Source organism: Solenopsis invicta, chromosome 3, assembly GCF_016802725.1.
Source record: "Solenopsis invicta isolate M01_SB chromosome 3, UNIL_Sinv_3.0, whole genome shotgun sequence".
Classification (NCBI taxonomy): Eukaryota; Metazoa; Arthropoda; class Insecta; order Hymenoptera; family Formicidae; genus Solenopsis; species Solenopsis invicta.
The window spans coordinates 23,614,482-23,902,839 of record NC_052666.1 but is presented as its reverse complement, the minus strand read 5'-3'; the positions used below and the strand labels follow the sequence as shown (position 1 = coordinate 23,902,839).

Sequence of the window (288,358 nt, the reverse complement as noted above, 5' to 3'; positions counted from 1 at the left end):
AAAAATATGAATTTTATTTTAAACATTTTTGAAACAAAAAACTGTATCTATGTAATATTACAGATGATATATTACAAGTCTATTAATCGCTTTTGTTTATTATTCTTTATTATGTTTTACTAATTTTTATTATTTTAAATGTTTTTTATTTGTAACTTTTGTAACAAAATATGTTATTTATTCTACAGAGTACTAAATTTGAATGTCAAACCTTTGGAAACAAAGTAGGGGGGAGGAGAAGGATAAATAAATTGATATGAAAAAAAAGATTCTTTTGTGGTTTATACGTTTTTGCTTTGTTTTAGTAAGTCACATAAAGAAACAGAACAGAATATTTTCATTTTTTAATAAGTAATAAATAAAAGTAAAACAGTGAAAATTTTTGTTTCCTATTTATGCGATTGTTCCAAAACGTAGTGAAAACGACTAGATCTCTAAAAAATTTTTTTCCTTAGTTTAGCAATCCCTTACGCACTTCCAAAATTTTGACATGAAGCACTCTGTGATATTGTTTTACAAAATAATATAATTTAATAAGTTTTACACAATGATATAATTTAAGATTTTTGGCATTAGCTTGTGTCACAAAAATATCTAGTACGATTTTTTCTTAAGTTAAGTCGAATTAAGCATAGGCGAATGTGGTGAGATTAGTCGAAAATCTAAACTTATCACAGCTCGGTTTTGAATTTTATCTAGTTTATGATATTTATGATATTTACGATATATAAACTTTCAGCCATAGTTTTACTGGTTTTGGTCACATTTTGGTTACCACCTCAAAGCGAAATGAAGATCTGCGTTATAGCCTGTACTATATTAATCATTGCCGTATTTTTAGGCTTTCTTGGCTTTAAAGTACCATTAACTACGACTCTTCCGCTCATAGGTAGACTAATGCAAAAGTTTATTTACTTTGAGAAATCTTTAATTATTCTTCAATAGGAAGATATTGTTTTTAAAGTCTAATTTTGAAATTTATTGATGATGAAATAATTTGTGTTTCAAATTTGATATTTAAATGTAATAATACTTAACATTTTAATAAATATGATTATACTATGTATATATACATACATTTATGTATATGTATATAAGGTACTTGAGCCGAATAAGTCCCAGTACTAAATAAGGCCCACTTTTAAATTTACCATTTAAAAACGCGCTTTATGTTTGAAATAAGTATATGTTTAAAAGATGTGTCATAGAAAGTAGATAAAGAGGGATTAGGAAATTAATACCGGTAACAACACGTTTTTTCAGTGCAACAAAAGCTTGTAACAAAGTGGTTAAATCAGTTGTTTTTATAAAAATTTGTTTTAAATTTAATAAGTATACATTATTTTATGTTTTATTACAACATATTATAATATTATTCAACTTTCTACTATTCAACTATAGAAAAAAACAAATATATATATATTGATTTTTTGGAATAAGTATATTTTTTTATAAATAATGCATTATTAAATAAGGTCTACTTATACATTTATTGTTATAGCCATTGCCATGTGTTTATTAGGTACGTGACTTGGAGCAGAGAATAATGATTTTCAATGACTCTAACTTTGCATAAGCTAAAATTGCACTAAAATAGTTAGAATTTCTTAAAGTTAAAATATTAATTATAGAAAAAATTAAAAATAATTGTTATGTTTTATAGTAAAATAGATCTTAAAAGATTTAATATTTGTGATTAATAAACATTTTAACAGTGATATAGAAAATAATGTTTATATCCTTTGTTGTTTTTAATTTATTTTTAATTCGGGTTTTATTAAAAGCATACAAAATTAATAAAGCCCAATGTCAGAGTTTAAAAAAATTTTTTGTGTTTATTTAAAAATGTTTTATATAAAAGATAATTTTATTTTGACGAATGGTTGAAATAAATATTTTATTCTCACTTAGAGAGTTTATTTCAATATCTGTGTAAATAGAATTTATAAAAAATGAAATAAGTTAGGTGGGCCTTATTTGGCTCAACTACCTTACATATATAGTTTCTTTTCATGGATTACGTGCAGTCATATAAAATATTTTTGTACTATTTTTTTTAGCAAATTAAGTAAATTTTATTCTAGTGTGTAAAAATGGCAAAATATATTATCATCAAATTACTTAATATTTATCTTTACAGTTTCCTTTTATAGCGGCTGCCTCTGTTTAGAAACTATATCGTTGGTAATTTCGATAGTGGTAATCAATATGTCGAAAAGAATTTATTGCACACCACTTCCGAGAAATATTAGGCTATGTTTATTGAGTTGGCCCGGAAAACTATTAGGACTCTCAGATCTCATAAGAGTGGTAATTAACGTTTTAAAATTAAAAGTTATATTATTATAAATAATGCATATATGATTTACATACAAGTGTTTATTTTTCAACTATTTATTTAAAATTATCTTTCTTATATATGTATATTAGAATCCCGATTTTTTATTGTATTGCTGCAGTTTATTTTTGATACAAAAATTAAATAATATAAAATTTAATTCTATATTGCACTCATACACACACATACACACGCACGCAGGCACGTATTATCTTATTAGCATTAATAATTATTTCAGATCGAATTGCAACGGCCTATTCCAAGTCAGGAAATATGTGGCAAACTTACAGAGGAGTCCATTACTATTTCGACTTCTAATATTTCGGATGACGGAGATCGGCAGAATATAATTTTGCCAACGAAAGACATCACGCAATTGGAGTGGATTCTTGCGGGCACAGCCATCGATCGCATAGCTTTTGTATTGTTTTGTTTGATTTTAGCGATAATGGCAATAGTGTGCATATAAGGCTAATTTATTATATGAAAGTGTTTCTAAGTCGTTTGAAGAAATATATTGATAATATATCTAATATATACACGATATATAAATAAATCTGAATTGTTATTCAATACATTTATTTATTCACGTAAATAAATATCTCTTGTAATATGTACAAATGCAAACATGTACCAAATATATTATTGAGATGTGTGCAAGAACGTCTCAGCATGGGAATAGTTTCAGAAAAGTCCATCCTGTGTCTGTTATAAAAAAATTTTGTGAAACTGTTCTAGAAATAAAACTGTTTTTAAACAAACTTAAACGCGAAAATAGAAGGCCTATGTCAGTCACAACGCTTTTTGGAGCCGATTAATATTTTCACCAAACTTCACAAGATTTAATGAGTGAATCTTCTAGAATAACAATCTAACACACTATATTGACAATATTATAATACAACTTGGCATTATGCATGTTTAAACAAACGAATTAGTAAAATCTTACCGATTTTCGCATTTTAACATTCGTATTCTTTTTATCTTTTTAATTATTATGTAGGTTATAATTTGTTAATTTTTTAACCAAAACTAATACAAATAAGGAAAAGTACTGAAGTCGTTTTCCAATATTGACAAAGCTTTAATATATTACAGCACGGATCAAAATAAGTGATACGTATTTTTTTTATATGTGCCCATTTTTACTTTTATGGGATCATTTAATCGTTTGAAGAAAATCTCTATTTTTCTTTTGAAGCAAATATCATCAAAATTACAAGAGATTAAGAAAATGTTCCGAATGAAAGTTGAATGTCTTAAAGAGTATTTTATAACGGTGATAATTTTTTTTTTTTTCATTTTTTTTGTATGTATATATATTTTTTTAAACATATTCTTTAATGTACATATTTACATTTTTTGTATTTTACTTGATTTGGAATAGGAAAATTTTCAATGAGAATACAAAGATAGTACCACTTAGGCTTTGTAAAAAAAAAAAGAAACTACCACTCGAATTAACATACGAAAATTTTTCACTGAAGATACAAAGATACTATCACTTGAATTTTATTTAATAAAAGTAGTACAATTTATTAATTACTTAAGGTCTGAATTTATAATCGTTTTTTAGATCTCAAGATTAGTCTGTCTTTGTTTTGCGTACTACGTTTTGTCATACGCTAGACAAAGACAAACTTGAAATATAAGATTTGAGAAATGTCTACACGAATTCGAGCCTAAATTTATGATAGCCCCTTCTTGCCGCTCTTGACTGTGATGACACCGACGTATCGTGATTCTTACGTAGTCAGTGTCAATTCGACGACGGTTCGCACTTCAACTCACGATGCGGCTTTCTTGTACCGTCTACACGACGATCACCCTTGTTTTATTCAGCAGTATAGTGTTACATGCAAACAGCATAGAAAGTAAGTAAGATTGTACAAAACGCTTATAAATTTCCTCTAAAATTCCTCTAATATTGCACAAAGTATATACCCGTAGAGCCGTAGATTATTTTCGCGAAATGTGGCCAAATGTGAAAATATAAATTCAAAGATGTTTACTAATCTTTACTAACTTATGTGATATACTCTTCGCTTGCAGTATTGTTATTTGAAAGTAATTCACACGTTAGCTACACTAAGAAAGAAGTTAACTTAATTGTTTATCTTGATAAAATTTCTTTAGTTCAAATATTTATATATTTGACTTAAATACATATATTTGGACTGAAGAAAATTACATTAAAAAATTTATTTAAGTTAATGACTATTTCTTTTTACTGTATGTCATTGTTTGTTCGTAAATTAAGCTCCTTGCGAACTTAAATGAAGATCTCATAGAGCTCTCAAAAGCCGACATAGAAACTCCCAAAGAGATCCATGTGAGTTCTTTTAAAATTCAAATAAAATTACAAAAAGTTTGATAAGCTCCCCGGATGCTTCCCACGAATTCTCTGTGTTGTATGAGGATATATCAGAATGTTAATAAATACAAAATTTTTATACGTACTATTTTACTAATATAAGATTAGTTTTTTTACATTATTATGTTTTAATATTAAAAACAACATAATGTAAACAAAATGTTATAATTGCGCAATATATTGTATTTTAATATTCATATATGTACATTGAGGAAAAAAGTTATCAACTTGACTAAATATTTTAATACACACACACATACACACACACATACACACATATATGTGAATGAAATCGTAGATTAATTTCATAATATAACATATGGATAATTGGGATATATTAACGTTGTTCACTAATATGATTAATTCTCCGTTTCATATTTTTTAATAAACAAGACATCGTTAAATATTGTTCGCACATAGTATATTGTTATTATAATATTATAATTCATCAGTATAATTTATACGGTTTATATAATATTTGTTTTTTTAGAGAGTTTTAGTTTCTAATATCTTGGACACATCTGTACAATGTTGCATCTAGTCTTGTTGAAATTACTTCGACAAAGTACTCGTATATCTATGGAAACAGACATATTCTCTGTCGACATGCAGACGTTTACGCTTCTTTATTTACCATTCAGTTGCTACAGATTGTCGTCATTTATCCACTTGTACTCTCATTCAAAGCGAATTAAGCGGATGAATGAGTCGTAGTATTTTAAAATACGTAGCTCTTACAGCACACTTTAGTCAAAGGATATCCTAAAGACTTTTTTAGGACATATACACGTCCTTTGAACGTTTCATGACATTCTAGAAGATCTATGTCATATGAGACGAGTCATTTGTATAATATTTGTTTAATAATGTTGCACATTTGTCAAATATTAATAATAATGTCATCGAAATAAATATAAAGTTTGATACAATGTGAAAATTAAATAATGAGGTCACAAAATTAACGTTTCTTTTTACAATGTTTGATTTAGAAAAGTTTTATAATAAGGTGTATAAATATATATGAAGATAATGAATGTATAGAGAAAAACTGATAAAAAAGTAAATACACAGTGAAGCTAAAAATGGTTGCTATTACTATAATTTAACTATAATTTAACTATAATTTATCATTTTCACACACACAGAGTGACAACTACATATTTATACTGCTTATTTTAACCACATAAATTATAGATATTAATTATTATTACTAAATATAGTAAGCAATTATTTAAAAAATAGTTATCTCATCAAATTGAGCGGTAAACATGAGCGAGACGCGAGTTATCGTATTTTACGTAATTAACGAGATTGCAGCTTTCGACAACGTCTCTCGGTAATTAACAGGTTTTCCCGTATGGAATCAGACCTGGACCGATCGGTTAAAACAGGATCTATTTGTAAAATATGACAAATTCGCCCGACCGACGGAATACTTTAATACTACGGGGACCAAATTCGGCATTACTCCGCTTTTTATCAATGTGGCAAGTATGCGCGATATTAAAACGTATAATGGATGCAGTTTTTGTCTTTCTGACTTTACAACTAGCTTTTCTTTTGATTTTCAGGATGATTTCAAGTATACTGTCACAGTTACCGGAATGGTTCGTCTTGTAGGTGCAGTTTAACATTTTTATTATGATACATTTAATGCAGGCGTAATAATTAAGATCACAAATGCGAGCTTTTCCATAAAAATTTTCAATTATTATTATTTTCTATTTGATATCTAGTCATGGATAGATGAAAAACTTAAGTGGGATCCCGCAAAATATGGCAATATTACTCACATTAACATAGGAAATCACGAAGTATGGCAACCAGACATTTTGTTGTACAACAGGTACATAATCTTCTATCATTGTTCTTTAAAAAAAAGTATGTGATCTAAAATAGTGCTCGAAATTTTTATGTAATGATTTGGAAAAGAACGCACGTATAACGAATTTTGAATCGAATATTATTCAAACTGTTTGAATCTGAAGATGTATTCTATTAACAAATTAAATAGATCTGTGATTTCTTTCGTTTAGTTCTTCCATTATTTCTTCTTTTAAAAATGCATAAAGTTAAACAATATATTGTACTATATAAATTTGAACAGTCAGAATCTTATAACTCTTTATTTTCTGTTTGCAAAAAATATTTATTTTACTTAAACTTTTTTAATATCGTGTGATCTATTCAATCAAACTCATCGAACAGAATCGATTATCAGCTCCTTTTAAACTATTCAAAGAATTCATTTCAACTCATTTCTATGTTAACTTATCTGAATAATTTGTTTGTAATTTTGTATCCATTCCTTAATTCAAAATTGTATTGAGTTATTCGATGTATTTATTTTAATTAGTGGAACTTCGAGTACAGTCAAGTATTATGGTGACGCGCCATGCTTGGTCTACAGTAATGGTAATGTATTATGTGTGCCACCCGCGAAATTAATCGCATATTGCGAGTTAGATTTTCGTCTTTGGCCCTTTGATACTCAAATTTGCGATTTGAAGTTCGGCTCCTGGACGTATCACAGCGAGCAAATTGATTTACAATTCTTCAAGGAGTACGAAGCGGAAGTATGAAAATATTATATTTATCCTTGGAATCTTTTTATTCTGTTTTGTACAAGATGAACATTAACATATTCTGATTTTCTCAGAAAAAAAAGTACTACATTGCACAATTTAGATGTACGAATTCTTATTTATTTCTTTATTTATACGCGTTCTCTATTCATCAAGTGAAAGCTTTAACAGATATCTAATAAACAATATACAATACATAACAGGGGAGGAGGGGGAATTATAAAACACCATTTTGTTGTTTAATTTTGATTAGTGACTTGGATCAGTGTAATACGAGAGAACATAACATCGTAGTATCTCTATAGTCTCTCTCCTCCTTTGCTCCTATGTATAAAATATAAAATCTTTTATAATTTATTAGACGCATTATATTATATTTAACGATATTAAGATATTAAGATTAATGATATTAACTAGCAATTCACAACAGGAACTAATGTACGTCAAAAGCGCAGAATGGACTTTAATAAACATGAGCAGGATTCATGAAGTAAAAATGTACCCTTGTTGCGCGGAACCATACACCAGTCTAATTTACAGGATGACTTTAAAAAGAAACTCGTCACTATTTTGCAGTATATTGCTGATGCCTGTTGCCGGTGTGTACTATTAATTACTGATTGAATAACACTAATCCATTAGTTTGGTTCTGTTCTATACAAAGCAAATAATTTTAGTTGTTTATATGCTTTTAAATGCTTTTTATTTTTATAAATAACGTTATAAACAAAAATTTTATAGTCTGTAAGTAGAAATATGATACATGCAACAATGTCTTATAATATGCTTATCATTATATTATCATCTTATTATCATGAAATCTCTATATCGATATTTTATAAAATAAATTATAATTTTTTTCTACTAATTGTAAGTCAATTTTCCTAATTATTTTACGCATAAAAATGTTTTGATAAAATCAGAAGAATTAATAATTTATGACGTATTTTATTTTTTATTTAGAAATAATTCAACATAAAATATTATAATAAGTAACATTTTAATTGTTACCTTAAAATGTTTTGCATTTTATGTTTATATGTGCCAGAACAAGATATGAAATATTTTTCAAATTAACGATTTTTTACTTAATTCTTACTAATTTTACTTAAATACTTTTATATGTAAAATAATTATGGAAATCTAATTGCATGCGTCATATTTCTTTTTTTCTAATCTCTCCCTTAAAAATACGAACCTTATTTTAAACATTTTTTAAATGATAAATTATGTCTGTGAATCTGAAATATTAGAAATAATATATTATAAGTATATTATCTCTATAAATCCTTTTTGTTTATTGGTTTTTATTGTCTCACAAATTTTTACTATATAAATTATTTTTGTTACTTTTATAACCAAATATATTAGTAGGGGTGTGCGGGTACTTGAAATTACGGGTACCTGAGCTTCGGGTCGAATCAGGACCCGAAAGTTTGTAAAGTTCGGATACCCGAAACTTACGAGTACCCGAAATTGAATCGGGATCTGAAATCGAGTCGGGTCCCGAAATCCTGTCGGAACCCGAAATCGAGACGAAATCCCAAAATTTTGTAAATTTTGAGTATTCGGATCTAAAATCGAGTCAAGAATTGGTCATAGATCTAAATACCTTATACACTTATGTGAGAAAATAATTATTAAATTTTAATAATTATTTGTTTGAATATTGCCCTAATAAAATTTTTTCCGAACGTAATGTATATTTATTTAGTTCAAGGAGTGACCATTAATTTAATTATTATTTTTTATTGAGTACATACTACTGTAAGTAAATATTTCATTGGCAGCATTTAAATTTAGTAATTCAATATAAATGAAATGCTTTACGTAAATTTAGTAATTTTTTTCTCACATTACTCGATTTTTACGACCCGATTTCGGGTCCCGACTTGATTTCGAACATTACAAACTTTCGGGTCCCGACCCGATCCCGAAAAAAATTCCCGACCCGACCCGAACCTGAAATCTCGAATACCCGCACACCTCTATTATTTAATCTACAAAATGCCACTAATTTGAATATCAAACTTTCGGAAGTGATGGGAATAAATAAGCTGATATAAGAAAAAAGATCCTTTTGTGTTTTATTCGTTTTCATTTTGTTCTGGAAAGTCATAAAAAAACAAGAAAAGAAGAGTTTTTATTTTTTTATAATAACAAATAAATAAAACAATGAAAACTTTTGTTTCTTTTTTCTGCGATTTTTTTCAAAACGAATAAAAAACGAATAGATTTTTAAAGAACTTTTTTTCTTACAATTAGTTTATCGATCATGTGCTCCAGAAATTTTGACATTTAAATTTGGGATGCCCTGTAATATTGTTTTACAAAGTAATATATTTTATTAAATTTTACACAAGATATAATTCAAAAAATTTGCAATAGTTTGAGTTACAGAGATTTCTAGCCCTACGACCCTTCCTAAGTTAAACGAATGTGGTAATATTAGTTGAACATCTAAACTTATCACAACTTGTGTCTTCACAACTTGTGTCTGAATTTAATCCAGTTTATGATATTTACGATATATGAATTTTCAGCCATAATCTTCCTGGTTTTGGTCCCGTTTTGGTTACCACCTCAAAGCGAAATGAAGATCAGTATTGCGGCCATTACTATATTAATCATCAGTGTACTTTTAGGCGTTTTTGCTTTTAAAGTACCATTCTCTGTGACTCCTCCGCTTATAGGTGCAAAAGTCTAATTCCTTTGAAACGTTCAATTATTATCATATTTTTTTAAGAAAATGCTAAACAAAAAAAATAAGCTATTTTGCAATGGAAAAATATAGTTTTTAAAGTTCAGTTTTGAAATTTAAGTATTAGTAATTAAATAATTTGTATTTCAAATTTAATATTTAAATATAATAATACTTAAAATTTTAATAAACATGATTTTATTACATATATGTACATATATTTTTTCATTACATGCAATCAGATAAAATATTTTTATATTTCTTGCTATTTCTTTTAGCAAATTTTACTACCCTGTAAAAATGGCGAAATAAAGTAATTAATTTATTTAATGTTTATCTTTACAGTTTACTTTTATAGTGGCTGCCTCTGTCTAGAAACAATATCGCTGATATTATCGATAGTGGTAATCAATGTGTCGAAAAGAGTTTACTGCAAACCATTTTCAAGAAATATTAGGCTATGCTTATTAAGTTGGCCCGGAAAACTATTAGGACTCTCCGATCTTATAAGTGTGGTAATTAACGTTTTAAAAATAAAAATTATATTTATTAATAATAAAGAATGCATATATGATTTACATATAACTGTTTATTTTTCAATTATTTATTTCAAACCATTTTTCTTATCACAATCTCCATTTTTTAATGTTTTTCTGCAATTTATTTTTGATATAGAAATTTATACACACTATAAAATTTAATTGTATGTCACACGCACATTATCTTATTATCATCGATAATTATTTCAGATCGAATCGCGACGGTCTGTGCCAAGTCAGGAATTACGGGGCAAACTTACAGATGAGTCCACTACTAATGCGACTTCTACCGTTTCGGATAACGGAGATCGGCAGAATGTAACCACGTCAACGAAAGACACCACGCAATTGGAGTGGATTCTCGTTGGCACAGCCATCGATCGCATAACTTTCGTGTTGTTCTGTTTGATTTTAGCGACAATGGCAATAGTATGCATACGCTAATTCATTATATGAAAGTATTTCTAAGTCATTTGAAGAAATCTATCGATAATCTAATATATACACGATATATAAATAAGTCTGAATTGTTATTCAGTACATTGATTTATTCTCGTAAATAAATATCTCTCGTAACATGTATAAATGCAAACATGTACTAAATATATTATTAAGATGTATGCAAGAACGTTTCAGCATGGGAATAGTTCCAAAAAAGTCCATTCTGTGTCTGTTATAAAAAATTTTGTGAAACTGTTCTAGAAATAAAACTTTTTTTAAACAAACTTAAACGCGAGAATAGAGGGCCTATGTCAGTCATAGCGGTTCTTGGTGCCGATTAATATTTTCACCACATTTTATAAGACTTAAAGAGCGGATCTTCTAGAATAACAATCTGACACACTATATTGACGAAATTATAATCTAAATTGGCATTATACATGTAGAAACAACTTAGTAAAATCTTACCAATTTTCGCATTTAACATACGTATTTTTTTTATTTTTTTTATTTTATGTTGGTTATAATTTGTCAATTCTTCAACCGAAACTCGTACTAACAAGGAAAAGTACATTAGTCTTTCTCTAATTTACTATGTTGTGTAGCACGGATCAAAATAAGGAATACGTATTTTTTTATACGTGTCTATCTTCACTTTTAAGGGGTGAAACTCTTCTTTAAAGAATCGGTCTTTTTTTTCAAAGCGAATATCATCGAAATTATAAATATAAAAAAAGTGTTCTGAATGAAAATTGAATAGCTCGAAGAGTACTTTATAACGGTGGTATTAAATTTTTTTTTAATTTTCTTGTAAGTACATATTTTTTTAAATATATATTTTTCAATGTATTTAAATTAGAATAGGAAAATTTTCAACGAGAATGGTACTTTGAAGATAGTACCACTTGGATTTTATAGAAAAATTAAAGATACTATCACTTGAGTTAGCATAAGAAAAGCTTTCAATGAAAATACAAAGACAGTACTTGGGAGAAAAAATAAAGATATGAGATGCACATACATGAGTACTCACAAGTAATTTTATTTTATTTTTATCGATTTAAAGCAGATTGGTGGCGCCATCCATGCTGCAGACAGAAAGATCAACAGGAATGCACCGCTTGATAACTCAAAATTGTATTACACAATTTTATCATGATAATTCTACTGTGTTTTAATGAGGCCTATTTGCGACAAAGAACTTATTGAATTAATATTGAAAAGCCATATCTCGAAATCACTGATTATCTATTAAAAATCTTTTAAGATTCTTAATCTTAGATTGCATATCTTTTTGTTGTTAAAAGAAAGATTTATGAAATTAGATTTAAACTCTTATATGATCTACTTGGCTAAATTAATTGATTAAATTTAATTGGATATAAATGAATGAGATAAATGGTCAAGTTGAACTGTGCATCTTGAAACTATGTAACTTGTTATAAAGTTATATAGCTATATTTTTTTTTAAATCTCAATGGTTTAATTTATGTTCATATTAGTTTTCTGGATCTGTAATCTTCGTTCATAAGTAAGGGATTCGGTTATAGAGGGTTAACAAGGAAATCGCGGGGGCTAAAACAGTCCGCTTATCCCTAGCACGCATCTCCGGGTGTCTTTCGAGTTGATCCCGTACTCGATCAACGACAGTTTCTCCCTGCGGGTACAGGCGTCGATAAAGCTTTTACGTGCGGATCATGTAGACACGATTTTTCACACGTACGCATCACTTTCCGACACGACTCGCTCCCAAACACGAAATTTTTGACATGTTCATATTTTTCGCATAATTCCCTCATATCCCGGTCGCGTGTACAATTAAAGGCGCGTACGACCAAGTATCTTGGACAAGTGCCAGAAGCTGATGCCGTTATAGAATCAAACGGCATGAAAATTGCTTTACCGTTTTTAGCACTCGACAGATTACACTCTCGAGATCTTTGTGGACGCTTTGTATTTCGATTGCCGGACGATAAGCGCGTATGCGTGCCGCGAATTTCCTGCGAAGGAGATTCCAGCAGCGTTTTCTCTTCCACATTCGCGGAGTCGGGTTCCCACGAGCGAAGTCGAGCACACGGTCTAGAAAGGCAATAACCAAAGATGATTAAGATATAGTCATTTTGCTCCTCGCTTCCCTGCTCTCCGCGGCGGCGGTTCGGCTTGTCGTGCCGACACGAATGCAAACGCGGCACGGTCGCTAAACGTACAATTATTGCTTATTGGTAGCCTCGATTCGGAAGATAATTCCTTCCCTCTTTCTCGCGTTAGAGTTACGGTGCGATCCAGCTGCTCGAAACGCCACGTCGGTGAAAGGTTTACGCTCTGTCCCTTTATACGCGACATTCATCATTTTGCACAACAAAGATCTTGGGAAAACGACTGTAAAGTATAATAGAGCATTTCTCTGAACTTCAAAACGATTAATCGAGTCGCGCGCATTAAAATATTTTTTTCGCTATTTTCAGTTAAATGATGCTATACCATAATTATGATAGCGTTGCAAATTTCACAATAATATTTTCTCGATATTAAATATTTATTGATCAAATACTCAAGTATATCAAGATCAGTATTCTAAGATCTTTCTAAGATTATTGAAATATTATGGAATACCTAGTTAGCTTGCAACCTCGCACGGTTTGTATGCAAAATAACGGCGTGTATATCGATCCCTTCCGTTCTAAGTTTGCCTTTCAGCCACGTGATGCGAGCCGAGTATAGGAACTGCTTCGATCCTAAGCACGGTTAATACCAGGATGACCATTATCGCGAGTTTAAAGGGTTGAGAAACGGTGTTCAGCGATACTCGGTAAACCATCGCGCGGTCCGTATACCGGCGAGCAATTTATTCGCGACTTTAATGATACGGGTAGCGACATCGCAGAACATCCTGATACGCTCGACTGACTCGACAAGAAAATTAATGCGCGACGTAATCCAGCCATAACACCGCCAGTGTTAAGCGATGTATCGAAACTGCTTCACGTTCAAGAGTTTTCATGGCCCGTCGCAACGTGACGGCTGTCAATAACAGAATTAGCCACTTTTTTTTACCTTCCTGCATAGAATAATCGAAAATATTAAACAATTAATCACTGCGATTATTACCTTGCAATATTTTGTACAGTTAGAATTATATGTACAACTGAATGTAAGAAAGTAATGTACGTTACGTTTGGCGATTATTGAACAGCATCTGGTGTCAATATCAATCATCTTGGTAAGATATTTTTAAATACACGTGGAGAAAATTTTTTGTTATGGGTTATCATAAAATTTGCAAATTTTATCATGTATGGTAAGAGCTTGGTACAACTTATTAAATATTATGAGAAACCACAGGTATTTTTTAGAGGTGTGGAAATAATTGGAATTTGAATTGAATCGAATCACCGTGGATTCGAATTTGAAAGGATCGAATTCAAATAGTTCGAGAATTTCGAGTCATCGATGATTCGATCTTGAATGCGTGCGTACGTACATGAGATCTTGATGTAGCAGTATGTAAGGGTCTGTCGATGTTTCGCAAATCGTACGTAAATCGAGTTTATCAGTAAAGCTGCCTGATCTTAATATATCAAGAAAATCACGCAAAATTCTTTAAAACACAATATCGTCCTACGATACGACTACCATATAATATTTTCAGGATAAATTTTATGAGAAAATTCTCTTCATGCACAGATTTGCAAGTGTTTGTTCATAAAATGTCCTTTATGACAGACGATGAGGAATCGCAAAAGAGAAATACTTTGCCAAAATAGAAAATGGCTATCGCGAATCGATTTTTCGCATTGGGAAATGCCGCGGAGTCGCGTGTGCTCGCACACGCGTGCACACGAGGGTCGGCTGTATGGAGTTACGGATGGACGGACAGGTGAGGCAAGGGGGCGGGCAGGTAGGATCGATTTAAAAAGTAAATGACTGACGGACTAAGGTCGCCTACCAGGCAATTCCAGTAGCGGGCAATTGCGTGCAAGAAATTACTTGCCAATGTTGAGTGGCACGCAAAGCTCGGAGCGAACGCGAACGCTGAAGGATGGCATGGCGGCGAGGTAACGTTGGCCACCGCCGCCGCCACCGCCTTCTCTTCTTCTTCTTCTTCTTCTTCTTCTTCTTCTTCTTCTTCTTCTTCCTCCTTCGAACCTCGACGATCCCGTCACCGTGCATGCGAACCTGTCGACCGCGAACGAGCCATACGATTCCTCTCGAATTCGTGCTTGCTTCTTGGACACCGGTCGAATCCTCCGGAGATCGACGTCACGCGGTCTAAATCCCGTGCTTCTTTTTAGTGTTTCCTTCAGAACTCGTTGATATAATCGTTCGGTTGCACAGTGGTGCGACTAAAAGAGATTTTGCGGTCAAAACGTCGTATTTTTGATAATCTACAGAAAATTGACCTACTACGAAAAATTTACAAGAGAAATCGCTCATGATTTCTGGTAGGACGTAAACTTCTACGTTCTACCATCCTATAACCGCTATAATATTATTTAATATTAAATAATATTTCTAAAATATTAATTAATACTAATAAAAAGGTTATATGTCCACTCCTGATAATTTCATACGAATTTTATATGAATTTATATAATTATATGAGAAGTAAATAAAAACACTTATTTCAATATTTTAAATTATCGGGAATATTATAATTTTTTAAATGAAATAATTATAAGGTTTATGAATATTGTATGCATAATACTTTACATTAATTTTTTACCAAAATAATTTCCGTAGAATATTTTCATAATATTTCACAAATATTGAAATAATATATTACGAATATTTTATAAAAACGGACATGCAATATTAATACAATATTCTCATGATATTAAAATAATATTAAAAATATTGAATAATATTTTCGGGGAATATTATTTTAATATTATTTTAATTTTTAATAATATTCTAGGAATATTAGACAGATGCATCCATCTGGTGCATCGCAGATGCATTCTATTTATGCTTTTCTTTCTATCTTCTGTTATTTTTAACATTTGGATGGTACAAAAAAAAACATGATACGCGAAAGAATATGATACGCTTTAATTCATAATTATTATACGTATGTACAGTACATATCTAGACAAAATAATTTAAACTGAAAATTTCTCAATCTCGATATATAAAGATGATTTAAAAATTTCAGGTTTTGGCCGCCTTGACACCACTGTGAGTCATTCCGAAATCTCGCAGCTTCCCAGAAGGCATCCAGTCTGTGAGTAGATATTATGTTAATTCGCTAAGTGGGTTCAAACGTATGTTTTCAAAACCATTGTCCTTTTTTTCGTGTTTTAATTCCGTATTCTTACTGAGTCGCGTTTGGGTCATTCGATTAGAAGCTAGCGAATATTGTGCATCGGTGATTCGTTCGCGCAATGGCGGCGTTCGGACGGCGCGGCGGCAAGTACCTTCGCTACCGTTCCACGGGGATCTGCCTTCTACGCGTATGCTTCTTCACGGTTCAATGAATCTCTTCACACTCTTCTTGGAACTTTAAAATATTAGTTGCCTTTGGTATTATGACGTCAAGTTTCTTGGTCCACCTTGGAATTTGAACGTTCGGTCAAGGTGTCAGAAATACGGAACACACAACGAGGCTGTGTCGTAACGAACGGATCGTGTGTCGCACGTTTTTGTTTTATATTGTGCGATGAACAATTAATGAATTTGTCTTGTTTTACCCCGGGATTGGGTAAACGTAGAGCGCGCGAATGCGTGGCTGTGATCTCCTTCGGACACGATGAAGAAAGTTGTCGGGTGGGACGACGTCGTAAAATTAGGCGAACGGACGACAGGCGTGCCAAACGCAACATTATACGCAGCGCCATAAAATTAGCACGATATCGGCCGACAGATAATTCCTCGGTTACGACAAATTTTATGTGGGGGGCAATCAGCAACCGCGGGTAGTTTCGCGCCATAACGCCCCGCCTTGGGAAACAAGATGTTCGCGCACGAGAAGACAGCTAGCGCAGCGCGCGGTACCGAAAAGAAAAGTTTATAACTGTTCTTATCAGACTTTGGCCCGGCCTCTCGCGCGTATATACAAGGAGATAATTTAGGGGGCTCACGGTGTCAAAGTAAAGAAATACTTCCGGAACGCTTGATTCTCGTTTTCCAAACTGGTTATCTCGTCACTAAAATAATTAAATTTCGAAGGAAAGCAAGTGTGTTATTAATACATGTGCTAATAGCAAAAAAGAGCTTGGGATACTCTCTTGGGCTTTATCTAAATATTAAAATCGACGCCGCATGATTGATTGTATCGCGCGATATATCGAAGGGAACCGGTCGATCATTAATGGAGTAAGAGCGAATCCCTCCGATTTGTCCCGGATTCCGATGGGCCATAAACGAAGCGAGCCGTTCGTTCGCCGTACAATGTGAAACGTGTGCGCGCCTCCGACCGATCTTCGGAACTGATTCGCGGCGGCACGGCGCGGCGCGGCGCGGCGGGGCGAGAGAGAAAATGAGAAGGAGAAAGAAATGGAGAAAGGTAGAGAGAAAGGACAGCTGCTCGTAACAATTACATCCACATAACACACACGGGCCGGTTATTTCTCCCCGCGCTTAAAACCAGTCGCGAAGTTCGCAGCCCGGAGTATCCCGAAGAATTATGCCGTTGCACCGACGCCGACTGATTTTACGACGCGCCGTTGCGCTCGTATCTAGCACGTCGCCGCCTTATTTTACGATGCTGCCCGTCTTAACGCCTCCTTAGCTCGAAACATCGCCGAGCGTGTCCGAGCGTTTTACGCGCGTTTACACGCGTGCGAGAGATCCTCTCGTATACGGGCTGTGTGCCGGAGAGCACGCGTGGAGAACGAATGCATCTCGATTACCATTACGCCGTGATTGCCGTGAACGGTTCGGAATTGAGCGAAAAAAGTTGCGTGATAATAACAATAATATCAGACCACAATTTTCGCGTGCGAGAGGTAAAACCGTAAACGGTATAAGCTGATTGACGAACACGTTAGCTTAAATAGACGTGATAAATTGCTTTTGATTTTATCGCGGCAATTAATTCACTCGCGACTGATGTTAGAGTGCGTTAGAGTGCGTTAGAGTAAGTAGCTATGAAGAACGTTTTCTTCTCTCGGCTCGGGAACTCCATTCAGAGATGAATATGTCGATTAATCGAAACCACAGGCGACTTGAACTCATTACGCGTATAAGGAAACCAGGCGATCCTGTACGCCCTTCGGATTAATTCGCCGGTATTAGCTGCCGTAATACGCGTTTGTAGAACGAGTTAAATTCTCAGCTTGATTGGACAGCAAATTGCGTGCAAAATCCGTTACCACAAACCGCACTTTCCCGTTAAGGGTAATTAGTGCGGATGAATTCCAACTTCATGAATTATTTTCTGCTTACCGACTGTCTGCCTGACACAAAAATTTGAATATAATGAGATAATTAATTCTACTTGCGCACGTTGCGTACGAACGGTGCGATTGTAAAAGTAAGTTGTCTCAGTTAAGCTAATAATCAACGAGTTGGAGTGCCAACGACTAATGTCATTAAAAGGGATTTTTAATTATAAGAAATGATAAATTAATGATCTTTCGTAAATTTTACATCTCACTAATAAGTGCCACAAAACATGGTTTTACGAACATTTTGTAAAATATATTTCATTTTAAAAAATTCTTTAAAATAATAATAACAAGGTCGTTTTTAAAATTATTAAAAAAAATCTTTTAATAATTTCTTTGGCTTAAAAAATAACTTTTTAAAATAATTTCTTTGCTGCTAATAAGCATTATCCGTTCTATGAGGTTGTAAAATTATAAGTGATTTTACGCTCATAATGCACGGCTCACCATTATCTTACGACCCTTCTTACTATATGATAATAAATTCGTGCACATATTGCGGTACATCTTAATACTTTTCTTAATAAAATGTATCAAACTTCTTCATTTAAGCAAGTTATGTATATTTATCAAATTCTTTAAAAGATTTTACATTCTTTCTTATGTATGAAACAATGATTGTTGACTTTATACTAATTTTTCTTCTATGTAGTCTGCGATACTATAAAATTGGCGATAGTTGGACACACATTCTTCTTTACTTGACTCCAGTTTTTGTCATAGTTGTAGATTCGACCCTATTTCTCGCGAATTAACCAGGCAAGCGCGATCAAATTAATATCGCAGACGAAAAAACGAGCCCGTAAATCTATAATCGAATAACTTGAAAAAAAAGACCAGTATTCAGGAGTAACATCGTCTTCTCGTGAAGGATCGCCCTCGTCACCGTTCTGGCTACCGTACGGCGTATCCTATATCCGTATCAGAGAGATCTGAAATCAAGCGTCCGGCATAGAATCGAGAGAGTCTCTCATCCCGGGAGAATCCGGAGATGAGCACGTCTCGGGAGGGGAATGTAATTAAAGAATTAATTAAACGGAGGCTTACTCAGCTAAGTTCAGCCATCGATCAAGGCTAACCATGGCGGGCTCTTGTTTGGCGCTGACAAAAAACACCGCTACCGAAATCATAGGGAGCCCATTGTGCCCGGCGATCCGCGCCGGACTCCCGAGAGTGCCCGGGCCGCTCTCGGAACGACGGGCCTCGCGATCGGCATCGTGGCGAGATCGCGGGGCGGTCAGTACATGGACTCAAGGTGGACGTAGAGATGGCAGGAATGCAGCTCGCGTGCTCCATCCCTGTCGGTACAAATTAGAGTAAAAATCATGAAGCAGGATCGTGGCAAATAACTCGCGCAGCGGGAGATCTCTCTGAGCGCGGGCCAAAGGAGCGAACAATGCCTTCAGCTCTCATCTCCCTTAGCTCGTACTCCACCGTCCTCTTTCTTCGGGGCCCATTTCGCTCTCCTCGTCTGGCTTTCCCCGTGTTCACTCTCGATTCAAGTTAGATGCTGTGAGGAGTGACCGGGAGCAGATATCCATATTGAAGCAAAAGAAAGAGTACAAGCCATGCCTCATACGAGAGTACATCCCGTGCACACAGAAGCGACGTTTCGCTTCCCGTATATATAAACCGACTTTCTATACCCTCGTCTTTTCTCTCCTCTTCGCCCGTTCGTCGTCACTTCTCATTTTCTTCAGCTCGATTCCTCGTGTCAGAAGAATGGAATTTAATCAATTATTAGCTTATAAAGAATAAAAAATTAAATTTGAAAAAGAAAATAAGGATGCGTAGGGTGGTGTTATTTTAAGCAGGATCTATATTACTTATATTAAAGAAACAAGAAAACATATCATTTTGATATGTATCATGGTGTATTAACAAGTCCATATGTTGCGACACAAAATTTACTTTTTTACTAGTTGTCGAGAAAAAATTGAAAAAATTTCAATTTTCTTCGCTAAATGAATTATGAAATATGAAGGTAAATATTTGAAGGGTTGAGTAGTAACTACTTAAAAAACTAAAATTAATGGAACTTAGACCGTGATTTGTATATGATATAATTAAAGATGAGATGGGCTGAAATATTTCCTGTGATTTTATACACATGTGTGTTGATACTTTCGATTTCAAACACAGCTCTTAAATTGAATCGGAAATAAAAAAAAAAATTAAATTGATGAGTCAATTTAATATTTCTTTGTTATTTCATATAAATTTGATTTACGAATAAAATATTAAATCTGTTTGATGATTTATTATGATTGTTTCAACCAAAAAAATTTCAAGTTTCTAATTTAATATAAACGCTTTCCAAAATTAATTTTTAATTTAACTTAAATTAATTTAATCCTAACGTAATTTTTTGTTTATGTAACTTTTAAAGTAACTAAATTAATTTTATAAGCCATTAACTGTAATTTAATTTAGTTAAAAGAATATATTAACTTACCAAACCCTGAATATTTGCTTAACATGTTATTTTGTATTAACAATATTGTTACAATAAAAACTACAAAAAGAATTTTGGTTTTGAAAAAATTAACAGATTTTTAAAGAAAATGTTCCATTATACAAATTATTCGATGTAAGTCAATGTATAAAAATCTCACTTTACTATAAATTCACAATCGACACACACAAATGTAGAATACCTCAAAATTACCGAATTAATTCGAACATCTGTTGGTTTTGAGACATCTCGTGTAAAGAACTGAATTAATGAAAATATTCGCAGGAATCGACGATAACAGGTTATTGCATCTTTACCCGCAGCTTTTATTTTTAACTCATGCGAAGAAACGAAGGCCGCGTGATACGCGTATTTTATTACACCGCACTCACACACGGTTGCATTAATGTTCCGTTGTCATTCATGTTTTATTCCGTCAGTTATAAACAGTTAAAACTTACTTGGGCCTTGGCGAACAAATTGGCCGGGATAACATCACTCGGCCCTGTACTCATTTAAAGCCTGTTTCCAGTTGACAACTCACCCATTTTTATCCCGCGTTATTGACAGTTTCGTACCTGCAATGAGTCTTTGACTCACATGATCACGATAATTACGCTTCTTCATTGGTAATCTTCGGGTAACAGTATCGAGCGTGTGGAGAATCAGGTTAACCGACAAAAAATATGCCTCTTTTGCTCACCATTACGCCTAACCATTTTCTTTTCTCTTTTTTACAAGAATTACATACAAAGCGAACATCGAAATGTCGTGATTGGCGATAACAGTATTATATATAACTTTGAATTAAGCAAAAGCCGCGACATAAGGATTCAATTTAGTGCAACGTTTGTGACTGGTACTTTAGGTACCTTAAGCACTTGGTGCTTTAATTCCTGCCATCTTAACGTTAACGAGGATCGTATTTTTTCAGCGGTTTAATGTACTTTTTTTTATCCCCTGTGCAGCACAGAATAGCAAAAACATTGCAAAATATCGCTACAATGTTTCAACAATACTGCAGCAACGACAAAATGTCCGCTTCAGAAATATCAATACGTAATGTTACAGCAACATTGATAATTTATAATTATTATATTTGATGCTGCGACGTTGCTGCATTACGTTTCAATATTTCTAAAGCGGACATTGTTGTCGAAATATTTGCAGCAACATTTTGCGATGCTTTTTCTGCTGTGTGGGTCGCTACTGTTGCCGCACATCGTCGGATGTAATACCCGACTGATAATAGTAATCGCTTACTCTCGTTTCATTCGCGCCGAGAAATCGCCGCGCGCCGCACCGGCGTAAATCGTGCCGCTGCGTCTCACACAATATCGCGCGTTGCGCGTTTGCGCATCTCTCCCCGGATAATTTCTTCCTCCATTCCAAATTATCGTGTCGATGCTCCCGAGAGCCGTCACGCAACGGCATGTAAATACGCTCATACCCAATCGGGGGAAGAGGGATAGAGAGAGAGAGAGAGAGAGAGAGAGAGAGAGAGGGGGGGGGAGGGTTGCCCTCCCGCTTGTCGAGAGTACAAAAGCCGCCAGCGCCTCGGAGAACAAACGGAGCTGGCGAATAAATTGGTCGAGGCGTCCGGGCTGACCGGTAGCACCCGACAGCTTCTCACTTTGGGGCTCGTCCATTTTCGACGGTCTGACGAGCCGAAGCGAAAGCCTGTCGGCCATTAATAATTGTTCGTAATAATGGGGCAGTGGGGAAGGGGCGGGGGGAGGGAGGTCTACACCACCGCGACGCGCGGAAAGGGACGCTGGAGGGAAGGTGGATAGGTGAAAAAAACGACCACGAGACAGGTAACGAGCCTGACCGATTCACGTTGCGTTGTTGTTGTTGTTGCTGCTGCTGTTGCTGCTGCTGCTGCCGTTGCTGTTAGGAGGCGAGAGTGAGAGGCGGTGGTAGCGGTGTCGATCTTACGCAGAGGCCACCCCCGCTGCGTTCCTAATAAACCCACTTGCTAGCGGGATAATGGCTCCACGGTGACTCCACACTTCTGACGAGGGAGCGAGATGAGGCGAGTGACAGAGGGGGAGGAAGAGAAGGAGGGAAAGAGAGAGAAAGAATAAACGGGTGGCGGCGAAATGGAGAACACCTTCGACATCGAGACGTTGGCTACCATATCGAGCGGCAAAAAGGAAAGAGTTGACGATGAGCCGAGCATTAGCAATCGGCTCGGAGTATGCTTTGTAGCGATTGCTTCTTCCGAGAAGCGTTGCTGCGAGACGGATCGCTTGCTTACGAGGCGTTATACTTCTGACGCGTCCGTTTTATTTCGCGAGGGGGAGCGGGCCTTAGTTGCGCGGAATGGGATGTTAAATGTCACGTCAGTCTACTTACGTTTAAATCGCTGCTACGTAACGACGCCGGACGTACAATCGTTAGTTACCCCTGCCGTAGCTACTGCTACCTTTCAGTTAAACATCTCACGCCCTTATACGTATATTCCTTGAAATGATCTTATTTCTATACTAAATAATATCTTAACTGCGCTCGAGACGTACATGACGATTCGTCGTGGAATCGCGGATTTATTTGTTTGAATAATTCGTTTACATTTTGTCGTTTTATCGTCAGGCTGCTTTAACAATAATAAACGAAAATGTAAATTAATCGCCACGCACTAACGAACAGTAATGATCGTAGAGTTACAGCTTCTACGAAGAATCGTTAGATCCTATTCGGATGACTCGGCATCCTTATAAATCGACTCACACGTAGCTCGCTTCTTAATAGCCAATTACTTTGTGCCTTCGTATAATTAGGTCTTTTTCCGATCCTTGACTCTCAAAAGCTTTAATCTTCTTCCTATCTCGGGTGATCCCTCGCGCCTTCATAACTCGCCTGGTAAGCAATCTCAAATCGTTAGAACGTATGCGCGCGCGATAGCAACCTTTAAAAGTAATCTCTAAAATCAGATTTCCAATTTACACAATAGAAATATTATATAAATTTATGTTTAAATATGTTATAGATAATGATTTTATTGAAACAATATATTATAAAATATTTATATTTCTCTCTTATCTATTTGTAGTAAATGATCTACATATATGAAACAATAACTTTTTATTAATTGCGTAATTAAATGCGATCTGAACATATCAAGTTTTTATGTTTTTGATTTTAAATTTGTTTTATACAATTCAATGTTTATGTAAAAATAAAATATTGCTACGCAAATCAGAAAGATAAAAAAATATGTATATTCAAAAATGTTATTTTTTTTAAGGTTTTAGCTAGACTCACAGTAATACTTTGCTAACTAAATTGATTTCAACTCTATTTTTGAGTAGCTAATTTTTTATATAATAATACGCACGCTTTTAAATATTTTGTTTATGTACTTGGAATACAATTTTTCTTTTTTTAAAAAGATGATTTTGTTGAATTTACGCTATTTTAAGTCAATTTATTATATAATTATCAAATGCATTTTATTTTACTATTTAATTTATTATTTAAAAATTATATTGTCATCATTTATAATTATATAGGTTTTTCGTAGACAATCAAAAATGATTGATGTTTTTAATATAAGTTTCCATTTTATAGTATCTTCTTTTACAAAATTTCTTAAATAGCTGATATATCCTGCTTTAACAAAATGTACTAAAGAAGTTTGAAAATTCGAGTCACGAGTATGATTGTGGTAATCCATGATGGCAATCAGTCAGTTTACGCGGCATATGTGATAGATCGGATGATCGTCGTGTGTCCCCCCACCTCCCGTATGAGGAATCGCTCCGATTTGCATCCCTCGTGCGGGGAATAATGTATAAGGCTAACATTTGAATCAGCCCGAGCTGAGGTGACGATACCGTCGCATTGTGATCGATTTTACTATATTTCCGAATAAAAACACATTCTAAAAGAGTCAATATTTTATTTTAGTTTTATGTTTCTAATTATTGTACTATAGTATTTATTTAGAATTTAAGATTTATATTAAAAAATTATTGTTTTAATTAACATTGGTAGTTAATTAATTAACTCTAATAATATATATTTATAACTCGCATGTAAAGATAATTTTGTTTATACATGTACCAGTCATACATGTACTTGTTTATCATCTGATATTGATTTTTATAGCTTTCCTAGATAATTTTTATTGATTAATTAATTTTATCTTTTAATAGAACATTTTTTTTTTGTTACATAAAAATTTTTTCTTTTTATAAAAATTTTATAATAATTTAATTGTGATTTATTTAATTAAAATTAAAAATTATTTTAAATATAAAATTTTTAATTTACTTTTTTATCGACAATAGTATTTATTTTTTGAAACTTTTTGATACCTTACAAAATTATATGACTTTAATAAATAAAAAAAAATTGTGATATTTTATACAATGATTTAATTTTATTTCTGCAATTTATTGAAATTAAACTGAATTTCACGCTTCTTTCGATATATAAAATTTTGCAGAAATAATAATAATTTATTTTTATATTTTTAATTAAAATAAAGACAAATTTTACTTTTTCATTTTTATCGTGATAATTATAGGATAATAAATGTTTTTTTTTACCAACCAAGCACACAGAAAACAATTAGTATCAAATCAACAATTATTGTCTCATATGTGTATATATATATATATATATATATATATATATATATATATATATATATATATATGTATATGTATATATGACTTTAATAAATAAAAAAAAAATTGTGATATTTTATACAATGATTTAATTTTATTTCTGCAATTTATTGAAAAAATTTATATATATATATATAAACAAGAACATGAAATCTTTAAAGAATTTGATGTAATCTTAATTTCAACAAGATCTTAATTTAAATTTTAATATCAATACTATATTTATCTAATATTGTAAAATGAATGTTTATTTTATGAAACATTGTTTTTTTCAAATATTGAATTATCTTACCAAGAATCATTAAAAAATTATTTTATTTTTTGCTCTTAAAAATTTCATTATTTTATTTGTTTATTGTCCCGTATTACTCTTTTTTTTATTTATTTTTATACATTTTGCTCTTCTTCCTTTCTTGTCTTCTATATCAAAATTTCAAAATAATACACCTAATCCATAAATTTTATTAAAAATTTATATCATTCTTTTGTATACTTTTGCTCTCCTATTTTCTTTTTCTTTTATTTGTTATTTAAAATTTTTTTCTTTTTTTTTAATTTTTTTTATAATTTTTTTATATAAATAAATTTTTGGCTTTGATAAAAAGTTAATAAATTAAATTTTACGTGTTTCAAAAATAACTAGCTAAAGTTAAAAATTAAATCATTTAAAATTAACTAAGTGAAGAGTTAAAGTTATTAATTTATTATTTAACTTTTAATTTTTTAATTGTCCAACTCTGCAAATGAGTTACGAGAGTAGTGCAGTGCGATGCAAGTAGGTCTCCCTAAAAGTCGTTGATCAAGAGACGCAGTAGTATCGCGCCAAGTAACAGCGCACATGGACAAAGACTCTGAGGCGAACATACAAGCCGTCACGCGTCGGTTATTGCCCCTACTCGGGTTATTGACCGCCAAGGTCAACGTAAACGCCGCGTTGTCTGGGCCGCCTCCCCACTCCCTCGTAAAACAGGTGCCGCGACGACTCGGCCACTCGGCTATCTCCGCCGCCGCTCGGCAACAGTCGCCGAGCTACCACTAGCGCAGGCACTCCCAACCCCGTTTCCGCCGCCATCATTACTTGTGTTCTGCGGGTAGTCGGACGTACGACGTGTCGGTTTCGCGTACTTCTTGTATGTTTCAAGTTCTGATTGTACGCAAATACGATAGTGCCGATTATATACGGTTACTCCGATACACCGATGTTGTACGTAGAACTCGTAGAAGTGATCGTATTCGTTTGTGAAGCGTAAGCATCATGTGATTGTCGCGTGGCTTCGTCAAGATTTCGTGCGCGCGTGTTTGCTTGAATACTTCATTTGTGCAGTATCGCGAATGCCAAATGAAACGCCTCTAATCGCGCGATCATGTTAGATACAAGATTTTCGATCGGCAGTAGGTGTGTTTCGCTTCTACGCATCATATTTACGTGTACATTCGGGTAACCTCGGCCCGTGGTCGCTCGTTTTTCCTTGTTCTGTCATATTTGCTGTTGTTTGGTTAGGCGTGACGTACTTTCCGCGTTCTTCAAGCGCATGTATGCGCCGTTGAAAGTTATATTCTTCATTTGCGAACGATTGCGGTAACACGCGAATTGTTCAGTATGATGCGTAGAAACAATCGCATTCGTAAGTTCCGTTAGCACCTGTTACGTCGCGACAAGCTAAATTCTCGCCAATTCTCGCGTGTGTTTTGCATCTTATTCGCGTTTGTGTACGTGTTAGGTCGGTATTACATTTATCGTGCGACAAATTTTTTAAGCACGTTGCTTGATTGTAGAATAGAAAAATTCTGGAGTTTCTAGAATCTTCTATAGCCGCGCTTAAAAAACCTGTACGACAAATGTATAATAATCTTTTTTTCGCGTAATGACGCGAGTGCTGAATAAAGTGGTCTTATTAATGTGCGAGGAAAGAAGTAAAACGCAACGTTTAGAAATTCAATGAAAAGGCGATATCCACAGAGCAATTCGAGGAGGTAAATATATTATTTTATTAACGTATCTCTTTATAATACCTGCTTCCCACGATCGCATTTCATTAAAAATAATAAAAAGGATTTGTACATCTACGTTTAGTAAAATTTATAAAATATAATATACAATATTTATATATTGCATATTGTATATAAATATTGTATATTATATTCTATAAATTTGACTAATTTGTGTTATTCTGTAAAAAATTATTACGAAAATTCTGTACATTTATGAATAATTTATTTTTATTATATTTTTAGAATCAACAGGAAAAGAAAAACAGCAGCAGCAACAGCAGCAGTAGCAGCAGCAACAACTGAGTGAGTGAGTTAGTTAAGCATTTTGTTTAAATACAGCAGTTTGCTATTATTATTCGATTATTTCTCTGTTTGAAAATGAATTTGGTTACTGCCAGTAAAAGTAATGTAATTGGCAAAAGTAAAAATTACTAGCGTTTTATTTCTTTCACCAGTAAAATCAATATATGATCAATATGATCCTAAACGGACCAAAATGTACATGCCTGTGATAACGTTAAAATGTCCGCAATTTTAAAACTGAAAATATTTATGACGTTTCGGACTATTTGGGATCGTTTACTGGTTTCACTGGTGGAAGAAACGAACGCGACGCCATTAATTTTCATTTTTGCCAACTGCATTATTTTTACTAGTAATAACCAAACCCATTTTCGATTAATCTATAAATAAAGATAAATATATTTTTCTTGATAAAATTGTTGAAAATTTCAGCGTGTAAGCAAAGCACGTTTGTTTAAGATTATCAAATTTTTGAAAGATTTTTTATAATAAACAGAGGACAAGATCGTTATATGCTATGAAATAAAGAGAAGATAAACAGCAAAATAGCAAACAAAAGTGTTTAATCTTATAAATTCTGTTAAATCTATATAAATTATAATTTGACCGCAAATAAATTGAGTATGAGTGCAGACATGTTTCGGTAAAATGTTTTCGGTAAAACCATCTTGCTTATATATGAGACAATGGTTATTGATTTGACTAACTGTATTTTGTATATTGGTTGGGCCTTGGTGGTCCGTTGATACAGGTACAACGTATTGTGTTCATGCAAGGTCGCCGCGCTATCGCACGTCGAAACTCGAACAGGTACTTAATAGTGGTGCAAGTTGATTATTCGCATATTGCTGCGTTATTATCCTTCGATAAACGATCGGCAATATGTGCGATTAATTATCTTCGCGATGAACGATTCGTTGTATCGAAACGGTGCGATGATAAAGTAGATATTTAGTACAATCTATTCGTCTGAGTTATATGTATAAATTGTGAAGCAATTTAAATAACAGGAAGCTGTATTGTGTATGCAACTGAATTTTAATTGCATTTTATTGATCAACTCGTCGCGTTTTCAGGAATTACTTAATAAATCAATTTGATTTATCGCAGATTGCGTATAAAGTCTTCTGCTGTTAGAAAATTGTCATTTGTTGCGCTAATTTACAAAAAGTCGCGAGCAAATTGCAAGTTGATGCGCAATTGTATCTTTTTTATGTTAGTTTTTCGTCGTAATAATAAGTACGCGCATAATTAATCTTGTCATTTTAAATGTCACGCGATTATTATCGTAATTTATTAAATGCGTGTTTATAATAATTTGTATTATTGCGAGTGAGTATTTAAATGCAATAAAGGAGTTGTGATAGAAGGAGAAGGCCTCGAAGGCATCGAACAACGATGGAAAAATTATTGGGTAATCATATTATAAGTTATTATCATCTACGCAACATAGTAGAAAAAACTTTTAATATTTAAATTATTTCTTTTCCCCTTTTTTATTAAATAAATTTTAAATAAAATTTAAAGCTTTATTTAATTTCTTTATTATTTCAAGATTAAATATTACACATTAATATGATAAAATAAAAATATTTATAAAAAATTCGAAAATTGCATCAAAGTATATATTGAAAAAATTTGAATGACGGAAATCAATTTATTATAATATATTTTAACAAATGTATTTAATAAAAATGTGCTATTTTTTAAATACTTACAACATGTCAATTTTTATCTTAATCTTTTATTGTTCGTACATCCACCTTTATTTGCTGATGAATTTACTACAATGAATTTAATAATCAGTTTGTCAATATTAAATAATTGCTACATAGCGTACGCAATATTTACGTATAAGAAACTATAAAATACACATGCATTAATTGTATAAAATAAATTTTATTGAACTTTAAATTCAATAATAGATGACATATAAATGTAATTGTTAGCTTGAACGTAAGTGTTAATCAATTATGACAATTTATTGTGGCTTATATATTATCTCAATATCTTCGTATTATAATTTTCTACTTTAATTGATCTTCAGAATACGTTAAAATATTGCATGGTTGTTAGATTAAGAGACACTCTGTATAATGACGCAGGCACGAAAATTCGTTTTGTCGCGATGCAAACAAACGATGCATGTGATCGGAGCCGTCCGTTTTCTCGGAACGCGCGAGCAGTTTCCATTTCGAAAACATGGAGCACAGTAGGAGCAAGCATAGATCTCGAGGTTGCATTTACGTTTGAATTCTTGTAGAAGATAATTTGATGCGACGGGGATCGAGTGATCTTGGATGGGCGATAGTAGTACGATTTGTCAATCGGCCAGCAGCAGGTAAAAGGATCTTCTCCCCTTTTCTCCTGCTCGACACGAATCCTTCCAAGCTGACGATGGTATCGTCATTAGGCAGCCATTAGGCAACTGAGCGCTCTATCGGATTGAAAACTTATTGGGAAAATTTATAGACGGGTCTTCCCGTTAATTCCCCCATTCGTATTAATTCTCGAAACATTTTTGTAGCGCCGCTGTTCTCGGTTAGATGATTATTTGTACTTTTTATACGCTCTTTTCTCGGGAAACTGCCGAGTTTCTCTCCACGGCGATCGTTCGACTGTGTTCAAGAAGTTTATGTCCCTCTGTCACCTGCCCACTCATTCGGTTGCTCATCAACGCGCTTCTGAGTCTCGACGCCGATAAAACGATGATTCGTATGCCGATCGACGCGATAACCAAATTAAGAGGTGAGAAGCTAGATTATCTTAGGGATTTGCGTCGGTGGCAGATTTAATTGATTACAAATTGGTGGTGCCGCGATCGCATATTCGCACCCGGTTTTCGTTCCCCTGGGGAATTTCGTATTCAGGACCTTCCGTTATCTCATCTCCCGTGCGCGCCGCGCCGCGTCGCGTCGCGTCCGTCGCCTCGGTGCAGCCTTGTTTTTCTGCAGATAAATTAAATCGTCCTTTTTACCTCGGACCTCGTTACATTTTAACCGCTCCCCGTTCGCGCCGCTTCTCCTGCTTTCTTTTTTCTTTTCTCCTCCTCCTCTTTCTCCTCCTCCTCCTCCTCCTCCTCCTCCTCGGCCACTTCATTCGCGCCGTGACACCATACGAACATCTTATATGAGCCGCCTGTATCCTTACCCTCTTTTTCTCTCTACCTCTGATCACTGCCGAACAAATTCCGCGCAATCAATTCTCAGCGCGCTTATCATTCCCAATTCGATATTTTATCGCTGCCGAAGCCGAGAGTGCACAGCCAAAGTCATCCGGTTCTTCGGTTGCATTCCAGCGAATCGAGCACCAATTCATACGCGCTACGTGATAACGCAATCATTTGTATGCCGAGCGCCGGCACGATGATAATCAGTTCTATCTCACGACGAGGATGAAAAAGAGGAAGAGGACTATCCTCTACTTGCCTCGGCTAGGCGTATCCTCGGGCGCGCATCTAATTGATCACAAATACAAAAGAGTGGCGGAGCACTCGAGTACGCGAGTCTCTCGATTATTTGCATACAAACACGCTAATCTCTTCGATGATAAGCTGGTGGCTCGATAGTCACTTTACGCGCGTTCCTAGGCGTCCTCGTCACACGTGAACGCGATCGCACTATTCTCCCTTAAGTGAGAGAGGACGTAGCGAGAGATATCGGGTAGCAAAGAAAACGAAGAGAAAGAAGGTGCGAGACACGAGGAAAAAGGAAATAGGATGAGATGACGAAATAATGGAAGAGACACCGAGAACGTATTGGGATACGGCGAAGAGGGATAAGGAGCAAAAAGAATCTACCGAGACGCGACGAGCGAGTAAGAGAAGCGAGAGTGCAGGATGGGTATCGAAAGACAACGCGAGAGTAGGTAACGAGAGAAAGAGAGGAACGATGAAAGGAGAACTCGGTCTGACCGCGAGACCGTGCTTTATACGCCCGATGCATTGGGAGATGTCGAGCCCGGTGGTGGTGGTGGTGGTGATGGTGGTGGAGGCCGACGAGCGAAGAGAGCGAGAAGAGTGGAGGGAAGGTTTGGAACGGAGGAAAGGGTTAGTAGCTCTTGTAACACTATCGACCCTGTCGCTGTACATCACGTCGACACCATCCTAGTCCGCTCATTTCAGATCGCGGGAGTAGTAGGAGTCGGCTTCTGCGCCATTACTTCGGTCGCTGTGCCCTACGTGTGCACGCACGCACGCACGCACGCACGCACGCACGCACGCACTCACTCACGCACTCACTCACGCACGCACGCACGCACGCACGCACGCACGCACGCACGCACGCACGCACGCACGCACGCATTCGCGCACACACGTGTGCGAGCGTGAGCTACGTTGGTACATACATACACGCAGGTTGCACGCGAGTAAACCGAGGTGGACGAATGAAGGGCGAGGTGCGCGACGGCGAAGAGCGTGCATTATATCCTGGGAGCGTGCTCCTCCGGAGATGCGATACCGATTGCGCGAAATAAATAGAACGGTTGCACTCACGGGTAATATTGGTGAAATTTATGCGGCCGGGCGATAACGAAAGCTTGCGACGTTTCCGAGGTTGCCAGTTGAATCTCTGGGATCATGTCCGCTGAGAGGTGTGAAATTCAAGTCGTCTGAATGAAATTGGCAGTTTTGGACTCGAGATCTCGAAATATGAGAATCTTTACGAGCGTCAGATAGTGGTCGCGCATATTCGCAAATCTTTACGTGATGCACCGTAACGACATTCTCGCCTGTGTTTATTCTCTGGGAAATATCGATAGATAAACCGCGACGGTACATTATGATAATAGAGATTTTAAGAGGAACATTCTCGTTGAACGTATAAAATCAGCATCGAAGCGGAGTATCTCTACAGACAGAAATTTTCATTATTCTTCAAATTATTAAAGACAATTTTGATTCTCGTTTCAAAGATATACTTCGCGAATTCCCCTTCACGAATTGATTTAAATGGACGCCATTTTACAAGCACGTTTGCTGCGAAACATCGTCGGGAGTAATTTAGATACGTGGATTGAAGTGGTCCCAGCAATGCATCTGCTGTTAGCGCGAATATTTGCGCAGTAATTTATCTCATAGAGAATGGTACTCAATTTCGGAATGCGTAATGGTCAATTCGCATATTCGAGTCGATGGTTACTTTAATCGCTCTTCCATTAAGAAATTCGAGAATAATTTCCCAAGTAAAATTACTTGTATATTAAACCTCTATGTGACGATTACTACGCCATTAATATGTTAATTTAAAGAAAACTTGCTATATACGGAAAAAATTAAACAATCATAGTTGAATTAAAAAATTGAAGCAAATTTTGGTGAAAATAAACACAATTTTTGATTATGACAATATTTGGCATGCAATTACAATATTTAAATATGATAACTATAAAGATTTGGTTAGCATTTTCTGATCAAATCTGCAAAACTTCTAATATATTATAGTAGTACCCGTCATCAGATACAGCGACATTCTATTTCTCAAAAGTTTCACAAAAAGAGAACTATACATCAAAGAACAAAAGACGCAATATTATGAGATTTTTTTCTAATATTTTAAATTGTAAAATAAAACGATTTCTCTCACGAGTTCCCAAAATTGAGTTCGAAGATAAAAACAAATGAGAAGTAATGTATCTTGACAGAACAATCTATAAAATTTTTAAATCTTTTATAATACTTTGAAATGTGTCTCATACATTCTACCTTCTGCAGCTCAATTTTTTTTTTGTTACTTTTTTAGTCTACCGTGTCACTAGTGCCTGATAGAATTTTTGAAAGTTTTTCAACTCTAAAAAATTCCAATACAATATTCCAATATTCCAGAACATAATTTTACAATTGATTGGTCCAAAACGGTTTTACTTATTTTTTCTACGTGTTCGACAGAATAATTTAAAATTGGAAATTCGTTTGGGAGTTACAAAATTATTGCATGGACCACATAGGGTTAATTAAATCATTCTTGTTCAGTGTAGGTATGCTAATATTGGCAATACGCAAACTCTTGCAATCGATGAAAAAGAATTGGTTCCGCATCATTTATTTTTTTCACGGCGTGACTATCACCCGACCGCGGCTATACACCACGAGATTTACTGGATTCTGGTACATGTATACGATATATATTTATAACTTGCCGTGTACTCGCGCGTTAATTTTCCTTATCTCACGGAATTATCATAAGGTATATAGCAGAGCGAAAGAGAGCGTCATCCAACCGTGAATTCCTCTCGGTCGAATTCTTATGCTCACAGCTCGTGATGCACGCGACCACGATCGCCCAATCATTCGTTCTATTTCCCTCTCTTTCGCTACCAAAAATCTCAGGGAGTCGTTTTCGGGCGATGCCGCGCCGTGCCGTGCTGATTCCGACGCCGCGCCGCGCCGGTCGACGCATGGGCTAACCCGACGGAGCGTGAAACGTGCGAGAACGTCTGTTTCTGGTGGGATATCTCCCGACCATTTCCATTTAATTGATCGTCCTGAAACGTTGGCACGTATATGTGCTCCGTGGATCGAAGGCGATACCGGGACGGCGATTTCAATGGGCACTGGACGAGCCAATTAGCTCCGTCCCAATGCTCAGGTACCCTCTTTCCCCCCCGATTCTGTCCCTTTCGCCATAGCTTTATCCCCTTTCTCCACTTCTCTTCATTTCTCTCTCTCTCTCTCTCTTTCTTTTTTTCCTGTTTTACTCTTTCTTTTACACATCTTTCTGTTAATCTTTCTTCCTGTGTCTCTCCTCCATGTTTCGTTTTCTCTCTTCATCGTCCCGCTGGCCTAAGTTCTCGATCTCGTCTCTTCTTTTTCTCTTTCTTTCTCTCTCTTACTTTTTCTTTCTGCTCCCAAGTTAAACTCCCGGTCTATATGCGACCTGGAAGGCTTCCGGGCTGAAGCGGGACATTACGGGCCCCTCTCTCGCCTCGGACACGGGAACACAGAAAACCGGGGTCCTATCTTATCCGCGAAGAAGTTTATAGCCCGGTCGACTCTAATTGGGCGAGAAATCATCGGGCACTCCTTTTCTCCGTCCGCACGCTCAAAAAGACTCTCACTAATTCACGATTTCTCGCGTATTATTGCCGGATCGCGCCACCTCCTGCCCCTTTTCTCTTCTCCTTTCGTCTCTCCGTCAAAACCTTTTTCTCCTTCTTCTCTCTCGATCTTCAGTAACGAGCAAACATCATTCTGAGAGGCTTCGACACTTTCGATAAATTGACGCTTAAATTAAGTTGTATATTTGAATGTTTTTATGTAGTGCCATCGCATTTATATTTTGCGAGGAGATATAGTAAGGATTTAAAAGAAAGCAGATTTTCGTAGATGAACGATCATTGAGCACGCAATTGACTGCCGTGATTATATACAATGGTATACTGCTAATCTAATTATTCCCGTTAAAAAAAATTTCCTTATAAGCACACAATATTTCTAGAATATTATACAAATATTATTAAAAATTAAAATAATGTTAAAATAATATTTCGGGAATATTATTTAATATTTTTAATATTAGTTTAATATTATGGGGATATTGTATTATTATTGTTTTATATATTTGTTTTTACATAATTATAAGTTGTATATTTCTGTAACATCCGTGGAATATTATGAAAATGTTCTATGAATATTATTATGGTCAAAAATTAATGTAAATTATTATGCGTAAAATATTCATTGCATGTCGGATTACTCTCTCGCCTTAAAAAAAAAAAAAAAAAAATCAGTCAGAGCCGTTATATCACGAATAAAAATCTCGAGATAGACATTAACGTGCATAAACTTTTCGTCTTACCGCGCCAAATGTCAACGTGTGATTTCGTCAATTAAGAGAAGACGTTTGCCGTACGTTTACTCTTCATGTCTTTATTACATGAAACATTCGAATATTTTCTCACCACGAATCAGCGCGACGGAAGTGGCTTAACGCAATTTACGGTGAACGAACGACGAGGCACGTCTGTCGGTAAATCCCTTCGTCCTAATTCTCGTTAATGTCCGAATATCTCAGGTTAAAGCACGCGGGCTGCACGCGGTTATGCCCGGGCCCAGATAACATACGATTTGGTGCGAGCGAGCGAGCGAGTGCGCGATTTAGCGCGCGAGAAGGTGCGCTATCTCGGCAGGCAATATCTCATTGAGCAAAGGAGGAGGTGACTTTAACGTCGGCTCCCCCTTCGCTCGCCCCTTCCGTGAGCAATCGCGGCTTGAGACGGGGCCGACGTGACCGCCGAGAGAGTAAGATCGTTAATCTTGCCGCGCGCCGATCGGGCGCAGATAGTAATTGTTACGTTCTGCTTTCCTGTGGCCGACCGTTCGACCGTGTCCGACGAGCCTCCTCTAACACCCGGAGACTCGACACCACGTCCCTCTCTCGCGCGTCTTCGCGTTCTATTTCCCACCTCTCTCTCTCCTTCCACGTGCGTGCACGCGCTGATCGTCTCTTTTCTCTTCGCGTCGGGAGTCGGCGACCGATCCTCACCCACCGGCGGCATTTACGCCTTCGGCGAGCCTGTTGCCACTACAATGCTGCCGATATCCGTTCGCCACTCTTCTGCCGACTGTTTGCGTTGGATCTCTTTAGCTTGTACAGCGTATAGCGACGAAGCAGGTGAATGGAACCGCGCGTGCGGAAGTTGAATCGACTGAAGTTGAAAATTTCACGAAGAATCAAGTGAAGTTGCGACAATCCACGTTTGACTAAATTATATTTTATAATAATTTTTAACTCAATTAAAATTTTTTTTAGTTCAAGCGTTTATATACTTAAGTATATAAATATTTGAGTTAAAGAAATTTAATCAAGTTGAAAAATTTAGTCGAGTTAGTTTTTTTTCTTGTTGCAAGAGGGTAGTCGATAGAGAAGAATTACAGGAGCTAGAGAATAATTAAAAGAAACGAAGAAATTTTCTCCACTCTCTAATTACGTGCTGTTGTTTAAAATTGGCACGAAGAAAAAAATAGTTTAGTTCATCAGAACATTTTTTTACTTCAGAAAATCACTGTGGTCCTTTCTATTCTCAATAAAGGAACTGGCACGATCCTGTATCCAGATTCTGATCTCGTAATTCGGCATCCTTCATCTGTTTCTTTCACCTTCGAACGGCTTGGATTACCTCGAACGCGTGTGATGGTCGCTCCTGTAAGTCCCATATACCACTTGCGAGCCTGATTTCGTGACTTCTCGCGGGACTCGTCTTTCGTAACATTTTATCCACGCCGCCGCCGCCGACGAGACTGTCAAAGTCGTTCCATTCACGCGCTGGTAGAACCTCGCGGAATCCTCCTTCCATGATTCGGGGGGCTACCAAAGAGTCGTGCGCGTGAAAAGATACGTCGATCCTTCGTGTTAACTCCATTAACGAATCCTCTAGTATTACATGCTCGGCGACGTCTCTCGCCTCTTTCCACTCGCCACTCTTCTCCCGGTCCTCCCTCGGTCCCTCACCGAGTCGCTGGGTCTGCTGGGTTTCCTCGTCCTACCTTGCGCGTATCCTTGCCTCGTGAAACCGAGCGTGGCCATAAATTGGCCGTTTGCGCTGACCGTTGACGCGGGCCACGATATCCGAAATGTCGCGCGGATCCAATGTTTTCGTGTGCTCTCAACGGCAACAAGCGATTCCACCCGTGCCCATGGAAGAGAGTGTCGCCCCGACGAAACCAGTTTCACGCGCAGATTCCTTATTTGCGAGCCCGACGAAACCGTAGATTCGAGTTAATCGTCGATGAGCCTCTTCCCTCGTTCGCGCGCTTTTTTCTCCTCCTATCCTCACCTCCCCGTGCATCCTTCGGACCGACGCGACGCAACTCGGATACGCGTCCTCTGGACTGGTCTCGGAGCACGTATTCCGTTGTCGAGGGAATGGATTTGTCCTGTGGCGGCGATTGCGTCGTCAAGTGGAACTGACATTCTTGCACCGCGAAATTTAATACTTAATATACATCTTTGTCTTTGTAACCTATACTTTATGCACGAATAAAAAGGACCAGTTGCAGCAGCAAAAATCTGTTTGTTGTAGCTAAATTGCAGTTGTAACCTAACATGTAGGTATCTAAAAATTAGCCCTTGGCGTTATAGATAAGAGTCAGAAAAATTTAATTACGACAGCCACTTTACTGAATGGTTTTGGTAGCACGCGTTGCAATCATTAGCTATAATTTCATTGTGAGAGACACAAGTTTTGATATTTCTGATAATATTGTAGGTGCCACTGCAGATCTGAATATCAAGTTCTTGAATTTAATTTCCAAGTAGAAATAATAGAAATTGTACTGTCTATGGATTTTATTTTACTTTCATCTCGAAGTCCAATTTTGGGGTCTCGACTTCGTGAGGAATCCTTTTATAGAATAGAATCTGCTTCAGAACATCCGCTTGTTTAAAACAGAAGTGAAAGATCTCATACTGTATCTTTCTCTCTAAATTCTCTGGAATGGAATCTCACTTTTTTGTAATGGAATCTCTAAACAGTGAAAATTTAATTACTCTTTTTCAAGAATGAAGATCTTGAATTGAATCTTTATTCTTTAGGGTAAGATTCATCTCTAAAGAGTTTAGAAAGTTTATTCTTTCTCTGCGATTCTTACCTACGGGAAATATTGCATCTGTTATCGAGGCTGTCATTTGCTTGCGGATGAGCAATTTGTTGCGAACTACGTCTGTTAGTTGGTATAGCAGATTTACTATTTAGATTTGTAATCGATATGGTTGTAGCAACAAGTATGCTAAGAAATTGATGTAGTAATAACAATTGCAAATTCTTTTGCTGCAATAGTAAATACAGTTTTTGCAAATTTGTCGATGAAAATTTTTTATCTGTGTTTGTTGTTACTTTTACATACATATAAAAATTATTAAGAGATTTTTACATACGGACCGATATTTATTATTTTCATAATTTAAAAGTGTGAATTCAAACGTATAATGTTTACGAAAATTATTTTATAAATTAAAAGGTTCAAACTTAATACTTTAAAAATTTATTTACTAGATTTCAACAGGTATCACGTTGTAATATATTAAATCAGAATTTGATTCAAATAAACTATTCCGTAAGAAAAGTTACCTTTTAATTTTAATGTTTTGGTTTGCTAATTAAAAGAAGAGGTTTTATATTTTAAGCATTATTTATTTAAATTATATATAAATAAATCAAATTTTAATACAACAATTTTACTAAATAACATATTTAAAGTAAAATTAAGAAAAATTTGTCTTTAATATAAATTTTGTCTCGATTTTTCTTGCCTCTACCTTGTATAACTTTACATCTCAGAAAGTATTTCTACGATTTAACATAAAATTGTATATAAATATTGTAACTATTTATAGCAGATAGAATATTTTAAAGAGAAAAATTGCTCAGGACACGAGTGTCCTGAGGTGTGTATTAAATATTAACTTCTACCGCGAACAGATTTTTAATGGGAATATCTTCTGAAGCGAGAAGACACGCGATGTACGGATGTATACTTTCGCGGCAAATAACTTACGCATTCGCGAGGCGCAAAAAGAGAGGGATTAGATTTTTACACAGGATTAGATTTTTACACAGGAAATCGAATGTACCTGGCAAATTTGTACTACGAGCAATGGAACATTATAAGCAGGAGTTAACTAGCAACTTCATCTTTCTTGTACGCGCTTATTTCTATTTTTTTTTTACCATTAACAAAACGACAATTTAAGTAGACTAGACAAAACAGACGCGCACTACAAAGCTTTTAGTATTACATAATTAATAGTCTTTTTTTATTCGATTTTGTTTCAAAAAATAAAAAAAGTATTTTAAGAAAAAAAATCATGTACAATTGTATAAAAATTGAATTTTGTGAAGGTATTTTTCGGATATGATTAAATTACTGAATATCTAATTAAAAGTTAAATTTTAAAAGTTTGACGTGTCTGTTAGAATTAACTTTTAAAATATTGATTATTTTAAGCGCAATTTTAATTTTTAAATCTTATATTTGTGTTACAGTATCACCGCAGCTCCGCTGAATAAACTCCGCTCGTTGCGCATCGGGTCGGTGAGTCAAAAAAACAATTCTTATTTTTTTATTTTAATGTTGTGTAAATATTCTGCGCAGAACAAAAAAAAAGACACTGAAAGAAAGTGTTTGATAATAGTTACCAAATGTTAGAAGGAAAAATCGAGTACCCAATCGCGCGCGATCGGTTCTCGGGAGTGCCGTGTAAAGTACACTGAAAATAAAGTCTGGTAATATGTACCAAATGTGTATCAATTAATTACTAGGTCAATGTAATAAAAAATAATTTTACTTTTTTAAATATTTAGTAAAGTTATACCAGATTTGATAATACTTACTAAACATTTAAGAAAATAAAATTATTATTTTTGAACATAATGACAAAATATTTAATTGATATTATTTTACTATACATTTGGTAGTTTTTACCAGAATTTTTTCAGTAAAGTCCTTGGATGTACCATCGCGCTATCATAACCGTATTTTCGCGAGTGAGTGAGTGTAACGAATTCTGCTGATGATCTGAGAGGAAGAAGATGAGACCTGCGATGCAAAGGTGAATTCAAATATATACAACATATATACACTGAAAAAAGTCTGGTTATAATTACCGAGTGTATAGTGAAATAGTATGAATTAAAAATTTTGTTAATATAATTACAAATAATTTCATTTTTTTAAATGTTTACGAAATATTATCAAATTTGGTATAAGTTTATTAAATATTTAGAAAAATAAAATTATTTTTGGTTACATTGATCAATTAGTTAATTAATACGGTTTTACGTATATTTGATAGTTATTATCAGTTTTTTTTCAGTGCAGTTTATAACGTATTTAGCCTATCTAACCAATGGATATTATATGTTACAGATATTCCTCGAGACGTAGAAAGTGACGAAAAGAGGACAACATCTATCGTCGCCGACTTATAATATAATAAAATAAACGAACCGCAGCTGGTTTGTCGCGTCGCGCGTTTTTTTCTGGGAGTGCCGTTTAAGTATTGGACTAATAAATTTTTCATAACTCTCATTCGATAGAATCCTAATTCGAGGGCCGAGAATCGCACCCCCGCTGCTTGGCAGTGAATATTCTTACTGGGGCGTTGCGCATGGTGGGCGTGCGCGCCGCACCGCGACGTTCCATGCCGAGTGTCCGTGCACGAGGTAATGCCGGGCCGTATGTACGACATGTTCGTGTGCATGTTGCGCGGTTGTCTGGTTGTGTGAGTTTACATGCTCCGTCTCTAGCGATCGGTTCGGTCCTAAGCGGTTAGAGTTTGGTTTGGTTGCCTTGGATTCGCACGTTTCTCTTGCTCTCGTCCACTTAAGGCTTTCTTAGATTCCTGATACCCTTTTTGGATTCTTTGGATCTGGGGTTCGAGCCAGTGAATCACGTTTAATCTGACTTGGTCAGAACTTGGCCTTGTAGGTTAAGCTTGTGACGAGAGGCTGGCTCTCATTTCCTGATTCGTCTAAAATGCTAGACGTCGGCAATGAGTACCTTCTTCTCTCGTCCTGCCCGAGTGTCTTGTCGACGCCGCTTGGATATAAGATCCAGTGGGACTGATTAAGATGATCCGTTGGCTGGGCGTATGAACGAGTCAATTTTAGACGTGATTTTTGTGAGACAAGAGGCATCGGATTCAATGCTATTGATTTCGTCTTCTTCCGCGTGGGACTTACCCTTGTTCGAGGGCGGGTACGCGTGCGTTCTACTTGCCGACTCGGGGTGCTGAATCCACGGGAATCCCTCTGAATGGGAACTCATATCATGGGTTTTATAAACCCGAAGTGCCGCAGTATTGCGCGAAAAACTTTATAAATAACAAGTCCACGCGCGCACATTTAGTATTATTCGCGAGTGTTCCGTGTGTGCAACAAGTGGAAAAGGACAATCTTGAGACACTGAGAGGAGGAGGAGGCCTGGGAGAGGCATCGGGCTCCAGCGGAGCAACTTTGGGGTAAATATAATTTCTTATTTATATGAATTTAATAATCTTTTTTCCTTTTTTGCGATGTTATCAAATAAATTATAAAAAGCTACTTAAAGAAAGAAACTTAATATAAAATTTTATACACACCCAGAAAAAAGTTGTGTTTAAATTGATGAAATCGTTTTTTTAACATGGTTTTTTTAAGTTGATGTGAAAATATCTTGGCAGAAAATAAAAATTCATTTGACTTTAGGAATGGTGTTATTAACCTTTTGAAAAGTAAATAAATTATTTGTTTAAATTACTTGTTTAATTTAAACAAATAATTATTTAATTCAAAGTATTGACAGAAATGTAAAAAATAATTTAGTTGTTCTGGTTTTAAAAATATATTTTTTTCATTTAAATAAAATTTGTGTTGCACAATTAAATTGTTTCTTTAATTCTAATAAAAAGAACAAAAAATTTCTTCAAATCAAAGGAACTTTTCTTTAATCGTATAGCAGTGCACGAATTTTTTTGAGTCAAACAAATATTTTTTCACTCTAAGATACTTTTCTCTGGATGTATAAGAATTAACTTTTGAAACATTGATTATTTTGAGCGCAGTTTTAATGTTTAAATCTTATTTTTGTGTGTTACAGTAATCACCGTAGGTTTCGTGGCTGATAAACTCCGCTCGTTGCGCAACGGTTCGGTGAGTCAAATCAATTTTCATATTATATTTTAATGTTTTATAAATGTTCTGCGCAGGATCGAAGAAAAATTACATTATTAACCCTTCAATACACTTAGTAAAACTAAAAATACCGCGGTATCCGCGATGACTGCTGCTCATGAAGTTAGCGCAGTGAGAGAACCAATCGTCATCGTGGAAAAACGAAACCAATAATTTCGATATATATTCTTTACATGCCTTTTTTTAGAAAGGATACACGGCCGCACGATCGGTCGTAGAGAATATCCGCGAGCGGTTCAATAAAAGATAAGCACGGGAAGAGTATTAAACTGCGAGTGTGCCGCTCCATAGCGGAATATCTTGTACCGCGTTAAGAAGTATGCGGAAATATAGTTCAGCAAGGATAATTTTACCAGAGAACATGAATCACGTAGGAAGTACCTATAGCAACTCGAGATATCGATTGCTTTACATATTAATATTTATAGTGATTGCAATGTAAATCAATAAAGATATGTATAGTTCGTAGGACAAACAGTTGTTAAATTTAGATTATTTAATGAAGAACATCTCGCTTTTATTTATATTCCACTCGGTTTTAATGTTTAAGTTTTTTAATTGTAATTTGTAAAACGGTTAAAGTAATTTTCAAAAACAGGAAATAATAAGCAGCTAAAAAAATTATATATTTTATTCTTAAAAAATTAGTTAGTTTCGGACTCTCGAAATTTAAATACAATTAATGATTGGAAAATAGGCTAATGAGAGTCAGCGCGGGTAAAAGTGCGTAATCACAAGTATCGATATTAAATCATTTATTCAATTCAAAATTATTCAATTCAAAACGTTCGTTTTGTAATTATGAATTGAATAAATGATTTAATATCGATACTTGTGATTGTGCACTTTTACCCGCGCTAACTCCCATTAGCCTATTTTCTAATCATTAATTGTATCTCATTCTTGTTGTTGATTAACCTTAGAATTAGAAAAGGGAAGGGAAGGGAATTAATATGATTAACAGAGCGTATGATATTTATGTAAATTTATTTCAATATAACATATTTCATTGTGCGGATATTCGATGGCTCGCCAATAAAACTGTTTTGTCCTTCGGAGGATAATTAAAAAGAAAATTTTGGAAGAGTTTGCAAGAGAAAATGAGTTGTGACGCCATGTGTGGATATTTACAAACGGTTTCATTTAAATAAACATTATTTTAACACAGTTCGTATAGGATTATCTGTGTTTTTCGCTTACTTCTATTTCAAATATCCAGTTAACGCATAACCCTAATTCATAAAGATTCGCTAGGACTAGTTCCGAATGAGCTCGAACAATCTCATTCTTTCTTCACGGTATGTGTTATTTTTATATTCTCTACTCGCGCGAGCGGCTCCCCAGGTAGATTTGAACGATCTAACAGCGTTTGCTTTTGTCACGCGGTACGCCTCGATCACTTATAACCAACAATAATAATTACAATGACGTTGCATTTTAATATTATACAGCTCACAATATTATACACTTATTCGCATCCGCGATCGTAAGAAATTGTCCATGTCGTATAATAAGCACAGTTTCATAGATATTGGAAACTTCAACCAATGGAGAAGAGCCAGCCCGACAATAATGAGAAAAGAAAAAAAAATGCAACACACACGGGGTGCGGTCCACTTGATCGCTACAAATGCTTCGAAGCATTTGATTGACCAATCAGCATAAAGAATTTTACTAATTGACTAATCAAGGAATGTGCTTCGAAGCATTTGTAGCATCAGGTGGATTATAGCCACAGTGCCGCATCTGACGCTACACGCCGGTCAATCGTTGAATCGAGTCCGCTGCTAATGCGGCACGTTATCGATTTATCACTCGGTCATTGGCGTGTCAACTGAACAATTGATTCCGGATCGACGTTTTGCGATTATAGTTAGTATCCGCTATTTTTTCGGCTTACTGTACTTCGTGCACCGTAAAGCAAACGAGAACATTTCACTTATCGATCACCAATAAAGAAAGATAAAGAACTGGGGCGACGTCGCACTTGAACACTGGTAGTCACCGATCCACGAGATTCGTCCAGCCAATATTTTTCAATAAATAAACTGCAAGCCGTTCGATGTTTTCGATGTTTTCGCGAAAATCATCACTCCGGATTCAACGATCATAACGGTCGAAATAAAATGGAGATATCGCATCTCTTGTTCAACGATCGTGCTTTGTCAGTTCCAACGGTTGTTGGTCAGTCCAATGATCTCTCCAAGCAACCGTTGGCGAAGACGGTACATCCTGGTCGGAATCTTGAACGTCAATTTCCTCGTCTTCGTCCTCGTTCTGATCGTAGCGTATCCTATGTGCCGATCCCGGGCGCGGACCAAGACCAGATCCTTGTCGCTGATCGTACACGGGACTGGTCGGTCTCGAGAGCCCGGACGAATCGTCACCCACTAATTGACTGATCATCCGGAAGGCGCTAGGTTTCCTTTCCGGTTGCTTCGGCACCGATTCGTGCCTGTCGATCCTTTCGGGTCTGTCGAGTCCGGCGTCTCTAGTTGCGGAATTGGCGACGACCGCGCGAAACGCGCTACTTTCGCCGCCCATGCCGGCGATGGAACAGCTGGACGTACGCTGGCCGATTTCCATAGCGGACGTAGCGGAGTGCGGTTGCTGCGGCGGCGGCTGCGGCTGCGGCGGTGGTGGTGGTGGTGGTGGAGGCGGTGGTGGCGAACGTTTTAAGAGATTCATGCGCTGATGACGACGCCACTTTGCCCGTCTGTTGGAAAACCAAACCTAAGAGTCACGAGTTAGGTCGTTAGAACGCTCGTGATCAAGTCGGACGGGTACGACGCAGCCGCAGTCCGACGCGCAGGGTCTTCTCCAATTTATAAATATCGAATTAGGCCCTGCGTCGTCGCGTCGGCTCTTTATGTATTGGTAGATTCTCACCTGAACGCGGGCTTCCGAGAGCGACGTTTTCGAGGCGAGACGTTCGCGCGTGGACACACACGGGTAATGCGACCTTTCGAATTCCTTTTCGAGCTCCTCGAGCTGCTCTGGACTGAAAGTCGTGCGGTTGCGTCGGAACTTGGGCTGCTCCGACCCGTCTAAGCTTCCGTCATCTCCATCACCATCTGCACATTAATTCAAATACGTTTTTTTATGGGCTGTGCATTTCTGAATACAACAACCCAATAAAAACCATTTTTCTTGTATCGACAAATTGACGAAAACTAACACGTTTTATAACTTTCAGGTAAATACAAAATTGATATTTACAATATTTTCATAAGATTGCCACAAAATACTCTCGATTTCTCTAGGAAATTCTCTATGATATTTTATATTTAATATTATCAACAATATGTTTTACTGTTGCTTAAACTATGCAATTATGCAAATTTTATTTTCACTTTTTCAAAAATTTGTTTTTAGCAGATTTTATGTAGAAAAAAGCCATGAGTGTATAAACTATGGGATTTTATCTCTTTAATTATCTAAGAAGATCATCTTTTTGTCAGTATTAAAACAGTGCAATGTTTAGTTTTCGAGAAATAAAGGGATGCCGCTTTAGGAGGTGTTTGCCAGTATTGGCGACTTTTCTCTCTATATCTAAAAAAGATATAGGGGGCACATATTAAATACAACACAAGTTTTCACGCGTCGCGACATCGAAGGACGATGCATGTCTCTTTCGTCACCTTGCAAATATCCACGAGCGATCGCGTCGGCGGCATGAAGCGCATGCTCGGAAGTGCCCGCGGCGGACGCGGACGCGGCCGCGGCCGCAGCGGCGGCCGCACCGGGACTCAGGGACGGTGGCAAAAGCAAAGCCGACGCGGCAGCGCCGGATATACCGGTGGCAAGTGGCGGCAGCATCCACGGGTGTCCGGCTGCTCCCGGCGCCGGCCAGCCCGCCGGTAGATGGTGGCTCGTCGTCGGGTGCTGGTGCGAATTGAAGTACGGATGCGGCCCGGCGGCCGCGTACAGGCCGTAGCCGGCGGCACGCGCAAATTCCGCGGCCGCGCGTTCCGCGGCGCGGTTCCGTAATATCCGATTGATGCTGCTGACCGACGGCGCTGTCGCGTTACTGCAGACTCCTGAAACAGGCGAAATGCCGACGTTGCGGTCAACGCGAATCCCGAGGATATCCTCGAGTTAGAACTCGATCTAGAATGGGCGCAGTAAGTCTTCGCACGATTTTTTTTGTAACAAAATTATTTCCAGTACTACATTAAGAGCGCTAATATTCACCCATATAGTTGAGAATTTTTCTACACTTTTAGATTTCTTTTACTTTACAGGTTGCAAGGTGTTAGAATAACTAAATTAACATTATTAAATATTATTTTAAACTATTAACTTTTTAATAAAAAAAAATTATACTAAACTTGAATTAATATCTGAGTGAAAATTCACCCATAGTAGCACTCTAATAGCGAATTCGATTGGACGCACTAGTGCATATGGTACACTAGTACATATTAAAGCCGTGTCGTTCAAAAACAACATGAATATATGTGATATATCATTTTTACACTTAAGTTAGATTAATGTGCAGCGGCTTTAATGCGCACTAGTGCAATCTAATTGAATTTACTATAAGATTAAGCTGTAATCTCTAAGCTTTAAATGAGCCATAGACAGATTTAACATGAATACTTATAGTGCTCGAAGATATCAGGTTGAAATAGAATAGAACAGACATATTGTATTGAACATGTCTGAATCTTAATTTCAACTGTAAAAGTTATAACTTAGAGTAAATTAATATTCTAGCTCAAAGCTTAGAGAAAAACGCTAAAGACTTACTGCACTTATTGCGGATCAGAATTAACATGATTACGGTAAAGATCTCGTTATGAACATACAGAATTTTTCACAATTTTAAAATTATTAATCCTTTTGTGCCTGACTTTTCTTGTAATAATTAGCATTTTATTCGCGGCTCACTCGAACGGCGGCTCACTCTTAAGATTACTGATTGTAAATCTGTCTACTCAAAACTTCAAAATTTAAAATAACAGATCCAAACGAACTTCACTCAGATCTAGTGAAATTTAGCATTTGGTCTATTATTTTAAAATTAAGTAGCAATTTTTTCATATAACTTTTACATTAACTTACAAAAGGAGCAGAGAAAAAACTTATCTTAATTTTTGTAAAAGATATATATATATTTCACTTATATTCTATTTTACGAATATTTAATGAGGTATGTAAATCAAAAGGTGAGACTCACAGGGGCGTGGATTTTTTGTGAAAAGTCAGAAAGCTCAGAAAGAAGTCGCTATCTTTACTTTTGTGGAAGATATGAATATTTGAAGGGGCGGGACATATGTGTCCCACCAGGCACGAAAGGATTAATGATGTAGGCGTGACGCAACTTTTGACGCTGTAACATCGAATTTCTCGAATGACAGCGTTGCATTGCAACAAAAGGCATATCAGAGTTTACTGACGATTGTAATGATATTCGTGTTAGCACGAATGCCTCGAGTATGTGTGTCATGAAGTAAGGTCGCAGAAACGCGCGTTTCTTAATTCTTTCCTTAAATTATATGTTACTCATACGTGCGTCTGTAATCTTGAGTGGTTTGCATTCGCATGGCTCGCAGAGAACGAGCATAATTAAGCGAGGAACACGCTAGTTTGCGCATTACGCCGGCGAAGAAGACTCGGCGTTATGACTAAGAGCGCGCGCGCGCTAAGAGAAATACCGCGAAAAATCTTTGTCAATGTCAATGTTAGTCACAAGTTGATCAATTCTTTCGAACGCTTACGCTTCGCAATTATTATCCTTATTGTATTCGCTCTTTCCGACCAAAGTAAAATAATTGATTTGCAAGTCGTTATCTTCCTTTTCGCAAGTAATATTTAAGTGCGACACGGCTCATAAGTTTACTTCAATTTAATCTAAATACACATATGTTTGGACACGTCTTACGATAAGGGTCCGATCTTAGCGACGTTGTTATCTTACCTTCGGAGATTAGCCTCTCCCGAATTTCCCAGGCGAAGATAGTCGGGTTCTCCCTTTTATATTGCTCGATCTTAGCGACGACAGCCGGCGTTGCTACTTTCGGCTTACTGCCACCGATCAGACCCGGCGGGCGCAACGTACCTGAAACACGATAAAACGGGGCTTCAAGGACGCGATGCATTGGCAAAACTCCTGGGCCCTCGATAAAATCGCTCGTAAATGGCGCCGCGGCATGGCACATTTATATTTTGCGCCCTATTCGGCAGCCTATTCGGCAGCTCGGTCACGCCAAAACTCGCGAAGCTCGCCGTAATTCCTGAAAATCACGCGATGCACGCGCCACGAAATCCGAATGTATCTTTCGCAGGCGTGATTGATGCGAAAAGAGTGATAATTGTAATATTATACGTTACAATTGAATGGTATTAAATGTAATTTGTTTTATTCACGTAAACATTTCAGATCGCCTTGGATATTGTCCCGTGCAAGGTGCATATTAGGATTTTCTCAGTCCTTTTAAGATGATCGATAGAATAACGTTGTAACGTGCATCAAACGTAAGAAAGAATGAAAATACATATGACAACATATAATATTACAAAAGTCACGGCAATACGCACGTATAGTTCGCGACGCCTAACATCGCGTGCTACCGACAAACGGATATCAATCCTATCTTTGTATCTGGGCGGATTCATGATGCAGCAATTAGGACAGCATGAGGATGTTTACGTAATATACATCGTAGTATAAGAAAATTATCTGCACACGCGTAACCACCGTGCGCGTTGGCTTGTGATAATTTTTAGTGTCATTATCGCCATAGGTGTCTGCTTAAGAATTGAATTGCAGGCTTAGATCAATCAGATGTGATGCCATTTGTAAAAATTATCGGATTACAATCCACCCTTTCTTCTCTTTCTCTCTCTCTATCTCCCAAAAATACAGGGACATTTATTTTAAATAAGATGTAAAGATATCGGTAAAAATACATTTTAAGTTTACATTTACCGTTTACATCTACCGCTGTCACATATATCCCGTAGAAACCGAACTTATAATTTATTCGTGGGAAAGACAATGAGCGACGTAGTAGTCAATTAGTCATGAATTAATTAATACCTACAAGAGAATGCTAAGACGCGCACAGCTCGGTCTAAGAATATTGTACGTATGAAAAGACTGTGCACGTGATCGATTGCATGCTGTTGATACCGTAAAAGGCGTACGTACAAATAAAGTGCGTTCTAATCCAATTTTAATGCATTAAGTTACATTATTATGGAACGCTATTTTATATAACAAATTCTTGTTTCAAACACACGATTTTTATATTAAAAGTCATTTATTAATTATAAAAGCCATTTTATACAATGTTTATTGAAATATAAATTTTATTTTTTAGAAATTGCTTGTTTTCTAATAATGCTAGTTGTTGATTTTTGAAAATAAAATTTTTTATTAAGTAATCATAGTTTGTACAAAATACTTTCTATAATATAATATAATATAATAAATGTCTGCTTTGAATTATTATTTATTCAAGTATCATACTCTACTCAATGTAAATTTGATTCAAATAAACTCCTGAACAAGAAACCACTTTTTAACGTTTCGGTTTACTATAATTATATATAAAAGAAGAATTTTATACTTTACATTTTAATTACTTATTTCAATTAAGTAAATCTAATTTTAATAAATATATTTATTAAAATAAAAAAAATTTTCTACCCAGTGTATCGTTGTCATATTATAATATACAGCGACACATGTCAGTTAATTATATGATAACTTCATTAAATTATATATAATGACGACTAATACGAATCTGATAGATTGCAATTGCATTCATGTTAATACATTATATTATAAAATTTTTTTGTTTTGTCAACGTTATTATGCCGTTGCTAATGGTATGTATTCGAAGCTACGTCGCGCTCAAGATATCCGCTGTTTTTGCCCCGTTTCTCGCGAGCGACACGATAGAAGCGAAGAAACGAAAGTCACGCTCGCGTGCTAATATCAACGTCAACCATCGGGCGTAAAGGGTTCGCCTTCCGACCCCAATTACGCGCGGATTCATCGTGGAAGGACGGTGGACGTCATCCGTACATGTGCATGCATCATCCGTCATTCGCGCTCTGTCGCGGATCTTCGATAGCGGGGTGAGGGATGCACGGCCATCAGGTATCCGTCAATCCCCCCCGGTGGACGATGCCGGGAGATCGTGAGGTAATGGAAACCAGAGGCGCAGGCAGACTTGAGCAATTATCGGTCGTTACGTACTATTATTAATAACAATAATGACGGCTAAACCCGGCAGAGGGTATCGCGTGCGCTCCCACGGATGAAGTGCGTGCCGGGTACATAAACGATGTATCCACCTAATAGGTATCCATGCCGCGAGCAAATTCCTTGCCTCGACCTGCTATCCCGGTCCTCCTCTCTTCGTCCTTTAGCTCCTCTCCCTGTCTTTCCGTCCCTGTATCTATCTTTCCCTGCCTTCATCACCGATCTCTTCCCACCCCTCCCTTCTTCCCCCTCCCAGCCTCCGTTTTTCATTGTTGCTCGTTCGACTTACTCCTGTGCACGTGTGTGCGCGCCTACGTGCGTGCGTACATAAAATTTTTGAGCGGAGAGCATCGTTTTTAATAAAAGAAACCGCACGAAGCCAATTTCGTTAGCCGGTTAGGGTTACTCGCGAGCACAGTGGATGTTAGTTCGCCGTCCGCGTCGTTACGAAGCGAGAAGGCCTGCTGCATTCAACGCGCGTCGCATGCGTGCGTTTCGCGGGCGAGTTGATCTCTTTTATGAATTGATAATGAGAAATTAGCGTAATTATACGGCGGACGTGTATGAAGAGCGTCGCGATAGAAACTACGAGCAAACAACCGGAACGCCTTCGGCATTGTCCACTCACGATTGCCATCCAGTTATCCTAACGACCGCAATAGTGACGTGTCAAGCTTATGCAGCACGCTCGCGCGAAATTTTGCCCATTTATCCCGTATAGTCTCTCAATTTATCTTTGAACCGATCGTCTGTAATCGGTATAGCGTAGCCGCAACGTTTGACGACACGAAAATCGATATAATGGAATCGTACTTTTAGTTTATGAATATGAATCACCGAGACGAGCATCCTTCTTGTTACTTACGACTGCTCCGACTTACGACCGACATGCACGGCCGCGGTAGCTTCGCTCTTTTTAATCACTCGTTGAATCTAGTTTGTGTTTAAGCTAAACATTAATTTTATAATATTAAATATTAAGGATTATATTCCAAGGAAAAAAATTTTCGTCATTTTCTCACGTTAAAGTCTATAATTATTTTTAGTAATAAATAATTATTTTTTATGAAAAAAATGTTTTTGCTTTTAACCTGCTGTTATGCATGTAACCCACTTGTTTTGGAAAATATATAAAATGTGAATTTTGGTGTTAAGCGGAAATTTAAAAACGATTATTTACCTTTGCTAAAAATTCGAAAAAATCGAAAAATCATAATATGATTGCATCTCGATTTAATAGCTAGAAAATTGAAAGGATTTCGACCAAAGTTTCGAATGTGACTTTGTCGTAAGTAGAGAAATACCTGTGCCATGATATAATTCGTATTTATTTTCCGCGTCAAAGTGAGCAGATATCGCGTAACAACATTTGTTTCCTTTCCGACAACGCGGAGCGGGTCACTCGCTCGCGCCGAAGGAATTAATTGTTCGCCGTCGTTAAGTAATTGGTCGGCCGATTATGGTACATTATATTCACCTCGAGACGCCTAAGGAGTCCGTATCCAGCGAGATGAAGACATTACCGGCGCGCCGCGAGAGAGCAGGCCACGAACGGTATTTTTACGAGCGGCTCGTAAAGTTAACGAGGACCGCGAGGTAGGTAGGCAGGCAGGTCTCTACGAGAAAGAGAGAAACTCTGGCGTTCCACGGCAATGCTCGGTGGCTCGCCTCCATTTTTTATTATTCGCCTCTCTCGGCGCGCGGATCCTTCTTCCTTCTCCTCCTCCTCCTCCTCCTCCTCCTCCTTGTTTCTTCTTGTTCTTCTTGGCTTCTTCGCCTTTCCTCGAACGCGATCCGAGCTTCCGTCCGCTCGTACCGATACCCAACGATTTCCGATAACGTTCGGGGTCTAATTTTCCGCGAGTTTCACCGTGCTCTCGCGTGCAAGATCGCACTCGCGTGCCCATCATAGTAAAAGCTCCGCGATCTGCGTTAACTCGCGGAATATGGCGGTCGAAGGTACAAGGCACGAAGAGCAGTGCGAGTAATCGCAAAGAGCGCAAATACCGGGAAGTTCAGAATGTGGTCTCGAGAGTGATTAGCCTCAATGTACAATAAGTGTAGTAACCCTTTAGTCTTTGAGTTCTAAGTTCTAAACTTTTTTCTGAAAAAAAGAAACCGTTTTTAACACTGCCTTAAGACATAATCCCTAAGTTTAAGCAAGCTGGTCAAATCTTAACAGTAAGATTTAGAATTTAGAGCAAATTAACGTCATAATTCAGAGCTTAGAGCAAAAGACTAAAGGTTTACTACCTATTGATTTTGATTTTTTTTCAAGTTGTACTATTAGCTTTAATAAAATTTCTTGAATTAATTTATTATAAACATAAATAATCTATTTATACAATATTTTTTGCAAAATAGTTTCTTAAATAGAGATTCTTAAATACACTTTAGTGATATACAATGTCGGTAAAGCTTTTGGAAACATTCCTGAACAACATATCTCAATATCTTTTTCAGCGCGTCATTTGCAATGACTTCTTCGGTGTTCGCGAATCATTTAGGTATGCCACTAAACCTGCGGTTTCTTTCACATTACGAATGCTTGAAGAAGCACATGAAAAATAAAATGAAGAAAACACTGGTTTAGAAGCATAAACAATTCACGAGCGCCGAGAAAGTCATTACAAAAGCGAAAAGAACATTGAAAGAGGTATTGAAATATGGTTTCTGGGAATGCTCCAAAAGCTTTATGGACATTGGCAAAAATATCACTGTCTGCAAGTTGAATATTAAAGAATCAAATCATTCAAATTTTTTTACGTAATAAATATTATAAAAAAAGTAACATTCGCCTCTGAATATTTCGATTCCTTTTTTAGCGTGGAATAATTTTCATTGAAGTTAACTAGAAAGAAAATGTATACAATATGCTATGGCGAATTCATAAACTTTCAAATTCGACACTTTACCAAATTAAAGAAGAGCGAAAGTCGAAACTTTGCGTTAATCCGTAGGAATGTAGACAGGCTAAATGATTGGCGCAATTATCAGCGAATTATTTAAGTTTGTTGCCGAGGTGCTGAAATTTAATGCGTGAAAGAAGTGGTTATTACGTGTTAATTCTCGCGAGCTAACGAGCTTCGAGTGGCCGAAGCTGCGTTCTTCATGACGCTCGTTATGTCTGACCATACTCGCGAGTTTGGCGCTATTCCCTGTTCTTTGCCCTGCTTGGAATCGCTCGAGATATTAACGCGGCATCGTTTGAGGCCGCCAGTAATTGCTGCGCGAATCGCAACGCGAAAAAATACAATCAAGAATTATGTAAATTTGGAATTAAAGAGATACAGGAAGAGAGAGAGAGAGAGAGAGAGAGAGAGAGAGAGAGAGAGAGAGAAGTGCCCAAGATAAAGTATAAAATGGAAAAAAAAACTTAGATCGAAAGAAAGTTTTCGTTTAGATAGGAAAAATGTCAGTATTATTTTTTTCTCATACATAGAAATTACTTTAAAACTTACATTTGACAAATACGATAAGAACCTTCTATATCTCAGAATTTATCTAGTAATTCTTGACTCAGGAAAATCTTCCCCTTGTGCATCTCCAATATCTATTTTTCTCCTATTTCCGGACGATCGATGGTATTCTCGGAACGTGGAATATAAATGGATGATTTCTGCCTTGACTTCATATCGAAATTACGTGCGTAGGTAATGCGTGGCGCTCGATACCGGCGATAGGCGTAGTGGTTGACGAACGTAATAGCGATATGTCAACGGAGTAGTTTCCCTACGTAAGTTCTCGTGTTCAGAATGTCACCCAATAATTTGCATATTCTTATCGTCAACGATAAGAAACAACCGGGGAGCATAATATCGAGCGATACAAATAGTATCGCGAATGTGATTCTCCTCGCGCGAGGCAGCTCTGTGATAAATCGTAAGAATATACTTTACAAACCTAAAAGTTTCGTAACAACTGCGCCCTGTTGGTTTAATGACAGCACGTGGTTAGCGAGATCGTTGTAATGCCTCAACGCTCCTAATCCGTGTGACAATTCGATTAGACGTTGCCGCGATGCGTTGCCGTTATTGCCGCTGGCAAACGGACCGGCCGTGCAATTTTGCAAATTCACACCTGCAATCAGAGAGAAACATTTCGATATAATGTACCTATAATAATGACATTATCGTACCGAATAAATAATAATATTGTCAGGGCGAAATCGCGATTTATCTTTGACCGTCGTAATTTCATCGCACTTTCACATTCTTGACCACAGATTATTTTCGTGAGCTGGTTAACGAGATTCGAAAGGTGACTTTACGGGTTCGAGATAATCGGGAATCTATTTTTCTCACAAAGATCTTTTTCAGGATCCTCGAGGTCCATTGAATGCTTCGTTAAATTAACAATCGCTCGCGTAATCGCTGTGACGAAAGTGGTCACGGTCAAATAACTTCACATTCACGCGCAATAATTTAAGTTGCTGAACGTGATCTGGCGATCCCGTTATTGATACGGTCTTCCAGAATGTTGAAAGCGCAGTTCTGTCAGGAGATCTATCATTCAAATTATAGTTTTAATCGTTAATTCATGTTCATATCGATATTGCCTCGCATATCTACATTTTTATTGCAATATATTGTATCTTGAGGTACCTGAGCTGCATAAGGTTTATTTATTTTAATTTAATTTATTCTTTTCAATTTTATTAGAGTTCTGAAATTCTGTTTTTAAAAATTGTATTAAACAGAAATTTTATAATTACGTGAATAGAATCAAGGTTTGTTTGTTGACGTATTTAAAAATTCAGCTGGATACAAATCTGAAAATAAATTTATTATAGTTTATCAAAATAATTATATGGAATGGTCCAACTGTTTACTAAAACATTTTGCGACATTGCTCATTAAGCTTGAATGGAAGAATTTTAAATCTTTTTGCAGTTTGAATATCATTATAATTCTTTTGACGATTCAACAAAATTATTTTCAGATTTGTATTTAGCTAAATTTTTTGATACTTCAGCAAAACTCCATGTCCTTTGAAAGTTCTATTAAATACACTGTATTAAATACAGCTTATGAAAAATAAAATGAATCAAGTCGATCTTATTTAGTTCAAGTATCCTATTACAAGGATTTTGAACGTAAGTACTTATCAATTTTATCTTCAGTTTCCGAATAATTATCTTTATTTCTAAATAGCCATTAACATGTCAAACAATCTTATAAAGTTAGTAAAAGTTAATTCGTTTCTAAGCAAAAATTCGGATTCAATAGCAAATTATCGTTTATTTAATAAACTTGACGCTATAATATGACAATCAATCGCACATGTACACAATATGTACATGTTTGTCAGTTTTATTACACATCGATCTACTATACCCCGCTCTACCATATTAAAGAAAAGTACAGAGTTTAGGTTGTTATAAGCGCGTACCTGTGTGGCAAATGAATCATCGCCCCAGGTGCCATGAATGTTTTTTTTAAAACGATGAGCGCGAATTTTTATGGATTTATATAACTGAACCATTTTCACAACATTTTGAACAGGGCAGTAACACTATTGTGAATCGCTTGTTTATTTAACCGGCGCAATCCGAAGACAATCATTTATTTAATTTCGAGCAAGCAAACATTTGATGAAATGGATCCATCGAACCTACTATGCTAATTGTAAGTGAAATATTGATTCGTAGAAAATAATCATAAAGGAAAGGGAAAACGTAATTACACTGCGTATTCAATAAAATTGCGATAGGACGAAACGGAGCTTCAAGTGTAAATCGAAGCGAGCTTAAGGATAATATGAATTAAATGTGAGATAGATGTTAATTACTGTGCCGGCCGTGCGATCAAAATTACGATGTGCTTATTACAGGCTCAGCTTCCCCGTAATCGCACCGTCGACTAATCTTAACAACGTTTAGCGCGGATAGCACAGATGTCAATTTACGATCGAACGGTATATGTAAAACGATATTAAGAGCGCGTAGGTACCTACCATTTTGCAAACGATGAGCGCAATTGCTTTTTATCCTTTTCGATTCTACGTAAGGAGCCCGGCGATCGTGCGGGTAGTGACCGTCGTCGTGCAAAATGAAATCCCGAGTGTTGGCAGAAAACAGGTCCGTCGTGCTCATTTGTATCGCGTTGTTTTAATTGGTTTCAACGAGTGAACTCAGCGTGAGTACGCGGCAGTTCGTTTGCATAGTGAGAACATTTAATTAATTAGCCCTTTATGAGCCGAGTGGTTCGCCAATCAGCTCAATAAGTGCATCTTACGAGGATCATTTGCAATTTGTTACCCGCGTAATCGAACGGTCGCTTTTACACAATTTATATTATCACTATAGCTAATTATTAATGGCGCCATCTCGGGAATACTGTTAATCAGAATTTAACCCGTTAACTGTAATTTGGAAAAAGGAAACTGGAGGAACCTTTCTTTGCACGCATTTATTATAACGTTACTGTACATTTTACATAGTCTTCACTTTTGTTATCTCTTTAATCTTTCTCATTCATTGATATTTAAAAATATTATTGCTACATTTTCATTACAAAAAAAAAAAATCATACAATGAGAAAGAAAATTGGTTGAAAAACTAGAATATTTAGTTCAATACGTTTAACTAAATATTGAGTTGGTTTTGTTAATTCTTGATTAAAAAATGTTAATGGTTGATACAAATGAACTGTACCTTTTATATATAATTACATAATTATTGAATCAACGTAATGTTTAGTTGAACGTATCGGATTAAATATTTTAGTTTTTCAACCAATTATTTTCTCAGTGTATACAAAATAACCAGAATTAAATAAAGTTGAATATCTAATGATCTTAAAATCGTATGTCAATGATCGGAAATCGCGCAGATCGCGTTCGAGTCATGGTTATTCAATTAGGAAGAAGAAACGCGTGTCGTGAATTAAACTCGCAAAATTCTCGGGGGATTCGTGGCAAAACTAAAGTGCAGTCGAAGTTATTTCCGAGGAATCTCGTTCGCAACGGTTGCTCGAAACGTCGAATAAAACTTACGCGAATCCCGCGAGTCTCGCGCCTGTCCCGTTCCGTCTCGTCCCAGCCCACATCTGGACGGCACATCGGACGCGCATTCCGCGCTCGTTTCGTGTCAAAGCGATCGGAGGTGTCGTGAAAACGAAAGTAGCCGATGCACAGAAAGAAATGAATGCGTCCCAACGTCGTTGCATCGACACCAGGCGGGAACCGGTTCTGAACGAGTTCTGGCATCAGGTCTCACGGTGTATTCATCCGTATATTCGAAATCGCTGCCGGTAAAGACCGATCGCTTGACAAGGCGGTAATAGATAATAGACAGAAAAACTGGAAGGCCGATTCTCTTTCTGCGGACTCGGCGACTCGTGAGATCGTTCACTCCGCGCTCCCGATGAGTGGTTTTATCTGCGGACCGAGTCCGCAGATGGTTTTGAGTAAAATCGCGTCGTCGCTCGCGAGTGTTCGCTGACGATGCGCGAATCAAGTTGACTCTCGAATGCAGACCGTTCGTTTGCGACACGCACACGCATAAAGATAAAACGCAACGGAATACACTTAAATATTATTCCAGAATGTTAGGAAACAAAAGTGTGCAGATGTGTAGTTCATATATGCGTACAGTGATAAGAAAATGTATCAAATACACAGTTTGAGATGATACAATCGCATAATTTCACTATGTTGTTTTATATATGGTCTGCTTTAAAGATGTTTACTTTTATAATAATTTTAATCGAACGCAGGAATGAAATCTTGTAGGTAGAATTTGCACGCATATTTATGAATTTCTTTACGTGCGCAGTAGAATTCGAATGTTAAACAGACAGATAGCTACGTTTATATGCGAGGGCAGAGTCTCAGAAAAAAAGTAATCTTATATTATCAGACTATAATTTCTACAGAGATCATGTAAAAAATCATGAGCAAATTGTACATGCAGTCGATAATTGATATACATAGCAAGCATTTTACGTAATAACTCGGCGATTAGTGAAGCCCATGACGAGTATCCAAGAGGGAATTGAGAAGAAATTTATTTGCAGATGAAGATATTTCCATATTTCTTGGCATTTGTCGCAAACATATTCTAGGACGCAATCATAAAGTCTCAATGTAGAACTGCGTTATCGTTACGCGTCACCGTAATAGTGCCTAATTGCTCATAAATTTTCACGGCATCATGCGTCGATGATCCATATTTGCATTTTACATTAAGTGATATCATATCCCAAATTGAATGTTATCACTGGTTGACATAATTCGATATCATATTTAGCATTGAATGTGCAATGGGAAGAGTAAGCCATTCTTTTTACTTTCTTATTTATGGACGTTACACAAAGAAAAGTATCAAATCAACAATTATTTTTTTCGTATATAAACAAGAATATAAAATTCTTAAAGAATTAATCTTTTAAATTTCAGCAAAAAATCATATTTTTATTTCAATTTTATAATAGTTTAAAAAGCATAATATGACCGTTTTGATAATAACAGTATTAAAAAATTCTGATTATATTAAAAATATTGTTATTTTCTAATCATTATTTTTTTTTCTCAATACGTTACAATTATAATTGAATAAAAATGGGGTACGTTGTAAGCATGTCGTTTCTGTTTAAGATTATTAAATTCTTTAAAGAAAATTTTATATTTTTACTTATATACATGAAACAATGAGTGTTGATGTAATATTAATTTGTTTCTATTCATTTTCTGGTAAATCTCCTAGAGTGAAACGTCATCATAAAAGAGCGAAAATCTTATTTTCCAGCAATATCAAACCTGAAAATGAGAGATTTGGCGATAATAACAAGCTTTAATAATTTCAAATAATTGTTCCATTGATATAATCAAATATTTAGTAACATTTAATAATTATATTAATAAGAACCATAACATAATAATAATAAATCGGTTACTAAACGGTTACTAAATATTACTAAATATTTAGTTACATTAATTAAACATTTAGATACAATTATTTCACTAAAGCTTTGTAACTATTATTTAGATTTTATTATTACGAAACTCTTTTTTCAGTTTATGATTAAAAAGAACGATAAACATGGATCATTATGATTGCAAACTTAGAAGTGTCAACAAACATAATGTTTAGTATCCAAGAATACTGACAAAAAGAATTGCAGTAGTAAAATTGTGAGCAAAGAGTTAACAAGTATATCCTACGTGTAATTAGTGTATATATCTTCCCGGACACTTTTGACGATTGGTCGTCAAAATTGTAACAAAGTGCGGCGCGAAGACAGCTATTAACCGTGAGGTGTACCTGTTTCAAAACACTCTCTGGGTGCGGTCGTAAAATCCCGCTGCATTTTACGCCGCCAAGTATCGAGCGCGCAACTCAGCATCGGAAACAACGAGGCGAACTCGTATCGGGTTTTAAACTGGATTAGCGCTCTCAACACGCAAACCAAGCAGGGGCTACGCTTTGTCTGCCACGTCAAATTGTCGGATTTGTTCGCAGCTTTTAATTCGCGAACAGTATCATTAGATCGCAGTTTAAGGGAATCAATTTCGATATTTAAAGAAAACGTGATTAATACACGATACATTTTGTGAATGGTATCACGAATTCAAATTTGATAATAAATATTATATTATCGGGAAGGAATGTTAGGTTACATTTTTAATGAAATCGTTCAGAAATGATTCCGTAATTAGTACGTATATATCTTTCACACGATAGTACGTATGGCCAAGTGCCGTAATGTGTGCTATACCAGAGCACTTGAAAAACGTTTCTTCTTGTCCTTTTCTGCTGTGTCTCTCTCTCTCTCTCTCTCTCTCTCTCTCTGTTTTCCTCTTCGCTCGCTCGCGGAGGAAGACGTCCATTGCCTATATGGTATCTGCCTCGAAACTGTCTGGGTGTGGTCGTAAAATCTCGCGGTTCTGGAACGAAGTGCTCCGCGAATGCGAACGCGAGAGAATCGAGAGTACCCGCGGGATAGACGGGTATTGAGCGTTAAACGAGAGTAATACGTCCGCCGATCCGAGGAGTGGTATACTCGCGTTGCCAACGCATTGAAACCGGTTCCGAACGAGTGCGGCGTTTGGTAGCTCCCGTGCACCGTCTGGCAAGTGCGAATCGCGAAAAGATTCGTGAACGCGCGGCAGATGGACATGTTATGAACGAATACCTGTTACTCCCAATTGCGCCTCTTTATTCTCTTATCGACGATTTTGTGGCAGGACTGTTCAAAGCGAGCAGCCAAAGACATTTGTGAATCTCAGAGAAAGAACACATTACATTCGTGTGAAATAACATAGGCCGTGATGGGGAGTCTGTTGTACAATTACGATTTTGTTCCTCGTTTTTTTTTTGACAAATTAATTAAAAGTTGAAAAGAAGCAGCGACGAGCTGTAAGCATTAGCAACAGAAGAGCGTTGCGCTTTTCTGAATATGTTTTGGGAAATAAATTTTGTTTCTCGATTGTATTTCACTTGATAAAAGTGATGTAGCATATATTAATCTGACAATACAGATATTTGGAAACTGCATAGAAAAGATTTTCTCTTAGAAATTATCTTCTCAAAGTTATTGGTAGAATATATTAAAAAAAAATTTGCTTTGTTTTTAGTAAAATTTAATTAAACATTTTAAATTTTATTTTTTATATTTTGCATTTTATCGTGAGTAAATTGTAGTAAATCAAAGAAAAACGTATAAAATTTTTTGCAATGTTGTTTTACGACTACTGAAACAACTTTTTTTTCTCAGTGTAAGAATGCTATTTTCGATTTATTCTTCCGTTACAAATTTTACGATCAAATTAGATTTACCTTTCGAAATTGGAATCAAGATTTTGTAATACGTCTGAGATTTTTTCATGTGTCCAAAGGCGTGAAATGCTTCCGTTAATGTTGATTACGAGACGAGTCCTGTACAGGTGTGTTTGAGCGTACAGGTGTTCATTGTTAATTGCTTTTACCGTCCTGCATCGAAAGGTTCGCGCGGCGAAAGATCGTGAAGCGATTCATAATTCAATTAGAGTTACTTGTTTATCTCTCATCAACGACAGATATAATCGATATACCCATTTGTCGTACATATTGCATGTTTTATATATCGACGTTATCGGGAACGCATAATAATTAAATTATACGTTTGTGAATTGTACAACATAATAATACCTGCGAAATAAATATATAACAATATCGTGTAATAGTATAATTAGTAACGTAAACAAGTTATATAAAACACGCATTATATTATTTTCTAAATCTCGTAGAGCGAATCATCAATTTAAAAGAGAAAAATAATCGAACTTGTGCAATTATTCAAATAATATGCCATTCTGATAAAAAAATTCTATAGAAATTTTATTTAATTTTAAAGTAGTGAATTTTTTTATTATTATAAGACACAAATCACTCGAATAATTATAAAAATTCGATTTTTATTCGATTCTACAAGATTTACAGAGTACAAAACGAAATACGATTAATGATGAGACCGTTTCCTTGTTTCATAGTTTTTTCTAACGTTTTTTGAAATGATGAAAATTTATGTCAAAAATCGATGTGACAATATCATATCAGAGAAATCTAACAAAATCTACGCTGCAAGGAAAATTATCTTATTGTCATATTATAAAATTTCTTCATGTCTTTTATATATTTCTTCGTGTCACATATTCCTTCGTTTTTCGTTTCATTGATTATACATAGTGTTTCTACCTTCGATAGTCTTAAAAGTGTATTCAGGTGTTTCGGATACTTAGTATCTCTCCATTAAACAGTTTTAAATTTCAATAACGCTGTGCATTTTTGTTGTAATAAAGCGCATGGAACACGATTGTAAATAATGGCGCGTGAAGCATTCTGTAATTATCATGGCACAACGCAATTAATTGGCTCTCCATTGCTTGCACACGCTCGTCTTATCTTAGGTATTCAAGAAAGAACGAGGAATGATATAATGATCAGTATCGAGACGTACAAAAAAATCTTCCTACCCAGAACAGAACGCAGAAGCACCGACACGTATCGCTTTTAGCAAGTATTAGAATTTGTTATAACGCATAGCGGATATTTAACAACGGATTTAGGTGCTTGAAAAATTATACGCGATTCAATGAAAATATTTATTTTATCATGATTCATATTGAACATTCAGCGTGAAGTAATTATTAATGAGTTTAGTGCACTCGGAAATCTCGTTTACAGCTTTAAATCGATTATTGCAATAATATTTGCCCGCATGTCAGACTGTGCTTGTTCGAAACGATGATTCATTTGATAGCTACCGTATCGGTCAATCGAGAGTTGCTCCGTCTACAGAACTCGAAAGAAAGAAACAAAAACTGAATTAAATTCGACAAGAATAATCGGGTTCGATTCGATTCCTAAACTTCTTATTATACCACTGACGCATTTCTACTCACCATCGATCAGGGAAGCTGGTACATTCAATTGTTGATGATGATGTGCCGCCGGATGCTGCTGGTGGTGATGCGGCGGATGTACCTGTAGCAGGTGCGATCTCGTCTGGGAGAAGGTCGGCGATGGTGGTTCCCAAGGCCGAGCGACACCGGTGCTGGCGGGAACGTCCTCGTCCTGACAGCAGAACTTGTCGCTCGCACTCGAAGCGGTCGTGCCGGTGCAATTGACGACTCCGTGCCCATCATTACTGTTGTTGATCTCCCCATTATTGTTGTTGTTGTTATTGTTATTGTTACCGCTGTTGTTATTGTTCGTGAGGCGCGTGGTGGTCGCACCCGTCGCCGGGCTACCACTACCACTAGCACTGCCACTGACACTACCACTGCCAATGCCGTCGACCTGTACCATTTCGCTGTCGATCGCAGCCGCCGACTTGGCAGTACCAGGAGGGGTCGCGACGCCGCCACCGATCATCATCACCAGACGATCTCACCTCCGCCCCCTCCACGCTCAGCAACGGCTCCTCCCTCTCCTGCTCTTCCTCCACTTTTGCGGATCCACCACGTCTATCTTTGAATCGTCTATCTTCCGTTTCTCATCCAATGGATTTTTCCTTCGCGCCGATCGCGATTCTCAGAATGATAACGAGTATCTCTTGGTTAACGTATCATTTGATAATACTTTTGATCGGCGTACAGCGCCTCCGAAGAATATCCTCCTATGCGTTGGGCAATATCGTTGAACGAACATTTTTCGACTTACGTGCAAATGATATATTGCAGAAGTTACTAATAGGATTGCTTGCCAGTTTCGCCATCGTTAATATTTCTCTTCTATCGCTGTATCCCTGTCTACATGTGCACATCGACACAATCCGTGCCAAATTCAACGCATTCTCGCCTCATTCACCAATCTGCAATTCTCATTTGTTTTCGAGAAACAACTCGTCTCTATTGAACTGTTTACTGAACCATCACGTGTATACCACTTAAGCATAGCGTCAGCCACTGACAGCACAAACACGTTTTGCCGACTCGCCACGTGACGCGGAATGATAAACGAGTAGCTACGGAGCCGATTAGCGGAGCGGAATGACTTCTCGTACGATCGCGCGATGACGGTCACGACGCATCGCGACGCGAGCTTTTACGTCGTCGCGACACTTGAGCCTAGTCGAAGCCGATGAGCCGAAGGTGCCGAAGGAGTGTTGGAGCGCAGGCGCCTTCAACAAAGCTCGTGACCACGTTCTCCTCCTTCTCCTCCTCCTCCTCCTCCTCCTCCTCCTCCTCCTTTTCCTCCTCCTCCTCCTCCTGCTCTTCTCCTTCACCTGGCCCTCTTCCCTCTCCGTACTCTTCCTCGCGTGTTGATCGCCCTCTCGTTTCTTCCGCCTACGAGGGTTCCCTTCTCCAATGACAGGCAACGAGGACTACTACGGCACCGGGGTAACTTGCTCGCGCTCCGCCGGATTCGAGCGGATTGCCTTCCGCTCGGGGTTTCGAAGCGCGCCCAGACTTTCCCCCTCCCGCGGGGGACTTGAGACTCGAGGTGAGATCAAGATTTAATGTGACGTGACTTGCCTCGTCGCTCCATATACGTGGTCGATTTCCCCCTCGGTACCCCGTTCTCCGTTCACCATCGAGAAATCTTTGACACACAGATCACCAGATTTGTCTGTTTGCACACTCGATCCCTAAATACAAAAGAGAGTATAAAAAGAAGATAAACTTCCAGGATTGCACGAAGACGATTATTCTTCTTTTATTTCTCTCTTTCTCTCTCCCTTTCTCTCGCTTTCGTCTCTTTGACAGTTCTACTGTTCCTCACCGTTTTTCTTGTCACGCGATCAACTTGCCGCAGCTATCTCCCATGTGCTCCAGCATGAGGAACGAAAGGCTCACACGTCGCGGTTTTTCGATTTGTTCGTTTAGAAGGATCCCGTTATGAGCTGTCATAACGTGATATACACGACACGTATCTTCGCTTCCTTTTTTAACAGCGCAACGCCTCTCTTCAAGTCACCCTCCCCTCGCACTATCTTTGAACGACCAGACGCGAGTGCGTTACGTGAGGCAACCTGCTCGCTCTCCGCCGTATTCGAGCAGATTGCCTACCGCCGCGCGCTCCGCTCGAAGCGCGCCCAGACTAGCCTTACCCCCACCTTACACTCTTTCCGCAGAAGACTCCGCTCTTCTGCTTCTACCCGCTGAGAAGAAGAGATCAAGATTTAAGGCGCCGCGCCGTGGTAGCGGTGGCGGCGCAGACGAGGGAGGTGAATACGGGGAAGAGTGGCCGCGGTCGAAGACGCAGAAGCTACCGATTACACCAGGCTTGATCGTAAAGGGTGGACGTAGGATGGAAGATGCCGAACGTGGGGCACGGGAGAACTCTCATATCAGGACCTAGTCGATGCGATATGCAGACCAGGTGGGGAACGAATATTGTGGGGATGCATGGTGTGTGTGTGTGTGTGTTGTGTGTTTATGTGTGTGAAAGAGAGGGAGAGAGAGAGAGAGAGAGAGAGAGAGAGAGAGAGAGAGAGAGAGAGCTGCTGTAAAACCAGCCAAGTGCGCACTGCTCGCTGCGCATCTGAGCTTATCCAACGCCCACCGACCATTACCGAGTCGATCGACCAATTGGGCGATATGGTAGCCGCCCACCGATCTGGTGCTCGCTACCGCGTCGCCCACGCTTTTAAAGAGCGACCCTCTGCTCTTCTCTGTAACTGGAGTATGATACATCGTTGTGATCCTTGTCGTTAATCGTTACCAAGACTGCCCTATGCAATTTCGGCATTGGGCATCAATATCGGACGGAGAGTACCCTCAGGGATAACCGATTGGTACGAGTTAGCTTAACTCGATAAAACTAGGGTTCAAACTAATCCTCTGTAAGATCTACTATAGCCTTCTGTTTCTGTTGTAATTGTGAGCTCCAATCTGTAATAACATCTTTTTCCAGCAAAAAGTGTTCGGTATTGTCTCAAGCCGTAATCCCCAAGTTTTAAGTGAGCTGGACAGGTAATTAAACTGTAAAGTTTAGAACTTAGAGACCAAATTAATATCATAGTTCAGAACTTAAAATAAAAGACTTACTATGTACTGTAGATCAGGATTAAAGACGTAATACAGAGAAGTTTTATAACGACCGTTTATTTAAATTGCCTTTGAAATTATAAATTATCGATTATTGTTAATAGAGTACGATTTTACAAATTATTAGCTGCAGTGATTGACATGGTATACAACTGAACATGTTTATACTGTAGCAAATCTGCTTTTTGAAGAACGGCAAACTTATATGGACAGAAATCGAAGTTGCTTTACCTGTGGTTTAAGGATAAATTATATGTGTATAATTCAAAGAATTATTATATTAGATATATTTTTAGTCATAGTTGTTTTGACTTCTAAAGACAATTTCTCCATCGAAAGCATAGACTAACAGACACGCTATTTTTACTTTCTACATATGTTACATCACAGAAGCTTGCAATAACATTGCTACTAATACGCTGCATATTGTGATGTAATATTGTAGAGATATTGCAAAAATTTTTTGCAATATTACTTCAACAATATCACAGCAACATTTTAGAAATATTGTAAAAAATAATTCTATGCTTCACCTGCGAGTAATATACGCTATACTCTCAAGTTATGTATCGCCAACTTGGAAGTATATACATTTTTAACATGCACCTCCAATTTTGATGATACATGCTAGAAAGTGTACCACAGCAAATGGACGCAGCCAAGATCTATTTCTCATAAATAGAAAAAACTACATATAATAAAAAGTAACATTGTGAGATTTTTTTACTTACATTTTAATAAAATAATATATTTTTTGAAGGATCGAATCTTCAAAATTGAGTTTGATGGCGAAAATAAATAAGATGTATTTTAACAGAAAAATTTTTTGTAAAAATTGATTCAGAGACGTATGATATTTTTAAAAGTTATATGTGCTAAAATGTGTTAATATAATGACACCTGAACTATTATCAAAAATACCAAGACGTTATATCGTAATATTGCTGCAATATTACATTGCAATATTTTTAAAAGCGGACATTTTATCATTGCTGTAATGTTGCACTAATATTGGAGCAATATTTCGCAACGTTTTTGAAATGTTACAATCTCGCAATGAAATATTTCGGTAATGTTGCTGCAATTTTTTGTGTTGTATGAGCATTTATATCTTCGTAATTATATATAACGTTTAAATTAAGAATTTTTCATAAAATATTATACGAATTGATTGAAGAATTCGATTGCTACAAGTTCTTTGAAATTAACATTTCTTCTGAAACTTACATTAACTTAAATATTTATCATTTATCATTTTCAAGTGAATGTTACTATCGAAAAAATTTTATAAATTATGTCTCAATTAACGTATTGACGAAAAATGAATTACAAAATATTTATAGCACCAAAGACACTTCGTGGTTTCAGTATTATTTTGTATTAGATAAAAATTTGAACTAAAAAAAATTTATATAATGCAAATAACGTGTTTGCGCATATACATTTGCATGAAATTGCATTCTATATTTCACGATTTCCTATCTAAAATAAATTATTCTGTTACCTAGTTTACACCGAACACTTTGATATATCTGTAGCAAATCGCTTAATTGATATTCTTGTTTATACCAAGCATACCAAGCGATTTGATACGGATATAATACTTAGTACGCGTATCAAAGTGATCGATATAAATTAGATATGTGATTTCTATCTACCTAATCGAAGTCAAGATACGTGTATATGAAATGAAATAATGGTTTCACTTACTGTCGCCTACTTAAGTATCGGCGTACGAATATGTATCGATACATCAATTCTTTGAAACGTTACTCAGGCGTACTGATCGATTTTAAGAGAAACGCATATAAATAATAGTATATACCTATCATTTATACGCTATAGATGCTTAGCGTAATGAGTATACGAGAATATCTATGCGATATTATGAGTATATTGTACATTGAATCAAAGATAGTATTGCCAATAGTACTTATGCAGATAATTGTTAATGAGGAGAGAAAGATACTGATGTTAGTTATTTGGAACAGCGAGACTCTACATACTCCACTGCTTTCTAAATATAGTTATGTATTTAATAATAGTTTCTAATACAAGGCGTTTCCATGAAACTCGTGTCCTTATTAGATGTTACCGCCCACCTTTACTTAATTCTAATGAATAGACTACGCGAGAAATTTGTTTTAAAAATTTGATTATTACATTCAGAAAAATTTAATCGGTATCAGCAAATATGTCTACATATGTTTTTCTTTCTTTAATTGCTGCTGCAGTAAATCGCACGTTCGATGAATGGATGAATCGAACATTGAAAGAAAAGCATATTTGTAATTATTATACAATTGAATGTTAAAATAATTATGATTACGATAATGAAAAATAACTATGATTTATAGTCACTTTCGATGCTAACTATATTTAAATTAAGCAATCATTTTTTGTTATCAGTAACATTTTGTGTAACATTAAAACAGCACGGAAAAAGGCAGGAAAATTGACTCGCTGCGCAAAAACATTTATAACTATAATACGTTGACATAAAAGTGTTTGGTATTTGTGTCTTTAATTTCATGGTAAAATAATTATGATTAGGAGCTTTATTGTTATAGTTATTAAGGTTATAATGTTAATAATATTTAATAACCCTATGTTTACAGTTTTATTGTGCATGAAAAAAATTTTAACTATAAATTATGACATTTTTAAATATTAATATAATAAAATATCAAGATTTGGATGGTAAAAATAAACATTTTTATGTAGTAAATAAATACAATCATAATTATAATAATGAATATAATTTTTTTTTAAACATTTGCTTACTTTCTACATAAGTAATAATAACTAACGGCTATAATTTGTATGACTAAAACAATTATAAATATATAGTTAGCACCATAAATGATTATGAATTACAATTAAATAATTGCAACCATTTTTTTCTCAGTGTAAATAGAGATATTATTTGAAAACAATTATAATATTATTATTTGAAAACAATTTCTTTGCTATATCATTAGATATATCTATTTATTGTTAGTTATAAATGTTAAACTTGCAAAGCGAGACATAACTTTGCTGTTTTACTTTTTCATGAGTTGTTACTATAAAACTCCTAACCATATAATTATTTTAACATTCAATTATAATCACAAATATTAAATATTTTTCTGTCATTGAACATCTAATATTTATCGGAAATTTAAAAGTTTATTTTTAAGGATATCGTACTGAGTAGAGAAAATTCTATTAGCTCTGTCGTAATCGTTTAAGTAACGTCACGCTACTTGCCGAATAATTACGGCGATTATAGTACCATATAGAAATGAATCATTCGAGTACGAGTTAACAAATTGCTTTCCTAGCCATAACTATATTTAGTGAGATCTTAATTTGCTTAATGCCCCATTTCTTCATCTCTAAATAACTTTATTTATAAGATATTTCTTACAGAATATGATAATTTCTGTATAGTAAAATTCTAGTACATTTTATGTCAAAAGTTAATAGTATGAAGAATAGCCATCCATAGATACATAACCAGAGGTTTCAGTATAAAAAACAAATTTTTAGTTATTTGCCGGATATCTTTTATTTGAAAGATAGCTGTGGAGAGATATAATGAAGAAATCAGTCATAAGTCGGTTAGAACAATATGTCTCGGTAAATACTGTCAAATATTTGCTTTTTGTAAACGAGTTTATATATGTCATACAATTCAGGCGCCGCGCTTGTTCGATACTCGTGTGAACCCTACTAATAACGATTATTGACTGATTAATAAGATTAATTGTCTAAACACAGCTGAATAAATTGATTATCATTTCACCAACTCCAGTTGAATTAGAAGTAATGAAGTTATCTGAACTGCGTTTTTCATCGGTAAACTTTTCGGCATCAGCTAACGAAATATCCAATGTTTTTAATCGCAACGACTATTGCAATTGCATGCTCTTATTTTTGCATTTAAGAGTTTTTGCGGAATTGTTTAATCATTACGTTCGAGCGAGGAACAAAAGAAGCAAAAGTATAAAATCATCGGAGAGCGCGTGTTCCCAACAAATTACAAGTCGCGCGATTACTCACCGCGAATTAACGCAACATGTGCTACATTGCAAAAGTCGCAAAACATTCGTGACTGTTATTATCATTCGTGCGACGGTGAATACGCGCGGTCGTGTGTCGTGTGAAAAAATAACGAGTCAGGCATCTGGTGGAAATAGCTATTAATTACTGCATCAACGCATTAACTTTGCTATTTTCAGACTTGTGCGAAGTGAAGGAATCAAACGATAATGAATTCTCTATCCGAAAAAATTAACCACGACATTTCGCGTTTTATTATAAGCAAAAAAATTGTCTCAACTGAGACACTGAGAGAAAAACTAATTACAATCACCATAATTTAACTATAATCTACAGTCATTTTCAGTGCAAAATATATATTTATAGTTGTTTTGACTATGAAAAATAGTTCTAATTATTATTACTACATAATAAGTGAATGTTGCAAAAATAGTTGTTCACTGTAATTGTTCTTATATACATGTACGACATAGACATGTTATTTGTATTTTTATCATTCATGTCTTGATATTTTACTATGTATATTAAGATGTGAAAAAATTATAATTTATAGTAAAATTTGTAGATAGTTGATAAAACTATAAACGTAAAGTTTTTATTTATTACTAACGTTGTAACAGTTGTAATTACAAAAGTGGAGCTCCTAATTATAATTATTTTAATATACAATTATAGTCACAAATATCAAAAACTTCTCTCAGTACAATAAAGTAAAATATGTAAAAACAATATCATTATATCAATATACAATTCTTTGTAATTGTTAATAAGATATCTACATTGAGAGAAAAAATTGTAGTGATGGCAACATAAGAGGGCAACCATACAAATTTTATTAATAGAATTATAATATATAGTTAAATGAACTATATTATAGTTATTGCAACTAAGTTAATGGTTAAGAGAACTGATAAAAAATAGTTGTAACTATATATTGTAAAAAAATAGTTGTACTATATATTGTGGGTATTATATACTGCATGTAGATATCGCAGACTATTTTAGCATTATCCAGGATTTAAAGTTAGAAAATATCACAGGAGTGACGAACTGTGGGGTCCTGATCTGTGCCAAGGGATATTAGATGGATCATATCTTCACGTGGTGCATCCTAGATAGTGCTAAAGTACGATCTTAACATGCAGAGTATACTCACAATTTTATACCAAAATCATAGTTTTCCAATTATTAACCGTACATCTGGTTAATGTCATTTTTTATTATATTTAAGCTATTCTTGCAATGTTCTTCTACCACTTCTCGGACAAATGACTACTTCTTTTTTTGTTATTTGAAAATCCAAACATTGATTTTTCAAGGTTTATTTAGAAGTGTCTTAGGGATCAAAATTGACACTTGTTTAGCCGATAGGATTTACTTATCAAAATAAAGGTTACTTTCCTTTAGAGAGTAACCTTTATTTTGATAAGTAAATCCTGATGCAGGACGTATCCAAATATTATATTGCATAAGGGGTTATCAAAAAAGAGGATTCGTTCAAGGAGAATAAACTTTTCTACATTTGTACAAGTTTTTGTTGCTTTGTTTTCTGTTTATTTTAGCACTCTGGCATTTAATACATTCTATAATAATTTCTGCAACAAAATGGACTGTCTAGGCCTTTAGAAGAAATTTCTCGTGAAGAGATTCGAAAGGGATGACGAAAGACTTTGCAGTATCGATCAGCGGACATGTAAAAACTCAGTCACCAATGAAAGTAGCGCACGTGTGTACATCGGCGAGAGACGCATCGAGCCTCTCGTAGGCGGCACGTAAAAAGTAAGATTATCGCGATTACCTCCGACGGAGAACACCGCGAAGTCACACACGCATCGAGCCTGGAAGATATATCGCGGGCACTTTACACCGCCACTTATTCGGGTCGCCCCGCGGCCGCCCGGTATAAAGTATCGCCGGTATATATACGAGTGCTACCACACCGTCATGAGCACTATCGCGAGGCTACCATTATCACCGTCGCACGCCTGACGGTGATAAATCATGCGACAGGAATGATTCGGCTAAATTGCTGCTCGCACGTATCCGCGCTCGAAGCCTTGCCGTGCCGGTCGTTGCATGGTTGGAAAAGCGATGCCAGCTCGGGGTATAGGGGTGCAGGGGCGAGGAGGGCTGAAGGGTGAGGAGAAGGAGGAGGAGGAGGAAGACGAAGGAGAGGAGAGGGTGCGCGACCTTTCCCCACCACGTGGACGCTGAGGATCGGCAGCGGCGAGAAAGGCAATGTCCGTCACGAGCCGGTAATTACGCACGTGTTCCAGTAGCCATTGGTCTATTGATTTTGCTGGGGGGTTCGCTGGGTGCGCTCGCTGCTCGCGCCGCGGACTCGCCGGTTCCCGGTCGCGTCGTGGCGTTCGCTCGTGGCTGGTAGCGCGGTTGCGGGTGGGAGTGGACTTTTCGTAGGCGGAGTTGGTTCCAGTGGGGCGATACTACGACCGATTGGTCGACCGTAGACGCGGCTACGCTATCGTCGATTGCTGCGTACGCTGGCCGCATGAGGAACTCTCGCTCTCTTTTTCTCTCTTGGTTTCTCTTGCTGTCTCTTCTAATGTTTGCGTTGATTTCACGCATACACGCGGATAAAAGGATATTCGATGATCGCCACGACACATTGACGTTTCCGCGGGTTTGGCCTTTGTTGAAAGATGAGGGACGAGAAAATTGAGGATCGCCATCGCGTCACCTCGCAGAAATGATGGTTGATGACGGAAAATGTTTTGATAGGTGTGCGATGTAAGCGGAACCTTCGATGCGAGATGAGTACTGAAAAAAGTTTACCTTTTAAATTTTACCATTGCTGCAATGTTGCTGAAACACTGCAGAAATTTTACTGAAAATATTCAGTAAAAACATTGCAAAATATTGCTATAATGTTTCCGTAACATTGCAGCAATGATAAAATGTCCGCTTCAGAAATATTAATACGTAATGTTGCAGCAACATTTATAATATTCTGTTAACGTTGTTAACAATATTACGTATCAAAATATTTCTGAAGCGGACATTTTATCGTTGCTGCAATATTGCTGAAACATTATAGCAACATTTTGCAATGTTTTTTGCTTTTCTCTACGCTGTATTGATATTAATATAATTTTTAAATATTATTAAATACTTGGTTATACTAATGAAACATTTAATTGAAATTATTTCACCAAAGCTTTATTATTATCACTAGTTTTGTTTTTCAGTGAGGGTAGATATTGTTGAAAAATAGGATTAATGAATCGATTTAGAATAATAATGCCTGAAAGATAATAAGGATTATATGTATATAGTGCGTGTAAATAACAAATTTTAGTCTACAGTTATTTATAGCATGCATTTCTAATGTGATTAGATATTTTCTAATTCAAAACTTGACAGCTTTTATGTGAGATCGTAAGTGTATAGAATTTTTGTCAATTTGAATAAACTTAATTTTTGTTATTAGCGCGTACGAAACAATCATCTCTCATGAAAAAAATAATATTTTACTAGGGTACTTAAAAATTTAGTAAAATAAGGTCTGAAAATAATTTTATTGACCATCAGAATAACTATGAACAACATTTAAGTATAATAAGAAATGCTGCAAAAAATTTTGATATTCTATCAACTATCAGTTTCAGTGTTTTACATAATTATTTTGATGAGCTAACAAAATTATTTTCAGATCTGTATCTATCTAAACAGCATATAATATTTCTAAAAAATTCCATTTGGTTCTTTATATGGTCTACATTAAATTTTTATAAGGTTTTAACAAAATAAAAAATTTTATTAAAATATTATTAGTACTTTATTAAATTTTAATAAAACGTATTAAATTTTTATTAAAATTTTATTAAATCTTCTTTCGCGGAAAGCACCTTGTTACACGATACATCTTGCCAAGGTTTCATACATTTCGATGTGTTTACGTAGCCTCGACATTTACGAATTACAGTTCAGGATAAGCTCTCATTAAAACACGTTGTAATGACATTTTACAATGGTTATGAACAATTATCGTATAATGCGAGGTAATTCCAAGAGTGACATGTCGTGCTCATATTGTCGCAAAAAGTCCATTCGGGAATTATAATATTCAAGTCGTTTGTCAGGCGGAAGGTCTCCTCTCTTAACAGCAGACTATTATTAGCCACATCCTCCGCGCAGAAATGAGCTCGCTGCAGGGAAAGGGATTGTTACCGCGTTAAATGGCGGCACTTGATCATCCATCCGATAGTTCTACGCGGTAGCTACATTGTAAGTAATTTCGAGCGAGTAAAGAGAGCGCGGCTAATTACGTGCCTAGCGTAAATGGCGTCGTGGCGGTGTTCTAAGTACATCGGACGCGTATCAGCGACGTCGCTCCTCCTACTAGCGCGAGAATTCGCTACATTCGCATGCAGCCCCATGTGAAAGTCAGCTAATTGGTTGGCAACCAAGTCTCCCCATTCTCAACGTCGGCCTATGAAAATTGCGATTTCTAACGCTCCGCCGAGATATCGCGGTAACGTTATTCTTATCGCATAAACGAAATCTCTGCGTATTTCCGGACGGGATCGAATCCGGGTGCTGTTTGCGATTCTTTCCAGATTGCTTCGGCACGAACGATAATTGAACGACAATCTGATATTCATCACGAACCTGAAAGAAAGTCATTCAATTATAACACAGGATGTTTCTTAAAAACAATGAAATATTTAGTTTTCGAAAGATTAATTGGAAACTCCCGTGAAATTAAATTTTAGGTAGAAAATAAATGTTCATATGCTTTCTGTTAACATTGCTGTATGGATGTATTTCACTCAAAATGTATTTTATTTTTTCCAAATATTTTATTTGAAAACTTATTTTTCTGGTTTTTGATGATTATATCTGTTAACGTAAAATTCATTTTTTGTCTGAAGATTTATTTATTTTTTTACTTTTTGGAGTTTTTAAATCTAATAAACGATACAATCGTTTAATAAATTTGATCAGAATATCAAGATTAAGTGCACTTTAGTTTTATAAAATTTTTGTATACAATTTAATCAACAAGATGTAAACAATATTTAATAAGTGTAAATAAATATTTATTTAGTACAAGAACGATTAATTTAACTGTTATTTTTATTTTCAATAAATATTTATATACCGTAAGTAATTAAATATTTCATTGCAACTATTCAAACAAATGTTAATTAAATTTTTGAACTTTTGCTCTTATTGTCAGTATACACTTGTACGAAAACTGAAACCGTACTCAATCTACAATAGCTCCTTAGTCCTTACACTGAGAAAATAATTGCTAAATATTTGTTTAAATACTTGTAATGAAATATTTACTTACAATACATAAATATTTAATTCATTAAAAAAAATGTTAAATTACATTAAGTGATTCTTGTATTAAATAAATATTTATCTAACATTTAATAAATGTTTTACTGCAAGTATTCAAACAAATTTAATGTTTATTAAAATGGAGTAATTTTTTTCTCAGTGTAACAATATTATTCTTATTAAAATATTTTTAAGATTTAACTAGAAAACTAATAGAGACATCTTGCAATATATTTAAAAAAAAAGAAAACGATTGTTGAAGGATGCATTCCGTGACGGTATGCTCGCTCGCGGACTTGCCCTGACCGCTCTCAAACCGCGATTGGTTCCCATTTCAAGCATGTTAATTTCTGAAAACGAAAACGAGAATCGTCACGTAAAGACTCGCTCCTTTTTCCTTCGTTTCACCCGTCTGTTCATACGTATCGTCCTGCTTCCCAAGAGTGACCCTGAGACGCGGGCGGTGTGCACGCAAGAGTTAAAGACCGCACGGACCACCGGAACGAGAGGAACAAAGGGATGCCAACGGTGCTTTCATTCCGACAAAAAAAAAGAAGGAAAGAAGGGAGAATAAGTCGGGAATAAGTCGGTGAGGGCCTGACAGGTACGTCTCCCATCGACGCCGCCGGCCGTACCGTTCGCGTCGCTTTCCCTCGATACACCTGTGAATGCATCGCGCGTGTAATGCACACGTAAACGAGGCGGGACTCGAAACTCCGAGCGCGCGTAATATCGCGTCGATGCGACCGGATGGGAACGCAACGGCGCGGCGGCCGGAGTCGATTGCTCAACTCGAGAAACGCGGTATGCAGAACGCAGCCGCGCGTATTGATCGCACGTAATCGCACGCTCTTCCGCTCCTTCGCCGCGGCCGCCGTTTCTTCGCCTTTTGTCCGCGTTGTAACGAGACCTGCTATGACGATTACCGTCGCGCGGCGTCGTCGCCCTTACATGACGGCCTGAAACAACTCTAGCGATGAAATTAACGATAGAAACTTGATGTTACATCAATATTTTCGTATATCCTACAAGACACAATAAGAAACGATTAAAAACGATATATTAATAGAAACGATTTTTTTTTATTACATTTTTATCTATTTTAATATGTCATTACAGGGCGCAAGCAAGACATTAAAAAATCCTTAATTGTAACAAATTCTTAGATACATTATTAATTTTAAGGTGTCCTGCAATGACGTTTTAAAATGTAATCGAAAAATATAATTGTAACGGTAACACTAAGAAATTTTCATGTCAGTTTCGCGGATAACGAAATATCTGATACATTTTAGAGATGTGCTTAATGATTATTAATATTTACCAAAAAGTATCGCTAAATAACGATATATTATTGATATATAAATACTATCAATAACGTTATAAGGTAATATTATCGTTAAAGTACAATGTAAAAGTAAGCAACATCGATTTATTGTTAGTCAATAAATGGTTTACGTAAAGGAGTTATAGTAAAAAAAAATAAATTATTAATTAATCAAAATAACAGTTACATGTTAACTAACAATGTTGATATAAATACTGTTCATCAAGTTTCTCGAGTCGCGGAAATATAGCCTTAAAATATCCAGCAAATAAGTAGATCGCAACTTCTATTTATGACATCTGAATAAAAGTATTATGCAAAAGCGGAAGTAATATATAAAAGTAATCACAATAAATCAAAACTTTCAAAATTATATTTGAAAAAGTGTTTAATTTTCAGATATTAAAATAATTTATTTCTGTCTCTATTTCTTAAATACTTAAAAACGTCTTAGTTTTAAACGGTGTTTAGATTTAAAACACTAAAATATTTAAAGTCTGTTAAAGATGTCAGTATTATACTTTACAGTTTTAGTGCTTTAGCATCGTTTAATCTATGCATCGTTGAAAACAAAAATATTTTTAAGTGTTTACAAAACGGAGACACAAATGAGAAACATTTTAATATCATTAACTAATTTCATTTAAATACACTCCAAAAAATATAAGTTTTATTGAATTAAACTTGTTTCTTTTGGATTTGTATTTAAATAAAATTAATTAATATGAAGACAATTATTAAATGAGCTTTCAGATCCTGCGTGATTAATAATATAAAACTATAAATTAAAAGTGTTGCTCGAATGATATGGAATCGGTACAATCCGATGTATCTTTTTTCTTTTAATAGAATCATCAACAAAATGAGATCACATCAAATTTTGTTTAACTCAAGACTATTGAAATCTGACGTGTCTAAACGCGTAGCGTAAACTATGCTAATTTAATACTAAATGCTTATTCAGCCCAGGTATCTCATAATATCACATGCAATTTCTTATTTCAACAATATTTCCATACAGCTTTTTAATTCGTTGTAAATCGAAGAACCGAAGCTAGTCACATTAATCACTTGCTCGCGACGAATTCGAACGTACCATATTGTCGGCTTATGATAACGTGACGCAGTCGCCCGAAGTCATCTACAGTCAGCGTTAGCGGCTTCGCATACTTTAAGGACAGCGTTACACATTAAACGAACGACCGTATCGTATCTAGCCGAGGCAACCACCTGTGCGCATAGCTAATACCATATAATAAGGGTTCATGCATATGAATTTGGTGGGCCAGTCCACTGGCTTATCGTGAGTAATCTATCGGACCTCTCCACCGTACATCGCGAGCGCGCAACCCTTTTTCGATATATAGATATAAACACGCATAATAATGCCTCTCTCTCACCGGTCCTATCGTGTGCCACGCACGTTGCGCTGCTTAGGATAAGAAGGTGCACGTGGGTGCGTAAAGATGCGAAGATCACGCGGCGACACGACCCAATGTTCTTTTGACGTGTGTGCATGTACCGTGAAAGAGGGAAAGAACCGAGAGAAAGAAAGATACGGTGATAAATCTATTCCCTTTCATTTTCTAATAAAAATAAGTCTAATAAAAATAAGACTTTTACTTTAAATTTATAATGTACTAATATCAATTAATTTTGATATATGTGTAGATTTAAAAATTGTGGTATTTTTTTATACAAATTTTTTAACACTAGAAGAAAAGAAATCTCGGTCAAAGATACAACATCGATAATATACTTTTGACTATATATGTAAAAGATATACATAATGAAAAATTAATGAATTAATTTTACATTTTTATTTATATATTTTTAATGTTTTTTATATTATATTTATATTTATTTATATTTATATAAAAAAATTTTTATATAAAGTATATGAATAAGAACTTCAACAAACTAAAATATTATAAGGACAAAGAATAGAACAATTTTATATTATAAATTCAATCTCAACAAAAATAAAATTTTCTTATATCCTTTTCAAAATTTTACCTTGATCTTTACTTTTACTTTATATTTACTTTTACTTTATTTTACCTTTTTCAAGGTACAATATCTGTTACTAATCAAATTAATACTACATTTGCTCATTTCTTATTTGTTGTTAATTTTATAAATTATAAGCTGAGATTGAATTTTAAACATTTTTCTAAATAATTACTTAACAATATCGACAATTCAAACATAAGATAGAATACAATATACGTAACACTTTATAAGATTAAGAAAACTCTCTTAAAACTTCTTATTTCGTATATTCTCAAACAATAAATGATTTTTTATAGTTTTCTTTATTATAAAAAATTGTAGATTATTCAGCACTTTTGCATAAATCAAACTGTAAACTATATATTAAGTTGGCAAAAAAGTCATGTCGTTCTTCTTCTATGTAAATGAAAAGCCTTTTTTCATACAAAGCAAAAACTTTCATTTACATACAGAACAAAACGACATGATTTTTATGCCAACCTAATATTTTTATTTTTACAAATATCCAATAAACAGTCTCACAGAATAACATTGTCAAAGATATAAAGAACAGGATAACATAATCCAAGAATCAAAAGGATATCACTCTCATCTAAATCTTCTCTTCTAATAAATACTTTTATTTCATTTATTGTTTTAATCTAAGATTTCTATTTTGATATATTATATTTATAATTATATGCACAAAACGTGATTTAATTTTCTGATATAAAAAGTATATTATTTAAAATAAATAACCCTTGTCTAATTTCGCAACATTTCTTTGCGTTTTTAAAAATACGCACGGTTGATACTTTTTCGGGTGAATATTTCGATGGACATAAAAGGGCTAGTTAAGCTTTTTGAAACGAAGTTGGGTCGGATCGTTATCGCTCATCAATATATGCACCGTGAAGATCGGATACGTGGAACTAATGCGCGTGGAGAAACTTTTTGTATTCTTAACTTATAATAAAGGCTGACTAAGGAGAAGCAGATGCAGGAACACGGTAGCTGATCAATTCCACCCGCTGTTGATTCTTTTTGTAAAGGTGGCGATCGATGTCTCGCGCCCGTGGTTCCCTTTCTTCGAGGGCCACGCATCGGTATGTCCAAACAAACTGTTCGCGTCGTTAACGGAATAATATCGGTTAAACAGAAGCTTAGAGTCGCTTACAATGTATTGATATTGATGGAAAAAGAATACGATCCATTATAGGTCAGCCTTATTAAAACACACATTTTATAATTATCTTTTCATAGAAAAATGAATTCAATAAGAAATTGAAACGAATAAATTATTTTCGCTTTACTGAAAAGAGGAAAAAAATGTTTTAGTCCTTTATGTCGCCATACCACTTTTAACTTACTGTTTCAAAAGAAGGTTTTGCAGTAGTGTCATGATGTCGGAATGTTTTACATAATAATTTTGATAGCCCGACATAAAATTATTTTCTGATCTGTATCTGTGATTTGTGAAATTGTGACTATACTTGCAAAACTATCGTTTTGAATGTACTTGCCGTTCCGGAGGTCAAAAATCGACCCATTTTACCTATTCTTCTTTCTTGAATAATTGAGCACTCCATATCGTGCACACTTCGCCGATCACTGTCGTGACTCGATGGTGGTGTGCAACGATTTCCGCGAAGGAAATAATATCCTGGAAATCAAAGGCTGCGCCGTCGCGTTTCCTGATCGGCGTCCATCATGCGATTAGCTTATTCAACCGCGTCGGACACCTCCAGATTACACACATTGAAACGAACGGGCAGGCACGCAAAAAGCCACGCGGCCATACTGAATCAGTTCGCGCCACATCCTGTCGTCGGTTGATTGCATTTAATTATCAAACGTCTGTTGCACGCACTTATTCCTTCCTCTTGTAGGGAGACATTTGTTTGGATTGGAATGTATCTCCTCCACACTCTCCGTCATTCTTATTTTACGCACTCGCGTATTCGATCACCTATCTCGTTATAGCTATTTGTTTTCGATACACATCACGAGGTGGAATGTATTGAGTGAGTGCAAAAGTTTTGATGGTTTTTCAGAAAATGTTGTAATCAATGTTTTTTTTTTTTTATTGCACTATAGGCAGACATGTTAATATATTATGTGTCATTAAAATTGTAACACCGCGGCGTCAGCTCGTTTAGAATAAAAATTAATTAAATTCTAGTAAGTTATGGTGATATTAAATAAAAATGAGCGCAGAAAGGTTTCATGTACGTTTCAGACAGCACACGACATTCATGATAAATATTCATAAATATTTATTCCAATTTTTTTCAATATTATAAATATTTTGTACAGAAAATATTTATGCAGAAAAAACATTTAAATAAAATAAATAAATAAAAAAACCTAGCTAAACAATTATATCTTTCATTCAATTTAAAAAAAGTTATAACTCGATTGTTTAACGATGGGTGATATTTTGAAAATTGATTTCGAACTGAGGAGAATCTGTCAAACGGGAAAGTGACAGGTGCCTCATGCAGTTTGATGCAGTTTCGGTGGTTACGTAGTATTTCACTTATGCCTGCACCGTTTGTCCATCTGTCCCATGTCTTTCTTTTAACCATCTATCAATTTCACCCGGGTCCTCTCTTAACCGTCTCTTCTCCGTTGTCTTCTATTTCTCTATCTCTATCTCCATCTCATTCGCGAGCTCACTCTCGGTGGCGCTTCGACTGTAATGAAGAGAGGACGCGCGCTCTGCCGAGAGACAAAAAGAGACGGCTGGAGACGGCGGGAGAGAAACCTGAAGTCGAGTTAAATGAACACCTGTGCCAACTGGGGCGCAACAGGAGCGCAGACGGGCCGGGCGGGTGGACAAAACAGGTGGGCCACATCGTCAGGATTCTCGAGACCGCGAGTTAGCCCCCGGGGCACATGGCGCGCGAGCGAACAAGCGAGCCTTTAATTCATGAATTCTCATTGCGGCGCCTCCGCGCCGCCGCGTATCCGGTGCGTGCCGCCGCGCGCCACCGTATGCGTTCTCGCGCAACGGAAGGCTGTTCCGCACGTAATACGCGCGTCCGACTGACTCGCCAATTCGATCGAATCGCATCCTGTTTGATCTGCGAATTGGTCAAGCCCGTAATTGTCGGTGGCGGCCGGGCGTGTTATTACGCAACAGCGCCGTAAAATCGGCCGCTTGTTTACGCGCGCGTCGTCCATAAACGGTTTTTTTTTCCTTTTTGGACTAACAATAAGATGGTGTGTGCGCGTGACTGCGAAGATTCTTTATAACCGTGATTCCTCGATTTATATAATTAAGCATCAAGCTATCTGTTCGCAACAGAATTCGGGGGAGAAGCGCGTAACATTAATTTTACATTAAATAATATTCCTGAAGTATATTAATATAAAGTGGTTATATGTTCACTCCTGATAATATTATATGAATATTAGCTATACAAAGAGATAAATAATATTATTTAATATTATTTAATATATCAGTATTTTAATATTTTAAATTATCGGGAATATTGTAACATTTAAATGTAATAATTATAAGGTTATTCACATTAATTTTTTAACTGCGATAATATTCGTAGAATATTTTCATAATATTCCACGAATGAAGCAATATACTACGAATATTATAAAAAAAAACGGATATATAACGTTAACATATTTCCATAATATAAAAATAATATTAAATATTGAATATTCTCGAAATATTATTTTAATAGTATTTTAATTTTTAATAATGTTCTAGAAATATTGTGTGTTTATAGAATATATATTTCTTTCTACACTACGTAAAATTATAAATAGGATTTGCTTCAGTTATTTATCGCATTTTGACCAATTTCTCTTATGTGCAATCTCTTATTTACATTTCGTATTTATAATGAATATTGCTCGATCTTTAATATGCATCTAGCATCGCAGTGACTTGTTTAACGAAAGTTCGTCCGCACGCAATATTCCCATATGTCTTGCAAAATGTTAACTTGATTAATATCGTTTGTATCGAAGAAGCGAAATATTTTGGATTGGCCTTTACTCGTAACTTTTTTTTGCACTCTAATCCTAGCTTATCGATGTCGCACACGAGACAAAAACCGCAGCTATAAATAAATATGTCTTAACGGCTGCACTGCATACGTCAATCGTGATTATTTATGCGATTGCGCAGCTTGCGTGCCCCATGACTAATACCGCTGATGGACACGACGGGCGAAAAAGTTACAACAAACATTCGCGACGAGTGTTAATAAAAATTTAATCCGATGAATTGTAATTCGACAGTGTTTGCCGAGTTAACTCGATGAACAGTATGTAACAGCAAGACAAAATTGGCAGATTCGTAACACTGTGTAATTTTAGTTTTTAATCGACAAGTAACGACATCATGGATCAGTAGTAGAAATATAGCAAATAGGACACGCATACTTTTTTTACACAATAAATTTAATATTTAATAATTAGAATATCTATTATGTTATTACTGCTAAATTAAAATTGGCTCCGATGATTATCACAGACCTATCCAAAACCCGATTGAGAATCAAAACGTTTCTACCTTTCCGTCATCTCGATAGAACGAGCCAGAAAGTAAACGAAAAAAATTATACACGTTTCAACTTTACCTGCATTCGAAGCGTTAGTCTATCCTTATTTGTTTACTCTCTGTCTCGTTCTATCGAGGCGACGAAAAAGTGGAAGCGCTTTGGCTCGCGAGTCGGGTATTAGATAAATCCGCTAGATGCCTTTCGACGTCTACTCAAAAATTTCTCGATAGCGCTTTGAACAATCAAATGCCTTTATATAAAAAATTCATTGATAGTCGAACTAGAGATGCTGTGCGCTGTGTGTGGAGAAATGAAACTTAACCTTAGTTCCAGGGTTCGCTCTCTTGCCCATTTAAATGAGAGTTTATTTGCACAGCATCTTTTTTTGATATCTTTCTATTTATATTACATATAATAGCCAGGAGCTTTCGCGTGGGCTGCTAAACAGAATTGTATCCGTGATATCTTTTTTTTTATCTTTTCGCTTTAAATTTTGCTTTGCGAAAGAATCCATCTTAAGAAAACGAAATTGTCGATAAAAAATATCCTAGACAGCAATATTTATAAAAAATTTACAAAATTATTTTATAATTATCAAACTATTTCATAAATATTTTTTTATTTACCATAATTTGGTCAGAATCTTCTACGATCTAAACAGATTATTAACATTTATTAAACACTTATTATAAATGTTTACACGCACAAAAATATTTATAAAATATGTTTAAGATAGCGAGGAATGACGATTCAAAAGGCTGCAGTATAGCTAATTGACAAGTGTCTCATCGAGTCTTTCTTACAGATACAAACTCCCCCAGTTCGGGAGATAATCCCGAGATGTAACACGAAGATAATCCTTCTGATAATGAACGTTACAATTTTCGTACTATCCGCCGTGAATAATGGATCGCTAAGAAATTAAGATTAATCCCCGGATGTTACGGATCATAGACAATGCTGATCTTATTAGGAGAAAGTTGCTAAATGCATCGGTCTTCTAAAGCATATCTTTTTAATATTTTACATTTTTATTTCATATAAGTAATATTTAGTGATAAAAATAGAAAGTAAATAAGAATTAAATAATACAGACAAAAATTTATTAAGTTTTATTTTGTTTTTTTTTTGCTATCAACATTGTAGAAAATCAGATGCATCTGATGTAAATTTTCCAACAACTTATAAGTTTATAATAACGCAGTTATGCAATTTTATTTTAAATTGTAATATTTTTATAAAAATAAGCTTAATGTAGAATATTTAAAATTTGTTGTATTTACATATTTATAATTATTATAAAAATCAAATCGATATTTTTATTTTTATAAAGTTTTTTAAATTTCCTAATTCGTACAATTACAAATTTTATTATAAAGAAATGATACTAATGTAAGTTTGATAATAGTAAAACTACTAATTGCTATGAATAAAAATATGTTAAGTACAAAAATAAATTTAATCCAGTTTTGTTTCTCATCTTTTCATTTGTTATTTATTAATTATTGAATATTTGATCGTTTTTTTGATAAATTATTAATAAAATAAATATTAGTCACTATGTGTGTGGTTTCTTATATTATTAATTACTTTAATTCATAAAATCGATATTTTTGAAGACAATGTGATTTAAGAATTTACAGGATATGCTTTAGGGGAGCGGTTTTCTAAATCACGCTTTTCGCAGCATGTTAGAAAAAAGCTTATAACAAATTAATTTATTATTACTGAAAGGTTTAACATGTAATGATAGATGACTGAAACATCGAGCTACAATTTCGAATTTTGATTTGCATGTAAAAACAACACAAAATACGAAATGGAATAAAAGATATCTTAAGTGATACACACTTGACAAAACTCTTTCCTATTTATCTGTCGTGGTCGAAGAAACAAAGCAGTCGTAAAGCGAAGAGCAGTGGACCAATAACTGTGAGAATTTCCAATTTAACCTTCTCCAGCGTTGTAAAATTACAAAACCACTCCATTGTTCGCACGCTCGCATCCGGTCAATTGGTGATTACGATTACGTTTTACTTGATCGAAGATCGTACACCCTTCACGTTTCTTATCCGCCGGTCATACTTATCACGCCCGGCCATCCATCTGAGGGAATCATAAAAATAAGGCCGAAAGAGACCCGTAATTTGACTCCCCACCGATAAAGGATAGCCCGACGATGACGTATGGCCGAATCTCCCGGCGCGGCGCGGTGCACCGAATCTCTCCACCTCCGCTTCCGGCCCGCGGGCAGACAGGCAGGTCACCACCTGCCGAATGAATGCCTGCCTACCGACAAACACGCATCAACGAAATATCTGTGGTCCACGGGTTGACGCTAAGTGCCGAAACCGCGGCCAGATGTTACCGTTAAAGCGGCGCGGAGCGGCGGCGGTGAGATCGCGATCGTACGAGGCGATTCGCGCGCGTGTAACCAGCTGCGGCGCATCCTCGGCAGCGCCTGGCGCTGACGCTCCGCGAGTTTATCTGCGGGATCTTCGGCGTCGCGAAGATAATCGGACATTGTATCGTGCGCGCAAGGGCTTTTTTTCCTCCTCTCGTTCTCTTCGCGGCCTTTCTAAGCGATGGGCGGTTCCGGACGCGGCCTGAAAATGCGGATCGATGGTGCCGGGTCGATTGTTCCCCCGAGACTTCTAGGAATGCGTACGAAACCCGTTTCGCCCTATTTCTTGATCCTCGCGGACGTATCGCCGATCGATCGAGGTGATAAGTGGATGACTTTATAGCGCACATACACGCACGAGATATTTTCCCATCTAACGAAAATGCAAGCAAGGTGCTATTAATAATTTTGGATCCCTTTCCAATACATATGGCGTCCTGTAGCTATTGTTGAATCAATGCTTGTATTAATACAGGCATTGTTCGGGATTAAACAATCTGGTCAGATTGTCCTTTCTTTGGGAACTTTCACACGCAGCCTTGATTCACCTGGTTTTTGCCACCTGAGAGTATGCACCTGGTCATATCAGAAAAACCTTGGATCGTTAACAACCGTATTGCATATATCTACACCTGTTATTCTTACGATGAATCGGTCTGCCCTCGATAAAAACTTAAGCAATCCGTTAATTATGACTTCGATGCTTCGTAAAATACAAAGGACAAAGAAAATCGCCCCGTGCACAATGGAAAGCATGTATACGTATAACACTACTTTTTATTTTATATTACGTATTGTTTTCAAATCAGAAAGACTCGTGTGGTTTGGTACATATTTAAAATGAATGCTTTATGTCATAATACTAGGAAATTCATTGCGTGGAAAATTTTAATAACATTTTATTAAAAAAAATTAAAAGACAGATTAAATTTTGTTGATTGTTAGATGATTTTAAGGTTTTTGAAATCAATTATGCTGGTTTTAATAAATAATTAAAACGATTGATTTATATTATATTAATTGGAAATTAGTTGCATTGAAAATTACATATTAAATTTTAATATCTATTTTATTTTTGATATAAAAAAGAAGTAATTAAATTTTATTGGTTGTTTAATTTCAAGATATGTTTTTAACGAGACTCAATTATGGTGATTTTAATTAATATTTAAAACGATTGGCATATGTTATAATAATCGGAAATTATTGAATATATCAAAAATTACACTCGCATTTTAAATTTTAATGACATTTTATTTTTGATTTTAAAGAAAAACGATTTTGTTGGTTATCTGATGATTTTAAGAAGTTTTTGAAAGCACCAATAATAAATATTTAAAAACCATCATAATTATGTTATAATGGTCGAAAATTATTGATTGCATGGAACGCACACGGCTTTTAACATCATTCTATTTTTGATTTTAAAGAAAAGGATCGTGCGAACTTTCTTGCAGTTGTCTGATGAAAACGATACCCGAGGGTGCTCTTAACGGAACCGATTATGTTCCCGGAAGCTCATTATTAGTGTCACTTCGTAGCTGGCGATGATACCGCTAGGCTGCAAGAAATAATCGATATCGTTTCATCTCGTCATGGAATATCTGTCGGAAGCGTGTTGGTAGCGTAACGCGGAGCGACTAGCGGAATCGCTCGCAACCGCGTATTTCGAGCGGCCGAAGCGTCGAATTTATCAACGACGATCTTTGCATAATGAGCTAATCGGATGTTACACTGTTACCATCGGATCCCACCTTCCTTCCCCTTCGCCGCCCTTCTGCCTTCTCTGAATACGGCCGGGCGAATTAAAGCGAGCTGAGAAAGCTGCCTTCGCAGCAGCGCAAGGAAAGGAGACGATGTAGAGAACAATGAGAGGAAGTGAAGGTCCAATGAGTGCGCCTTCTTTCCATTCGCGATTGCCACGGAACTTAGAGCGAAGATATCATCCGTCCCTCCGTTCTCTCATCAGCGCGCCCGTTAGATACACGCTCGTGCAAGATACATCCGCGAAGTACGATGCCCCGTCGGCTTTTCCCTCCCCCATTTTGCACAGTCCGTAATTTATCGCGATCGAGCTGACCTAGCCGCATCGCCACCGCGCGATGTGCCACCTCGGAAATTACGGCCTTTTCTTCGGCGCGGCGACTCGTCGCTCCGTCTTCCTCTTTGTCGTCCGTTCGGTCTTCCCCCTCGCGCGACCATTTGCGATTTGCGTAAGAACCTTGCACGCGGCTCGACACGCTTTCCCGGATACGGAAGATTGAGCTCGTACCAAGTCGGGACCGGACCCGACAGGTGCACGCGTTAAGCGTTAGATGTGAATTACGAGATTCTTTTTTTAATGGTATTTAATGTGTACCTCCCTGTGTATTTTCCAAGTGAGAAGAAAACGCATTGAGCTTTATGTGGTAACAGAAAATTTTTATTATTTTTACAAGAAGTTAAACTGAGTGGAGTGATTGGAAAAGAAGAGAAAGAGAAGAGAGGAATATTATAAAAATGTAAAATAAGTTGGAGCAACATAAAATAATTGGCAGCTTGTGTGTTATCAATAAGGATTATCTTAATTTTTCGCATTGTGGAAAGAAGGAATGGAGGGAAAAGGAGTTTGCATTATAGAATATTCGCATTGTGAAAAAAGGAAGGAGAAAAGTGAAAGAGGATAAAGAACCGTAAAAATGTAACCCAGTAAAATAAACCGGCAGTTGTATCGAATAATTAGCAACTTGTACAGTTACCTTCATTTTTTTCGCATTATAAAAAGAAGGTACGAAAGGAAAAAGAATTTGCATTACAGAATTTGCATTACGGAAAGAAGAGACAGAAGGAAGAAAGAGAAGACGGGATTATAACAATCAATCTATAAATAAACTGGCAGTTGCATCAAATAATTGGCAGTTTGTACATAAGTGTTATCATTATTGTCTTTTTTTTTGCATTATAGAATGTATTTAAATGTTTATTATTATATCCAATTAGAGTGTTCATGTTTGCTAATATGTCGCTGCGATAAGACGAGGAAATGCGCGACTTATAGAAAATGAATTATACTTGTATCGACATTTCTCACACGGCAAGACGGATCACGTTAAACCCGCGTGTTCACCTGGCAATCATAGACACGCGCACTTCCTCGACGTGGAAGAAAAATACCGTGCATACCGGTAAATTGCGCAGACTTTTAGATCAATCCGGGACTTCTTATTGCAACAGCCGTCCAGCGTGATGGGTAATGATAGTAATTATTTTAATGTCTCAGAGATGGAAATCGCATATTTTCTCCTCTACCGTTACCGCGTAATTATTTCATCGGAGATGTCAAGTTCCTTGTTTGATTTGCAATTAGCGTTTAAACGACTTGTGGCGGATTAATTGTTGCCTCGTCTAAATCGAAGGACGGAGCGATACACTTGCCCTCACTTGCCTTAACCCCGCCTGTCTCGCGACTTTTTCATGATGACTGGTTGTTTCATAGTTCGTAGTCGTGGTATAGTACGCGATTTTCGAATATATTAGAATTCCCGCGAGCCTGCTTTCGTTACAAGTTGTATGAAACGTAAGTTTCCACTTTGCCTGTGATCAAAATTTCCATAAGTACGGTTGTTCCACACTATTAGATATTAAAGGATCAAATCAATTCTTTGAGCTAAATTATATTTTGTTATTTTTAGCAAGTTAATTATATATTTTTTTAATTAAATGAAGTTAATGTTAAGGTCAAATGAAATTAATTTAATTACATTAAAAATTACGCGAATAAAAAACTGACAGTTGAAGAATTGCGTTAAGATAGCTTAAAAGTTAATTTTGAAAGTATTGTTTATATTAAATTAGAATGTTGTAATTTTTTTGAAGTTATATTATTCTAAAAAAAAAAACATAAAACAATATTACAATATTGATCATGAAATAAATTGAATGTTTTATTTGTAAATTAAGTTTATATGAAATAACGAGAAATATTTTTTATGTGGAATATACATTAAAATAACCTAATTACATTATGTTAAATTAACAATGGGATGTATTAAACATTCAATATTATACACAAAAATTTTCACAAGGACCATTTTTTTACATAAATACAAAGCGTTTTTCATTTACTGTGTGGGAATAAAAATAAAACGTAGAAATAAAATCAAATTGCTTACAGTTGTACAAGTTTAAGAGTGCAGTTCCGGAACCGGTCGGAACCAAACGGTGGCATGTCTGGTGGACATATGGAGGTGATCGCGGGATCACGGCTTCTCGTACTCGCACGCCGTGGGTTCGCGCGTAATAGCCGGGTAAGCATCCATCTCTCGCGCGTTTCGCATCCGTGCGTGAGGCTGGTGCACGATCGTGACGTGCAGTCACGTCGGATGTGCAGCGTGCAGCGCGCAGCGGGCAGCTCGGGCGCGCGGAGCGGTGCGTGCTTTGCGCTGCGCTCCTCGTCAGCTAGTGTGTGCGTAAACGCGTGTAATAGGCGGGGAGGGACACGCCAGCTGGCGTCAGAGTGACAAGATCTAAAATTAGAGCGCCTGTCTTGCGTGTCGATCGTCGCATGCGCATATCGTACGCCCCCTTCCGGCTTCGCCTTATTTTCATAACTTCTTTCAATTCTTCTCCCTCGCCGCGCCTCATCCCTCCTACGTTTCTGTATCCCACTGACGACGAGACCGAGACGGTGGAGCCTCTTCCTCGTCGCTCCTGCCTCCTGGCCGATCGGTTTCCTCTTGTCTATCTGGTGCGGTTTCGCAATCTCCCTTTTTCTTTCTTTCTTTCTTCCTCGGCACCTACCGGCATCTCCCTCGTCTTCCCTAGACCGCAAGAGGAGAAAGCGTGAGAAGATCGATAGTCCGCGAAACTCGCGAGAAACCGCGGATGCACGTAAGAGTGCATTCACGGACTTTTGGCCCTTTAACTTTCTCGTTGCCGGAACAAGAATTTCTCTGTAGGTTTGCCTACTTCCCTTTAACACGGAAATACTCACTTAACTTTTTATTGTGTAAACGATCATCCGAGGTCATTTTTACACTCCAATTAAAGATCATTGTTATACCATCAACTACATATTACACATACATTATCGATTGTATTATAATTTATTAGAACAAAATATCACACATTATCTATTCTTTTACTGATATTTTAGAAACTGTATTAGTAAAATTCTACAAAATGATATATCTTCTATACAATATTTCTATTCATATTTTCTAAAAAAGACAGGAGAAATGAAAAGATAGGAATAGATTTTCAATCAGTAAAGAGAACTACAAATGACTTTTTTTTGTTATCAATAAATTTCTCTCATACAGCATAGCATTGCAAAAACTTTGCAAAATATTGTTACAATGTTTCAACAATATTGTAGCAACGACAAAATGTGACAAAATGACGCTTTAGAAATATTGATATCTATATGTTGCAGTAACGTTAATACAATATTATATTTGTTGCTGCAATGTTGCTGAAATATTGCAGTAATACTTTGCAATGTACCGTATCCTTCTGTTAGAAAATTAAAGTCACTTGTCGATGTGGAAATACGTTTAAAATGTTTAAAAGTCTGCAGTTTGTCCCATGCAGGAAGTAAAAACAAAAGTTAAACAAAGTTAGAGGAATATAAATGTCATAATACTTTCCGCGTGACTCGAACGTCCTGGAAAAACGCTGATTCGTGCCGTTAACGAGCCGTAATCGGACTTTTGCCGGCGAGCGCGCGACTGTCGTACTCGCGATTTTTCGCGCAGGCTATCGCCGCACGCTCGACAACCGCGGCGCTCGTCTGTGCGCCGGCCGTGGCATTTGCATAAACGTATGAGACGCCGATGCCTTGCCCAGTCATGGCGGCGCGTACGCACGAGAGAAAACTAATGGTACTTGCACGCGTGCCTACCCGTAATTTAACGTAAGTACGAGCCTGCGCCGCCACGCTCGTGCGGGGTTGCAGATAAGTGCAGTCCACCTACTTTATGTGCCCACCTACCACCGTCCGCGTCGTTTCGTGCCTCCCGGAAAAAGTCTCGTCGGGATATACGAGCCTGAAAATATTCATAATGTCTCCATATATTGTTACAACAAGTTACAAACGCGTCTATCCGCGTTGAAGTTACTATGCTTCGAATGGGTGAATAAAAAGTGTTTTATTTCGATCGACGCTTCGGTACCGTCTCCGTAGTCTTCCTCCGAGTCGAATTCGACGTATTCATCTGTTCTTACAGACAAACACTTGTAATTGCGACGCGCAGCGCGTTTCCCGCGATAAGAAAGCGCGCGCTGTCGGGAAACGGTGATTACCGCAATTTAGCAGTTCTGCGATTCGTAACTGCCGCAATCCGACTAATAATCAAATTAGCATCCTGTCCGCATTATACCGAACGCGAACGTTCCAGTTTGATGCCCACGGATTACATCCCCCGGCGCCCGTCTATACCGATAAAGCCCGTAATGACGACTATTAAAAAATTGGGATCCGTAGAGACGGGAGCGTGGCAACCGGTCAGCGGAAATAGAGGGAAGATGCGCCTATTATCCTTTTATCGGTCCGAGTCAGAAGGTAATTAAGGATGCACTTATTCCGCCCCTAAGCGGAAGCCCTTTCCCCTTTCAGAAGGAGTGCAAACAACAACCGAGGCTATTATCGCCTTTGACTTACCTGCGACGAAGCTGTGACGTATATGCATGCCGCCGCGCGATCCGTGATCGTGATCGAAATCTCGATTTTTCTAGTCAGTTAATGCTAAAAATTTCAACTAATTTATATGTAAAATATTGATAAGTCGCGATCTCAGTAAATGTCTAACAAGGACCAGAAGTGGAAATGCTCTTTTGAAATAAGGTTTGTTGCAAAAGTATTGTTTCTTCGTGTTCTTAGTTGTCTATACTAAGAATCCCAATCCCAATTTAAACTCTAGCTTCAGACACCCCTTAGTTAAAAAGAAATAACAAGGATATTAAAAGAATGATAGATTTTAGGAAAAAGGAGAACAAATGTTACATTATTACAGAACTAGTCAACTTTTCCCAATGTGACCTGAAGTTGCATTAATCCAAATTGTATTTGGATGTATGCAACAAAAAGTCAGTTGGTCCAAAAATATTGTAACTTGCTTCCTTTATTTCCTAAAATCTACCAAGTAGTTTATAAATCCGATGACTTCAAAATTTTGATATTTGTTGTTTTTTGAAAAAACTAAAGGGTGTCTGGAGTTAGGGTTTTAAATTCTTAATAATTAATGGCACAAAACAAAAAACTTTTGCAAGAAACCAAAGCTAGCTAATATAATCAATTTTTACACACTTATATTAATTTATCTCGAGTATTTGCTCTATCGTTATCAAGAGAAATATATTTGTGATTTGTTTCACGTGTGATTTTTGATATTAAATCTGCATAAAATGATATGAACGAATATTCTGTATTTTTCGTAGAAAATAATTTTTTTATCCTTGAAGGAGAGTCAGCTTGTGCGATCTACTCCGTGCTGGCTGCCGAAGAACGATTCATCGTTTCATTGTTCTTTGGCGATTGTCGGTCTTAAAGACAAGCGGCCGACGCGTTCCGTCCCCGATTTCACATTATGCAAGAAAGTTAGTGCCAGCGCACACGTATGATGTCTCACTTCCTGCCGTGCGAGCAGCTGCCGTGAAATCACGGATCACGGCCGCGGTGTGAAATCGCGGCTGTCCGCTCCAGTCTGCTCGCGTTTCGTGCCGATTTCAGTCCCTTCGAGACTCAGTCCTATGCATTTCTACATCGCGTTCGCATATATTGATTTTCGCGGCACAGCGCCTTAACGAAAATTTTACATCAACCGAGTTTTACATAATAATACTAAACGGTTATTAAACGGTCACTAAATATTGCTAAATATTTAGTTATATTAACTGAATATTTAATTGAAACTATTTTGTCAAGGCTTGATAATTATCATCTAAGCTTGATTATTACTATCAACCTTTTTTTTTCAGTGTACGTCGAACATTGTCATGTTACAGAATTAAAGCCGGTTAGCTCCTTCAAGAAAGGAATTGAAAAATTAATCAATAATTGGATGATCTTCATGGAAAATAATGGCAGTTATTATTGAAAAAGTAATACATCATATTAACAAAATTGGACGCTATTTATATTGGTTATATTAAGAACAACGTTACTTTCCGGTCTCTCTAAACTTGAAATTGTCAGTGAAAGGTGCGTTAGGTAGTTTATTTCGAAGAAGGATTTTCCTTGTTGTTACTAACGTGCGGCAAATCTTAGCGGTCTCTTATCGTGTCGTACAACACACGCGCGTGTGCACACACCATTGAAACGACCGGACATCAGTTAGTAGGGGCGTCGCATTATCGGACAAGGATCGATGTATCCGCGCCGGTATGCAAGCACTGCGCCGCGGCGCATCTGCGCCCGGCCCGGTCGAAAAGGCGAGCGTGTGCACTCAAGCACCGCACAGGTTTCACCCGTAACACCGGGTTAAAAGGAGGGTGCGTATCGGCGAGATAACAATCGCGCCGGCGGTAGCCGGGACCGACCGGCTGGACGAGATAAGGATCAGATCAAACGAGGGCAACCCCTTTCGCTCGCGCTCGTTCGCCTTGCACCTATATAGCCACCTTGCGCCGGATTCGGCTGCCCTCCCGTGTATGCGTGTATGTTCGTACGTGTGCCTGGCGTTTCTTCACGTCTCACCCTCTTCGATTCACCTTACGGCGCACAAGAATATCGCCATCTGTACCTCATTAGCCTAAGCGGTACAAACAGCCTGTGGTCTCTCACCTTCGCACGGCTGCGCTAAGCTGCCCGGGGCGGCTCCGAGACGACTCGGTTCCTCGACTTGAGCCGAATCGGCTCGAATCAACTCAACTCGACTCGACTCGACTCGACTCGCACCCGCCACCCGACCGCCATTATACGGACTATTACGCCTGGCTCTAGAGTAGAAAGCCGCCGGGCATCCGGAAGCACGCCAGAGACTTACGATTTTTGACGTCGCAACCGCGCGTACTGATGAGGAGAAATCTTCCCGCCGTAGAATGTTATCGGTCTTTCAAGCACGAGATTACTTGGGATGAATTCCCAGTAGCCTTGTTATCTCGATGATGGATCGTAGTTAAACAAGCTGAAGACCGAGGCCCCGCACTTTGCAGCCCCGCGAGGAATGCCGCGAATAGCTGCAAAGATTAGATGAGGAAGCTGTAGCGAAACATCCGTGCGCATTAAACTCGCAATACTAAGTAGTTAACGAGCGACGAGGTCTTAAGAATGTTTCGACCCTACAATATCAGCTGAAATATTATAAAAATTTAAAAATTAAACACCTCTGAGATTTATTTATTTTCTTTTTAATCAATGAAAAAAATTTGGTCATGAATATCCAAAAGCAGCTGCAAAGAAAAATTTGATTAGATTCGTGAATTCCCGTACTTCCTCATCACACTTACAAATAAGTACTACAAATCGCGATTAAACACGAGAATCAGAGGCAAATAAAAAAAAATTAAAAATAATTTTTAAACCAGTGAGAGAATTAAATTATATTCAAATTTTACATTGATACTTTAAAGTAATAGTATTATAGGAGAATATAAAATTTACAAAATTTTTGCTGATACTTTGGAATGTGACTACACATTTCTAAGGCAGCATGAGAATTATTTTTACTTCTATTATTTTAATGTAATTGTACACTGAGGAAAAAGTTGTTAACTTGACTAATTTTTCTACTTGATTAAATTTTTTAGCGTTTAGTGTTTATGTATTAAACTTCAGATTCAGTATTTATAATATATTTAATTTAAATACATGAATACATGAACTGGGGAAATTTAATGAAGTTGAAAATTTGGTCCGGTCAAGCTCGAAAGTGTTTGCGCCTCTGTTATTTTGCGGCACTTTTTCGTGTTTTATTTATATATCTCAGTTTATTGGTAGGGTCGTTGCACCCCAGTCGCTGAACAGTCGCTAATAAATGACTGTTTAGAAAAACTATTAAAATAATAAGACTTCAAAATAATAAACTGCAAAATTAATTGATATTATTGAAATCTAATTTTTATGAAGATTTTATATTTATATATTAAAATGTAATTTTTTATTTAAAAATGTAATTGTGTTAAGTTATTTTATGATTGTTCATTTACTGGTCCAATTTTTTATTTGTTCATTGTCTGATGCAGTGACCCTACAATCTTATTTTTTTACGTATACGTTCTTTAATGTTTCTTCATACACGTACAATATAATTTGGAGAAATAAGTAGCGCAGAAACGCTTATTCCTATGTGAAATTTGATTATATTTACAACAGTCTAAACGAACTTATGATAAGTCTTTCATCTTTTCTACTTTAATATTCTCAGTATAAAGTATTGCAATTTTTTTTCTTTGCAAATACGAATTAGGGCCAAATTTTTTCACACTGTTACAGTTTCTTACAATTATTCCGTCCTCGACATCTCATCTTTTCTCTCATCTAACGACCCGTAAACACGGATTTCACCTGACAGTCGTAACGGCGCGATGAACATCGGAGACGAATAATTTCTAGCGATTATCCTGAAAGAAATGCGAGACACGGACAGGCATCTGAGACATGTTTTAGGAATCGGCCTTTTAACGCGGCTGCCGTGCGCGGTCGCGCCACCCACGCCGACACGAATACGGATAGGCACGGGTAATACACCGTGTACGGAGGCACGACAATGGCCGTGTCGTACAATGAGAAGAAGACGAAGGGAAGCAGCGCATTGAAAGGCAAATGAGAGACCCGACGAAGCCGCGGCCCTCGCCACGGGGCCAGTGCTCCTCTTCTTCTTCTCCTCCTCCTTTTTCTGCTTTCCCGCTCTCGGCAAGTCATCTCTTTTCTATTGCGCACCCACATCCGCTGCTGCCTTTTCAAGTAGCACCCCAAAACACACCTTACGCAAATTAATGTCGCATGTTAACCAGGCCCGCTCGAATGACCGGCACGACGACGGCGACGGAGCGCCTGAGGACAGTCGGGCTCGTCATCGTCGTCTTTAATAATGATTCATCGCCATACGGCGCGACTAATTGTTTACCGGTCGTTCACAATGCCAGCCAGCCCAGCCAACGAACACTTCTGGCGACGTCGATACGCGCCTATCATACATATGCATTTGTGTACCTTTCTTTCGGTCCGGCCGTTCTCCACCTCTCATTTGTAATTTCGCCCATTCGCGCGCGTCTTCCGTCTTCCCGTCCGTCGCTCGCATTACGTTATACTCCGTTCAGCCACTCGAGCTGGTAGTCGAATATTTTGTTAATTATGGTTCCTGACTCACGTCCGGCTTATTTGTTTCCGCAATTCTTTATGTAAGTCGACTTTTACGCAGTTACATTAGCTCTTTCTCGGCCCGTTCATTTGTAATCGTGTATTGTTTCTGACATCTGGTCATCGTATTCAGGAAAACACAACTTTGTTTATACATCTGTCAAATTTTTGTGTTAATGTATAGTAAAAAGAACGCTGCTCTCTTTCATTCAGTAAAATCTACCTTTTCACACATTTGCGGGAAATATTCTCTGTCGTTTTCTTGATGTTTAGTATATTTTAATATAAATGTCGCGCTACAAGAAATCGTGCCAGATTTCATTTGAATGATGTCCTTAACACACTTTACACGCGCAGGTGACTTAAGCATGATATACGATCCAAATTCATAATGCAACGATTAATAATTCAACCGACCTAATAACTACAGTCGGCTTGATTATTCACGAGGTGTACGTTAGACCTGAGCACCAGCGTTGCGAAGTGCGTGCAGGTTTAGATAACGACCTGTTACAAATAATAAATGCAAAGTATTACTATATTAATGATATCACAGAAATAAAGCAGGTAGTAGTATCATACATCGCTGTAAAATACAGTCGCGAGACTGGTTAGAAACAACCACCATCTCGTGGTGAACGCGAAACTCCATTACAACGAATATGTATATTTTCCACTAATAATCTTTATAAACTGAATTAACATGTTTCTGTTATCAAAGTCGTTGAATTGGAAATATCTCAAGGTTTTAATTTTACATAATAAGAATTAATTATTGTCCCGATAATGTTCTGATATTCGGAGCAATATATCTACAGTAGATACATGAATCTCTTTCGGGAACCTCGTTATTGACTGTTGATTCGCATTTTACGTATAATTTGTATGTAAAATGTATTATTTTATATAAATATTATTTTATATAAATATAAAAAATTGTGTAGGATATTTGTCTAGATTTCTGAACCATCCATTTGAAAGTGCAAATTTAAAGATGTTTAAATACTTTTCATTATTACAAATCCTACAATAAACATTAAATAATATTTATTTAATAATATGTGCATTCGGATATAAGAAAAAAAAACATTAAAATTTCTTAAATGATCCCTAGACGCTCAATTTATTGTACAACATGCAAATATTATTGATTTGCAGGTTGTATTAAGGTTTTGTACAATATACCATACATTTTGTACAGTTTGTTTGTACTAAATCTTGAATTACTTGGTGAATGTTGATTAATAATTTTAATTAATAATTTTGTCATAAGTATGACAAAATGCAAATTATTTATTGCACAATATTATTAATCGTCTGGAAGCTATATTGTGAATTTGTTTTATTTAGAGTGTTGTACGATATCATTGTACAATATTACGATAAAAATGTCTGGTATGAGACGGTCTTTTAATATGAGAGATAGCTAATTAGCTATCCTCTACCCTATTAAGCGTGTAGAAGACAGAGATCTAGGTGAAAACAATATAATTTAATTATCCTTGCAATTAGATTCATCTCTTAAACGCGATTGTAAGGCTTGAATAGAAAAAGGGAATAAGAAAGCTTAAAATAAAAATCAAATAGGCACGATGATTACGTCTAGATAACTTTTATTAACCAATATAATCGTGTATCGTTACAAATGATGCGGCAACGATGTACCGATGTAACTCGGGTTACAATGAAACTGGTTTTAACGGTATACAATGAAAATAGGAATCGATGAATGAGCGAATTTATGAATTTACAGACGTATTCGTCGCTACTCGACATTCGAAGAACTGCTTACACCACAACATGTAATTTATACTTTTACTGTATTTTATTTTATTTTATTTCTTTGTGTTCCGCCTGTCATTATCGCCTGCTGCGACGAAACGTTAACTCTTCTTCCGTTCTGTGCCTTCCATTGTCCTCGCTTCCTCCTCGATGTGTTTCTGGTAAATCCATAAGTGATGTCACTTGTGCGCGCGCGTGTGTGTTGTGTATACGTGTGTGTGTGTGTGTGTATGTGTATGCGTATTTCTGTTTCTGTTGCTTAAAACTGCGTGTATACGTGTACAAACTGTAATTATACTCGAAGACATCGAAAACTCACTACATTATGTTAAATAATAATGCGTCGCGGATTTGCTTCCGGTACGCACACATATGTAAATTCCCGTCCTTTCATCTGTTTCCCGTGAATTCGCGACTTGGTGAAGATACACAAGTATACGAAGTTGCTGTAAACGGTAGCTATCGTCTTAATAAATAGAGAATGTAAGTGGGATGAATCGCTATATGAAAGAAAATTCGATTTGCTTATACAAAGTCGGGTATCACACGTACGATTTACTTTAACAGGTTTATAATGTTGTTAATTATATACCTCAAATATGTAATTTACAGGTGAATACAAATTTATGGAATAAATAGAACGGCAATGGATTGTGCAATAGATTTGCATAAATGATTCGCGAATAAACAAGATAGTAAACGAACAATCGTACTTTTTAATTAAATCGGGCGAATTTTAATTGCACTCATTTAACTGGTTCCATCGCACTCATTTAACTGGTTCCATCGCAAATCCGCGACTCACTAGTTAGGCTTACGGCTACTATCGAGATATTGATGTACATATACAAGAGAATCGTGGTTTTTTTTGTCCTTACACACGGGTAGAGTATACAAAGACGTTGTTTGCCGAAGAAAAACGTTTCACGTATTCTTCCGTTCTTCTTCCTTCTGTTTCTTTCTCTCAATCGCTCGTTTGCTCGCTCGCTCATGCACTCTCTCTCTCTCTCTCTCTCTCTCTCTTTCTCTCTCTCTTTCTCTCCTTTCTTCTCTCACTCTTCAATCACGCATACGTATATTGGAACTACGCACTCGTTCACATTCGTTTAACATGGAAGGGTCTCAGTTTCATATATATCTTCATTTATAGCTTTTCTCTTTACGGGAAATCGATAAAGGATTATTGGTTCTCTTTCTGCATTTGCGCGTGTCTTTCCTCTTTCCCTCTCAGAATCCCTTCTGTTATTCGTTTCGACTTTGTTGGTCCGGTGTGGCAGTGCCTTGTTAATTAATTTAATGCTCGCAATGAGATCTCTCGCTATGCTCGAGCTGTCAATTTTATCGATTCTGTGACGTGTCATGCAGAATGTCGACAAAACGAAAAGGTTCACAGTTTTTTCTCAAAAAAAAAGAAAGAGAAAAATTAAAATTTGTCACAGAGTTTGTGTCTTCATAATGACAACATAGTACGATTTCAAAATGACATATTAATTAAGCATTAATTAACATTACAGGTTATCGTACGTAAAAGCTGACTTGCCTACACTTTTCTAACCGAATCTATGATGACGAATGTATAGATCGCGCATGTTTTTTTGATTTACAAAAGTCCATACACGTTGTAATCTTTGTACTGATTTATTTCGTTTACGTTAAAATGCACATTACGTACTTTTTGTTACACAGAATTCTGGGAGAATCAGCTTACATACTTTGAGTGACTTTGTAGATAAAATGCAATTGAAAGATTAAAAATTCAATCATTGTGTTGGCAATGTAAACGACATTCGTTTCATAGACATTCTGTCTCGAATAATCATTTACTGACAAGAGTGATTATTATTATTATTTACATATCGCACGCAACACTCCAACTACAGTTGCGCACATCAGAATTAGTACAAGTCTTCATAATATATTATATTCATATTTATATCTATATATATTTATATCGTGTTTACTTTTTAATAATACCGTCCTTGGATTATAATTAATTATGTTTAATCGATCCTTAACGGCTGTTTTAGTAAGCTTGTGGGTGCAACAACATTTCTCTTAGTTCGCGCACGAACGCGTTACCTATTTTATTTATATTATGTCTAATAATTAAAATATTTAGACTCGAAAGCTAAAGACGTCGACTGGTGTATAATTATGATTTCCGTCAGGATTTCGAGTGTGTCTCGTGTATTATTGTTTCCTTCATCTCGCGCGGGAAAGTTTTTCCGAATAAAATTTACGCGTCTCAGCGTAAATTTTATTAAATAAAACTTAATGTGTTTCACTCGTTTTGCTGCTCACGGGAAAAGGGAGTATTTTCACAAGGATTGTGTGAAGAAATTCACAAAGTATAATCGCTATACGGTGAACGTTATTTTCTCAACGATCTACATACGATATCAATAGCGAAGTAAATGCGAAAGATCGATATCTCTTCGAGATAGGCTTAAACACTAATCAATAATGATGAGAATAATTACCTCTTATATTTCGTGAGTGGTGTGCGAGCTCCTCTATTCGCGTGTACCGATTATAGTCTTCTTTTCGTTTTTTCTTTTCTGTACCCCCGAAGTTCTCTCTCCCTTAACTCTTTCAGGGGCCGAGAAAGTCAGCGTATTTTGTATAGGATCTCCGAAAGAGACAAGCGGTACTAGAGCGGAACTTAGGCACTGTAGTTCACAAATTAAACCACATCGCACCAACATAGAAACGCACAAACGTCGCGACACCTAATACAATTATACTGTGAAGTACACAAGCTGCACCGTCGCCCCTCAAAGAATTAAGCCATTCACAATGGAAATCTTTGACGTTCAAACGTGGTACCGTCCGTCAGAATATTCAAGTTGAAAGGACAAACACGTACGAATCGCTCGTCGCCAAAAAGTAAGCCTCTCTGACCTAAAGTCATCATTGACTTCCTTCGCGCTGCTTTTACGTACGTTTTAGTCACACAATCTGCATCATAGAGCGTAACTTCCGTTTACGTTTCGCGATAACTTCTCGAGTATATGCCATTCAGAGTACTCGGCGAGTCTGAAACAAAATGCTCTCTCTACACACAATCGCTAGTGTTGACTTCGAACACGAGGTCTCCTTCCTCACTTGGCTCTTCGTTCAATGTTGATTTTTAAGTGTCCGAAGACTCTCACCAAATGATCGCGATGAGGAAGATACGACGGGGGTACGCGATGCTGGCGCATTCATTCGAGGCGCGCGAATGATCGAAAAGTGTCGATAAAAGGGGATTCGAAAAATTTCAAAAGCAATTTTGTACTCTGCGGCACGCAACGAGAAATAACGACAGAGATCTTGCGGATGCAAGAAAATGTCCCTTTTGAAGGGACAAATCTCTCGATAATTGCGCGCTCTTGAACGCGAGGGAGCGCTCGCGTCTCAGGCGAAGAGTTTCGCGAGAACGAGAGGATCTTCCGCGAGACCGAAACGTTCGCTCAACTTGCATTTTTTTTTTTTTTCTTAAGCGAACAACGCCGCGAAATTACCCTGTTCTACGTCGAGCCTCTTTTAAGATTTCTTCCGTTAGACTTTGACCGCGAAGAGTGCACAACCACAACCATCTCGTTCGTTTCGGTTACGATGACCGTGTCACGCATCGTGGTGCGCATTGATGAATAGTCTAAGAACTCCGTTCGCGCTGTTTCTTTTCACGATTGTGAAATTTTATTTTGATAGAGTGCGGAAACGAAGCCGTTTACTTCGACGGTCAGCTAATCGTTTGATACGTCGAATTCTGATAGCGAATCAATTATTCGTTTCGTAAGATATACGTACATCGGAGAGCGTAAACCAAACACGATAAACTTAGAGGCTAATCTCGTCCACTAAATATCGATGATTTACAAAAATATTCAAGTATTTAGTTAAACGTACGTTAATATGCGAATAGAAGGAAATTCGCCGCCAACGCCGACTCAAGTTTCCACAAAAGTATATCACAGCGACATCCGACATATCCGTAATTAATGAAATAAGAGAAATTTCGGGAAATATCGAACAATCTAAATCCCCGCGAGTGTGAACCGAATTGTCTATAATGCTCTTGATAATGCGCAATGGGGCGAGGGTACATATACGGTACATATAACGTTATACATATAAAAGTAGAAAATTTGGTGGCAGTATATAGAGATCGTGTAAGGTGAGAAACGCGGTGAAGGAAAATGCGTATGCGCTAACATTTTTGTTGTTTTGTGCTTCGTTTACGCCGAAATCACGGTGAAAGCCTGTCTGATTGACAAGACTTGTCGATCGTCCAGGTCACTGATCCGTCATTCTCCCTGTTGTCTCTACCGACCAATGCTAAGAACATAAAAGAGAAAACAGAGGAAGAAATATAACGTACATAAAACAGGAGACAAAGAAACGGTTTGCGGTTCAACACGATCATATCTGGGCTCTACTTAACGCGAGAGCTCTCCTCTTCGAGGATGTCAGATCGACCTTGATCGTATCACTGAAGCGTCTCTTCAGTTGTCGATAAAGGGTTTCTCAACGAGATATATCTTCAACTTCCAACTTGGATTCTTGGAACTGTCAACAATTATCAACGACTTGGATATCATCCGAAGATTTCTTCTTCTTCTTCTTCTTCTTTTTCTTCTTCTTCTTGCAACGGGCGTGTCAGGCACGCTGTATATGTTCGATTATTCCGGCTGATCCGTTAGTTTTGCAATGTTTTTCCGTCCGTCGATCTTCTCAATCGATCTTTCATTCTATCTTTCCGTTTCTCTCCTCTTCAATCTTTTTTTCGAGACCCGAAATCGATGTACGTGATCGAGGTCGTCGAGCATCCTGACCTGCTTGTTCTGCTCGCTCTTTCGTTCCAACCGACGACCACTCCGGACGATTGACTATGACGAGACTCCTCGCTCGTCTACTCCAGACGCGCCTTGTAGCTAGTTTTCCAGATCTCGGCCAGCGTCACGGCGCTGTGGAACCTGTGGAAGATGCACAGCGGCAGGGTGACCCTCTGCACAATGGCCCAAGCGAGGAATCCGTAGAAATCAAGCTGCACCGGATTGTTGACGACCTTCTGAGTCTCGAAAGTGTAAATCACCCACATGGTCACGTTGCAGATCAACAGGAAAGTGACCACCTGCCGACCGGGCTTGCTGCGATCGTGTTCTGGCAGGTGAACTCGCCTACGCGATACATCGGCGATGAAGAGCATTTGAAGGACTACCTGAACGACCGAAAGCAATCCCGTCACCATCACCAGCAGATTCGGCTCGTGCGTAAAGGCCGCTAGGGAACCGGCGATCACGCTGAAGACGGCATAGATGAAGAGACCGAAAGCGGAGACGCGCAGGAGGATGTCATTAAGATCGCTCTGCTCTTCGGCCTTGAACTTGAGGCTTTGCACGCGGATGAAGCCGATGATTATGGCAACGATGGATAACGCCATTAAGACGCAGTGAGACACATCAGCGAGATAAATCGCGAGCAATCCAAGTTCCGGATGATGGATCAGCACGAAGAACAGTATCAGGCATATCAGGGAGCCAACCAGAAGAAGCAGACCGAAGAAGAGACCTTTGCTCGCTCCAACGCAGTCGACTCGGGTGTGACCTGATAATATCTTTTATGATAACTCGATTCTCCAACAAATAGAAGATTATGCATATTTATCACAATCCACGAAAAAAAAAAACATTTGTTCTGATACACTCGAAATTAAAACGATTGCAATACGAAAGAGAAAGAATACTACCTGCGTGAGCAAGAGCGACGGCTCTTCGAGATAACATAGCCTCCAGACGACGTTCAAGATCAGCCTCTGCCAGATGAGGCCAACGCGGATGTCGGCCGATATGCTTCCACATGACGTAAATCACTGCTGCTTCACTGCTGCTCCGATCAAACTGTACTCGATTATAAACGGAAATAGATATGGTGCCGCATCCTGCACGATAGTTCCCATAATATTGACGCGTCCACACGAATTGGACACCGAACCATCCTCCGTCAGAGCTTCCGCGTAGATACCTAAGTTCGGGCTCCAATACTCGCTGTTATTCGTCAAGTTGCTCACATCGAAGATCTGCGGTACCTAAAAGAGAAAGAGAATATAACCTTTAATCTCAGCGCTTATCGCGGTATTTATTCAGTGTTGTAATAGAACATAATTCGTACTTGATTATCTATGTCAGTCTGCGGGGCGTTCATCAGCTCCATAATCTGCGACCAGAACGTAGTAGTGGACGGCGTGGTAGTCGAGGTGGTACTTGTGCTCGTTGTAGTCGGGATAGTGGTGATTCTCTCGGTGGTGGTGGTAGTAGTTGTGGTGCTGGTGGTCGACGGTGTGAACGTGGTCAAGAGAGTCGACAAAGTTGTCGCCGTGGTGGTTGTTAGATTAGGCAACGCGAAGGTGGTAGTTGACGGTGTTGTCGTCGTAGGGGTCGTCCAGGTAGTCGAGGTGGACGGCGTTGTAGACGGTGAGGTGAAAGCGTCCGCGATCGATCTGGCCGTCGTTGTCATCACGCGACCCAGAGCAGTGCCGACTGTCACGACTGTGCTCGTCGGCGGCATGGTCGTTGACCTCGAAGCGGCCGTAAGAGGAGCTTCTCGTAATTGTTGTGCTACGTTGCTGCGTGCCTCGGTACCCAATATGGCCCCTGCGTTTCGCATCGAGTGCTGCTTGACTGCTTGATGCTCTCTGCAAATGTCAGCACATCGATACGTTGGCACGTCGACGCGTAATCCCAGAGCAATTGAACTTAACGCACCATCGCTTCGACGGTACCGGTTAACTCTGTTAATATAGATTGCTTACCGAGAATTCCCGCCTCAACTTGGCCCATTCTTTTGTGATATTGAGTGATCTCCTTGAGACTCTCTAGAATCAGCGTGCGTATCCACACGCAGAGATTCGTCGCGACTACGTGCATCAGACCGAAGCGAGCGATGACTTTGAAGCGATGGATGTTCAACTGTGAAAAGAACATCGGCACTTTTACATTTTTCTGATTCTCCCATTTGTCATTTGTCTCACAATTTCAAGTACGTACTCGAGAGTTCATGAAGATAAAGTACATCTGCATAAAGGTGAAGATCATTTGTAAAACCGGATTAACACCTTGTAATATTTGATAGCAGGGTGATGTGGGTGGCACCTCAAAGAACGCACCAAACTCCAAACCGTTGTATACCATAGTACCCAGTCCAAACGCTAACAAATTAATTGATATTATTTGCATCAGTTTTAAAAACAAGTTTTCAATATTGTCGAAAAAAAAAAAATTATGGACTTACCTATTGCACCAATTCTAAGGAAGAAGCTTCCATGACTGTGATCATTTTGCGAAGTCTTTCGTTTCCGACAGACAGAACGAGAAGGAGCTACGCCAGCTTCAACATCAGTCGTATCCTGTAAAAACGGTGTTTTTCAGAATAATAAAATTAAAATATCTCATAAAAAAAATAAGACTTCAAAAATTCGAGATGTAATTAATTTTACATTAGGAAATGTAAGATAAATTTGCAGGAATATAATATATCGTAAAAATAATCAACAAGTAAAAATAATAAATCTTTGTTAAAATTAATTGCATTAGCAAAAGGTGACTGGATTGTATTTTTGTCGGACCTAAAGAAAATAGGCGGAAAATGTTCAAAATAGAAAGCTACGATTAACTCGATTACGCACGCGTCAAGAGTATTCGCGTAACTTAAACACCATGTGCTATAAAAAAAAAAAAACACATTTCACGGATAACATTGTCGTAACCGTGAAACTTGTTCGAAATTAGTAACCTGTTGCAATGAATCACATTGTGAACCTTTCACATTACATAGATCCCCCTATAAATAGTTCTACTGCTTTTCCTGGTAAATACGATTACTTTACCAGATAAAGGCTAATATGAAATAAAAAAAGACTTTAAAGGGTTATAAAATATTAAAAATACATAAGCAAATAAATGCATAAAATATTAAAACACGTGCCGACACTTTGAACAAATTTAATGAAATATAAAATATCGGTCAATGATTGAAATTAGCTGTGTTAATATTAGAGAGATTCTTCTTTTTTCTTTAATGAAAAGTTAATATATCTTTAGAGAACCTGCTGAGGAGGAGGAGGTTCCTTTTTGGTCTGTTTCGCCTGCTTCTGGTCCTTTTCTTTCTTATCCTTTTTCTTATCCTTGTTCTTATCCTTAGGTTCCTTAGAAGTCCAGCCAGATTTGGGCGGTCTCGGTGGCGGCGGCGGCGTATCAGTTCCTCTCGCACAGCAAGCGCTCTCTTGAAGGAGGAAGCAGAAGACGTACAGCAGAAACAGGATACTCATGCCGTAAAGATACGTGAAGAATCCCTCGTAATAGTACAGTGGCAGTTTGTGCGTCACCACTTCGCTTATTACATAAGCAATGCATACCACTACGAGCAGCTTCGAATAGATGAAGCTCATGATGATGAAAAGCGACGTTCTGAAACAAGAAGCTGTATGAGGTGTTGTCCATCACATAATAATACGAAATATGTCACGAACAAACGATTGTCCGCAGCATAGTATATAGAAAAAAAAAAACGATTTAGTTAATGTATTTAAAAATTGAGCTAGATACTAGGACTTAAAAATAATTGTTAGACTATCAAAATAATTGAAGGATTTCTTATAAAAACCAATCAAGTTTATTAAAAAAAAATCTAGGTTGTGACGCCAAATTATTCTTTATCAGTAGCATCATGTGAATAATTTTGTTTCAGCAAAAATCAGATAAAAAATGAGAAGTATAAATAGATAAAATAATAAATCTAAATTTTTCGTAGGATACAAACAAGTTTAAAGATTTTTTAATGTTTTTTTAAATAAATTCTCACAACATATATAAAATTAATATTAAATACTTTTAAAAATATATATTAAATATTTATTAGTATTTATTAAATATTTATGAAATATTTATGAAATATTTATTAAATACTTTTAAAATTAGTATTAAGTACTAAATACGTCTAAAAATTCTAATTAAGTCTAAAATTTTGTTTTTATACCTGTTTAAGGAAAAATTATTATATGTAATTTTCCAAGAGCAATTGTTAAAATTATATAAATAAAGAATAAAAAAATTATTGCTTCATACTTTAAATAATAACATTTTGAACTTCTTTGGTTTTTATAAGAAACCTTTAATTACATCGTATTACTCAAACTAATTCTTAAAATATCAAAATTTTTTGCAGCATCATTATCATCACTCGAGCGTTTCATAATTATTTTGATGATCCAGCAAGATTATTTTCAAATTTGTATTTAGCTAAATTTTTAAATACTTCAACAAAATAATTTTTTTTTTTTTTCAAGAATCAGTTACATTGGCAACAAAAGTTTTATTGGCTTATTTCATTGTATGGAAAGGATTATGCCCTCACCCTCTTTTTTTCTGAACAATTTGCACTCTGCTACCCCGTCGCGGCAGTATGTCCTTTCTGCCATTATTATCGACGAAAGGTATAACTTCGACCTCCATGATGATTTTTAAAAATTGTGCACTGCGAGATAACTTTTAGAAAATTTTAACTTATATCCTTTTAAAAAAAATTTAACTTTTATCTTTTTTTTTAAGTGAACGCTTGTACGGTTTCTTGCACAGAATTTTTTAATTTTGTATAATGACAGTTTTAGATATATGACGTTTTCTTCGTTATTATTTGATGTTATTACTTTCAATTAACTGATTATTTAATGTAATTGTTATTGTCGTTCTATTTATTATTATTAACTGTTTTATATGTCTCTTGCATCGTGCCCTATTTTGGTTAATAACGAACATCGACTGTTGCGCTTATTTTGATCGCGCTAGTCGATTCACACGAACATGCTATTTCTGTTTTCGCCTTTCAACCATAATAGCATTCAGATTCATCGAATTTTCATTGTTTTCATCAAATATAACTGCCGCGTCCTCGTTCGATATTCCATTTGGTCTGCACAACACGCATATTATAAGCTCATTTTATTGATAAAATAAAAAAAGGGATAATAATGAAATTATCAATGAAGCAATCGAATGGCCGAGCAATCAAATATTATAAAGTATATTTAATTTATTAATAGCAATTAAAATTTCGAAAATTTTAGCGCGTCGCAATCTGTCCGTGATAAAAAAAATACACTGACACACAAGCCCACTTGCGAATGCACCGTTCACCATTTGTTAACCGGAAGTAGTAATTAAATTGACATTTGTAAAGATCATACACAGAATCTGAACACTCGACGGTATTTCACAGATACAATAGTTTCGTTTATGTCAACCGAGCACTGCTTAATCTTGGAGTGGCGGGATTACTCGGAACGCGGCGAAGCGGTCGATCTTCAATAACAGTTGACCTGGTGCATTCGCTTTTAATCGACGAGCATGACTGCCACTCGCACATCTCGGACGTACTTATCCGCACCTCATCCTCGTTACGCTCGTTTTCTCACTCAAAGGTTAGGCGGTGCAATCGATAGTTTATATATAATGCCGGTCGCAAACTCGGTGCGATCTCACCGGGAATCAATCGCGCGGGAAATGAGGCTTTTCCACGGGGAAAACGGGGCCGCGCAGCGCGCACGCAGGAGGGCCGCGCTGCGCCGCGCCGCGCCGCACTGCAACCACTCCACTCGGCGCGATGCAACGACGACGCCCGCGCGCCGCGCGCGCTACGGCACGTATGTAAGCGATGCGTCTACACTGAGAAGGGCTTAACCGCCCTTTGTCACCGTGGCATTTCATGGGTTGGGGTGCAGACTTTATTGTGTCCTACACGAGCGTGTACACTCGCGTCAGAGATTTTTTTTTTCTCCTCCCCGGATGTTAGAGTGGAGGTGATGATATTTTCCGTCTTATGAGAGGCGTGAATCGTAGTTTTTATTTAAAGCAGTCGCACTTTGACCTGCCACAGTTTATTACATAAAAGGTAACACGGAATCAGGAGGGGAAGGCGTTCGTCTGACCATCCCGGCTTCCTCGGCCAATTTAGAGATGACTTTATCTCGAGAAAATGTGACCGTTTGTCTCATCCTACTATTTTTTTTTTTTTAATATTACGTCTTTTTATAATTAAACTCTAACAATAAGTCAAAGTTCTTTTAGCAATTCTACTGAAGGAAAATCAGTTGTTGCGCATCGGTCAAAGAATCTATAGAGAAACGTACTTTGAGAGAAAAAAATATCTTAAAACAAAAAAATATTACTTGACGCGAAAAAATTTATTTACTCGAGTCTTAAGTAGCTTATTTACTTGCAGTCAAGTTAAAAATTTTTCAAATTAAAATATTTATATAAGTAAATGGAATAATTTTTAATTGAGTATTCTTCTCTTTCAGTTCTAGAAAATATTTACTGTCAGATTATTTTTATATTCAAAATATAACCGATTTCTTAATATAAAAAAACAACTTAAATTAATAACATTATTAGCTCGTTTGTATAATCTCATTATTTAAATGTGAAAAATGTGAACATACAAAATTACATATTTAAAGTAATGTGCATATTTGCTTAAAAGTAAATATTTTTACTTAAACAGAACAAACAAATGCTTGCATCAAAATATATGAGGTTTTGAGAAAATATTTTTTTTTGTTTAAAATAATTTTTTCTTCTCTCAGAGTACATTTAATGATTTTGATGTATCTTGTATACGTCGACGTTTTAGCGCGAACAAGCGCGTTAATTACAGTGCGTGAATTTTAGTTCTTCGATATTAATTAGCTGAGGAGTCATGTAACTAATCCGCTCCTAATTGGATTGATCGGGCTGAGACTTCGCGGCTATTGTTCGCCACAATTGGGCCGACATGGGCGGAACGCCTCAATGACAATAGATGAGTTTCTCGTTTTGGATATTGTTCAACATCTCGATATATTCGCTTCATTATGCGTACTCTCAATATCGAGTCATCCAATCGTAGAATACGCGCGATCTCTACAAGTTCGAAAAAATTACTTTGGGATATATATATATATTTTTTTTTTAATGTCGAAAGCAATTGATTATTTTGATCGTATCTTGGGTTTCACGATTACAGATTTTGTACGATTGAGGACAAGTTAGCAAACTGACTCTGCGCTCTCTCTCTCTAAAGCTAAGAATGGCAGCAACACATCGAAGAGAAGTGTCTCGTAATCTTTTTTGCTATGTACGAGAGAGAGGCGGTGTTGCAGTTCAGTCTTTTGCCAGTTGCGAACAAGGAGCGAACGAGAAAATGGAAACAGCGCGGACGTGGAACGGTCCAGACTGGCTGGTCGATATCTCGAAGTACCTACTTTCGGCGCCGCCGGTGCTCCTCCCTGTTTCCTCGCCCTCTTATGGGCTTAACCTCGCCTCAATCCCTTTCAAGGCTCTGTCCTTTCTCAAATCCTTTCAAGCGTTTCGCGACATCTCCATCCGGTGAATCAGACCGTTCGCGTGCATGGAATCGGACGCATTAGAAATCGCGCTCGTTTAAATCAAGTCGCTCATTGCATCGCCTGTACGTTGTACGTAATATTATAAAATTATGCATGGTTATCGAGAGTTACATAAGCGTTGGAAAAATTGTGCAGACGACCGGCATTTACATCTCCAATCGATAAATTCTTATCTCTGTCCCACAAAAGGGCCGAGAGTCTCTTCGGACATTCATTTCCGACCTATTTACTTTGCCTGTCAACGAGAGAAGCCGTCTGTAGTAATTTTATGATTGGCGATAATCGGGTTTGCATCGACTCTCTCTTTGATTGGCTCTCTGGTCGATTGACTTCTTTTCGTTCCGTGAGAGATCAGTAGAATTTTCAACGATTGCAATAGTCAAGTGAATTTCTTAAGCTTTCGCGAATCGATCACGTTTTTTTCTTCTTTATATTTTTTTAATTCTTTATCTTGTTGCGCACGCACACGAGCAGTTCGACACTTTCGCATTACCAGGAATTTCGTAGAACCATTACTGCGGCACAATACACAATTTTGCAAAACTTACAAATCACACGGCATCTCGAAATCGTATAAGTTGCGCGTCCGTGTGTTTCACAACACGAATGGAAATTTCAATTTCCGCGTTAATTAAATTTAGGATGAATTGCGCTCGCGAGAGATTTGTGGCGGCACTGTTTTGTGGCGGGCGCGACGCGTAGACTGCCGGTGCACTCGGCTTGAGACCGTGTTAATGCAATTGCGACTGCGGCTGTGTAATCCGAGATCCACCTATTGCTTCGTCGCGAAATGCATATGGCTACTCACTTGTCGTCAAATCAATATTAGTCAATTGAAAAGTAGCACGCGAACTGTCCGATTTATCTGGAGCTCTATATAGTTTTTGTGTCAACATGCCTGTTGACACAACTTTTTACACCAGCTTTTACATACGTGCACACACGAACATTCGTACGTACGCAGACACGGATTTTCCTTCTTACCCTAACAGCACAAATCTCCCGTGGGACGTCCGAAGGATGTCCCTGAGACGTCCCCTGGATGAACCGTGCTGTTAGCAGACGTTTATAAACATTTAAAACAGTATATGAAAAAACGCAGGAAAGTAGAAAAAACAGTACTGGTATTTTCAGATGAAATGCGAGTCGTTCTATCGTTCGTTTCTACCAATGTAAATTAAATCTCTGTTTGATTTATTTTTCATCTTTCTCTAATCCTAAAAATCGAAAAAAGATGAAGACTAAGTTAAACCGAAACTAAAGTTAATCTACATTGGTAAAAAATAGACATTAGTAATTTTGTAGTTGATAAATTATTTTGTAAAAATAGAAATTAATAAAAATAGGAAGGTTTTTCTTCTATTCTTTCAATTACACGTTTCAATCGACATCTCTTCGAAGGAAGAATGATTAATTTTCATTTATTACGCGATGTGTATATTATGCACGCCGTGCACATATGTGATACGAATCCGACACGTATCCAGCTGCATACGGGTTAACGAACTAACGTCGTAAATAGAAATGCAAACCAAACTAGACTATCTCGTTTCCATTTCGGGCCCTCCGTTACTATTTTCTCGCAAACCGGATGTTCCATGCGAGTTGTACGAGGGTAACATGATCGACGCTTTCTTCTGTGACCAATAAGGCGATTACTCCACAAATGACTTTAACACGGAATATTCGAAAACTAAAAACAATGGAAATTTATTTTTAATGCAATTACCTCGAAAGATTGCTTTTACGAATGTTATAACATGTAAAATGTTTTGCTGCACATAAATATTTTAGTTAATATTTTATCTATTCACGTGGACGATCGATCGCAGCATATTTTCTTTATCGTGCATATTTTTATTTGGTTGGTATTTACGTCCCTCATTTCACTATTTCTATTCTTAGTTCATTTGCGTTCGTTTTACGGTTATTTGACGGTCCGCTGTCTTTCACGCTTCAGAGACCGACGTTTTCGTGTAGACAGATATATCAATGTTCCTCCATTCGTGAAGCTACGAAGCATTTGTGTCTTCGCACGTAACACGAGTACCCGGAAATTAATATTGCGCATTATGAAAACAGCTTGTTTTCGAGAACTGTGAATAACGTGTTTAACGTCTATTAGAAATGATGAAGGAGATATTATTTGCGAACATCTTTGCGAACGTCTCAATAGCAATAAAATATACTTAAAGCAGCAATAAAACGATGACATGTTTATTAATTAGTAATTGTGCAGTGCTGTATTATACAAGTTTTGACATGTCGTTGCAAGAGGCGAAGCAAATTTTAAGTTTACGCTCGAATAAATTGACTTTTATTATGCTTTCTTTTGATTGATTAGAATCGGCGTTATGCGTGCTATAAGTCACGCCAGTCCGTAAACTTATATATTCACAAGTACGTAATTAACGTGTTAAATAATTATGCTTTATTAGCATGCGCACCGCAATCGGACTAGATGACGTTTATACTTGACCCAGATTTCATTTTTGCATGAAAAAAACATTTAGACCCTTTAATAATCAAGATTCGCTAATCTTTCGCTCTTCAGCGAATTTGCCAAGATTAGCGAGCTGTAAAGATAAATGGAAAGAATATGATCCCAGATAACACAACACTCACACGAAGAGAGTCTAAATTTTTAAGACGTCTTATGATCCAATTTTGAACTTTGTGCGGTCTAGGTTTGCACGTCCTATTTTTTTTATCTAGAACAATGTTACTTTCAAAAAAAAAACATATTTAGTATGAGTGAAAAATATTTGTGTATTTGTCGCGGTAAATGCGCTGTGCAATAATATCCGAAGAATCGCGCAAGATCATCCCGGAAGAAACGGGCGGTGCAAGGAAAAAACTGGTTTTATCTACTGTACGTATTAGCGCTACGAAATTAGCACATGTTCGCGACTACGAAATCGAATGGGATAATTGTTAAATTAAAAAAAAATCATTCTTTTTATTTGTTCGTCTCTATAGCGTGCGCCTTACTTTTTCGCCGGGGTAGATCGCACGTTCTTCAGCTCCATTTCTTTGTTCGCGGCGTTGTTCTTCTCGGCGTTGTCCTGTGCATTCGGCGGCGAGTTTTGCGGATTGAGGGGCCTGGTGACCGGAAGTGTCGCCGTGTTGTCGCCGCCGCCGGCGGCCGCCTCTACCTCCACGGTAGCGACCTTACAGTCGCCACCGCCCACCATCGTGGATTTTGTCCTGTCTCACGAGCTCCTGACGATCGTCAAAAGGATATTCAACGATCTCGTAACAAATCGATCTAGTGCCCCCGCGAGCTCAAGTGCCCCCTACGTGGTGGTCGTGTTTCGGAAGCGCTGGTACCTGGTGCGGCCATTTTGGTGCACGCCTCGGATATTAATCGAATTCAATCGGGCCGTCGTATTAACTAATTGACTATCGCGAATTACACGTCCTTGCGACGTAGTCAAGTAATTTAAGTCGATTAAATTCCTAACCGCTCGCTTCCCTTTTCCGCCGGAAGCGCCTGCGCTTTGGTATACTGAGGTATCGTTAAAGCTCCCTTCGCTGGAGCGCAGAAATGGAGCACACCCTTTCTCGTGATGCTGAAGTACTGCGTAATACGACCGGTAATAGATTGCGTGTGATACATGTATAGATGTGTACGTGAAATATAACGTAAAAAATCGATAAAAAAGTATTTTTGATATTTATGTACTCTATATTCATTTACGATGATAAATTTCCCTGTAATATCGTTTGATTTTTTTTCATTAGACGAAAACGAGAAAGGGGACTCTATAATATTCAAGCTTGGTGAAATTGCCCATGCAAAATTGAATTGCAGAGGAATAGGAAGTTGAGGGAAGCTGCGGAAGCTTACGAGCGAATCGGGAGGAATGAGTAAGTGGTACCAAGAAGCATCTCAATGGCGGAAAGAGCTAGATAGAGGAAAACAAGGAAGAGTGCAAGGCATAGAGGGGGAGAGAGAGAGAGAGAGAGAGAGAGAGAGAGAGAGAGAGAGAGAGCGAGCGAGCGAGAAGAGCGAGAGAGAAAGACAAAGAGAAAGAGAGAGAAAGAAACAAAGGTCCCTAAGACCTAATGCGAAGGTCTCTGATCCCGCGTACTTGGTCGAATGAGCTAAATGGAAAATTCCGTGCACACACGAACGCGGCTGGATCTCGCAGGGTCCTGGTGCACTGTACGCTCCGCTGACCGACAACGACCACCACTTTGAGCGTCGCGACGCACCCGCGACGACAGATGACGGGAGAGACTCACCTGCCAGAGGCGGTTGGCTGAAGGCCCTCGCGGTGACTGCGCCCCGGCTTCGGCGGAAAAGGGTGTGAAGCGTGGACGCGGAGAAGGGACGGAGGGCGGATTGGGATCTCCGGAGAGAGAAAGAGGGAGACAGGGAATAGATGGACGGATGCGGCAACGGCGGCGCCGACGGAGGGTGGACCCTCCGTTTCAAGGGAGACAACGAGAGCCCGGGCTCCTCTACTCGCGCGCGCCGAGCCGAGCGAGATGAGCGAGCGCAAGAGACGAGAGCTAATTCGAGTGGCCGCCGAGGAGCGAACGGGACCGCGCTGCAATCAGTCGGGCTGTGTTATCAGAGCGCCACGAGAATGGGGGTAGAATCACGATCGCCGCCCCCAGCATCCCGGAGACTGAGGCTGGCCGGGAGATCTCTTCCCGGGCAACGGCAGCTTCTCGCACAAGCGCAATGCGAACGCGAGAGCTTTTGGTCTATATAGAGTCGCGGGGGTGCACTTTTCTCTCTCTCTCTCCCTTTCCCTCTCTCTCTTTCTCTCTCTCTCTCTCTCTGACTCTCCTCTGCTTCCCTCCTCGGGGGAGATGATGTCCCCCATCCTCTTCGTGTCAGCTTATACGTTCTCCGACGCCCTACGTTCTCCGCCTCGGCGAACTCCCGCGTCTTTACGTCTTTGTGGATTTTTCCTTCGTGTCGTCGACCACTTCGTGAAATCCCTCTCCTTGTAGACGTAAACGCGTCTTGGACGCGGGAAATCGCGATGAAGAATTCGAAGATGTTTAACGGTACACCGTTCTGTTCCCGCAAAGAAAGAAACGGTTTCCTCATCTGGAGAGGGCAAATTTGTCGAGAGCACTTCTCATTCTAGTGTATTTGCCAGCATTGGGATATCAATCGCATTACTATGTATACATGCCTTTGTTATTAGCTAATTGTCGTGAGTAAAATGGAACCACATTCATTTCTCTGATTACTCTAGTGAACTAATTTCATTTGCATAGTTAAGCTGATGCAACATATTTTTGCGTGTTCTTCATTTTAAACCTCATCTCCAATTCTCTTTTATGATTCTTTTCTTCCTTTCGGCATCTCAAAATACCGTCTCTCTTCCGAAAAATTTCATATTAATTCTCCTCTGGTATAATGCTGTTTCTTAATATTTTTTTTCCAGGAAGACACTTTAGAGGCTGCGTTAATATTTTTGGTAAATTACTTATGATTCATGAATTTTACATTACCCGGTTTTTTTCATATTTAAATCTGCATTTATATTTGATATACGTAAGTGTTTCTTCTCTGTTTCTACATTTGCAGTTGCAGTAATATTTGAATTATTTACAACCCTAGTTAAATTTTTAATGCTACCGCCGATTATCGCAGGGATGCGTATCACATCGGATATTTTCTTGTTTCTCGGAGCTTATTGAACACCCCCGTGATTTCTGTCGACAGGAACTACCTAGGGAGGAATTGCTTTTGTCTCGCTGAGAATTCGCTGCTGTCGTCTGCTATGAATTTTTTTCCGCGGACATATCCCGCCATCTCTTTCCCAATTCATTTTCATCGACGAGCCCATCGTTCGAGAGGCACGAGAAATCTCAATGGCATCTCATTATTTCCGTAAAATAGGCGTCAAATTTTTAACGCGCTTTAATTTATAGATGCATCGGAAATTGTCCAACGCAATATTTTCCATTGACAGAAGTACATTTTAATGTACTAATTAAAGCGCGTTCGTGTAAAATCAGAAGTCAGCTGATAAAACGTTCCTGTGCAAAAGAGACGATTTTTTTTAAACTTTAGTGTACGAGATAACGACACTTTTTTTTTTATTTAACGAGAATGTTACGCAAGGACTCAGAATATACGTTTTAGTTCGACTAAAGCATATTCATTTGAAAGAGAAGCTGTTATCCCCGCTGCTAGAGAATTCCAGCCAGGTGAAAGACGAATTTTTGCAAAGTCGAGAAGGTTTGAAGCGCGTATTTCGGTACAGCGGCCGCCGCCGCCGCCGCCACTCTTCCACGAGAAGACGTCGAGAGGCGGAGGGTGGTAGGTGGCCGGCGCGAGATAGTTGAACGCGGGGGTGTGTAGCGGCTGCAGGGGGAAGAGAGGCGAAATGCTCCGTGGTTCTGCGACCCACTGACCCGCTCGATAACGCTTCCACCGGGGTCACTGACCTTTCTCACGCGCGAAATTCGCGCTGGTACGACCCTCTCGGCGCTGTCGTGTCTCTCGGCTCCGAGTCAAAGATCATCCTGTCGCGCGAGGAGCTTCTCGATCGCGCGCGCGTGCTGCCACGGTGCATGCCTCAGTACCGATTGTCGTAAGCCGATCGATCGATGACGACGGTGAACGGAAGTGCGCACGAGCCGGCGAAGACGGAGCTGACCGATTGTCAATCCGGAATGCCGGAATTGCTTTTCGATTGGCCGATCCAGGGCGCTCCGAGGATTCGGCGGAATTTATTGCGCGCCGCGTATACACGCCGTTGCGGTGATTGGAAAAAGCGTTGCCGAGGAACGAAATCGCCCCCCCCCCCTCTCCCTGGCTTTTGACGGTGCAGCGATAAACGAATTACGGCTGAGAATATTCGGGCAACGAACCTCGTAGCCGTAGATACGCGCAACGCGTACGTATTTCGCTTACAACGTCTTTTAAACACGGTCGCTTCGGATTACTGATCTTCATCGACGATCCGAAGATTCGAGAGATTCGAAGTACCTTACGAGATTTTCTCGTGTGATATTCTGTAAGTTGGCAGGAGTCGATTTAGAACAGTATCGCGGCATATTTTCGCAATATTCGGTAGCAAAGTCTTATATTATTTACTTAGTGGCTAAATAACGAAGTTTGGCTACGGTCCATCTCTCAGTCTCGGGCTCCACGACGTCGCAACTTTTTTCATCACAAAGATTCTCGAATATACGTTGAGAGAACGCGAGTGTGCAACGTGATACTTTACAATCAACAAATGCATGATTTAATTTATTTAAAAGTGATTTAAAGGCGTAAAAAATGTAATAGGACTTGCAGCTTTGACTTTTCGCTTGTCAGGTGCAAGAGACATCATGAAGTTGTTCAGTTTTAAACACGTAAACTTCATCTTTGCTATCTTATACTTTTAGTTTGGCCCATTACTTTGATTCTTTTTTTCTTTGCGCATTAATTAAAGTGGCGAGAAAGTATAAAAGAGTTAAGCGGAGAATTAAGAATCGCGTGGTAGCTCGGCTTATGCAATTGAATCAGGCGCAACAGCTCGTTCATAGTATTTTTCTGCGTGCTGTAATATCGCGTTTCAAGGATTGCGACAGGCGAGACACTCACGCACAGCAGTATTGATTTCGAGACCCGCTGGCAGTGCTGCCACGATTCCGCGTCCCTAGAACTAAACTCTGAATGAGAGATGTCGCAAAAACGATGATGAGCCAAAATTTATCTTGGAATGGGGAATGATCTCTTTCCCGGAACGGGAGAGAAAACTCTTGCGCACTATCGGCAGTCATCCCCCTACGAATTTCCTAGTTGATCCTTCAATTTCTTTCGTAGTCAGCTTTTAACGAATTAGCTTGTACGTTCAAAGAAAACTGCGAAATAAGATAAATATCCTAGTAACCATGAATATGTAACAATGCAGAACAAAGAATTTTTGCAAAAATTCATGACATGTATAAAATGATGTGACTATATAATTAACTGAAATATAAAATATTAAAGTGTTATTAACGTACAAAGATATGAAAAGTTTTTTAATTATTCTGAAAATAATGAAAACTTCTCAGCGAGAAATAACCTAACGACACCGAAGTGATATCAGTTTGGTTTCGACGTCAAATCGATGTCCCATTATTATTTCTTACTGAATTATGAATCATTTAAATGAACCAATATCCGGACAATTTAAAGCACTTTACTACTCTTTACTACTACTACTACTACTAAAGGATTCTTTAAAGTCCTAAATGCTTGCCCTAAACATTTGTTTTTATTATATTGTATATGAAATAAGTACAAAAAGACATTATCTTCACAAATACATGTTTCTTAAAAAAAAATTTAGGAACATCATTGAAATATGAATTCTAATCTAATTGCGTAACAAATTTATGCTTCTTTAATATTAATTTTGATTTAAAATAACCTACCTTACAGATATCTTAAAGTATTGAAAGACTATAATTAAGTTTTAAAGGAAAACGCATTTAAGATCATTAATAATAAATTTCCGTGTCAATGTTCGGGAATACAAAACTTGTTCAATCACTAGGACGTTTACCTTATGTACTTTCAAGTTTTTGTTGTTTGATGAAATTGTTACATAATTCATTTTCTCATCTTTGTAGTTTCGAATTTACACTCTACGGATTTTCACTGAATTTTGTTTTGCGCATTTTATTCCGCATTAATTTTTGATCAGTCGTATAAATGACTGTTGATCAAATTTATTAATTCTACATATCGCTGCCTGAAAAACAGAGTTTACAAAATAATATTCCTCTTTAAAAGCGTATATTAATACTGTTATTTAGTCGTTATTAGTTGTAAATTGTTGCGTCACTTTTTCGCGTATTACAACACATTCATACATAATTTATCTTCTCATCATAATTTTAAATTTATACTCTACGAATTTTCAGTGAATTTTATTGGTCGCGTCTTATTCCTCATTAATTTTTAATCTATTGGATAAATGACTGTTGATCAAATTTATTAATTCTACATATAGCTGCCTGAGAGAGAGAGAGAGAGAGAGAGAGAGAGAGAGAGAGAGAGAGAGAGAGAGAGAGAGAGAGAGAGCTCAAAATGATATTCCTCTCTAAAAGCATATATTAATATCGTCATTTAGCCAATTATTTGTAAATTGTTGCGTCAGTTATTTGCGCATTACAACATATTCGATAATCTCTATCGCAAAATGGTCTAACGCGATCTAAACTTATCGCATCTCGTAAATGAATCGCAAGAGCACGCGTTTATGCGGTTAATTAATTTACAGTCCCTGCAAAGTATATATAAAATTACGTTTAACATATCCATCTAGAAATATTTATCTCGCGTTAGTTTGACGTTAGTTCCGTTTTATCAATTTTATTAGAATTTTTTAGATACTCATTAAGCAATTAATGCACATCTCTCTAATTATATATTAGATCGATTTACCTCGGCTAAATATATAAGCTTGAAATACACAAATACACTGACTCTATTATAAGCCACTCGCTTGCTAAAACACCAAGCGAACGGACACGGCGTCTGCAAGTATCGGAGATCGTAAAACATGTAACTGCCTTGAAGTAAGTATCTCGAAGGCTATTTTAAGTAGCCCGAAGGCCTCCAGGGGCTTTTTAATGATAAGCAACGCACTTGAGACTCGATATCGTCCCACATGGTGTGATGATTTTCAGGTTAAATGAATGATCCGGATGTTTTTGCTTACTTCACATTGATAATGTCCAGAACGAATCGTACGTGCACGCCAAATATTTTAAAAGAAAATATTATAATAATTCCCTCAATTATATTATAATCAATGTTGCGTTTAGATAACTTAAAATTATCTAGATAAAGATAAGCTAAGTTACATTTAAATGTTGTTTATCTTATCTCAGATAAGATAAAGATTATAATTTAATCTGACATGAAAATATTCCTGTTTGGATTTGAATCAATACACAAATAAAAATCTAAATTAAGAAATAAATGGAAATAAATCAAGAGATAAGGAATATACAAATCACATTGTATAATGACTAACAAATAATGTTCTCATAAAAGTTTTCGAATTCATAGTTTTAGAGCAATTTTAATATTGCGTTATAATATGTACTATTGATTTGTACAATCTGAGCTGCACGCTTATACAGCGCCAGTTCACATTACATATAGTATAGATTTTCAGTACTAACATCGAATTTTGGAACGCAATTCTATTATCACTTGAAAATTTTTCTTATCAAGATATAAATGATAACTTGAAGATTTAAGCTAAGAACAATACTTTTTCTTGTTATTATTTACATTATTTTTGACAATTTGAAAAAAAAAACACTCCTTTGATCTAGAGTAAAGACGTAAATAATTTACATTATTATAATCTGGATAAAGATAAGATGAAGCTATTTATTTATTTAAATGATTATTTAAATAATTTTATATAGATATGTAATAGCAAACACTGATTATAATATAATTTAGGCTGAGTAATGTCCAGTTAAATTATCTTATTTTTTAAGAATAGTATGGTACTATTGCTATTAAAATAGAATTATATTTAAACTAATTAAACGAAATATATGAGTCAGTGAGAGTCAAACACGATTGTTAATGCGCGTCGGTAAATTTTTTATGTTTATTTAAAAAATTTTCAATATATGGTTAAGAAAGTCCGAACGTTTCGACCTAAGTTTGGGCCATCTTTGAAATAAATATGAAGAATTTATCAGTTTATCATTTTACGTATCAACAACAGCGTTTGATTTTCATTGGCCCCTATTTCGTTTAATATTAATTTAAACTTTGTGAGTCTTTTCTAACAATTAGAATTATATTTTTAAAAACTTTATTCAATATAGAGTTTTTATTAAAAATACAATTCTATTCTAATAATAACAATAGAATTTAAAAACCCTCTTTAATAAAATTTTGAGGTGCCTTATATTCTCATATTATTCACGAAATTAGAATGTTTATTAGTATTATCAACTGTGTTACCTAATATTGTCAAAAAGAGACCGTTGAGGTAAATATTTAAACACGTTTCGTGGAAATATTAAATATCATTTCGCAAAACGGAGACGTTAACATACTTCTCTCAGTTAAGGACCTTATAAACTTGTATTTACCAGAATATATACTTACTTCGCATTCTTTGGCAGCATGCCATTAGCTGGACCGGAATACGTAGGAGTGAAGCAGAGGGGTGGGTTATTCGAATTCTGTGGAACTAGGGGCTGCCTCGCATGCGCAGGCGACGTGTGCGAACCGTAGCCATCCGAGTTCAGCTGAAATCACCATAACAATAATGAATTTAAACATTTCCAATAAAACTTCTGTCGGAATTATTATTACGCAGTGCTTTCGAAATTATGTCGACTACAATTATACCTCGTGCCGTTGCAATCTAATTTTATTTTATGGTTATATGGAATGTTCGAAAATCACAGAATGTTTTCTTTTCACCGGAGATTCTTTGATCAACTTGATCTCTAGCAATACGTATTTTTTATATTTCGATATTTTTGCTAAAAATAGATCGTTGATCAAAGAAACTCTGGTTAGCACTAAAAGTACCAACATTTCTTACTAAAGTAAATAAATTATAAATTATAAAATAAAGAATATAAAAAAAAATATTTCATTAGAAAGGACATAATTATAGAAAAGAATTTCAGAGAGACTCATATCTTTTATCTAAAAAATATAATGTAAAAATAGAAACGCGATTATATAATGATCGCTCGGTACTTCTAGTGTTAAACATATATGCGGATGAAACATTCTTTATTAATATACGTATATTCCCAGCAAGTTAGAGTTATATAAATGTTGTAATTTTCACTGAACAGTTATATAACACGCTCGTTATCAATGAGAGATTACAACTAACATTTATATAACTATAAATTGGTATTTGCTAAGTTCTATTACGGTGTTAATTACCTTGACAACGGTGCCAATCAAAGAATCAGGCGGCATTTCCGGGGGCTCGGGTATCACACCTGGATTCATATGCGCTGGATAATCGTTGTGCAGATTAGCCTCCTTAACAGGAGTACCACCGTCGAGTCGTTCCATGTCTAAACTATCAGTTGGTGTCGGCTGGGAGAGCAAGCGCTCTTTCATCTCATGTAGATATGGACACCGTTGCATCTCTTCAGGCTCTTCGTTTTTGTTTCTTTGACGATCTGGTGAAAAATGAAACTGGAATTAGGAACGTGCGAGAAAACTATTTATCTAATATTTAGTACATTCAAATATTCACGAGATCGTGAAAGCTGACTCATATGTATTTTACAAGTTTTTAAAAATGTGGAAGCCAATTAAATTTTTATAATACATTTCTCTCGTTACGAATGATCGATAACTTTTCATTTCTTACCGCGAATCTTGGAGAAAATATATTAAAATTCCGAATTTTATGCTTGGCCGTATAAATCTTGATTGAAATTTATAGGAGCCATATTACTAACCATAAAAATTTAAGGAAACATGATTTAATAAAAACAGCTTGCATAGCAGCACAGTGCACAGAGTAACAGCTTCATTCATAATAACAGAACTCGAATTTTATTTTGCTGGACATTGTTGGACACTTGTTTAATATTTTATTGAAGCGTACGTGTGATTCTTTAAGTTCTTAGTTTTCAACGATCAGAAGAAGCAAAACTTTCGCAAACTGTTCTGATTTACGAATATGCTTTCAAACTGAAAGAGGATTGAAACGCCGAGTATTACAACTTCTAATTTTCGAAAACAAATGATAATTCGAGCACTCTTTCAAAGTGCTCAAATTTACGTAGAATTCATTTTTGATACAACTGTTATTTTATATAAGTTCAAAAGTGTTCATCAATATTTTTGTTTACATGTTTTTAATTGCTTCATAGTAGACTGTAATCGTATTTACTGGACAGTTATACAGTCGAGTGAAACATGAAACTGACACTTGTGGTATACGTGGACACCAGATGGTCGTTACACATGAGACAAGTAAGCTTTTTAATGGGCAACGAATGACATTTAATTTTTAATCTAGATATTCATCATATTGATTTCCATAATGTTATTACTATCGAGCCTCGTGACGTTCTATTTTTATTAATATAAACTCCACATTTGTTAACGTAAACCACACTACTCGAATTCGCGCTTGGAAAACGTCAGGACTGTGCATCATCTTGATTTATTTTATCGAATCCGTTTCACTAAACTTACTTGAAGCCACGGCACCCATGGTACACACGGTACACACTTTAACACGCGTGTTTAAAACTCTAAGAGGAGAGATGGAACTACGAGGGGAAACTTGCTCTTGCGCGAGAACTCGATGAAAAAGAGTGCGAACTAAGCAAGAGCCCCAGAAGCGATAGTGCAAACGCGATCAGATTGGTACTGTCTCACAAGGAAGCTCCATCGCCGTTAACTCGCTCTTCTTGTCTCTCTCTCCGTAGTAGAGATCGCCAAACATGGAGCTGCGATTGGCGCGCTAGCGTGTTCGATTTGGTCACGTGTATACATCTTTCCACGTGGATGCTTTCCAAAGAATTAAACAAACACAAAATAAAAGATAAATGGATACCTCAAAGAGATATGTTTAAAGAGATGTCACGTCTAACACGATCGTGCATTGTTTTTTAAAAGTTCCGCAGGAATGACTGATCCGCATAGGATCATTTGGATTTAACGAATCTATGGATTCGAACTCAATGCACTGCAAACACTCACATACTTTTATTTACCGTATACATATATTCATATGCACACTTTCTGAGAGCAATATTGCAATAAATAAAAAAAAAGGAAAAGCAAAAATAAGATACTTGATGTAATAGCTTAATTATATAAAGAACAATAAGTTAAATTAAGTTACATAACTGAAAAATAATTGAATTTAAGAATAATAAATAAGAAATGAAAATAGAAATACAAGATCCTAAGTATATGTTTAATGCAGATGAAGCAGAGAAAATAAAAACTATAAAGGCTCATTTTTACTTATATCTTAGATGTATGTGTGTCACATCTCAAAATAATAAAAATTGAAAAATTTCGTAAATTGTTCTATTACGAGTCTTTATAAAATTTAAGCATCATTTTCTTATTCGTTTAAAAGTTATTTAATTTGTTGTTTATTTTTTATTCTTACATAATATTTTGTTTTGCAACACTTATTTGGAAGTTATTTTATGAGAAAGTAGCATTACCAATTGAATAAAATTGTTTACATGTACTAATAAAATTTTAATAAATATTTATATAATAAAAATTTACTTAGATTCACTTATCCATTCAAAAGTTGTTTATCTAAAATTGCAATAAAATAAAATCATTTTTGCTACAAAAAGCCATTACAAATCAAATTTTTCATTGTTTTTTTCTTTGCAGCTGATTTCAAACAGACAGAGCGAGAGAGATAGAGAAAAGGGGAGAGAACAAATTAAAGATAAGAGAAATATAAAAATTTTTATTATCGAATAAACTGCTTGTTTAATTCTAAATACGTTTTTTTTAACATAACATTTTTCAAAATTATGTATTGCCATAATAATTCATCTAGTTTTAATTTGATAGGCTTAAAATTTTTAGGAAATATTTACATTTTTCTTTCTTTACAATTAAATAAAAATGTGGACTTATGAATTTTTCAATAAAAAAAGTCTCGAACAAAGAAGCAAGGAAATTAAATTTTTTACAATTTTAAATTAAATAATTGATTTTTGTGGAAAAATGCCATTATAAAAATTAATTATTTAACTTGAAATTGTAGATTATATGGGAACTGCATTTATATAGATTGAAACTTTTTTTACTTTTATTATTTCAGACAATTTATGCATCTTAAATAATTGTAACAGTGATCAATATTTCATACACCCATACAGATTTGCAAATATTATAATTGCGCAAAAAATCTTTTCTAATGTTTGAAAAAAAATTTGTAAGAAACATTCAAATATTGAAGAAAAAATATACCAAATTTCAAATTTATATTATAGCTTTTTCAAATTAAAAAAAAAATTCTAAAAATAGTCTCGAAAATAAGAATATCCTGTTAATAAAGAAAATTGTAAAAAAATATTGTTAAAATAAAAAAGTTATTGACAAAATCTATTAAAACAAATTAACTAAATTGCTTATTCACGCATTTTTTCTGTGTAATGTTACTTCATTGAGCTATTAAATTAAATATTTATTTTAATGTTATAAAATTATTTTTTTATGTGAAATTTTGTCGATTTGAATATAAAATTTTTAGCGAATTAATCTGCTGTTTTAAATTAGTGTATTACAATTGTACAAGTTCGTACATTTGTTCATATATGGCGAAAACGCATCACTTTATGGCGGTACAGCACTGGAAGGGCGGTGGGAGTTTGGAAACGGTTACTGACCTATCTCCCCTCATGGTTATAGTCTATCTTTGTGAGAACAAGGCAAGCGGCGCGAAATAACGTTGTAGTGATATGAAGCTACGATGTTTTATGATGCGAATCATACGGGAGAGGAAATTTTAGCTTCATCGACTATCTAATAAAAAATTAAATATATCAGCCGTATTTATAGACGGAAGATGATCTTTCTACATTTTTTGAGATAGATTTATACCGTAGAATTATAGAATCAGCATCAATGTTCATAACGTCTATCCAAATTTTACCTCATCTCGCGTTTCAATAATCACGTTGCCCGTCGTCGATAATTAACACCTATCAGTTACAAGCCAGACTTTATGATACGTCTGGTCCAAATGGCAGCAATTTGTGTAATTGACGATGCGTGCAAAACAAGTCCAAGGATTCGAGAATTCGAGTTCCCGCGATAACTGACCTAACCGAACGCACATTCAGGCGACGACGTCGCGATGTCTACTGCGAGCTTAATCCGTCGTGCAAGCTCTTTTCTCCCTCTCTTCCTATTTTCATCTATCGTCGCAACTGTATACACATATATGTATATTTAGAAATCGGGCGTTGCCGAGAGAACGTAAGCTTTAATTACGAATGTTCATTCGTTCTATCCTCGGTCGTCGTCTACGTTCTTCTTTCGTTTCTCCTTTTCTCTCCGAAGCACGGATTCTTCTTTTCTCTTTTCGCACATACACGTGAATGTACGCACGTGCATGTTGACGAGCACAAAATTATTTCTGCCGTCCGTTCGCTCTCTGCTTAGCTACGACGAACTTTCCCGACGACGTTCGCGCCTCAGAGAACTGATTTTGGATCTCGCACTGTCAGCGAGGTGACGAGCTACGCGGTAGAACAATCGATCATAGAAACGTGAGAGATAATGGATTCGAGAATGCCTGGAGAACAATACGCAAATCGCCGCTGAACTTATAATTCAATAGCACGCACAGAAAAAAAGTTAGTATCAAATTAACAATCACTATCTCACACTGTAAGCAAAAAATATAAAATCTTTAAAGAGTTTGATAATCTTTCAGCACAATTTTTTTTATTCTCTCTCTTATTTTAATGTTAAAATAATTACTAAAATAGCATAATACGATTGTTTGGATAATAATAGTATTAAGTAATGTGAATTCTTAGCTTGGAGCTATTGTTATCTCTTATCTAATATTATCTTTCTCGCAACTCATAAAATTATTATTGAATAAAAATGAATATATTTGTCTTAATGAAATTTCGCAAAATTTTTTTTCACATATGTAAGTTAATAGATGCAAAAATTACATGATTGGTCCTGTAAATATAACAAAATCGTGTAATTTTATAGAAATTATGGAATTTTGCATAAAATATGTAGATTTGCTTTTATTATGTAAATATATTTTATTTTATATGGAAAATTACACACATGACGGAATATTTTAAATATTTGATGTAATTATCCAAATTTTAATAATATTACGAAATACAGCAGTAATATTCTAGTAATATCGCTGTGAAAAATAGAACGATCAGCGTTGAACGTATGTACATGCGTGACAATTCTAACATCACTACGTGCGGACATAGTTATTCTATTGTTTACAATACACTAGAGAGACAATATTTGAATGTATAATAATACAATGGCAAAATGTACTGTTATATTATTATCTCTGTAATTTTTCATGCATGTGTAAATTTAATTCTGCAATCTGCTTAATTACAAATTAAGAAATTAATTTTACATTTGTATATTATGAATTTACAACATGTGGACTTTTAGAACTTATAGATCAAAATACCTACAATAATAGATATAATTTTACACACAATTTTTTATTGTATACGATGTGTGTTTATCAAAATTTTCAAAGATTTTATATTTTTGTTTATGCAGCAATTACTAAATAGAATATCTTAGTTTTAATCTTTTAATTTAGTATTAATCTTTTTTTGTGGATATGGTGGAATAATTTCGGCTAAATGTTCATGAATGAAATATGTTCATTTATTAAAATCGACAATCAAAACTATTGCTTTAATTTTCAATAATTTATGTAAATTTTAGATACATTGATGATAAAAAAATTTTGAAAGTAATAAATTGTATAATAAATTGATATATAATTAACATAAAAAATAGAAAAAAGTGCCATATTTTGCTCGAAATGAATCTCAGTGCTTAATAATATTTTAATATCAATTATTAAATATATTTTTCAGTTTTATAAATTGCATACCAATAGAACTGTCGGATTATAAACGTAATGGTAAATCCGAAGTTAGAAATAATAACTCAAATTAATTTGATCATTGAATTTGATGATGTTATAAGCATCTGAAAAAAACTGTGAAAAACTTACTGCGAAAAATATCACCTCAGCAAAGCAAATTAAAAAAAATATATATTACTGGACATGCATATGCGCTTTTTTTTCAAACACGGTCGCTTTTTAATTTGATAAAATTCGTCGCTCGCACTGTCCGCTGCTTCGATTTAATAGAATTATGTTATTTGAAATTTTTGACGTCTAGTTCAACGTAGTTATAATTGACTGAAGTCAGACTAGGTAAAAGCCATCCTATTGACACAGTGCGGAGGAAGGCTATTCGATCGATCGTTCAAAGCGACACGTGAAAATGAAGGGTGTCCTTTCAGAACTTTCTTCAATTCTAGCAATTCTTTTAAAAGGATTTTTATTTTATATATGTTGTAAAACACGACATCTTGTATAAAAATATAAAGCATAAAACTGTTGTATTACTAAACAGGATTTTGCTGCAAATTTTAAGATTACGCGTCTATATGGCTTATTTATTTCTGTTTATGTTATGTTACACGAATCTTTTTCACATCAACACAAACAATGTAAATTATTATAAATTATTATAATACAATATTTAAAAAAGTAATTAAGTTACAAGATTGTTAATATATCTGAATTTATTATTGAAGCCAAATGTACAATAAATATTAAAGTAAACGTACATAATATTAAAAATTAAAAAAATAAAATATAATTTTTGCTATTTCTGATGAAATCTAAATCTATAAATTTTATTTTTTTCTATAGATGAAATGTAAAAATAGTTTACATTGTATAAACATAATGTAGATTATTTATATTTTAAACGTCCAACCCTGTGTTGCAAAACGTCATTACATAACTCGAGACAATAAAATCTCGTTTTATTTCCGTATCAACGTTCGATAAGATCGAACCTACGTAGAAGTTTCCGGAGAAGGCTGTATCTGCGAGGAAAGAGAGAGAGCGACCTGTATTTCATACAAAGGAAGCACCGAAGAATATCGGAGAGTTCGGAAATAAGGTTCCGAGTTTGAAAGCTCCTGATATCAAGACGTCGCGTCGGGTGTTTGAGCTGATATGTAGTACGCCGAATCTGATCTTTCTAACTGAGCTCTGTAACGAAGTAATAAGTTCTAAAGTCTGAGTTCCCGCCGGCTGATTACTTTATCCTTGCGCCACGGCGGTGCAAGAGGACGGTCGGTTAATAGATTCCAATTGACTTTAAGGGACTTTTCGTTTCGTCGAGGGGGGGGGGAGGGTTAAACAAAATCACTCGGTAGTCACAGCTAACTTTCAGCTACTAGTTAATGCACTCTACTCGAACTGAAAGTTGCGCGAATGTACGCGTGCACAAGTCACTTCAGCGGATACGCCACGTATCGAAGGGAGCTCAATGAACAATAAGCTCACGAGAGTAACGTAACAGCGAAATACTGTGCATCGGAAACAGAAAATGAAAATCGACCGACACGAATACCTAGATCCTTTTATCGAATACAAATGCACATTATTAATGTTAATAATCGAGCTATTTCCAACACTGAAATCATAGAAATGTATTGAATTAATATGAATGTATACGAATTATGAATATATTGATTTACGTATTGAATTAATGTATTAATGAAGCATATTGACGAGCCTGGCGTCTGTTTCAGTTCTCAAACAGCCAAATATAATTCTCTGAATTATCCATATATTTCGAATGAAGAAAATAGCTTGAGAGATGTCATGGTCGCTACTTTATTATTAGTTAGCCATCGTCACGCGCCCTAATTCAATAATTCATGTGGAGAAGAAATTCCAAAAATAGTGATTTACGTTATTTAAAAGATTGGCGTGTGTTGCTGCGGCTGTCGATTGAATTATAATTATGGCAGTGGGCAAAAGGCGATGGTAATTAACGGCCATTAATCATTCAACAATGTTGTGACGGTGCATTCATTCCACTGTCATCACAATTACTCCGATCGGCTTCATCACAAATTGGCTCACTGCATCAGCGAAATTCCAGCGGTTCATTGGGGCGACCGACGTCGACCGGCGTCGACCGGCGTCGACCGGCACGCGTGGCGAAAGTCGGCGAGCTTACACGCGGGGATAGCAGCTCGCGATGGCGGAAAGACTCGGCGGTGGCGGCGGCGACGGCGGCTGTGCTCGTCTCCGCGGGGTGAGAGACAATCGAATCGCACACATGTACAAAGGTCGCGGGGGCGAGGTTATTGCTTTCGCCGGGGTGAACCGCGCGCGCGAGCGAGCGAGCGGGCAGGCGGGCGGGCGTCACAACAAACGGAAGCCGGAAGTGGCCGCGGATCGATTCTCGCAGCCCCCGCTCGGTCGTGGACCTCGAAAAAGCCGGTAGCTCGTCGAGGCGCTACCGCGGCACGGCACGGCACCCGACACGAAACACAGCCAGACTGCGTGGCGACCACCTGTGAGCTTTCGTATCGGCGCCGGCGTCGCGACGCCCACGTAGGTACTATTCATCGACCGATCCCCCCCGCTCTGTACCGCTCTCTCCGTGAGAGACCGCGTTCTCAGCGTCGAGTTGGTCAATGACGCTCGTTCTTTGATACCGTCGGTAATTTCCCAATTTGCTACATGCGTTATCCACCTAACGCGATCGGCTTCCGCGTTGCTTCCGATGCAAAAAGTCTTTCTTTTATTTCTTTATTTAGTTTTGTTTTAATCCGTAGCACTCGCGTGAAAAATCTAATTAACTCAGATGCGATTTGTAATTAATTTACTAATTAAATACGTTGTGTAACAAAACATTTTCAAAAATATGGATTTTTTCTTTAAACATTATTTTAATTATATTTAAAAAGTCTCAAATTTATAATTATAAACAAATACAAGTTTTACGTAAAACAATGAGTGCACTGAGAGAAAAAAATTACTAAATTTTAATAAATATTTGTTTTAATACTTGCAATGAAATAATTTATTAAATATTTGTTTAGTACAAGAATTACTAATATAATTTAATTATAATTTGTTAATTAAATTAATTTATGTACCATAAGTAAATATTTCATTGCAAGTATTCAAATAAATTTTTTTTTACTATGCTTATCGATTAAAATTGCTCTGATTTCCATTTGACACACGAAAAAAGAGGTTAACAAACTACCAAATATAATGCCAATAAAATATAAACTTAATATAATCAAAAATAATTTTCTCTTTTAAATATTTAATAAGCATTATTAGATATATTAATATTATTGATCGTTTGATAATGCTAAATATTTAGAAAAGCAAAATTTGTTTGTTATATTAAATTTATATTTAATTGGCTTAAATAATTTTTGACTTTATTAAATTAATATTTAAATTTATTTCACTCAACATTTGATAGCTAATATCAAATTGTTGTTGTGCACGCAGATTGTCTTTCAATCATGTTGAAACGTAATTTTCTTCGATATATTCTGAGCGTCATTAAAATTTTTTGTTGGTATGTCACATTGAAGAGAACCGACTGTTGGAATATTGAAATAAAATAAAGACAATCCCCCTTTTATGCACAGAGATATATACGGAGAGACAAAGCGTTTCCGTGCAGCGCGATTCTATGAAGATCGACATTACCTCGATTACAGTTGCGCTACATAGTAATCGCTGTAATTAAGGTAATTACAACATTGGCCTTCCGCCTCCAACTTTGCTATCTCGAAAATATTTGTACCTGCCTTGCTTTCAACGCAGGGCACGTTTTACAGTATTTTTTAATTAAATACTCTTCTTTATAAGTTTTTTTATAAGTTTATTTAAAAACTAAACTTTTTTATTATTTTTAAAGAGCGACAAAACAAAATAAAGATTTAAAAAACATCAAAATATAATAAATAAATATAAAAATGTCAAATTTATTAAAAAATTATAATATTATAAAGTTAGAGAACATTTTATATCTTATTAATGACATTAATATTGGATAAAAAAATTTATGTTATTAGGCAGATGACAAAATTTTTTAAACTGTCGAGATATCTATAGAACAATAAAAAGGGAAGCTAATAAATTTATTTATTATTTTCTTACCTCCATTGTGAACCACGTATATCTCAGGAAAAGATCTCTCAAAAAACCCGTAACGCGTTACCAAAAAGTATCTAATCGAAACACAATTCAATTGTAATTACGAATTTCTGTACAATATTTCTAAAACAATATAATATTCTACATATAAAAGTATAAGCTACGTAAAATATTTCTTCACTTTAATATTGAGCACTCCAATATTAAATTCATATATGGCTGACAATTTGCTTTGCAATTTAATTAAAACTTGATTTATCAATCAAACGTCACACGCGAAGATTTTTTATCGAAAATTAATCTGATATTGTCTCAACGAAAGAGGCATTTGTTTATAACGGTTGAGCACGGAGCGACGTCGGACGACTCGCGTCGCGCTTCGCGTCTCGCGCGCGAATAATCGTGATTCTATGATGGTCGCGAGATACCCGTCGGAATCCTTTCTCTTTCCGAAGAGTCGGCAGTGGATACTCTTGGAGATCGAGGCGAGTAACTCGATAATATATGCGCGAAAGCGTTTCGTGCAGAGTTATTTTTATTTTTAATACTAAAATAAGTGATTGACATTAATTACAGCGTAAAAATGCGAATTAGTTTTCTGAATATCTTCTTGCACTATCGTTCTCGATCGATTTTATTTATTTAAAACTATCTGTCGGGGTGTCTATAAAGTGTTTTTTTCGCCTTTCGGATATTCGTCTTGCCCATCCGACCCCTTTGAAGTCTAACACACCAATCTTCTTCTGTCCAGCATATCAAAAACGAAGACAGATTACTGCAGACACCGTAGGGTGGTAAAATACATACAAAGAGTTCGCCTCGAGTTCCACGCATACCCTGCCGCCCATTGAAACTTCAAAGAAGTCCACAACTAATAATAGACGTGTTCTTACTTCTCATCCATCGCAATTTCTCTCGTTCGCCGACATCTCCGTTTTAGATACACGCAAAGAAATATGTTTCTTCGGCGATCCACTCGTTTGACAATTTTTCGATCGAATCACGTTTAACGTATTTATTCCCTTATCATTATTTGCGCACCAGAGCTTAATCGTGTTTTGAAAAATACACCGGTGGTCGAGCGACTCGAATAAAGACAATTGTAGAGATGGGTGATTTTAGCAAGGTTGAGTACGCCTCCCTTCCCCTTTTTTCGCGAAATCACAAGTTCAATGCTACGTGCCCGGTGAACGTAGTACACGCATGCATCACCCATGTGCGCGTGTATAGCATTCGGACCCAAACACACGCCATCCTCTCGTTTTTACTCACCGGTCCTTGACTCGATTTTTGGGTCGTTGCAATATAAATACAGGCTGGTCGATAAGTTCAAGGTTCGCGGCACGGTCGAACCAAAGCCTCCGCGCATTTATCAGCTCGTTAACCGCTCCCCTTTCACATATAGTTTGAAACGCCTCACACATTTTTCTCGTTTACGCAAGATTAATTGGCGCAGTCGAGTGCGAGAGCCATTTTTCAAAACGTACACCATGATGAAAAATTTATAATTTATATAAGAAATTAGGCGGGGTGAGCGCAATAAGTTTTTAGGATTAAGGATAAAAATTTCTAAAAATTAATCTGGTTAAAATGTGTTGGATGATCATATGTATATTAATATTTATATTAATATAGAAGGTGGTCTATTTTAAATAGGACAGGCTAGTATCTCGACAAATTGCATTTTTTGAAAAAGAAACTACATGTTTTTTTGTAATAATTAATTTATCACATTATGCTAAAAGTAATAAGGTACTATTATCAAAAAATTAACAGTTGACGAGATATCTTATACATTTCAAGGTCGAAAAATATACCAGAATAAGGTACAAAATATCTCATAGACTATTGATTTTTCGATAATTCTACTTTAATATTTTTACATTTACCTGCGTCATTCGAAATGTTCTGTATACAATTAATTATTACATTTTTTTATATTTATTAAATTATATATATTTAATATTTAATACTTTTAAATTATTTGAATTATATTTTTATGTATATTATATATTTTTTATGTCTATCAGCACGTTACATTTTGTACATTTTGTAGCTTTGAATTTTATTTTCGCGACTTCATATTTTATTTCATATATATTTGCTTCATATATTGCAAGTTTCTGAAGCCTCTAAGCTACGTATTGAATGCATTCCATCCCGTAAGAAGCTATTTCATGCGTTTGCTACACGCAACCAATTTAAAAATCGATATAGCTGGCGTGGAATTGTTTTGCTAGAAAGTCATTGACCGAGAAACCAGCATAGAAAGTAACATTTTGATCGAGAGCTACATTGCATATTTCATTGTTAACAATGGCCATTTGCGAAAGCACGCGATAGTTACAAATATGCACGCGTAAATAATTCCTCGTCTAGTTAATCATACAGTTTAATTATTAATTATTAGAATTTTAAATTGCAATATTTACCGTCATTTTTGCGTTGAATGCGTGATATATATATAATTGAAATTATAAGTTATATTGTTGATTTAGAGAGCAGCTGCTGTTGTTTTTCAATATCCGCGTGCAAGTAACGTATTCAAATTTCCACATTCACCAAGCGATCCTATAATATCAATATTTTGATTCAGCGACTCTGTAATTTTCATCGCGTGAAATTTCAATTTTGAATGTAGCATACTATTTACATATTTCACTCGCGACATTCGGGATCGATTATCGTCCTAATTATAAATTCCGCCAGCCATTTATCACCCGCAGCGCCTTTGTTATTCGCGAACGAATTAGCAAAGCTTTTCGGAAGTCGGTATGCACGTGACACAAACGTTCAGCGATCGTCGCGCGCGCAACACGAAATCTCGATACGAGACACCCGACACAAAGACCCAAGAGAGCACTCGATACGAGACACCCCGTGGAAATCCCACATGGCAGACATATTACTCACGCGTTCATTAAACAGGGATGATGCTCTTTGCCATGGACAAGCCCCTGACCTTCCGGAGTCGTCTTGAAGGCAGGACGATTCCTCGTCGAGGAGGGCTCTCTCTCGAACGTACTCCGGATTATTACTGTTGGCCGTCGATTTGCAAGAGATGAACGAAACCTCACCGGGATGTAACGTGACGATGATCGCGTTGAGCTTCGAAGCAACGTGCTGCTCGGCGCTGAACGGATGTAAACAAGGAGAGCTTGAGCTTGCGCCCTGCTCGGAAACTGCCGCCGCTCTTCCCGTCCCTTCCGGTGGACGACTTCTTCGTCTTTTCACCCTTCCTCTCTATCTCTTCCTTTTCTCGTGTTGCACTCCCGTATTGCGTGGCCCCCGATGCCGGTTCGCGTGTGCGTGCACGATCCCCGGCGGAGTCCGTGGTGCCGGCCGGCTGATCTGTCTCACTCTCAGTACGTCTACGACGCTGCGCGGCCGCCCATGGCGGTGTAATGGCGACGCTCAGTTGGTTATGGGGGTCGCCGCGCGCGCGAAGCCACCCCCATGCAATGTGGAAAGGCGATCAATACCCAACTCCCGCGATTCCCGCTTTTCCACCCCGTGTGGACGTTCCTCTGTCCCCCTTCGACAGCGTACTGTTGCGCCTATATTGATGCCGGTGGTAGGCCTGGCGCTCGTAGGGGTAGTAGCGATGACGATGGTCGGCCGTTGCGTCTAAACTGCCTCGTGGAGAGAGCCTCGCTTCGTGCCGGGGTGGACGAGCAGGGAGAACGGAGGTTTCAGGGTTATTACAGGTGGAATGGTAGGGTTAACGCGAGCGCGCCGAGGAGACGAACCGCGCGCACGGTTCTTTGTCCTCTTCTTTTTGCGAGCGTGAAGCTTCACGCTCGTGAAATAAAAACGTGGGCCGATCGAGCCAAGTATAGCTGAACAAAATTTGAACACTTTGTCATCGAAGTTTTATTGCATTCCCTCTTCAACACGGTGCAATTAATACAAATAATGAAGTTTCTTCAAGTGGACAGCATGTATTAATAAAACGGATATTATGAGATATAAATGATTGCAGTGAAACGTGTCTGGGTCGTTTTTGTCGTTGTCACCTTTTTCCAAACTTCTCTATATTTTTCCGTCACCTCGTTGACGAACCCAGGCCAATCTGTATGCAGTCTGACGAATCTATTGATTTTATACATTATGACTTAAACGGCTCCCTGTTACGATAGATACGGGGTTGTATCGCGGGCTTTGACTAAAATGTACCCTCTTTCGAAACCCGGCAACACCGACGAAGGGTGGATTTCGCCAGTAATTACAGATACTACTACTCCGCGCAACCCCACGAGCGATCATCCACCGGACTGTCTGGATTGAAACGAGATCGCGATGCTTTATAACACATATAATAGCCTAGAAAGACTGTAATAGACTAGAAATTTCATGCATTTTTTGAATAGTTACACTAGATAATTTTATTACTTCTGTCTAGTAACTGAGAAGTAAAATTACTGCGAATTCCAATCAAGATGCAACACTTTGCCTGCAGTTACTGCGCACAGATGCGTTAAATCCAAACCCATTTACAGAACGAAAACAAGACAATAAATGAACTATTCAATTGATTAACAAGCAAGCCTGAAAACCCGTCTATTAACACTAGGCAAGTGTCTACACACCATGGAAACTATTTCAGCCATTGAATAAAAAGCTCTATCAAGTTCTTTATTTTTCTATACAATATTGTTATAACTGATACAGTAATACTAGACATTAACTGGATGGGTCTAAGAAAATTCTAGGAATATATTTCTATTAGGGAGCGAATACTGTTATTTCTTTGCCTTCGATTACTTGGTTTTCAAGTCGAAAAATCGTATATTTGCGTGTTGCTTATTTACTTTTACTTTGCGGCCGCCCCATCGGGAGAATGATGTTATAACGAGGTTAATTCGCAAGCGAAAGTAGGGTAAACTTTTTACGCGGTATCTACCTCCTTGAATCGACTGACAGGCTATTTTTATTGTTACGGAACATTATAATTAACGTCCAGTGTTCATGATTGTCGTAATCACGTTCTATTAGTTACCTATAGACCTATCAGAGAAAAAATTTAGACAGTAGTCGTTTAGCTGTGATACATAGAAAACATCGATTAATGAAGAACATGGAAATATACTCGCTGGAATATATAATGGTCTTCAAAAATTTCTTTTTCGAGCTATTTTTAGTAAATATTGATAATGATTACTGTAAATAATCGCCTTACACAACACACCCACACACATAATTGCAATGTATATACGATATCTGATAATTAACATAATACTGGAGGGAAGATAAAACGGATTAATAGTCCAGAGTCTTGGACAATAAAAAAAAAATCGTGTTATTCGAATCTTGAATATCTTGCACATTTCGATTAATATTCCAGACAATACACATATTTAAAAAATTTTTTAAAGCCGTTTTTAAGATGACTCTTTAACTTTACGAAAATATGTCATAATATATGAATGGCATAGTTATTATCTAAACTAACTAATTATTAAGGTAGACTACTGTTAACCAAAGTTTGATAAAAACGAAGGGAGTTTGCACTTTTTCGAGGTCGGACTGATTGTTATTAAGATCTCCATAATTACAATATATTTTTTTTTAACTTTTTTTAGTTACAGACTTCGTATGCATGTTGTTCTACAATTTGTTATTCTAGTCCTATTATTTCGATAGTATATGTTACTTTTCTATTGTTAAAAATTAAATGAGAATGGCTTGCAAAGATTAAAAGTTTAATGTAATGAGAAAAGCAATTACAAGCCGACCAGAACACAATTGATTTATGAAAATAAATTCGATTACAATAAAGCGTACAAATGTTTCGACTTTCCAGGAAGTTATTTTCAATGTAACAGTTGTATTGCGTATTTACATATATGAAATATTTTCCGGGAACTTCTTCCGGAAGTATACTATCCTAAACTCCCTACATAACAATCGGATATCTTCCACCTCAATGTGTATGATGTTGGCGTATTATTTCGTGGAAACTTACCAAACTTTGAAAGTTCTAGCTTCATTTTCATTAGTTCCTGATGGATAAAACAAATAGTTTTGGTCATTAAAGCAACAAAAAAAAATGTTTAGGACATAGTGAGACGCCAGGTTCACACAGCGTTTCAGTTTATCGAGCGACAATTTAGAATACAATTCTTGTAGGGTTTTGAAAGATCTATAGTTCTATATAAGTACTAGAAAGACATCTGACGATAAACATTGTTTATTTAATTTTTATTTCTAATTATCGTAAAATAATTGTATTTATAGGAAATGAGATGCTGGACGATTTTTGAAAGTTCTGTATATTAAAAAATATTTTTCATATAGTTCTAAACGTATTTATAACCGTTTTCCGTAAAGTTCTAGTCGATACAATTAGTTAATATAAATGAATGTACGCATGCGTCCCTAGTAGAAATTTATGCAGTTTTTCTATGCACCTATCCAGTTACAGTCTAATATTATTGTATCCTCATTAATTGTAACAATATTGCGTAGAAAATAAACAAAAGTTTGATAAAGTTTTATTCAATGGCTAAAGCAGTTTTCTTAATAAAAATATATATATAGCTACCTCCGCAGTTATTTCCTCTGTTCGAAAATAAGTTTGGTTATTACAAGTAAAAATAATGCACTTGGCAGAAGTAAAAATTACTGACGTTGCGTTTTGTTCATCTGTAATACCAATAGACGTTTTCAAATAGTTCGTAACGTCATAAAGATTTTCAGGTTTAAAATTACGGACATTTCAACGTTACCGCAAGCTTATAGTAACATTGCAGAAATTTTTTGTAACTTCCACACAATATTTCAATGTAAGGTTTATGCAATGTTTCTTTAATCTTTCAATACTGAGTTGATTCTAACCTTCACTTTTTATAACAAATATTATATTAATGATTAATATTATTAAAATATGGATTTTTCCAGTGCCAACATATTAGATTTTTCTAAATTGTATTATTCGACGCGTTTAACATCTTCGTGTTCTCGTAAAAACGGTTTCCTGTTTTGTGCATTTTTCGGGCGATCGCGGACGACGCCTTCGAGAATACACCCATGATACAGCACACCCGCGATACAGCAACAACCTGCAACTGTTAGCAAACATTAAGCATTAAATCGAGCGAACAAGGGTCGCACCGTTCGCACGCTCTCTTATGCAACGATCCTCTCACGCGCCACGATGAAACCGCGTTTATTATACATATCCACATCCCGCCCCGGCGGATTCGATTTTACACTTTTTCCGCAACTCTTGTGAAGGTTCCTCAGGATCAACGAAATTTCGATTGACGCGTTAATAATTTTACTTCTAACGTACAATACGTGTGATTTTATTCACTTTTAAAATTGAAATAGTAAACAGAAAAATTTGTATCCATTTTGAATCTTAAAGAGCTTTAAAATATTTTTTTCTAAATTACATAAACTTGAAAATTGATGTTTTTTAATATTTTGATTTTACTTTAGCGTTATAACTTGATGACTTGTCTACTCATCAGACAAGAGTAAACGAAGAAAGAAATGTGCTCTGATTTATGTATTGCACAGGGCTGCCAAATAACCTAGCGCTGTCTTTGTATGAAATTTTCGTATAACTCATTTCTTATCATCAAAATAAAGCAGTTACATTCTAAAGTTTAAGCAACAATATTGAGCCTTTAAGCCAGCGATGAAAGCAATAAATTACTAGTAATTTAATTCACTTTAAATTTGAAATGAAAAACAGGAAAATTTGTACCAATTTTTTTTAAATTCTGAATCTTAAAAAGCTTTAATATAGTAATTTAATACAATTTTAAAATTATGGCAGTAATGAGAATTTAAAGATTTTTAACGAAGACGATACTAAAAATAGCGTGTATTTAGAACACTTTAACAGTGTATTAGCTACAATTAAAATAATTAAAACTTAATTACAACTGATAGTAAGTAATTTCTCTAATCTTGTAAATTACGAGGTATTTTAGTCGATCAAATTTACTTGATACTAGAATAATTAAGAGCACATTTTCATTTATATAATTTAGTTAATTATGTCTTCAGAGTACTCAGGGGGCATTTCTGTTACGTCAACGACTTGTTTAACATGAAACAATTGCCTTGCCTACGCGTGCGTATATTTTAACTCAACAGTATTTATCATGCTGTGAAGTATATTAATAGATTATAACATGCGCTTGAGATAGTGCGTAATTACACTATTATTTTAATAGTGTAATTAATTTTAATAGCTTATTACTAGAACTTTATTAATTTAAAAAGTGATACGTGACAATATCTATAAATTAATTAAGGATGCGTGTACCCATGAAAATATCATGAAGTGTCCCTAGTGCATTTCTAATATTTAATCTGACGTTATAAAGTTGTAAAGTTATAATTATAATATAATATGTGTTAAATAGCAGAATTATAAATAAATGCTGGAGTTATAAGCACGATAAGTTAAAATTACAATAAAATTACAATCACATTATACAAAATCATAATTTAGTCTTTGAAAGGTCTATTAATTAAATTGATATGCCTTTAAAGGACATGTCAATTTAATTCCTACGAGATGGATTGGCGCGACGAAGAGAAAGTCATGATCTTCAACTTCATTTCCATTAGATTCAGTTTGAGGGTCTGTCACCGGATGACCTTGGACCCAAGGAAGGCCCCCCCCTCAACATAGAGAGATCACGAACGTGCTCGCGAATCGACTTCGGAATCGCGGGTATCTAGGTCAACTCGTGGCCACGATTCTCTGCTATTTGAATTATTCCCAGTCGTCGTTGCATTGTTAATGGCTGCCTATCGTGGCACGAAGCAAATCATTACGGAGAAAGTCCCGTTTTTAGGCATCTCGAATTGCCTACCTTTAAATTCTTGTTTCATTTCCGTCACGGGAGTACAAACGTAATTCATTCTATTAAGAAGTGCAGTTTGTCAATTTGACATTGCCTATACTTTCTAACTTAACGGAGATTAATATTACTATTTCGTCGAGAAGAATGATCGTGAATGGTGACAAAATGAAAAGAACCGTTTCGTTATTGAGGACGAGTGTATTGCAATTCGTAAGGTACAAATAGTACAAAGGGTATAAGAGTACAAACATTACGTAGGAACTAGATTATGTGGACATAGAAAAAGTACAGTTCAGAGACGTGATGTAGCAAAGAGAACTTTTTCCGTTTTCTCTCTTCTCTTATATCACTCGCAAATTGCGAATTGCGTTCTTCGTGATTTCGCCCTGATTTTATCTTTTTACGAGGGGGAGGGGAAGGAGGATTCGTGCCGAGATCGTAAACGCGTCAACAATGTGTGCACGAGAGAAGTCTACCTGAAAAGGACGAATCTACCGCAAAAGGCTCTTTCTCTTTGCAACATTTCAAGCTCAAAACGCAGAGCGGTCAATATATATATATAAATAATTAGGCTGTAACGATTGAATCTAAATCATTATGCAATATTTATTTACGTCTGAAGTCTTGCTACTTAGATATCTTCATTTTTCACATCACTTACGCGGCAACTCTGACTGCTCTATTTAGGACAAAGATATAGACGAGAGAGAAGTGAAGAAAATAATGAACATGGGATCTCGGCACGAGTCCTTGGGACTCTCAATAAACGTAACATGTCGCGCGTAAATCCTATGTCAGATTATAATAAATATTATATAATAGAACAACGTAATAATAAATATATTTATATCTTGTATATATAAATATGTGTATGTATATATATATGTATGTATATATGTATGTATATATGTATATATATATATATATATATATATATATATATATATATATATACACATACATATATATGTTAGAGGAAGAAACATGTCGACACAACTAGCGCTAAACACCGAGAGAATTCGCTTTATTGTATATTCTCCACTGTTTTATTTACAGCCGTATCTTAAAGAAACTATATCTTACAAAAGATCGACTGCATCGACCAGATAACTAGAATTTGCAACGGCGGTAATCGATATCAAAGCTTCTAGCACGAAACACATATTACTCATAAACGCCTACGTTAAATCTCGACTTTGCCTCCTTTCTCTTCGCCTTTTCTCTTGTTTCATGTGCAAGCACGCAACACACACACACACACACACACACACACACACACACACACACACACACACACACACACACACACACACACACACACACACACACACACACACACACACACACACACACACACACACACACACACACACACACACATGCACGCACGCACGCACGCACACGCACGCATCATGCACGCGACATTCGCGCGATCACGCACGTCATTTATTCATTCTCATTTGCTTCTGTGATCTTCTAATCATCACGTCTGTTGAGCATGAAAGAAACTCGAGTAGGTCGCTTCTAGTTTCGAGATCGCGTGTCGATTGCGATCGATCTTGATCCCCTTTACCTCCTATCAGTTCGGACAGCACTCTTCTTGACGGATTTAAGGCTTAATGATATGATCAGCCGTTGTACTGTATTCCTACTTCGAACGTCTTCACTTTTTTTCATCTCTATCGCTCTACTTTTGAAAATTACGATATACACACTTGTACATCGATTTGATCCTGACCACTCTGAGCTTTCTGAGCCTGCCGTAAAATAAGTTTCTCTTGATAATACAAATGCAACGTCGGTAATAAAATTATTCGTGCATTACGAGTCACGATCGTAACAACGGTACTAATTATTTTCGTTCTTACGACTCAATTTCTACGACAATATGTCTAAAATTATATTTATAAATCTTCTTGTGCGTATTTCATCTTTTTAGGTATAAAAGGACTAAGGTTCTCTGTTTTGAATTTTTTTTTAGAATATTTATGGTAATATCTACATGGTTTTTTTTTATTGAATTATACATAAACATCATGCAAGGCGCTCGAAAATATGGCGTTCGCGGATCGTACGAATCGATTTCGAATTTGTTAAATAGAAAACCGAGAAAAATAGGTCTTTTTCATTGTCAGTATTAACTACTTCTAATTGTTTGTCAATTGGATTTAAAATCTATGTAATTGTCTCATACAATAATGGTCAATGATTTCATTCATTACAAAAATCCATAAATAACATTTTATTCGGATTTTACTGCTATTGAACATACTTGTAATCTATTTCTCTCGTCGCTATTTTAGCTTTCGAGTCATCTGCATCTACGCGACAATTGTTGTTCAAGCTGCAATTTGTACTATGTGGAAGACGGATATCCGTGAAAATGTCCAAGTGCATTGGAATACGAGCACCAATTATTCAGGTTACACACAGCTGTAGAGGACTCAGTGGATCAGAATTTATGCTTAGTGCCCTGATCGTTCTCCTGACATTCGTTTCAGTCTTTTGAGAGAGAAAATTCGACTTATCTCGAATCCTCGCTCGTCTCACTCGGAATGGATACAAAAGTTTATCGAACGAAGAAGATTCATTGTTCCCGTATTGGTCGAAGGCCTATGCCGAATGGCTTCGAGTAGGTTGGTTCTAAGAAAATTCTAGCCCTTTCTACTTCTACGGATGGATATTTTGTCGTCTACGCAATCATGTGTGAAGATATTTGAGCGAGCGTTATATCGAATATATGACAAAACCATATAGCATAGAAGGATTGCAGTGACACTTCATCGCACGATTGCAAAAACGTTACGACATTGTAAAACGTCAGTTTTTAATATTGCTGCAATAATATTACAATATAATACAACACGTTTCGGTGTTTTTAATAATAATTCAATTTCCATTATGTTAATACATTTTAACGTAACTTCCAAGAATTTCATATGTCCCTAAATTAATTTTTACTGTCAAAATATATGTTATTAAAATCACTTCATTAAAATGTAAGTGAAAAGTATCATCATAATGACTGCGCCTTTTATTCTGTTTTATGTGATTTTTTTAATTGCATGAAGGAGAACTCTTCATGTGGTAGCAGTAACGCGTACTGTTCGTTGAAGCATAGGACATTATTTTTCACAATATTTTTGCCGTAACATTATTGAAGTAACATTGTAAAAAATATTTGCAATATCTTTGCAACATTACACCGCAATATGCAACGTTGCTGCAAGCCGTCTGCGCTGTATGAGAGGATAATGGCCACTCTTATTTCTCCACGATTACGTTTCTTTTGGTCGATTGAATTGAGGAAATCGTCGTTTTAATATCTACAAGAGAGAAAAATTTAGAATGTTTGCAAGAGGTATTGATTCAATATTTATCAATGAACTCCATTTCGAGAAGATTTGTAGATATAACTATCAGAAGATTACAGATCGTCTGAGAAGTACGATTGATTGTTTCACTTCCCAAGATTCTTTTATGTAACAGATAAATGCTGTTTTCTCTATCGATTCGCACGATATTGTGGAATCGATACGAGATAACAGTGGAATCGTCTATTCGCTGCTATCGCGATGGAACTTCCTTCTTTATCGCATGAAATTCGATTCTCTCGTTCAGTGACTCTGGTTCTGCGATTTTTGCTCTGTAGAGCGATCACTTAGGGCAAAGGCTATGATAGTGGCAAGCGATAGACATCAATACACACGTAATGTCCCTTTATCGCATGAACCCTGCTATTACTGATAACAAGTTCATTTGTGTGATTTAAAGATTTCTTCCCTCTTTGTGTCCCCCCAAGCAGAACAATAGATTACGATAACGTTGATTATCGAAATAATGTTGAAATGATCGATCGAAATCGTGACTCTTAATAATCAATTTGGAGTCATTTTGATGTAAGTTATTTTTGATGTCATCGTAATTTTTTGTCTTGCTTGGGTTTTTTACAGCGCGGTAAAGTCATCAGAGGCTATTTACAAATATCAATGACGGATAATGGAATGACTATTTACGTCGAAATCTCTAAAAAGTGGTCGAGAAGGTATCAAGGAGACTATATATAATATCGTGCTTTGATAAACCAGCTTTAAGTTCTCAATACGCATTTCTGGAATTTGCTGAAATTGTTCTTTCAACGCGAGTCACAGTGATATTTTTTGGCGCGCGTGACGGTGATCTATTTTTTTTTCTTTTTTTTTAGAAAGTGACGTTAGACTTACACAATGGCGCTGTGTAAATTTTATGAAGTCGCCAACATTTATATCGACGTAATAAATTCGTACAAGGCTAGCTAGAACACTGACCGTCGATAAATAACAAAATAATCTACTGTTTATGTGGGACAACTAGTCTTTATGAGTATCTTTCTGCCGACGTCCTCTGTAATTGTGATCAGATTACGTATGTAATATCAAAACGCCCTTATCGAAACCCCGAATCTATTTACTACATACCGTTAGCCGAAATTTACCCTGAAATCGATAGAAATTGTCTGCGTATGATCTGTCGTCGTGTGTACGTATTAATGGGTTTAATCGTGATCGGATGCGTCTAGAAAAGTTCTGCCCGTCTTTCAATGTAACTACTTCCTGTAACATCGCCTGATGGATGTTTCTCCTTCGTGATTCAACTTCATTTTTTCTGATCATATGAAATACGCCGGATCGTTCTCCGCGATGACGTCGAGCCTCGACAGTTGACTCTTGGCTCGCTGCGGGATCCCACCGGTCTTCCATATGACCTCACGGGACCCCTTGCGTCACATGTAGGTCGGTTTCACCTTGTAGGCCCGCTTCCACACCTCGCACAGACACACGGTGCTGTGGAACCTGTAAAAGATCGCCAGCGGCATCGAGACGTGGGTGATGATCGTCCACGCCCACAGGCCATAGAAGTGCAACTGCACCGGATGCGACTCCGCCCGTGACTTTTCCAGCGTGTTGATCGCCCACATAGCCAGATTCGTCACCAGCAGGAACGTGACGATCTCTCTGCCCGGCTTCCTGCGTATCTGCTCAGCGGTGGCGACCGTGCGCCTCGACGCGTCCAGAATGAAGATGGTCTGGCAGGTGGTCTGGACGACGCTGGCCAGAGCGGTGACCAGCACGAGGACCGTGTGCTTCTGCAGGGTGAAATGACCGCCGATGATGGTAAACGTCGAGTAGATGAACATGCCGGTCTGAGCGGCCACCAGAAGGATGTTGTCGAGCTCCAGGTTTCTGCCGCCGTCGTAACGCAGTTTGCGCATTTGGAACATGCCGATCAACGTCGCCAGGGTCGACATTCCGTAGAGCGTCAGCTCGCAGATGTTCACCTCGGTCACAGCGAGGCCGACCAGCTCGGGCCGCGAAATGAGAACGAAGAAGAGGATGAGGGAGATTATGGTCAGCACTAGAATCAGAATGCCCACGAAGAGGCCCTTGTGCGCGCGGGCGCAATCCACGCTGTAATGATGAGGCGATTTCCTGCGAATAATTGAAAGTTCGTCATTCGAAGTTCGTGCATTCGTTTGCTTAGGTGACGTAAGTTCTAGTGACATTTTATTACGCGGTGTCTTCGCGTTAGAGCATTGTTCGCAATCGACTCTTCGATGAGCCGCGTGCGTCAGCGGAATTTGTTCGTAAACTGGGTTGTCATTTGCGCGCTTCTGTATTGTTGCGGCAACTGGGTAGACGTGTATTATGACTAGAGCCGTAGGCGAGTGTATTATATTATCACTATACCTGTAGGCGTGTGCGTGGTGACGCGGTGGCGTCGCGGGCAGCGTGAATCCGATTTTCGATATGTTTTTCCACATTACGTATAAAATGGCCGCGCAAATCAAGCTATATTCTATTGTGCACGGGAAGAGGAAAGGGCTGGCGTCTTGCACCAACGATCCCATTATATTCGTCCTTCTGCATTCGAACATGTGATGAGGTCCCTTGAGACCGCGTGGCAGTCGCACGTGTTGTTCCCCATGATGAGCATGGATGTGTCCACCGAGATGAGCTCCTTTCGAACCTAAAAGTTTGAAAATTAGACAGATCGTAGAATTATAATTAGAAGATTATCCGTTTAATTGCCTTTACCTAGTCTGTGGGAGATTCTGAGGGAGTTGTTCTCCGGATTGTAGAACGTGAGGATCTCGTGTTTCGTTTCCTGCACGAGAACGTTCAGCCAAACAGACAGATTCGTGCCGATCATGTGCATTAGTCCGAAACGTGCAACGACGCGATGACGATAAACCTTCATTTGCTAGAATATGAGGTGATTTTATTATTTAACTATCAAAAACATAAAATTTGGATCCATCTATCTATATATTTACATCAACATATTTTTTATTTAAGTATATTTTGATGTTGCTTGTTTTACATATATGAAATATAGGTGATTTTAATAACAGAAGAAGGAGACAAGTTACCTTAAAGAACATATCCTTTTCATCAGCAATTTTTTTAAATAGAAATTTGTCGTATTAATATTTCTAAATTTACGAGACAATAAAAGTTTAAGTTGGTGAAAATTCTTAATATTACAAGTAGAAAGAATAGTACACGTTACATCGATAACTAGCGCTGGAGCATTTATATAGTAACGTTTTACTATTGCTCACAGGGTTGTTCACCCTTCTGTTTCATTAACCTCGTAAACGACGAGCTTGTGCAAGCTCGACGCTTCCGTCAGTGAATTTTCTATCGAGTTACACCATCGGAGTTTTCCGATATAACAGGTGCAGCGATTCTCAAGAAATCAATGAAGTAACTTTCTTCGTATATATGTATACATATATTTACTTTTATAAAGTAAAATTTCTAATTCTGACGAGTATGTACAATCTTCTTATAAATTTTGTTGTCATATGATTTTAAATTGAAATTAGTCGTAACGATAATAATTGAATATTGGTAATAAGTTACAATGAAAACTTCATAAACGTTCCTAGTCACCATGTCTAAAATCGGAACATAAGGCGGAACAAATCGGGACTTCTTAAAGACATCGTTTAGACGTCTTTTATCGTGTCATAAAGCATCCTAAAGATATCTTTAAGACGTGTTATATGCTGATTTTGGATAAGTACTGTCTAGATTGATACTCTCGGCGAGAAAATTACACTTAAAATCGATCAAAAGAGTCGTTAAGTCATTAAGAGAAAGATCGCGAGTCGTGAGAACGGCTCGCGTAGACGCCATTCACGCTCACAGGCGCCCACTCACCTCATTGTTCAAGAATATGAAGTACATTTGGATGAAGATGAAGGCCATTCTTGTAGCGGGCGTGACGGCCAGCATGATATTGTGACACTTGGTGTTCTGTTCCAGCTCGAAGTACTGGCCGAATTCCAATCCGGAATAGATCATCGAGCCGATGCCGAACGCCACGGCGCCCATTCGCAGATAGAAGCTGCCGTAGTGCTGGACCCGACGTACCGGATTCACGTGAGGGCATCCGGTCTCAGGCGCGTCGCTGTCGCCGCCGGCGCCGCTCGACGATCTCGACGAGTCCAGATCGCACACGTCCTTCTGCTTCTCTGCTCCGCGAATTTACGGGGAATTTATGGGAAACCGGTTAATTGCAATCAATTATTACCGCGGCAATGACCGCCGCGCCGCGTCCGTCATTTCGCTCGAAATCGGTGAACGTTCCCCTTTCGGCGATCGCTGCCGGCCGAGAGAGGAATTTCGACGAGAAACGAAGCGAGGTCATCGCGGTGATATACGTTAACGTTGCGTCACCGTACGCGCGAATATAGATTGATCGGTATGTAAGGCTGCGATTGCCAAAGCGGCGCGGACGGTCTGATCACGGGCGAGCTTTATCTACTTCCATGGCACGCACGTACGGAACAAGTTCGCTCGTAAAAACCGAATCGATATTTGCTACGGAGCCGGAAATATTTATTACGACAGGTAGGGACGAGAAAACGACCGAGGTAAATTTTTCACTACATGTTTTTGGACTCACTTGGTTTCGTCTTGCTGCTGCTGAACAGCATGGTGTACATGTACATGAGGAAGATCATGCTGCCAAAGTAGAGGTAGAGGTAGAAAGCCTCGTAGAAAGACGGCGGTATGTACGTGGATATTACTTCCGCCATGGGAAAGGCGATCCCCATCACAACCAGAAGTTTCCCGTACAGCGCGCTCAAAGTGGTCGCCAGGGCGTCGCTGCAGCAGAGAAACGGAAATTGAAGCTGCACGGAACGCGGATCCGCGTCGCGCGCGGATTAAATTCTCGCTCGAGGAAATAGATCCATCTCCGGCCGTACTTTGAGGAATCACGCGCGCATTCCTCTTCAGTTACCGCACTTGCCGAACGGATCTCCATTCGAAATGCAACGAAAGGGAGGGTGTTTTATAAATCCGCTCGTCTACAAATCCCACGCCGGCCTTTGTCGGCAAAGGATTGAAATTAGCGAATCGCGCCGAATGGACTAATAATTATTCCCTTTAAACATGCAAATCCGGACGTATCTCATTTACTGCCGCAACAATTAATTTGATTAAAAAAAAGAACGAAACAAATAAGGCGCTAAGAATAAATTAAATAACACAAAAAAGCCAATAAAAGACTAATTATTTTCCTTTTTGTTTTCTTATTGCACTGACCAACATTGCGGTCTAAACGTTTATAATATTTTGTTAATAGATATGTATACTTTATGCACAGTTACTCGCAGTGGCTTTTTTATTGTGTTATTTAATTAATTTTATTAATTTCGGCAGAGAGAATTGACAGAGTCGCCATGATTTTTTTTCCAATACAAAATCTGCGTGCGGTTAAATTCTCCTTCTCGGCCCTGGCCCAGATAATAACATCTTTTCTCGAAGGAATCATTGAAAACGGGAGATTGAGGGCAGGCTGCGCGCGAATGATGGATCGTTAGCTCGATGTCCCGTCATCGTGTAACATTACAGCGGAGGTACCATTGGCCGCAAATACATCCACCCCCGTAAGAATTGGCTCAATTACGAGTAATCGCGTGGTCGCCTGTACGCGTGTGTTTGATTCATAAAGTACCGGTAATTGCGGTACAGACGTCGGTCAGGATAACCTGGAGGATCATGTGAAATTTTCCGTGGCGCGACCGGCGCGGCATTCCCCTACGCGATGAATTGGGGAACGAAGGCGAATTGTAACATTGCGTATCTTGGAGAAGTGCACGGTAAAGGAACAAAATCGAACCGCGGGAAAAGTTAAAGAAACTCGTTTCAACTTCGCGAAGTTTGTCGCGCGATTGTATTATGCAAAATAATATAGACGTTCCGTCGAATCAACAATTCTATGAATACGTAACGTTGCAATTGCAGTTTGAAATCGTTCTGTCGCTTTGCGTAATTGCAGCGAGTAATACCGTAAATCCGCCGACATAATTAATAAACTGTAAATTTATGGGTGTAGTAATTCAATTAATATTAATGGTCCCAAATTGCGTAGCTGCACACAAAATCATTGCACGCGTATGCGGTTACACGAGATTGTCGACTGCTCCTTTGTTGTATAAATAATTACATAAATAATTCTGATTAATAACTGCGTGTAACGCTGGAAATCAGCTTCGATTAGGAAAAGGCTCGAATTGATCGGGAGAGACGGTACGTCAACCTCGATGGAGAAATGTTCGATCCGCTACTCACCAGCCAAGGTTCTTCCACTTCCGCTCGTCGGTGACCTCGAGGAAGGTCGGCGCCGGATAGCAGACCGCCGGAATCGGTTGTGAGGAGCATGGTAGGGCCAACGCGAACTGGGGTGGCCGGTGAACGCGAGAAGGTGAGCTGCTGCTGTGTCTAGACAACGTTTCCGGCGAGACGATTACAGCAGATGGTGAGGCTGGTGACGGTAGCGCGACCGGCAGTCCTGGCCAACTATATAGAACATATCTATTATTATATCATATCTATTAGTATGCCTCTCGTATCTATTAATATCTATTGGAGTGTTATTTTTTTCTGTTTTGCTTAGCGCGAAATTATGGCGTTCCCCGTTCATGTTCTACGAACGTTATTAATTCGTTAGGATAACGATATCTCGTGCCAAATGTCCGATTTATTTCTACGATACTTGTAATATATAAGAATTTTCGTATCACGAATCTTCGGATTTTTAAATCGTTTTTTGTCCAGTGTTTTCACACGACAACTATCACTTTCAAAATATAAAAAATATCTAAAGATAGAAGCAGTAACTGCCAAAGTTGAATTGAGGAAAATTAAATAATTATATTTAGTACTGATTATGACATGAGCATAAGTGTTCTAAAATGTTTGAGAGGTGTAAATTTAAGGATACAACTTATTTTGTGCAGCAAGCGTATTTTGAATTGAAATAAAAATAAATTTATCCACTTTCAAGTATAATATTTATATATCGAAACGTTATTGTCTATTTTTTATGGATTTTACGTCATGGAAATTATGAGCAGCCTCGCGACCACGCCTTTAGCCAACCACTAATTCCCATTAGCAATTTTAGTTAATTAATTACTTGCTTAATAAGCTCCATATAGGCCTCAATTATTTTTTTAACGGGCTTTTATTCTTGTGACAGCGAATTCATTTATTATAACATTAATTCTGCATCCATACCTTTTCATGATTATATTTTATTCCTTTTGGCCGTTTTCCAGCTAAGACACACTGCGTTACACTGTGTTATACCGTGTAAAGTACTTGGAACGCAATTTAATTTCATAGTGTAACACAAGAGTGCATTATAGTCTTTCATTCTTATTTTTACAAGTATTTGGCGCATCTATAGATTTATCTACTAGGATAGACCAATCTTTCAAAGTTGACAGTTTTTGCACTAGATTTCAGTAATTTAATACAAGTATCCTTCTACTGGCTCGCCGTGATAATACGCGATGCGCTAATTTTATCGCTGTAATACAATAAATTTTCATACTTGGTTAGTTTCATGGATCTATCAGACGTGGCTATCAATCAATTTTCTTTAATGTTGGTAGTACTGATGTGCATTACACGCTGAAACTTAGCTTTTTGTCGTGTCAAGCAGTGTAACACTGTGTCACTGTCGGTACACTCCGTGTTGGACACAGTGTTACACTGTGGCCTCTGTGTAACTTGTTGGAAAACCCCTTTTAATTAGTCGCGTGTAATTAATCATCCATAATTAACTTGTATTAACTGCTGCTATGTATATAGCTTTAAGAAACGTATAGGTATAAAAAGAGAAATGGATATAACCGTGAAAAGATTGAGACATATGCTAAAAGATAGAGACACGTGCGAATGCACTTCGTGATTTTTATATAAATCCACGCGCCCGCCTGATTTAAGGTCAACGCGGTGCCATAATGTTTGACACATTACATTGACACTGGCTGCAGGAAGAGACCGACTAGTGCTGATGGCTTTGTGAGTATCATTAAATGACATAGCGTTGACTTTCTAACACGGGTCATTTATCTAATAATAGTCATAGCCGATCCAGTTGATCTGATACGTAAAACGAGCTTTTTCTTGCTCTTTGTACGCGGGTGCAATTTTTATTTCGCAAACCTAAATAAGAATTCGTGCAAATAATAGAATTTATCTGAAGTAACGTTTAATATATTCGTCGAATCGTAAAAGAAATATCTGGCAATATATTTTATTTTAGGAAATTCCGTATTATTTTTAAAAAATATTATTTTAATAATATTATTTTTTAATAAAACCTGATAGGGGGACACATATAATAAAAAAAATTGTAAAATTTTTTATAAAAACCAAACAAATTCAATTTTTTAAAACTGAGTTATATGTGTGCGTCAAATTGTATCTATCAGTAGAGGCATATCATGAACAATTTTATTTTGTTCAGGCAAGAATCAAGTATAAAACGAGAAACATAAATTTATAAGTATTCAATATAAAATTTCCGTAAGAACTACACAAAAAAATCGAGAAAAGTTGTTAACCTTTTTCTTCTTAAATAAGCTTTCGTAAAATATTAATTTTAAAACTTTGTTTTTATACTTATTACATGTCCAGAGAAAAAATATTTATACGAACAAGTATATAAAAGAATATTTTTGTCAGTAATAATTTGCAAAATTTTGTAAATAAAAAGTGGAAAAAGTTAATGCTTCACAAGTAGAAGTTTTTTTTAAAAAAATTTTTGAAATTTATTTGGTTTTTGTAAAAAAGCCTGCACAATTATTCTAGCCGACTCTAGATACTATTGGTACAAAAGTATTTTCTTGCGTTCTTTCTTAGATCATATTTCTCAATATTCGCTGCTATATTACCTTAACTCAGCCATCATCAATTTCACTATATTTTAATCAAAGTGACGTTAAAATATACGCGAAGTGAGTCGGTTTGTTCACCGTCGCAACCATTATCACAAGAATGGCGCGCTTTGACGTTTCCGACGGGTTTCACGAGATTCAGCGTTGCTCCACATATTTTAGAAGATAAACGATCCAACGTACAGTTGACCTAGCCCCGATATGTTGGGAGTTGAAAAGGGAAGAACTCCGGTCCATTTTTTACAAGCTGCACGCGGAACGGCGTAACAAATATTTCGCAGCAATGTGGCTTCGGCGTGATACAAGGGCAGCGATAGAAGGAAAGCAGGGGCTCGTGTATGTGCTCGCCTCCAAGCTTTTTGAAATAATCACGTAGCGTTGTGGAGCATTGGAGCGAGAGAGGGTGTCATTGGCCGAGGGAAAAAACGGGTAGGACAAGAGGGAACTGAGAGGGTTGATTCAGTGGTCGAGTGCCGTCCCTCGTTGCGAAGGGCTTGAAAAGCCAGTACATCGCCCATCCTTTGGTCGGGAGCCTTCCGCCGCCCTTACGCTATCTTCCGCCCATCGGCGTCTCCCCTCGGCATCTTCTCCCTTTTTTTTCGCAACTTTTCTCGGCCAGGTTTATTACATTATTAAAATTCTTCTCGGAGGACTTTGACACAACGCTGACCTGGTTCCTTTGCTATTTTAATTTGCTTAGAGAGGACGGTGAAGTTCGCCTGAATTGTGATCAATGTCCTGTGGTGCAGCTTAACGTCATTTACTTTTATTAAATTTAATTCAACTGACTGCGTCCGTTTCTGAGGTTTCTGAGAAACTCTGGAGGAGAGTGAAGAAACGATCGTGATGCATTCGTTATTCCCACATTTTCTTTTTTTAAGCCGTTGTTCGCTGAAAATTCGCATTTCCATGTTCGCGTATACTCGCCGAATGGAAGCGTGTTCCGAATATTCTCACACGAAAAACGAGTTGCAATTTGTCACACGTTATCGCGTATATGATCTGACGCTTCCTGGCACGATTTTTCTGAGGAATTCTTCACCTTTCGCAAAAGGCGTCGCCGGCATTTCATTTGAATTCAATTGCCGCGCAGCCATTGTCAAAGTACATCTTTTATTCAGAAACTTGGGGGGGGGGGAAGGCTCCTCGCGCCAGTCCCTTTGAACTTTGTGTGCTTGGGAAATTCCAGCTCACTCTCTTTTCCATCATTTTCCGCATATTACGACGGGAATTACGCATCCGAGATTTCTTTCGACAAAGAACATCGATTCTATCACTTGTCATGTCACTGTCCGTCATCTGGTATCCCTCGCATATCTTTCACTTCCTTCCCGTTTTATCCAGCCTCCCCGTCTTTTTCGTTATGAAATGAAAATATAATCGGCGTATTTGTACAACGTAATTTCTACTTCAAAATGTCTACGACATTAACGTTTAATATAAATCCCGTTAAATTATACACATCAACGTGCATGTAGATAAAATTTCGGAGGAACACCTCTGCGCCCTTAGACGCGACAGATATCGAGTGGCAGCGTAGTGAAATCCTAATACCTGAGTGACGTCTCCTTGATGAGCATACCCGTGACCTTGACTCGCACCTTCCTCGATCGTCTCGGTGGTACGTTGGCCCTCATAAACGGCCCTCACCAACGGATGACACTATCACGGCCCTCCGGCTCGTGACACGGCACTCGCGGACCCCGCATCACAAACTGAGGCCCTAACCGGAGCAGACCGGCTCCCTGACCATTGTATCTATCGTTCCTTCTCTCTGCGTATATCATTTCTCTCTGTCCCTGCTTGGATATGCGACCGTTTGATAGCGAGCTCGTTAGCGTTGTATCAAATTTGCAGCGGCGTAACACGCCGTTACATCGCCAGCGCGCCAGCTGATCGGTTTGTCTTGGCTACGTGCCGGGAATTCGAAGCGAAAAAGGGTTCGGAAAACACAGATCAACACGAGAATTTGGAGAAAAAAGAAAAGAAAAATGTAACAAGACAATGTGTATTAGATACAGAGCAAAGAGTTGCGAATATATAAAATATTAGAATGGTTAGCAATACAAAATTGAAAAGAAGATGAGAAAGAGAGAGAGAGTGTAAGTGAAGAAGTAAGTTGAGTCAGAAAATGAAGAAAATTCTTTACAGATTTATTGTTGAAAAAATTGAATTCTAGAAGTAGGATAAATTAATAATGCCATTTTTCCTAAATAAATTGTTTTTATATTTTACGAGATTTTTCAAAAAATTACACGATAAATGTCATATCTAAAATACGTTAAAATACTGTATTCTAATATTCACTTCGACTTTTATTCCGTCTGCCTCCTGAGATCGGCGGCCCTCGTATATTTACTGGAAAATATCTGACGGCACTTTCCCGCCCCACCGAGTCTACCATTTTCCCATCAAGACGACAAATTTGACGAGAGTGAAAGAGGGGGGAAGGGGGGAGGGCTTTTTCGTCGGAAAATTGTCGGATATAAATTTTTCAACGTGCGACACTTCTAATATGACCAAAAAATTTTTTATCCCCCATATGTGTAGGGTAATGAAATACCATGTATCATGTATAATTCGCATTAAATTCTAAGAGCAACCGTTAAAATTATTTTATTAGAGTCTATTTAGACATGGTAGAATGATTACTGGTCATTAGTGTTCATTGCATTTTCATAAAAGCTGAATTTTTTATGAATTTGGCATATAAAATTATATCATGTGTTGAGAGAAGTCGTAAAATGATCGTGAGCCATTTGCATCACGAGCCGTAGAATCACTCTTGTAACTTTACAATTTCACAGTGGATAATACTTACTAACAGCAAAGACATTATTTTAAAAAATTATTATTATTTTTTTTTTTCAAATAAAATATATTCAAAAGTGGTCATAAAACCTAGTTCTGTGGCACTTCTTACAATTAGTGTGCAAGATCTACACTAAAAGAGAAATATTTTGATAATAATAATTAAGCTTTGGCAAAATAATTTCATATAAATATTTGATTAATATAACCAAATGTTTATTAATTATATTAATAACAAACAAATAATAGTGACTAATCGGTTATCAAACCGTCACTAAATATTTTCAATATTATCAAAAAAATAGTCTTTTTTAACCGTAAGTAAATCCTTCTTCTTAGCAGTAGAATTGAAATGTTTCTTATTTTTATTCAATCTTACCATTTCGATCAATATATATGTACGCATCTTAATATCCTTAGAAATTCGCAAGATATATTACGATGTAAATTTCTTCCGCTATCAAAATGCGAAATGTCGTCTTGAGTACATGTCTACGTTGATTGAATCTGCATGTAAATCGACAGAATAAGCTGCTTTTCTGATAGATTGGAGAAGAGGATTCGGAGAGTTCCGACACAGCGGAGTAGCCTGGGGGAGGTGAAAGGGTGGTTAGGAGGCCTCTGAAGATCGAACCGGAAGCGAGAGGGAAGACGGTGATCGAGCGTAAACCATAACCGAGTGACAGGTCAATATTAACTCTGACGCCAATGGTCGCCCCGCGTGTACGCGAATTCACGTTCGATATCCGGCGGAAGTAATCGAGTTCCGCGGATGGACCGAATACGCGCGCAAACCAGACGCTCCCGTATGCCGGAATTCGAGAGGGACTTGGCATTCTATCCGGTAAATCGGCTCCATTGGAGACGTCGCGGCCGGCGTCGCGGCGGACAACGCGTAAAAGCCAATGCACGAACAAAAGCATTACTGTATGAGATATCGCATAGAAAGCCGCACGCAGTTTTTTCTTTCGGTTGCAACAATGACCAGATGACAAGTACATTGTTAAATCTATAATGTCGAACTGTGCCCAATTTTGAACTATTTTTAAATCATTTTAAAGGCAGCCGCTGCTTCTACTTAATCTATCGTTAATTTAAGGATACTTTAAGGACTGTACAATATTATTTACAAATTGATAAAATTGAAATTGCAATGAAAATGAGATGCAGTTTTAGATAAATAAATTTTAAACAAATAAGTGGATCTAAGTGAACTTTTGCAGAAATATTTATTAGAGAGTTTATTAGCACATGTATACAAAATTTGATTAAATTCGTAATACTATTTTCTTATTAAATTTGCAAATAAGTACTAAAACGCAATTTCACATAAGAATCAAGGACAAACAAAAAGTAATTATTTTTTAAGCCAATAAGAGAATGGCGCACAAATTTTACACAATAATGTAATAATAAAACAATTTATGAAATTTAAAAATTTTTGGTAATACTTAAAGATATGACAGAGTTCTTAATTAAAACAAAGGAATTGCGATAATTGAAGAGATGTATTAAATTTGATTCATATACACTTCATTGTTTTATATTTTAATTCTTCTGTGCATAAAAATTCATTTTTCATTTATTTTTTATCATTTACTAGATACATACATTAATACTGCATACTTTGAAACTAAAGAATTTAACATATAAATGGGTTGATCAAATGTAATTGTTTTTTAATCGCATATTACGTGTTAAAATAATAAATTGCGGCACACCGTTCAAAATAACAAAATGACAACATTTAACTTAAGAAATTAATTTAAATTTGTCTTTTTAAATACTTAAAAGAGATGAATTCTCGTTTATTTGAAATTATGTATACGAATAATAATTTTAAGTATCGCGCGAAAACATTATAATAATATTATATAGATATTTTTAAACAATGCTTGTAACTATTACGTTATAATATCAATGACAGCAAATGTACAGGAAAGAATTGGCGTCAACACAGTTCCCTTGTCAAAAATCTAAAAAATTCACGTTAAACGGACGTGAGATTGATTGCGCGGAGGAAATCGGCATGTCGCCGCGAAATCGTCGAGGCATTTTTCACGATCAAGTTTAATTGCCGGCAATGTACGGAGTGCAGGGTCACGTACCCTGGAAACCGAGGGAAATGCGCGTTAATCGCAGACGGTGATTAATGCTGCCCGCCGGGACCGCCGGCGTTGGTCACTCCAATGAAGAGACGTGGAGAAACGCCGGCTCTTTAGGGGAGGTTGCAATTTACGTTGCGGTGATGCATACAAAGCGGTAACAATCGATACAAAACGGTCGAATCGACGGCGAAATGCTTGTTTCTTAAGACAATGCTGGAGTCGTCTGTATTATCAGCAAAAATAACATGTTAAACAAGTTTGTTAAACAAGTTATACTTCGTATTGGTTTTACAGAAATGTAATTTCTTTTACAGAATTGAAATACTCATGCCAATGTATGATTTTGATCTAAAAAAAGCAGGAATTTTAATTACAGATTTTCTTATTGACTTTTACTTTAATATGGCGACCAAAACCATCAATTCATGAACACATTTATTTTGTGGAAACGTTGTGCAGGTTATTTATGCGAAATAAAAGCAGAGCCAGCTGTAGAATAAATGAATAAATAATGTTGAATCGTTAGAATTAAGTGAAGCCTAATTTAGGAAAATAAAATGCCTAACAAATTGTGTATATGTATACGTGAGATCTCAATATAGTATATACAGGTCTGTGATGTTTCGTAAATCAGTGAGTGAATTGAATTCATCGGTAAAACTGATTACTCCAGCATCGCCTTAAGGACATACTTTTTATATTCACTCATTTAATTTAGTACTTAGAGACTTTGATTAAATTAATGTATTATTTTTTCTATTATTTTATTATTTATTCTAGCAATTTTTTATTCAATACTGAGGCTGACTTAATCGAAGATCGAAACGTTCCCACATAAAACTTAGTAAAAACTATTAGGAACTTGTATTTTTTCCTTTGCCTGGAATTTTATTTATATTATTTAAATATATGAAAAAATATGCTTGATACTTTTGGCTACATTTATTACAAAAAGTTATAACATAAGATTTAAAAGCACATGATAATCAGCTCAATTCATATGCTCACTTTTTTTATATTTGATTATTTTTTTCCCTTTACAATTTTAAATCAGTGTCAATTATATATAAAATTAAAAGTTTGCAATTAAAAATTTACGCTTTAAAAAAAAAGAATATTTTTCTATACTTTTTTTCTTTACTTACCAACTGTTTCGTAATTTTTTAGTCAAGTAGCCAATTCACGTGGCGTGCGTGAATCGTCAACGACCGCGAAAATTAGCAACGAGGGAAAATCAGCGAGGTATGTCTCGAGTGGCGTATATTATGGGGTGTGTTGATAGCAGGGGGGCAAAGTACTCACTCCTGCGCGAGCGTCGTGGTCGATGGCTTCTCGATTTCCGTGCTAATCGTGCCACCGTCTGGCGTTCGAAGCGCGGCCTCCAACGCGGCCGCCTCCTCTTCCTCCCTTAATTCTTCCGAGGCCTCCTCGGGGATTGTCGTAATGTCCTCAATCAGTGGAAAATCGTTCCCATTTTCCTCCAGATGATTTTCCAGCATGGGATCAGAATTATTGTCACCTGGCCGCGTCACTTCTTCGATATCAGAATCGATACCCTGTTGGATAGGATCATCGTAATTGGTGTGTCGTTCTGATTTTATGCAATTTAAAATCCTTAAGCCACATAAATTTAGGTATGTATGCGTAAGTATGCATGTTTGTTAATGTTGTTATTTGTCCAGAAAATTTTATTGTCAGGGAAGAAACCCATCTTTCCCAGAATTTTTTAACTGCGTTGTTTAACTTGCAAGTGACTGAAGCAAATACGAAAAATCACTCGATATATCTGCTAAACTAGCTTTTTCAAATAAAGTGACTGTGTAACTACTGTAATGGCAGACTCAATTCAGGCTAATCAGAAGTTTGCGTTACGAACAAAAGTAATTATAACTAATATAAGCTAAAGTTCTGAACGTAATAATTAATTCAAAAAATTGCCTGTCTGAGCTGTCATTTTTGTTAGTTATTGAGTGTATATTACACTAATTAATGCGTACATGCTAGTAAAAGTAATTATGTTGAAACATACATAAATAATTGGTCTTTAATTGCTCTTATATATATTCATAAACGCTCAACATTATTAATTAATATTAATAATGCTACCAATAATGAAAACAATTACAAATTTGTACTTAACAAATAACTCTATTCACATTTATTTTCTTTAAAGATCTGTTTTTATAAAACAAATGCTTTTCTTATTATTGGATTTTTAATTTCAGTTGAAATGCAATTTGGTATATATTTCACATAATTACTTTTAGGCTGCAAATACGTACGTTTATACAAGCACGCTTGTGCAAGTCTATCGGAGCATCTAGGTGACATAATACACAGTTATCGCAAACATGATATACACGTTTCGAATTGACTTGACAAGTATACTTTATAAATTTACTTATAGGTATGTGCATAGCTGATTTTAAAAACTGTCTTATGCTCATCAAAATAATCATAGAATATTGAACTATTTCCCGTATAGGTCACAACCAATTATTTAGTAAAATTAGTAAAAAGTTTTCTCATTTTATGTATTACTGAAAAAAAATAACAAGTGTTATTAGAACGACATGTGTATAATGTAAGAAAAATTTTTCGCATTTTTCGGTCTTACGTTTCACATTACGAAAGAGGATACTAATTCGTTTTGCTAAAAAAAGCTTATTTCTCTTCTAATATCGACAAATCAATAGCGCTGCGTTCGATGAACGTCACATGAAATGTTAATGTTGTGATTTGTCCAGAAAATGTTATCGTCAGGAAAGAAACCCATCTTTCCCCGATTTTTGGACTGCGTTAACTTGCAAGTGACTGAAGCAAATACAAAAAATCACTCGATACATTTGCTAAACTGGCTCGTTCAAGTAAACTGACTGCGCGCGCGCATGAGCGGAATAAACATTTGATAAAACGTTTAATCGAATAGAATACTTGATGTAGCCATTCCCACAGAACAGCCAATTTTACAAGTGTCCTACATTCGAGTATATTTACGAGAATATTGAATTTGTCTTTCGGGGCATGTGACTTTATTGATGCGGTATTTCAGTTATTGACATATCGGTGCGCTTTAATCCGATTTTAAACAGAATAGTCAAATGTGGATCTGAGAATATCCCGGATATGACTTGTAACCAAAATTTATCAAGCTCCGACATTCCCGTGTTCCAGAAATTATTTTCCGTCTCTTTCAATTGACGGGAATTTAAAGACCAATTATCGAATTTTCATACGTAGACGTTTTAATATCATTTTTACAATACTTTTATGTTCATTTTACTATGTCAAAATTAAGCTTTGCAATCCTACAAAAGTAATCATCGCGAATTTTGAAAATGTATTTGAAAATAAAAAGGGAAAAAAAATTCGTGAATTCAATTATATCCTTTTTATAATAACCCATCGTAAGTGAAATGGCGAGTCAAGGATCTCGTAAGCAATTCCATAATTTGCGCCGCGCCGTGCCATTCGAAATCTTTCCGGGTAATTACCCCTGGTTCAGACTCAAGACAGATGATTTTTAATCTACAAGAGATGCCTCATCTTCCCTCCAGCGTACCTGTGCGAAGTCCATGTAGAAGGAGTCCCTGGAGTCGGAGCTGCCCTGGCGTAGCCGGAGGCTGAGATCCGGCGAGCTCTCGCCCATCTTCCTTATCTCCTTATCTCCCTCTCGCTTCTTCACCTACCCTCGGGCTTAACCGTACCTCTCTATCTCTCGGAGAGTCTCTCGACTCTCCCTTGCGCCTCTCCGCGCTCCTTTCGCACCCCCTTTCGCGCGCCGACCCCCTCGTCTTTGTCTTCGACACGAGCTCTTCGCTCCTCTACGGACGGGGAATTCTAAAGAGGGTGGGCCCTTGCACACGCAATCCACCGGGTTTGCAGCCTGAAAGAATCGGCCCTTGAGAGATCGCTACACCGCGCCGCCGCCTCCACCTGCCCTTTCGCGCGAGAGGAAGAGAGAGGCTGCGTTCTCGACTGCGTGATGCGAAAAATTCCTCGTGAAAGAGTCGGCGTACGCACGTGGCCCTCGTGTCCCAACGACAATCCTGGATATCAACGGCGCAGCCTTTACCCCTTCGCAAGAAAGACGATCGCGCGAGACGCACACGTCGGGAAGTTATGATTTTCATTTCGACGCTTATCCCGATTATTAGTCGTCGAAGAATATCTCCGGGGTAGTTGCTGAAAATTGCTCTTTAAGACTCTTCGCTTAAGAGTGCATGTATCACTGTGAAGCTGATTTTACTTAAAAAATTGTTATATAACTTTGTAAATAAATATTACTTAAGTGATACATGACGTTTATAAAATTTTGGGTTTTAATCCTGCATTTTTTCCAACTTTTTCTTATTCCTTGGTTGGCAAAATTATTAATACTTTTCACTCATTATGTATTTTAAACAGTGAGAAAAGAGCTGTTTAACTTGACCAAATTTTTCAGGTATTTAAATAACTTAAATACATAAATGTTTGAACTGAATACGCAGAGATTGTTTCAATTGATGAAATCATTTCTTCAAATTGAATTTTTTAAATTGAAATGAAGATGTCTTTGAAGAAAACAAAGATTTATTTAATTTTAAGGATTTGATTTTGACGTTATCAGCTTTTGTTTAAATAAATTATTTGTTTAATTTAAATACATAATTTTTTAATTCAACGAAAGTACTGACAAAAGTGTGAGAAATAATTTAGTTGTTCTGGTTTTAAAAATATATTTTTTTCATTAAAAATAAAATGTGCATTGCACAATCAAACTATTTTAAAACAATAGTTTCAAAACAAGAACAATTTGTCCCGAATTAATGTCAATTATTATTTTCAAACTATTTTGATTAGATATTTTAGATAATTTTATATAGATAACAGTAAACACTGTAAAAAATTAATAACTATATGTACAAGTATAAAAAATATTATTTATCTTCAGGGTGATATATAAAGTTTTATGGAGTTTGGTTTTTTCTTCTTTTTTTTTTTTAAATTTCTTAATGTACTTTCGTTGATACTTATCGCGTGTTTTACGCAAAGAAACTTCGACTGCTGCCGGGCAATCTTGGAAGCCCTTAATTGCGTAAGGTGTAGGGCTGTACTTTGTAGGAAACTAATTACGCCAGATTGAAAATTAAATCTGGCTCTCTTCGAATTAATTATCCCGTTCGCAGCATGGTGATAATTTCAATCGAAACTGTAAAATATAATTATGGACCGCGACGATTGCCCAGCGGCTACGTAGTCGATAAGCGTTCCATATGGTAAACCTACAGGGTATTTTATTGATGTAAAAAACACGGAGAAGACGGAGCGAAACCTTGTATCATAGATTTTATCGGCAAGGATTAATTAAAATGCATTGACGCGAGAATACGATGCGAAACGTACCGTACGAAGTTGCCGTTTATCTTAGGGGAAGCGAACTTATGTGCTTAGGCGCTTAGTTATGTTGTCTCTAAGTCTTACAGGCGGGTCCGCTGTATTCGGAGTTGTCGTCGACGGAGTAACAAGATACTCAGCTAAGACGCTACTTTATGCCTGGGGAATGCATAATTACTCTCGTGAAAGTTACTGCCGGGCTTTCGGCCATTACGGCCCTCGAAACTCGAACTCGCTTCGCGAGTCTAATGTAATTCACGATTGTCAAGCGTCGCCGCGTCTCGCATTTCGACAGCGAGGAAATTGAAGAATGGCCGACTCGCTTTTACGCGCGCATTTATCGCATGCGTCATTTGTTAATTGAATATTGACAGGGATACGCGCGAAATGCGACGAATGTCGAGATCGAGTTGCATCTAGATTAAAAGATACCTGCCGAAATTGTATCAAGCAGCTCGGTTTATTCACTCACCCGCCGTGAGGAAAGACAATATTCCCTGTACCTTCGGAAGACATTTGTCGCCCGTACGAGTGATTCAGGTCGATGAAACGCTTCCTTGCCTTGGACACGGGGGTCTCTAACGTCAATGAACATTCTTCCCGTTCAAGGCTCGCCCCTAACGTCATTCCACGACGGACCCTCCCGTTTGTCGAACGTTTTATGGCCGGGATACGTGGCATCGAATATTTCTCCATCAAAATGACTCCCCGCGCGCATTAGGGAAACACTGGGCACAGCGAAATAAAACGTGGGGTCGGACGCCTATGTTGCGGATCGACCGCAGTAACACAGATAGTTTCGCGGCAACACGTATGCCGAATAATATCCAAATAATATATCGAACGCGAATATAATTACTTTCTCGTGTTATTCTTGGGTATAGTAATTATTAAGATTATTGATCTCTTGTACGCTTAGGAAATAGATTCAACTCTTCGCTTTGCGTTATTTAAAGCAGTTGGGATGAATAGGGCCTATATACTTTATTATATATCTTTTTAAAAATAGAATTTTAAAAATACTTAATATTATATTTATTTTGCAATTTATTTTTTTTTTTAACTTTATTTAACCCTTAAAGAAAAGACGACTGTCGTGGAATATATCTGAGGTGATATAATTTGCGTTAAATTCTAAGAGCAACCGTTAAAACTACTTCGTTATTGTCTATTTACACATTGTAAGATGATTACTGATCATTAGTATTTGCTGTGTTTTTATAAAAGTTGAATCTCAGTTTTGCCGAAATTTTTACAGATATATTACACTCTATGTAATTTTGAGAAGTGTCAAATATTAATTTTTTAGTCTACCTAGCAGGCCTTAAATGTGAATTTCAAATAATACTATAGAATTTAATGAGTGTATGAACTTGGCAAATAAATTCATGTTATATGGGCTGTGATGGAACGCACATGGAATATAGTCATGTGCGTCTCTCTTGCAACGTGATTGCAGACGTTATATAATGTTTAGAAGTAAAAAAATTATTTTAAATAGTTTCAAGCTTTATTTAAAAAACTTTTTAAGCCAAAAAAATGATTAAGAAAAAAAATTTTTTTAAATATATTTTATGAAATGTTAAATCTTGTTTTGTAGCATTTTTTTATGTAAAATCTATGAAAGATAATTAATTTGCGTTTGTGTATAAATAAAAATATAAATTAATTATTAGTATTCCACAATCTTCCTGTTATTCCACAAACGCTTCCTTCAATTTCTTTCCCTCTTCAGTAAATTAAACTATTCATTCTACATATCCGTTGAACTTCTACCTATGGGGTGATTGGTAGAATTCTATGGCTGGTATAAACTGGTATTGGAATTGTGTCGCATTAATATTTACCGAGTTATTGTCAAAGAACAGAATAATATTCTACAATTCCCTCCTTTCCTCTACCAAAGCGGTAGGAATACGTGTTCTATCTTCTTCTCTTTGTTTTAATGTTTTTTTGACATTTAGCTAATGTATGTACATATTGATGCAATTTATACTTTTTCTTTTGTTATTTTAATTAACGAAGCACAATGCTTTTATAAACAAATCAAATTGAAAAAAATTAAACGAAAAGATGCATAATGATAGTTCTTTTATATTTGGTGTAAAAATAATGTATAGACGTCACAACAGAAGTAAGACGCAATTATAAAGAAGTAAGGAAACTGTAACAGTGTCGGTGTGGCAGAAGGTAAGGCGAAAGACGGAAGGCGGAAGGATTACATTCACAAGAATCGATACGGAAATTCTATATCTAGCAGTGTGTTAATATTATCGCTTCTCTGTTACAGTTGTTGTTTTTCCCAGAATGCCGCGGCAACGATTTTCCGTCGCGTGCCAGCGAAAGGCAGCATATTTTCCACTCCACGTTCCATGCCGCGTAGCAGTTCATTGCCTTTTGCGCCGGCAAAATGTTGCGTTCGCGATGTTTTATCTAAACTATACGTCTCTACGTTGCTAGATGCACGCAATAAAGCACGCAACGGGATGAAAAATAAACGTCGGCAAATGATAGGCCGGGAGCTATCGAGTCACATCGGAACGCAGAAGAAAAAAATGTTAGCTACTTAATATTAAGCATGATATTTGTAGAACGGTGAAAACTCATCTCATTCATATATAAATTTATTTAAAAATCTCATTTATATAAATTCACATAAATATTCTCAAATTTAAATATTATTAAATTACAATTAATGTAAATTGGAGCAAATAACAAAGCTTTATTATCTATTGGCTCTCTGTGAAAGGCCCTCTTCATTTTAATCAATTTTTAACTCTGACAGCACATAATATCGCACGAATATCGCGATAGCGTACAAATATATGTATTATGATATTGTACGAATATTCGTACGATATCTAAAATATTCATATACGATGTCTTGTGCTGTTAAAGAATTCTCATATACGAAGACGATTGAGGTCACGATATTTTCTCCAGAAGTAAAATCGCCCAAAAATACTTTTGCAAATTTCGGCCATCTATTTCAAGAATAGTTCGACGTCCAATCGATCTTTGCGATGTTGCCTTGGAATTTCGCACAAAATATATCGCAGTTAATTGACAGCTACGCGTGAATTAATGACAAATCCATCCCAGCGTGGTACAACGTGGGTCATCGCGTCCCGCGATTTCGAACCACGAAATCGAATTACGGAACGCACGCGTATTTGATTTAACGCGAAGCGAAAGTTTACAGATGCGTTCAATGTAATGGTCTTTATTCCCTTCGGTGCCGAATACGCCGCGATTCCGGCGCGTCTCTCGCTCGTCGTCGCTCGCTCGAGGAGGGCCGGCGAAAGGGAAAGAGAGACGCACTTACGGGGTGAGCTCAAGGCATTCGCCGCCTTCCGGCGTTCATCTTCCCAGCACCCTTCATCGTCGTTCTCCCGAGGGCGACGCATCCTCCCTCATCGCACATCGCACTGCCCATTGTGCAGCAGCAACAGCAGTCCCTCGCTTTCACTTTCATTCGGCGCCTCCACTCGCCGGGCTCGGCCGTGTATCCCGTCATCTGCCGTCTTCCGCCTCCACCCGGGTCCACAACGAATCCATATCCCGTAATCGGTGCCTAACGCCGCCGCTGCCGCCACCGCACCACCCACAGGTTGTAAACACACGCACCAACGCGTTTCTCACGCATACGCGGACCTGAGAGAGAGAAACCGGCTCGCGGAGTGCGTACGAGCCGCGCGTTTTTCCGCGAGCTTTTTTACGCCGCCACCCTTTTTTTCATTCACGAGGGAGAGATGAAATCGAAAAACGCGCGTTTCTCATTTTTTGTTTCCTCTCTTTTCTCGTTGCCGGCCTGTCGACGGATTTTTTTCTTTTCTTTTTTTTTACAAATCTCCAGGAAGAAGGGGTTGTTAAACTTGTTGAGCGAGAAGGAGACAGGACGGGACCGGTATGAGGGGGGAAGGTTGTTTTCCCCAAAATTTCGGAGTACGGGGGACGGAGCGCGATCAATCGTGGCGCGTGTATACGAGGCACGGAGTCACTTCGGCACCTCCCGAAGGGCGCGCCGCGCGAGACATCGACATCCTGCGAGAGCCGCCGGGCTGCTGCGATGGCCCGGGCTTCGCGATGGGAGAGCGCCCGCGCCACGACGCCGCCACCCGTCGCACGCCGCTGCGCCGAGCGACGTCGTTGCATCGCCGGCGCACGCCCCGTGGCGAGAGAGGATGGACCCCCCCTCCGCCTTCTGACTCAGACGGATAGGATCGGGATGACGTTCCGTCGATACCGCGTCGATTTTCCAGAGGAAATTGGAATCTTGGAACGGAGACCAGATTTATCTTCATTGATATCCGTTTCTTTCTTTTCTTTGTAAATATTCCTGGTGTAAGGATAATTAGAAAAAATTATATCTCATTTTGTATAGAAACATGATATATTCACTTAGGATACAATTATGTCTCATACATGCTTTTACATAGCTTAAAATAAAATATATTCAATCAAAGATGAGATAGGACTATGTATATATATGGTCATAGCAGGATTTTCGCGCCTGAAATAATATTACATACAAATTTTATTCTTTTAAACTGTGTGCCATTTCAAACACAGCTCTTAGATTGAATCAGAATAAGTAATATCACAGAATTAAACTGACAAGTCTATTTTATATTACTGATGCTAACATAGTATCCTTTAAGATTTTCCACTCCACAGAAAGTGAACATTTGGAATAAATTGCAGGGAAATCTAGGTTCAAATCCAGGCCAAGGTAATATTTTTCATAACGGATTTTTTTACTTTCTCCAAAGAGGGAAGGTCTTAAAAGATGCTACGTTAATGTCATTAATATAAAATTAACTTGTAAAAATTGTGTTTGAAGTTGAAAATAACTGTACACAGTTCAAAAAAATTAAAAATTCTAAATAAAATCACAAAGAATATTATTCCAGTGCCAATATCCTCCTATAACCGTATACAAGTCAATCTAGTCTTTAATTATTTTATATACAAAACATGGTATACCATAGATTCAATTGTTACTTATTGTAAAATATAATATGTTCAGTTTATAATTAGTGATAAGGTATAAAGTATTATAAAAACATGTATAGTCTGTTCTACAAGAGCGTATGGGTTGTTTCTAATAAAAAAGCAGAGAATTGTTAAAAATTTGATTCAGATCTATTAATAAATTCAATAAAGTAAAATGCGTTTACTTAGTAAGTTGTCCAATCTTCTTCATTATCGAGTATGGCTTGGCAGCATCGGGGCATGCTTTCCACGAGATTTTTAGCCATTGTTCTCAGAAAAAAATCTCTAAATTTCCCGTATATGACGAACAAGCTGCTTTGAATTAAAAACATTTTTTTCCCTGAGTTTGACCTTCATGGCTGCCTACACATTTCCGATGGGATTAGCATCAGGCGACTAGGAAGGCCAATCCAATGTAGTGATGCCATTTTCAGTTTTCCATTCCATACACGTATGACTTCGGTTTTGGGTTGTTGTCGTTTTGAAGCACCCATGAACTATTATTTGAGCTAAACCATCTTTGAGCAGACTTCAATAAACAATTATGATAATTCATGTTTGTTTTCCGTGCATTCAGATTGTCCATGAAAAGATGTAAAGTACCAAATCCTTGTTTACAGAAGCATTCCCACACGTGTACTTTTACTGGGTGTTTTATTGTACGTTGAATAAGAGGATTGTGACGAGTCGATCACGCATTTTGGGAATCTAGAGCCAAAAAGATAATTCATTGATGAAAATTACATTGGCAACATCACGGTCAATATTAGCCTTTGCCTACTCCAGCCGTTTTTTGCCGTGTTTTTCGCACAAAAAAGATTTACATTTTGTGGATTCAAGCAATCGTCATCTAATAGGATAATTAAGGCTCACTTCTACACCCTTTTTCAATAAAGTTTCTCGCTCGCTGTAATAAACACTCAGGATTCTTCTCAAATATTTTTATGATAGTTTTTTCGTCGTTGAGCACTGAATGCCACGTTCCGATAAGTCGTTAACACTTTGTTTCGTTATAATGTTTCAGCCACTTCCTAACAAATCCCTCTGATTTTTTCATGTAGCGGCCGATAGCTGCATACTATTTTCGGTCCTTTTGAATGTGTGCACACTACCCATATAATCTTAAAGCATTCTTCCGAATCGGAAAAACCGAATTTAACATCAGTATGCCATCTATTAACATGAAATGCGTGAAATCATACGCTCTTGTGGAACAAACTGTAGGATTTGAACAAGAAAACGTTTTTATTCTTGCCTTTTCGTAAAATAAGATATTGTGCATATTTCGGTGTAAAAAATAAAATTTTATACACACATATATGTATGCCTTTTGTCGATAGAGTATAAATTGTAAGTGTTATGATTCTTGTAAAATAATTATAATATAAGCATTATGGATAAACGTTGCTGACATATATGGGTGTGTATGTATATATGTATACGTGCTTGGTACAATGTTTTTATCATATTATTTAAACTAAAATGTAACAATAAATTTGTAAATAGTGTAACTGCGGATAATAGATTTGATCAGTCTCATACTAGATTTCCGCGCACTTCTCTCCCATCTGTGTAGACATTTTATCGGCATTCAAACACTGTCGTACACACATGTACATTAATTTCCCACACATTTTTGCCAAGCCAGGCCGCCACATGTTATAGAGACAATCACATATACTACAACCTGCGACAAAAAAAAAGATTACGTAAAAATTAGATCCGAGGTCAATCTCAGGTCAATCGCAATGTTCAACTTACGATTAAAATTGCGCCGACAATGACATAAATTTTAACATTCTTCCAAAATAAGGAGCGTGCTAGGTTTCTACTAGTCTTCCTGAACGTCACGGACTAAAACAAAAAATTGAATCTTATTGTAACATTCAATGATTAACAATTAATAACGGTTAATTACGAGCGTGCTTTTACATACATTGGCAGACAAGTTCTCCGTTTTATTTACAAGCAGTTCCAACCTTTCACCGCGCATCGCTATATTGTCAATATTTTTTACCATAATATCCTTAAGCTCGTCGAGCTCGCCATGAACCTTGGACAATCTATCAAGATCTTTAGATTCGCTGTAATGCTTCTAAAAAGGATAAACATAAGATATAATGAGATGTTTCAGAATAAACAATGTTTCAGAATAAACAATTATTTTTAACATTACCATTTCGTTGGCCAAAACATGGCCGAATTCCGTGTTCATAGCATAGGCTAGGGCAGTTTGAGCACCTGGTCCATAAACAGCCAAAAATCTTCTCTTAATTTCATTGAGATACAAAAATGCTCTAGATCTTTGAAAATCCTGAAATAAAATTTCATTGTATATTTAATTTATTAAAACTATTTTATTAATTTATTCAATTTAATCATGGAATGCTACTCATTGTTTTCTTACATTAACATTACTCTGGATAGAAATTTACCTACATAATTAAATATCCCTTTTTGAACTTGTTTATGACAAATATTTTATATGAATCTTTTTTCATATGTTACAAAGTATTAGAATTAAATTAACATTATTTTAATGTAACAAAAATCTGATTAAATGTTATCATAACATGTTATATTAACTGCCAAAAAGTTTTAATAATAATAATTGCTAAATTTTATTTAACACTTGAGTGAAAATTCACAGTAAACATTTCATTCCAGTAACCAGGATTAATTTGATATATTTAATTGTTATATGTTTAATATCTTAATGTCTTTATGCTTAATACATACATCATCGGTGATGCACATGTAAATAAGGCGATCCTCGCAGATGTAATGAAAGAGATAAGGCCCTTGAGAGTATGTAAGTTTGTCATTGTCTGGTGGTATTTTTGCCAAGATCTTCGCTGTGACCTCTTCAAAGTTTCCTACACATGCCGCATGTTTTGCTAATATAATTGTTCCACGGGCCACCACACTATATAAAATTGGCATATTGGTCTCTGTAACAGAAAGATACATATATCTCATTAAATGAGTAAGTAGGTAGCACATAAGTCAAATATCTTTTCTTTTGTTCTCTATTTTGCTATTAACTCTTCCAATATTAATTTTTCTTTAATCATGGACCACAACACGGTAAATGATATTATTCTCCCAGTGGGATTTGCTTATCATATCGCAACTGAAAGCACCAGACTGCTATGTCGCAAACAAATGATTCGTTTTTAAGCATTGAAAGTCGCTCGTTAAAGGCTCGTTAAATCGGTAATGACACAAATTAGTAGTGACGTCTGAATAGTAATTTCCACACACAAATAATACTTTGCGTGCATTCTCAATTTTAACCTCTAACAGCTTCAAGACATAACAAAATTGAGCTTCCGGGATCTTCCTAACTATCCGGACTTTGAAATTTAAACGTGGAGATACAACTGAAATATTTTTTTTCAACGACGGGATTATCGATGATCCAGTGTGTTTGACCTACCTCGATACAAAACAAAGCGTTTAATTGATGAAACAGCTGCGCACTTTTCTGTTTACGCCTCCAACGATGTAGCCCTAATATCGCGCGAGTTTCCGTCTACTCAGGAGCAATAATCAATCGAACAATCACTCGGTTCTCTTCGGAAAGTTCGGTCAAAACACTCTCGCGGAACACTCCTCGCGACTGTAAAATAATTACATTTCTGTGAAATCGTTGGTGAGTAAGCATGGGTGACAGTTCATCGATGGTTGAGTAGTGGGGCATCTGACGTTCGTTTCTGCTTGATCATGCGCCCATTGCAAGGCGGGAAATTTTAAACGAGAACGGTATTAAATATGAAGACGAGATATTATTAAGAGGACGCTAAAGTAATAGAAGAACTTTCTCGATGTCGGTCCTACAGATCACTGCAGATTATTTTTTGAGCAAGATCAGGCTATCGCTCTTTGTCCATCGCATAGATCTGTCTTTGTTTTTTGATTATTTTGCCATCTGCGAAAAGTCTTATCAACTACTGTTAAAGACCATATTGCTCTGTTTTATAACAATTTAGCTTTGCTGACCGAAATATACATATGGTAAAAGCACATTAGGATATCTTTTTTTGTTAGGTTTAATTGTAATTTCACGCGGTTAGTGTTATTCGTGCATGTTTTCTGAAGTGCACTCTACTATCATTTTGTACGTACGAGCTACACAACTTCTGTATTAAGGTAAAGTTAACCTCAGGTAACGGCTATACGAGTGAATTTTTAATGATTTATAAATTTTTGTTCGATTTTCTTGTAAAATTGACTTTAGCGCACTTTCTTTTTACGCGTATTTTAATTCTAAAAAAAATTTTTGTGATTCTGTAACATCAATTCGAAGATATCTAGTGCACTGTAAATGTCGGTAATTCGCGGTAACATAATAATCAGGGTTGAATGAGTTAATATATCTTTTGAATTACCCTGCTAAAAAGTTTTTTCAGAATTTTTCATATATATGCATATGTTAATTATAAGATTAAGTTAATAACTTACAAAATTAATTTAATTACGTTAAAGGTAACACGAACCAAAACTAACTCGATTAAAAATTATGTTAAAATTAAATTAATGTAGTAAGTTACATTAGAAGTTAATTTTAAAATTCATATTATTCATATTAAATTAAAAATTTGTAATTTTTTAAAGTTTGATTATTCAAAATAATTATAACATAGACCATCAAACAAATTTTTAATATTTTATTTGTAAATGAAATTTGTGTTATGTAGAAATATATTTTTTTCCTTCATTTTTCTGTTACATAGATGAATTTTTAACTTAGAAAAAAAATTAATGCAACAAAGTTTGTATTTTAAAAATGTGCAGTTAAAAATAAAAATTGGATTATTTGAAATTAACTAAATTAAAAGTTGTTAACTTTTAAAATTCATTATTCAACTTTTAATTTTTGAATTTGTGTTATACTAGCCAACTCTAATGATGACTGCTTGATTAATTAACCGCAAATAAATTTTATCAGAGTTTGATCAAGGCCGCTTTTATCACTTTCGACTCCTGAAAATCCGGAGCGTTAGGCTGTGGCAGACCGGCGCATGTGCCACCCAAGCCCGTAGAAAGCCACGTTCCAATTCTGGACGACGGTCTGTGCACACCATATTCATGCCCTTCCTCGCATATGTCGACGCGCCGGCGACTTCACCGACGGCTACATGATTATAATGGTGGTAGGAGATAGCAGAACGTAACGCGTATAGATAACGGTGCCGACGTCGTGGGGAAGGAGATTGTGATGTGCACGTGAAGCTGGAATCAGTGCCGTGAAGGCAGCGAGGAGACGAGGTTCGTCGGCTGATTGTCCGATCCCTCGGGACACGAGAAAGTTCCTTACTGAAGACTGGGATTCGCGACCGTCCGCAGAGTCGCTCCGGCTTATCGTAACTTTGGTGAATTTAGTAGTGATCATGGGTAAATATATATTATACTTGTCAATGTCGTTCGATGATTGTCGCGGTCATCAGTTTCTATTTGTGGAAAGGACTTCAGACTCATGTAAGATCTCTTCATTTGATTTCTCCTTTTTGAGAGGAATAGCGCCGGTTGAATAAATGAGAATTGAGAACAGGTCAATGTACGCGAGACTGATAAGAAATAAAGAAAATAAACAAACAATTATCTGAAAAAATAATCAAAAACTGATACGAAATGGACACAGATAAAAGTGCGACGATAAAAATTCAAACGCTAGAGAGATCATTTTTTTCACATAAAAATGTTTCAATCTGCTATATATTTCAGATTCTTTTCAAACAAAAAAATGCAAATTAAGTATACTTAATAGTAATATAAATTATTATCAAGCCTATGTGACAAAATTAATAAAAAATTCAAATGTGCGCAGATATAATAAAATGAGGTAATATTGTAAAACAAGTGATGTAATAAATAAGAAAAAGAGATAAATGATGGAACGCAGTATGAGATAACAAATTTAAAATGTAGCTTGTTGATATATGCTGATAATGATGATAGATTGCTTCAAATATGACATATATGTAAATCAAATTCAAGGCTGTGGAGAGTAAAACATGAGAAATTCAAACATATTTGAATGTAAAATATTCTTAAATTTTTCTTAAATTTTAATATATCTCTAACATGACATTGAGTTAATAAAATTAATTAGACCATTATATGCATGATATGGAAAATATTTTTATATTTCGTGATAGTGCATAATTCTTTACATCACATTTTGGAACAAAATTTAGTGACAACATAAATAGATAATAATTTGTAATGTAAGAAAGAATATATTTATTTACACATTTTACCGAGGAGATATTTAATAAAACTAGAATATACAGCTAACATAAGGCATAACGGAAAGGCATAAAAGTGGAAAACTATTACAGCTCGTGAAATAACTGCAAGGAATCCGATGTTTCGTACGGCACATTTACTATGAAAGACAAAGATATGTTTCGTTTCTGCTAATATTATTTTTCTCGCGATCAATAACTGTATCTTATCATTAAATATTATTGAGTAGCAAAAATAATTTAACAAACGCACAATTTCCAGTCAACAATTATAGTAAAAACTATTTATTATAATAAAAATATAATTTATCTATTATCGATTATTTAATAAATATTTAATTGTATTGATAAAAACACTGTATTATCAATTGTACGTTACAATGGCATAATTTCAACGTACTTTTATCTCATTTATATAAATTTGTATCGTTAACAAATAAATTTAATTTAACTTAATCATTTTAAGTCGAAAAGAAGTGATCAAGTTAGTGACACTCGAAATGTTAAAGGGGCAGCTACGTTACCCTCGTGCTTGAATAATACCAGTTTCTTGCAGTATTGATTTCGCGAAGGGTGAGTGATCCCCTAGAAGTCCACAATAGGGGATTTCCCCCCTTAGTAGCAGAGAAAATGTTTCCGAATAAAGAGATCGAAGAGACTTACACGTTTGTCGTGTTTTCTTATAACTAAAAACTTACGAGCAAAAGTTTTTATCAAATTATATCACGCACAGTTGAAAAATTTGTGTTAAACTTAACATACATCGCAATTGTGATCCACTCAAATTTTTATATTAATTTCATACAAAGTAGATAGAAGGTAACATAAATATAAATAATATAAAAATTTAGTACAAAAAACGTAACACTTTGATGCAATTTGGAAAGATACTTTTGGAGCAAAATTAATATTTATAAAGTATATAATTCATTTATTTATCTTAGAATTAACTTTTTCAAATTACATTATTTTTATGTTATTTATTCATTTATAAATTGTGTTATTTTAAAACTAAAAATGTTGAATATCAAGTTAAAAGAAAGTAAACATAATTACACTAAAATAAAGGTAATTACATTACGTTATATTAGTACTTGGGCACGTTGAAAATTCAGTATCAAAATTTTAATAAATGCCAGTTTTAACACTTTTAACATAAATATAAAATATTTTCTAATGTGTGGTTAGCAAGAATTAAAATACTGATCGATTCGACCTCGGTAAAAAGTCCTCTCGGTCATTTATCAATCTTTGATTGGCATCAATAAAACATAATTTCATGAACACACAAAACGTGTCGCGCGATAAAATATTTCGTCTGCGATGTAACTTTAAAAATACATTCGTTCATCTGCAATTCAAATTTACGAATAGCCTGAGCGGAGATAAGATGTATTTGCTCTTCACTTCTTTTTATTTAACTCTGAAGGTTACCATGACAAATCAACAACATCTTACTCGGGTGAAGTCCATGTTACTCGGACACATACGCTGTCACCTATCTCTTACTGTATCGTTCCGTTAGCAAACATTTTTCTTGATTTTTAAAAAAATTTCTACGATTAGTAACGAAGCTGGCATATCAATAAAAATAAATATATTATTTCTCTCTTGTCTGATAAGTCTTATTTTTAAAGTCGGTTTTCGTTACTCAGCATTTTTTAATCGGCAATTATTCCTATCTACAATACTTGGCAGAAATAGTACGCTGCTCATTTTGAAGACAATATTTCTTTTTTGTAAAATCATTGCTGTTTAATCGAAATTTCTGCGATAAGATAAAAAAAATATAGGTCTTTATCCGTTAGAGAATTCAATTGCGTATGAACATATTCCTAAGAATAGTATTATTAAAATTTGACGCTCATTCTTTATTCTTGAACAGAAGAATTTACATTGTAATTGCAGAAATAGCTCGTTACTTTTATTATAACGATATCATTTGAAGCGCAGAGTGTGACCGAAGAAACAACAAGAAACATTTACGCGATTTGCATGCAGAGTGTTAATTAGCATGCTATTTAGCTCACAAATTAACGGGTCTTCCCCGGACAGTCGTCTATTTGCAACTGAAAATGGATTTTACTCTGACAAAAGAACTTATGCTGCAATGTGAAGATATTGAAAACATCACAGAAAGAATATTCTACGAACACTGCATTGTACCGGCTCGTTGCGTCTCGTTGCACTTAATTGTATCGCGTATACGCGTTAACCGGTCCCGCACGTATGCATATCATTACGTCACCGGGAGTACGTGCTATAAAAATAGCATGAAACAATAAATCCCGCATTTCACATCTCCATCCAACTCTTTGAAATAGCGCGCGCAACATATACTTTTTTTTTTTTTAAGAATGTATCAGACATACGCTTTCTGCAAAATAAATAAAATTTGGAAAAGCGTTACTATTAATAATTTAAATAAACTATGTATATATGAAAGTTGCGTGAATAAGATTATATTTTTATTTAATAACATTTTTATTTACTCTATTATTAAAATTAAATTATTTTTTATAACATCAAGAAAAATATTTTTTGTGTAAATGCTTTAAGCATTCGAGGTGATTTATACAAAGTTTTATTGTGATTGTTTAGTTATTTTACAGAACTGATCTCTGCATCGCAATGAAACTTTACATAAATCATCTTGAATATTTAAAGTAAAAAATTCAGATTTTTCTCATTATTTCTTATTTTTATTTTAATATTTTTATTAGAGCACATGTCTACTTTTCATTGAAATAACTTTTTCTCCATATAAAAAATCGCCGCCAATTTTTTTTTCTATTACTTTCAAATGCAATATAAAATAATCTGTAATTTTTTCATAATTTTCTTAAATGGTTTGAGAAATGTTTTATAAATTCTTAAGCACACAGCTTATATCAATTTTTTGTCGTATGATACCATATGTGCGCATGCATTTACATAAAAAATTGTGTAACGTTTTGCAATTGAAATTACTTTCGTCATGTCTTCCTCCTTCCTTCAGCACTTGAGTGCATCGTAAAGTCATTCTACATTGTATTACGGTAAACGGCAAGATGGCCTCGTTTAATGCCCATTTTATGAAACGTTTCCGGAACTCATAAAACCGGTTGTGCATCGCGCGGACTCAATTTTTGTGTTGTTACGAGAAAGAAATGGGCACGACTTTTTAAATGATCGATCACGTTTATCGAGCATGTAACCTGAGAAATTAAGAAAGTAATATCTCTCGAACGAGATCTCTCGTAGAACCGCTTATCTATTATGAAACTGTTGACCAATTAATTTTACATTGATGTAATGGAATATATGTATGAAGAGCACTTATATAAGGTCCTTGGACTACATAAAGCTCACTTGATTTATTTTATTTTTTTAATTAAAAGGATTTAAAAAGATAGTATTGGATTTAAAGATTTTTGTTCCATTTAATGTATTTCAATATGTCCATAAAATAATTAAATAATTAAAAAATAAATTTAAAAATTGAAGCTCATAAAGCGAACTCGTAGTTAAGCTCTATCTTGTAAGTTCGTAAAAATATAAAATTCAAAATAATTAAAGTTGGGTTTGGGAGCAGTAGGTAATAAAGATAAAATAAATTAACCTAAAGTATGAAAATAAAATAAATTAAGTCGGCCTTATTTAACATAGGTACATAAAATCACTTGGATTTTTTTTTAAATCTTTTAGATAATTATAAGATAAATATAATAACTAGTATCTCATTTTTTACATGTTTTCCCAGATAGAACACGACTTACGTATGTCACAACTGCCGCCGTGGGCGTCGGCACGGCGGTTTTCTTCATCTGGTGGTGGTGGAATAGAAAACAAAAGCCTCAGCCACCGTCGAAATGGCGAAAAGTCGGAGAACTGAGCGACTTGATCGTGTACCCGGTCAAATCACTCGGCGCAGTTCGCATGACAGAGATGGAATGCACGGTATTAGGACTGAAGTCCGGTTGGTTGAGAGATCGGACGTTGCTCGTCATCGATCTCGAGGGGCGATTTCTCACTGCTAGACAACAGCCTAAGATGGTCAATGTGAGAAATTAATTATCTTTATTTCTATAAGTAAGAGAAAATAGAAAATATTAGTCAAAAAATGATTATTATAATCGATTTCTAAGAGTGACTCAGAACTTTTTTGAAAGTCCAGCAATTCCTTGGAATTTGTAAAGTATTTATATAGTAATTACAAAATTTTCTCGTAATTGTACGTTGAATTATTATCTATACATATAATATTATTACGTTATAAGTCAGAATAAACGAAAGATAAATTGACAAAAGAGGCTTTAGGTATATGCTCTACTGAACATAGATCGAAACAGTTGATCGATACGCACTATAATCACGGTTGTTCAGCCATGTTTTCCTTTCATTGTTACATATTTTACTTGCTGAATTAAAAATGTAGCTGATCATTGATAATTCCAACTATGGAAGCTCTCATCCATGGTCTCTTCCTCAAATGTTGAAGGTATCACCTAGTATTTCCGGTTCTGTGCTTACGCTTCGCGCTCCAGGCATGATGTCGATGTCGGTGGACCTATCCCAACTCCGCGGCAAAAGTTTCCGAGTTGCTTTGTGGGGTCAAGCGGTACCGGCACGAGATTGTGGTGAGGAAGTTGCCCGATGGCTGTCACGCTTTATCCTTCAGGAGGATACTGGTCTTAGATTGGTCTACTATCCATTAGATCAACCGGCGAGAACAGTGAGGCAGAGAAATCATAAAATCTTTCCATTGGAAGAAGCACAAGATTTGGTCAGTGTTTTTTTTTTTTTTTTTTTTTTTTTTTTTTTAAGATAATTGTTGACACAATTATTTTTTTTATAATACAATTGAAGACGAGATAGGTCAATGTTAAAATTATCATTTTAATGTTCTTTCAATTTTTCTTCGTATTATTTTTCTTATATATCCGAACAGAGATTAAATAAGAGAACGAAAACACATGTGCGATTATATTTTATATATATTTATTTATGATTTTATAACAAAAAGTTTTTACCGAGTAAATGTTTCTAACGGGAAGATACTTAACTTCACGTTATGTACTTCCGCTATACGTTGACTAACTTGATTTTCTTACGTGATAAATATTTCAATGTAATAAATCTATCAAGTTGATTGGTGCAAGAGAAAAAAATCTTTATATAACATTGAGAAGAATCGTAATACAGAATGATACGATTTTAAATATGTTAACCTTCAATCAATCATAAAGAATGATTTCATTACATCTTAAGTGACAACTGAAAAAAAATATCTCAACAGGGAGCCTATCCAGATGAAACAGCCTACAGTCTGATCAATGAAACTTCAATAGCAGACCTTAATAGCCGATTGGACGAACCAGTCTCGCCACAGCAATTTCGCATGAATTTCGTGGTCAAGGGTGCCACTGCTTATGAAGAAGATAAATGGGACTGGGTGAAAATCGGCAGTGTGATTATGAGAAACGTTAGGCCCTGCACAAGATGTATCTTTACTACGATAGATCCAGAAACCGGCACGAAAAATGCTAATGTGGAACCTCTGAAGACTTTGAAAAGGTATGTATGCATGTTATGAATATATGTATTTATAATTGTAAAATAACATACACAAGATTTTCTCTAATCAGTGCGATGTAAAAGGTGCATAGCATACGTAAAATATAGGAGAAAAATAATATTGTTATTTATAAATAATGTAAACAGTTTCTTGAAAAAAGAATTGATAAAGTGTTTCAATAAATTGATATTACTATTAATTGATACAGTAATCAATTTATGCAACACTTTATCAATCCTTTTTTGAATGAGTATTAGATTGGCAAAAAAGTCATGTTTTTTTATACATAGATGATTATTTGGTCATTTAACATAGAAAGAAAACAACATGACTTTTTCGTCAACCTAATAGTTTTGTTAATCTAATTTATTATTTATTCAATAATATAATCGCCATCGTTTTCCATGATGGTAGTCCATTTATTTATTAATTTTTTTATTTCTTTCTCGAAGAAACTAATCGGCTTTGATTTAGCAAAAGTAGGAGAATTAGGATAGGAACTTCTTCTATCGCATTTGCCCTATCGGGCTACCAACTTTTACGATCATTAGAGCTTTTCTTTTGAAGAAAAAGTTTTGTGAGAGCAAATAATGTTTGAATAACTCTATCTTCATTTTTCAAATCTGATTAGCTCTTTTGACATATAGAAATTTAAAAAAATAATAAATAAATTACGACTATTGATAAACATCATAGAAAATGATGGTGATTATATTAATAAAGAAATAGTAAATTAGACTGACAAAACTACGTAGTGTTTATATTATTTATAAAAACTATACTACTTTCCAATCTCCTAAATACTTTACGCAAGAAAAATTTAATTAGTACTTGTTAATGACGAGAAATTTGTTTTTCACAGTTACAGACAGATAACGGACCCGCAGATTCGACCCGCGGTTGGCGATAGTCCAGTGATGGGAATTCATCTTGCATTGCGAGGACCAGGCGGGGTAATCCGCTTGGGTGATCCAATTTACGTGGGCATCCCAGATGAGCCACCACCGACTTTGGTTTCACCTTCCTAGCTATACCGTTGGGACTCCTGCGAGATTTCAGAATACGAACTCGACACGGAGTCAATGGTAGAGGAATTGGTCAGGTATCAGAAAACGGAGTGTGAAAATCAAAGTCCTGAATCAACGACGTAATATTGATAAAGACGTTATATACGCGCAAGTGTATGCACATAACATCTATAGCTGGGAATAAATAATCTATCAGATTAGTGGTAAGAATTATAAGATTATAAGACTTATAAAATTGTTAGTGATATAACTGTTATCTTGCGAAATGATGAGTTTTGTGCGGATCTAATTCTATATGAGACCTAGATCAATATTTATATCATACAGAAATAAAATCATAACAGCGCGCGTCTAAAGATTCAGAATTTTGCCGTATTATCAAGAAGAAGTCAGCATTTGCTTCGTGAATATCATTTATCTAAAATTATTAATCATCAGAAATAGAAATGGACTTAAATTTTTTCTGAAATACACATATACAAAATTTTCTTTAAATAATTTTTGTGAGAAAGTAATCATTTTCGAATTAATATTTCAATACTAATACGTGCGCGCGCATTATGAAGTGATTATATTGTATACGCCTTTACAATATGAGTTCTGGGCTTCATAGTCCCTTTTTATATTTAAGTTCGTTTCAAGTACAATTATAAAATGTCATAAACCAATCAGAGCTGTATTAGAAATTATTTAAAACTATCTTGAAATAAGAACGAATTATGAATGCCGGTTATAAACACGATACGTAGGTGGTAATTCGTGTATATTGCTCAATATATATTCATTTGTAAAATTAAGAAACAAATAATGATAACGAATAATTGTTCTACTCCGCTTTATTTAAGCTCATCACGTTATAACATTTTTTGTTGTTGCGCTGATCTGATCCGCAAATTCTGTCAGGACGTAATGGTATTCGTCAATTTTATTAATATCTGCATCACATATTTTTCTAATAATATTTTTGTACTACAAAAAAATTTGAATAAATTATTGATGCGTTTTCAATAATATTTATATATGTATATTTAAATGATAATATAGGTACACTTGTGTATTTCTTGAGATTCAGGCAGTAAATATTTCTTCTGTTTATACGGTATTTTTTTTACACGCGGTCTCAGTTTTAGGCAGTTGAAAGTATATATCCTTTTACTTGTTAAAATTATTCTATCACTAAACCAAAAATTTTTACTTAATTGTTGTATCACTCCGATCTTTTTTTTTTTTGTTAATTTGATTACAATAATGACAACGAATATAATGTAAATTTGTTTCTCTTAACTTTTATTATTGTTACTGTGGAAATATATGAAATAAACCTTGTTTTTAAATATACAAGAGTTTTTTAAATTATGTTTCTTTCTTTTATAGCAGATTTCATTTATACGATCATCAAAAGCGTATAAAAAGAATGAAACGGATATTCCGCGTTATCGAAAAATATATTTGTAGCGTGACATGTTAGAAATTTTTATCTGACATACGCAGGTAAAGTTAAAAGACACACGACTCACTTCTTATAATAATATTTATTTGCACTACAAAAAAACAACAGGGACGCTTTACATAGAGAAATAATACGCTCGGTACAAGGACGAGAAACGCCGCGTTTCACATGCTGACAATATTACATTTGTTATATTCGCTTATTGGATTTTTCCGCTGTTTAAAAAAAATCCAAGAAGGGAAAATTTTCTTTTCTGATAATTCACTGCGGTGACAGATCTCCATAAACTGCATTAACTGAAGTACATATCAAGAAAAATTTTTGGTTTTACTCTCTCTCTCTCTCCTCTTCTCTCTATCTCTCTCTTTTTTCTTTATCTTTCTCTCTCTCTTTCTCTAATTAACAATGGTTAGCGCATATTTAAATTGTCTAAATTTTACGAGTTTTACGTCACCGCAATTTCCGGGAGAAGAGAAATGTAGGTACGGGAGATAATTGTACAAGAAAGCAGTGATAAAAACACAAACGGGTAGAAATGATAAGAATGCCTGGCATTATTGTAATCCGGAATGAGCTATGTATATACAAGTTATCTCGTTTTTGTCCCGTGCTCGATGACGATCAAATCGATATGGTTTTTAACAGGGATTAAGACGCGTGCTGTTAAAGGGATCGAAGAACAAAGTCAAATATCCCGCATCGTTCACGCGTATGAACAATCGAAGGGGAAAATATTTGACTTTGTTCTTCGATCCCTTTAACAGCACGCGTCTTAACCCCTGTTAAAAACCATAAGCCTTCCGTATCACACATACACCTTTTAAATATAAAAAAAAAATAGATTATTAGATAATAGATTACGGAGAAATTTTCGATCTCGTGGCCCCTGGTGCATAGATTATTTTGTTCGAACTGTCAGCGGAGAGCGTGTGTCGTATCACAAATTTAAAACGATTTTATAGTTTCACCGTCTTTCTCTCTCGATGTAGTTCCATCGTACCATGGCGGTACAAGCCACGCCGTAATGATTAAATTTTGATCGTTTTAAAACGACGATCGCCTATAGAAATTTCTTTATTACTCGTTATCGATTAATCTAGTTAATTGAAAGACGGAAATAACAAAAGTGTGCAGGAAGAGAGATAGGAGGAGGGAGAGAAAAAGGCAGAGAGCGAAAAAGTAGATGGAAACGAAGGGAAACTAGACAGCGAAGTGAACGAAGTCGAACGGAATCGAGTCGATCGCTTTTCGGGGGTGGGAAATGCGTTTGGCGGCGAAGTGTCTTGTGTTGACGCGAAGAGCTCGACGGCCATCGACGAAGGAATTGAGTTCAGGATCTCAGGGACAAGGGGGCAACATCCGTGAGATAGGTTTTGTTGCCAACGTCGTACCCGTGCTCCTACTGGCAAAGGCGGCTCGGCGATGATGCCTCCACGTGGCGGTACCAACGCCGGCGGGGCCCCTTCTTATACTTCCTCATCCTCGAGTGAGTTCTTAGATGATGGAGGTGATCAGTCGCGCCTTGAAGTTGACGAAGCGCTCGCTCGTGGCCGCCAGACGCTGCAAATCAGAGCGAATTGAGCGATTTCGATTGGCCAATCAGATATTTGAGTATTTTGCATATGAACTAATTCAATAATCTTCTGCCGATTACTACGAATTATGTCTAGTACTTATATTTAAGGTATAGCAATATTTAAACGTTTCTCTAATAACCTGTTTTCTCTAGCACAGTGATCTTTGTATATAATTTTCTTAAGTTATAATATTTTATGCGAAATATACTTATACACTGAGGAAAAAAATGAAATTGTTAACTCGACTAAATTTTTTCAAATATTCATTCATTTAAATTAAATATATAAATTAAATTATAAAATATAAATTGTATAACTAAAGAAATTTAATTAAATTAACAACTTTTTTCCACTACAGGGAAAAAGTTCAAAAAAGTTAATTTAAGCAGACAGAAAAGTGCCCCGATTAAATCAACATATTTGATAGAGCTCAATTTTATTTTAAGATTAAACAGAATTTCTGATTGTCATGACTAGATTTGATATGTTATATCAAGAACGTTTGACATGCAGACTTAACAATAAGATTAGCATTTTCCGGTTGGATCTATAAAAACTTATAATAGTATGTTGCATCACCGACAAATAGACACGACAGAGTCCTAGTTCTCGTGATTAAAAAACTATAAAGAATAGAATGAGAGATGTAGCATTATAAAACTTTTTGTCTGTATTCTAATAAAATGATTCTCTTTCTTGAATGCGAGTCCCCAAATTTGGATTCAAAGTAACTGAGAGATGTATTTTGAGAGTACAGTTTTGCACAAAAAATAATTCGGGAATCTAATAATTTGAAAGATATTGTATATATGGCAAAATATATTAATATAATGGTACCTGTAATATTATTAGAAACACCAAAGCTTGTGTTTGTTCCAGTACAATAAATTAGCACACTAGCTAATCACTATCATATACAGATTATAAATTTAATGTGATCAACAAGAAATTCTGATTTAAGATTTAACTCTTCGTGGTAACACACATTTTTAAAATTCTGTAGTTGTCACCCTGGAGGCAAAGTGATCCCCCCGTATTTAATCAGTTGCAGACTTCACAGTTTTCGTTCTTTAAAGTCGAAAAAAAGTAATGCAACAATTTGCATATCAAAAGAGATTTTTTTTTTTGAAAAATAAAGGAGTCAATTTTTGAAAAAAAAAGAAGTGTGAAATTATTGTACAATTATTGTATTATCACATCATTATTGTTTATAGAACCTTACATTTCTTTTTAAATTTAGTAGATTCCGGGTGACCATAAATGATCATGAAAAGAAAAGAACTAATGATATCATCTGGTAATTAATTCCTACAAGAATTCTGATTCATTTTCCAACAGATATACTGATTTAGTTTACGATTGTGTTTACCAGAATTCTAAAAATAATTTCTTCTTCTTCAGTGAAAGAAAGATAAATGGAAAAAAATCGTAGCACTAAGTTGCGTGTTTGTTGGACAACGGAAAACTCCTTCCTGTTGTGCTCGCGTCTTCGTTTAATCGTGCAGAATCGCGACGCGCAGCAGAGTTTAGCGGATCGAGGAATTCCGCGCAGCGCGCGAAGCGTGAACGCTTTCGAACTGCTCCGGACGCTCTTCGCGAGGCAAAAAATGCCTTGCACGTTAGCACGAGAGAATTTAATGCGTCTCAAATAGAGGTAATAAAACTATTACGATCGACGCGAGACGTGGCGCGATAAAAAAAATCTCGGAGACCGGCAACACAAAAGTGTTTCAGGATCTTTTTCCTTTCTCCCCTTGTTCGAATAGCTTCCTGCCGTTGCACAGTCGATCAGTTGCTGCGAAATCTTAATTTACATTACACTATACAATTTCTTTGCAAATATAATACAGTTATATACAATTTAAGAGGTGATTTCAACCTGCGACTGTAATATACGCAAAACCGGTGTTTCCGCTACTTAAGATTTCACAAGATTACTTACGCATTTGCCGTCAATAATTGATATATTATTTTTACATTCTCTTTGTTACATATTTCATTGTCGATCGATTTCGATAAGACTTCTTTTATTTCTATGTGTCTAAATATCATTTAATTTCATTTTCCCCCTGTATACTTTCACTATTCAGCTTTTAAAGAAAAAGCAAAGATAATTTGCATTTGTGGCTATACAGTACGAGCTAAAAGTTATCGAAATTTAAAATCTGAAGATTTCTCTAGATTTATTCTTTTTTTTTCCTGATCAATAACAAAAAACTTTGGTCCCGAATTTTTGCCCTGAAATTAGCCGCAAAGAAGAAAGCAACGAAAAATTTAATTTATAGTGGTTTTTGCAGCAAAAATTACTATACTTTGCTGCAGTTTCAAATAAATAATTTTTAAACAAGTAAGTGGGTCTAAATAAATTTTTGTACGAATATTTATTAGAGTTTTATTAGTATGTGTAAAAATGTTAATTTAAATAGTAATGCTACTTCTCCATTAAATTTGCAAGTACGGCAAAACGCGATTTCACGTACGACTCAACAGTAAACAAAAAATTAAATAACTTTTAAACCAATAAGTGAAGTTTCAAATTTTACAAACGTAATATTAAAACATTCTATAAAATTTTTGGTAATGTTTTAAGATGTGACACATACATCCTTAACATGCGATATTTATTCAGATTTTTTGGAGTATTCATAAATACAATTAGAATTATTTAATCCAATGTCTTCAGATTATTTAAAGCAAGATATTATTATGTTAATAATATTAACAAAGTGTTCACTTAGCTAATTAAAATTTTCCGTGAATTACTTTTTTTCACTTTTACAAACAACGTCATGGCAAAGCTGCAATGATATAAGAATAGTGAATTAGTATTATTTTCTCTCTTTAATATTTATAAGTGTTTTCCATAAATATTAATGCAGAAAACAGTTACCGACTTTATGTCAACAATTATACTTTTATTATTAATAAATTTAAATCACCGTTTTCTAACTATTTATATATACAATATGTATCATTGCCTAGATATTGCGTATCACTATTACCTTCGATAATAACTACGATTATCTGCTATTAACGGATTACAAAATCCATAAGTTGTACGGAAGTAACAAATGGCCGAGCAAGAATAAACGTCGCGGTTACGTCGACCAGACGATGATTTAAGGTGAATCATTTTCCACGGTTCGCGCGGCAATTCCGAGTGTTACGAGCGTAAAAATCATTGGTTTAAAAAATCATAGTGGATCGTATCGCGAAGTGAATAAAAGAATCCTTGCGTGATCGCGCGCGTATGATCTAAGCCGGCTTCACGTCCGGCTCTTCCATTCAAGTGGTGGCTCAAGTGATGGTTCTCTGTGACGTGTTATCATTAATATTCCACCAATTAATAAATTATAGTCAATCGATTATGTATGGCGAAACATGCGCAGCGATTCTTCGGCTGCAGTTTAATTTCGATCGAAGATCGAAGATCAGTGATTACTCTATAATGATCGCGCAAGACAGATTCAATCTTAATAATCGCGAAGCGGCGGATTCTATTCTATCGCAATAGAATGGATCATCCATCATGCACCGTCCGAAGGTTGACCACTGATCAATGCGAAATGTATATAATCTCCTAGCCGGACAATGTCCAATCAGCCTGCGGCCCACTTATTCTACGGGTTTAAAATTGATTAAGTCACACACAAAGTGAAAGCGCAGCCCGACAAGCGTATGAAATATATTGCTAGTGATAAATGTCAATTCTTTCCTATCTTCCTATACGATGTTTGTCGCGTTGTAGAAATTGATTCAGCCATTCCCGCGTCTTTCCGCAATTTGTAAGATGCAAATTAGACTGTGTGGTGGACTTTCCATATTGCCGAAATTAGACTTTCAAAAGCCCCATGCGTATACATTCTCTCTGTGTTCAATACATATTTATTTGAAATTATAGTTTTTAGTGAAGCATGTCGATGTAAAAATATGCGGAAAGGCAGAAAAGGGAATTCGCGCGCTTTCGCAGTCGTCTTTCGCACTAGAGGTCCGCCATCCGCGCCGTTGGCGCTAAAGATCCTTTCGCGATTAAATTAAATGTAGGGCAGTCGTTCACAAAAGCGTAGCGTAACGCGAGACGCCGCGGCGATTTCGACGGTAGCAGGACGCGACCAGTTGTCGCCTCCAGCGATCTTGCGTGCCGGGATCGGCTCTTGCATAAGCTGCAGCTGGTAAATGGACGCGCTATTTCATAGAGAAAGTCGCTTACATTTTTACTTTCCATCGATCCCGACGCGCGCGCGGCGCGGCGCGGCTTGCGTAATGGCCCGGTTTATATCTGAAACGACGGGACGACGCGGCGCGTCGCGGCGCTACGCTTGTTCGGCTTTCGGAGCTGCCGAGCACGTGACTTGCCACCGTAAAAGCGGTGCATTATTCTGCCGATCGCCGATCGCTCTACCCGATCGAGGCTTTAATCAACGAGCCAACACGGCCTTACGCCGAGCCAACGCCCGACCTTAATAATGTATTATGCCACGAGCCTGTTCCAAGCTGTAAATATTATGATTGACTAATGTCTTTTTAATTCCCGAGGTTTCAGGGGAGCTTTATGAAATTCCATCGTGGCATGTTTATATCTGCCGTGTGATATACGATTCAAATCTGCTAACAAATCACACGTCGCGTCTCATTTTTCATTCGCATTTTTTTTTTTTTTTTTTAATCAATTCCAAATGGTTTTTTAATCGCGATTCGTTCCGGAGCGTGGAACGTTCCACGTATCTTTATTATAATGATTATAATTTGCGACCGAGTTGCGATATTGATATCCACGTTGTTACGAGTTGTGATATTTCTTTGTTGAGAGACTCGCGGGTTTGCGCTTTGCGCTTTCCGCGCTTTGTCGCGCGTTCCATCTCGACCGTACTTTTAATTAATTTCGCAATTTTATAAAAGAAACTACGACGCGAATTTCACTTCGCAAGTCCGTTGAAGAAACAGATCCGTTAGCGAGCGGCGATTATCGCGTGTCGACAAATGCAGTCGCTTGCGACGACAGATTGGATCGCTTATTATGGGATCGCAATCGGAATTACGTCAGGCGCAACACCAAATTTTTCGTATTAGCATTTATTTGAATCTTTTATTGGGTTTGTAGCGCGAGACTTTGCAAATTTCACGCGGTGAACCATGAACACCGTGATTCCTAATCTTAATAGGAAAAAAGAAAGACGAAACAATCCTTTTCCTCGTTCCAAGTCGGTGTCGAAATCGGCTCATGGTTTTCCCGTAGATAATTAAATAGAGATATGAACAACTCGTGTATAATGTGTGTGTCAGAAACGACGCAATCATTTTTTGCGCAGTTACCTATGCGTATGTATATCGTGTCGAAGTCGAATTCTTGCAATGCTTCCAAACAAATTACACTATTTGGACTTATTTCTAACACAATTGTCTAACGGAATTATATTTAATTAACGTCTACTAATCAATCTCACGTCGTTAGTCGTTCGATGTTCCGATGTTTCGTCACTGATGCGATTTACTTTCGCGCAGTATGAGTCATTAAAAATCTTGAAATTTATATAATCACGTCCGGTATATAAAGGGTAGGCTCGCGCTATGCTGTCCGTTTATAGTGCGGCGGATTGACGCAGATGTCTTTCAAAATACGTTATTAAAGAATATATGATCACATTGTTAGCACGGCTCTGAGCTGTGACGGTGCTGAATTATCGATCACCAATTATCCCTACCATTACCGAGTGGGAATTGAGATATGATACATTCACTCAAGAATAAGAACACTTTACGAAGTTTGTAGTAAGTAGTTTTCCACAGGTACAAGATTATTATTCTGTTGTTTAGTCAATCTATTGGGTAAGTGCCAAGATTTTGATTGATTTCTAATAGATGTTGTAATTGACGGTTTTTTTGTACTATTGATAGACATGTTAATATATTATGTATTATTAAAAAGGTAACTGCATAAGCTGTAAGCTGTCATTTAGAAAAGAAATTAGCTAAATTCAAGTAAGTTGTGATAAGTTTTAAATAAAAGCGAAAATGAGTGAAGAGAGGATTTATGTGTGTATAGCAATAATACATGAATATCGAGAAATCGAGAGATCGAGAGGAATTAATATCCGAAATATTATTAAAGAAAAACATTCGTGATGTATTCACAGAGAATGCTGTGTCAATTCCAACCTGTGGAAGACGTTTCGCTGAATTTAAATGATTTGATTTCAACGTTAGAGCCAAGCTGTTAACAATATATTTTTTGATATTGATAATGATAATGTGCATAATTTAGTGGATACAGACTCATAAATTCCGACAAAAGAAATTCTTGCTAAATTCAATGTTAATAAATCGACTGCCTTTCGGCATTTAAAAAAAAACATTGGTTACATCATTTATTGAAATCTCATCAAAATTTTTGTACCCACTCAATATTCATTTAAGACAAAATACTTTACAAAAATGTTCCTATACACGCAGACAGATATCATTTCACTACTAAGAAAACGATTAATCAATTTTTTTTTCTTCTTTGACGTAATGACAAAGAATATTTTCTTGACAAGTTTTAAAATATACTCATTACAAAGTTTAGGAAAACTCACGATTATGTAATCTCTAAATCGGAATTAGTATATTATTCACTGAATGGTAAAAAATAATCTAATTTTAGTGTTATAATTATTATATGTTTATGATATATACACTGTTTTTCAGATAGTATACTGACATCAATATCAGCGACAATACTCATCTTTAAATAAAATCACGAAAAGCAAGAAATTGTCACTGATGATCTTTAATTGGAAATGCGTTACTTGTAACCGTTGCCATTATCGTTAATTTTTTAGTAACAATCTTACTTTTTTGTTTATAAAGGTAATAAATTCAACTGTTACTTTTTTCGTTACTTTAGTTTCCTTATCTTTATCCAATTCAATAGATTCATGTATAATATTTTTTATGCAAATATAGCACAGTACAATGTAATCAACGTGCCAGATCAAAGATTACTGTTTGTAAAATTTGAACGTTTCTTTTTTATTCTGATTTTACCGCTTCGTTTAAACAGATAATTCCGAGTACTGTTTAAGTAGAAAGTATGACTTTTTTTTGTATGTACTAAAAAAGTCTTTATGTACACAGAAAAATATTTTAATGCTAACGATAAGAAAAGCGAATATTCAATTTACTTTTCCTTTTTAAAATTCTGTTCATCTTTAATAATTTTCTTAATAGTCTTAAAATTACTCATCACAATAAAAAACTTATTACCATATATGTACTAAAAAAATTTTTATATTCTTTCAAAAAACATTATAAAAAGTTATCGAAGAGAAGTCTGAACAATAAGCAATGAATTTATTTAACTTAATATTCATATTGTATTAAAATAACAAATTTCAGAATTTATGTATTTTGAATAAATTTAATGTTTATGTTATGAAAAACTTATGTTAAATTTATGGATGTACAAATTTATAAAATACTTGAATAAAATAATTTACTGAAATAAATTATGTGCAAGGTTAGTTTTCAGAGTGTATTTTTATAAGTATTAAAACTTATTATTATTAAAATATTATTATTTATTACTATAATACGTAAAGCATATCTTTACGTGACAACAAAAAAATAATAATATAAAGCAAGGCAACATTACACGTGCGCGTTCAGAATCGCAAGCTAAAATTCAGATTGTAAAAGCTACTCTCTAAATCAGTGTATTATTCACTAATTTGCAGTGCTATATACTTATAACTATAATTATCATTAAGTAGTCTTTCAGTGATTCCAATTAAGAGAGGGGAATACTCTCACTGATCAGAATCAGTATATCACTAAAAAATAATAATATACTGATTAGTTTATCATTGAAAAACAGTGCAAATATCACTGGTATAATTGTACGAATAGCACTGAAATCAGTAAAATTTCACTGATTCTGATTTAGAGAGTAGATTTTATAAATTTGTCGTGCTCACAAAAATGAAAGACACGATTAGCAATAGGTGAAAGTACAAGGCATCGGTACTTACGAGTATGAGATCCTGGACGAGATTCGAGAGTCCTCGATTAGCGATGACGAAGAACCTGGTGACTGGGCCGGGTACGGCCTCGTGGTGCGTGCTGTCGTCGTCAGACTTTCCGTCGAGGCTGCCCGAGGAGCCCAGCGAGTTGCTTCCGCTTCCGGCCACCAGCTGGAAAGATTACAGAGGCCCGTTGGCGTTAATCGGCAGGCAGATAGAGAGGGGCCACGCCGTTTCGCGTCCCCGGATGGACTCCGGGACGTGCGGTGGTAGCGAGTATACAGACATACAGGAAATTAATTACGATACTTTGTTTGGTTTTTTTTTTGTTTGTTGGGGAGTATAAAATTGCGGTGTGTATTGCAGCTCCACGTCCAACTCCAGCGCTCCCGACACTACGGTGCTCTCACATCCTTATTCCTAATTGCGGCTACGACATACGAACCATCGATCTTGCTGCTACGATCCTTACGTGCGCTCCTTCGGCTCGTAATACTCGAGATTTGTACTGCAGGGTGTCCATACGTCTTTCGTTACTTCTCATCAAACTTGAAAATTATTCGAGCAACTACTCTCGAGCGGAGAGTAGAATCGAGTATCGCGGATCGACATCTGGTTAAGAATGGATTTTCCATATGGACATCCTGCGCGTGCACCATGATAAGGTGAAATCGCCAAGTTCCCAATGGTGACAACAAAATGATACCATACGCCACGACCGGCCCTCGATAACACCGTCCCGTATCTAGCAATTCGCAACGCAGCGTAACGAGAGCAATGTCAAATTTCGGCGTTCAGGCGAATTCTCTAGTTACGAGTGCGTTTGTACACGTCGTGGACCAAATTACCAAATTTACAATAACTACGAAATGTGCAGATCCGCCTGGCAGACAAACCGGTTCCGTCACGGAACTACGGGAAATCTCCGCATCTCGACAACGACCGTTAGACCGTTAGACATTGTTCACTCTTCGCACTAGAGAAATCTGCGCGCGATATTTAATGTTATTTCTTGCAACCGATTCGTCTGCCGACTGAACTGCGTGCGTTTACGCCGGTGCGTCCAAAGGTGCTCCCTACGATGGAGCAAGATACAACTACGGGCCGCTAGATATATATGTATATATACGGTGCAGTGGACGAGTACGAAGATCACAACAACGAGAGAATCGGCACTGATCAATGGCGGCCGCCAGATCCCGAGTGAATCGGCCTGTCCATCAGCCGGTCAGTACGCCACATAAAAAAAAGTCTTTTATGTTTAGTCGGTGGTTGTGTCAGCGTTGCGTCGGGACCGTTGGCCGGGTGGAACAAGATGGGATTTGGAACGAGATGAATGGGCAAATTTATCCGGCAAATGTTTTCAGAGTTGAAGGAAACAATTGAGCAGCCGTGCAATTAAGAATTTACGAATTCTCACATTTCTAATTGCTAAATCTTTTAAACATTGAGCTGAGCGCAAATTACTTTCCAATGAAAAATTATACGGTGTCGAAAAATCAAAGAGAGATGTCTAAAGTACAATAATATCTTCTTTTATACACAATGTATTTTGAGAAATGCTGACTCTATTAGTAATATTTTTAACAGTAAGCCGATCACTCGTTTTAGTCAAACTAATTGTACTTCAACTCTATGTTTGCGTAGGAATTTATAAAATAACATCTAATTAAAAGTTAAGGATGCGCAATTTATACAGATTACATGGCAAGACCTCGTTGCAACATGTAAAAAGGTGCGTGGATACAAAAGAAGTCGTAGCGAATGAAAAAGATAGTTTTATACAGAGGGAACGGCAGATTAGAGAACTTGCTGTTGCATTACTTTCAAACATATACACGTACGCATATACAATAGATATATTAGAGATCTTGATATGCAACTCATGCGCAGCGCGAGACAGGCAAGATCGGTAGATGCTTTGTATATAAAGGAAGGAGAAACGGTGTCTTAGGAAAAAAAGAGAAAGATGCCAGGCACAGGAAGAGTATGTGTCGGTAACCTGTTCAGAATGAGTCGTCGTGAGGGATTAAGTCACTGGTAGAAAGTAAATCGGAAGATTTGAGGAACGTCACACAACCGAGTCGAGAGTGATGTGTATACGTGAAAAAGTGCGGCATGCGGGTAAAGATATAGTGCAGATACGATGCGAGCGGGATTTTGCGATTAGAAGAGAGTTATACGCGAAGTTGACCGAATAGACAATGCAATTGCAGATTATATGTGAGAAGTGTATGTACTTTTATACTACTTTTGTATGTTTATATGAAACATTAGAAAAATTATATGCATAGCGATGAAACAGTACTTTGAGGAAATTACGATGGACTTTAAAGATGTACATTATCGTTTATAAGTTTAGAAGCTATTGTGTATTTTTTCTCGCATCTTATAAAATTTAAGTATCTCGATAAAAAAATCATAGAGAAGTTTTCAAAAATACATTTGACAGTGGAAAGACACAGCTTTAAGTCTGTCTTTCAATTGTATGATATTTTGTCTCTAAATTGCATAAAATTAACAATTAATAATTTCTCAATATCCTTTTTACTTTTTTTGTATTTTTGAAGTAGATTTTCTAAGCTTTGAAATTATGAAAAAAATTGCGATAATTTTCCTCAATAATGTCAAACTTCTAAAAATTTATTTCTCGCAAAATATATATATATATTTTTTTTTTTTAATTTTTTGAAGTGTTTACAGAAAAAAAGAAATAAAACAAAATGTTTTTTATTAAACAAATGTGTTTAAGATTCACATAAATTTTTTCAAAAATTTTTAAAGATTTTTATACTTTATTTTTCGTTAAATGCAAGAAAATCGTAAACGCTTCCTAATCTATAAACGATACTGTATTTTTGAGTTATCGATGATAAAACGGGGGATCTGATTATCAATTTTTCAATCAGTTGGAAGACATATAACATGCAGGAGATGATTATGAAATGAGAGAAGTATAAAAATAGAAAGAAAGAGGGAGAAGAAAAAGGAAAAAAAGTTATGTATACAGATGCATATTTATATTAGTAGTAGAACGAAATAGATAGAGAAAGAGAAAGAAAGAGAGAGTTAATGAACGAACCCGATAAATTCGATTGGCGCTATACACGTGCAGCGCCAATCATCGACCTGTCTCACATTGATAAATAGAAGAAAACGCTCATCTGTTCACGGCAATATTATGCGTCACGTCTTCTCGCAGAAGTGCAGACGCATAGCATGCCTTGAAACTAATGACTGAATTCCTCGACTTTCAGAGTAGATATAGATCATTCGACGCGTCACATTATAATTATTGAAGTCACGCCGAATGATCGATATTCTCTAAAAGAATGCCGCACAGAAAGAAATTAATATCAAATCGATTATCATCGTCTCATATAAGCAACAATATAAAATCTGTTTTAAAGGATTTAATAATCAACATATCGTAACTTACGTGAGGAAATTTTTGTTTCAAGAAAAATATATTCAATAACAATTGTCGTGAATTGAGAGGAAAAGAATAAGAAGAAGAAAGAAGAAAAATAAGAACTAACAAGTAATAATATCTTAAAAAATCAAGAATTATACACACAGAAAAAAACTTATTAAAAAACTGAAATATTTAGTCCGATACTTGCACGCAACTAAATATTGAGATGGTTTAATTAAATCTGTTTAAAAAATTTGAATGGTTGACATAAATAAACTATACCTTTTTTTATGCAACTAAATAACTATCGAATCAACCCAATGTTTAGTTGATCGTATTGGACTAAATATTTTAGTTTTCTTAACAATTTCTTTCTCAGTGTAATTTTTAATGCTATCGTTATCAAAACAATCATATTATGTTCTTTAGATAGACTATTGAAATAAAACTACAATATTTTTGCTGAAATTGAAGACGGGCAAACTGTTTAAAGATGATTTTATGTTTTTGCTTATGCATGGGACAATGACTGCCGAGTTGATACTAATTTTTCGTTGTGCGCGTATGCGAGCACATCCGGTCTTCCATCGGGCCCGATCGAAGAAACGCAGTAGCCGTATATTTCTGTCGGCGGACACTTAGGCGTGTCGGAAGGATTTGGCGTACCAGTGGTAGAATGCCGGCTCCTGGGGCGGCGGTCGAGGGTGCGCCGGACGTCGGGGTGCCAGTACCGCCGGCGGGGTTGGCGGCAGCTGGGGCGGCCGGGCCTACGTCGCGCGAGGCGCTTAGCCCGAGCCCGAGGCTCTGTGTACCGGCCACGACACGGTACACCGTGCCCGCCGCTCTTGCCGCCCCGTCGGCCGCTTGCTAAACGAGAACAGAGACGAGAAACGTTTCGTTTACTTTGGCGCTCTTTGGTGCCCTTGCCCCTGCATGCTGGAAGAATCGCGTTTCTCTCGCTCTCATTTCCTCGTCCGCACGTGATTATCGCGCGAGAGATCGCTATCTCTCCCGGCGGAAGTCTGCGCGGATCCTGGAACGTCCTGTAATAATGGCTGGAAAGTGGTTCGTTAAAAAGCTCCGTGATTGCGACGAAGGGTAGGAGAGGGCTGGTCCTCGAGAGGAGCCTGGTGGTGCTGGTCACTCGCTCGCTCGTTCGCTCGCTCGCCGCCGATGATTTCAGTCGATTTCGTTTCGCCGTCGTGAAAAATGGAGAGGAATTAATTGCTTAACGAATACGTGTCCCGGAGGAAAGCCGTTTCGATATAGACGAGCAAGCATATTGCATACAGAGTTTCTTCGCGTGAACTTTGCTCGTATAAATTATGCATGCTATTGAGTGGTTGAAAGCTGCTTGCTGTTGACCGACTAAGATATTGTGGTTTAAAATGTCACAGGAAAAGTATCTGATGCCTTCAAAAAGACGCCTCTTACTGCGACTATCGCTGATTTCTGACTAATTTCTCAACGTTGTAATTAAATCTTCCTATTTGGAATCCAATGAATATTAATTCCGTTCGCGATCGTTGAAATCCTTTCGACTAATTTCATGATGTCGTAATTAATTCTTCGTGGCAATTTTATTTCGCAACGATAAAATCTTCCGCCGCGAATCTCGAGTGAAATCACGTGTCATGAGTTTTTATAGTGCAATAAGTGGGCGAGGTATCTCTGACATAAACATAATTCGTAATAGGCATTAACAGGTGAATATCCACGGCAAAAACAAATGGGGTATCGGTCACGTAGCGAGTTTCTCGTTTTCTCAATCCGGCGGCGCACGGTGAAGGGTCGCAGCAGCGGCGCGATCGACCAGTCTCTCTGGAATCGCTTCGAGCTGTTCGTAATAACGTCTTTTTGCTAAGAAAGTGGATAACGGTGACAGCGTTGTAAATGGTGTCTCGATTTTCGCATGATTGCATCTGTCCCGTCGGTGAAAAACCCGTTTCTCAGATATAGACGCTGCGAGCGAATAAAAACTGCTCACCGTGTAGCGTTTGTGTGTGACACCGTTATTGTTTACGCACTTCCACGCGACGATACAACATTCATGACCGATTTACCTCGGCAAACATATTTACACGCGGCGTGAAGTAATAATTTCATACAGCGCGTCGCGGTAGTTAAATTTATTAATACGCGGAATAAATCCTTTTTAAATAGAAAATTGATTTCTTTAATCATCTAAGCAAATCATGTTTTTATTTTATTACAGTGCAATTTGTTTCCGACAAAATAAGGGGCCGCTTTATATCAATATTGATAATCTTTTACATATAATAAAATAATACACGGCAGGAAAAAAACATGTGTATTGTGATACGTTTGATTTTTGCGTCAGTTAACTTCGGCAACAAATATTTCTTTAATGAAATAACAATAAAGCAAAAGTTAAATTTTGCATTATATAGCAACAAAATTTGTTAAACATTGCTAACGATATAAATATTTTATAAATTATAATTTAATTAAATTTCTTTTGTTTTATATCAACAAATTTATACCAACAAATATTTTACTATAATATTGTAATAATACAATAATAATAATGAAATATATTATTAATATTATAACGGAAAAGAATCATATGCATTGTGGCACGCGTGCTTTCCGCTAGTAACGCTAACTTCGATGACAAATATTTCTTTAGACCTGTTACGTAATACGTTTTATAATACGCTGTCGGATGTCTAACGTATACGTTGAATTATTATTTGAACCAATAACAGATTTAAATAATAATACCAACGCAAATAAGCTCGACATGCAACAGTAACATATGACGTGTTGTAGAACAGGTTTTAACGAAATCAAGAGACACGGTGGTCCGAGTTTATAGTTGTTTCCCGGATCTCAAAATTAGTCTGTCTTTATTTTGTATACTACATTTTATCATACGCGAGACAAAAATAAATTTAAAATTTGAGAAACATATACATTCGGACCAGTGTCTCGCACCAAGTGCGATAACGAAGTTATGTGGCCAGCGCAAGGAACGATAACGAAATATTAAACAAAATTAAAGACGTTGCGGTAATCAAACTCTCTATTGGGGTACCGGCGAGAGCTCCCGGTGGAAAGGGTTAAAAGGTGAAAAATTAGGTTAGGTTATAGTTTCTTTCTCCACACCGCAACGTCACTAGTGAGATCGTCACGAATTGCCTGTTAATATATTTCCCTTCGACCGCAGAGCACTCTCGAGAAAGCTATAATTCCATGCGTATTCTAGCGGCATCGCACGACAACTCGTACATCAATCTCCCTTGATCCTTAAATACCGACGGTTAGTGACTACACACACTAATGACTACACTCTTGAACTTGATATTGAATTACTTTTGATCACAATTTAAAGAAAAAGAAATAACGGAAATTATTAAGAATGTTTGGGTTAAATAATATCAATTAAAAGTTATTAAAATTTATAAAAAAGTAGCTTTTGCATCGTAATGACCATATTCTGTTGCAATTTTGTGTAAATATCTTTTAAACGAGTAGATAAATTTTTGCATAAATATTAGAATTTTATAATAAAATCAATTAGATCGCTAACGATATTTGCTGTCGCGGTAAAATAATTGTTACTTAATTTGTCTTCTATCACCGGTAATTTCTAGTTTAAATCAATGATATTTTCTTCTATAATTGAGAATATATAAAACAATAATTTTTAATGTCTTTAAGAAAAAGAATATTTAAAATTAATATTTTTTATAATTAATAATTTGATTGGAATACGTTGTAAAATTAAACGTATTGCAAAAAATGAAACAAATAATTTATAAAAAAATGATTTACACAGCGCAATGGTGATATTTTGTTTTAAGTAAATAACTTTTAAACGAATGGATCTAAATAAATTTTCGTATAAATAATCATTAGAATATTTATTAGTATAGTGAATTTAATTTCATTTTCAATGTTATTTCTTCAGAAAATTTTCAAATTAATACAAGATGTGACTTTACATAAAAGTTAATGCAAACAAAAATTAAAAAGCTTTTAATCATTAAAAACATTGCACTCTTTTATTCACATACAGTAATAAGACAATCTTTGACATTTTTACACTTTCAATAATTTAACACAAACATTCTTAAGAAGCAATTTGAAAATATTTTTCCTTAACAAAGATTAAAATTGATTAAACGAAGTTTGCAGTCATGATAAAGTAATTTTATCCGATTAATCTTCTATCATCGTTAATTCCGTGGAATATATTGCATATGTACATGTATACACATGTATACATAAAACCGCGGATTCGCGTGGACTTTAATCAAGGACACCAGCTACGGTTGGTGAGAATCTCGACTAAGGTAATTCTATCGCGAAGCCCGATTGTGCCTAGGTCAGGAACCTTGGAATAGTAACCAGATGGTGTAGCGGCAGCTTAAGGCAATTTGGTTGCTCACTTTCACTGCCGTCTGCAGCTAGATGCAGACCTTGCGGTTACTCGCCCGTTACTGGAATATCAAGTGTATTCGAGATTGATCGCGGCGCGCCATTGTCGGTACAATCGCGAGTCTTCTTTAGCTTCCCTATCATCTCGTCGTTTTTTCTCGAATGCAATTTCGATCTCCATTTTTCACGTGGCGTTATCAAAGAAAGATATGTTTAGGATGGATAAGCGCGACTCACTCTGATAATGTCGAAGAGGAAGTTGCCCGATCCGGCGCCTCCGCCGGAACCGCCGCCTAAACCAAAGAGGAATCTCTTGTTCCTGTTTTCATCTTCGTCCGCCTGGGTCTCATCCAGTGGCGTCAACTCCTGCGGCGAACTGTCGCTCGGCACTTCGTCCGCGAATTGCACTCGCACCTCGTTGTTCTGCGATTCCGATCCGATCTCGTTCACTTGATTCTCCGATTCCGGGTTTACGTCCTGTAAAAAAAAATGTTTTCTATGGCTGACAAGGATCGGGCGCGACGAGAACATCATGCCGAAACGAGTAAAGAGTAATTATTCGTTTCGCCATTTTATATGTGCATTTCGCAGCGTAAGCAATCCTCGTAATATAAATTTATTGTAACACAGAATTGTTAATGACTTATTATATTATTACTCGACCGGTCATTGTTGAGACCTTTGATAAAAAGTGCACAAAAAATCACAATCATAAGGCAAGTAGGTCACTCATATAATTTCAGGGTCTGTACGTACAATATAGTTAGATCCACGTATTCCAACAACGTTTCCTATACATTATTCATGATGTATATGACTTCCGTTGCATACATTTGATTACTTTCTCGATTGAGATTTTTCGTGCACTTTAGCAAAAGCAAATATGATTAATATTGTATTATATTTATGCTTTGAAATCTTTTAAAGTAAACTACATAAATTGCAATATTATGTAAGAATGTCAAAACAAATAACATGCTAATTATAAATAAATATAACACAGACATTAGGTTTCTAACATGCAAGAATCAACAAGCGACACAGACAACATTGATAACAATTTGTATAAGATGTTTCCAACAAATATGTTATTCATGTTAGATTATATTATCTCTCGGGTGTCATGTAATCGCCAGCGATTCAACGAACAAAAAGCAAAATATCGAATAACTGATAATTTGCAAGTATTATTTGAGTTTCATATGTCTGCAATAATATCCTGCAGGCATTATGTAACAAACATATAATAAGCATGATGCTTTTCAAGCTAATTACAGACATACTAGAGTGATTTGCCTGTAACAACTTATGACAAAAAGAATTACTGAAAATAGAGATGGCCGAGTGAGAGATGGAAGAAAATTATTTGGAGAAAAGATTCGAGATAAACTCGGAAATCATGATGAAGGGATAATCTGGCGGGTGAAATCTCAGTGTCGTAAAGGAAGAAATACGCGAGACGATAAAAACTAAAAAGTCTGATCTTCAATTTATGACTTTTAGATGACGAAAGAGTAAGAGTGTTTTTTGGACAGAGACAGTATAGAAGTTTTTGAATGATTCTGCGAATATATGTATGTTCATATAAATATGTAGACATATATTTTATTTATATATGTCTACATATATACAGCGTGAATTACAGACGAGAAACACACATACACACACAAACATATAATTGAAATAACAAGATGAAAAGGCTCCAGAACCAGTGGAATAAAATTTTTCCGGTGGATTCTGTAATTCTGGTGGAGTAAGATCGCAAATAATGGATCGTGGCCGCATAAAAAGTTGCCAGTACAACATTATTAATCGATTAATGGCTAGATAAATAGCAGACACGAGGACGAAAAAAACAGTTAGCAATGTAACGAAAACGTGCGCAACCGCGGCAGTCCTGGTTGCGCGGTGACTTAGCGGTTCATTAGATCCTTCGAGAGCTGATTGATCGAATGGCTGGTCGATTCGATCCTCGTTTTCTCGAGTACCCAGTGAGTAATTAGCAATACAAAGTAGACAACGCGCGCCGCAGCAGTTCTGAATGCGCGGTGAGGCATTCAGCAAGACATTCTGCATTATTCTTCGTGAGGATTCCTCAAGGTCATGACCTCGAAAGTTTTACCGAGCTGCTGATCAAACAGTCACTGCGTAGTGGTGACCTCGTTTTCTGATAATGACGGTGTTGTTGTTGGCGTTACTGTAGTGGTTGTCGTAGAGACAAAGTTGCCTTTGCTCTCTACCGTCGTTGAGGACGATGTGGTGCTCGAAGAGAGGCCGGACTCCTCCACCTCCTCATCGGGAAACGATGGCAAAGAAAGCGACACCCTCGCGCTGTTATTCGAGGTTGACGTTGACTCGGCATCATCCTCATCGTCATCACCGAAGGGTGACATACCTACTACGCTTGTACCGTCGTCGCTTCTCTGGACCTCGCCACTCTCGGTATTGCCGCCGCCGGCGCCGGCGCCCCCGCCGCCAAGAACATTGCGGAGGATGACCGGACCAAGGATGCGAATGATCTCCCCAATAATAGAGTTGACTTTATCTTCGATTCTCTAGAAAACAACAGGCTTTAGCTGGAAAGCCTCGTAGCTTGGCGACAGCTCAATCCTCCTCTTTTTTTTTATTTTTTTTTTCAATCGGGCTTCAAGACATTGGTTTGCTTTGCGGCCGTAATTGGTGGATGGTATGATATCGATCCATGACAGTGATCGTTGAGACTTTTTATCTATGAATGGTGCGGACTTCAGCCTGTTTAAGGATCTTTTCAATTCAAATATCCGGTCAATCGTCAGCCTAATAATGAATGTTCGTGCGATTGGTCGACGCTGTGCTTAAACGTGACTTATTACTTCGTATCGCACTAACTCTCCTACCGGGATTTCTTTTGAATGCATAAATTACAAATTATTATAGGAAATCGAGTTCACCGTTCTTACGTAATACTCGGCGCTCGCGGTGAGGCGAGAGTGAAGCGAGTATTCCAATGAGATATTTTTTTTTATTTTTACGATTTTACTTTAAATATAAAAGCAGAATTATAAACACGAAATCCCATTGAAATGCAGTTATTCCGTAACCCGAGAGAAGACCCAACGTGTCATTTCGTGCGACCGTCGTCAATTGTCATGCATTCGTCCGATTATTCGGAGAACGCCTATACCGCAGAAATTTCGACATTCCTCCACGAACAATCTTCTGTTATGCGCAAACCGCGGCTTCACGGCGGTTAATACGAACTAACTCACGCTATTCTACGAGGTTCGTTACTAAATCAATCGCCATTGTCGTGCACGTGCACGCACATGCAACCGCATGCAAGACAAGTCGGCGTCGCTGAAGTCAACGCCGAAGAAGCCATTTCCTATTAACGAGACAAAAAAAAATCGCACAGCGTATTATTAGTCAAATTAGGAAGTTATTCGTGAACAATTCAATAGGCAGCACACGGCCAGAAAAGAATTTCACACGCAAGAAAGAAACTTTCCCGTTGAATGTTTGCTTCTTGTAGGTAAGAACCCCCTCTTATTCCGTCGACGAACGATTACATCGAACTGCGCAACTTTTTGTTCGGAATAATGAAACTTCCCCTAACGATATTGCGAAGATCTCGTGAAAATTTTCATTGTATAACTGACACGAGATCAAGCAGGGACTTCGGAAAAAAGGGGGGCAAAAGAAAAACTCGAGAAATTTCATAGTTAACAGTAGGAATTGACGGAAGCACAATTATTCTTTTTGCAAGCGCGAACAACATAACGCAAATCGCTTCCGTTCTCTTCATGAGGAATAAACCCGAGAATAGAATAAGATCGAAACGAGTCGATCCATACGTGAGCGTACGAGTAAATGAGCAAAGGGTGGTTGGCTAATGTGCGTTGGCTGCCTCTCAAATCGTATGTGTTACTTTCTCGGTAAGAATGTAAGGCTGAGGTATTCAGCGGTTATCGCTTCTTTTTTTTTTTACAGCGCAGATCTACAAAGATCGACAAAAACAAAGTCCTAAGTCGGCGAGTATCAAAAGTTCTTTTTATCTTTTTTCTTAGTGCGCTTCAACCCGATCAGCGAATCAGTCAAGGACGTCGTACTGTTCCTTGATAGGATTTGTCAAACGAGGTATGTATTCTGCGATGATAATTTATGTACAGCCTCGCCTACAAAACCGCCGCTCGGCGTGTGTCAGTCTAGTCCTGGCCTTCTGCAGGATTTCTCTGACGTTCACATATCAACGACTGCTCACCTTGGAAATATCGGGGAAGAGCTGTCGTAGAATGCCGATCGTCCTTTTGCTCCTCAGGGCGGCCTCATTGTCAGCTTCGGCCATCACCAGCCGATCAAGGGCCTGAAAGAAAGTTTTCTCGTTGGCCCTGCCGTACGGCAGCAATTTCGAATTTGGATCTTTTATGACAGCGGCGATTACTTTTCAGCTGATGATCGCAGGTGATCAAGCATTATCAGGATTCGATCGGTACACCTCCTCAAATCCTTGAGGCTACACATTTACGGATTAATAAGCCGGTGTTTTGTTCCATATACGAGAAAATGCCTGTCCGATCGAAGTAAGCGGTCGCGGACTTCTACAGTTACGCAAGAGTTTTTAACTACGTGTGTGGACTGGGATCCTTGAATCTACGGTTTATTGGAGTATACATCTCGCGAAGCGTTGGACAACAATTTGATGATGAAGGGATTAATAGGAAATTGGGGTTTTTTTTTTGTTTTGTTAAAATGACCTAAGTGTGGATTTTGCCAAAGTGGCGTTAAAATAACACGAAGCGTATCGTTCTCAGCGCGACAAATGAGGAAATACTTGCGATGCATAATTTTCTCGCTTGAGCTGAAAATGTTAAAGGCTACGGGATTTAGTGCATCTGAGAATGTTAAGGTAATTGCGTTGTGTAACGTTCTTCATGCTAGATGATAGCCAAGCGAGGATCATTAACTTAACACCATTGGATATTGAACAAACTTGTCGACTATTTTACAATTTTCTTGTGCGAAGGCACAATAACAGATCCTTGTAAACGCGGATTTATGTATCACGATTAAAATTCTTTACATTATACATTGTGTTACGATGTTGTGATGGCGGCTATTATCGTCGACGTTGATCGTAAAATTGATTATCTCACTCGCAGCGAGTGATATTTTCGTACGTTAAGAGGCAAAGATTGCGAATGTGAATATATTAAAGTTTCAAAATTCTGATACTTATTTATAGTTAATTTAGTAAAAATTACGAAATCGTCAACATTTGGCTATAATATACGTGTTTCATTACAAGATAACCATGACAAGGTAATTCACTTTGAATCATTTGCGATTTCGCGCGTATTTTACATCAGTTTCGAATTAAACTTCGTACTGATGGAGCTAGATTGGCCAATGGACGGTCACCGAATCTCAAATGTTGCTTAACCGGAGTATTATGGTACACTTTCCCTCAAACCTCGTTTTACATTCATGTGATCGCCGTCATATTTGTCCGTTCCAACTTTAACCGAGAAATTTCGTTTGAAAATTGTTTTTAAAGCGTTTATCTAAGACATTTTTTAAATATCTATAAAATATCTAGGAGAAGAGTAGTTAAAAATTAATACATACATTATCTTCTAAATAATAACATTTATATAACGCCTTATTATGCCTCTCAATTTTATGTTTATTTAGATAATATTTTAACACTATTCTCATTTAATTATAATAACTAATCCCTAATTAAACATTTAATATACCATGGATTATACTTGCGATATATTTTGAATTTTTCCAAGGTTGGATAAAGCAACTATATGTAGTTAAAAAATTAAATAAAATTTAAAAGTTAATAATTTTAACTTAATTTAATTAATTTTTTACTTTAACCAGAGTTATTTTTAGAACACACATAAACATTGATGCATTATCTTTTTTCCTAAATTTAAAGTTAATTACATAAAGAAATAATACTTTTTATTATAGAAATTAATTTACGAATAAAGTATCAAATTTATTTAGAATAATTTAATTTTAAGAGCACTATTTGTATGTCAAATTAGTGTGTCGTAATTTAAAAAATTACAACATTTTAACTTGATACAAATATTGTTTTTCAAAATTGACTCTTTTAATTTAACTCAAGTTGACCTAATTTTAATTCAACTTTCATCTGTGTTAGCTTTTTTATTCATGCAATTTTTAACGTAACTAAATTTTGTAAAAATTAGAAAACAATATTAACTTATTCCACCTTAGATTTTTCACAACTTTGAACAAGTAATTTACATTATTTTGCGTCTGATTGTATTTGCATCTAACTTCCCAATATCTTATTCCTAATATCTCCGACGTCTAGTTATCCCGTATCCCTCAACTAAGTAATCGAAAATGCGAGCGTGCGGCCGATTTGTTTGTACACAATGTTTCGTATATAACACCGTGTCGTTAAATTGCACTTATGCGTACGCGCCAGCTTTCCATCGGGCGCCTATCGACCGAAGAAAGTGTCCGGTAACTCCGCCGCGCCGGTGGGTTCGCGGCCAGTGAAAGTGTCGGCGGGAGCGAGGACGAGAGCCGGTCGGACGACCCGGCGTTTTCGTCGGGCCGTATACTTTGAGGGTTAACACCGTCTATTTCTACGGCCGAAACACATTGAACTCTTCTCGATCACGGACGGCGCGCGTATCCGGACATTACGAGAGTGAAATATTTTCCAAACGAATAACTCCCTTTGTAACTAATCGTCATGTAATTATCGCGGTCCCGGCCGCGTCCGTCCGATCGCTCTTCCTCCGTACTTTTACGCACGTGCCCGGCGCACATCGCGTGGTCTCGAATTGTAGCGGCGGCGTTACATAAACTACAGTAATTATAAATAAATTACGGTAAATGCTAAGTTCAAGTAGCTATACGAAAGAAAGGCGAGCTCCCTCGAGTAATTGCTACGATCTTCGACGTCGATGTAATAACGTAACGGTGATCGTAACAGCGTGCAATGCCACGTTTTCGAAGAATCAAGGATTACGCAGAACTGACTTCCGGCGACGATGTTACGGATAATATTTCAAAAGGTTTCCACTTACGGCGCGTTTTCGATATCGTAGCAGCGTTTTTATGTAAATTGCATTACCTCCGACGAGCGCAGGGTTTTCGTGAGAAAATCCGTTGTAAGAATATTTAACGGGACCAATGAGGAAAATTTGCTTCGCGTTTACCCAGCATTTCCGAGTTCCACGTTGTTAAAATAAGTAAATTCCTATTCCTTGTATTTTGCGGTTCCGTAAACCGCAGCTGCGCGATACGTGATAATAAAATATCAATCACGCGATTGTTTTTCCGCCGTTTGGCTCATATTACTACTGGTCTCTCTGCCGAGCCGCGGTGGCATTGTTCGAGTGAAAGACTCGTCGAAAGTAAAATACCATCTTCGATTCGGTATTAGAACGATCGAGCGATTTAATCCGCTCGCAGATCGGACGTGGCCCGAACTTTCGCGATCGGGTGGGAATCATCTCACGCTTTATCGCCCATATCATTTTATGATTAATAGCCATACGTAATTTCTATGCGTCAATACAGAGAAATTCTCTGCGACATATTTTCTGCAAATCGGAAAACTTTCTCCTTAATCGAGATACGGGAAAGAACTGAAGATAAGGCTAGCGAAGAAGTGAAGATTAATGGAAAAGGTTAATGGAAAACATTGAAATTGCTATTCAGTGACACAGTGAAAACTACTGTAATCATGCATGATTTTATGTAGGAATCGATACACACATTGCTAATTACAAAATAAAAACAGTACGAAATTGTGCGCTTAAAATTTGATCTCGACTTCTGTTAGTTGCGTGCTACGTGCCATTCGTATTAGATAATTAAGTGATAATGCATGAGAGAAGTGGCCGTTAATGCCGCGAATTAATCTCCGCAGAATAGATGGCGATGTTAAAAGAGAAAGGCACGAGATGCACCGCTCACGTGCTTACCTCTGATCGGAGTCCGTCTTCCGGAAGCGGATGCGAGCTCACTAATGCGAGGCAAAGCGCAGCCGTCAGCGTTAGAATGGTAAACCTCATCTTGATTCGTGTAGATGAATTCTCTGCGAAAACAATGAAGTGCATTAACATACAGTATTTCACGGCTACGGTAGCAATTAATCCGTATCAACACGTCACGGCGTAATTTTTATTCCTGAAATTTCTCACGTTCTAAGTTACTTAAATTAAATGAGACTCATTTATAATAATAATAATTTCTTTCAGGCTAAGTACTTAAAGCTGAATATCTAGTTAGAGCTAAATACTTAATTAATTTTATTCTTAAAAAGTCCCATTGGAGTTTTTAAGGAAATAAAATTAAGTATTTAGCTCTAATTAGGCATTCAGCTATAAGTAGTTGGTCTTGATCGAATATTGTATTTAGCTCATCTTGTATGATCTTAAATAAGGTCCGTTTAATTTAATTTAATTTAAAAAAATTCTATTGAATAGAATTTTTGAAAATTTTACTAATTTTTTAAAAAATAAAATTAAATAAACTTTATTTAGCTCAGGTATCTTATATAATGTTGATACAGCCCATTTAATTTATCTCATTTTTTAATAAAAAAATCTGTTAAAATTTAAAAAAATTAAAAAAATTCTAATAGAGTTTGGTAAAAAATAAAATTAATTAAATAGGCCTTATTCAGCTCAAATAACTTATATGATGTTAAATAAATCCAATTTATTTCATTTTTTTAACTATTAAATAAAATTTTCAAAAAACTCGATTTTTTTTTTAAAGATTCTATTAAAGTTTTTAAAAAATAAAATAAAATATAGTCTTTTTAATTATTTGTTATTTAGCTAGATACGTTATATGAAGCTACTTAGTGGATCTTTATCGCGATTCGTGCATTCAAGACATGACGATTTTCTTGGAAACGCTCTCTTGTACTAGATACAGCTCGTACAAGTTTCCTCAGATTATCTCAAAAATATTTATTCTAAGCGCGACGTGAAAATAAATATCCGGACACAATGCGCGCGTGATGAAAGTGAAAGACTTTTCATGGGTCGTAATTCTACTTCTCATGATTTTCTCACATTAAATGTTATTCAGTCTCTCTCTTTCTCTTTCTCTCCTCATCCCCTCCTCCTCCTTCCTACATAGACACGTAAAGACAAGTCGCAAGGTAAAGCGGAAATCGTTCACAAGGATCATGACAGGACGGAGGAAACGAGAAGGCGCAACGGAGAGAAAAGAGCGAGAGGGAGAGGCGCAATGACTCTCCTTTCTCGAACATGGATCCGCTCGCGACTATCACTTTCGACGGAATGAAAGTGGAGAACGCTGCCGGCGTCTCTTCAGAGGCGGGTGCGCGGGAGGAAAGGCGAGATAACGCGCGCACGAACTCCCTAATTAGTTTGCGATTTTAATAAAATAACAACGCACTCATGGCCGCCGCGTTTTACGTCCGCATTAGGATTATGCTTATTAATTCACGCATTTCCTCTTTCGAATTTAGTAGAAATTTGCTTGTTCCCTGATATCTCGGGCAAAATCGTTGCTCGTTTCGTGATATAAACGTTAATAAAAATCGATTATGAATATACGGGAACCACATGACAAAAATAAAAAAGAAAGAAATGGTAAACAAACTTAATTAATCTTAGAATGTTCAGTCGAAAAACAAAGCGATCTTATCTAAATGTAATAGTTTTGTTAACTGAACGTAGGATAATTGATCACTAAATGTTTGTCTTTGCTTGGAAATGTTACCGATTTGCGCGAAATTTTTAAGTTTGCTAATGTAAATGTATGTCAACGTATGTGTAAATAGCTACACGTGCATTTGGCACGCTGAGAATGGATCATGGCGTTATAACGGCGATATAGATTCAGCGCACATCACTTATACTCGGGGACGGTGTTGCAATATTCTATTTTCGAGGCCACACATTGATTAGTTTTAATTGGTATCTTTGCGTTTTATAATCACCTTTATCGCTGAGATAACTTACAATGCGATGTAACGAAGCATAAATTAAGAATAATTCTTTTTCTCGGAAATAAATGTATTTTCCGTCTAGACGTGAGATTAGATTCACGATGATAATTACTCGTCTAACAAAAAATCACATAAACGGAATGCCGCGATTAAATTTTTCTGGCAAAAAAACTTCATATTGCGACTTTTTTGTGCTGCGTAACAAAGCTAAATAAAGAATAAGTGAGTTCGCAATGAAACACAAGAAAATCTTTTCAAGAGACTTTTTGTACGTAAGAAAAAAGTTTATGTTCTTGAGATGCAATTGTATCGAATTCGTGCAATGATTGTCATAAGCTTCAATTTTCACCTGAAACTTACTGTTCCGGTCCATTTCACTAAGTCAGTATTTTTCCATCCCTCTTTACTCTCTCCTTTTTTTTACATTTATACAGCAACCTTGTAACCAGGTAAACAATATTTTTAAATTTACATTTTTATAAAATATTACTTATACAAGAAAAGAACTTCAGAGTTATCGTCAAATAAGCAATTATTAAGGAAATTACGTGTCCAGATGGAAAGAGATTTCTTCGAAAAATCACGACTTAATAACACTTTCATTAAATAATAAATATAATATTGCATTATACTAAAATATTCTATGATATTTTACCGGACAGCAGCAAGAAAATTTGCAATTTTTTCACTTTATTAATAATTATATGTAAACTTTTTTTATTTCTAAATATTTATTTCTAATTTTGTTAAGACAGAAGTGTTTTCTTAGGTTTTCCCTGCACTCGTCTACCTCAACACACGAAACTCAAAAGTTTCCCACTTATCACCACCTCGCGCCACGTGGTCGTCGTGTTCAGCAAATTTTCCACGACACTAAAGACGAGCACACAGCGGCTTGGAAAAGTCGCTGGTCGAGTTTAGAAACGCGAAATTTATGTGAACTCACCACGCACAGATATTATCCGTTCACACGTTCGACGTGAAATTCTTTTTTTTGTTTAAAAAAAAAAGATCTCGTTGGGCCCTGAAGGAGCTCTCGGCGGCTCCTGCTCTCTTCGGGGTTTTCTGTTACTGTCTGTATAGCGACGCTTAGTGAGCGGCTTTTATTAGAAGGAGGGGCCTGGCACCACCTCCACGCTACACTTATGTCCACGTCTGCCTCTCGTTCTCTCCTTCTGGCACGGGAGATCCTGAAGAAGGGATCGACCCCACATCGATAAATTTTATTCCGAACGCCGAAACGTGGATACTTCGTCAGGATGACCGTCGGAAGATCCATCCGTGTGTAAAAAGCTTTCGAATATAACAATATAATTATTTTTGTGCTGCGTAGGCCTGAAGCAAAGTTTTGCATTTAGGAAGATCTCCTTTTTCGGATAAGAATGATAATATTAACATTTTGATTAGGCATTCTTTTTAGTCCTACAAGTATCTATCTCAAAGTAAAATCTCCGTTCGTATAACGGATAATTAAACAGCAAGGCTTCCCTTATCGGATTTCTCATTTCCAACAATTTAAATCTCCCCCCCCCCCGGTAAGAAGCTCTATAACGATATCGATAAAATCGATAATTAGTCATTTAAAGTGTGAGATAGGAACATAAGTGTCAGAGATGTAGGTAGATAATATATCATAAGATATGACATAAGAGTGAAGCGGGAATAAAATCTTGAGTAATCGATGAACGGATAATTACAAAATAACACCTGATCTGAGTATCCTGAAACACTTATTGGAAGCACATCTTTTGATACACGGAGGCTCGATGCATTTACGTGTTGTTTAGCTTGCAGCTAAGGAGAGCTGTCACATATAATTACAAAAGAATCTCTCAAATTAACGTCGTACGATTATTATTTATTACGTTCATCCATGCATTACTAACAATCACTTTTACTCGTATTACAAAGCGGCAAACATCACACAGCAGTGAAACTTCTTTTTTTTATGATGACGCGGACCGTTAGATGTAAATCCCCATCGATTAGTACTTATACGATGTCGCGATAGATAATTACGGCGCAGAAAAGCGCATATAAAGGTATTTCTCAGTTAGGTCATGAACGGCCGAACGGATCGTATAAATTTTTCAAAATTGTTAACATTAGAAGTACCGAGCGAGGTTATTATTAACCAAAACGATTTTATTAACCGAAACGGTTATTATTAACAGAAACTGTTTTTAAAATAATAATCCGTTTTTTATATAAAAAATAGTATTCTTTCTCTGATATTTTCTGACTTTTCATCAGATATTTCTTTTATTTTAATGGAATTGCACCGTTGAAAATGACTTCAAGGGAAGTCGAAACGCGTCCAAGTTAATGTATACATATCGATGTATTAAATCTTAAATATATTATACATGTTATTAACGCACTAATTACCGCGTTCTGACTCGCATTTCTTATGATTCATTTTTGTTATTTCTTTTATCCTGCTGAAATAAGTGATTTTTCATCACTTTTTTTTTTATTTGATTGGTCCTTTCAATAGGTAAAAAAATGTTGGTACTTCTAATATTAAATTCGTAAAATTATCATCGATTTATATTTAATTTGAGTAATTATTTCTATAGGCTGCTATTACTTCTACTCAATACGTCGTTATAATATAACTAAAACAAAAAAACTGAACAACTTAAATAATAGTAAAAACAAATACAAAGTTCAAATATGGAAAGGAGATTTATTAATTAAGGCAGATCTGCCTAATAATAATTTTACGTGAATTTTTACAAACAATTCTAACAATTACATTCAATGTATTAAATTTCAATCAAATTTAATTTATTACTTTTTTATTATTTACTAGATGCATACGTCACACAAAATAAGATTGCAGTAAGAATCTGTATTTTGTAGTTAAATTTTAATTGTACACGTACATAGCTAAAATTCAGCTACGACGCATAGATTTTTGCTGCTGCAACTAATTGCAACTAATCTTTTCTTCCGTGTAATATGGGCACTGTTTACTTTGAAATTAAGCGAATTCAATCAATAAATGAAGTTGTTTTTTTAACTATAAGCTTTGTGCTAAAATTATAAATTTTAACTCATACATATATGATGACATAATAAAGTTGAATTAATGATAAATTGTTATTTAATTCAAGGATTTTAGTTGATTGATGATTGAATACGTAACAGTGAAGTAAAGATATTTAGCTCTAACAACGTGTCGTATTTTTTTTCTCGCGTTTCAGGGTTGACACTAGCGGTTTTATGTTTGTAATACATCTCAAGTTATGATAAGGTGTATCATAACAATAGGAAGTAAAAAATATTGCGCAAACACTTTACTACACGCACCTTGATAAGCAGATAATTTTTTTCTGAAAAGAATAGAAAAAGAACAATTACATTTTTTACACTGTAAATTTATACCTAAAGAATTGTACTTCAATTTTTATTACATATTAAAATATCCTTCGTGAAGATAAATCTGTAATTATATCAAGGTTTGCCTTGAATAATTTTTTTAGAACTTTTACGTACACTTTTTGTTGATAATCTATCACTTATTTTCCTACTAAATTACTTACTTCCTATCACCAGCAGATATCGCTGAGTAAAACAGGTGTATAATTAGAATTAAGTATTTAATATATTTATTCAGGGTTATAAGAAGTAAGTAGATAAAATATTAATAACTTTTAACTTCAATTATTATTTTGTAAATATATTAATTTATTATCAATTTCTTCCTAAATAAAAAATTTATCTATGTGAAAGAAAAAATTTTCACATAAAAAATAATTTTTTTTGTTATATCATATAAACTTAGAATAAATTTACAAATAAAATATTAAATTTATTTGATAATCTATCTTATAATTGTCGTGAATAACTTTTAGAAATTACAACATTTTAACTTAAACAATGCTTTTCCCATAAAATTAATTTTTAATTTAACTTAATGTAATTTAATTTTAACGTAATTTCTGACTAACCTTCTTTATTAAAGTGATTTTTTTAAAATAACTAAATTTTATGAATCATTAACTTTAACTTTAGTTAAAAATTGTATTAACTTACCCAACCTTGAATATACAACATATGCAATTATATAATATACAATTATATAATTACGCAAAGTCGTAAAAAGTTCATTAATGAGTTAATTCGATCGTATCTGCCATTGCCAATTGACTTGTTTCAAATAATAAGTAGAAAATAATGATAGAAGTCAATGATAGAAATGATAGACATCTATGATAGATATCGTGTTTGACCATTGCGTTTTTCATCTTGCTCTATTTAACGTGAAATTTTTCTTACTTCATTCTTTTTTTAGCAATCATTTGGTAACGGAACATGTGTTAAAATTACAGAATTTGAATTACAGAAGTGCGCATGTATTTTCAGTGCGCTTCGTTTAACAAGGAGAATATCTCTGCTTTACACTATTTCTAATTATTTCACGGACAAGTGTTAACAATTAAACGTTTCGATATTTTAATTTAAAACAAAATTTAATAAAAGTACAATGAATTTTTCTTTTTGTATCTAAATTGTATCCATTTTATAAAATTCGAATTGAGCAAATCAAATAACGCGATGAAAACATCATAAAAGAGTAAATAAAGCATAGAAACTTTGATGCTTTGCGTTAAAAAAATGTATTCATTAACTAAAGCTTTATTATATCACGTATGCATCAAGTAAATAGTAATACGTAGCATTGCAAAATAAAATAAATTAATTAAAGGAAAAAAAATCTTATAAATTTTTTACATGTGACTGTAATGGAATTACAAGTCGATTTATAACTCAATTTACGCGATTTACGAAACGCGTCTTTTGTATATACGTTCAAATTTCATTATTAACTACTTTCTCTCAATAATCTTAAAACTATGTAAGGCAAAAGAGAAACATATGGAAAGAGTGTATTTTTAAGAAAGAGGACTTAATTATTCTTAAGTGATTATAATATATCCACTTCATATGTTAATTTCGTACATGTTTCACACATTGTTTTCTCTAAAATGGAGACCCAGCTATCTTGACATAAGATCTGCAAGCTTTTTATTTCGTTTGAAACTACATCCTAATTGCATCCTTCAAATGAGTGGTAATTAATTGGATAACATCTCACATATTTCGTAATGATGCATCTAACAGTATTACCCAAAGTACTACCGTATTTCAAAGCGAAACTTGAAACTCGAAACTTAAAGTTAAAACGGAAAATATAAAATTGAAAGTGACCCGAGTATTGTTACGTGCAAAGTTTTCACTGGTTACATATCTCTGGTATCACCGTCGTAACAAAATAATATTTAATTATATATATCTTGTATTTGCACTTAGGTTTCTTGTAACCTCTTTGAAATATTATCTGACAATTTGATTTTCCGTTTTTAGACTGCTTACTTATACTGGTTAAATAATTTCCAATATTTCGTGGAATCCGCACATATTATACTATCATACTTAGCTGCTCAATTATGTGTATTTATTAAGTCACCTTTTACAACATAGTAATTTTCCGTTGTTATAAGTATTGCGAGTGTCGACGAATTATTTTTCCTTTCTCGACGTTTCCGTCCGTTACTTGTCAGTAAGTTGGAATGACAGCGAAAAAAAAAGACAGATGAGGCAATTATTTTTCCTTCGTGGCGAAAGAAGACGATTTGTCTTGGATAGTACATATTTAATAACATTATTGCTACATACAATAAGTATATGTAAATATAAATAAGAAAATCGTATACGATTCTCTAATCGGTAAGTAATTAATTGTAATTAAATGTACGTTAGATGATGATGATGATGATGTGTGTGTGTGTGTTTGTGTGTGTGTGTTTGTGTGTGTGTGTTTGTGTGTGTGTGTGTTGTGTGTGTGTGTGTGTGTGTGTGTGTGTGTGTGTGTGTGTGTGTGTGTGTGTGTTTGTGCACTTGTGCATCATCTGACACTCACTTACAATTAATTACATACAAATTAGAGAATCATTATCTAATTATTATTCTCTGCTTATTTTAATTCTAAGTAGGATTCATAGATTGCAATTTTCATGAAAGTCTACTGCTTGATTATAGGCCTCCTCTTTCATTTCGCCTTGTTTACAGCGGTTATGATTTCTAAGGAAATTCACAGCTCGTTTGTAAATTCTCTTATTCATTTTGTGTCGAACGGCACATATAATATAACGTGAGATATATGTAATATGGACGTATTTCCGACGCCGATGTAACTTACGCCACATAACGTAGAACGTGAAGAGACCGATTCATATGCTTTTTTCAATACCGGAATTATATTTGGATCAAATAGCGAGCGGTGAGTAAAGGAAAAGTCCGATGACGAACAAAACGGTAATGTCGATGTAACCTCTGTATCGATCAGCGGTTTTTTTCTTTTACTTTCGGAAAGTATTACATAAAATGAGAGAAAGGAAGGAAAAATATATTACGGTTAAAAGAAAGGGATGAAAAGAGTCATAATCACGACGTTGCTATGCAGATAGGAAGTGCACGGAATAATTACAGATTTAATTAGTGCGTACGTAACTTATATTACGCACTGGACTTTACGCTGTAATACGTAAATGGTAAAACAAGAAACGGGCATTCTTTTAATATTAAAAAAATTAACAGTGCATAAAGATTTCTTTGTACAGCCAATATTTTATATTGCAAATATTACATTACAAAGATATTAATTTAATTACAACAAATACCGCTTAATCATTTTTATTTTTATCGTACATCTTGCATTCTACCGTATAAAAACCATATTTCGCATGTTACGATAAGAATATCTATGAAGGCAATCGTAGGTCGAAAGAAACGAAGCGATAATTTCTCGTTACATTCCAAATGTTCCTGAGGGGAGACCAAGGTCCTCCTTAAAGACTCTCACAAAACTGCGTTCACTTTTGTGCATCATCTTGTGAGTCACCTTCGTGTTTCTTTATTTTTTCCTCGCTTTTGGCGCATTTGTTTGTTTTAATGCGCATTAGCAAACCCTCAGTGATTCCGATAACATCTAGAACGAGATTTCGCTTATTTCGAAATAAACGACTGTTTTGATTTCGTCGAACTATTCATTTGGACAATCTGTCAAGCCTTATTTCAAATATCAACGAAAATAATATGCGTGAATGCACGCAAGAATATATATTAATATTAATGATTTTTTTGTTTATTTCAGCGTGCGCATTAGCAAATTCTCAATGATTCCGATTACACCTAGAACGAGATTTCGCCTATTTCGAAATAAACGATTCTTTTGATTTCGTCGAACTATTCATTTGGACAACCTGTCGTGCCTTTTATTTTAAACGCCAACGAAAATAATGTATGTAAATGCACGCAAGAATATATATTAAAATTATAATAATATTAATATTAATGATTTGTCTGTTTCAATGTGCGTATTAGCAAATTCTCAATGATTCCGATAGCATCTATTTCGTCTATTCCAAAATAAACGACTCTTTTGATTTCGTCGAACTATTCATTTGGACAACCTGTCGCGCCTTTTATTCCGAACGTCAATAATATATAGTATCATAATAATATTATTAATATTAATGATTATATAACACTGAAAACGTAAAATAGTTTTAAATGCAATTTTAGATTCAGTAACAAGGTATGTAAAATAAAAAAACATGAATGGTAAAACGATACGAATAACCTGAAAACGTAATTAGTCTTAATAAATCTTTCTAAAGAAACAGCCGCCAACGTTTCAGTGAAAGATATTTCAATCATTCCATATACGTTTGTAGATATGTTATTACATCCTTTGATAAATGCTGCAGTTACAGGTATGAATGTCTGCAAACTCGTAAAAAGAGAGCTCCTACGCGAAACATTTTATAGCCACTAATGCTCGCCTTAAATCAGCTAATGTCAGATAACGAAAATAAACGACGATTTCAACAATTAATGGAATCTTTAGGCATTACTGCTGTAATGTCTCATTGTGATTTCTTAAGTATTAATTACAATTGGAAAGGCTCTCACATCCCTTCCATTCCGTTTCACGATATCGCACACGTTTCACCTTTCGCATAAGACGAGGTCCCACGAGCGCTTTTACGATATTTTTGATTGTTGGTCCGGAAACGGATTCTCCCGTCACCAGTGAAAGTGTGACGTGGCACGATTTTGTTCTCTGTGAACCGGAGTTTGTAACGGCAGGCAATTCAGAGTTTGGTACAATCAAGCGAAGCTTCTCAACATGTTTCATAAATCGTTTGACAAAAGCGAACAAATATAATGAGTAAATAAATTTCTTTCTCTCCTTACTCACGTTGTAAATGTGAATTTCTCTCTTTCTCCTTTCCCTCAAAAAATAGCTTTTATAAATAAAACAGAATAATGTCCATTTTGAAAAGTAGAAATCTAGAATTAAGAAAAAGTTCTTTATAATGATAACGTTGTCTGAATCTCGCTAACGCAACAAGGAAATGTTATTGCATTTTGTTTTAATGATTTTAATTATGTAATCTCTTGATTCACGTGGAATATCCGTTCCATGTGATTCTTTTATGCAGTTCAAAATCGTGTAAATAGAGTCTGCTATTACGGAAAATTATAATTTTTAAGTCAGAATTATACTAGATTCAGTAGCACAAAAACAAAAATGGAATAGAATGGGAATAGAATAAAGGACAAAGAAAAAGTTCATTATTGGTAAGGAAAAATAGAAGAAAAAAGGGAGAAGACATATATTTTGCTTTTATTATATATATGAAAAAAAAAAAATAAAAAAAAAATAAAAAATAATCGCTATAGAGACACGTAATAATTAATGTATTTTCCATACGTCAAAAAAAAACTGAATGATATAATAGCATAAATAATCAAGTAAGAACTTTTAGCTCACTGATAAAAGAGAAGATTATAGCTACTGTGGACGGCTATTCCTATTATTTTCGTTATTAAGTAACAAATTTTAACAATTGCTTATGGAATTAATTAATAGCCCGTCGTTTTTTTCATTGGGCGCTAATATGCTAATACACGATAACTGACAATTGTTATGAGGCATTTTTACTTTTCAGCACTTTTAAACATTTTCAAGGTACATTTAGCACTTAATTACACATACTTCCTCGTTGTTTTTAAACTTGAGTATTATCACACAAATGTATGTATACTAGATTATTTTTCTTTAGTTATTTAATTTTTTATTTGACTGTGCACATTTTAAGTTATGCAAAATTAAACAATAACATGAAATTTTATTAATACGATTTTTTAAGCAAAATTTTTATATCGAAATATTTCTTTGCTAAATAGACTGTTATTTTAGAAAGCGATGTTCAGCAACATTAAGTAGTATCATTTTATGCTTGTTGTTTAATATTAATCAAGGCATATAAAATGATATTTCTAATATCTCAAAAGTTTCTGATCTAAACAATAGAAAATTAAAAATATATTATTTTGTAACGAAATTCTATGTGTTTTTTAAACTAAACCAAATTTTAAAAATTATTTTTGGACTAGCCATATTATCACACCACTTTTTCTCTTCTACCGATTATGCAGTGAATATTTTTATAGATTACGTCCTAAGTGATAAATATTTCGTTACTTTGAGTCTAGAACCTGTTAAGCAATATTTTGACGAATATAATCGTTCAAGTTTAAATATTTAATATTAATTATAAACCAAGTTATTCAATAAAATAAAAATGGATGCCATATTACCTTATTTTCCTCTATAATTTCAATAAATATCATGGAAAAATGTATTTTCTGACCTAGTGAAGTGAGATCGCGTGACACTAAGAGACCACGTATAAAAAGTATCTCGTAAACGAAGGTATTATTTATTGAGTAAAAAAACTGCGCATAAAAAGAACCGTGTAAATCAAAGAATAAATGTAATACCATTATACACTGTAAAAAAAACATTTTATGTTTGTTAAAGCCGTTAATTATTAAGAATTTTGTGTTAAATTTTCAATATACTCGTATATTAATTTAGTATAACTTGGTTGAATATTTCGTGTTAAATAAAAATTATTTTCAATATGTTTTAGTTTTAAAATGTAAATTCCAAATTTTACTGCCGAAGTAACTTCCACAATTTGTCTCCAAATTATATCAAAATAAATCATTCTTTGCATTAATTTTTTGCATAATATTTGTATCACTCTTGAACATATTTATCTTGTGTTTAATTAACACAAATTTTCTAACTGTGTCTTTTCCTCTCAGCCTTTTTTCCGCGCACTACCGCGTTTCTTAACTTTCGCTGACAAAATAGCAATGCATCCAATTATTCAGCTAAGAATTAACTATCAATGTAGCGACTATCGTCATCGGAAAGAATAGTTTGTAAATGCGAATGTTGTTGACCTTGCAGTTGCTGGGATTTGCATGAAGCCATTCGATCGCGGGTCCGGGTGCATGCAATCGTATTCTGTGCGCTACTCGATTGCATCTAAAATACAAGTTTCACGTATTATACGTGACACACGTTCGCATGATGACGACGCTATAGGTGCCGGTTCAGCATTTTTTCGTTCGGGGTAAAAGTGAAAATGATCATTGATTGGCACAGCGCGGTGCAAAGGTTTCTCTCTCGAACGGATGTTTCGACGTTTTTGCCGTTCGATCCTTCGAATCGATTACGCCGCATTTGCGAAAGGGTGAAAAGAGCGGTCATTGAGCTTCGCCTGTTTTTCACCTGTATTTCAGCAAGAATCGTTATTGCTGAAATGAGTAATGAGAGTCTGGGTGATTACATGGGTTTGTAGCAAAGTGAAATTGACGTCGTCCGATCTATTTTTGTCAACTCACTTTTAATCGCGCAGCCTCAGCCTTATGCGGCGCTTAAAATAGCAAAAAACCGCTCGAAAATATTGATATCACTCAAAGACGTTTGACGTCATCGAAGTGCATGTGACAAACGTATGTATGTCATTCGAGTGCGATGCCGTAATGTAATTTACATATGCACTTACCGCATACATGCGCAAAAACATATACGTACGTACGTGTCATAGATCGACTGTGTTAACCTATCGCTTAATAAACATTCTTTCCGTCTATGCGGATCTTTTAAAGATGTGTTCATTTCGCATTCATATACAGAAAAAAAAGATAGCGAAGTTATGGTTCGTTACACAAGTTTAACAGAAATAAATTTCTTTCCTAGACTATTAAATCTGTTTGGTTATAAATATTATACTTGTCAAACTTGAATAGCGAGATATAATTTTGCTCTATGTGCAAAAAACGAATACAAAATGTGCATCTCTTTAAAACAAATCTGTGAAGATGGAAGAAATATTTGTTAAAACAGTTATATAACTGCTGTCTGATATAATTTTTTTTTGCAACACCATCAAATCTGATAATAAATGTTGAATTTACGAACCATAGCTCTGTCTTCGTCCGTGTGCTGATCCTATCAGCGCATAATAAAGATGTGATTATCATGCTTTTAATAATTGTCAACAATGCGTCCGGTTAACATAAATCATGGATTTTACTTCAAGGAAACACTTTATTTACGACGCTCGGTCGAGACAGTAAGAAACTCTTGCAGAAATAGTTTTTACGCCATAGCGTCTTAACGAGTGAATAATATTGTCATTTTTATCGTGTAATCGGGCAAACATTTCGTCGCACGGCCCGGCCTCCTTTTGGAATTAGAAAGTATAGATGAACTTGAAATCTCTGGATGACGACGATTTTACCGACAGCCACCTTATTAAAACTATGAAACAGAAAGTTCGATTAACGTCAAGGCTTTGGTGAACGTTCGCCAGACGGAGACACCTTTATCTGCATCAATAATATCTCAAATTTTAATTGCTATCTATTTAATTGCCATAAATTTTCAATGACGCACTCGCGATACTTTCTCTCTTTGCTATTTCCGCGGTACACCACGCGTGAAACACGTAGCGTTCAAAAGAATAGCTGACTACTTTACGCTAGTGTTACACAAAAGTTATTTCCGATACGAGACATACGTTTCGTTAAATTAGATCGCCGTTAGACCTGTTGACAAAACCGAGAGCCTTTCACTTATTTTAAGCGATGATTTAAGCGACGACGGAGTTCTCTCGGCGAAGAGGCGGCCGATGTATATTCGCCTGGAGTTAAGGACAGTCTGATTATAGTCTAGACAGAATAGATCGTACGTGCGAGTCGCAGCGATCGTTGGAGAATGAAAGGTAAATGGTGATCGGCGACTAACGACAACGGTGATAAGTTCACGTATACGCCGCGGAGAAACCAGTTTTTACTTCATCTCTGACTGATCTGATTTCCTCTCTGAATAGCAATTTATTTCTTTCATTAAGTTCATTTTTTCATAGCTTACTTACCAATAGTTTATCAATAATAAGCGACTACAGAGGAGAAATATACCGGAAACGTGTAATCTCTAATGCATCGATGTCTACGTTGATTTACGAAATCGTTTTCAAGCTTTTCCATTGAAAAATCGTAATTTCGGGTCAGAAAACAACCGAAAGAGAGAGGGAGAGAGGAAGAGAGGATTTATGAAATTCATTCTGTAAGCTATATTCTTCTTTGATATAGATATATATGCATTATCTACGTTTTATTTTTTTAATTAATGTATTCGCACAAATTAAGTTTTGAGATCTTTATTTCTCTTTTCACCGATGTTGCAAAAATTATTATGGTTTTATCAGACTTGAGCGGAAGAGCACGTTGCAAACGCGATGTTGGGAATCGCGCAAATCGTTCGACAGCACGCTGTACACTGACCGTGCATTTGTGCAATGGAAAGTTTATCGGCCGCGTATGTTCCATTCTTTTTTCCGCGTTGATTTTATCGCGCTCGATTGAACAACATCGAGTCGTTGATCGTGTCTTGCTATTAGTGTCATACAGTTACTTAAACATTACTAGGAAGTAAGTTCGCTAAAAATACAAATTTCATAATTTGTATATAATTAATATGTAATTCTTTGCAAATGAAATAACAATACATAATAATCAAAAAATAGAAAAAAAATCTATATTTGTATTTTTTAAATGCATTCCTATTTTATATTTGACATGAGAAAGGTATTATATAGAAGATATTTGACAACAAATGAGAGCAAAATTAAATAGTAATTATAAATATAAAAATAAGAGACCTAATAAAAAAGATAAAAATTTAAATGAAGTCAAATATATGTGTGAAAGCAGCTCGTATAGTATTTACCACATATCAAATATAAAACAGGCTAAATAAGTCGAAAAACGTTTAAATATTCAAATGTTTATGCTTATTTTACATAAAAATTTAAATATTCAAATTTAAAAAATTAAAAATAACATTTCAATGAAAGTTTTGTTTTTTAATTTTATGTATGGGAATTAAAATATCTTCGAAACTTTTTATATAAATATTTAAACATATATAATGAAAGAACAAAATCACTTTCACTATTCTACTATTTTTATTTTTCATCTTATTTTATCTCATCTAGAAATATTCTTTAAATTTTCTTTCACTTGTTATTGAACAATATATTTAATACCTTTATACAATATTTTTGTATATAACTTTTTTTTATTATTGCACACATGTATACATACATTGTTACAAATGCCATAAAATTTTATGTATTTTTAAGTTATACATTAAATGTAATGTACATTTTTAATTTATAACAGAAAAGCTTGTGCATGAAAATTAGTACGTTTTTGAAAAAACATTAAATTTACGTTACATTACTTTTAATGTACGTTTGATGTAAATGCTTCAAATTTGTTTTTGTTACACGACATTAAATTCTGCTACGATTTTTAACAGTGTATGTAAAAATATATATTATCCTAAATAATACTGCATAATTATATATTTATCCCTATATCAGATTTCTTTATAAATCATTTCAGGTATTGCGTCCAATTATGGTCCAATTATAAATTGTGATACTGAGAAGTTTCATACAATCCTTTTTTCGCCGAAAAAGTAAAAGGTTACCGAATGTAACCGGACAACCTTCTCTGAAGAAATATCCCGAACTGACATTTTACACTCACTTGTTTTTATCATGGCCGTATTTTCGTGTTTCGCAAATGATTCTTGTAATTCAAGGATCGTCGCGGTCGCTTTTCAACTTTTTATCTTATTCATTGATTTATTCATTTAAATAATCTAAATTGCTTATTGGAAATGTTTATAAATTTATGCAGTTTTGGCATTTTTAAATATTCTAATTTTATTTGGTTGCATTAATCGTTTCAGTCTTTTTTTCCTTCAATAAAATGTGTCATTTAAAATTTGAATTAACCTGTAAATACATCTTTGAATTCAAGTTTGAACGTAATATCTTAGGAATATCTTGGGAATATAAATACATAGTGATTTAATTAATAATAGTTACTGTTATGAAATATTTAACATAAAAAGAACAATTTTATTAAAATATCTAAAAATTTACCTCGATATCTGAAAATTGTATTAAAACATGAAAACTTTTTACAGCATTTCTCAAATGTTTATTACGCTTAAACTTTCATAATTATTTTAATACTTTGACTTTCAGATCTGTATATTTTTAGCTAAATTTTTAGATACTTCAGCGAAACCGTTCTTTTCATATAATTAAAATAGCGTAATTAACTGACAATGTTTTAATTACTAGAAAGCGTATGTTAAACGATTTTTGTTAAATAAAAGATTAAAGTTTTAATAAAATGTTACAGCAATAAGTAGATTACGTAATAATTTAAATAAAAAAAAATATATAAAAATAATTTATATATTCAAAAAAGATTTTGATTTAAGGTCAAACTTTCAATATTTGGGACACTGGCAGTAATTAGTCTATTTACCTTATTTTCGCAATGTGAATTGTTCATAAAGTAAAATTTTCCAACTCGGTTCTCTTTACTGTGACTTTCTACCTCGCATGCCCTAAGCAAAATCAGCCACTTTCAACTCGGCTCGTGAGAGCTGTCATTAGCGTGAGCGGGTGTGAACGCGTCCTTGCTTTGTGCTTACAAGAAACGGGATGCCATCGCTCATTACAGACACTCGTTCTCTTTGTTTCCTCTCAGAACCTCAAGATCATGTTCACGGTCGTGACCAAGATAAATCTCTGAATATCCCCGCTGTTACAATTTTACCTTAATCGATTCTGTTTCATAAGAAAGTATTGGACATGGGGAGACATGGTTTTCCCATGAAATTGGAAAACAAGCCCTAGATTTTAAGATTTAATTCAAAGAATTGAATTATCTTGGTATGTCTGAAACATACGCATGAAAGGAACGGTTTCGCTAAAAAATTTAAAAATATACAGAGTTAAAAATGATCTTATTGCATCATCAAAATAATTAGATATCAGGCTGAAATTGGTTGCTAGAATGTTAAACTTTTTATAGCATTGCTCAGCATATTTGAATGTCCTTCATACACTAAAAAAAGAATGTCTTGTCTAGTACAACCATAATATTTTGACTGCAAAAAATTAAATATATAGTAAGTACATGATTAGTAAATATATTGTTATATCGCATATATTTAGTACTTCTTAATCAATCTAAATAACAGAGACATAATCTATCTGAACTGTCTGTAAAATTTAGAAAGTTTCTTCTATAGCCAATCATGCTTGCTATAAAATTTAATTGCTTAATTAGCAATATAGACCTAAATTTTCTAAAAAGAGTGCTAAAATGTTGCTGTAAATGTCTAAGTTCTATATGTGATAAACAATATTTAGCAGATACAAAAAATAGCAATAAATTTTTGACAACTAGAAATCTACCTATAACAAAACATTTTTTTTTTTAGTGTAATTATTTAGATGATCCAACAAAATTATCTTTAGATCTATATTAATCTAAATTTTTAGACACTTTTTCAAAACTATTTTTTCCGTGTGTGTTTCGAAAATTCTTTGAATCTTCTTCATGAATTCTTCTTCTTTACAGTCCAGTAGATTTCCAACTCTAGGAGTGAAACGCATTCTTGTTTCGTAAAGAATTCTAGACTTCCTGAGGGCTCAACGAGTTCTTGTTATTACCGTACGTATAATATAGTCGCTAACGATGCAAGTTACTAAATGATTAGCCTGAGGTTACGTCTAACAAATGTATAGCATAAATAAGTACGAGTCTTACGAAATAACATTTGATATCGATGAGGCTGCAGCACCCGGAAGAAGAAGAAGAAGATACGGTAACGCCGGTGAACTAGTTTCGATGCGCAATCGCTTAATCGCCCGGTAATCAACGTCCATTTGTCACCGTCATCGCCATCGTCATCGTCTAACGTAATACCCATCTACCATAGCTCCAGAAAATAAGTAATTCCACCATTTACAGTATTACAAAATTGCCACGTGCTCTTACAAGATTAAGGCACTCGCGTCCCTTACGAAAGTCACTCACTGCCTGTCATCACGTTGTACATTTCGCATTACATATTCGCCCGCCTGTGCATGCAATTATCCAAATGTCGGAGAGAGGAAGACCTCGTCGATGACAACGACGCAATGACGGAAGCGAGCGTAACCGCCCCCCCCTAAGTCCGATGTACTATGATTAGCGAAGCCGATATCCTGATGGTGCATGGAAAAAAACGCATACTTCCGCGATCAGGAAAAAAACAGACCTTTGATTAGGCTCAGCCTATAAAGCAACCATGTTTCTATTCAACTGTCCAGTTCCTCAACTACGATCCTCGTGTCCTACGAGCTCTTTCTTCCGAGGTCGAGCGTGCGTCTAGTTTCGTCAGTAAAATCGAAAGAGCTGTCCATACTTAATTATTTCGACATGCAAATTGCTATTCGTAGAGGATGGTTATTATTCCGCTCGTGGTAATGAGTGAAGTGTGAAATCGAAAGTTCAAGTGCGTTATTACTGAAGTTACACAACTCACTGTAGCCATTTTAAAGTTTGCATTATCGAGTTTATCAAGCGCATCGACAAAATTAAAAGCATAAGAAGTATAAAAAGAAAGAGAATGTGACATTAATTTCCGTCGTAGATCATGATATCACGATCGTCCGCTAATTTTATTTAAATCTTTAAAGCTTACGAATGAAATAATCTTTGTAGAAAAAAATATCGATTCTCAAGATGTTCCTCATGTTATCGAGGATACTGTCTCGTACGAACTGCATTCTGATTTTGGTGATACTCAATCACGCGTCTTCGGCACCTGTGCAATCCAGGAAAAACTCGCCGCTTCAAAACGAACAAGGCTTCTCGACCTTTCCAAAGATCGTGGAATTCCAATTACCGCTCAAAATCGCCTCGAAGGAAGATTTAGTTGCTTGGTCTAAATATGTGTCGAATTTGATGGCGACAAAGGTAAATTTGACGCCGATTATGAAGAACTCGCCGACAGCCGAGAAACGGCTTCCCTTTATGAACGATTTAGGCTCAAAATCGAAGGAGATGATGATGAAGAAGGCACCTGTCAATGAGAAACGACAGGGCCCGCCGAACTATCCGGCGCGAAGACTCAAGGAACCCCCTATGCAAAGACCGGATGACAAAGTGGTCGCTTTCCCTTTGCCCATAGGAGCAATGCAAACGACAACACCGAAACCGCAGGACCATTCTAGTTTTTCTACCTCGAGTATCAATGGACAGACTGATTTCGGACAATACGTGGACTTCAACGTTGGGAATTTCTTTCAGCAAAGTGAGATTGATACCTTTGGGAATTTTGATGCCTTCTTGCAGCCACCTGCCAACGCGTATCTTCCAGTACCGCCGAGACAGACAGATGATACCGCTAAATCGAATCAAAATGCTGTCGGTAAGAATTCTTTCAACTCCAATAAGTCGACAAAACTCCAGAATACGATGAATCCTTCGAATCCTCGCGTCAAAACCCAGAATGACGAGCTCGGAGCTCAGATGTTGCCGTTTTCCGTGAATAACGGATTAACTGAAGTGAATATGTCGCGTATAGGTGAACCTCTGTTGACTTTTCCATTCCAAGCGATGGTCACAATCACTAAAGAGCTTCCAGCAGCTACGATGTTACAACTGCAGGATTACACAGATCTTCCGGATGAGTTTCTGCCGTTCTTCGAAAACAACTACAGACCTATGAACGAATCCGGGCACGTTTTCAATGACTTCATTACCGATACGAGTGAAACGAAGACACAGGGAAACGTGAAAAAGGCGGAAAACAAAAAGAAGTCACAAAATGTACGCGAGCAAAAAAAGCAAAGTCAAAAAGCGAACGCCAGAAAGACGAACGCAAAGACGAGTGCAAAGAGTCAGAAGTCGTCGGTGAAACAACAATCGGCCGTACTCGGAGATTTGTTGAGAATGTTAGGTATCTTGCGGAAATTGACGAAAAATTCCACGGAGATTAACGTCGCGACACCTGTACTCTCTATCTTGAAAGGTACGAACACGCAGAAGATACAAGTGGCTTTAGAGGAGGTAAGTAGGTCGCAAGCAGTGATCAATTTTAAATGCATATAAATGTATTAATTTTAACAATGTATATCTAGAAAAATTTAAACAATTTATGTTTAGACAAAACATCTGTGAGATTAATAATAATATAATATTAATATTATAAATCTGTAATTGGGAAGAAGAAACATGTGTTGCTATTAAGAATGCTGTAAAATAATAAGAATAGCAAAATAATAATTTTTACATAATAATTTACATAATTGTAAAAAAAATCATAATAGCCGCTTTTTAGGATTATTATAAAAAGCTGAGATCAAGTTTTATCTTTAAATAGACGATTCTTAAAGGAGAAAAGAATTTGCTTTGTCCACATTTAAGAATTTTAATATCGTTTTAAAAATCTTAGTTTAGCTATTAAATTCTCTTTTTTTTTTGTATTTTATATGTAACTCAGATAAATTATTCCGCATAGCGTTACACAAAAAAAAGATAAATAGACGAGATAAAAACGAGATTCGTAAAAAAAGTTATAGTAGTTAAAATTTATAGCTGATTAAAAGAGATACGCAGAAAAAAACGACAATAATTAGAAATAAAAATTGTGAAACTGCAAATTTACAATTGATTGCCTTGACCACAATATTTTCAACTTGTAAACATATGATTTAGCATAACATAAATATGTATAAAGTATCGCGTTGGAGATCCATTACACAAATGAGAATCAACAACAAATTCTCTCTTTTTTTTGTCTTAAATCTTATATTGCATCATAATTCTTCAGAGATGTTTCAAAAATATTTCAACTAAATAAGGTAAAACATTTCGTAAAAATTGCAAAATATGTTTACAACATTTTAAAGACAGCTTTGGACCGCAATTCTTGAAGCCTTATGAAAACATTGCTGAAAAAATCTGTAACCTTTCTAAGTAAATAAGCTGAAATCTTCTTGAAATATTATCGGTCGAAGTTCTCTGAATAATAAATTTTAATGTCACTTCTGAAATACGTATAATTAAAAGTGATATATTTAAAGCAATGAATTTTGAATTGCATAACCTACCCAAAACAATGTCGAAATGACACAAAAATGAATCGTAATCATCGATCGAAAAGTGACTTAGTAATTATTTTAGAATCATTTTAATATCATGATAACATTTTATTCTGCTCAAGTGTTTTAAAGTTTATACTGTATGTAATACATTTTAGAAACAATTCATATAACATTTTGAATTTTTCCGGAATTTTTGCACATAAAATGTACAATGTCGAAATCTTTCTAATAACATTCCGCAACAATCGATGCTTTATGGGACAGATTTATTGGCACAATTAAAATTGTTGAATCGCCCTTGATTGACATTCTGATTACGTAATAAGAATACAAGTAATAAAATAATTTATTCTTTTTTTACATTTTTTACACACATGTAGTGTTTAAATCATTATATTTGTATATCGTCGTTCGCTTTCAAAGTAACTTATATAACTATATCCATTTGCCAAGAATGTAAGAGTATCGCTAATTAAAATGTAATTATTTATTTTAGGCGCTGCCTAATCGAAAACGCAATCAAATATTTCTAGCGCAACAAATGAATGTATGCAGTTTATACTTTTTTTATTTACTGTAAAAACACGATGTCTTGTGTTTTTATAACGTGAAACATTTCACAGGAGGACAATGATAAAAATGACAATGATGGGGTCCGTGATACTGAAAACGATGATATTGAAAACAGTGGTAATGGAAACAGCAATAATGAAAACAGCGATAATGAAAACGCCGATAATGAAGACATCGATAATGGGAACAATGATGACGAAGGACCGCAAACAGAAGCACAAGAGGATGACGAGGAAGGGGGTGGATCTATACAAGCTATACTCGACTTATTACCGTTAGCTGCGCCGATTCTCGAAGATCTTAGTGATGTAACATAACACACATAATAAATTTACAACGGCCCCTAGACGCTTAACAATATTGCAACAATATTGTACAATATTTCTCTAGGCAATTTAAAATAAACTCGAAACCTTTATGCAATAATGCTGAGCATCTAAAGGTCGCTTAAGCACTCGTGAATTTTCTGTATTCGTGTTTTTGATTGCACAAAACATTATATCGCAATACAACATTAGAGGTGAAATCAGTATGAAAAATAGTAAGCTATGATTATATTTTAGCCGAATTCCGACGTTGATATAGTAGAGCTGCTTGAAGGTGCACTTCCTCTTCTCGAAGGACTCTCTGATGTAAGATTAATACATTCTCCAAATTATGCGTAGAGATTTAATTATACAACGGTAAAATATTTGTTCTCTTGTAGCCAGAGGAAGACGGATTTGATATTCCTGGGGTTCTACTCCCACTCTCCCAGAGGCTCAGTGAGGTAAATTTGTTAATTTCGAGTGTAATTTTTATAATCTCTTCTCTGAATAATAAAATTTCTTCAGGGCCCAGAGGGACAAGGCAGCGATTCTGGCTCCATTTTAGGACCAATTGTTCAGTTAATAGCGCCGTTGAGCGGACCTCTTTCGGGTCCTCTGATCGCTCCGCTGAGTCGTACCAGTAGTGGCGTAAGAATTTTATTTCTACCTTTATATTTAAAATTGTAGAATTAGCAATAAAAGAGAAAATAATGCAATTTTGCGGATACAAGATATAAACGAATAAGTATCAATTTGGACTTTCAGCCCGACGGCATACAGGGATCGGCATCTGTATTTGGCGCATCGGCTGAACCTTTAAGCAAGGTAATCTATATGTTTGCAAGCTTTTCTGTGTTCATTTATATTCACACGATATGTACTTGTGATTTTGAATTATTAATTTATCTATTCGTGCTCTCGTCAATTTTAGCCAACGGGACCATATGGACAATCAGTGTTGTCGGGCCTTGTTGCCGGTATCACCGCTAAACTAAGTAAAGTACGCATCATAAAACTAACTACATGAAACTTCTATACGATTATTTATATGATTTTTATTACTCTCTTCTTCTATTTATATTTTCTATTTTCTAAAATTAAACGAAAACTTCCTTATTATTTCTAATTTTCAGGAATCCGCTCTTGCGGCAGGTGATTCGGATGTGAAATCTCTAGTAAGCTCGATTGTGCAAGGCGTACTCGCTGGTGCTAGTGCTGGATCCCAACAGAAGAAGGGTTACGGTTACGGTTATGGTACTCCATACGGTTATGGTGCTCGGAACAATAGTAACGTTAATAGATATGGCAACAATGACCCATATCACACATCCACAACCTACGACCATTATCAAGCCTACCCTGATTATAGCTACAAACCTACTAAATCAGTCCTTACCGAGCCGATACAGACTATCTTAGGCGCTTTCCTGAAGCTATCGGCCACGTCGTCGACCTCCAGTGCAAGTCTATCAGGCACGTCGTCGGAGGGGAGCTCAAAGCAGTCAGCCTCTGCCTCATCAAAAACATCACAAGAAACACCCACGTATGGTCCACCCACACATGCGACTTATCCACACACATATCATCCGACTTACGTAGCGGCGCCCAAACCTTCTTACGCTGCATCTCCGCCGGCGAGCTCTTCGTACACGTCATACACGCAAAGACGAACACGGCAGCAAAAGAAAATGTGAATTACATATCATTCCGCCTGCAGTTTATTACTTTATCGGTATTCATAAAATCATTTCCGATAGATAAAGTGTACTTCATAATAAGAAACCATAGAAATTCTTAGGATTACTTCTTGGATTTTTTTTTACGTAAAATCTATTTGAAAAGACTACATTTAAGTGCAGCTGTCATGACTACGGAATCGGTTCATGACCTCTCTGGTAAATCCCAGTGATGGTTTTCGCAATAACGAACTCATTGATACAATCGAGATCATGTGGGTTCTGTATGACACAATAATTGCAGAATAATCTTAGTCGCGCAAGGACGGCTGTCACGTCATCGTTGAGATTGTTCTGAACTTTCGTTTTCACCTTATTTAAATTGTTATTTCCTGTGAATAATCTTGTGGCTAACTGTGAATAATTTCGTGCAACATACATGTACAAACACCTCGCCATTCGCCCTTTTAACGATTGAATATTGTATTCGAACATCAATTACAAAATATAATTATTAATAAATATGTATAAATAAAATAAAATTTATTTATTCTTACTAATCGAAATTATTTGCAGTTATTTTTTATAATTATTATCAGTATCTATCTACTGTCAATGCTAAGCGTCTTGGACATGATTTTATTTTAATTAGAATTAATTAAGAACTCCTTGGCTGTACGATACCAACTAAAAGTTATCAAAATGTAAAAACTGTAAGCTTTTCAGGTTTCTTTATTTTCTTTCTAATCAACGACAAAAAAAATTTGGGTTGTGAATGCATCCTGCAAAGTTGCAAAGAATGATATAATTAATAATGATTGATTGGTAAATCCGCCTTAGATTCTGAAACTTGATTATTGCGATTTATGATAGTTATCTAAGATATTATGATAGTTAGATACTTATCTAACGAGCGTGCGCAAATAACCAATCGTGTGATTTCGTACATAGAAGCGATCTTCCCTTTTCTACGGCGATCACGGTGAACTCACCATGATTGCGTTTATCCGATTTTGCAGATAAGTTTGTTTAGTCATGTAGGTTTATTACGTTTCAAATAGTTTTATATTTATTGTCACTTGCTCAATACTGATTTAATACTGGATTGTCGTAATTACGAAATTAGAAATGTATTTCTCGTGTAACCGTTGAGTACACGTTGTGATTCGTCAATACATACATTTGCGATTATTAGTAGTGCATTTGTACAAATCCATATCATTTGCTCTGTATCGCTTATATAAAATACATATTGCTTTTTTTTTAGTGGTAAATCAACTTCTCTCTCTTAATTCACTGCGTCATGTATAATCTCCGTTAAATCTAACAAATAATTTGGCTTATAATGACGTAAGACACGATTTCACGAGCCGCTCGAACCGGTTGTTTGAGGGATAAAAGTGATCACGTGATTGCCTTTGTCACAAAATTATTCATTAGCCAGCGGCTAAAATTTTCTAATTCGAACAGCTGCATGCTTATTATTTCTTATCCTATTTCATCTATGTACAACAATCGTCTTACTTGAATATAATAATACTTAAATGTAATAATTCCTATGAAATTTTTATATTTTCGGTAATTCTTTGAGAGATGCGATGCATACGAGTACATCCATAAATGTACTCTTGTCAATTGGAAAATAACTGCGACGTAATACTTATGACACATCTGGCGAAAAGGAAGCGTTAGCTCTTTTACGCGGAAAGAGACCTCGCATTTGTTTCATACGGCACATGCTAGTATAGGCGTATAAAAACGTACTTAAAAAAAAACTGATTGCTTGCGTATGCTTACGCATTACCCGGATCTGGTCCCGCGTATCCGCGTATGCGCGTCCGGGACACGCGCGAGGACCTAACACCCGGAAGAAACGGAACATTTCGCATTCTTGGACGCAACCAATTTCTTCGTATGTAGTTTTTACGACATTTTATAGGACTCAACTCGACTTGGGTTCTAAACAAAGGAGCGCGTACATGGCTGATGATGATGAAGAAAACCAGTTCAACTGGATTAGCGCGAAACGGCGTGAACGAAATTATATAGACAGATTTTACGACGAGCTGATAGATATTAAATATCCCGGATACTTGATACGGATACCTGCGCGATGAGTTACGTGATTGTCTCTAAGCGATGCTATTAACGATTTATTTTACTAGTAAGCGATGTCATAGTTTGTATCTTCTATCCCTTTCACATCGTCGGCACGGCTATTAATCATCACCGAGATAATAATTTGGCGATCCCTGCGAGCTATTTCAAACGTAACGTGTCGTATCGTGTTCGAACAGTTTCAAAGAAACACATCGATCCTTGGAAATTACTCGGGGCCCCATGAAAGCCGGTAATTTGCATAGGCCGACAGTTTCAATGAGACGTTCTGCAACACTAGAGCACGGTTTCACCGGGATTTGTCCTCTTTTTCTCTCCCGTGATTTCCTGGCTCCGTCTCTGTTACCTCTGAAACACACAGTCGACAGGTCAAACGTCGTCCCTCAGTATTACGGATTGACAGGTTTACGCAATCCGTGCAAACCAGCACCTTGTGCTCTCATTTATCGACCTGTTATATCCTTCATGAGCATCATGCTTTGCTCTCTTTAACGATTCAACGTTTTACATGAAGAAATATTATTAACATCGTACATATTTTATTTAACGTTAAATTAAGCACATCTAGCATCCGGGATGCGGATCTGTGCTCGTAACGTTGCGTCAACATCAATTTAATTGCCCCGCAGTAATAAATCGATATCTATTCTTCGAAATGAAAGTCCGCGCAATACTAAAATTTCTCGCCCCCCATTCAAAGAATCCGACTTTTGTCTTCTTTACCTCCTCAAATCGATCCCCAGATAACCTTAGCGGCGACACGCTTTCAACAGGAGTTTCGTAACATCTTCTTTTGTCTGCATAGATTCGCACTTGCGTCACGAAATAACGCGGATTTTATTAATTGATGCGTCTGAATCCGACGATTTCACTTCGATACTGATCACATAAATAATAAAATATGCAAACTAGCCGAAGCTGTTATATCAACGGAAGTGAAAATTCTTAATTAGTCGCATTCGTTTCCTGAACTTTGCATATATGATTAACATATTTTTGGAAGACTTTCATAGCCTTATTACATTAATGTAAGAGACGTTCTTTATACGATAAAATAAGTTCGAATCCTTACAATTAATTGTTGTAATTAATTAATTTAATTAGCCTTTACAAAATAATTCTCCATTTATTTTATACTTCTAAATAATTTTTTTCTTTTATTGGTATACATATCATATCATGATCTTGTAAACAATTTTTGTTAAGGAAAAGTATTTCGTATTCATTTTGTATAATCTATAAAATTAAGAATGGAATACACGTCACAATGAAAATAAATAACTCGAAACTTTATAAGTGTTCAGCATTAATCAATTAACTTATTTGTTAAGTAAAATAATAGATAAAAAATTTAAAGCATATATAATTAAGACCTATGTAATCAATTAATAAAATTAATTGTTAAACAATTTTGTATAATTAGTTAATTAAGTTTTAGCCTAATTAAATTAATCGATTAAAAATTAATGATAAGTATAATCACGATTAATGTAATAGATTATTAAAATAAATCAAATAGTTGAAAAAATAGTAAAATATGATTAAAAATTAATAATTACTAATTATTAATTTTTAATCATATTTTAAAAATATCTATAATCTTTTACGAACTATTACTAATTCAAAGAACATATTTATCATATTAAAAAATATTTAAAATAATATTCGATAAATATTCAATATTTAAAATAATAATCGATAAATTATTTTATTTGTTATATGTATGTTATGTAAATATACATATAATGAATGCTACACTTAAATTTGAGAGTAAACATTCAAAATGATATTAGTGTTGAATAATATTAAATTTTTTTGTAACATCTGTTATGTGTAAAAACTCCATTTCTGCACATAGCTTAACCGCTGTGCAATTATTGTTGCAGAGATATTATTTATAGCTCATAAAAACAAAGTGGTAAACAACATTTCCGACACTTACTACTGTGTCCAAAAAGTAAGGTGACATTGCATTTATTTCGAAAATTCTTTATTTATTCTTGCAAATCAATTTCGTCCCCTTCAAAGTAATCCCCCCCTGATATAATACACTTATTCCAACGGATTTTCCAATCTTCGAAACAGTTGTAATAATCGATTTCAGGAATGGCCTTTAGCTCCTTCTTCGCAGCGGCTTGAATCTCTTCTATCGACTTGCTTGAGTTTGCTGAATAGCCAGAAGTCGCATGGAGCCAAATCAGGTGAATACGGTGGTTGTGGAACGATATTAGTCGAGTTTTTGGTTAAAAAATCACGAATCACCGTTTCGAGTCGATAGAAGAGATTCAAGCCGCTGCGAAGAAGAAGCTAAAGGCCATTCCTGAAATCGATTATTACAACTGTTTCGAAGATTGGAAAATCCGTTGGAATAAGTGTATTATATCAGGGGGGGGATTACTTTGAAGGGGACGAAATTGATTTGCAAGAATAAATAAAGAATTTTCGAAATAAATGCAATGTCACCTTACTTTTTGGACACAGTAGTATTACTTTAAAAGAAAGTCGCTAAAGCTCAATAAATTATTACTGAAACTTATCCCGATTCTGTTCCATTCAAAACATGCAAATATTGATTTAGTGATTCAAAAGTGATAATTTTGATTTATAAAAGTTTGTTCGAGTCTCTCTCTCTCTCTCTCTCTCTCTCGCATGTTCCAACATACTCTTACTCACTCCAACGTGCTCCAGTACGTTTGCGACAAACATATACAATTACATCAATTTATTTTAATCGATTCATTTTATTAATTAAAATTTTACTTGATTAATGTGTAAGATTTATTTTAAAACAAATAAAAAATTTTAATTATTTATTATAATGAGAAATTTATTATAATTATCAAGAACTAAATTTTTAGTTGTACTTATAAATCGGTTAATTACATTTTAATTGCAAGTACAAATTACAACTACACTGAGTGAAAAATATCACGATTCCAACAAAAAGTCTATTCTCGTGCCATCTCGCCTCTCATTTTGTCAAGCTCCCGTTACGTTCCGAAAGATCGTGTCGTATTGATTTTCTCGATTGCTGTTTCGAGTGAAAGCACGTTTCACTTTATTTGACCTCTGAATCCTTCTAGAATTATACGGAAGATCATTCTCTTCCGGTAATGCCAAGGCGCCAGAACTGTCATAGTGCATCTTCTGGAAGTACGATTATAATATTGACAAATTGTCCATAAAAGTCTTGGACCTAGCTTTCGATGAAGCAGCAACTTTTAGAAAAACTAACAGCAATAAATCGCAAACAAATGACACGAACATAATAATTAAAAAAGAAAAGGAAAAAGCAAAAAAGTATTTTTAACCTAGCTTTTTAGTATTTTATAAATTCACTATACAATTATATCGTTTGAGTAAAAAATTTTGAAAAATAAAAGATTTTCATAGAAAAGAAGTCTTACATTAAAGACAAAGTCATTAGAAGGTAGAGAAAAAAATTTTTAATAAAATATTAGAAGATAAAACAGATTTTAAATCAAATAGACTCAAACAGAACGAGGGCAAGGTTAAATAAATATTAAATTTATGAGAGAAAAAGAAAAGGAGTAGAAAAATATAAAGTAATTTCCCATTTATTAGTTTGTGCAAAAACGCATAAAAGGTCCAGCAGCCGGTTAAAGATCGCAAAATAACATCGAAGGCCGTAGCCACTTTCTATCACCAAAGAAAGTGAAATTTTTCGTAGACTCGAGGTCGTTAGTTGACCCTCGTAATGCTTTGCCAAGAGATGACAGACATTCCAGTCGCATGCAGGTACATACTCTCATTCATATTACGCAAGACAGCCGATTTCATATTTCATCTCAATAAAATCCTTATTTAAAAATAGGTGAAACATTTTATATAATGTTACAGAAACTCTCTCTATTTGCTCTTTCCCGCAAATTCAAATACTTTAATTGTAATATTAATTTTACTCATGCCGTGTTTTTATTGTAGTTTTTAATTGTGCAATCAATCACGTAATAAATCATAAAAGAAATCTCATGTGGTTTCCATTTCGATGCAATTTCATTTTTGCAAGTGCAAATAATTAGGCATAAACGTCAATCAATAGAATTGGGTCATATCCCCATCGAGTTAAGATTAAGCTTACGTCACGTTCTTTCGTACATAAAATTAAAACGGGAGCCACTTTCATCCTTGTCATAGGCAGGTCATTGACACGACGTGCGAACAACAGGTAAGCCTGATTAATGCTAGTCGGTTACCCTATCGGCTGTACAAACCTGAAAAATCACTTTTGTGCTGGTAGACACACGTTGCTGAATAATTCGCAGTAACTGGAACGTTTGCCGCGCTCCGGAGAAACGTTAAAATGATCATATCCTGAGTACGTTAAACGCTCAATTAAGCAGAATATCGACATATTATATCTTGCATTATACACAGCAAGAAATAGATGATAAACAATGTTAATCCAAACACATTTTGCTCGTTACTACTGGCGAGCATGATATTTACGCTATTGATTTCCTCTAATCTCGTGCAACTTGTAGTATCGCGCTATTTTGCATTGTGAGAATTTATAGCTTGCGAAATGTGCGTGATTGCCCGCCTAGTGTAAATGGATCACGCAGAAATCTATTGACCTCCATTCAGACGCCGCGAGGCCTCGAAGGATCGTCCGCCGATCTTACCTAAGAGTCTTCCAAGAGTAGATCACCGTGGTCTAGAATCTCGGAATTGTACTAAAAAAAAAAAAAAATACAGAAAAAAGATTATCTCGATATCGTCCCATGTGTTCGATCGAATCAGAAACACATTATCATATTACGCATAGAATACTCAATAATGAGAACACAGCCTCATGTCAAAGCGACGCTCTGCGTTCAATTTATGCGTACGCGCAATCACCCATCGCACCTGTTCGATCGAAATTTTTATTTAACATTGCCCTTTTAACGAAACCTTCGATCGGTCTGTATCTTCGACCGACGATTTCTATTTGCTAATCGTCCACGATTGCGACTCGGTGGCATTTGGAGCCTCGCGCGACACCTACGGGGCGAGAAATCGCGTCACGTCGCTGGAAATGATCCGACGGGTTACGGACAGTCGCGTTTGCGAAATCGCAAACTGGAACAAACAACACAGTTGAATAGATGCACCTTGTTGAAACAGGGCATTCCGGGGACCGCGCCGCGAGATGCACAGACATCCGCGCGCATAATTATCATGTGGCTCGATTTCGCCACGTGGAATTGACTCGACGGTGTTAGCTGTGTCACGGCTAAAGCGATCTTCTTTGGCAATAATTACCAAGAGGATCTTGCAGCGGGTCACGATACGCCTTGCATCATCTGTTGGTTATAAAATAATTATAAAGAATCGCATGTGATTTATGTACACTTACAATCCGCGATATAAAAGGGATAAAAATACTATGCTGGAATAGCCTGTTCTTTTTTACAAATATTTTATAAAATTTTCTCGTTGACCCTTATCCAGACAAGCAGGGTCACACTGATTGACCACTACAACAGTAAGATAATCGATAGAAAGTTAAAGATAAAAAGATGATCGAGAGGAGAAAGAAGTCAAAATCTTCGGATAGAAGGAAAGGGAGAGCCTTAAGAGTGGGGTAACTGGTTGAGAATCGGAAAGTATGCGTTCGGTATAAATGACCATGCGAATATTTTATTCATCAAAGCCAATTAAATCTCGAATAATGTGGCATTAAAAATAAATATATACATGTCAAAATTAAAAATTATTCTGTCGGATGTTAAAACTTATAGTCTTTCAGATGTTAATCCTACAAAAAGATTGCCGACTGATACTTATTTATTGCTAATGAGATCGAAAAAAAGGCTACATCAATTATCATATTTATAGAAGATTGTTAATTATTGACGGGTTTATATCGAAGGCCTATAGGTTACCAAAAATCTACAAATCTAATAATCCTCTTCGGATATTTATATCATCTATTAAGGCCTTTTTATAAACTGGCTGTTTTTCTACATAAGATTATTATGGGTAGTATTAACTTTCAGCGGCCACGTAAAAAACAGTTACCATTTGGTTGACCAAGTTTAATGGTAGACCATTTGATGCTAATTATACACGAATATCGTTAGACGTGGTTTCGTAATTACGTAGTAATTACATAGTAAATTTACTAATATGCCAATAGAATTAGCTCTCTTGGCAATAGTACCACAATTCCAAAAGACAAATTTTTAATTGCCATTCGTTTAAATTTTCTCACATTTATTAAGAAATTTTATAAACAGATTTTTGACACCTCGATGGGCTCTCCGTTGTCCCCGATTATAGCCGACTTGGTTCTCCACGAGTTGAAAGGAGTTAATGTGATGGAGTGGATGCCTTTTCCATATTCAGTTCTATTTAAATATGTAAATGATATTTTTATCATTTACATATGGCAAACTCATCAAACATGCTCGACAATATATCAAAATTACATTTAACTCTTTCCATAATCGCCTTTAATTTATTATGGAGATTAAAGAAAACAACCACATTAGTTTTCTGGACGTCATGGTAATCGTGAGAACTGAGAGATTTTATTCAATTATTATAAGAAGCCTATTTGTTCTAAAGTATCTGAATTTTAATTCGAACCATCCGCTGTGTCACAAAAGAGGAGTAGTTACAGATTTACTTGACAAGATGATTAAACTTACAGACACGGTTTCATGAAAAAAACCTCAAGAAAACAATAGAAATTTTATTAAATAATGGATGCCCGCTAAAGGTCATTTTCTTAACCTTTAGGAACAGATTAAAACATCTTTCTCATGACACAGTGGAAAAAATGTAAGAGACCAATGATGTTGTAAGTGATGATACTCCGGCAAAAAAATCAAGTCCTTCACAGTCTCATGTATTAAATCGATTTCGGAAAGCCTAACACCAATTACGAAAGACATTAATTTAACGCATGTCTTTTCGATTCCGAATATGTTGAAATAATATACAATGACAGGCAAAGATGCCCTTGGGCCCTATGTCGCGATTGAAAGATATCTTATATAGACCAAACGAAAAGATTACTTAGCACGAGAATTAAAGAGCATATTTCGGACATTAATAAAAAATGTAAATTTCCTTCAATTGTATCAGAGCATAGGTTACATGCAAATTATGAATTCGATTGGAAAGGAATCAAAATTTTTGAATAACAAACCATCCTTTATAAAAATGACTGAATTAATTTACATAAAGAGATAACGACTTAATAAGCAAAGCGACATGGATCAGTTACAGAACCAGTACTTTCTCATCCTCAACCTTTACCCCACTCTTATAGGGGTCCCCTCTCTGCTTTTTCTGTCCGAATATTTTGACTTCTTTCTCAACTCAATCATCTTTTTATCCCAATTGGTAATCTTACTGTTGCCGTGGTCAACCAGCTAGATTTCGTCCAGAACAAGGTATTTTTATATAATTTCATTTCTTACATTTTATAATTTGACTCATCGGATTCGTTCATTATTTGTTTTTTTACTTTATTTTTTTTCGTTCTATTTTCTTCATTTTAATCTCTTGACACTAGTCTGACAGTTTTAACACTTAATGCCGATTACTTTAATACTTGACAGGTTACATAGTTTTATAATCAATCGTTGTAAATATCTGTTAGGGTGCGAGTCGGCCAACACACACTATTAAAAATTTCATGAAATTCAATATATTTTTAAATTACACATTAAATTTAATGTATCTATAACTGAAAATTGTGTGCATGAAAACAATGCACTTTTAGTGCACTTTTGACAACATTAAATATACATTAAAGGTACATTAAATGTTTTTAATGTGCCTGCTTGAAATTTGCTATCGTTACATTATATTAATTATATTAAATTCTGCTGCCGATTTTTAACAGTGCATCTTATGAGATCAAAACATTTTTCTGCAGTAATCCAACATGACATAGAAAGAATTGAAGAAACAAATTTTAGTACACACCGTTCAAATTTACGCATTATTCCGCACTGAGAATAACTTCGTTAAGAAATTGAAACGTCTGCAAGCATTTGATGTAAAGGAGTTCGTATACGAAAAAAGTAAATTGCATTGTAACCCAGAGTTTGTTTTGCTCTGTTTATCTTGAAACTTATTTTAAATAAGCTTTTATTGCTGGTTAACTTCGATTGGATTAGGCTTTCTTTATCAAAAATCGAAAATCAAAAACTAGTGTATCAAAGAGATTTAAGGGAATTAGACAGTCAAATCGCTTAAAAATAAAGCTCTTTTTTATGAGTCAATTCTAAAAAAATAAAAGCACATCTAAATTTACCCTTTTACACAAATATTTATTGTTAACATGTATTAAACATACACGCATGTACGCGCGCGCGCGCGCGCGCGTGTGTGTGTATGTATGTGTGTGCGCTTTTATTTCTTTGCAATTAACTCATAAAGAAGAGCTTTATTTTTGACTGCCTAATCCCGTTAACGGTTTTATCAATCTTCAACCCAAAGATAAAAATGCTGTATTGACCATGCTGTAAGATACCATTCATATACAACATATAAATGTCCTCTTTTAACGAAAATTTTTTTTCTTCCAAAAAGCATCGTCAAAGTAACTTTTGTACAAGTAAGACATAAATCCAAACACAATGTATACACTTTTGCTATGGCATCTTGTTCAGCGGAAGCGTGAAGAGAGCACTCGTAGCACTCGAAAGGGTTAAAAGCTGTTTTTATTCTTATTTTAAATTACGATGAGTACCAAAAGAGAAAACAAATTACATATGCAATATATTTTTCTTAAAGACAAAAAAAACACAACAATAATGCTGATAATATTATACATTGACATCTGCCACTCCTCGAGATGACTTTGTGTCAAAAAGTTTTTCTTCTTTTGAAGCTGAAGATAATAAGGGATCTAATTGAGTACTAACGTTGCGTAACTAAAAATGTGTGCAATACTTTCAAGTTGAAAATGTAACTATGCAATGTTTAGACAGCTATCCAACCGTAAGACGGATGTTTATTATGTTTAACATAACTTACCATTGTCTGCACCGTTGGAAAGGTTATTTTCCTATGGCCTTATCGTAAGACCAAAAGAGCGCGAATTTTGAGAGTCTGATTTTAATTAAAGCCAATGAGAGATTCTATTGAAGATATTTATATACCATATGTATAATATAATAGTTATAGCTAAAAATGTGAAAATACTTTATGTACATTCAAATCATAAAAAAATATTTTATATTTAAAATTTTTATTTAAAACGCATATTTTTTATTTTAAATAAGTTGTATTAATTACTTTATCAACCCCTAGAAATGAGTTACTTTGACATTACCATCGTATGTCATACCTATATTTCAAACACTTTCTTATGTACGTCAATCAAAACTGAATCCGTTCTTTGTTAATAAACATGCCAAAAAGTACTGCTTTCCTTTTCTACGAATTTCTATTTACATTCTAATTACAGATCAAAGAAGAGCTACGTGTTTTCTCGCTTTTTTTGACTACCGAAAAATCAAATTCTTTGAAAAATTCAATCATCTCGAACACAATTAAATTTGATAATCACATCATGTCGAGAATTATGCAAAATAACACGAATTCCATCATGGATAAAAGTAATTATTATTATTTTGTTATGCAGAAATGGTAACAATAACATACTTTCTTTGTTTATAAATTTTTAATTGTACTTAAAAAGCTTTATTGAAAATAGACACAAACTAATTATTAAATGATTGTATATGATATTTATATGTATAATTATATGTAAACTACATGCATAAAAATAATAATTACAATTTTAGGAAATGTTACATCTGCCAATACTAAAAGAGAGCTACTTCAGAACAGATTATCGAATAGAAGTTCAGAAACTCACAGAATAGAATTGGAAGTACCTAGAAGTAAATGGAATATTCTTTCTGAAGTGATAAATTGCCAATTAGGTAGAAATCTATTACCTCAAAGAAGGTTCTTTGGTTCCTTACAAGGAGTACGGCAGCTCGAGCTTAAGTATAATCTTACTGATAACGAGGTAAATTTTATAAATATATTGAATATATTAAAATACGTAGTATTTATACATAAATTGCACTGATTATTAGGCTATTCTTGTATTATTACTTATTGATATTTATCGACATTCAACTATTATTTATAGATGTATGAAGTGCGTTCGTTAAACTTCAATAAAAAAGGAAATTTATTAGTAAATACCTCTTACAATAAAATTCTTATTTGGAATTGGACTGCTAGGGAAAGAGCGCTTTTGACTTGCGTAAAAGGCGGCGAGGCCGAATATATATTTCGAGTGAGTATTTTTTATTAAAACGCTGTAATTGGAATAGTCTGAAGTAATTATTTTGAATACTGTTGTATTGCATTGTTTTGATAATTAATTCTTGTAAATTGTACGTCTTTAGATCAAATGGTTCGACACAAACTCCTTGGTTCTTTCTAACTTTAGAGGAGAAATATTTTTAGTTCACGTTAAGCGCAATGTATTGGAGAGATTGACGATGTTTAATGTAAGAAGCAGATTCACTGTGGTTCATGATGAAACGCCTCATGTGATTCTTTGTGCTACTCGGAGAGCAAAAGTGTTCTCCATCGATATTCGACAGAAAGAAATACATAAGTAAGTTATATTGATTAAAAATTTCAAATTATATGTTTGTATCTTTATCTTTCGTGCCTATAACCTACAGCACATCTATAATATCAATTATTAGCGTAATAGATTTTTTATATTAGACATACTTTTTTTACAGGTTATTTATAGTAAAGGAAGGCCCATTAACGGTACCTCTGACCCATATAGATTCAAATCCTTTTAACAGTAATGAATTTTGCGTCAGCGGTGTTACCTATTACGTGCGGGTGTACGATCGTCGAAATGTTGTGAGGCCGGTTCTTCAATTATTTCCACATAATATGGTACGTTGCATTTACATGTATCGCAATTTTATTGCTTAGTTTAACAATTCTTAAAGCAATAAAGTAATATAGTTGTTCTTTTTACCCATGTTTAATTTTACATATTTACAAATATTTTAGGACGAATACAATGAATACTCTTGTTGCCTTTATAATTACAATGGAACGGAAATTCTCGCAACATATAAGAAGAACATATATCTATTCGATATATTGAAGTCGTCAAATACTAGAGAAGTTCATAAATATAAGAACTATTTTAATAACGTCTGTGGTATGGCATACGTAAAATAAAATCATGTTGCATTTTTTATCCTCGCCTTTAAGTTTTTTAATTTTCAATTCTTAGAAGATTCATCTCTTTTGAACGTTGCACAATAGAGAAACATAATTCAACAATATTTGATAACAAAATTCTTTTATATTTTTTTTATTTTTACGTGCTGGAAAATTATTTTAAAAATTTCTCTAATAGGGTCACTGCACCAGTTAATGAACAAATAAGAATTTGGACAATTACATTTTCAAATAAAAAATTACATTTTAATAAAATCTCCAAAAAAATTAGATTTCAACATTATCAATTAATGTTGCATTCTACTATATTATTTCGAAGTCTTATTATTTCATTAGCGACTGTTCAGCGACTGGTGCAACGACCCTATAATACTTTCCATATTCTCTTTTAAAAAATTTACCAGTATGTCAGAAAGCAATGCCCTAAATAAATTCAATTTATTAATACGTGATCATGTTACATTGTAGTCTATCGCTTAATTGCAGAAGAAGGAGTCAAGTTCTTCGGACCTAAAAGCGAATATGTCGTATCTGGATCCGAGTCGGGTAATATATTCATTTGGGAAAAGAATATGGGGACTCTAGTAAACTACATAAAAAGCAATGGCATACATGTAAGACTAATGAGTTTTCCACTTTATAAATCTAATGAACAAATCCTTTTTTAGGAGAGAGTAAAAAGTTTTTTTATTTTTTTTTATTTAATTATAGGTAAATTGCTTGGAAGGGCATCCGCATTTGCCTGTACTTGCGACGCAACATTCGCATAGACATATCGGAATCTGGCAACCTTTCTGAAATTACGATTATATTAATATTTAGTATTCTTTACACAGAATTACATATACAATCATATCATGTTATAATTATACGTTATTATTACATAATTATACAATGTCATCTTTTTCCTTTTCTTAAATTTAATCTTTTATAAAAAGTAATGAAAAAATTGGTCTCCTAATCAAATCAGATTTGAGATCTATTTATTAGCACTACGAATGCTTCAAAGTATTTGTAGTGTTAAATGGATCCTGAGTCGTTTATTATAAGTTAAAATTTTTATCGAAACCAAGATATTACAATAAAAAATTATATTGTATAGAGCAAAAAGTTCTTTTTCCTTTTTATTATGGTGTCTTGTTAGAAAATTGCTACAATCATTATATTCTCTCAAATTATCGTTTTACCTCTTGCTTTGATGCCACGACGATTAAATGATGAATCCCTATATCTCACAACCAACAGCATTTTTTTAACTCGGTAATGTTATTTTGATACTATATCTATTAGCAGAACTATATTACCTTCACGATAACATACGAAAGCCTGGGTATTGGATATATGTTAAAATTATCGCCTTTGTTACGAAACAGTAGGTAATACGTCTTGCCAATGCACAGATTGCGCAAATCCAGTAGATTTTCATCACAGCACGATGATCTAAATCTGATCGAAACCAGTCTATTATGTTAAATGCATTGCGCATTTTGATTATTATCTCTTTATCGCTATTAACTGCAGATCTATTTTATTGCGGACCGTATACGTATATGTTTTTTGCACGAAGTAGAAAATGACCGAGATTGAATCTCCGTCATGCACTCTCACCTCGCTTAATGCGCTTGTTCAAACGCAGTTATGAAATGAACACTTCCGGAGCAAAACGTGCGACATGAGCTCTCTCTCCCTCTCTCTCTCTCCCCACATTGTATTCGTGTTTAACGAAAATAGATTTAATCTACGCTCTTACGTCAAAAACTCGCGTATTATTGCTGCATTATTGTGTCATTAATCGCTAGAGATAAGTAATCGATCGAGTTTCTTTATTGAGAAAGTCGGAACTGACGGAAGAATGAAGGCAGATGCATCGGCGAGATAGATGCGATCGACTTTTACTCACGCGCGTTAACTCGTAACGATTGTGAGGACGAAAGACACGTCACGTCCATTACAATAAATTTCTCAGTGCATGCACTCGATACGGCTGGCGACAGCTCGGTAGAGGAAGTTTCGTAGGCACAGCCAGTCGTGGAGAAAGTAAAGAACGATATTTATTCGGGTTGCACGACCGGGATTGAACAACGGTCGTCGTCGCGTCACCGGCGGGTGAACAAACGTACACGCCACGCCACGCACGCACGCACGAACGGACGACTCGAACAAACACGTGCCTCCGCAGTTACGTAAAACCAAAGAATTTATCGTGATTTAAATGTAAAATTCCACCACATTTACGCGTGTCTTTTCAATGTATTTTATTACGCTATATAAAGTATCGAGTTAAGCTTTAACCGCGTCTCTTTTCAATGTATTTTATTGCGGTATATAAAGTATCAAATTAAATTCCAGAATTGAAATATTTCAAATATTTGACGCACTTGAAGTGTATGTACAAGCATAAATCAAATATGTGTATAAATATTGGAACCGAAGACATTTAATGAAGTCAAAAAATTTATAATCAATTCAATTTCTCTTTTTCTCATCGTAACAAAGGAAGAATGAGAAATTTATAAAGAGATGTTTCCTAAAGTGAAAATGATTTAAAAGTGCTATATATATATGAAACGATTGTAAAAAAATTGCATAATAAGACAGTTACGTGATTACAATATACTTATTATAATTCGCTCGTTATATCATCTTATTAGCACTTGGCAGAATAAGATAATAAGCGCGCTCTTTAAGAGCATAATATTTTTACATAACTCCTACTTTTTCCTCTCTCTCTTCCTCTCTACATTTCACCCGAGCGAGACGTCTGCAAAATTCCCACTCTCGTTCGGTATTTCCAAAGTAGCGATACTCGCGCCTCGTCACAGATTCCAAGAAATCTTTCGTACAAGCCGCCGACGAGAGTGACAGATCCTATGGAAATCTCAGATAATTATCGCGGACCTCGGGACCCACCGCGCGCCGAGGTCCATTTCCGGTTGATGAGCCAATTGATCCAGCAATCCCATCGTCGATCTGTCAACGCGCGTGACAGATCTGACGTGCGCGCGCGCGCGCGCGCGTGTCACGCAACCGACGACGTACAACATACGCGACGCGGAAATCTCCTCGCTCGCCCACTTCTCGTCATCGTCGCGTTCGCGTCGCCACGGCGGTGACGCGTTCGTTTCGTGCGGCCAATTTCCCCGTTGCAACTTTCTTCGCGAACGGCGGCGTACGCGTGGCCGCTCCTCGCCTTCGTTCCGCCGGATAGTCGCAGCCGCGTATCAAAGTCCCGATCGATCGGCCACGTCGCATCGTCGCGAGCAACGGCCGCCTCGCGTTTCGTTTCACATTTCGGGAGTTTCTCCCACGACGCCTACCTTCGCTTCGAGATCGATGTGATCGAGAGGACGTTCGCGGCAAAGGTCGCGATTACGCGTGTGATTGATCGCGCACCCGGAGCGATCGCAGGTAACACGCCATCACGAGTGGTGCGCGTCACTGGTGAATCGTTGCGACAGGATCACGGGTGTGTGTATATTTTGCGGTTTTTGGGTCAGAGGAATCAAGAATTGCTACCTACGAGGAGGAAGCGAAGTCTCCGTGGGACGAAGGTAGACGAAATTGCGAGGTAGACGTGAATTATTAAACAATCATTTGAAGGGAAATAATTTGTTGAAGTTAATTACACGGCCGTACAGTCTGCCGGTGCAACAATAATGGCACAATGCCGAGTAATAAATGCGCATCTGCGCACTTTTAGCTTCGCGGCGGACATTATTTACGAAATCTGCATAATTTCAGTTCTGTGACGTCGATTTAAATTCAATTCCACGAGACACATTTTATTTCATATATTCTAATTTATTCAGGTGTTTTTTGTCATATTTCATCGACCGATTAGACAAACAAACCAGTTGGAGAACAAGTTGTTTTTACCGACTTGTAGGATGAGTGAAAATTAGAAATCTGCGCTCGGCCATCGCGGATAAATTGCTTGGTTCCGCAAAAAAAATCAGGTTGCACGAGCCGAGTTTAATCAAACATGAAATTTAGCCGCGTCTTGTATCGTAATGCATATTTATCGCGCGGAATATACATGCAGTTTTATTGTTAATTGAAAAAAATCTTGGCAAACGTGGCGAGAGAGACACAAGTCAGTTTTTTTTAATGACACCTCAGTCTAGTTTTATTCGTATCCTTCAATTCACACACTAATAAATTTTTTTTGCTCCCAGCGGTTTCATCAAGAAAGTGCGTATGCGGAATAAATTTAGTTTTTTGAGACACGAGATCGCGAAAGTCAACGTCCATGTGCGTTTGACTCTCATCTTTTCGCAATTCGTGTTCGTGAGGCTTTGAATAGCTATTCTTAGAACAGCTTGAAATTTTTGTTGTTGCCACTTTTCTGCCAGTAAAACGCGCAAGACGATCACAAAGTTAAATGCGCGCGGTTTAATAGGCAAACAGTTGCAACATATTAGCATCACTTTTGAAATATGTACATTATCGAGCATTGTCAAACACGCGCGTTTACGTTTACGTGGCGCAAGTTATATTTTTTTCTCATTTATATGCGACATTAATAGAATGTTCGATGTAACGTTTAATATGCATCTAACGCTATCGTAATCGCATCCTGAATATCACACATATGAGGATAATAAGTATTAATTACGCAGATAGTAAAAAAAAATTATTCTCACAAGGATACCGCTATTATTTCCTTTTACCTCTCGACAATTGTCCTCGTTCGAGCCTTTCTTTCCATAGAATTCTGGTCACGGTGAGTTACTGAGATAAATTTCCAGAAATAAATTTTCAGGGGAGAAGAAATCGCACGCAGTGAGATATTATTCTCGGTTCGTGCTTCCGGCAAGGCGTTGATGTGAATAATTATGAATCCAGTTTTTGGGGAATGAGTTCACACACGTGGTGTTTTACGTAAGCCGGGCCTTATGTGATTCGCCGGGTGGGCGCGTGGGATTTTCTGCTCTCCTTTTTACTTTCCGTCCGCAGAAGAATGATCGAGGTGCGTTACTCTCTCTTCCATTGGAAAGTCCACTCGATGTTTCTTCAATTGCGGTTGAGATGCCGTATTCGTCTGGGCGCCCGTTCGCCGCGTGGCGCCACTTCACGAGTGCGGCTGGACAGTCTGACCAGAGAATTGTCTTACTACTGAAACGCTAACAAAACTCTCAAATTTAAAATAAATAATATTTTATTAATCTAATAAATTATTAATAAAAATAAACAATAAACAATATTTTATTAATCTAATTTAAAATAAATATTTTATTAATCTAATAAATTATTAATAAAAATTGCAGTAATTTTAATTTAAATTAAACTGTAATAAAAATTTTAATACAAAAGGAAATAATATTATGGCCTTTCGTAATATCTTCGTTATTAGATGACGAATTCTAATGATTACTTATGGAATCATTTATTTAATAACCCACTATTATGCATTGTTAATATACAATAATACATACTAACCAACATTTGTTATAAAGCATTTTTATTTTTTAGTATTTCAAAAGTCTTTCAACGTATTACTTTAGTATTAAATTACAAATATTACTTTTTCATTTTTGGATATATTGCCACATGAATATAGGTACACTTTAATGTGTTTTTATTATTCTTTTCTGCTTTTACATTTAATATTTTTATTTAAATATTTTTGAGTGCTTTTTTACGATTTAATATTTTTTGTAGCTGCATGTATTCCGAATTTTGTAAAGTTAAACAATTTTGCTAATGTAATCGCTTGAACATGTTAATGCCTCAACAAACCTAATGCAGCCTTTTTTCGATAAAATTATGTCGAAAAAGTTATTCAATAAATTTAATGTAGTTCTACTACCAATTTATAATTCATTATACGTATTATAAATTTTTAATACTACAATATATGCAAAAGAGTTTTATCTACGTATATATTTAATTTTTTCTTTTTATTTATAAATAAAAAAAAGAATAAATATATAATATTATAATTAAACATCTTTTTTTTTTTAAGAAAACCAATTTTTGTGGGGTAAGGAAGAAGGCGTATTACCATCTCCGTTTCTCTTTGACACATTAAGTAGTGTCACTATTTTTATAAATAATGTCTTAATATAAATATTTCATAACGTTGATCTAGAATCAATTGAACGACACACTGACAAATGTAATCGCTAAATTTTAAACTAAAAATATATATTGTTAACAAAGTTATAGTACAAAATATAAAGAGAAAGCTGTATTACCTTCTCATCTATAATAAATTAATAAAATTTTTTTATAAATTAATCTAATAAATATTTAATAAAAAATCTTTAATTTAAAAAATCGTTATTGCGTTCACGTTTAATTGTGATAAATAATATTGTTCTCGTCCATTTACATAAAGACCTCATTTCGTCATCATATATAAATGTACACGTAAATAGCAATTTTAAATAGCGATAAAAAAATCCATTGAGCAATAGCTTTTAAAAAAATGACACCTATCAATGTACAACCTGTGCACAGAATAATTTATTCATGGTTTAATTCACGGTGATATAAATGCAATCCTAATTTATTCTGATGATATATATCTCCAAATTGGTCCTTAATGCTTTTCTGCAATAAGTTAATTAAGTTTATGCATTGAATTCTCAATTTATCTTGTCCTATTATGCATTCATCATTGTATTGCGCTAAGAAAATAACAAAGATATTGGTATAATAGATATTGTCAGTCTATATAACCATAATTGAGTTTAAAGTATCGGAAGCGACGCAACTGTTAAACACATAACTGCGAGATTTATCGAATCTAATTTAATAGTTTTTATTCCTTTGAAAGGTTAAACGTCAATTGGCTTCAGAATTATTGTTGCAAATTACACATAGCATACGGATAAGTCTATTTAAAAAAAGAAAAGATATAGTATTCAAAACATTTTTTTGTCAATCTATGTTCAATATCCATTAAACGTAAAACAAGAATTATATCTTTTTTCCTTCCGCACACCATGAAAATGAGGAAATATCCGTAACAAACACGAAGGACGTTCAATGATTAATTTTAATTAATTGTTACATGCTGCGTTTTTCGAAGTACATTTGAAATTGAAACGTTACCTTTTATATTATGGTCAAGGCAAAAGAAAAATTCATCATGATTAACTCTTATGTTCAAATCAGTGAACACGGTAATTGCAAATTAAATCTGTTGCGTATAATAGTAATTATAGATTGTAGAGATAGAAATAATTAATATAATGTTAACTTAAGTTAAGTGAGATTTCCTTCAGTAGCTATTTCAGTTTCCCAATTGCCGCTGGCAGGTTATTAAATGTTACAATGCGATATAAATATCGTGCATGCATCATCTCTTTTATTCGTGATTTCTAGCACAAGGGCGTGACAAACGTTATTTCTTTTACAGCATGGAAGATAACGAAGATAAATGGTTCAATTTTAGAAAGAGATTTGTTTCTTACGTAAACTAAGAGTCTTACCAATTTTGTCTGAGACAATTTCAAAATAACTTGAGAAAGTTTGAACGTAAATCTTCTAGCTTGAAAATCACGCAATAATAGTGCTAATATTACGCATGCAAATCCACGTGGATGTTCGCACAACTGAATAGAAATAAAAAGGCAATTTTAGAGTCAGCTCTTTTTAAAAGTTATTATGTTGAACCATGTATTAGCGGTTATGTTATGCATTCTGTTAATTTATATAGCAGCTGTGTAGCTGTTAAAGAACAATAAATGTTGCGAAATCCCCATATATTTAATTAATACTTCGTACTTCTCTTTTTTTATTACTTTGGAGAAAAAATAATAATCAGTAAAATTAATGCTATTATAATTTATGATTTCTCACTTTATTATTGCTTATGCACGAAGCATGACTGGAATTGACTAATTAATTATCGACTCCCATTAGCATAACAAGAGAAATGTTAAAAATGGGGCACTTTGCAACTGATAATCATCACATCAAGCCTTACAATTCTGTTTAAACAATGATCATGTCAACATCATTAAACTCGTAATGTCAAACTGTAATTATTTGAATTATTTTGTAATCATTCCTGTGCCATTACTCATTCTATTCAATATATTATTAATTTAACTAAAGCAACGATGTTAAATAATTTAACTCAAGAAATTTATTAAATTTTGCTTAAATTTATTATTTAATAGATGCATAATGTGCCCTGCTTGACTTAAAAGTAATTTACCCATAGAAATAGATTGATTAATGTTCATTTTCATCAACGCAGATTAACCTTGATCTCGGTTTAATTTATTGTCTAGCCTTTTCTAGTCGTAAAAATCAGAAAACAATAAACAGTAAATTAAACTGAGATCAAAGTTAATCTACATTGATAGAAATAAACATAATGAGCATAGTTGTTCCTTTAATTACACGTTTTGCGTTCAAATGATAAATTTTGACACACATAAAAGTTAAAAATAACTATGTAATATAACTACGTAATGATTTCTAAAAATGTTACTTAACTCAAAAAATTGATTAAAATTTTATAAATTTAATATTTAACAAATATTTAACAAAAAAAAATTGGTCTCTTCCGTCGTCAGGCGTCGTTAACTTCTGAGCTTACAACTGTGTAATTCGGTACTTGGCAAGCACCAAGTGAAGTGTCAGGCAAGCGAGAAAGACAAAAGTGAAGGAGGAGGGTGGTCTCATTGGCGAGCGCTTTGGATGATGTCGGGCTGCTGCTGAGCGGTTTCGCGAATGGAGTGAATTGGAGGGCGCCCCACCTGCGGGAGGCGAGGCTCGCGCGGTGCACGATTCTTGATTCTCGAAGGGGCACACATGCTCGCCTTCGTTTCCCCTTCAGCTCCGTAAGACATCGGGACCTCCTTCACCGTGGTCCTCAAACGAGCCTCGCACTCCGTCAGGTACACAACTCACGCATTCGCTCGCTCGTACGCATTCACCGCGCCGGCACTCCGTAAGTCTACACGCTAATCCCTTCACGTATGTACGTTTTGCTTTGACTGCCACGTGACTGACACGCTCACCTCGTTGATTTTCCTGTTCTATTAGGAGAAAGAATCCGTTCGATTTGAGCAAATTGACTTAAATCATGACACGTGTTGAGTGGGACTATTTTTTTCTTTTATCTTCACTTATCTCCTCTTTTGTTACACACTTGGCAATTATTTTACGGACTGATCACATAAATTACAACGTGTTATTCGACCGATCATTTTACGCTTCTAATTTGACAGTAAGATTGAGAGCTGCTTATTACTGACAAGCTAATCACTTTGATTCGTATTGATAAAAGTGAGTTGAGAATATGAGCCGTTGTGTTTTGAAACTGTGACATATTATTTGGCTAATTATTTTACGTTTGTAATAGCTTGTAACGGCTTATTGACTGTTGCTTATCAAACGCCTTTTAAATAAATTCTTTTTATTTCTCACGTCCTTTTAATAATTGTTTCTTGTTTTTTGCAATTTCTTTTCCCTGTTATTGCAAACGTGAATCTTTTTTAACGTTATTATGTTTGGAGCAAGTTAAGATTTATCAAAAATAAAAAAAATTCGATTATATACATCGCGTTTAACACAGTTTGCAATCTAATTTTCTTCTTTTCAGTGATTGCACAAAATTATTGATCAATTGTTATCACTATTGCTATCACTGTTATCACTGTTCTTTACACAATTAAATCAGTCTGACTAAAAATCAGTTATTAAATGCATCCAAACTCGCTGGGGCACCCTTTCACTCGAACATTCAAGAATCACTTTCGATTTTATTACTACCGGGAATCCTACCGCCTTGTCATACAACTTTTTATTCGTGCAGACCGAATTGCTACACGTGGACCGAGCGAAGGAGACATGATGTGGGTGTCGTACGCGTTCTACGGTCTGCTTTTGGCCATCGCCATTGTCAATTGCAGTCCTGTCGACACGAGAGAAGTCAAGGAAGACGACCTCACTCCGCTGAACGAAGTAAGTCCCTTACTTTTCCCAATCAAAGTGTCGAAGCGAAATAAATATTAATGCTACACATTAAATGCTCTCTCTATTTCTAGTCGCGTGTATGTGTCAAGAAAGTTATCGGAAGGACGAAATTACTTCAAATCTTATTTAGAAAGTAAAGAGAATATGAAATGGAAGGAGAGCCGCGATCACGCGCCTCGCTTTAATGAAGCGATTTGAATGCTCAAGTACTTGCGGAAAGCTATTGTCGATCTCTTACGTGTCGAGAGCGGAGTTTTACCATCGCGCCGCGCGTCCTTAGACGTACTTGAGACATTGAGACCTCGCGAAAAGCGCGTAATCGCGATTTTAACGATTTGCACGGTTTACCGAGCGACGCGCGCTTGCCTTCCCGAAATGTAAACCGACGAGAATTCGACGATGATTACGTTGCGCGATGTTACGTGTCCTTCCTTTCCCTCCTAAGCGCGACGCATCGCATTAAATGCCTCTGTACCTTCACTCGACCTAGAACGAACGCCTCGAAGCACATTACGCAGAGAAACAAAAAAAAAATAATAACAATTTAACGTTCGGTAACGTGAGTGAAAGCAAACGTCGCAAAAATTATCAATTGGATAATTCAGCGTTAATTGATTAGGAAGTACGTAATCCACACGAGAGGTATCTGGGTCAGCACCGAATCTCGTAGCTTATATAAATATTTATCTTGTAGATATTAATTCACAGGGGAAAGTATACGCTTCACACGTCGCGGCTTTCTTTTCCTTCTTTCTTGGTAAAACTATATTCAAAAAATTATATTCAAATATTTTCGAAAAGAATTTCTATATCTATACATTGATATTTAATCCGAGCCGGTTAAGTAACCAAGATAGTCATGGGAAGACTAAGATTTGTTCCCGTTTGTAAAAGAAGGAAGAGAGGAAGTCCAAAGGAAGATATTCCCATTGACTGGACGTATTACGTTAGCTAAGCGTGCTGTAAATGACGCGGTAAAGATATAATATCGTAATGAGAGAAAAGGGTAAGAGAACAAGGAGGTATACGAAAAAGAGAGAAACGTGATCTCGGGGAACGAGTCAAGAGTGAAAGTAACCGGCGCTACCTGTACGAGCTCGCTACACACTAGAAACGGATGCACGCACGCGTAATGAAATTTCCTTGACACGATGATGCACGCGCATCGGTCAATCGGGTAACGCGATGCCGCGATCGTTATCGCCGCTCGTGATCACGCGTTAATGTAATCGCGCGGGTACGATTCCCCCGCGCAATATCGGCCTCGTTCTCTCAGAAGGAAAGCAACGTTGCGTAATCGGTTGCATGTACGAAATTATAGCGTTAGAAACGATATAAACATTGCGCGGAGCACGATGTTGTTTTCCATTTTTCGCCAATGTAGATACTCCGCGCAGATGAACAACAGGTTCCGTTGATAGTATCGACGTTGCGAAACGCGTAATACTTGACTAATAAATAAAAGCGCAATAAGGTTTTGATAAAATCCAGGACGGAGAGTATTTTTTCCTGCAATAACGCGTTTCATCATCGATCTCTTTTCTCCCTTAATTATAAACCCAGATAATCAAGCGTGATACAGCGTATTAAGCAAACTAATGTATTGCATCTGTTGTTAAATATTTGCTGTACATTTGATAGCAGCGACATAGAGATACATTGCGAATGCAGCAATATGACTGCTTATGCACACGATCAGTTGAAAAAATTTTAAGAACAAACAGTTGGCAATACTAATGCTGTTATGCTGTTAGCAACACGGTAGCAACCTCTTTGCAAGTGACTAATTGATGCTGACAACATGTTGCCATTTATTTACAATACCATTGTTAGAATTGGAATTCACCTGAGTGTAATCCGACAGACATAACTGTTGTTTCAAGTTTCGAAATAAGTTGCCGCACACTTGTTGGCGACATGACAGCAAACTCACTGGCTATCTGGGAACTTTAGCTTTAATCGTTATTTTATACTGTCGCCCGTAATTATTGCATAATCTTTTAAAGAAGCCTAATTTTATGACCTACACAGGTCTTGGTAATCGAAACTGATGATGCGGCCGATGGCGAAAGTGGCAATAGGGACAAGAGGAAGATTGGCCTCACGTTGGGAGTATCGAACGGCATCATTAATTTTGTGTTTGACGTAAGAATACTTAGCTAATTTTCTTCGTGGAATCTCTGCTGTTCTTACATAGAGTCACTGCACCAATCACCGGTAAAATGACTATTTCAAAAAAGTATTATAATAAATTGCAAATTAATTGTATTTTTTATGATCTAATTTTCATAAAAATTTTATTAAAATATAAATTTTTATTTTAAAAAGTAATTATATTCAAATTTCATATAAATGTTTATTCACTAGAGAATTTTTATTTGTTTATTGACTGGTGCAGTGACTCTATGACATGACAAAATATTTCACGGGAGGAGGTAATTAATAATTACACATATAATTAAAACCGCGCTTAAAATGTAACAAATCTTTTCTAAATTCAAAACATTTGTTTTTACTACGCTGAGAATAAAAGTTGTTAATTTGATTTAATTTTTTCAGCCAAGTACTTATTTAATTATGTATTTATAACTTTATAACTTTAAATACATAAAATACTTGAATTTAAAAAAAAATTAATTTAGTTGAAAAATTTAGTTAACTTTCTTCTCAGTGCATTACATTACTATCTTAACAATCTTTATACATAACGTAAATAAATATGGCAAATCGATACTATCAGTTTCTGATCACAAACGTATGTCTTTGTAGAAAGTGGATTCCTTCATAGACTCAAAAACGAAAGCGATCTCAGTTCTCGACGAATCTAACAAAGCGAAAAACCAAGCTTTCGGCATCGACTCCAAGCAATCGGCTACATCGGAGTTCCTCAATAAATTGCTGTCTCAGAAGATTCAGGCCGCGACTGGTAGCATTGGACCCATCATAAACAGTGCGACGACATTCTTCTCAGGTGCTTCGGCCGGCATCACGAAGGCTTTGGCCGGGAAACTTGGACCTCTAAGTTCGCTTTCCGGTGGTGCGGGTGGTGGAGGTACGTGAGGTTGCAAAAAATTTCCCAACTCTTTCAGTTTTCTTCGATCAGTTTTTAAAAACAGGTAGCTTTTGTACGGAATTAAAAAAATTCCAATAGAAAAATTCAGAGATCAGATCTCTGATGAAAAGAAATATTCGTAAGACATTTTGCTATCTTTTTAATATAGTATTTGTCAGTTTTGCCATCTTTTTAATATAGTTTTGGTTTTCATTGCTACCATTTCTTACTGTTTCGCCTCTTAAAATGCAGGCGGAGAGCATGGAGGTAGCGGAGGATCGGCCCTTATCAGCAATCTTTTGACTCAGAAGATTGGCTCTTTGTCGAGCCTGAGCCAGGGTAGCGGCGGTCTAGGCAGTTTGAGCGGCGGTTTAGGCGGTTTAAGTGGCGGCAGCAGCGGTAATAGCGGAAGCGACTCTCATAACGGAAACGGCGGCAGCAATACAGGCGCTGGGATCAATCTCGGCGCTTTCGCCAACCTGGGAGGGGTAGGATCGCAATAGATTAATTTTACCTCTTTCTCTGTGTAAACTGTCAATTTCTTTTTTACACTTTACAAGTTCCTTTGATGTCGCCTGTTCTGTGACTGATACGTAACGCAAGCTGTCCTCCTGGATTATGTGTCTTCGTAAAAAAGCGGTTGTTACTATCACGAAAATACGGATAATGACGGTTTTTTTTTACTAGAAATTGTTCGGTGAATAGCTCGTACTTAACAAACTCGGACGAGGGTGACTGTTTACGACGTCGCTTTTGAGGCTATCACTATTTGCAATGATAACACTTAATTGCAGCGATAAGGAAATGAGTTCTTGGTAAATGCACGTTTCTTTAAAGTATCATTTTCACAATTCAATAAGAATTTAACACCACGTCATGAAAGTACTCTTCGCTACTTTAGTTCCTCGAGACCTTTATATTTATCCATTTGCATGGCCGTTGCTTATTCCCCAATGCACCTTTCTTATTAATTTTCCATTTTATCAGAGAACTGTGATACATTTAATAACGTAACTAATTTTGGTAGATCAAATAAATCAACTTTCTCCTAACAATATACTAAATGTTAAAGCATGCCGTTTCTATGTTTTGTATACGCCTGGATTGGCTCCTTTCCCCGTGCCTTGAATTTATTCATATGCCTATCATTTTTTATAAAAACATGTAATTGAATACAATGAAGAACCTGCTTCGCAAGTCGATACGCTTCACTAACCCCTCGGCTATACCTCCGGCTAATCGATGTTGCCATGATCTCCCCTTTAACCTCGGAAGGCGCCTTCACGAGAACGAGGCCTTCCGATAAATTATGTATGTGCCATTAAAACAAGTATTGTACATAAACAGTACGATTATGCGCCACCACAATACGCGGCGTATTAGGCGGCTTAAGGCGGGCGGTATAAAACGGGATGCCGATGGGATGCGGAAAGGGAACGTTTGACCGTGGACGTTAGCGTCTGGACCGGAGCGAGCACAGCGAGAGAAGAAACCACTTTTGGGGTGAAAAAAGCGACGACAGACAACGAACGAACGTTAAACCGCGAGAAAAATAGGACGGACAGCCAACGGATTTCCACTCCCAATGGAATACGTGGACGTTCCATGTAACGGAATGTGAATTTCTGTTTCTAGCTGGGCCGATAATTGGCAGAACCTCCTTTCTCTGACTAGAAGTCTTCCTCTTTCCAAAAAAAACTCCGTCTTTAAAAGACTCCAAAACTAAAAAGAGTAAGGAGAGAAAAAAAATGAAAATTCTCCAGGAAACGCTCTCCTGATGAATCAACGCTCTTCCGGCTGAATCCGGTGTGGACTGCGCTATGTCTAATATAAATTATCGAAGCACTAGCGGCGTTAGTCGATTTGTCACCGCGAAAGCTGTAAATAATTTAAGAATAGCCTTTAGGGACACGAACACAGACTTGTGGATCATTTGCTATGTGTAAGCGATGTAAATAACACATCCAAATGATCCATGACACGTAACGAACAAATTAAAAAAAAAAAAAAAAAAAAAAAAAAAAAACAGATGGTGATGATGGTGTGATAATGTTGATGTCAAATAAACTTACAATTATATTTTGTCTACCACATGTGACAAGTTAGAAAGCATTTTCTAATGTATCCCTTCCCACACATCCCTATTATACCTGATAGAATTTATCTATGCTTTCACTCTGCTATCTCTTAATCTACGTTTATTTTTAAATATTGATTAGAGGCTAATCTCATTCTCAATGAAAATTAAAAATACTCTTTATTGCTGTCGCTTTAAAGTATTTCTGTAAAAACGTATTTTTTTATATACACGAATATATAAATGTTATTTATAATTATAAAGAATTTTAAAGAATTATTAAGAATAACTCTAAAGAGCTTAAAGAACATTTTACTTACATCTGAATAAATATGGAATAAAATTATAAATACAATAAAAACACTTAGAAAATTATAGCATTAGTAATTCACCTTCAAGAGTCTTTTTATGTTTTATCATTGAAATTATAGATCATAAAACATGATTTATTCAACACAGCAGAAGTCACGCATATTCTTATTCCTACATTTTCCCATGATATTCTAACATTGTTACTCCATTAAATGATAAAATTTCCAATAAAGCAACAGTGAGAAATCTGATTCGTTGATATGTATCTATGTGCAGAGGAGCACTACTACGGAGGACACGGTAATTTTTGACAGAAGTAGGGTATCCTTGGATATACCATCGAGCTCATTCGGCACCGGCTTCTCCGTAGTAACTAACGTCAGCAAAATTCTCAACGGCGTAATCCTAGTGAGTACAAATGCACGTCTATTAAGGAAAACACACCAGTATAATAGGAGAGAGCGTTAATGATTGTTTTCCGCCGGTGTGCGTAAGCCTAATTATAGTTTTTTTTCTGCGTATATTATGACATAACATTCTTTTAGTACTGCCTAATCGATTAACGTGCTCGAATCGCCCTTCACTCACTTCGTGATGAATCCATATTAACTGCGCAAACGAAAACGAAGCTTTCTCCAATTTCGTTAGAGATGAACCTACTGATCATTCCATTGGCCCCAATGACCGTTCACATTTTCTTTTTCAGAACTCAGCCCGTCGAACGCAGACGTTGCTGGAAATCTTCAAGCCGTTATTCCGGGGCACGTTCGCCATAAAGGGTTTACCATCGGACAACCACAAATAAAGAGTCTCGGCTTTCTTTTACATTTGCATTATTGCAAATTAATTGCTCAATGATCGCCGTTTCTCATTGGGAAACGTTCCACAAGTTCCGATATTTTCTAGATCAACATTGTTGATCAGAGCTTGTGAAGGCTGTTCCAAAGTTCCGTTGATCATAGAACATCTTAGATTTGAGATATAGATAAGATAGAACTGTGTAATGGAAATTACCTTGATGTTGTTGTTAGTTAATTTCTTATGACGCCATATTTTTGCCTCATATTTTATTCATTATTCTTGCGTTCTTGTTATTTTCTTCTTTTAAGTTTAGAAATGACTCGAAAATTGGCGTCGTAAGTCAAATGTGCGCTTTTAACTTCTAAAAGCGTATATTATTATAAAGAAAATAGGTAGTTATATGAATAGGTACTTAATATATATATATATATATATATATATATATATATATATATATATAAATTAAATGTATAGATATAAATGTTAATTTAGAAATAATTTAGTCAAATTTTAATTAATTACGATGTGCGATATAATAAAGAATGAGGTAGGAGCGACAATCAAACTCATTTACATATCGTGAAACTAATTTTGTTTTTTATGTTTAAACAAATATTGAAAAACCTTCAGAGTATTTGTGCGTTTATTAGCCTGTAACTTAATATTTAATTGCCATAATAATTCACATAAAATAATTCACATTAAATGAAGAAATATGTCCACTAGACTTTTTATTTCATCATTTAGGAACATGTTTGTGCTATAAAAGATGGCAACTTCTTATTTATCAATACTAATTTATTACACAATAAGTAGATTCATAAAAATTCTGCACAAACAAATATGTTTAGCAGTGTTGATAATTTATTATCTGGACAACAGGATTCATATTATACAAGACCAAGCGGTCAGAGTGTCGCATCTAGTGACACCAAGAACTCGACCATGTAACATTTTGCCGTTCACATAACGAGGACACCTGAAGCAGATGTAACGTTTTGCGAAACCTGTGCGTTTCTCGCAATAACATTAAGCAATAAAATAATGTTTTATTCAGAAAATAAAAAATTTGTTCCCTTGAATCAAATTAAAGTGTTAATCGAATCATTATTCATACTCTTTGTGATGATTAATTATTAGATACGCAATAATAAAATCTCGTAAATAAAAGAAAGCCCGCATTTGATGATCGTTCAGTTTTAAATTTTTATAAACTCATCGTATGTGTCAACATCAGATTATAAGCACGAGCATTTTACGTAATTCTTAGATCAACGATCTGTTGCACGATTATCCTTTTGACGAGCAAATTAATGATGGACGTGTAGCATGATACGAAAATAAACTGTAATGTGCAAAGTTCGAGAAAAAAACTGCGACACGTGTCATTGTAAAGAATGTGGGTAAAAAGATTCAAGGATACTAAAAAATAAGCTACTATAAAATGCGCGACACATTTAAATAATCTAAGTGATTTAAATAAATAGCTAACTCAACACGTAATTTACGCAACACGAGAATTGTTGCATAACAATTGTACGAAAATTATACATATGTAATACATTTCGCATTCAATACATTTTAATTTCACTAAATTTTACTTCTTGTAAGTTATCTTATATAACATTTTTAAATAATCGTGTTAAATTTGTAAAACTAACCAAGAATCGAGTATTTTCGCAGAATTTTTATTTGCAATTACAACTCATGTAACTCGGACGTTGCATCATTTGTATTTCATACAAGAGCACTGTCTTAAATTATAAAAATATAAAATAATGTAATTTTAAACAAAATATAACTAAAACAATTGAACGTTAGTAATCGTTTTATAAAATGTATTATTATTTAATTTTAAACTTAATTTTAAACGCCAAGAAATGTTGATTTGCATTTATGATGTAAATGTTAAAATATTTTTACATACATAAAAAGATTTGATAAACAATAATGAGATATTTACGTAATTATTATTTTATTGTAATTATTTAATTACTTAATAGTCTAATTATCAAAATGACGGCATTAAAAGTGCGCATTGTTCCTTGTACCAAAAATTCTCTACGGCATTTTGTCAACGCAATAGCGGAACTGCCGTCAGAATTTCGTCAATTTGTTCCGTTTACACCACGGAGAATACGTAAGATGTATCGTGAAAATGCCGATGACCTTCGAGACCGATTCGAAGTGTCGAGATGTCGAGATATCGAGAGACGGAGAGAACTCATCTCGCAGTAGTATTGGCTCCGCCGTCCGGCAAGATGCACTTGTTTTCACTTCATCTGCTGCGCTTAGCGATGCCATAGATGACAAGAGAGAACGCGTGTCACAATATACATATCAGTGTATAACAATAATACGAAAGAAACGATCTCCTAACAAAGATAACATCTACTCGATAAAAAGGTAAGACAGATTTAATTGAATAATTTACTACAAAAATCGAGCAAATCTAAAAAGTTATATTTTCTGAAAACAAAAAAACTGCTCATTTTTTAACCGTTTATTGTGTAAATTGTGTAACAATCTTTTCCAGACATGCAACAAATATAAAAAATAAAATTATAGATTAATGTTTCGTTGATTAATGTTTCGAGAATCTGTTTTAAAGAGAAAAATTAAAAGTATTTGAACATGTTTGGTTCGTGTGAGAATTTTATATTTATTATTTATATTATTTTACATTTATCTTTACTTATAATTCATTATTCTAATCAATCATTATTCTAATCAATATCTTTAATAATGGTAAAGATAAAAAAGAAAATATTATTTAAAGTACAAAATATTAATTTCCTCATTTTTTATTTACTAAATTTTGCGAATTGTTCTTAACAAAAACATCCTTTTATATTTCTTTGTGTAAATAAATATGATATTAATTTTTTCCAGATAATTTACAGTGAGCATAAAAACAAAATTTTAAACTTTGGTTAAACTTTTTCAATTAGAACTTTTTAAATTAATCGAAATTAAGAACATTTAAATAAAGATCTTTCTAGACTTACTACTCAATATTTGGTTCTTACGAAAGTTTTATATTTACCATTCCCATTTATATATTCCATTTTCTATTTGATACTTGTCAGAGTATTTGTTCACAAATTTGTTCACGTTCGTTATGATGCAAGGGATGGAGATTTGACGTCATAACCCAGATTTAAGAAAATAGTCCTTTAATTTTATCACATAATTGTAGGAAATCCTACAATTATATCATAAATATAGCTTTCTACATTAAATATCGAATAGAAAATTGCACAAATTAGAAGTTAAACTATAATTTTTATTGAATACAAATTACAATTTCCTAAGAAGTTTTTTGATCTGCAAAGTAACTGTTTCTACATAAAAAATTGCGAAACCGGAATTAGCTACATTTATGATTTATTAGAATGTCGACAAAATGTTCTTTTACTTTTTCTCCCTCTTTAAATCAATTTCTAAATATAATGAAAATATTGCTTCATAAATTTGCCTAATAATTCATAAAATAATAAGATTGAATGTGTAAGGGAAATAAGATCTATACAGCAAATTGTATAATATACTATATCATGCAATACATAAGTACCGCGCTTGCGTGGCTGAAACAGATTGAACGTTATGCTTTTTTTTGTATCTTTGCATTTCCGTACGGTATAGGTACAGGAAGCATGAGCAAGCAAAGTAACGATTGGCGTTGTGAAGTTTACATCTCTGCGGTTTGCTCTTGAGAAACGAAACTGTAAGTTTAATTAAAGAAATTTTAGAACCTAATTATTTTTCAACGAAGATTTTGGAGTGATAACATTCAATCAAGCAGTGATATCATCGAATAATTTACGCAAATAACAGCATTACGTTCAATGATTGTTGCCATAGTAGAAGAGAATAATTATTGTAATAACGTAACATACTAATAATTTCGTAGAATATCGCATATAAATTTTCATAAACTTTTAATCCACAGTAGATTTTACCTAAACGTGAAGTAAAGATTAAGAGTTACAAAAATTATACATATATATAAAATAGACGGGTCTTCTTAAAATTTACAATTAAACGGATTCAAAGTATTTATCAAAGCCAATTCTAAAATTAATCAAATTTTTTGTAGTTTTTGTAGAAAAATAAGTATTAACAACAGCGTTGTTAAATTTTAATTTTAAATCAACGAATCAAAATTCTTTTCTTCTTGCCTGTTTAAATGTAATCTTATTTAATATCTTGTATTATGCGAAAGATTTAAAATTTTCATTGTCTACTAATTATAATCCTCAATAAAAAAACAATATAAGCCTTAGCTAATGAGCGTTCGGTCAAGGCCGAGTCTTGGTAGAGAGGTCTTTAACACGTAGGCACAGTTTGTGCGCGGCTGTGACTTACAATGTAGCAATTCATCAAGGTATATAACAGTATCTTCACACATCTTGTCAGCGCATAATCATTAATTATAATTAGGCGCGATAATTTATCTCACGAAGTTATTTTCTTCCGCCACGGTCAGTGACTTGCCATTTCAATCATCCAATTTTAAATTCATTATTTTAAATTGTGATTTGAAGCAAAACTCAGGATACGACATGGACAATTTTCGAAAAAATAAATTTAACATCAAACAATTATTTAAATCCAAGTTGTGTCCTGTCTTATTCCGCATTTAGATAAAGTTTGAGCTAAAAATACAGACAGTGAATAAGAGAAGACATGCGTAGACACGCAAAGCGATAAATAAGTATTGACACATGCCAGGTAAGCATTAACATCTTACATAAAGTACGCGTGTGCAAAAAGAGATGTACGTAACCACGTGAAACTCCACCTATTATCTTCAAACGGAATATTTCGTTAACAAACAATGCCGTATAGTGAAAAGACTTGACACTAACTTAATAAGATCTGACACTCAAATACTATTAATTTCTTATTTTATATTTACCGGCTAAATATAAGTAATAATCATTTTTCATGTTTTGCAATGCCTTTTTCTACGCTACATGAAAAATGTTTTCACTTAATGGTCCATTAAAAACAAGTATTATTTTATAAAAATTGTAATATTTGTATTTGTTTGGAAATTTTCCAATGTAAACAAATATGTATGTCTTTTATACGTACACCTTTCACAGTGAGTTGATTAACGATAAGTGAACCTAATAATCAGAGCGTGCCACAAAAATTTAATGACGTATCAATGAAACCGGTTTAAATATATAAAATTTCTGTAAAATATGTAAATAGGCATATATAATTTTTTATGCATTTTATTAGAAAAATTTAAATTAAAAAAATGTATTAATTTAACAAATATACCTTTTTATTTCTCAATTGCCAATGTATTTAAGAATTAAGCACAAAGAGTCGATTTGTTCATTATTTTTGATAATTGAAATTATAAAAAAAGAAATTATAAAAGAAAAGATTGTATATTATGATAATAGATGCATCAATTCACATTAAAAAATGTATACCAGTACATGTAACGAAACCGATCTCGATTACGTGTATGATTACGAAGAGTGAAAGTGAAAGATGGAAGTCGTTTCGTAGTCCACGTGGACCTGAACCTCGGGCGGGTTTTCGAAGGACGGATAAGTACCGCGATCACTGATCTCCGAACAGGATGCAAAGACCGGTCATTTATTGTGAAAATTAGTATTCTGATATAGTGCAACAGTGATAAAAAAATATATATTTTATATTTTAAACAACGTGCCAAATAAAAAATATTAATTAATAATAAAAGACGAAACTATCGAATTAGTGTTAATATGGTGCAAAGTGTGTTCCAATGTTCCACAGAGCTCGTGATTTTAATTTTAATTGCAGATTTCACAAGGAGTTTATAATAAGTTTTTACTTAATGAAAGTGTCAGTGCATAAATTATAACTTTCAAGCTGCAAGACTTTTTGCAAACGAAACTTTCACGAAGATAATAGCAAGATTATGTTTTCCGGTTAATCTTAGGTAAATTTTGATTATTTTATTTATACTTTCCGTGAGACCAATCTTATACCCTCAATAGGTGCTAGTTCTTGTGTCCGATTGTCGAAAAGATTTTGACCATTTGTGAATTTTATAAATTATTCTAAAATTTATGTACACAATAGATAATCGTCTCTATAAATTTGTTTTAACATTTCGTACGTTTGTATTGTAATTTTCGAAAATTTGAAAAATTATGTTTACCTAATAAAATGTATTAAAATACTGTCACTTCTGAATAAGTACTATGTACTAAGTTCTGTCATTTCAGATAGTAACATTATAATTTGTATAATATGAATTCAATACTCATTAATCAGTATAATATCTTCACCCTTATTGTCTATATAATATCTATTATAAATTTTTATTTAGCACATCATTGTTTTGTAATCATCTAAAATTCTAATGATTAATTTTCTCATTTATTAAAAAGAATGTGCAATGTCCTTGAAAATACTTTATTACGTTTAAATTAGCATGTAATGTAAATCCGGAAAAATTTAATTTAAATTCAATTAATATCTGAATCAAAAAGATTTGATTCAATTCGACGAAAACATTTCAAATTTAATTCAATTCAATTTTAAACGTGTTATGAAAAATTTTATGCGATTTAATTTCACCTCACAAATGGTTAATTTGCACACTTCTAGTTATTATTATTATTATTATTATTAATACTGTAGCAGTAACAACTATAAAAATAAAGCTCCTAGCCATAATTATTTTACAACGCAATTATATTCAGAAATACCAAACACTTTTCTATCAATGTAAATTTATGGATTGTAGAACACCGTATATCGCTAATCAACTTTCAAATCGTGACGTTTTTTTCCAAGTGATTAAAACTCACGTCCCTCAGTTTCTCTACTCCGTTCCTTCATATAGAGAAGATCGTAGAATGCAAAGAAGGTGAAATTCGTCGCATCTAAAAATAGTGCGGGCTTCGTTAAAACTCAATTGTCCTCAGTAAGGCGTGCGGCCGTCCAGCCGTGATTTAAGTGCTCCATTTAAATCGTTTCACGTACGCCTGCGTTTTCGCAATCGATAGAAATCTTCGCGCGATATATATTATACTTCATGGAAGTAGAAAGTCTTACGACTTTACGTGGGCCTGTACGTGGCATGTGCAGTGCAGGCTACTGCAGCGCGATCGCAGAAATCACTGCGACGTAATCAGTCGTTATGGACTCTCGACTGATGTTATTCAATAATCGTGTGCATTACTAATAAATATTAAATATTATATATATATGTGTGATTTTCTAGTATTTCTTATGATTGCAATGTAACTTTCTGCAAATGTTCTCACACGTCCAGCAGCTTCTTGCTGTCAAAGTACCGATCATCTATAAAGTGAAACGCTGCAGGGGGTCCAAATTTTCGACAGCGTTGAAACATCGACTATTCATCGGGCCGCATTGTCTCGCAACGTGCGCAAGAAGGCCCACCATTAATTTGGTGCACGCGTTACGTGTTCGTGTCACGTATTGTGAGGTGGTCGAAATGGATCGTCGAAATTTCAGAACAATCCTCGCGGGAGCGAGTCGCCGGCATTGGCCGGTAGTCAGATTTGATCGACGGCGAGGGACGTCAACCGGCAACAATCGTACACCGCAATCGTCGTGTTAGGTCGAAGGGAAGTAATTTTCCGAACGTTCGTGCGTGAAGGAACGATAGAAACTGCCATTTCGTTGCCGCAAACTATGAGTGATGTTCAGTGGAAAAGGTTTCGGAATCGAGACTCTCTTACGTAAAGATTAGTAAATTAATACCTCTTCGGGATATGTTTCGGAAACAGTTCACTTATAAGTGTGGAAGAAGGTAGAATGGTAAGTAATTGAAACTAAGTTTTGAAGTCACGTACGTATGTTTCGGAAAGAAAAAAAAGAATAGTTTTGAACGTGTTGAATTTCAAAACCATGCTGTCGATGTATTTAAATCAACAAGTATAAATTTAATTAAATTATTCAATAGGATAGATTATTTAATGTAAGTTTTGAAGAAATGCACGTGTGTTTCAGAAAGAAAGAAAAATATTTTTGAACGTGTTGTATTTAAAAACAAATATACTTTAATAAGGCTCTCGAGATTTAAACAAATAAGAAATGGCGCAAAGGCTAGTATTTAAAAACCATGCTGTCGATGTAAATCAACAAATTTAAATTTAATTAAATTGTTCAATAAGATAGATTATTTTAATTTAAGAAATAAATAATGAAATATCAGACGAAAAATCTATATTTGCAAATTAAAAGTTTGTTCTCTTTTACCGAATTGTAAGTATCGAGATACGTTCATTTTTTTAAATATCGCAGGTTATATAATCGATTCAACGAGTTAATGGATCGTAACAGTTACAAACGTTTTGTTCCTCAAACTGTAATCGACAATTCCTGTTGCGGTTTTACTTCGACGTACTTTCCTTGTTTCGCTAAATAATGACAGTAGACTTATGCAATAATTGCTGATTCTTTCTCGTGCATCGCAGTCATCGGTCAACTCTCACTGCGTGATGTTTCTTCGGATGAAATGCAGTTTTGGACAAACTACATGCCTGTTGTGACATTATTTATACGTAATATACGTAATACTACGTAATATCATTATTTTTATTATGTACGATCGTGTTCCGTAAAGCGCATGATGTGTCATTTCATCCGTGTTGGTCACCAAACGTCAAACAATTTTATGGAACTCTGTCACTGTATTAACGTTTGAAAAAATGTTTATATTATTTAATATAATTATTCTCAATTCTCAAAAATATTTCGATAAATTTTCATATATTTTTCTGAAGACATCCTTTACAAATTTAAACATTTTAATTTCTTCATCAATAATTCGTTTTCTCTCCATTAGTTCTCTATGACACGTATTCTTAATCTTATAAATATATTTTTTTTTTTTCAGATGTACATGTCATCAATCAGTTCCTTTGCAGCCAGTTGGCTGCTCCTTTGCTTCATCATTCCATTTTATAGCGGAGCTGAGAGTTCAGGTTGGGTCTCTTACGAGATCAATCCGGTGCATCATCAACTTCGACCAATACCGCCAGAATCAGTTTCTTTGGGAGAACAACCAAAGCAGCCTAACATCGTGAAACCTTCACAGTACAACGTTTATCGTTCTAAGCATAATTTAATGCAACCTAGGATACCTTCGAAGAGTCACCAAGACAATTTGAAACAAAATGAGAGAAGATTCATGCCAGAATATCAGTTAGGAAAAGTATATAGACCGTATTATGCTCAGTTTGAAGAGGATCAAAAAACTCGTAAAGAAGAAAGCGCTGAGCGATTGGAGCACGAGGAGATCCGAGAGATTGACGAGGAAGTAATGAAGAAAATGAACATGTTGGACAAAGTGTTGTCTGAAGATACCAACATGAATGATGTCGAGAATACGGTTGAAGATGAAATCATCGCGGAAATGAACATCTCTGAAGAGACGAAAAGAGTTGCCAGGCAAGTTCGCAAGCAACGGCCAGGATTCTTCTGGACCTTGGCGAGGCTTGCTTTTGAGGTATGGGTAATAATACGTTGCAGCATTAAGGAGATGCTGGCGAATTATCGATCATTATACACAGAAAAAAATTTAGTATCAAATCAACAATCTTTGTGTCATATAGCAAGAATAGCAAAGCAAGAATATAAAATCTTCTTGAAAGAATTTATAATCTTAAACAGACATAATTTGCTTACATGAAGAGAAAAATTTTCTTCATGTAAGCAAATTATGTCTGTTTAAGATTATAAATTCTTTCAAAATTTTATATTCTTGCTTTGCTATTCTTGCTATATAACGCAAAGATTGTTGATTAATTTTTTTTCTGTGCAGGTTCAAATTTTCTTCAAATTGAAAATCCTTTTACGTTTAAAGAACACGCAAAAATAAATATCAGGAGACTCAACTTCAGCTTAAGAATAAACAAAAATTTAAAAAATTGCCTGCATGTATTTATTTTTTTGTTTCTTTAAACGTGTAAAAGAGTTTTTATTTCTGCAAAGCTAGCTCGAAGAAAATTTGAACCTGTAATATCGATAATTCGCATCTTTTTAAGACGCGTCTCTCTCGCAACGCAATTTTTTTTTACATTAAAGAAATGACATGCAATAAATCGATTGCTAAGTATAGCTTTCTTCTTTTTTTTTAGTTTCCTTTAAAGAACATAATAATTTTATAATTTTGAAACCTGCGATCTTAAAATATGCGACAAGTTGAGATATTTGTTCAATATATCACGTCAAAGTGACATAAAATATTTCTTGAAGCAATAGTGCATTTCTGAACATTTATGGCAGTTTTTGACAACTAAGAAATGTATTATTATTTTATTACAATTATTTCACAATAGTGAAAAACAAAAGACTGAGTTAAGTTGGAGTGACAAATTTATTGAAGAATTACAAACTCAAACGTCAACTTGTTCAAATTGTAATGGTATCAATGACAGTATTGAGAGAAGAGAACACTAAAAACATTGTAACAAAGTAAAAGTAAATGTCAAAAGAAAAGATGTATGTTAGGAGAAAGGGAGAGAATTATTATTTATTGGACCTTGTTTAATAATTATTTTACACTTCAACGTGATATATCGAACAGATATCTCAGTTTTCTCCTCATATTTCAGAAGTTTCAAAACTACAAAATTAATTAAATTTAAAAAGAAAACTAAAAAATAAAGCTGCACGTAGTACTTGCGTGTCATTTCTCGCTTCTAAAATCATATAAACAATATTACGTCAAGAAAACTGAGTCTTAATGCTTCTCGGATATAACGCAACATTAGAACAAGCTTGGATTTATCTTAAGATACTAAAATAATTTTAGAATAATTTTTAAAATAAAATTGAATTATAGTCTTAGAAATTCCAGTAGTACAGTAATTTGTTTAAAAATTAATAGGGAGACAACTAAATATAAGTTCATTTTTAAGGAACATTTCGGCAAAATATTAATATTGCATGTTTCTAAAACGTCTCTGCAATATTACATTGCAACTTGCAATGATGCAATGTTTCTGAAATGTTGCTGAAAGCTTTAGTGCTGAGTTAATATTAATAAAAATGTAGATCTTTGTTCAGAAATAGGTATATAATACTGTTCAAAAATTGATACATTTACCTTATCTATCATAATCGTTGAATATCTATAAATTGTCTCGGATACAATGAGCAATTAATTTTCAATAGACGTTAGCTAATTTTATTTTTTTCTTATCAATAATATTTAAAAAACCAATATTTTATTTCTTGTCAAGCTCTTAAAAAAAAAAGTTTGCCTGATATATCGTTTCATTTCAGACGTTCAACGACACGCGATCGGCAATCAAACAAATTACCGGTATCATCAATCAAACCATCGAACCGGATTCGCCCACACGACGACCTGGTAGTCGTCCGTCGATGGTCGCCGAAGCGAGAACAATCGCACCATCGGTTGATAAGAATAATACATCCAGCATGGCAGATGTTAATGCAACAATGACAACTACGACGACCACACCGGCACCTTTCAGGCTCACGCCAACCAACATACGGAATTTGATTCTAAGAAATGTACGTGGTTTAGTAAGACTGTTTAACATCGAATGGCAGGATGCCTTAAACGTGAGTCTTAATTATATTTATTTCTTTCTGTCAATTTTTTCTTGAATATGTTTCATTAAACCATCATATAATGAATTTATTATAATCTCAAAAAAATCAAAATCGTTTGATTTTTCAGCAATCAGAGATAACTGTAAAGGAATTTCAAAAGGATCTCGGGAATCAAGTAGGAATTTATCTACAGGATAACCCGAACGCTTTTTAAAAGTAACAGAGATAGCATCACGAGGAAGAATTAAATAGCTGGTGAAATGAATGTCAAAACCAAAAAAAGTTTTCAACTGTACATAGTAAAGTGATTCATTATGTTCCATTATGATTCACTATGATCCAAACTGTTTCATAATTTAGCTAAAGACAGCTTCTAAAAATAATGTTTATATTTTTAATAATATCTATATTTTTCTGAATATTTATATAATAGTTCAATTATTAAGTAGTAAAGAAATAGATTTATATGCAAAGATATTTATGCTTTTATTTATTAAAATTCATTGCACATTTCATTATAAATGCATTAGATATAAGCAATATGCAGATACGATGGATGTGCACTATATAGTTTCATTTCCACATTGTCATTCAAATTAAATGTATGTATCTTTCATTAATCAAATTGTGCAATTGCCAAAGTAATAATAATAATGGCATAGTTAATTCTTGTTACTTTCGATTCGGCTTTAAAAACTTTTAGATTAACCTATTCAAATTACCAAGTCGAATAGTGCCGAAATTAGGCCAGAGGTCTGTGAGCGATTACATCATGGGTGAGCATTCATCGACTCATTTCTCTGCAATATATCGGCTTACACAATCGTTTTTGGCTGTTAACCCACGCCACAGTTTCGTGAGTGTAAGATAAAGAAAAAAAAGGAGCGGATAATTTATTCGGATGATCAGCCGATGTGAAAGAGAACGACAGGATCCGGAGATCGCGACTGGTGCGGCACCAATTGCAATAAGTAGAAAGCACCTTCTTCGTCTGAGGAAACGAGCCCAAACTCTCAACAAGCCGGATTGGTCGACGATTCGTGTGGGATAAAGCGGCAGCCCTTATAGATCGACGAAGTGGATTCACGATCCAATCGTACCTCCGTCGACTTGTGTTGAAACTCGCAGGAGTCAGCCGTCTGTCACGCGATCTGTCTCGAGAATTGTCGAAAGGATGTTGTACTGTGGTTTTCTGAGCGTCCTTTTTCTACTAAGCGACGCATATGGCGTAAGTTATTTTAACAAAACAAATATTATAAATAAAGAAAAACAAAAGTAGCAAAAGAAATATCACTTTTTTATCAAAGTGGATTTTAATATTTTATATTTCTATAAATTTTTAGTATTAATATTTATATTTTGTATATCAAAATTTTTTAATATATTTTTCAGTTCTGTATAGTTCAGTATCGATACATCGGATATTGTCATACTTAAAACGCATTTATAAAAACTGAAAATAAAAATGAGCTAAAGCTTATAATATCACAATAACATCACAAATATAGGAAATAATATTACAAATTAAATTGATCGTAAACTTTAATGATGATGCAATAAACATCTCAAAATGCTGTAAAAAATTTGTAAAATTCAAAAATGTATTTAAAATCTGATATACAAAAATTATTATTATTATTATTATTAAATAGACGCTTTGATTAAAAAATAGCATTTCTTCTGTTACTTGTGGTGTTATTCACATTGATCTAAATTTTACCTATTATTTTTAATGAAAAAGAATTTTAAATGCCAACGATTTTAAATTTGAGCTAAACATTTTAAAAGATTGAAAATGACAAGCTTAATATATCTCTTATTATCTCTTATTAATATATCTCTACCTAAATTTCATGAAAAGATTTTAATTTTCTGTTAATAACGCTCCAATAAAATACCATTATTATTTTTACTACTTCGGCAATTATTGTTTCTAATATTATTATTACAATTTCAGCTTTTCTTATTTTTTCAAAGTTTAAAACTGAAGTTTATCTTGCATAAAAGTTTCTACAAAAAAGTTTTGCTTACGTTTTAATAGATTATAATAAATAATTTTACTCTTAAGGAATGAAGATGTTTGCAGCAGCATGAATTAACCTTTAATAATTGGCAAAGATTAATCAACATTTTTTAATTCGCAAAAAGTGAAAGCTGCAATAAACATTATAAGTCCGCATTTGTGCGTGTAACGATTTACGTGGAGCTACATGCACTTCAATGATTAAGCGTGGGTCGTACTTATCGTACATAGATATCTCATTTAAGAAGTTCCTATGCAGTCTGCGCATAATTTTCACTTATTACTTTATAGGCAAAAACTACGGAATAACTTGTTCAAAGTATTTTTGCGCTATCGCATAAGGAAGAGAGAGATTAACTTTTTCTTCGTATTTCAGGGAGCTCCGGAGAACAGAGTACGACGTCAAGATTCATCCGCACAAAATGGTCAGCTGATAGACAGCATTTTTAACGTAAGCACATTACAGTAAGACTTTCTCCAATAAATATATATTGGGTAATCAATAGTTGGTTATTAAATAATTAAACATTAAATAAATAGATATTAAATAATACATTATAAAATCTATATTAAAAATATACTCTGGTAAACTTTCAAACTAAAGAATTAGAGAAATATTCGTTATTATTGAATTAAATTTGCTTTAGAATTTTTATTTCGCAGATTCCAATAACGGCAATCACACAAACAGCCTCTGCTGCTCAAGTTATTTCGCCAGAGAACACGCAGACAATAGACAGTCTTTTTCAGGTGATGGACACTTAAAATTTCTGGCATTCATACTCAAAATATGTACTTAATTATATTTTATAATCAATATAATTATTTACAGGTTCCCGTCTCAACTCTACAAGCTATCGGTTCACTTGTAAAAACTGCAAGGGAGCAAAGGCTACAAGCTCCCGAAAATATTTTAGCTCGTCAACAGAGGAGAGAACAAATCTTGGCTCTAAAAGAGCAAAAAAGAAAGCGAAAAGAAGAAATTCAAAATCAGCGATTGCAGGATCAATTGAATAGAACAGTCAGGCATCATAAAGATCCGCTTGGATTAAATGCGTTGAGCCATTTTCTGATTGGAGGACACCACGCTGGTGGACTTCTCGGACATTCTGGATTGAGTGGTCTCCACGGAGGTCATAGGATTGGTCATGGTCTTCACAGTCATGGAATTCATCACGGTGACTATTTTTTGTTTCGTTGATTCTTTTTTTTTAAGAAAAGAAAATATATTGTAACGCAATAATGTATTACAATCTAGGTAAAATGATTACTCTCTTTGTCTCTCTCTCTCTCTCTCTCTCTCTGCAAAGAGTATAAGAAGCTTAGTTATTTTGTAATACATAAATGTAAAGAGATAATAAAAGATAGAATACTTGGTTCTTATATAAGCTAATTCTTATACTTGGCTCTTGTATTCTTTGTTCATTGATTGTTTCACTCATGAGTAGCTATATATCTTTTTTAATGTACAACAAAAATGCAAGAAATTTTAAGTTTTTTTAAATATAAGAAAAATATTTCGCTTTTAAATTGTTTTCAATAGTACACAGTTTTTTAATAATATACAAATTTTTTTAGTAGAGTATAAATTTTTTATCAATATGGTATACTTATCTTAAACATAATAATGTTTTATAAATTGAATTTTCAAGAAGTAGCATATTTAACAAAGTTACACTATGGATATAAATATTAAAAGTGTTATATAAGCAACAGATGGAAGAAAATTAAAGAAGTAATTCTAGATGATAAAATATAATTAGTACTTTGAGATTAACAAAATTACGATTAAGGATTTGTTTTTTAATTATAAATGATTAAATATTCACGTACCTTCAGCACTTTTTACGTGAACATTTAAACATTTGTAATTAAAAAGCAAAATATTAATCGAGATTTTGTTATTTTCGATTTTCATCTTGTTCATCTTATTTCATCAAGTAGAATTACTTCTTAAATTTTTTTCCACCTGTTGTCGAACACCCAATATATTAATGAAAGCAAATGTATTGTTTACACATTGTTAAAGGTGGACATCTGGGGAATCGCCCGCAACACACCTATGAGGTCCATGAGAATGTTAACGAAGATACGTCTTTCTTCTGGCACGGTCTGACAGCTGGGTTTGGCACTTTCACTGGGACTCGACCTTCTAGCACCTCTATCAAAATCGAGAATAAAATTGCTCCTAAAGAGAAGAAACAGAAAGTTTCCAAGTATCCGATTGTTGACATAAATGCGCAGAACAAAATCACAAAGATTAAAAATAAGGAGCACGAATTTGACGATCCGCCGTTGGAAAATAAAATCGCTCCGAGAAATGGGAGAATATTATTTGCACGATAATGATGTAAATACGCAAACAACAACGAAACAATGTGAAATATAATCGTAATTATAAGTACTCGCTAATTTTACATCGTTCTGCATATTTCATATTCTTTGTACTCATCTCATCATATCAAAAATCTTTAAACAAATGTACCTTATTAAATCTATTTATAATAATTAACATAGAAAATATTATGTTTTATATATTTAAAATAATAATGTATAATTATTAATGTAACATTATGCAAATATAAATAATTGTCTTTTCAAGTTTATATTATTAAAATTACCATCTATCTATAGATTATATCTAAATATTTTTCATTATTTTCATCATTAAAGTTTTATTTAATTTCTGCAAAAATTAGATCTTTAAATAAACGTAGCGATATTTAATGTGCCTCAACTATAAAAATCGAATCACCGTTTACCTTTTAATATCAAAATAGAAATTGATTGAGATGACAATATAAATTGTGTACCGAATGATTCAATTACTTGTAAGCGATTAGAATTGATGATTCATATGTAATATGACAAATGTAAAAAACATGTCTAACAATCATACAACGGTTTTCATACACGTGAAACGAAAAAAAAAGATATAAAAAAACACTAATGTGATTTCTGCTAATTGATTGCAAGAAATATCTTCGAGAGCCTTTGATTGATAAATATGATTAAACTTAAATGATTTGTACGCATAACGTAGTGTAGGCACAAATGTAATCTTGAGTTCAATTTTACTGTACTGTCACAAAACAATGTCTCATTAGAAATCCTAATTAATATAACGCACGATTTAAAATATACGCAGCACGTAAAATCGATCCTTGACCTTCAAGCACTCACTCCATTTCTGCATCGTAATGCAAGAGACTCATGTATCACACGTCGTTACGAATGTCGATGGATACATGCGTAGTTTTTCGTACTTTGTTTTACTTTTCAACTTCCCGATCAGTTTTACTTCCTGATCAATAGATGTTTTTTAAATGTTTATTCCTTATTAGAATATTTTACAAATATTTAAAAAACATTTCGAAAAACATTGTTTACTGATTGGATTGTCTTTCAAATATACATATATGGCACATAAATTTCATATTTATAAAACTATAGTAATTTTCTTAAACGTATTTTAATTGTTGCATCAACATTTTATTATGAATACTAATATAGCATATTAAATATAAAATGCGTATAAAAATGACTTCTTCGTTAGAGATCATTTATACTTATAATTGTATCATGTTTGTTTTATTTTATATCAATTGTATTATATAAAAATTTAATACGCCAAAATCGTTAATAAAATCAGTTAAAGTGTATTTAAATCACTCAAACAATTGACATTTATATACAAACAAATAATTATTATACATAAAATCAATACACATTATCTATTGTAAGGTTATTGGATTTTGGATTAAAATTCTAGATAAAAATCTTCAGCTTTTACTCAGATAACAAACGGAAAACAACATGTCATTTTGCTATAATGTATGACGCATTCAATTTCGGAAAATCTAAAGACGAAGTGCTTCCACAAACTGTTGTCTTACAGCGTAAAGTCCATTAACTGATGATGTGTATTTGCCCACCTTCTGCTAACTCATTATCAGTTTCACATTAGATTCTGACGTCAGAAAATTGACGACAAGTTCAAAACACACGTGAAATGCGTTAATTTATTCGATATGCTAAAGCTCGCTTGATCTGCATAAATTCTTTCAAATTGTAAATTAACTAAGATTATTATCAATTTACATATTCGTTTGGTCATTGACACAAGATAAATAAGAAGTTCAAAGTTTCAAGTCACGTTCCAAGTTTTTTCAATTATAAAGCAAGAATATGTAAGTAGCTGGCGAGTGGAAGTAGCAGTCAATTCAAAAACAAAAAAATTTTAAGGATAAGTAAAGCAGACATAGAGTAAGAAATTGTATTTTAAATTAGAATAAGAAAAATATCATCTAAAGTAAAATATTGCATACTGACATTATCAAATAAGTACTAACATTCAATACTATAAAAATACTACTAAACATTATAATAGTTTAATTAGAAATTTTAAAAGAAAACTAATTACAAATAATTCCGTCAAGCACACTTTCCATCCAAAAAAGTTTGATAATAAATTTAAAAAGTTTTAATTTTATTTTTGTTATTAATGTGCTACGTAAATTATAGTAGAATTATAGTAGAATCAAATTACACTATGAGAAGGCACGCTATCGCAAGTAAATAACAGTTCTCATTGCATCGTTTATATCAAGACGATTTAATAAAAAGGAATGTTCGTTTAAATTCTGCATTGTAGTAGCGATTCTAATTTCCGGCATGACATGTCCATAAACAAAGATAGAAGTACATTTTCTAAGAATAGAAACGATAAAAGAACTACGTACTTTTTTAACAAAAATTACGTTATAAATATTTAATATTTCTGACTACTAATAATAATAAGTAGACGTTTGAAGGTTTTAACAATAAAAAATAAAATATTTTTCATTCTACTTGCGCAATACTTTTAAATTGGAACAACTTTTTTTCTCCCCCCCCCAAAAAAAAACTGTTACAAAACGACCTGTTTTTATTCTGTTCGAGGAAAGTAAAATACATCATTTTTATAGTTTTCGAGATGAGTAATCCGATAGTGCCAGTTAAAATTACGTAACATGGTAGAAACACATAAAAAATTAAGTTTAAATTGGAGAAACGTGTGGCGTCACTGTCATGCAAGAGACAGATGATTGCGCTATATGCATTGATGGGACACTGTATAATACGTCGTGTTTTGATATTAACAAAAAATAAAATACGTTATAAAAATGCTTTATTAACGGAAATATCAACGGTTGTGCGCTTTAAAACGGCTTCCCCCATCCAGCAGACCGTCGCACAAATGTAATAAAATTTTCCGTTACGCTTGATACTTCCGTTATTAAATATAGCATTTTTACAAGATAAGCTATACTTTTAATGTCAAAACGTGAGGTATTACACTACGTACATATACGATTGCCAGCTTTTGACTCGCACAGTGTCCCGCCCAAGGCAATGGTTTTCTTGTCTGAAATTGCCTGAGATTGATCGCTGCTATTCAAATTGTCTAAATTCCTAAAACAAATTATTACAAAAAATCTGACTGTTCTGCCGAAGATTTCCTCATGAAACCAGAAGCTCCGATCGAAAACCGCAGAGATAGAATATATCTTTTATTTTTAAAGGAAAGGTCATCAAATTCTTGATATCTAAATTCAATTTTTTATGTCCCATCATGTGATGTAATTTTAATTAACACTATCGAACTGTTTGTTTCAAAAACTATAAGAAATAACGAATATTTTACTTTCCTGAAACACAGTAAAAAGAAGCTTTTCCTTAACACTCTTCATTGCACTAATTGACTCATACAAAAGAAATTATTCACCTTAAACGTTCATATTATATTAGTTCACGGAATAAATTATTACTCGAATCGTTTTTATATTGCACTACATATGAATCCGTAGCTCACCGAACGAACACGGATCTCGTCGAGTGTATCCCTTCCAATAACATGTGACGAAGAAATATCCTCCAGTGAGACACTGAGAAATCACTACCTACCTGCCTACCCGGTCTCGATCCTCCGTCAGTAAACTCAAAGATGTCGTTCAGTGCGGTAGCCAACTATCTGCTTATTTTATTAACTGTGGTTAATGGAATGCCACAAAGAGATGATACATCACAAGAAAAATCTGAAGCGGTAAGTAGAAAATTTTTGCTTTATTTCATCGATCATCGTCATTCATAAAATTCCCTAATTTTTTCTGATAAGTTGATTTAAATCTTATTTATTAAAAGATGTAATTTATAAACTGATTGGTATAATATTGTTATTATACACAATTACATAAACATTATTGTATAAGATAACGGATTTTTCATCTTACATTAAAATCTAAAGCACTAAGACTCTTTTGCACCAATGTAGTCTAACTTTAAACTCGATTTAACTTCCTATCTTTTTTTAATTTATAGAAATAAGTTACAATTATGCAAATAAGTCTAAATCAGACTCATCTTATATTAAAATATAACGCATCAAATCAGCTTTGTGTGAAGTAACACAGCACAAGAAGCTAAATCAAGATGCGATTTGGTCCTCACATTAATTAATTACAAAATTACATTTTGAAAAATTATACGTGTTACGAGAATGCTAAAGTGACGTGTAGAGAGGAATGGGAAAGGCATCATTACGCGTTTCTAGCCACAGATGATGAAACGAGAAACTGAATGTGAGCATATATCCCCTGTATCCGAACCAGTCAATTACGTAAAATATACATACGCTATTAATGGACAAGATAAAACGCCGCATTTTAAGAATTGACACAGAATGACGCACAACTTAAGCTCTCTAATTGACATAAACATTTTTATGTATTCAGTACAAAGTGACGACGTTATATGTTTATACGGAACTTGAATACACGATATATATCAAAAGTACATCACAATATAATTTACTTAATTAATTATGAATTCAATCTCGATTCTGCGTATTCACAATATCTTTGACGTCATTGGAAATAGTCATAGACCTACTAAGAAACGCGTTGATGCCTTGCTCCAGAAGAACTGATTCCATGTAGTCAGTTGCTTCGAGAGAAAAGGTTATACTTTAAGATGGTTAGATAATCAGACACTCTTGTATAGAGAGAAAGGATCGCGGAAATGGTAGAACGGTTGCATAAAACTTAATTGTTATGTTGTTTAATTAATGAATTGAACAAAAATGTTTTTCTAAAAAGCTGTAGAACAATTGCGATTAATTATTTAAAAAAATATGTGCCAAATCGATTAAAACTCTGGTAAAAAACTAAGGAATAGAACTGAATCACAGAATTGCGTTCTTTATTCGTAAAGTTAAATAGTAAAGGTTCTTTAAGAATTAAGAAATTAAAAATTATCACTTGGTAGCTTACAGATCGCAAGCTTTGTATAAGATACAGTGTTGCATTTAGATAACAAAATTATATAAATAAAAATAACATAAATAACATGTAAATGTATTTTAATAAGCTAAAGATAATTTAATTTTAATTTATATAGATAAAAATTAAAATTACACATGGTTTTATCTAGATAAATTTTTAGGTAATATCGCTAGGCAAAAGAATTTGGGATAAGAAAAAATATTTTTATTGCTATATCTTTGTTTCTTAAAAACAAAAGTTGTTCAAATAATTTAATCTGATAAAAAATATTCCTTTTCGGAATCAATACCCAAATAAAAATCAAAATTAAAAAACAAAAGAAATATATAACTAACAAAATTTCTTGTAAATTTTCGAATTTATAGTTTTGAAGCAATTTTTTATATTGTTTTACTACTGATTCGTGCAATCTAGGCTATGTTCCGATGTATTGCACAATACCAGTACTAAGAATCTATAGTTTACGTTACGTATAGATTTTCAGTGATGACAGTGAATTTTCGATTAGATCATGTTATATATTTACAGTTTTCTAAAAAATTGTTCTATTTATATTTTTTTTCGTATTTTCCTCAGTAGTGAATTTTAAAACAAAATCGTTGTAGCGTAATTAGCGTAAACTAGTTTTGCTCCGTGAGAACAAGTATTAATTACAAAATCTTACGACTACAATGTTAATAAATTTTTTATAAATTTTTTCATACATATTTCACATATTCTTTAATAACTTACGATAATATCTTAAGAAAAAAGCATCCAACGCAACAGATCTAATAAGATGCCTAAAAGCGTAATATAAAGTAAGAAGGTTCAATTTTAATCTTTCGATTTTATAAACTTTATAGTTTAATAAAAAGTCATATTATTACTTAGTTCATAAATTTATTTTATAGTGAACTCCTTCCCTACAGGGACATCAGACCTATTCTGTAATTCTTAACGACAGTCTCGTTATCGTTATAACGCCGTTGCGCAGTTTTTTTATCATGTATTATATCTGCGCAGCGACTGTTAAGAGTTACAAAACAGGTCTGCATGTTTGAGTTTTACCATTACAACTGTGCTAGTTTTAAAACGTAATTTCTCAGGTATTCCTTTTGAGTTGCAAAAACATTAATTGTTACAAAATACGAAACAGTATTATAAAAACTGCTATACTGCTATACTGCTATCTGATAGAAGACGCTTTCTACTTTGTATTCATGTATTTAAATTTTTATTTTTAACTTTTGTTTAAAAAATATTATTAAAAAACAAAGTAATATACCAGTATGTTAGTGACTCTATTGTTTCTTCGACACGTCGCCAACAGAGGAATAAAAAGTAAAGGAAGTTCAAAGTTCAAGCATAATTATATCGCTTATCCCACAAATCATCAGTAGAATACGCAGTTTTTGTCCGATAATATCACCACAGCCAGTTAAAATATTCCATGCTACTCGGAAATAATCCGGTATTCAGTCGTTATCGCGCAGTTATATTTTTTAACACAACTCGCCCGCCTTGAAGAATAATCTTTATAGCGTCGAAAGTGAATGTAAATTTGATTAAGATGCATGCTACGTGGATATCGCGGATCTCAATGTCAGACAAAGCGGCAAATTTCATATTCATGGGATCTGTAATTCGCAACGTTTCTTACGGGGCCATTGACGCAGTATCCAGCGTGAAAAAAAAAATAATAATAATTGAGGGAAATTGTTGTATCGCGCAATGGTCACGGTCACTAGTCTCGAAATTATCCGGAACGTCTGCAATTGATGAAACTCGCATGCATGCTCTTGGAAAGAGTCGGCTTTTATATCACGCAGTAGAGGAGAGATGTGAATGTAACTGCAATTGCATTGTCACCTACAATCTAAATATGAAAAATATCAGAATAACGATAAGATTGTGGAATAACTCACAAATTAATAAGAAGATTCTATTATATTTGCATAACGTGCCTCTTCCGCTAATTCAATGCATTTTCAGTTTCAAGTGGATTTAATTTTTCATTTTCACTTGGCATAGCCTCCATTTCTTCAATTTACCAATGGAGGAATCCGAGTGAACTTTGCGGGATATCATGCTGAAGCTGGACTCGGTGGTCTTTTGCGAGGTACGGGTGGTGGACTTCACGTGAGCGCGGGAACTCCATGGGGTGCACACGCTGGCGCGGGATTAGGCGGTCAAGTAGGAGATAATCTTGGTGAGTATTCGCAAAAGTAAAAAAAATATAACGCGTACTGATGCAGAAAAAAATTAATACCGAATCTAATATGCAAGCAAAAAATATAAAATCTTTAAGTAATTTAATAATTTTAAGCTGGCATAACTTGCTTGTTCCTTTGTATATTTTTATCGAGAAATATATCCATCTTTATTCAATAATAACTTTTACGAGTAAGGATGATAAAATTTCAGCATCAATCTATTCGATATTCAATAATTATAATAGATCTATCGATACTTCATGGTCTCAATACTTTTACTAAAAATATTATAACAAATAAGACTGCACAAGTGTAAACAAATTACTTTAGGCGGCGGTCTTTACGCTCGTGCTGGACTCGGTCGTGGAGGACCAGAAGCGGCAGCTGGCCTCGGTGGGAAACTGGATGGCACTGGACGGTCAGCGAACCCGATTTCAGGTGGCTTGTACGCAGGGGCAACGCCGGGTGGCGGACCAGGACCGGGGGTATTTCTCGGCGGAGGTGTCGATCAACCTATTGGAGTATACGATGGGATTATAAGTGGCAGTGCGGCAGAGACAGCAACTGCCGCGCCAGCGAGTGCGGATGCGGCTGCGAGCGTAACCGCTGCTAAGCCGAGCAAGGGCCGCACGAATATACAGATCATACCTTCGAGAGCGCAGAAGGAGAAAGAGAAAGAGGTTTCAAACGCGATTACGTAGTTTCTAGTTTTATTCTTTAAGCGATATAGGATATATACGTTCTGATTTTCTAGGTGTCAAATACCATAAAGTAAACGAGAAGTTGAGAGACGCGTTGAAGATCATTGACAGTCTTACAACGCTTCTTCGTAGAATAGTCGTAGTTTAATAGCTTGCTCTAATAAGTACATAAGCAAAATTTAAATTTCTAACGGATTCTTGGAACTTATATTTTAACCCGTCGATCTCATCTTTGTCACAAATATATTCGGGATTACCGTCTTTAAAATAAATCTATCGAATGCAGAAGACAGCAGTTGCAGCTGACGCTACTCTTCGAGCCGATGGGCCCGCAGGTGAAAAAATCGGATCGCTAAACAAGGAGGTGAGAAACAAATTGCCAAACGTTTGCCAATATCGACCAAACGTTTTAATCGTCAGATATTTGAAAGAAAAAAATGAGAAGAGAAATTTTTTGCAACAGATGCGACGTGCAGTGCCATACACAGTCATGGCACCCGCAGCTGATGGGGGTCTAGTCAAATCGGTTTACATTGGGGCAGCGCCAGCCGTGAAAACCGTCGTGGTTTCGACACCTACAGCTGCTGCACCCGCTCAAGACGCAGTCCAAGCCACCGCCAATGCAACGGTTACTACTGTTGGTGAGCAATCGTTGCTACGCTTCTCATCTGCACTTGTTCGAATGGCATTCCATGAGAAACCTTTCTCTTCCAGCCAATAATCCAAGCGTAATCGTCCAGAAGCCCGTGTATCCACGCTGGCACTTCAGAAAAAGATTCTGGACCGGTCCTAGAAAAGCAATTTACGTTGCTCCGGCGGTGACGGCTGATACCGAAAGCTCTCCTTCGAACATAGTCGCCGGACTTTTCGCTGTCAACGCAGTGGGAGACGGTGGCGCAGTCGCAGGCAAAACTGACGCCAGCGGATCCCTATTCGATGATATATTTAACGTAAGTCGATTCTTCTGTTTTCATATACGGTCATTACATCTCGCGGGCATCGCGAGTGTATGAGAAATTATGTAGCTTTTAATGAGTCAAACTTCATCTTCAGATTCCGATTTCTACGTTGGCCGCTGTTAACCAGCTGCTGAGAAACAACATTGGCTAAGGACTCACTGTAATGCGCGTATTACTTATAAACTCATACTTAAAATACTATATATATGTAAATATATAGCGGACGATTACATAATAATAATACACACAGACGAAGTAGTCAAAGACTACGAGATCCTTCGAATATATTTAGCAAACTCATTTGTTGCGTATTCAGCTGCTTTTGGCAGAAGATGTTTGTTTTACCTACTTACAAACGCTGTGCACACATTATCCATCTTATAAGTTCCCTGTACGTGATTAGATTATTTCAACCAGCGATAATATCCTGCATATACTACAGTATTTCTTTGTGAATTATTTACAAGAAAAATACATATGCTAATAAAGTTTTTGTACAAAAAAATTCATTAATTATATCCGCATTTTATTTCTTATATTTTACTTTGTAACTTACATATTATTCCTTCATTAAATATATATAAAAAATATTCAAAAATGTACACGTTTCACGGTACACGTTTCAAGAATATTTCAATATATTATAATCAAGAATGGAAAGACTAGTTCCGTTTGTTGTTCAGTATGGATCTTAAATGACTATGAATATCATCATCATAAAACATTCGCCATTAACCACGAGCGTATTATTTTATTCATAGAATAATTAAGCGAGAGCTAAAATGCGATAATTACGAAAGACGTAAAAAAAGAAAGAAAACAATGATATAATTTTAATTAACATCTATTTTATTCTCAACAATAAAGTCTGTATGTCACTCTTAAGTAAGTTATGTGCTCGTGTGTAATTCTAAAATATCTTTGTTTTCGAATCTTCCGTGTTCCACTCATTTCATTACACTTGTAGAATGTGCATAATTATGCTAAAAATATGTATGATTTGGGTGCTAATTGTAATAAGCAGTAAATATGTAGAAAGAGATAATATATTACAATTAAAAAATGATAAAATATAAAAAATAATATATTGCAATTAAAATATAATAAAAAATTAAAACAAAACAAAACCTACAATAAAAAATAAAAAGCAAATAAAAAATAAAAAGCAAAGCAAAAAAACAAAAATAAATC

General features: G+C 35.5%; 15 protein-coding genes across 28 annotated transcripts in view; 10 read left to right on the top strand and 5 right to left on the bottom strand.

Annotated features, from left to right (window-relative positions):
• The window catches only part of LOC105201028, a 16,050-nt gene extending 13,030 nt beyond the window's left edge, over positions 1-3,020 (top strand). The window contains exons 16-18 of the mRNA XM_011168865.3: positions 740-889; positions 2,141-2,310; positions 2,577-3,020. Of these exons, the coding sequence (XP_011167167.2) occupies positions 740-889; positions 2,141-2,310; positions 2,577-2,807 (551 nt within the window). The 3' untranslated portion in view covers positions 2,808-3,020. The remainder of the gene's footprint in view (positions 1-739; positions 890-2,140; positions 2,311-2,576) is intronic.
• A 1,046-nt stretch (positions 3,021-4,066) lies between these two features.
• Positions 4,067-11,155, top strand: LOC105201027 (acetylcholine receptor subunit alpha-type acr-16). The gene is made up of 9 exons (XM_011168863.3): positions 4,067-4,212; positions 6,060-6,199; positions 6,284-6,328; positions 6,449-6,558; positions 7,069-7,288; positions 7,728-7,896; positions 9,841-9,990; positions 10,344-10,513; positions 10,748-11,155. Exons 1-9 carry the CDS (start codon positions 4,131-4,133, stop codon positions 10,979-10,981), a joined length of 1,320 nt encoding a protein of 439 aa, XP_011167165.1. The 5' UTR covers positions 4,067-4,130; the 3' UTR covers positions 10,982-11,155.
• A 32,235-nt stretch (positions 11,156-43,390) lies between these two features.
• LOC105201026 (paired box protein Pax-3-B) lies at positions 43,391-64,431 on the bottom strand. Of its 2 annotated transcripts, none has more exons than XM_011168861.3 (6): positions 63,023-64,431; positions 54,542-54,718; positions 48,344-48,484; positions 46,062-46,460; positions 45,310-45,494; positions 43,391-45,153 (listed from the first exon to the last, which is right to left on the bottom strand). In XM_011168861.3, exons 1-6 carry the CDS (start codon positions 63,495-63,497, stop codon positions 44,569-44,571), a joined length of 1,962 nt encoding a protein of 653 aa, XP_011167163.1. In that variant the 5' UTR covers positions 63,498-64,431; the 3' UTR covers positions 43,391-44,568. The 2 variants fall into 2 exon arrangements, with proteins under 2 accessions (XP_011167163.1, XP_011167164.1); XM_011168862.3 differs by having other exon boundaries at positions 46,218-46,460.
• Positions 64,432-98,595: 34,164 nt separating this feature from the next.
• Positions 98,596-124,110, bottom strand: LOC105201024 (proton channel OtopLc). The gene is given in 11 exon segments (XM_039447681.1): positions 98,596-104,370; positions 104,513-104,651; positions 104,654-104,851; positions 104,935-105,455; positions 105,575-105,731; positions 105,810-105,970; positions 106,054-106,168; positions 106,868-107,228; positions 122,301-122,443; positions 123,102-123,346; positions 124,028-124,110. Coding segments are annotated over 11 exon segments (2,754 nt in total). The 5' UTR covers positions 124,047-124,110; the 3' UTR covers positions 98,596-103,675.
• Positions 124,111-141,912: 17,802 nt separating this feature from the next.
• LOC105201023 (proton channel OtopLc) lies at positions 141,913-168,515 on the bottom strand. Of its 4 annotated transcripts, XM_011168857.3 has the most exons (10): positions 167,599-168,515; positions 162,460-162,783; positions 160,200-160,453; positions 151,361-151,588; positions 149,688-149,890; positions 148,940-149,253; positions 148,144-148,158; positions 147,809-147,974; positions 147,461-147,740; positions 141,918-147,202 (listed from the first exon to the last, which is right to left on the bottom strand). In XM_011168857.3, exons 2-10 carry the CDS (start codon positions 162,544-162,546, stop codon positions 146,497-146,499), a joined length of 2,253 nt encoding a protein of 750 aa, XP_011167159.1. In that variant the 5' UTR covers positions 162,547-162,783; positions 167,599-168,515; the 3' UTR covers positions 141,918-146,496. The 4 variants fall into 4 exon arrangements, with proteins under 4 accessions (XP_025993773.1, XP_025993774.1, XP_011167159.1 ...); XM_026137987.2 differs by lacking the exon at positions 148,144-148,158 and having other exon boundaries at positions 146,497-147,202; XM_026137988.2 differs by lacking the exons at positions 160,200-160,453; positions 162,460-162,783; positions 167,599-168,515 and adding an exon at positions 155,533-156,020 and having other exon boundaries at positions 141,913-147,202; positions 151,361-151,603.
• Positions 168,516-170,487: 1,972 nt separating this feature from the next.
• LOC105201022 (vesicle-associated membrane protein 7) lies at positions 170,488-172,988 on the bottom strand. Its single transcript, XM_011168856.3, has 6 exons — positions 172,708-172,988; positions 172,008-172,219; positions 171,445-171,582; positions 171,205-171,363; positions 171,030-171,122; positions 170,488-170,955 (listed from the first exon to the last, which is right to left on the bottom strand). The coding sequence occupies exons 2-6, from the start codon at positions 172,209-172,211 to the stop codon at positions 170,887-170,889; spliced, it is 663 nt and encodes a 220-aa protein (XP_011167158.1). The 5' UTR covers positions 172,212-172,219; positions 172,708-172,988; the 3' UTR covers positions 170,488-170,886.
• A 1,337-nt stretch (positions 172,989-174,325) lies between these two features.
• LOC105201021 (mitochondrial amidoxime-reducing component 1) lies at positions 174,326-183,294 on the top strand. Its single transcript, XM_011168855.3, has 5 exons — positions 174,326-174,665; positions 179,262-179,560; positions 180,000-180,284; positions 180,798-181,075; positions 181,939-183,294. The coding sequence occupies exons 1-5, from the start codon at positions 174,662-174,664 to the stop codon at positions 182,102-182,104; spliced, it is 1,032 nt and encodes a 343-aa protein (XP_011167157.1). The 5' UTR covers positions 174,326-174,661; the 3' UTR covers positions 182,105-183,294.
• A 323-nt stretch (positions 183,295-183,617) lies between these two features.
• LOC105201020 lies at positions 183,618-227,203 on the bottom strand. 2 transcript variants are annotated; one of them, XM_011168854.3, is made up of 7 exons: positions 227,004-227,203; positions 208,915-209,027; positions 205,191-205,292; positions 201,188-201,427; positions 197,213-197,413; positions 193,141-193,302; positions 183,618-185,114 (listed from the first exon to the last, which is right to left on the bottom strand). In XM_011168854.3, the coding sequence occupies exons 1-7, from the start codon at positions 227,164-227,166 to the stop codon at positions 185,049-185,051; spliced, it is 1,047 nt and encodes a 348-aa protein (XP_011167156.1). In that variant the 5' UTR covers positions 227,167-227,203; the 3' UTR covers positions 183,618-185,048. The 2 variants fall into 2 exon arrangements, with proteins under 2 accessions (XP_011167156.1, XP_011167155.1); XM_011168853.3 differs by lacking the exon at positions 197,213-197,413.
• Positions 227,204-227,315: 112 nt separating this feature from the next.
• LOC105201019 lies at positions 227,316-234,643 on the top strand. The gene is made up of 9 exons (XM_011168849.3): positions 227,316-229,292; positions 230,826-230,876; positions 230,953-231,210; positions 231,466-231,534; positions 231,609-231,671; positions 231,736-231,858; positions 231,976-232,035; positions 232,142-232,210; positions 232,344-234,643. The coding sequence occupies exons 1-9, from the start codon at positions 227,964-227,966 to the stop codon at positions 232,902-232,904; spliced, it is 2,583 nt and encodes an 860-aa protein (XP_011167151.1). The 5' UTR covers positions 227,316-227,963; the 3' UTR covers positions 232,905-234,643.
• Positions 234,644-244,545: 9,902 nt separating this feature from the next.
• Positions 244,546-245,653, top strand: LOC120357430. Its single transcript, XM_039447635.1, has 4 exons — positions 244,546-244,591; positions 244,781-245,010; positions 245,137-245,286; positions 245,399-245,653. Exons 1-4 carry the CDS (start codon positions 244,546-244,548, stop codon positions 245,615-245,617), a joined length of 645 nt encoding a protein of 214 aa, XP_039303569.1. The 3' UTR covers positions 245,618-245,653.
• Positions 245,646-247,007, top strand: LOC120357429 (DDB1- and CUL4-associated factor 8-like). The gene is made up of 5 exons (XM_039447633.1): positions 245,646-245,651; positions 245,730-245,912; positions 246,033-246,186; positions 246,678-246,823; positions 246,921-247,007. Exons 1-5 carry the CDS (start codon positions 245,646-245,648, stop codon positions 247,005-247,007), a joined length of 576 nt encoding a protein of 191 aa, XP_039303567.1.
• A 2,296-nt stretch (positions 247,008-249,303) lies between these two features.
• On the top strand, positions 249,304-263,477 carry LOC105201017 (putative lysozyme-like protein). 5 transcript variants are annotated; one of them, XM_011168844.3, is made up of 8 exons: positions 249,304-249,777; positions 254,744-255,067; positions 255,988-256,136; positions 258,180-258,293; positions 258,918-259,200; positions 259,453-259,688; positions 261,866-261,997; positions 262,296-263,477. In XM_011168844.3, exons 3-8 carry the CDS (start codon positions 256,023-256,025, stop codon positions 262,392-262,394), a joined length of 978 nt encoding a protein of 325 aa, XP_011167146.1. In that variant the 5' UTR covers positions 249,304-249,777; positions 254,744-255,067; positions 255,988-256,022; the 3' UTR covers positions 262,395-263,477. The 5 variants fall into 5 exon arrangements, with proteins under 5 accessions (XP_011167146.1, XP_039302751.1, XP_011167145.1 ...); XM_011168842.3 differs by having other exon boundaries at positions 249,305-249,777; positions 254,744-255,120; XM_039446817.1 differs by lacking the exon at positions 254,744-255,067 and having other exon boundaries at positions 249,304-249,760.
• A 1,131-nt stretch (positions 263,478-264,608) lies between these two features.
• LOC105206926 lies at positions 264,609-274,444 on the top strand. 5 transcript variants are annotated; one of them, XM_026137991.2, is made up of 5 exons: positions 264,618-264,796; positions 266,036-266,117; positions 271,278-271,889; positions 273,671-273,976; positions 274,095-274,444. In XM_026137991.2, the coding sequence occupies exons 3-5, from the start codon at positions 271,278-271,280 to the stop codon at positions 274,179-274,181; spliced, it is 1,005 nt and encodes a 334-aa protein (XP_025993776.2). In that variant the 5' UTR covers positions 264,618-264,796; positions 266,036-266,117; the 3' UTR covers positions 274,182-274,444. The 5 variants fall into 5 exon arrangements, with proteins under 5 accessions (XP_025993775.2, XP_025993776.2, XP_039302562.1 ...); XM_026137990.2 differs by lacking the exon at positions 266,036-266,117 and having other exon boundaries at positions 264,609-264,796; XM_039446628.1 differs by lacking the exons at positions 264,618-264,796; positions 266,036-266,117 and adding an exon at positions 268,142-268,340.
• A 28-nt stretch (positions 274,445-274,472) lies between these two features.
• On the top strand, positions 274,473-278,591 carry LOC105201044. The gene is made up of 5 exons (XM_026137993.2): positions 274,473-275,195; positions 276,367-276,441; positions 276,654-276,740; positions 276,823-277,168; positions 278,020-278,591. The coding sequence occupies exons 1-5, from the start codon at positions 275,142-275,144 to the stop codon at positions 278,334-278,336; spliced, it is 879 nt and encodes a 292-aa protein (XP_025993778.2). The 5' UTR covers positions 274,473-275,141; the 3' UTR covers positions 278,337-278,591.
• Positions 278,592-281,895: 3,304 nt separating this feature from the next.
• LOC105201015 (elastin) lies at positions 281,896-287,683 on the top strand. Its single transcript, XM_011168840.3, has 7 exons — positions 281,896-282,075; positions 285,326-285,503; positions 285,838-286,187; positions 286,495-286,572; positions 286,672-286,849; positions 286,923-287,158; positions 287,262-287,683. The coding sequence occupies exons 1-7, from the start codon at positions 281,977-281,979 to the stop codon at positions 287,316-287,318; spliced, it is 1,176 nt and encodes a 391-aa protein (XP_011167142.1). The 5' UTR covers positions 281,896-281,976; the 3' UTR covers positions 287,319-287,683.
• The last annotated feature ends 675 nt before the right edge of the window (positions 287,684-288,358 follow it).

Excerpts from the sequence above, each read along its gene's own strand:
- LOC105201027 (XM_011168863.3), top strand. The coding sequence starts at position 4,131 with ATGCGGCTTTCTTGTACCGTCTACACGACGATCACCCTTGTTTTATTC. Across the intron at positions 4,213-6,059 it reads ACATGCAAACAGCATAGAAA|GTTTTCCCGTATGGAATCAG; the intron begins GTAAGTAAGATT and ends GGTAATTAACAG. Across the intron at positions 10,514-10,747 it reads TCTCCGATCTTATAAGTGTG|ATCGAATCGCGACGGTCTGT; the intron begins GTAATTAACGTT and ends TAATTATTTCAG.
- LOC105201026 (XM_011168861.3), bottom strand. The coding sequence starts at position 63,497 with ATGATGATCGGTGGCGGCGTCGCGACCCCTCCTGGTACTGCCAAGTCG. Across the intron at positions 54,719-63,022 it reads ACCAGCTTCCCTGATCGATG|GTGTGAATTTGCAAAATTGC; the intron begins GTGAGTAGAAAT and ends CTCTGATTGCAG. Across the intron at positions 46,461-48,343 it reads GGAGAGGCTAATCTCCGAAG|GAGTCTGCAGTAACGCGACA; the intron begins GTAAGATAACAA and ends CGCCTGTTTCAG.
- LOC105201023 (XM_011168857.3), bottom strand. The coding sequence starts at position 162,546 with ATGGGCGAGAGCTCGCCGGATCTCAGCCTCCGGCTACGCCAGGGCAGC. Across the intron at positions 151,589-160,199 it reads ACCACGACGCTCGCGCAGGA|TTGGCCAGGACTGCCGGTCG; the intron begins GTGAGTACTTTG and ends TGTTCTATATAG. Across the intron at positions 149,891-151,360 it reads AAGTGGAAGAACCTTGGCTG|CGACGCCCTGGCGACCACTT; the intron begins GTGAGTAGCGGA and ends TCTCTGCTGCAG.
- LOC105201022 (XM_011168856.3), bottom strand. The coding sequence starts at position 172,211 with ATGCCAATTTTATATAGTGTGGTGGCCCGTGGAACAATTATATTAGCA. Across the intron at positions 171,583-172,007 it reads ACATGTGCATCACCGATGAT|GATTTTCAAAGATCTAGAGC; the intron begins GTATGTATTAAG and ends ATTTTATTTCAG. Across the intron at positions 171,123-171,204 it reads CGGAGAACTTGTCTGCCAAT|TCCGTGACGTTCAGGAAGAC; the intron begins GTATGTAAAAGC and ends TTTTTGTTTTAG.
- LOC105201021 (XM_011168855.3), top strand. Across the intron at positions 180,285-180,797 it reads TGGAAGAAGCACAAGATTTG|GGAGCCTATCCAGATGAAAC; the intron begins GTCAGTGTTTTT and ends ATATCTCAACAG. Across the intron at positions 181,076-181,938 it reads CCTCTGAAGACTTTGAAAAG|TTACAGACAGATAACGGACC; the intron begins GTATGTATGCAT and ends TGTTTTTCACAG.
- LOC105201020 (XM_011168854.3), bottom strand. The coding sequence starts at position 227,166 with ATGGGTATTACGTTAGACGATGACGATGGCGATGACGGTGACAAATGG. Across the intron at positions 197,414-201,187 it reads TCCTCTTCGACATTATCAGA|CAAGCGGCCGACGGGGCGGC; the intron begins GTGAGTCGCGCT and ends GTTCTCGTTTAG. Across the intron at positions 185,115-193,140 it reads TCGTCCAGGATCTCATACTC|CGTCTGGCGGCCACGAGCGA; the intron begins GTAAGTACCGAT and ends TCTGATTTGCAG.
- LOC105201019 (XM_011168849.3), top strand. The coding sequence starts at position 227,964 with ATGTTCCTCATGTTATCGAGGATACTGTCTCGTACGAACTGCATTCTG. Across the intron at positions 231,859-231,975 it reads TGAGTCGTACCAGTAGTGGC|CCCGACGGCATACAGGGATC; the intron begins GTAAGAATTTTA and ends TTGGACTTTCAG. Across the intron at positions 232,036-232,141 it reads CGGCTGAACCTTTAAGCAAG|CCAACGGGACCATATGGACA; the intron begins GTAATCTATATG and ends CGTCAATTTTAG.
- LOC120357430 (XM_039447635.1), top strand. The coding sequence starts at position 244,546 with ATGTCGAGAATTATGCAAAATAACACGAATTCCATCATGGATAAAA. Across the intron at positions 244,592-244,780 it reads GAATTCCATCATGGATAAAA|GAAATGTTACATCTGCCAAT; the intron begins GTAATTATTATT and ends TTACAATTTTAG. Across the intron at positions 245,011-245,136 it reads ATAATCTTACTGATAACGAG|ATGTATGAAGTGCGTTCGTT; the intron begins GTAAATTTTATA and ends TATTATTTATAG.
- LOC120357429 (XM_039447633.1), top strand. Across the intron at positions 245,913-246,032 it reads AATTATTTCCACATAATATG|GACGAATACAATGAATACTC; the intron begins GTACGTTGCATT and ends CAAATATTTTAG. Across the intron at positions 246,824-246,920 it reads TAAAAAGCAATGGCATACAT|GTAAATTGCTTGGAAGGGCA; the intron begins GTAAGACTAATG and ends ATTTAATTATAG.
- LOC105201017 (XM_039446817.1), top strand. The coding sequence starts at position 256,023 with ATGATGTGGGTGTCGTACGCGTTCTACGGTCTGCTTTTGGCCATCGCC. Across the intron at positions 258,294-258,917 it reads TCATTAATTTTGTGTTTGAC|AAAGTGGATTCCTTCATAGA; the intron begins GTAAGAATACTT and ends ATGTCTTTGTAG. Across the intron at positions 261,998-262,295 it reads TTCTCAACGGCGTAATCCTA|AACTCAGCCCGTCGAACGCA; the intron begins GTGAGTACAAAT and ends TTTCTTTTTCAG.
- LOC105206926 (XM_039446625.1), top strand. Across the intron at positions 271,890-273,670 it reads TGGCGAGGCTTGCTTTTGAG|ACGTTCAACGACACGCGATC; the intron begins GTATGGGTAATA and ends GTTTCATTTCAG. Across the intron at positions 273,977-274,094 it reads AATGGCAGGATGCCTTAAAC|CAATCAGAGATAACTGTAAA; the intron begins GTGAGTCTTAAT and ends TTGATTTTTCAG.
- LOC105201044 (XM_026137993.2), top strand. The coding sequence starts at position 275,142 with ATGTTGTACTGTGGTTTTCTGAGCGTCCTTTTTCTACTAAGCGACGCA. Across the intron at positions 276,741-276,822 it reads CAATAGACAGTCTTTTTCAG|GTTCCCGTCTCAACTCTACA; the intron begins GTGATGGACACT and ends AATTATTTACAG. Across the intron at positions 277,169-278,019 it reads CAGTCATGGAATTCATCACG|GTGGACATCTGGGGAATCGC; the intron begins GTGACTATTTTT and ends ACATTGTTAAAG.
- LOC105201015 (XM_011168840.3), top strand. The coding sequence starts at position 281,977 with ATGTCGTTCAGTGCGGTAGCCAACTATCTGCTTATTTTATTAACTGTG. Across the intron at positions 282,076-285,325 it reads CACAAGAAAAATCTGAAGCG|CCTCCATTTCTTCAATTTAC; the intron begins GTAAGTAGAAAA and ends CACTTGGCATAG. Across the intron at positions 285,504-285,837 it reads TCAAGTAGGAGATAATCTTG|GCGGCGGTCTTTACGCTCGT; the intron begins GTGAGTATTCGC and ends AAATTACTTTAG.